Source organism: Salminus brasiliensis, chromosome 8 (genome assembly GCF_030463535.1).
Source record: "Salminus brasiliensis chromosome 8, fSalBra1.hap2, whole genome shotgun sequence".
In the NCBI taxonomy this organism is placed as follows: Eukaryota; Metazoa; Chordata; class Actinopteri; order Characiformes; family Bryconidae; genus Salminus; species Salminus brasiliensis.
In genome coordinates this window covers 11,118,673-11,407,030 of record NC_132885.1, presented here as the reverse complement: position 1 = coordinate 11,407,030, position 288,358 = coordinate 11,118,673, and the positions used below count along the sequence as shown (strand labels likewise).

Genomic DNA, 288,358 nt, shown 5'->3' with positions numbered 1-288,358 from the left:
ATCTTCACATCAAGAAAATGTTCTTCACACCTCTCTGGAACCAAAAAACGTTTCGTCTTGAGTTCTTCAAATTTAAAGACAGTCCTTTTTCATGTAGGGTTTGTTTGTTTCCTAAATCTGTTTTTGACATGCTAGACTTGCCTACACTACACTACACTACACTACACTACACTACACTACACTACACTCTTAAAAATTAAGTTGGTACAAATGATTCTGTCATCTAAGAACCACTTTTGGTTTGATGAAAAACCATTTTTGTAAAAGAGATGAACCTTTAAATTGGTAAAGAACCTTCACCTCAAGTAAAAGGTTCTTCACAACATGGCTCTTTCTGGAACCAAAATCAAGTTCTTGCCACAACACAATTTAAAGGCAGTAATTTTCATTTAGGGTCTGTTTGTTTGTTTGTTTGATTGTTTGTTATTATTTGAATATTCTCATAAATCTATTTTCCAGAATACTGGAAACACAGCTCGCCTTACACTTTTAAAGTAAAGGTGCTACAAAGGGATCTTTGAGCATCACCATGGAAGAACCTCTTTGGTTCCATAAAGAACCATGTTCTCTTTGTAAACTAGATTTGCAGAGTGACGAACCTTTAAATTGATAAAGAACCTTCACATGAAGTAAAAGGTACTTTACACTCAAACATAGTTCTGTTCAAAGTGGTTCTTTTATGGCATTGATCAAAGAACCTTTTGTAGCACCTTCATTTCTACGAGTGTAGTGTCTGTTTTTAATGGAGCAAGCAGAGGGATCTAGAAATTATCGATGAAGGCTTAGAACAAGTTCAATCCGCTCCCTGAAGCCAGATGTGTGTTCAGATGTTGTGCCCTGCTGAATATTCAAATTCCACTGTTGTTTACAGCAGCTGATGTGCCTGCAGAACACAGACAGCATGTCTGGATTTGCCTCTACTCTGCAGATGCGATGACCAACGCAAGATCGGCCACTTTCAAAAAAGGACAAAAAAGGACAGCCTGATCCAATCACATTACTGTCATTTTCCCTTTTTATCCCAGTCTTGCTAGAATTCCAGATACATTTAATGTGTAAGGGACTTTTGTCTGTATACTCAAAGCAGAAATGGTTGTTTGACACGTAACAATAGTGGAACCCTTTCTGTTAATACATAGAGCCGTCTCTTATAAAAGTTCTTTGAAGAATCATCTATAACAGGTGTTCTCTGTACATGAAACCATTAAGAACCATTTCAACCATGCATAGAAAACTTGTGCATTCAGATGGTTCTTTGAGTTGTCATGGCCTTGGGTTTTACTATGGACCTACCCTTGAAGAACCCCATTTTGAGAGTGTACTGATACTAGGTTCTTCAGTTTGAAACCATGGAGAAACCTTTTAAGGAACTTTTATGAAATCTTTTTCAATACTTCTTAAAATACTTTTCTTAAAGATTCCTCAAAGCAGCTTTTCACATTGAAGAACCTCCAAAGAGAGCTTTTAACAGTGTAGCATAAGACCTGTAGAAATATAAACAAACATAAACGACACTGAGTAAAAATATACAGTCATATGCAAAGGTTTGGGCACCCCAGTCCGATTTTCTAAGTAAAAGGAAGTACACACCTTCTGCATATTTTAATACGCAATAACGAAACAAAATTTAACGAAATAAAATAAAAAATCGTAAAATTCAGCAATTCAAAGTCCAATGAACCGACCCTAAAAACTTATATTAAAAATAAAACACCCCAAAAAAAGTAGTTTGGGTGCTACACTGAAAAAAGAGCTTTTTAACAGTTTTAAGCAGTTATTGGTTGCTCTGCAGCCCAACATGTCACCTCCTGAGGCGCAGTGGGAATGCCGTACACCCCGTTTCCCTGAGCCCCTAATTCAAAGCATCTTTCTTTGAGCGAGGCTCTGAAAAGGATGTGGCTAAAACAAATAAAAGAATCATAAAGGGGGGATCAAAGCAGGCTTGCAAATCCATTCCTTCTGGGCAAAGGAGTCTTTCAAATAAAAGAAAAAAAAGAAAAGAAATCCCACATCCCGACTACATATCTCATGGAACGGGTCACTGGCAAACGCGTGCCTGCGTTGGCTTGATGGAACGGACAGCGACAGGTCTGGCCTCCAGCCTCTGCGTCCCAACACCTCCCACCCCCCCCTCCTTCCCTCCCTCCCTTGCACAGAGTGCGTATGAAGCCTTTGTCATAACTCTCTCCCTATTTATCAAGCCTCCAGGGGGGGACGTTTTGTAAATGTACGGGGCTCTCAAAGACAGATGTTGGCATGAACATATGACGATTATAAAGCGCAGGCCACCAGGAAGTCGGTAATGCTCGCAAGGCCCGTGTGCCTGGGCAGGAACATTTGGTTTGCAGGGGCCGAGTTGCAGTTGTGAAGATAGCTCTCATCGCAGCTGCCTTCTTTCCATCTGTCAGAGCGCACAAGGGACTGCCTCAACCTGCTTCATTTAGCCTCACAGCTGAGCAGCCAGCACCCCCCCTTACACACACACACACACACGCATACACGTACACACCCCTCTTACATCCACCCTGCTCAAGGGTGAGGTCTTTCAGTGTCCCTCACGCAAACGTCAGGCAGCAGCAAAAGGCTCTGGGTAAGGCCCGGCCAGAGCGGGCCTTTGCACGTAGTGCATGCTTACAGCATGATTCCTCCCTCCATGCTCGTAATTCGCAAGTGCTGTCGTTTTACACTCAATTTACAATATGTAACGTTCTACGTTTCACAACACATTTTCTTTGAAAAGAAGAAGAGGAATTATTGAGAGCCATAAGGAAGAATCAAACGGGGCCGGCGGGTGAGAGACCGAGCTGTGTTACTTGTTAGATTTATTTCACCAAGGATCAAAGAATTCCTTTTTTTCATACAAGCCACATTATGAGTAATTTTCCGCCAAAAGGAAAAAGAATCTTCAAACCCTTCCTTGGTCAGAAACACATTTGCTTAGTGAGAAATACATACTGCAGACTGAGAGCCCAAGTCTCAGTAGTATTAAAGCTCAACCCGTTGTTTGACTTGGTGTAAGCTTCGTGTCAGAAAAGATTGGCACTTCGGTTTACTTCCCGCGCGGGTACAACCACCCTGAGTTGTCCCGAAGAACAAAGGAGTCACTGTATGACAGTTTCAGCAGACGAGTGAGTCCGAGAAAGCCTTTGTAATCACCACAAAGGACATACCAGTGGGGTAAGTCAATAACTCATCCGGCAAACAAACTCTGATGTCGGTAAATGATCCAAACCGTTTTTTGCGCAAACCCCTTTGGTACGCCTTTGGCTTGTGGTCTGTCTCAGAGCTGAAATGAACAGCGACGCTGTGTGCTGGTCCTCTGACCTGTATCATGACTATAAACAGAAATGAAGTAGGCTTGTGTGTGCAGCTGACAGCTTGAGCACCATCATCTTCTGCTATACAGGCCTCTCCGTGGACTACAGTGTACAGCTTCCCGACAGTGTGGCAGTGACGCTGATATTCTTTGATGGCAGCCTTCAAACGGAACCTGTTTGTGCAGGTCAGACTTGCTCAGAGGTTTAGCGAAGGCTAAAGATGACAGCCTGCCACACTTCATAGCTTCAGCGAATACACATTCCCCCCTCTCCAACATGGCAAAACATAAACTGAAGCATTTCTAGAACAAAATTTTACCGAGATGATGGGAAAGAAGCAGCGTAATCAGTTCCAGAGGGATGAGTGAGTAAAGTGAAAATCTGATCTGCTCAGTCATCAACGGCAGACTGAAGCGTGAACCAGGTCTCCTGTGGAGGGATGGCGTTGCGTAACAGTAATCCGCTGACCCCTGCGGAACTTGCCGTGCAGGATCTCCCTCCACGGCCTTCCAGCCTTGAAAAGGAATAGTTCCCAGCTATTAAAATACCTCCAAAAATATGGGATGCTTATCAAATAATAAGAACCACATTGCCCCATTTCCTAGCCAGCCTGGCAGGGACTTTAGCTGTGGAGATATCTCCACCTTTCAAGTCGCCTTTGAAGTCTGCGACCTTATGCGGGCGTTGCGTGTCTGGGAATGTAGCGCGACTATACGGGCTTGGAGAAGCCACGACTGTTTAAGGGTCAGGGTCTCCGCTGCAGCCGGGCCTGGCTCTTTTCCTTTAGTCACCTCACATGAGGCGCACCAGGCCGCGTGATGATCAGCTGTCGGCGCAGAGAAAAGTGGCAGATAAAGGCCGTCTCCCTGAGGAGGCTCTAAAAGTCCTACAGGCAGTGTCGCAGAGCGTATTTTGGCTTCAGTGATTATTTCTCCTTTCAGAGAATAAGGATGCACAATGAACTTTTTGGAGCACGGGTGAGGCTTGTATAAATGGCATAAAGTATTTTTCCATGGTGGTGTTTTTCCAATGTTAAATGGTCCAGCTAATTTAACTGGAGGCAATCTGCAGCAGTGCTCAGATCTGACCTGTCAGAATCAGTTTCCATCACAGGTAAGTCTATCATTGTTGACAGGCATATTTCCTTGCAGGGCCACTGGGGTTAAGAACTGTAGTTGTCACACTGACCAGTAGGTAAAGCTTTAGAAAGGCAGAGTGCAGCAGGTAGAGGTAGATGCCTTCAGCATCAAGGGTTGAGAGTTTGTATGTGAGTCACACAGGAGTTCTAGCATATTTCCCTGCCCAAATAAAACAAAGTAACACGTTGCATAATTGTCTAAAAACATCTCGTTCCAGATCAAGACGATAAACTTAAAGTCAGTTACTTCAAGCAAAATATCTGTCCCTAAATCACCCTAAATAACCCTTGCAGTGTTTTGTTCCCCGAGCTACAGGAGCGGAATACCTTCATGTGGTAATCAAGGTTGGGTAAACAGTGCCGTGGCATGCAGACCAAGACTGTATGCAAGGATGGCCGTCTGTCTTTGACATTTAAGTCGGACGTTCACAATCACGCGTGCATTCCTCCTGCATGTCTCATATTCCTCGCGTCCAGTCCAAAACGGCTCCCTCATGCAGCTCTTTCAGGAGGAAATTATTTTTCATTGCCCCCGAAAGAGAAGGCCGCTGCCAAGCAGCGCTGATCCACACTCTCTGCTCCTGGGTTGCCAAGTCTTCTCCTACTCCCCTTGGAACGCCACAGCCACTCTCTAGTCCTGCTCTGGCAAAGCGATAGTGTGCTGAGGTTTCGATGAGCTTCAGCAGTGACTGAGTGACCTGCTTGTCCACGTGTGTTCATCACTCTGAGTGTGGTAGGACTATATTCACTATGAAATGTGCTGTCTGTCTTACCAAACCAATATTCACATCCCGTTCCTGTTCGCCTCCTCCATGCCAGAGCTTAACCAAGGTCATGGATTATTTTGCAAAGGCCATGTATTTATTATTTGTTGCTTTTTCATGTGTGCATGTAAGCTGTCACGTCTTATGTAATGCAGTCATAATAATAACTAAGAGCCGCTCCGGCCGCATTCTTTCTTCTTGTGGTCTCTTTTGAAGAGTTTGTTTTCTTTCCACTTTTATGTAGTTGAATTATTATGGACTTCATATAAATGTCGCCATTAAAGTGAATGTTAGGTTACCCACATACATTCCCCTTTGGCCAGTCAAGCACAGGCTCTCATGCAGGCAAATTAACCATCACGCTCTGGTGCCTAGATGCCATGGTTGCTTTGCAGCAAATGAATCAACAGAGGAACAGAAATAGTATTTTATTGCTGTGAATCAGATTTTCGTCATGCACGTCCCACTCACCAAGTCCACCAAGCCCCTTCTTCCTGAAGCCAGTGTTGGATGTTATGTCAGGTCTGTGATGAAGTCTTCCATGGCAGATTGACAAGCAGAGTGACACATATCGGCCTCTGTCCTGTTTTGGGTTGTGGATTGGCAAGAACCTGGTGATACACTACGTATCACGATTCATAGGTTCTGATTCAATTTCCTGTGATATATTTCAATACTGGAAGTTATAATTATTTTTTCATTCTGATTTAAGCAAAACTGTCATAGTTTAACATGTCATATCTTGGTCTTAAGAGGAATTCGTACATAGGTGACTACAGAGGTCATTACAGGATTTGTACAATGTACAAAGTTAGACTGTCACAACCCAGGCCTGCAGAAATCACACAATTTCAACAGAGAATGGAGCAAAGCAACCAGTGTCCTTTTATTACCTGAATCTAAACGTAACCCACTACACCTACAACTAAAGGCTGGCCCTTAACCTAAACCTAACCATAGTAGAATGCAAGAGTTTCCGTCCATTAATCATGTTTTTAGACGATCTATAATGGAGAAAAACAGAATGCAATATGCAGTATTGGACAGGAGCACCTTATGAATAATAAAATATGTGGGAATGTCTTTGTGGAAATCTTGGGGTGCACTTTGGTAGTATATGTATGAATTTTATGAGATCTTGTTAACATAAAACCTGAGTAAAAGACAAGTTTACCTTCTATCCCATCAAAGTGAGATCTGAAGACAGTACAGGGCTGCTATCTAGCACTTGGGGTTTAAACACAACACTAAATGAATCACTGTCTGACACCAATCTTTACATCCAAGCTATTAATTTCAATCAAATGTTTTAGATACTCTATACAGTTCTTGCAAGACATAATATCACAATACTTCAATATATCAATATTATCTTACACTCCTAGTACTACTGATGAGCTGACTGTTTCATTTGATCTCTACCCAATCAGCCAGAGCTTCACATCCAGAGCCAGAGCCTGAGTAGTCCGTCCAGCCTGCGCTGTTTCCATAGGCGTGGAAACAGCAGGCCAGGGAAGAGGCCTTGAAGTGTCTGGTGCTTGTCTGGCTGGCTTCTCTCGCTTGCACCCGGTGTATCGTGAAATATGATGAGTCATTGATCCTATGTTTTTCTCCATGGAAGCACTTTTATCCTGTTTCCTGTTGCTGTGTCTCTCTGATTGGTGTTTATGTTTGGCAATCTGTTTCTCATAACCTTTTGTTTTTATTCTTTTTCTGTTTCCTTTTCAAATTAACTTTCTCGCTGTCTTTTTTTGGGGGGAAATAATTGGGGATTAGGGTCCAAAGCGCTTGGCAACAGTTGAAACGCAATAGGAAGTGTAACACCTTCGGCATAGGCTGTGGAACTCAGCATGAGTCGCTCTGGCAATGTAAAGTTCTGCATCAGTCAAGACCAGATGACGGCTGTTCCTGTGATTTGTTACTGGTGGGCTGCTCGTAGATTGCTGGTTGTTCCCATTCTGAAAGTAACCCATTTAGTGAAGTCTGTATCGCTGTATCATTTTTATCAGTCCCTTGCTCTCTCCATATACTTCTCTTTGATCTCGCACATCTCGACTGCAGTAAGAATATATCTTTACCCACCGCACTATGGCAACTCTCTTTGTAATGCTTAAAGTATGCCTTTTCTTCTCTCTCTCTCTCTCTCTCTCTCTCTCTCTCTCTCTCTCTCCATGGGAAATTAAAGTGATACCGCAATGACTGTGACCTTTCGCCAAGCCTTGAGGGTTTCTGCAATTAGCAATTATGGTCACATGGCTTCTGTGGAGGCCCCCGCTTTGTTCTCATTTACCAGTTAAGGATTTCACATGGGCCTACAATTGCTATGTATTTTTGCGAAATTACTGGCCTCAACTTTGATAACATTTTTGTCTAGGCATTTTAATCTCTGCCTTGGAGATAAATGAGAGTGTCAGGATATTTGCTGAGAGGACTACGTTGCTTTGTTTTATGTGATCTGGGCTCTATTTATGCTGTTAGGGATTTGTAAACAGTATAGAAAAGTCTTCTCTCCGCGGAGGCAGCCGAGCAAACAGCACACTCCGGCACGTGGCCCTTATTGGCCCTTTTCTTTTTTCCTTTCTCCTTCTTCTTTTCTTTTGCTTCAATGCATCTCTGCTTTGCATGCAAATGCCTGCTCTCAGCTTGGGCATTGAGTGGAAAACAGACTGGCACACTCCAGAGGTGGGCTCTCCGGGGACGTCACCCCTCAGCCATGGCACCCCCCCACCCTCACCCACCAAATTGTCCTTTACACGGAAACCATGCAGGCCTTCAAATTGCTTTCAGATGTGATCTTTGGGTTGCAAAAAAAAAAAAAAAAGAAGAAGAAGAAGTAGTGCGGCTTCTTTCTCTCAGAGGTTGAATTAATTTATTGCTGTTTATTAAAATGCTTCAAGAGTCTCTCTGGTTTTAGTTTTAATATATATGCGTGGGTGGCAGTGTCCTCAAAGCTCTTGAGAGGTTTTAAAAGGATGCATCTGTATGGTGTCTAGGGTTTGCACTATCAAAGCCAGGCCTGTTTTTTTTCAATTAAAGATGCCATCTTGTTTGTTTATTTGTTTGTTTGGTTGGTTGTTTGTTTCCAAGAAAGCATCCATTGCTCCTTAATTGCTGGGTAATCTGACAAATTGAGCCTTTATTTAAGACTAAAGCCTTTTAACAATTCCCCAAAAACATTGTACCTTTTTTTTGTCCGGAAACAGCTTTGTCCATGGCTTCATGCAGTACCTACAGTACTCAAGTGTACCGGGGTACATGTGCCAGGATCATTTGATGCCTGGGAGTAGTTGTAAAAGGAGTCGTTACTCTTTGAAGAGTTCTGTACCTTTATTAGTCTTATATGTGCCAACCTTTCCTACATTCTAAAAACGTTGGCAATGTTAGGGGCTCTTTTGAGGAAGTTTAAAGTCTGGGGAGTTTTGAAATGATATTTTTTATATATTTAATATGTGTTTAAACCATGTTACATTGTTATTTATCCTGCATGAAACTGTATACGCCGTAAAGGCTAGAAGTTGAGTCTTCCCCCTAAATGACCTTTTCATGAGAAAGTAAAAGTAAAACTGAATTTAGAGTCCTGTCAAAAGAACTGGGCAAAAGAATCATGTTTCAGGGATCTGGTTCTTTTTCCTCTGCATGTTGTGCAGAGCTGCTTATTCATCCTGAGGCCAGGCTGCTGAGTGACTGTTGATGACCCAGGCTTCGCCACTTCTAAAATTTGGATACCACACCTGACAAAGATGGAGAATAATGGCTGAATTTCCCTGTGTTTCCATTGTTTTTTTTATGCAGGCTCCGTTAGGTCCTGACTCACTGTCGTAGCAGTTGTGGAGGATGACTCAAAGGGCCTTACTCACTCCGAGACCATTCACTAGGGTGAGGCAGATATCATTAAACTGAAATTGCGAAATTGAGCCAGTGTGTCTCTCCTCAAATGATGAACAGCAGTTTAAGAGCTTAGTCATAATATTTATGGCGCGTACAGTGAACAGGTCACTCTTTTTTGAGGACTACATCATGGTTATTTTTGTCAGAGACCCCTTTTTGTGTTTGCCTTCCCTGTTTGATTCATATTTTCATTGTTCTTGGGTTTCATAAGAATTTCCTTACAATTGTTGATTTTAGAACTGTCGATATTTCCTAGCTTGAAAGTGCATAATGGCAAAGGCAGCTGTGTTTGTGTGTGGGACGGACACTTGATGAAGCATGTCGTTGCCTTTGGAGGACAATTGGGTTTCTGTGGATCAAAATAAAAGAAATCATTTGATGTTACAAGGTTCTCGCTGCCAAGCGGTTTAAGAGGTGCAAATCACACCAGGAACACAAAGGAAGTGTCAGTCTTTGGTTGGATTATGCCTCAGCCTCAGTATCTGCAACAACATCCATTGAATGGATTACTAGAATGGTCTTGGTTTGAACTACCTCAGTGAGTAAACATCAGTTCATACCTCCAGGCTGTTGTGTCTCATGCTCTAACCAGAAAGAACCAAAGAATTTCTTTCATGCAGCTTTTCTTCTTCTCTTCCTCTCCTTCTCCGATTTCATGTAAGAAAGCCTGAAGAGGACAAAGCACCAACAAACAACAGTCGTTAACACACGATCTGTATTCTTTAGCTACTGACCCCACAGGCTACAGCCTGAATGCTGGCCGCACCTGTGCAGTGGACATATGCAAGCCATGGTCTTTATCTCATTGAGCGATAAGAGAAGAGGACTCTAATCACCCGCATATGACCTATCAATGGGACCATCCCTATGGAGGATCTCCTCACCCCCTGCAGCCCAGGGTAAAACGGCTCTGTCTCTGGCTCATCTCGCTTTCGCTTTGCACATCCTCAGGAGCCCAAGAGCTTTGACCCCCTGAACCATGAGGCCATTCAGCAGCTTCGTCACAAGCACTGGAGATCTGCAGGAACAATTAACACCCCCTCCTTAGCCTCACCCCAAAGAAAGAGAGAAAGACGGAGAGAAAAGAAAGAGAGGACTGAGACTCAGGAGTCATATGAGTGTATGTCAGCGCTGAAGGCGAGGCGGCGACTCAAACCTTGCAGTCTCTCTTGAGGCGTCCCTGCCCTGCCCCGCTGGAGGACTGTTTGTGCAAGTGGATTTTTTATGCGTGTGATGCTTTTTCCAGACAGGCCGTGCGAGGGAAGGGGCCGGAAAAAGAGGGGAAAGTGTCCCATAGTTTTAATGAGAGGAAGAGTATGTGGTCGAGAGTGTCACGGTTTTCCTCCCAGAGGGGTTCCTGGCGTCCGAGTGCTTGCGTAGATGGCTACAGTAGCAGTAGGACAGACATGGCTGCTCTGTTCACATGTCTTCACCACGTCGTACTTCACCACTCACAGACTGCATAGATCTACCATCCCTCCTTGTCAGAAAGAGCATTCCAGTTGGTTCTTAGACAGTATGAAAATCTTTGAAATACCACATGCCCAAACATTTGTAATCCTCCCTTTTAATTAGTGAATTCAACAACTTTATTGTGCACCCATTGCTGACACAGGCATTCAGTTGTGCACTCACAGCTTGTACACTCCATAGAAGGCCTTGCCAATACAATAGGACCCTCTGGAGCAGCCGCATATGAGCCTAAAGTCACCAGGCCTGATTACAAGCTGAGTGTCAGAGCTTCATCTAAAACTTTTGGGATTAGTTGGAGTGGCGTTTGTGATCCAGAACTAATTACCCAACATCAGTGCCTGACCTCACTAGTGGTCGTCTGACTGAGCGCAGTCAAATCCTCACAGCAATGTACTAACATCTGGTATTAAGCAGGGGCTGTTACTGAAACAAACGAGGGACAAACTCCCTATCAATAGCCTGATTTCAAAGAAACATTGGAGAAGCAGGTGTCTACAACCTATTGCACATTCACTGACGAGCCAGGACATTATGACTACATGCTCCAGTCCTCCAGCTCCAGTCCTCCAGCTACCATCTAAACAGCTCCAAACTACCAAATATGTCCTGTAGAAGAACTATTGCTGATCTGCAACAATGTGTAGGTAGATGGTGCCTATCAAAAGACACTATTTCACCTGGATTGTAACCTTCCCACAATGCATTCAAAATGATGCTCATGTACCCGGCCATCCACATGATGTAAAATTAAAAATGCACCAGGTGATTTTCCTCCAAGAAAGGTGCAAAGAGCTATGCTTGTGTTGATGGTGGACAGGGGTTAGCATGGGCACTCTGATCGGGCTGGTGTTACACAACTTCTACATTCAGCAGCAATCCCAAATCCCATCACTGTCCATAGTCTCTCGAGACCAATGTCAGTGGGTACTCTGCCCTGCTGACCTTTAGCGGTCATCTAATAATAATAATTTGTCCTTTAAAGTCACTTAGGCCTTTACGTCTTAGCATTGCACCCATAACCATGTTGACTATTTACTTATCATCTGATATATTTTTGACCTTTGAATGCACTGTTATGAGATTATTATTCATTAGTGGTCATAATGTTTGGGTCATAAGTTTAACGACCATTCCTTGTTCAGAAGTATACTTTATATTATCATCCACACCCCATTCAATGGCCGCTGCCACACATATTTGTAACCTTATTAAGATGCTGCCAACAGCCACATGCTGACTTGACTTGCAACTTGGTGCATCTCCTTAAGGCCTTCTCATATTAAGCAGGGGGAGCACAGGATGTGGTAGTCTAAGTGGCAATCAGGGAAGGAAGTAGTATCTAATCCTAAGGGGAACAATCAACCAGCATGATCACGTATTACTCAGTACTGTGCAGCTATCTGAACTCATTAGATTGGGGCTGAGATGTAGATACATTATCTGACAAAAAGAAAAGACTATACTGCAGCTTATCTGTCATCAGGTCTATGAGCAATCTCCAAATAACTGAGAACCCACCAAACCAAATACTGCAGACCCTTACAGAGCCAAGCAGTTTAAATTAAGCAAGATAAATTGTATAGGAATGTTATTGGAAGTAAAATGAAGTAACGAACTGTCATACAATATATTTAATAAATATATTAATAAATATAAAATGATAAACTACCTGCAAAAGGCAATTGCATGTTTTATTCACACCACATTTCTTTGATAAAAAGTTATTATTAAGATTATTAAGTCATTATCACAGAATATCAAACAGTGTTTTCCTGAGATTTATTCATTTGAGACCTAATTTTTTATAATCACGAGGACATAATCACTGTCTCCTACATGTGATAATCCAGATCTCTATATAGAGCACTATTATAGGGAAGAGAATTCGACAAGGCAGTGAGAGGCTTTGTACACCTCATGTGAGTGATCTTACTGCTGTGCGACAGCAGAGTGCATCGCATAAACAATCTGAACGTAGATCAGATTGTTGTGCGCAAATATTTAAACCAAACTATGCAATGAATTGTGGGTATTCCATGTCTGCTAGTGTACATCGTTGTTAAACTATGTATTGCAGTGCTTTGTGGGATTGTTACAGTGCACTGAAAATCCTGCACTAGGTTTTTGGATATGGAAAACATAGTGACTAGTTTAGAAAATGGCGAAACCCCAAAGTGGTGCAGTATGTAGTGAACAGGGCACAGTTTCAGACACAGGTTGTAGCTGTGTTCCAAAGCCTGGGCTGCAGCTGAGGTAGGCTGCGTTTCTTGACGACTGTGTCATAGAAGACTGTTCCAAAGTGAAGGACCCTTCGTATGCAGCCCGGATTTGGAGGACACAACTGATGTATCCTTCGTGGCTCTCAGTTACCCACAGTTCTCAGTGCACATGCAACGCGCAAATGGCAGAAAAGGAAGCCTCCACAGCAGAGTTTATTTAAAAATGTAACTTTTCATAATAATAATAATAGTTTAGTTCCATGACGAAACGTAAAAGCACACAAATTTTGCCCTGCTTTCGCAAGAGGCTGGACCTTTCCACAGCCTGCTTAGACAGTTCCATATGCGTGACCAATTGGCTACTAAGGACCTCGGCTGCAGTCTAGGTTTTGGATTCTCAATACAAATTCTCAAGGTCGGACTGGTGAACTTAGCAGTACTGACTCCAGGACGGGACGGGAGGGCGCTGTACGGTAATTTTGCAAGGTCCACAGGAACACAAGTACAGACAAGACCACAGATTAAGAATCTGCCTTGTTTTTATTTTTTGTGTTTCAAGAAGAGTTAATTATTATTTGTTTTTTGAGATTTATGGTTTAAACTATACTGTTTATTTATCATTTACAAGACATAAGCACTGTGTTATCAAGATCTTTAGAGCTTTAGGTACAGGAGAGTATCTGTATAGTAGTTTTTAAGAATCTGTCACTACTATTGTATTTAGTCTGTGATCACATGTATCAGGTAAATATCATGCATCGTGAAAAATGTCTTTAAATATCGTGGTATAGTATTTGTATCATATCGCCCAGCCCTATTGTATCTAATATTCAAGTCAAGTCAGATTTATTTGTATAGCACTTTTTACAACTTTTTACAACTTTTTACAAGCAGCTTTACATAAATAGTGATTAATAAAAGACAGAGACAAAGAAGAAAGAAGAAAATAACGTAAGACATGATGGATCAAAGACCCCCAGTGAGCAAACCAGCGAGCATCACTACATAATAGTACAATATTGGAATTTTGGAAAGTTGTCAGAAGGTAGTCTTATTGCCAAGAGGCAACGTTAAGGTTAATGTTTTTTGAGACAACGTTGTAAAAATGCTGTGTGTTTGTCGGGCACTGCGTGAACATGAGGATGTTCCAACCACGGTTTAACCAGATCTGATCAAATTCTAAGTAATAACCCATTGTCACGAAAAATGAAGTGGATGAAATAGGCGAATCCATGGCCTCTTAAGGATTGTGCCTTAGGGTTGACATTGGCTCGATATCTAGCAGTCCAGCAACTTCTCTTCGCTCTTTTATGAATCAGGATGTTGTGCGTCACTGGATTCCGTGACTTTCTAATAATGAGTGCCTTTGACAAGCTTAGAGATCAATACCACAGAGGAACACTGTGGACAAAGCAAGGATTTCACTCATTAAACCGCTCTTCCAGCTCAAAGCAGCAGGTGTAGGGTAACTGGACTTAATGTGCTTTTAATTCTGTGTTCATTACAATTCCTGTATTCCTCCAGAACAACTCCAAAGACTGCAAAACCAGAGTCTAATTGCCCGCAGATGTGTCCGTGCATTGGCTTCAACACCTCACCCTTCGCACACACAGCTTCGTGTACGGGAGCACGCAGGTGCCAGCCCAAGTCTCCTGCTCCTGAGTTCAAGCTCGGATTTTCATGCAAACCCAAGCTCGTGTCCTCGATTCCAGTCACAAAGGGTCCCTGAGGGTCTCGGAGGCTTCCTGTGAAAGAGTGCACGCTCCTGCGACTGACAGCAGAGCTCCTTACCTCCCGTCAGCTGCACACCAGCGAGCTGAGCGCGCAGCAGAAGGTCCTGACAGGCTTTTCGTGTCTGCCCACTTCAGACACAAGGCGAGAGCCACCTACCCATTCACTCATTCACCAACTGAGGAGAATGCTCCTAATAAACACGTTCAGCATATGCACAGTGTACAATATATACTAAGAAATACTGAGTCAGTGGTCAGTAGCCAGGATTTGCCCCTCGGTCAGTAACGTTATTGATATGTTGGTCAGAAGAACACAGAAGACCACAGGCTTGGTTGCTGATTTCTCTGTGAACTGTATGGACTAGTTCAGCTTCACCAGCAGCTCCCCTGATTTACTTTAATTAGGCACTGATTTGATTAACTAGGTGCTGGATGGGAGCTGAAAATGTTGGGATGGATTTTTAAGATAACACAGTTACACACATCACATTTTTTTAATATAGTATATTTTTATTAGTATTACAGTGTGGGCGTTCAGAGTGTGTTAGTCAGAGTAAGCAAGCGTAGAAAGGCCACAAGTTCATTATATTTTTCTATATCTCTTTCTCATGACCGCAACTTCATTTTCTTGTGGCCTCAAGATAAATTGACAACAGTTTTTCTTAAGATAACATATTTTAGTTTCTTAAGATCAAACCTGAGATAAGTCGTTTAGTCGAGATCTCAGCTTATTTGTTTTCACAAGAAAAGTAGGCTGTGATCACAAGAAAACAACTTTTTATCCTGAGATCACAAAAAGCAGGTGAGTTACTTCATTATATGTAAATGAGGAAACACTTTAAGATCTTTAAGAAGAATTTAAATATTTAAATATGTTCAGGTTGCAATAGTAGAACTACAGCCACCACCACCACCCCTTTTTTGGATTTGCCAATCCTGAAGTTGGAAACAGAATCCGGTAAATGCAGGAATACACTCTTAACAATAAAGGTGCTACAAAAGATTCTTTATATAATCAATAGAGGAACCATGTTTGATTCCATTAGGAAGCGTTTTTGTAAAGCAGCTGTGAGGGTGAAAAACCTTTATATTGTTAAAACCCCAAACGCTGATTTCTCTAGACGATTTAAGATTATTTACACTTATATTTCTATTACAAGAATGAAACTAAATATGGTTCTTCTGTGACATCGCCCAAGTAACCTTTTGTAGCACCCTCATTTTTAAGGAGTGCAGTATACTTATTTTTACAGATTAATCAGGCAGCCTAAATTGTGTAGTTTACTTCTTTTTAGGACACCGGTTCCTGCATGTCTGTCTCATTAAATAGCTTTAAGAATATGGAGCATAAATAAAACCACCACAACCTACAAAACTAATTTATTGATCTTATATACATTGTTCATTTCTGGTCATTTTGACAAATTAGAATTTCTCCTGTATGACCGCCACTTTCTTAAAGTGTCCCCTAGTGTACTATGGCCCATCAGACCTTAGTCCATCTTCCTGCCAGACTCAGCAACCAGGGCAGGTGTAGTTAACTCCTTAAGTCCCTAAACTCTCAAAAGGCAAACCTACTGCTGTTTTGGCCTCTCCAGATAAGCTTCTACCCCACAGGGGTAATTACAACCCCATGGCCATTTAAAGACTTTTTCTTAATAATACAGTTTGGAATAATAATCTCCAGGTTTGTAATCCTATGTATTGATTGTAAATCCTATTACTTTAATTTTATTATTTTATATTATTATAATATTAATGAAAGTGTCTAACTTATCTAAATTAAGATTTCAAATCATTTTGAGCTTTTTAAGGCATTTAAGGGCTGAGATCCTCCACATCCCACTGCCTCGGTTCAGTGTCTGCACTTATTATCAACATTAACAGTCTGGTTTTACCTTAATAAAAGAAAAACTGCTTTATATTTCAGCAGTTGGGCCAAAGCAGACCTTAGCTCTGCTCCTTGCTGGTCAAGTGCTCTTCCCCAATAGCCTTCAGCACAAAGCTCTTCAGATGCGCACAGCAAACAAGGCGTTTCTGTCTGGTAAATATTGTCGCATCCTTTGAGCCGTATGGGAAACAACTTAGGCCAACTTCACAATTGTGCACGTGTTTCCTTTTCTCCGTCTGCGTCTTCAAGGCGGGCTGATTTCTTTTGAGCGCGAGCCTCGCTTTTTAAATGGCAATGAGAGCGCTATTAGGAGGAGGCACGTGTCCTAATGAGCTCTTTTTCAACCTGTTGAATAGACTTGAAGCACCCTGCTGCGAGCCGCGCCGGCCCGGACCTATTTAATCCCCCGTGCCTGGGCTTTAGTGCAAGTGGAGCTTGGCTTAGTGTCAGGAGAGGCGAGAGACAGGACCACATCTCAGAGGCAGTGCTCTATCACCGCGGGGTCTTCTACCATTGGGGCATAGGTTATAGCTCTGAGCCAGTGGTCTACCAAGGGGGCAGATTTCTCAGAAGTAGTGGTGCAACACAAGGACAAACACCCAGGTACGAAGGGGGGTTATTATAGGGGCAAATATCCCAGAAGCAGTGGTCTACCATAGAGGCAAACATCTCAGAGGTATTGGTGCACCAGCGGCAAACACCCAGGTGCCAAGGGTTAGGGTTCTAATTGGGGCATATATCCACGCAGTGGGCTACCATAGGGCAGGTATCTAGGCAAAGGTCTACCTCAGATCCCCAAAAGCACCAAATACATCACCAAGCTTTAACCAGTGGACTGAACTGAAGAATGGAGGAGACCTTCTTTGACTTTGATCAAGATGTCACAGCAGACCTCGCCTTTTGGGGTCAAATGGATCCCAATTTCCAGTTTCAGTCGCAGCTCGATTCCCTCCTGTTTGACTGCCAACTGTCGCCGTGGTCCTCCTCTGGGTGCCAGTCCATGTTCCCAGACTTCACCGACCTGGACTGGCAGTCCCCGCGGCTGGAGGCCGGTGCTGAAGCGGACAGCTCCCCAGGGCACGACCAACACGCGGCCAGCAAACGCGCACAGCGCCGCCTATCGAACCACCTCCACCAGCAGCAGCAGCAGCAACAGCAGCAGCAGCAACAACAGTACCACCACCACCACTACGAGCACGAGCACGAGCACGACCACGAGCACGACCACGAGCAGCAGCAGCCGTACAAGGTGCAGCGGCACGCGGCCAACATCCGCGAGCGGAAACGCATGCTGAGCATCAACTCGGCCTTTGAGCAGTTGCGGTGCCACGTGCCCACGTTCCCGTACGAAAAGCGCCTCTCCAAGATCGACACGTTAAGGCTGGCCATCGCCTACATCGCGCTGCTGAGGGAGATCCTCATGTCCGGCTGCGACCCCAAGTCCTACGTTGACGAATGCATGAAAAACGGCTACAAGAACCAGACCAACGCGATCTGGAACACGAGCGGTGAGTAAGATCGAGGGTTCAGTGGGTTCAGAATTAAGGTGCTTGAAATGGTTCTTTGAGTGCTGCCATAGAAGAACCACATTTAGTTCCCTGAAGAACCATGTCTGTGATAGAGCTGTAGAACATGAGTGTAAGGAACCTCTGAAGAACCAGCACTGGATGTCCAGCACTTCACAATCTCTAACATGGTCTTAATGAAACCAAAAGTGGTTCTTTGCTTAAAGCATCTTTATTTTATAGTGTGTGTGTGTGTGTGTGTGTGTGTGTGTGTGTTGTCTAACAATGGTTAGAGCGCCGGGATATCGATAACAGGGTTGTGGGTTCGATTCCCAGACTCGGCAAGCTGCCACTGTTGGGCCCTTGAGCAAGGCCCTTTACCCTCTCTGCTCCCCGGGTGCTGGAGTTGGCTGCCCACTGCTCTGGGTGTGTGTGTGTACTCACTGCCCCTAGTTCACTAGTGTGTGTGTGTGTGTGTGTTCACTACCACAGATGGGTTAAATGCGGAGGACACATTGTACTGTGACAAATACGTGCACCTTTGATTCTTAACAAAGTAAAACACAGTTCTGATCTGATGAAAAAGTGCAAATCACATGATCAAGAAATAGTGGGAATCATTCCACACATAGCTTCACTTTAGACCAATCAGAATGTTACAGGTATATAGATTTCAAAAATATAATGTATAGTAGACTATATGGAATTCCCTTATATCCAACATATATTTCACCAATATTGAAGTCAATTATTGCTGTCATGCAAACACCTTGTATCTCGAGAATGGTAACTACTGGAGAAGAAAATGATGCACTGTCATGCATCAATAATATGTATCATACATATATGTCTGTGCATATATAATATATTATAGTTACACGTGTACTATATATATATATATTTTTACACACATATATGCCATATATCCAATTCCATATGGAAGTCTGTGGCGTTTTTCCTTATCATACTAAATACACCATCATGGACATGGATGGACTAACACCTACATTGTTGACCACCTGTGTTAGCATTCATGTACGTCTATCTGAACATGAGAAACCCTGCAAGATACAAAATCCATCTACTGAACTGAATAATACTGAAATACAGTCCAGATTGAAGCCCATTGAGTAAAGTGCCAAAAAATACAAATATACAGTTTCCTGGAACTTTCGTTGCCGCCCCCCTTTGGGTCGTAGAGAACACATCTTCCCAACACAGAGGCAAAGGGGTGGGTGCAACTGCAGTAGGAGCACATAGTTCCTACATTAACTGATTTATCACATTTTGATTCTAAGTAAAAGCAACGATACAATAAAATATAAGTACAATGGTGCAATATATAACATTGTCACTGTCCCACAGTTATTTTTTAATAAACCACATTTAGTGAAACACAAATACAGTATATGAGTCAGGCAAAGTTTCTCTACTTCTATGGAGCCGTTAAACAAGTGAATATGCAAATACCCAGAAGCTCATTTGTTTCTAAATAGGGGTTTTATCACTTAAACAGACGTTGTTAAACAGTTCCCTATTTATTTGTGTTTTATTGTTTTATTCCCAGCTGTCCAGCCCCAGTGTTTTGTGCTCAATAGGGGGCTGTGTGTTTTACTTAACCACATTGCAGTGTGCCGTCTCATCAAGAGGAGCTTTTTAATGAAGAAGTGTGCTTCTTTTGTTAGGCCTGGACCTGTGACTTGTTGAATGGTCATTAAAATGTATCTAAACGCTTGTGTTTGTCCTGCTTTTGTCTCCTTCAACTCCAGATCTGACAGCTCGTCTTTCTTGGATAAAGTGGGATTAGCGTGCAGGGTGGACTTAGCTTGGCTCAGAGGAGAGATCCTGTCCCCACCTCAGCAGTGGCTTGGCATCGTGGCAGACTGACATCTGCAGACTTCTCACCATGGAACAGCCCCTCCACTCAGCGCTGGGTGGACTGGATGCTTTTTATATTCTAATGGGATGTGGGTGAGAGAATGAGGCCCTGTGTTTTGCTGCGTTTTAATGGGCAATGAGACCATGTTGAAGCCTCACAGGAGCAAAGACACACCACTTATCTGTGTAGGAGCTGAGAGGAACTGCTGAGGAACTGATTGGGGTGCCTGTTTAAGGGTTTTGTCTGCGTTTCAGTGGGAGTTCAAAAAGCTGTGTCTGCCCACCACATTTCTATTCTAGAGTAGTATTGTTTTACACTAATGATGCCCTGTTCTGTAAATTGGTTGCGGCTTTAACTTAAATATATTTGTGTATTTATTTCTTCTGTTATTTATAATAGGAATAATGTCTTATTTATTATGGATTTCTGTATTTAAACCTGTGACTTTGATCATAAAATCCGACTCAGACCGTAACACCTCTACCACTGTTATTCTTAAAATATATGAACATGTGATGCTGAGCACAGCCTTGGGGATGAATTTATTTCCCGTGTCAGTGGAGCGGATTTCAGATTGATGAAGCATGCATGTTTTTATTATGGCCGTTTCCCTTTATAAATGCAGACCATTTTTAAACACTTTAACAGTGAAAAAAGTTGTTACCATACCATTACATGAAATGTGCTTTTGCTACAGGTGTGTATGTGTGTGTGTGTGTGTTTGCATTGGCCCTGAAAATCAAGTCCACTGGTGACATTGAATTCACAGCTGTCCCATCCCAGCAGTGTGCCCTCTTCTCACAGAGTGCGTTTGTTTAAGCCATTTCCCCTTCGGTAAAGGCCAGCTCAGGGGAGCTGTCAGACTGCATTCACTCCCTAACATGGGGCTGGAGAGGGAGCGAGGAATATGACTTGGCTAACACACACACTGTAGTGGATAGTGTGATGTTTGTCATGATTATGGTGTGAATGTGAGTGCTGTGGAAATGAGTGAAGGTTAGAAAGTCTAGAAAGCACCTGGAGCTGAAATCACGAAAGCGTTCCCAAGAAATAAAAATGACTGCTATAATCTTCAGTATGGTGAACACGTCCGGTACTGTTAAAATATGTGGAGTAAAATACTGTGTTTATTCTTAAAAAGAGAAAACAACCCTCCACTGCTAGGCTGCTATAAATGCCTGAAATATTATTCAGCTTTTCCAACTTAACCAGAGCGTGACATCACTCAAAGGGACAACTTTATTAATTGCTTTACTTTCTGTAGGACTAAGTCCAGGTCATCCATATGACATCATCAGTGTCCTGCTAGTAGACATTTTTTTATAATTAGCAAAACATTTCCATTTAGCTGTATATTATAGTATTGGACATCTATACAATTTTAAGGCTTACAAGTCTTGCCAGTCAGGGTACTCTTTTAGATCCACTAAAACATTCATAAGAAGTTAAACACTATTCTTGGAAAAAGTGTTTAACTTCAAACGCTAAAGACTGTCTTAGTTTACTGAAGTCTCTTAATATCGACGGCTTAATCTCAGTGTGGTCATTTTTGTGATAAAACAGGAAGCAGTGGGAATATATTTTTATCTCTTTACAGCAGTTGTTAAAATGTGTGCTAGACACAGTATTGAGTTCATTGAAGGTCACAGAGGTGTGTGATAGAAGTATATGTATATGTCCAAATGTTTGCGTCCAAGTTGCATCCATGACTGACACAGAATTGCAAATATACCCACCCTGTCTAGTCCCTGTTGAGAAGTATTGCCTACTGGCACCATTGCCTACTGCCACCATGCCTAATGCCTAGAAGGTTATAAAGCCCCTTTTGGAACTGTTTTCTGAAATGATGGTGCCCCATCCATTACCTCTAATGAATCCTTTCAAATCCTCACAGCAATGCTCCTCCAAAATCTAGTAGAAAGCCTTTTACTCCAGACAGTAGAGACGTACCTTGTCAATTCTTACCCAATTGATGTGAGATGTTTGTGGACATTCAGTTTTGGGCAAGCCTGGTCTAACTAAACTAACTAAGCCTGTTCTTAATTAATTAATTTCTGACCAAGTTTTAAGACATCAGTTAATAAGGCAAGCTACCACCAAAGCTGTCTTGTTTATTACATATAACATTATTACACTGTCTTGCATATACATATGCTTTCGAACAGCTGCGGATGCAACATCTCCATCGTGGTTGGTGTGGCGCAACAGATAACACCACTACCTGCCAGTGAGCTACCACACCATGTTGGAGACTGGGGTTCGATTCCCGGTCTGGGTGGCTATCCTGCACTACACCAATAAGAGTCCTTGGGCAAGACTCCTAACACTGCATGGGCCCTCCTCTGTAATATGAGTAACCTTGTAAGTCGCTCTGGATAAGAGCGTCAGCTAAATGCTGTAAATGTCTAAGCAATGCACTCAGAGGAAAGCGTTGGGTACCCAGCTCTGATGCATCAGCTAGAAGATGTCCAGCCAGCCAGTTTTACACTAAAGTAATGTGGGAAGAGAGAGAGCCACCTCCTCACCTGAAGAGAGCAAGGCCAATTGTGCTCTCTTTGGCTCCGGATGCTGATGGCAGGTAGCATGACACAGGATTTGAACCAGCGATTCTCAGGCGGATCAGTTCTGACCCTGAACACAACATAATGATAAAAAAAAAAAAAAAAAAAAAAAAAGATATATATATATATATATATATATATATATATTAGAATTGTTCCTAAGAAAAAAGTAAAAACTAATATAGTTCAGACTTTAGAAAGGTTCCACACCACGCAGAAAAGTTCATTGAACGGTTCCAGGTCATTCTTCTACACCATCACTTCAAGGATGATCACTTCAGCCCTTTTTGGTTCAATTTGTACCATTATTTTTAAGCATGTGTAAGTATGTTTCCTTTCAGTCCTGTCCTGGAAGTGCAGTTTCTCTGCTGGTAATGGCCCTCAGAGGATATAATTAAGCTGGACACATTGAGTGGTGTGGCAAGTTCATTAGCATAGCAGTTAAACTGAAAGCTTACAGCCTGCTGAGACTCAAGCGTCTGGTTCATCTTGAGGTAACAACATTCCTCAGACAGTCCTCTGAGGGGTAGTCCTGTCCAGCCGTGTGCACTTAGGCCTCTTCTAGACTCACCTGCTTGAGTGGATATTGCTCTCCTGACTGCAGACCCTCCTGCTGTTTTACACAGCCTCTGTGTCCGTACACCTCTGTTTCACTTGCGTCCTGCTCCGAATGTAAGATGGATTTTTTGGGGGTTCAGTGCTTCAGACCTAGTCTTTAGAGATTGGTACTGACTTCATTTATACGTTTGGCTGACTCCTTCGTCCAGGGTGATGTGCTTAACAGGACCCCTTACTCCGTCTCCGGGGGCAGTGGCAGGTGTGTGATGGCTCTCTCGGTCCCAGGCCACCATTCAAAATAACACTATCCCTGCTGCGCTATTACAATACCAGAGGCTTCAATTGCACCACTCAGCCAGTGTGCTTCTCCACTTACATGTTGTGTGGCCCAGGAGAAATGTGTGTGTCAGTGCTACACGCTGTCTGGAGTGATTTACACCTCTGGCTTGGTACAGGTGGAGGTTTCTACTCTCTACTCCTCACTGGGAACTCCTTCTGTTGTATGTATTAGGGTGATGATGAAGCTTTAGTTTTCATTTGACTTTTGAATGGATGTGAATAGATCCTGCAACCAGCTGGTTCTATATTAGTATGCATACTCAGAATCATTCCAGCAGATCTAGACTAAATCTAGACAAAAGAAGGTAAACAAAGAGGGATTCACTCAAAAGTGGGTAAGAAGCTTGTACTTTACCATCCACCATCAATACAAATGATATAGGCGGTAGGAAAGAGGGGACACAAATGAATACAAGGTTAGAACGTTCAGGTCCAGTCTGATGTTCTCTTGGTCATTGAGATCCCTCAGTGGTATTACGTGAACTTAAAAGATAGGGCTGAATGAACACCTCAGCTTTTCCTCTAATGTGATACTAGATTGGCAGAAAACAGATAAGAGGTATAAGTCAATGTCAGCAAGCTTGTCAGAGCCAGATGCTCATTATAAGACAGTTAAAAGCAAACCTTTTTTCAGTCAAAGACTCATTATCAATTAAAAAGGTAGCTTTATATTTGCTGAAACTGAGATATTCCACACTGTATAATAATTTTATAAATTGTTTTTTTTAATGGTTTTTAAAAGAATAAACAAACCAAAATAAAAAATAAAAATGTTTGAGCATTTTAGTTCAGGCACAATTTTACTAAATGTTACTTATAAATGTGCGGTGTGTAAAAATAAATATGCTATTACACATTCCAGTGACTGTAGAAAACATGCCACCACAGGTCTAGCTCCTCTGCTGGCAGGTTGCAGTATGTGGTTGCAGTATGTGGTTGAAGTATGATGTGTAGCATCTCCCATCCCATTTGTTTCAATGACTAAACAGCCCATTTTCCATCGCCCATTTTCCTCCTCTAAACTGTCTCTCCATCTCCAGTATCTAATTCCAACAGTTAGTTTTCCCTGTGTTGATATTGGCCCATTTTATATTTCCCCCAAGACATCAGTTTTTAAACCCTTAATCTGCTGTATCGTAAGAAGGCAGGGTTACACTTAGGAATGAAATGATTGACAGCCTTGGCTGGACGAGATCGTCTGCAGCACCAGCACTGCGCCCTTCCTGTTCATTACATGGAATAGCTGGGTTGTAGTGGAACTTGCATGAACTGCACTTTGACTGTTGAAACATTACACTTACCAAACAAACCCAGGGAATCTAGGGGGAAATCTGCTTTGTTGTAGACATCACGCTACTATTTGCAAATCTAACAACATGACAGACAGTTTTGGCTTCATTTCTATAGAATTGAAGGGAATATAACCACTGCTTCCATGTTTTCTACAGTGATTGACCCAGTCAAACAATGTGTTGATTAAATATTTACATAGGAAAGAAAAATCAGCTCTACAAAACAGTCCATTTCTATACTGTAGACTTATTTGTATGTGTTTAGTAGTAAAAATGTAGTAAAGCTGGTTTCAATATGGGATTTTATTGAATTAATAGTGTGTGCATTTATTTATCAGACTTCAATCAAGCTAATGTTACAAGTAGCCCCTCAATTTGCAGTTAACCCTGTTTACAAATGGTATATGCTAGAAACCCCATTTACACCTGGTTACTTCATGAGACTGTCCACACCTGGCATTAACATGCGCCATGTATCCGGATAGTATCTGGATCTACTTTGTCCGGATTCTGTTTACACTTGTCATTAAAATCAGTCCCTAGTGTGATTAGATTAGACCTGGCTTTATTTGCCTGTGTAAAAAAACACACCACATACATACATACATACATACACAAAAACACACACATTTCTATTTGACCATTTTACTTCCTGTAAACAACAATTACTAATCCAAACTGTCCTGCTCCGGGAGAGTGTGAACAGTGTAGTGGGACAGTGGGGGGTCTACAATGGGGTGGAACAATGCATTTACCATTCCTTTTAAGGCATTTAGCAAATGCTCTTCTCCTTGGCTAGTTCGTATAGACTAGGATCGAAAGTTACCTCTAAGCTGAGATAATAGGTGGATCATAATATTCGACATTTAACAATAGATGGTTCTCGCATTCTTGTAACACCTCTATCAGAAAAATGTGACAGACTATTTAAATGTAATCAGCTTATTGACAGCTGATAAAAGTATAAGATCCAAGAGGAACATTCCTTGGAGGTTCTTCAATTTGAAACTGTGGAGGAATCTCTTATGGTGCTTTGAGGAACCTTCAAGAAAAGTGTTTTTAGAAGAAAAAGATCTCAAGGCACCTTAAGAGGTTCCTCCACAGTTTCAAACCCCCAGAACCTCCAAATGTTCCCCAAGGAATGTATACCTTTAACAGTGGTTGGGTATCTGGATTGTATTCTGGTTATATTTTAGACACATGCGTTTATACCTGCTAGTCAAATGTGCCTGCGGGTAGTCAGACTGAAGCCCCATTTCTGCGTGGGGTGGAATATGCAAATTCGCTCGTTGCGCGGCAATTATTACTGATGTTTCGGGTGCACTTGGAGGAGTTCTGATTGTAAAAGAGACGGATGCATTTCCATACATAATGTGTGGCTTAAATGCATATCAGACCACCTCCTGAAGTGGTTTCAGTGATTGGATTTGTGTCTGGTTTGAATGAGTCTTGAGTGCGTTTACACTTGCACTGGCAGAAGTGACCAGGTGTAGACGGGGTGTAATGTTTGCTTGGTATGTAACAGAGATCTGCAGTTTGATTGTAAAAAGGATTGATTATTTTTGTTTAAATACTTGTAAAATATGCAAAAATACTGGCAGTAACAGGGCACAGTATATTAGTACTGTTGTCTCCTTTTAGGGGAACAGGCCGATTTGTCTTTTTTTGTCCGTGTTCACATCTGCAAGGGAAAGTCAGAGGATCATAATACCACTATATCAAAGTACAGGGTTGTTTACACCACTGACAGACTGCTCCCAATCACGCTTCTGACCACTTCCTCTGAAATAATGGTTATTAATTAGAAGTTTCTTCCCACTTTGCTGCAGTAGCAGCCTCTTCTGTTCTAGGAAGGCTTTACACTAGGCGTTGGAACATTTCTGTGAGGAATTGTTTGAATTCAGCCACAAGAACATTAGTGAGGTGAGTTAATGATGTTGGAGAAATTAGTTTCACCACTCCAACTTGTGTCAAATTTATTCAATGGAGCTCCATCACTCCAGGAGACCGCAATCCCACTGCTCTATTGATCCAATGCTGGGGAGCTTTATACCCATCTAACAGACTTTTGGCACCAGGCATGGTGATCTTAGGCTCTTCTTAGGACCTTCGCTGTTCTGCAGTATTATTTTCTATTGGCAGTGCTTTTCTATGGAGATTATGCAAGCAGTGTGTGCATTCCAATGCCTGTGTCAGCAATAGACCCACCTTAAAGTAGCTGAATTCACCAATCAGAAAGGGTGTCTGGAGGCTTTTGTGTATATATAGTGGATTTAATTGAGGGTTTGGTTTCAGTTGGACCGTCTGAGCCTGAGTAATCAGTTCAGTGATGAAAACTACAGCAGAACACACTCTTGATACAGAGACAGATGTGTTTACTGTGTGGTCAGAACCAACACTGATTTTAGACATACTGACATCATGTTCTCTGGAACCGTGGTCCCAGAAATTGGATAAGAGTTAGTCTCTGCTCAGTTTGCCTTCTGCCTCTGCTCACACACTGCTAAAACTAAAGGTGCTACAAAAGGTTCTTTGAGTGATGGTATGTAAGAACCGTCTTTACAAAAGAGATGTGATCTACCTAAGACACCCCCTTCAGCCAAGGACTTCTAAAAGCAGTAATTAGGTGGATCAGGTACAGTGGATTCGGGTTGGATTCATAGTTTTGGGAAGGCTTCTCTCCAGGAGCAGGTTTGGAGATCACTACTTTAAGTAAACAAGATGTACATGAATATGTTTCCCAATGCAAATCCCAAAATATCCCTGTAACCATTTACTCTGACCAGTAATCCAGCTATGTTTATGTCATTCATTATCTGTAGGAGGTTGTTGGTTATAGTAAACTGATGAATAGTAACTGTATGATTGAACTGTATTCACTCTAACTGTGAAATGCCTTATATTTAATATAATAATTTTCCTCATTACTACTCATCCCAACAAGGCCTTGCTATAGATGGGTTTCTGTCCAAAGTCATCACAGAGATGACCCTCAACCACAGTTTGGCCACACTCTCTCTGGGTGGGTAGATGGCGCTCTCTCCCCTCATCACTCCCATTGTGATGCCGGCCAGGACAGGCATCTCTTAACTGATGTATCTGAGCCAGCGAACCCTGCTTTCCTCTGAGGGCGTTGGCTGCCTAGTAAAGCTGCATTGGCGGCAGTTAGAAAATGGCAGTGGCTGACTTCACATGTATTGAAAGAGGCATGTGCTTGTCCTCACCCTCCTGGTGTCGGGGGCATTGCAAGTGATAGGTGTTGAGTTGGTGGGTTAATTGGCACAGTTAAATTAGGGAGAAAAGTGGGATGCGAAAAAAAAAATGTCCCAAGTGTTTTCTTATTTGGGATTTCTTCGGTTTAAGAGGACAGTGGGATACATCATGACAAGAGCAGAGCTGTGAACACTTCTGCACTTTAAAAACATACTTTATCAGCCATTAATATTAAACAAATATGAAATATTAAGTAAGTTAGATACCCTAAAGAAATAGAACGTTTGCAAGCGCTTGCTATTTAAGGCTACCTTTTGAGGGATGAAAGATGCTATAGCAGTTTGCATTGCAAAAGAAAGGGATTACTAGAAAAAGTCCACTAGAAAAAGTAGTGATCAAGCAAATGTTTTACTGGTTTATTCAAACGTCTTCCAACATATTAAACTATTGGTTCTCATTAAATACTATATGCACCATGTGATTGCAAAGTCAGGATTGCAAAGTTTTGTGGCTAAAAACCCTAGGCATAACCCTACCATGTCCCTTTCTTTCCTTTTTGTGCAATGATGTAGAAGAACCACTTTTACTTTCTTATAAAACAGTGTTGGACAAATGGATGGTTCTTTGGAGAACCCTTACACATGCTCTTTAAACCTTAAACAAAACTCACAAAACTCTTTTCAGAACATGGTCCTTTTGTGAACCCAAACAGTTCATCCGTGGCATCATCCAAAGAACACAGAAGTATGTGAATATAGGGTAGTGTTTGTATTTAGCTAAAAGCTGCCATTTTTTAATCCAAACTCAGAACTTGTCTTGTATCTGTCTGTGTTGACAAGTACACCCTTGTTTGTTCTGCTGAAGCTCTTTGTCATGGCCCTTGGATTTTACCTTAGTCTTACACTCCACTGTAAATGTCCTGCTGGTGTTTACACCAATCACGGCTCCATTATTATTTTGAGCTTGGCCAATCAGCAGGGTAAACAGGCCATGTTTGTGCAGGGTCAGACAAGCAGAGCTGGCCACCTGGGCCTTCACAGCCCTGCGATCCTGAAACTAACCTTGGCACCAGGGTCACAAGTGCACCTCTCATTAAACCACGCTGTTTGTTCGGAAAAGCTGTGTGTGAGGAGAGGGAACTGCCGGCACACTTGCTGTGGTAATTAGCTACAGGCACCGGCAGCCAGCTCTTCAAAGGTAGAGATAAATGAAATTTACCATGAACATTTAGGCTGACAATGAATGAGTGATTAATGTAGGTGTAGATTGTCGAACAATAGTCTGTAGAAAACTGAACAAAGTGCAAATTGGGCAAGAGTAAGCAGGCCAACTGCCAGTAACATACCAACCAATGTGTCCGAAAGTACAGACTGTATTATACAACTTAGAACAGACATATGATGTAGTGTATCTTTAAAATAGAATTTATCAAACACTTCTTGCATGTCAGCTAATTCAATTTATAGTAAACAATTACTTTACATGTAGGGTACTGCATGTTATTGCTGTAAGAACAGAACTTTGGATCTCCATGTTTGTCATTTTTCATTTTTTAATATTACTTGAAAACACTGTTCTTCACATTGTATCAAAATTTCATGATGAATCAAAATTACATGAAATTCAATATTTTCCCTTTTTTGATTCTCCTGTAAAGTTGATAATTTGAGCTCTTTCCACAAATGAACTCCAGAAAATGAGATTTTTCTTCTCACTAAAGGAAATAATAATGGTTTATGCAAGGGCGGTGCCTGTGTAGCACATGCAGGAGCCACGGCATGATGCTAAAAGTACACTTCAGAAATAGCATAAGATCTTGGGATGTGCTCCCAATTGCGTACTAATTAGTAATACTAACTACTTTTTGAGTATGTAGAATATAATGTAGATAAAAGTGTCAAAGTTGAGTATACTCAAATATCCACTATGCATACTGAGAAACAGTTGGAACCAATGTGGTTACGATACCAATGTGGACAGTATTATCCCACAATGCAATGCAAAACGGAAAGGGAGGAGCTAGTCATGTCTGCAAAAGTGTTTTTTCAAGAATTGGTGGATAACGATGCAGGTGCAGTTGCAATGTGACATATGCTGGCATAGCAACACTTCCTTTTGGTATGAAACTGGTTGATAAGTTAACACTTTTTGTTATACTAACCTGCCGAACTCTCACGTTTAAGATTAGTGTATAGAATAATCCTCATGGTATTAATAGGTAGTATGCAATTGAGAGACAGCATTGGTTTCATGCCAATCACATAACAAACATCATCAACAGGCCCATTGTGAATTCTCTGGGAAATTACCTACTCTATTCAGACATGGGCTTACCTGGACATTACCCGGAAGTCTGGGTAATGTCAGGAAAAGTTCCGGTGCAGGCATGTCTGAAAGGGGCTTTGAAGCTATGAAGTTTTTTTTTTTTCCGAAAACAATGTATAAACTTTCCTAAATGTCCTAAAAGCCACAGAATTTGTTCTGCTTCTATAGTTATAACTTGGCTGAACATCTAACCATACTCTTATTTAAAATTAAAAATTGGATTATCTTATTAAAAGCCCATGTGACCTAAAGACTGGATGTAATATGAATTAAGTAAACTCTCCTCTCAGCCACATGGTTTTAATCCATTTCAAACATCTCTTTAGATTGGAACTCAGATATGCTCAAGTGAACATATGGACCAAAGAAAAGACATTAAAGGGTTAATAGAGGTCTGCACTGTAGGTGTAGGATAACTTGCAGTGAGAATTGAGTGTCTTTTCTTCGTACAGTAGACCTACAGATGTGGCTAATGTGGTCGACCTGCTGAAAGAGTCCTGATGTGCTGGAAAGTAGGATTTCCTCGAGGAAAACCATGGGAAACAGCCACCAGATCCTGCTGATCTGAAGCTCTTTTAAAAGGAATCCCGCTCACCTTATGTATCTAGGAAATCTGCATTTTGATTAACAGTGGTACAGCAACCTTCTTTCACATGTTTTAGCCATTGTTCTTTTTGCACACTTATTAAAGCAGTGCAGGCTTGGTCTGTCAGAGCCCAATCCACTGTGTGTGATGGAAGCGTTCTGGCCCATTTGCTTCACCTCAGCTGAAATCAAAGCAAGCAGCAGCATTCTGGAGGCCCCTGGCACCCCGGAGAGAGGCCACGAAAAGCCCCCAGATCCTGCCCTGACAGGAGACAGAGCGGGTGAAGTCTGCATCATATTAAACAAACCTAAATGCTTCAAGCTGTTACACACTCCCTAATGAAACATTTATGAAGGGCCCCTAATGCGATTTTAGAAACACCTTGTCATCAGGGTTAAAAAACGAAAATGGAGGCACGTAGATGTATGAATGGTCAATTCCCTCCGAGCATAGCTTAAAAATGGCAAATTTACATGAATAATGTATCTTTAGATTTCATCCAACTGTTTCCAGAATAATACTGGCATCAGAGCATACATGAAGTCCCTGGACAGGTCATATCATAATATGCATACTGTATACATATATACATACTATATATATATATATATATATATATATATATATGTGTGTGTGTGTGTGTGTGTGTGTGTGTGTGTGTGTGTGTCCTCATGTCCTCACTTTTTAAAGTGAACATGTCATCTTTTTTATTATTAATTTTGCATTATTTAAACACTGTAAACGGAAAAAAGTAACACTCTTTATATATGGAAACTAAGCTGCAAAAGTATCTGAATTCATTATTTTTGTGATGTCACAAAAACCACAAAGCTCATATCAGCCTAGACTGTCCCATCTATTTAAACGCAAGAACAAATAAAAAGAGAGTTCTTTTTCTAATGATTTTTACTACATAAAACTACACAAACAAGAGGAAAACTAAAGCACAAATAACAAACAATGGAGCCCTTGCATAGTACCATGCACCCAGATGTTTAGCTTCACAGAAAGGCATTGCCAATAGAATGGGATACACATGAGCCCAATGCCAGAGGGTTAATGCCCCCCAGCACTGGTTTGTGGAGCAGTAGCGCTGCATTCTCCAGAGGGATGCAGCACATTTGAATACATTTGGAATTGGAGTGATGTTTATGATCCAGAACTAATCATTAAACATTAGGCAATAATCATTATCCAACATCAGACCTCACTAGAAGCTGATCATCCAACATCAGAATTCATTAGAAACTGATCCCCCAATGTCAGAACTCCTTACAAACTGATCATCCAACATCAGACCTGACTACAAACCGATCCTTTAATATCAGACCTCACTAGAAAGTGATCCTCCAACATCAGAATTCATTACAAACTGATTTTCCAATATCAGACCTCACTACAAACCGATCCTCCAACATCAGAATTCATTACAAACCGATCCTCCAACATCAGAATTCATTACAAACTGATCCTCCAACATCAGAATTCATTACAAACTGACTTTCCAATATCAGACCTCACTACAAACCGATCCTCCAACATCAGAATTCATTACAAACTGATTTTCCAATATCAGAATTCATTACAAACTGATCCTCCAACATCAGAATTCATTACAAACTGATTCTCCAATATCAGACCTCACTAGAAACTTATCCTCCAACATCAGATCTTAGTAGGAGCTTCTAATCTAACATCAGACCTTAGTAGAAAGTTGATTAGTAGTAGTAGATTCTTTAGATTTTTTTTCAGGTGAATGGTGTAATGTAAAGCAGGATTTCTGAACACCTCATTGAACGTAGTCTGTTAAAACCTACCAAGAGGAAGGAGTGTGTGGTTACATAAGAGCGTTTGATTGCAAGTCAAAAGAAAGCAATTTCCTTAAGTAAAGCTTAGTTATGAGTACCCAAGTGTTACTAACTATCAGGGGACGTAACTTCTAAATGAGTCCTGCCCTTCTCCAAGGTGACAAGACAGAGTCAAGTCAAGTCAAGAGTGCAAATAAAGAGATTATGCATCTAAACAGGGATGTTTGTTGGAACATGTTTGCACTCCTGGTTCACCACAGAGTGTCACATTCACACCACCCCTACAGCCTGTGGAACAGAGCACTTGTTGACACTAAGCTACTTGTTAGAAAGGACAGAGAAGAGCTTCCATTACAGCGGAGAGCAGAGCCGGATATTTGTTCTGGCGTTTTCTGTAGGCATCTTCATGATACTGAAACAGGTGAGTGTCACAGGGCATCCAGTAGCAGCAGCAGCAGCTGCCGTGTTGTTGAAGCTGATGGCACCACTACTAATAGAAGCAGTAGTGATGCCAATGAAAAACAGCTGTGTCTTTTCCCCTGCAGAACATCTTCTGCTCATCTTGGCTTAAAGCACATATTGTATGCACACGCTCGCTGAGGCGCTTGGACATAAGGACGTGCACCTACACAACAAATGGCAGATGTGCAAACGCATACTGTGTGCATCTGACTTTACTTAGGATCCGTTTGCCGAGATCATTTGGCGTGGGCCGTATGATCTTATATGTTGGACCAGGAGGCAACCGATCATGCCATGCAGCTGGACTGTAAAAATCCCACAGATCATAAAGCACATCATACAAATCATCTCCTCCATGATTCTTCATGAGACCTTCATAAGCAGCATCATACCTCAATCTGGTGCTCGCCCCCATCTCTCCAGGTGAAGCTTTAATTTTTCAGGGAAGCACCCATTAAAATCCCGCGAGGTGCCAGAGCCACACAAAGCCAGCCGCAACCCTCAGGCATTTTCACCTCCTTGCTTTCTATTTAGTGCAGCCTAAAAGCAACCACAAGCAAGCGACCCTCTTCCAATGCATATGACAGGCCTCTGCAGAAAGGATTTCAGCTTATTAAAGAGTTCCAGGCCATGTGGAGCTGATTTGGAGGTGTCAGGGAGATATAAACGCGTCATCTTAGCAGAGTGAAATATGGCAATGCACATCTTTGATCTGGTGCGGGTCATCTCCAGAGCCCAGGCGGTACCAGAAGAGCACCTACCAAGGGTCTGTAGGGAAATGTGTATGGTATTATACCTGCCGTCACAAGCTCATGTTCTAAGGAGGCCGTGCTGAGCTGCTACAGCCATATGGAGTCTATCTGAAGCAGCGGGACTGATGGGAGAAAAGAGGCCTCACCTTTGTTCTGAGGATGAGAGACGAGAGGAGATGATGTTTAACTTCGGCTGATATTTGATTCGCTGTGGAAGGGATTTCAAAAGACAGGAGTCGTTAACCAGCATTCTTTCAGAATAGTCAGACATATATTATAGATGGCACTACAGTGCGTTTTAGCGATAACGCCAGAATATATTTTATTTTTATCATCAGTGTATACAGTTAAAACATACCTACTGTGCATTAAAGCAAAGCCACAAATCAAATCCTCTGTTAACAATGGCCAGTGCACAAGCTGACAATGGTGGTACCTCAGCAAGGGCATCTGCTCCCTTCAACGTTTATCCAAATCCTGCAAGAAATATAAAAATATGAATATATGAAGGAATAATTAAATAAATCCAGTATCTATTATGAGAATCTATAACCATGTTAACCATGTTAAAGAGTGCTCAGGGTTCAGAAACGATTCGTCTGTAGTCTATGCATGTTCAGAAGAGTCTACCCACAGTATAACTGCTGCCTAGAATTAATGCATGATGCTGGATGATCTGCTATATAAGGCAGTTGTCATACAGCACAGATGATAATTGACACTGTACACAAATTCACACAAACTTTCCCTTGAGCAAATGCCCTGTTATGCAGGACTACCCACGCTAACCTAATCTGTGGCTGGAAAACCTGTGCGTATCCTGTCCAATATTGACTCCTGAACATCATGAATTTGATATAATAAAGTTGTGAGCTCTTCCAGACCGCAGGCTGTTACTGTGTTACTGAAGGGTAAATTGCCCAAAGTGTTCTGATATAAGAAGGTGACATATAACGTTTTCTTTTCCCTGTTTTTTTAATTATTTAATTTAATCCTGCAGACGATTTATGAGATTTTCCCGTGTTTTTATATTGCATATTATCGCTGTTAAAGCCTCGTATCTCACAAATTTAAACTTTACAGGAGAATAAAAAAAGTAAAAAATAAAATAAAATAAAAAGAGGAAACGTTTTAATTGCTGTTATTATTCTATTTTATTAATATAATTATAAATACGATTTTGAAGCATTTATTTGACTTTTCTTTTACTTTTATTACACCTTTAATTATACAATCGCACGCAATATAAAGATTTTTTTTATTACGTCAGAAAACTGCAGAAATGAATACGATGTTATATATATATATATATTCTCTAGGCCATGGTTAGGCAGATTAGGTAGGATGCGACATCTACATTAATTAACATTACAAAGAAATACATTCATGTCAATGTAAAAATAATGTCATGTATATTTTAGATATCACCAAACCTTGGTTTGAAAAATTATTGCGTATTGTGTAATTATCTGTACGATGCTGATATTGGTCTGCCAACACCAGTTGAACTATATTTAATATAATATAATATAATATGATATAATATAATATAATATGATATGATATGATATTATATTATATGATATAATATAATATAATATAATATAATATAATATAATATAATATAATATGATATAAATATGATATAATATGATATGATATAATATAATATGATATAATATGATATAAATATGATATAATATATAATATGATATAAATATGATATAATATGATATAATATAATATAATATAATATGATATGATATAAATATGATATAATATGATATAATATAATATAATATGATATAATATAATATAATATAATATAATATGATATAAATATGATATAATATGATATAATATAATATAATATGATATAATATAATATAATATGATATGATATGATATGATATTATATTATATGATATAATATAATATAATATAATATGATATAAATATGATATAATATGATATGATATAATATAATATGATATAATATGATATAAATATGATATAATATATAATATGATATAAATATGATATAATATGATATAATATAATATAATATGATATAATATGATATAATATGATATAAATATGATATAATATAATATGATATAATATAATATGATATAATATGATATAATATCTGAGTTGGGGGTGTGATGCTGCAGGACGGTTTTCTGCTCTGTTAAATGTGTTTGGTTTAAAATCTCTTCTTATTTCAGTAAACAGGTTTGACTCTTCCTCTGAGACCCTGAAAGCCTCTGTGTTTCGCGGTTACTTCTGAAGGCCTCAGAAGACTGTGAGATGGTCATGGCTGGGTCTGCTCGCTGTGACTGTTTCAGGGTTGTTCTCCAGTCACATGTGTATTACATATGCATAATTGAGGAAAAACCCAAAGAAGATATGCTTCATAATTTAAAGCCTAACGAAACTGACCGAGCTTCACCCATATGTCAAACATCCAGCAGTCCGCTCTGAGCTCTGGACTCTCTGGACTCCGGGTAAAGAAACCTGACAGGCGGTATTACTGTCTTATTCTCAGAGACAGCGCAGACTCGCCATTCAGATGGCCGTCAGCGGGGAGAGCTTCTGAGGCCTTGCCAAGAAGTTCGCCGCTGCAGGCCCACTCGGACATGTGTTTGGGGTATTGTGAAAGCCTGGACAGTTTTCTGGAAAACAACAGACTGAAGACTTTCATCGTGCTTGAGGAGATGGACCTGCTAAAAGCGCACCTACTGTGAGCCACATCACCAGGCCATGGCGGCTTGTTCTGAACACAGAGACCCTCAGCTGAGAGAAAGGGGGAGTCTGCACGACCCTCTGTTTAAGCGGACACGAAGGATTAACCTTTGCTAGACTGGTCGCTTACTGACACGTAGCCAAAACATCGGGGGAATAGAGCGAGGAAATGCTACTACTATTATTATTATTATTATTATTATTATTATTATTATTATTGCTGTTGGTCATTCTAATAATAATAATAATAATAATAATAAGCAAGAACTGATCCATTCTAAAATATACATTTATTAATCAAGCCGATAATAAATACGACAGTGCAGGTAATATGAAATGATCCAGTGAAGAGCCCCCCTCTTCTACACAGACCAGTTAATAGGAGCCACGTGCGCCGAGCGGGATAGCTATACAGCACATGACGTCATGCGTCCACAGGAGAGCAGTCTGCTGAAGATGAAGTAAAGTAATGTCTCACTGTGTAATTCCCACTGTGTACATCTGTACATCTGCCATGCTGCGTGCAGTCCGGCTTACTGCTGATAATGAGCTCAGAGGACACAGGGAGCAGTGGACAGGGAGTAGTGGACAGGGAGCAGTGGACAGGGAGCAGTGGACAGGGAGCAGTGGAGAGGGAGCAGTGGACAGGGAGCAGTGGACAGGGAGCTGTGGACAGGGAGTAGTGGACAGGGAGCAGTGGACAGGGAGCAGTGGACAGGGAGCAGTGGACAGGGAGTAGTGGACAGGGAGCAGTGGAGAAGGAGTAGTGGACAGGGAGCAGTGGACAGGGAGTAGTGGACAGGGAGCAGTGGACAGGGGGCAGTGGACAGGGAGTAGTGGACAGGGAGTAGTGGACAGGGAGCAGTGGACAGGGAGTAGTGGACAGGGAGCAGTGGACAGGGAGCAGTGGAGAAGGAGTAGTGGACAGGGAGCAGTGGACAGGGAGTAGTGGACAGGGAGCAGTGGACAGGGAGCAGTGGAGAAGGAGTAGTGGACAGGGAGCAGTGGACAGGGAGCAGTGGACAGGGAGCAGTGGAGAAGGAGTAGTGGACAGGGAGCAGTGGACAGGGAGTAGTGGAGAGGGAGCAGTGGAGAGGGAGCAGTGGAGAGGTTTCTGGTAAATCGGTGTGACCTGGTGTCTGAGTCGCTTTCCAGTGTTAGATGAACCATCCTCACAGTATACAGTCACTCACAGCAAGCAAACCGAGTACACATGTACATTAATACACTAATATTAATAATTCCTGCCTGGACTGTTTAATTAGTATTATTATTGAGTATGAGCATTACTGAATATGATTATTAAGTAAATTGTGACTATTTAGCATTTTAACACTTAAAGATAATAATAATAATAATAATAATAATAATAATAATAACAATAATAATAATAATAACAACAATAATAATAATAATAACAATAATAACAATAAAATAAAACGGTGGTGACAATAACTTAATTTATAGTTTAATTATGGCAGGTTGTATAATAAGGTACAATAAAGGCCATTGCATAAATACCATTCTGATGTTATTTGAGATTATTATCAGATATAATTATATATTTTATACAATATATTATTAAGTACAATATTATTCTATCAATATTGTGCTATTTTGCGTTGCAATTTTTATTATTGGTTCTTTTTGTATTATTATTATTATTATTATGATTATTGCTACTACTACTATCAATTATAATAAATAATAAAAATAATATATTTTAAAAACGATATTATTATTATTGCTGCTACTACTACCGATAATAATAAATAATAACAATATATCATAATAACTACATTATTATTATTATTATTATGGTTATTATTATTATTATTATTATGGTTGTTATTATTATTATTATTATTATTGCTACTACTACCAATAATAATAAATAATAACAATATATTATAAAAACTACATTATTATTATTATTATTATGGTTATTATTATTATTATTATTATTATTATTATTATTATTATTATGGTTATTATTATTATTATGGTTATTATTATTATTATTGTTATTATTATTATGGTTATTATTATTATTATTATTATTATTATTATTATGGTTATTATTATTATTATTATTATTATTATTATTATGGTTATTATTATTATTATGGTTATTATTATTATTATTGTTATTATTATTATGGTTATTATTATTATTATTATTATTATTATGGTTATTATTATTATTATTATTATTATTATGGTTATTATTATTATTATAATGGTTATTATTATTATGGTTGTTATTATTATTATTATTATTATGTAGATTGGAATACTCTTCTGTATTAGACTGGTGGGTCTGCGGCTGCTGTGTAACCCAACACTGGTCCCGCCTGTTTATTAACAGCCAATCAGAGTTCTCCTCTGCCTCCCCCTTCAGCTATTTACATCCCACACCGGGACACAGCTTCCCAAAAAAACAGAAACGGAGTCGGGGAAACTTCCTGCGGGACGCAGACTGTGCTACAGAGAGGCTGCAGAGAGTGCGGAGTGGAAGCTACCTGAGTCCGGAGAGGGACATCACACACTCACACACTCACTCACACACACACACACACACACACTCACTCACACACTCACACACACACCGACAGAGCTGCAGCTCCTTCTACTTTCCGCCCTCCTCCATCTCGCCCGGATCTAAGTTTCCAGCCACGGATCCAAAGGTGGAGAGCGCGTTCCCCCTCCCGCCCCTGCACTTTTTCAAGAGAGAGATGGAGGAGAGCTCGAGCTCGCCCGTGTCCCCGGTGGACAGCGTGGTGACCAGCGAGGAGGAGCTGGACAGGCAGCACAAGCGCGTGGGCAGGAAGAGGAGACCCAGCAAGAAGTCGAGCGACGAGGGCAGCCCAGGCTCCGCCAAGCGGGGCAAGAAGGCCAGCCCGACCCGCGCGCACTCCTACGAGGAGCTGCAGAACCAGCGCGTGCTGGCCAACGTGCGCGAGCGCCAGCGGACTCAGTCTCTGAACGAGGCTTTCGCGTCTCTGCGCAAGATCATCCCCACCCTGCCCTCGGACAAGCTCAGCAAGATCCAGACCCTCAAACTCGCCTCGCGCTACATCGACTTCCTCTACCAGGTGCTGCAGAGCGACGAGATGGACAGCAAGATGTCCAGCTGCAGCTACGTGGCGCACGAGAGACTCAGCTACGCCTTCTCCGTGTGGAGGATGGAGGGCGCGTGGTCCATGTCCGCCTCGCACTAGCGAAGAGCTGCTGCTGCTGCTGCTGCAGGGGTGGGTACAGCACACACGGCTGTTGCTGCTGCATGACTGTCTGTCAGTGTGTGTGTGTGTGTGTGTGTGAGGGGGGGGTGGTGTTCGTGCAGCTGGAAGCACGTCAGCTCAATAACAAGCTCAATAATGATAATAATACTAATCATAATAACAATAATATAAATGATAAATATCAAGAAGCTTAATAATCACATATTCATGTAATAATCGTAATAATATCAACAAATAATACATTAATATTATATTAGTATATTAGTAAATAATATATTTATATAGGTTAATATTTGTACAATCATCGATGATAATAATAGCAGTGATTACTAGTTAATAATGGTTATTTTTATTAATATTATTATTAATAATAATAATAATAATTTCTCCAAACATCTAGCAATCTATCTATCTATGTATCGGACTGTCTGTCCGCGTCTCTCTGTTTGTCTAAATAATAGTAATAATAACAAGGTAATAATTACGTATGTAATAATAATAATCCTTATCAGAACCATAACAGTAACATGGCTGTGTTGTATAAAGGCCTGAGACGCAGCCTCCATTTCTGTCTGCAGTTAAATAATATTTATTGCATTAATATTTCCATTATAATGTCTTACTTTCTCGTGGGAACGAAAAACAGAAGGAAAGGTTTGTATCCGAGCTGATCAGCTGAGCTCAGTTTAGAGGAACAGCTCAGTCTGATGGGAAAAGAAACCACAGTCGAGATCTGGTGGGATCTGTGTTCCGTTTCTCAGGCTGTTACAGATGAAGAGTAAAGGATGAGGATCGAGCCCACTCAGAGTCAAAATTAGGGTCCTGCTGAGGGTCTTTCTTTTAGGCTTGGGAGTCCACTGACACGAGTTCTTCTCTAATATATAATATCATATATCGTCTCTGTCGACCAAAAAAAAAACCAAAAAAAAAAACTCGTATCTTCAAAGTGCCAAATTTACAAGAGAAAAAAAAAACGTATTTAATTTCAATGCATGTAAATGTAGGAATATTTTATACCTCTATTGATCTTATTGATTGATCGATTTATCAATAAATTCGGGCACAATGTAAAGAGCAACTTCCAGATATGAATTATGTCAAAAAGGAAAAACGCTCAAATTGAGACACGTTTTTTTTTTTTTTGCGAGACAACAACCACATTTAACACAGTCTATTAATTTATCTTCCAGCATATTCATGCTCAGTGTTTATAGACTACACGCATAGTGCGATTCTGCCCAAATCTAAGTTATTTCGTTTTTTAAACTATTGTGAAAAAGTTTTGGACTGAATCAGAAGGTCGTGTATGAGGTGCAGAGGAGTTGTGTTACTGGGCTTTTCTAAACTCCAGGTCATTATATACGCTTTAATGGATTTCACTGGGCTTTTAGATTCATAGTATGATGAGCGGCTGTCTGAAATTTTACTAAAAGCCATGTCGTGTGATTAGATCTTGGTTTAAGAATTGTGTCTCAGCTGTAAACTGTAGCCTGAACAAAATATAAACATTCAACACAGCAAAGCTACCAGTGATCAATTATTAAAATCTTTTATAAGCAGGAAAAGCTACCGTGGCAGGTGTCCTATTCCCAGGGATTTAAGTTCTAGTTAAGCTTCTGTCATTATAACGTTTTTATTATTTTTTTCATCCACTGCTAGGCAGGCCCAGATCAATCAGTCATTAGTGGTTTCTCAAATGATGTTTATATGTGTATGTTCAAGATAACACAATGAACAAAGCCCTGTCTCCCATCTCTAAGCGTTACTAGAAAATGATCTTCCCTTGGCCGTGTTCCTGATGCTTACCCTGTTTTACCCTGTGTTCTCTAGACTGTTTACTTCCACTAAGTATGAAGACACCAAAGGATTTCTTGAAGAACCTAATAAACCTCAGTGCCGTGGCCAAGACACGTCGTCGTGTGATTCCCAGCAGCGGACGGGAGCACTCGAAGTGCCTTCATAGATCATGAAGAACGACATGAACTAGACAAGAGGAACATTTTATACCCCTTTACCTAAACAAGAGGAACTCATTTCACACCCATAACTAAGAGGAACATTTTATACCCCTTTACCTAAACGAGAAGAACTCACTTAGACAAGAGGAACATTTTATACCCTTACCTGAACGAGAAGAACTCCCAACTCCCAACTCCACCTAGTCCAGAGGATTGTATTTCTTATTTTTACACCTAGACAAAGAAAAGCTCCTCGACCCGTCTCCAGTTTGGACCAACCCCACATTTAACCATTTGCCCAAGTTATTCTTCAGTGTCGTTATGGTGATAGGACAGAAATCTGTTATCTTTAAACCAAAGAAACTATATTTCTCCTTTTATCCTTAAATAGAAGAGTTTATATATAAATATATGGAAATTTGATCAAATAATGTACATAATGCTATATGTGATTATCGTCAGCTTTTAAGGCGACCAATGCATTTTAGAGCAATAGCTACTTTCCTAAAGTAGGCTACGCTGCATGGATTACTGCCTTCGAGTCTGTTTGTTTGTTTGTTTGTTTGTTTATTTGTGTATATGTTTTTTCATTTTTTTAAAAAAAGCAACGACTTCAGATTCCGTCCATTACATTGTGCTTATTTATTAAAACCTATTTTTGGAACAATGACGTCGAACTGTGAGCTATGGTTCCTACGCAGATAGGCTACTAGACCAGACGTTATCCAGCCACAGAAACCAGCCTCATCATTCAAGTCCTCTAGCTTCATTGTATTATGGTCATCCTATAATCTGACCACTAATGAATTCATTGATTTCTTTACAATTCACTTTCAGACACAGTCAGATGGCTATGCCAGTTTATAACCTCTGTAGTGGAAAGCGAGACTCTTCTAAAGAGCTCAGGTTCATTAGCAGGGGAATGAGATGGAATCTGTTGGCCTTCATAAAGACCTGCATGCTTTAAAGCTCTAGAGCTGCAGGGAGACTCTTTAACAAGCGAAGCAGCGAGAATAAGCCCCACCAAGAACAGCTCTGTACCACCCCCACCCCCAGTATTTTTCCCCCTCTCAAATCTAAAGATACATTTGCAAAGCATGAAATTGTTTAGGTGTAATTTTCCTCAGACGCAGCACGATAAAAATCAGCAAGATGTAAAGTTCCTGTTCCAGTCTTTGGCTTTCGCTAATTGTGGATGATGAAAGTCTGCAGTCTTGCCTTCAGCCACGGGGAGAGGACTGGCAAAACGTCCGCGCAGCTCTGCGCGTTCAGGGCTCTCAGGACTGAAGGTCTCAACGCACAGAACTGTGCCATTGATTTAAAGGTCATGTTAAGGAGCTAGACCTGCTGAGGGAGCGTTAAGCCAAGCTGGAGAAACTTCTGATCATCTCCTGAAGCATTTAAATGAGATGGTGGGTGTGGTTGACTTTTAATTTTATTTATTTATTTATTTATTTGGGTCAGGATGTGAGGAGGCTGGTACTTTACTGTGTTGGTGTATTACTCCCCACACCTGCTCAAGTTTCATGGGCTACTTCCCTGAAACAATTTTAGGCCAAATAGGGACACAATGGGTTAAAAACTGGGGAAACATCTATCCAGAAAGTGTGTAAGGTGCACATAAAGACGTGTTAGTCGTGTTGTAGGCGTATGTATGTGTGTGTGGTTGATAATGTCTCATTATCCCAGGCAGGCAGCGATCACAGGCTCGTTTCGCCACACTGCGATCGCCCAGATGTTTCCCGTAAAATCAGACGGAAAAAGCAACAAAATTTTAATTTGCAGTAAAAGGGATAAAGTGAAGGTTTACGCCGTGGGCGCCTTCAACAGGACCTCTCCTACAGGGCTCAAAGCGCATGGTACAGTGGGGGATATTAAAGAGGAGGGGCGCTCTTGATTTTTGAAGGCCCCAAAACTATTACCTAGTTAATTTAGCTCACAGCTTTATTAGCTATAAGTTTTAGAAGAATCATTACAGGCTTAATATTTGTTGAGTACGGACGTTTATCTCCTGAGGAACTTGGTTATGTTATGGTCTTCTCACTCTGCTCTTGACGAGTGAGGCCTAAAACGGCCTCCTAAGCATGGCAAATGTTTAACAAAACAATCACTGTGTCCTGAAGCGCTTTGAACAGGTGAGGAGCATTTCCTCCTGTCACAGTGCTACAAAAGCCAAAAAGCCTTTCGGTCGCAGCCAAGATGTCCCAAGGAATTCGTGCTATGCTCCTCAAAAAATTCAGATAGGATCCAAAAACTGAGCTTAAGTTTCCAAGGAAAAAAAACAAGTTGGCTCAGGATACTGGACATATCTCCAGTCCCCCGATTCAGGATCTCTAATTCTTTGATCCATTACAGAGATGACTCCCTTCGGGGACTGAAAAGGCAGCGCTGTCCACAGGGCTGCTTGACGTGTGCCGTTCTAGGCGGTCTGGAAGTCCTACTGGAAAGTCTCTGAGAATGAGGGATGATGACTGAGTGACGTGGCGAGAGGACACATTTGGCGATAGAGCGTGTTCATGCTGACACATTAGCGTGTATGTAAAGTGAGACTTATGGATTTAACACTGTTGCAAAGGAGCCTTGTGGTTTGGCCTTGATATGCACTCATATGTACTTGTCCAAAAGTTCCAAACACCTGCTAACATCTAACGTTTCTTCAGAAATCAGGGGAATTAACAGGGTGTTTCTCTTCCGTTCGCTGCGGTAACAGCCTCTACTCTTCTGGAAAGGCTTTACATACATTCTTGCTATGAGGATTTGATTCAGCATTCAGCCACGAGAGTATTAGAGAGGTCAAGCTCTCCAATCTTTTCAAAGGTATTTGATTCAGCTCCATCCCTGCAGAGAACACAGTTCCACTTCTCCACAGACCAATTCTGCTTTATACCTCTCTAGCTGGTGTTTGACATTGGGAATTGTGACCTAATGCTCATGTGCTGCTGCTCCAGAGGGTCCAATTCTATTGGCAATACGTTTCTACGAAGATTAAATAAACGACTTGCTCCGTGGGCGAACCTGAAAGTAGCAGAATTTACTAAATTAAAAAGAATTCCTGGATACTTTTGGACATATAGTGCATGTTAAGTGTCTCAGAGCAATTGATTTCAACCAGTATAACATGGCCTCACTCATAACCATAACTGTTAGTATATAAACACTGGAAAAGATCCTAGATCACTTTTTTTTAGTGGGAGGCTTTTTTGTAGTAATGGCAGTTTAACTGTTTCTTGCAAAACCATGCCAGCCATCTGTTTTTCCAGATGCTCTTGAGGTCTACCAGTATGTCTTTTTGGGCGATTACCATTGGGGCTGGCTCTAGAACACCTAGGACAGGGTACATGTATCAGCAAGCAGCTTTATAAGTACTGCACAGCAAAGCTTTCTCTGAGAAAAGACGCATCTCAACAACTGTGAAACATCCACTAGCAGGTAAAAGGCTCACACTGGCCCAATGCAGAGTTAGACTGTTTTGCTGAAACAGTCCAGCTTCAGATACCAGGTGTGCAACCCAGCAGAGCATGCTTACTCTATTTGTAAACAGATCTAAACTTCAGCAGGGGGCTATAATGGAAAATGGAAAATCACCTGCAGGATCTCAATCCTCCAGATCCATGGCAGAGCCAGGAGTAAATAATAAGCCTGTGAGGTGTGTGGTCCGGAGAAAGTCTACGCAGCAAGTAGACCAGAGGTTATACTGTATGTATAAAACCTTCCACATGAAGAGAGCAGATTTCAGATCAGTTCAGCCTTTCACAGGAAACCTTGACCTTACAGGTCTTCTACACCTGGTGGTTCCCACTGGAGAGACCTCTGTAATGCGGTTAATGCATCTCTGCTGTCCAGGCCCGTGTCTTCCAGTAACCTTGAGGGTGCAGCAGACTAACCTGCCAGTGACATCACCCTGTCCGAGGGAGGGCCAAGAAGTTCCTGGTCCGGCCTCAGCTTCTCCCAGCAGAGATTTCCGCCAGCTTTCAAAGGTGGAATCAAACTGGACAAGAAAATGAGTTAAGAACACTAAAGTGGTTGTAAAGGTGGCTGTGAATGCGGCTTGAGGAATGTGTGCACTGGCCAGGCAGGGGAAATTACAACTGCACTGAAGTGGCTTTCCAAGGCTGCAACGTGTTTGCTTTTCGCCGTTTTTTTCATTTTCTCCTCTCTTTCGAATAGTTTTGCAATATCCTTCAGCTACCTCTGTTCTCTTCATTTCAGCCTGTTCCCACCCAAGGCTTAAGGAGCTCCTCAGACGACTGCCCAGAGAGCAGCAAACCTTCAGCAACAGTACGCTCAGCTCAGCAGGGCTCATAAAACACAAGATCAAGTTAGCAAACAGCAGAAATTGCTTATGAACAGTCAGTTTTAGCTCCGTTCTAAACTAAAAGCCTGGTCAAGCTGGTGCATCAGAGATTCCTCACCGAAGACCAGACAGTCTACTTGCAGTGATTTGTAGCAGTTAAATAAAAGTGTTGATCCCTCTGGCACAGAGTGCAGTAACATGATCCACGCGGGCTCCGAGCTCACGCTGTGACACACTCATACACACACACACCACCACCACTTTCCCTTTCATTAGCTCAGGGGTTATGCAGGGTCACCGGGGTCACCGGCTACCAGAGGAGCCGTCTCTTACCCTCACACACACACATGCAAACACAAGCACAGCAAACGCAAATGCTCAGGCCCAATCCACAATTACAGCTCAGTGTTTTGTTCAAGCAAACACCAGGTGATGAAGTTGTTATGGAGGAAACTTCAATCCAGCTGGGAATACGAGGGAAGTCATGGAATTGAAAAGAAGCTTCCATATGTATCAGTTAAAGGCCCTCTGCTGGAAATTTGATGCTGGTAACCAATCAAATATTACAGCAATCAAATCAGAGAGGTATAGAAATAGCTGAATGACTGCATGCCTACTTATTCCAAACAGAAATCCCTGATCCAGTCCATCCAGTCACTCATTTGAAGAGAAATTAAGATGGCAAAACAGAATTCCCTGGCTTTCTGCTAAATTAAGTATTAAATTCCACATAAATCACCATTACTGAAACCCCAGCAGCATTGTTGAAGTGTCTATATAGTATTAATAGCATCTGTTGCCATCAGAAAACCAACATGGGGATTAACTAGTAACCAAGTAAGCAAAGGTAGGGTGCACATGGATGCTGTGTTAGTACAACTGGAATGCTTTATAATGCACAGTAGTATACCTGATAGTGTAAAATATATGGACAAAAGTATTGGGACACTTGCTCATGCTTTGCTTTTATCCACAATCAAGGTTATTTAAAAAAAAAAAAAAAGTTTAACTGAGTAAAAGAGTAACTGAAGTCTCTGTTCCTATCTCCAGGACTATAAAGCATTACTGTGAGGATATGATTGCATTCAGCAACACAAGTGTTAGTGAGGTCAGGATGTTGGACGATCACCACCCACCTCATCCCCAACTCTTCCCAAATATTACATGAAGAATCACAATTCCAGAGAAGAATGAGTATCAGCACCTGTCTGCTGATGTTTGTTTAAAAACAGGTTGATTTTGAATTTCCTGAGTTGCAGAAATGTTGAGTTCCTGCGTTGCTCAATGCTGGGGGTCTTTATAGGTTTGGTGCCAATAGGTTCATGTACATCTGCTCCAGAGAGTCCTATTCTATTCGCAGTACTTCTCTACAAGGACTAGCCAAGCTGTGTTCTGCTTCAGTTAGAAGGGGCGTCTACATACGTATGGACATATAGTGTGTGTTAGCTCTGTAAAAAAAACTGTAAAAGTACAGTCTGCCTTCAGAGATCCACCGCAAAGCAGGGTTTAAGCAAAAATGTCCAGTGTCCAGGGTTGATATGGGACCACGTTATGTGAAGCTGGTTGTCTTAATGCAGTTTCACCAGAATTGTGGTCACACAACCCCTGAAAATAACTGTGCTTGCTCATGCTCATTCAAACTCGACTGTAAACAAAAAGAAGCTGCATTAGTTCAGCTCTGCACTTGGTCGTCGAACAGGACAGCTTCATGCTTTATTAAAGAGATATTTCAATTGAGGTATGTCTGGCTAAGACCCAGCCCCCCAAAAAATCACCCGGAAGCCATTGTACTTTAACTTCTTACACCTTTAAAATACATCACAGGAGGGAAGGGGGGGGGGGGGGGGTCTCTCTAGAGATCGGTGTGGCACCTGTAGACTGAGAGTAGGCATGTTTCCAACAGTAATTTTTTACATGTTGGGCAGGGATTTCCTTTAAAGAAACTGATTGAATTAAGTTAATTAAAAGCTATAATTAAAAGCTTTTAGCTCCTTAGAAACCGTTCTCTCAATAGCATAAACAAATGCTTGTTAACCATTAACGATTTCCACTCATGTCATCAACAATAACGCTGAAAGCTTTCTTGGTTGCAGTTTAGCTGAAGAAATGTCAAAGATTAATCAGACAATAATCTATAAATGCAGTGAAGGATCTCTGTGTGTGTGTGTTTGCTGTTGTGGACGGCGCAGTAGCCCAGAGCAGATTACTGCACAGAGATGCATGTGGTAATGTGTTCCTCATGTGGAGTCTTTAGAATAAAACCAAGTCTCTTTTACAAGGTTAGCCCAGCCTGGGGGGAACTGCGGAGCCAGTGCTGTACATGGAGCTGAAATGAAAATAGCTCTGAGGGGGTTGAGCTTTTCCTCCGTGCCTCCCTCCCTTTTTCATCTTATACAGCAGGAAGGTGGCAGGTCACCTGTATAATGTAGGTTAGCACAACAGGCAGAAATTGATGCAGCTTTAATTTGCGGCTGCTTTCAGAAAGGTGTACGAGCAGTTAATATGAAAAATATGTCTCAGCTCCCCCAAAAGGCCTGCTTGCTTCTGGCGTGGGTGTATGTGTGTGCATGTGTGCTTGTTTTTGTACACTTGTGAGGATAAAAATGTGAGGACTTTAATGTGAAAACAAAGGGAAACAAGAAAACAGGACAGAAGTAAAAGAAAAGTAGGTAATTTAGGTTAAGACTAAGTTTAGGTCTATAAAAGTCTTATTATATGGTTACACCTCAAGTCAATGCAAAGAGATTTAATCCCAGGTCATTTTGGAGCATTTCTATTGATCCATGCATCATGAAATTTGGACACAATCTAAAGAACAACTGCCCAAAAAAGCAAAAAAAGCAAAAATGGACATTCAAGTTTTTTATTTTTTATTTTATGTGTGTGTGGCTCATGTTCTGACTATGCACAAAACCAAGCTTGTGTGTGTGAAAAACAGCCCTTGCGGACTTCTTTTAACATATAAAGTGGTAACAGACAGCAGAAAGCATTGTCAGAAAGCTGATTATTTACCATTTGGCCTCCGCGGAAGCTGACTGGGAACCCTGAATCAGTTTTTTTTTTTTTTTTGAGCTGATGTCATTTCTTCCCACAGCTTGACCTTAAGCTCTGCACCAGATTCCATCAGCAGAGTCTCACCTGAGAGCACGCAGCGATGGGTCAGTGGACAAATATGTTCTGCCCATGCTTCTTCACGCTGGGTGCTGCTCTCCAGACTAAACACACAGCAAGACAAGCAAACGCAAGCCAGCTTTCCAAACACGGCACGTGCAAAGGCCGAGGGCCCACGCTAGGCCGGACGGTCGGCCTACGGGAACAGACACACTGCAGCTCACTGATAAACGACCCAAACAGCTGTCTGGAATATTTGAGGATCAGTCAAACAATAGCAAGAAGGGAATGGCCTGACCACCTTGAGTTTGGGCAAAAATCAGGACATGGTGAAGAGAAAGAACGAAAGCCATGGAGAAAGTGAGAGAGAGAGAAGTGAGAGAGATTTGCTAGAGGCGCGTGCCCTCGCACTGACACATGTCTTGCTTCTTATGTCATATCAAAACAGCGCTGAAAACCTGATCTGTAATTTGGCCCAGAGATGCAGCTGCCCTCATCCACCGCCATTCAGCGCCACAATTAAAAACTAGAGCTGAGCCCTGTACGATGCTTGGAAAGGAGGCCCTTTTCTAATATAGGGGACAGTAATGACAGAGTGAGCGGCCTATGGAAAAGGATGAGCAGAAGAAGCAAAGACGCACAAGAGAGCGAGCGAGAGAGCGAGAAGTGTGACCGCAGACGGGAATGTCATTGTGGTGAAGAAAATAGCTGGGGATTTTTTTTTTTTTTTTTTTTTGCTGTTCTATGCCAAGATCCATTTCTTCAGTTTTATTGTGGGAAGGGATGCTTGATGGAGGCCGTGATCAGGAAAGCACACTGTGTCTTAAATCAAGTGCAGAGCCTGCCCTGAGTTTATCTAACCCTGCGCTACAGGGCAGGGGTTATAGGGTTAGCCAGGCCTGGCCAACAGTCACAAGCACTTTCTGGCAGTTTCACTGGCCCTGGCTCCTGAACGTCCTGAAATGCAGCCACATTCCTGAGATTCATGTCACCTTTGTCCCTCGTGTGAGGTTCGCAGTTGCTGGTTTGACAACCGCTCCAACAGTAAATATTGTCCCTCGCGTCTCTGTTAGCCTTGTTATGCTTCCCTGCGTGCCTGACTCTGTTTGCTTTCTCCATTACAGCACTGAAGCTGCCAGATTTATGAATATTCAAGCGCCGCAGGCTGTGGCGCAGGCCTGTGCTGTTTGCATATTCCCGGCTTTAAAGCTCATGCAGCTACACCAGCGTAAGCCTGGCAAATAAAGCAGAATTACTTGCGCTACCGCTTGTTTATTTGAATACAGCTTAGCGCAGCTCGTCTGCTGTGTTTGTTTGCTGTTCTTTTTTTTTTTTTTATCAGCCCTTGCTCTGACTGGCATCTGTTTATTTGGACAGATATCTGACCCTTATCTCCATTAGAATGGCTGGTAATCCCTGGCGTGACCACAGTGAGGCCTAGTCTGCCCTGTTGCCCTCTACTGTCCAGAGGAGACACTGCAGCCTAACACAGAGCTCAATACTGTCTATACTGAGCTAAATCTTCCTGAAAAACCTCTGTTTGTCACATATTCACTGTTAAAACTCAACTACTCAACATGCATGGTCTTTGTGAGACTTAGACTGGATACATATAAAAATTTAACTGGCCTAAATTTGTAAGTTCAACAAGTCAGGGCTCCAAAACAGCAACTTTGTAGCTTTTCTATTGGTCCATTTATAATTTTGCCATAATGTAGAGGACACTTACATACACGTCTGTATTTACCCTCCCACCATGTGCCTAGTTGCCCACCTATCAGGTACCAGCTGCTAAACATTTTAGTGAGGACCAGACCGATATTAAGTTGGCAATTTTTTTGTAGATCATTGTGGATCTTAACTGAGCTTCACTAAATAGTCAATAATCAGCATCTGCAGAATATTAATTAGACCAAAAATGATGACGACAACATATTCATTGGCTATTCATGAACTTTCTTGAGCTCCCTAGCTCTTGATCCCGGTTAATGAAATGAGAGAAAGAGAGAGCAACTGGCCCTGTCTTTTAGCTGGTCTCTCTGGACAACCCCACTGAGAACCAACACCAATGAAAACAAACCACAAATCCTAAAAAATGCAGATTTGCAAATTGTTGGACAGGCCTTCTCTCTCATTCTCAAGTCCTTCTACACCAGTATGATAAACAAAACACATGGATGAGCTGCAGTTGTATAGCCACTCATTTATTGTTAGTTAATAATAATAATAATAATAATAATAATAATAATAATGACAGTCTATAAAGTCTTCCGTGGAGCAAAAGTGGTGTGTGCACATGTGTGATAAGTGAATAGGATGAGATTACGACAAGTTCTCAATGTCGTATTTAATGGCCAACAGCTGAACTGCTTGCTAACGAGGCTCAGAGGTGTGAGAACAGGAAAAAACACAAAACAACATGTTTTTAGGACTGAGATTGAGGACCATGGAGCATTTTATCTACACATAGAAAAACCCTTTATTTCGTTCCTTTATTTTAGTGACTCCAGGAAAACTGTGGCACAGTCATTTATTAAATGGTGTGTATGATGGTCTTTAACAGGCCAGAATGATTAAAACTGGGGAGGGGAGGGGGGGGGGGGGGTGTCATTGCACTAATTTTGACCACAAGTAGAAAATAATAGCTGAATCTATGAGTGACCACATCCTTCTCTGGAAAACCTGTCCATTAATGTGCTGCTGCATGTAACTACAAGAACTTCAGATCACGCTTTCAGAAAATGCACTGATGAAACTGACGCTTTTCACATTTGGATGTTAAATTTATGGCGCATTCTTGGTCTATGTGATGTGCTTGAGGGACAAGCTAAATGAACACCAACTTCAGCAAAATATAACATGGCCATGCAGATGAAAGAAAAGGCCAAAGGCTGAGAGCTGAAAGAACAATAACTTCCAGAGCAGAACTGACTGATTTAAACTGCGGTTTTCATAAAACGCAAACCAAGGATTTAATCAAGTGAATGCATTTTCATCCGCAGTTAAAAGTTGTAGGGGGCAGAACTTCATTTAAAAGCCATCAGAGATCACAAAATGTTGGCTGGAAAGATGACAAGTCACTTGGTGACCTTCATTGCTGGAACGATTGTTGCTTCTAAAGCAGAAAGCAAAAAAGTCCGCCTGTAGCTCCTCATACTCCATCATTCTACCAGATCTCCATCCAGTGACTGTAGAAACACCTTTCCTACCCTCTACATCTCCAAGTACACTCCTAAAAGTAAAGGTGCTACAAGGGGTTCTTGTATCCTTTCTGTCAAAGAAGGATTATTTTAGGTTCCATGAAGAACCATTTTTGCAAAGAGGTGAGTGGGTGAAGAACCTCGTATGTATGTAAAGATAACCAATCTAAAGCTTCTTCATTTAGACTCATTATTTATGCATTGTATTAGAGTGTATGTGCATGTAAAGGCTTCTTTTCTAGCAATCCTGTGGTTCCGTGAAATAAAAACAAGACATTGTGATTTTCCAAAACAAGATACTTTATAGTTGATGTCAGACAAATGTTAAAGTAAAGGTCCCAAGAAAAGTTCTACTGTAACAATGGAGGAGAAAACAACAAAAAAAACAAACAAAAAGTGATAAAAAATAATAAGCGTTTCTTACGTCTGTAAACCTAGACCTGCTCTCGAGCCACAGTGGTCATAGATATATTACTGGCTGTAAAGGGAAAGACAGGCTGAGGATGATATACCTGTCAAACATCTGGAAAAAGCCCTTTGATGACTCCAGATGCTCATCTCCACTCAACCCAAAAATACATCCAAAGGAAGGAAAAAATATATATAATATATTTATATATATATATATATATATATATATATATATATATCACACAGGCAGTCTAATATGTAGTGTGTAGTTCACCTAAAACAATGTTCTACATAAATACAATAAAATCTGTTGTCTGTATGTCAAGTGCTAGATAGTTTGTTTTTGTTTTGTAAAATATTCAAATGTTTTGAAATCGTTTCGGTTTCTTGTTTCCGCTTCTTCTTTTTGTACAAGTAAAAAGCACATCTGTCGGACACAAGGAGCATCGTTCTTTCCGCGGCTTGCTGACCGCAGAAGAGAAGAGAAAGCGGTCGCCTTCCCGAGCGCTCTCCGATGCTGGAAAAGTCTCGTCCTCCAGTGCTCATCGGTTGTGCAAATATGTTACAAGGACAGACAGGCATGCCGACACACAGAACATGCAGAAAAACGTCAGGGGTGGAGCAAACGGGTACAGAAACTCACCCAGGCCTTCAAATAAACAGCGCTAGGCCTGGGATTAATGGCAAATTAGCAGGAATGACAGATGTTCAAATAAATGGAAAGGAAATGAAAACAAATGGAATGTTTGCTGAATTTTTTTGTTCTTTTCTTTTCTGTTTTTTTTTTTTTTTTTTTTTAAAGAAAGTGATCTGGAAGCTGGGTGGATAAACCAGATAGAGAAGTCCCTTTGAAAGAAAAAAAAAAAGAGAGAGAAACAGGCTGCCATTGTTCAGACTGTTATTGCAAAGTGATCTGTGAGTTCTGGTTGGCAAGTCGGTCACTGCACTGTTACCATTCCTGGCTCCTTCTCCATAACACTGAGGACGTTGTGCAGTGCTGCAGCAACACTTTCAATCAATGAGATCCGTCTGGTCTGACCAAAACATGTACAGTTACTCAGCCAGCTCATATTATTCATGAGAAAAACAAAAAATGTAAGACCCACTATAGGTTTTGGTGGTATATTAGTAGCAGTAATCATATTTCACTTACTACTGAACAGTAAGTGGTACAATTATTATTATATAATAATAATAATAATTTAAAAAAATATCTGCGCAACACCTTTCATACAGACAAATGCAGCTCAAGGTGTTTCAGGATTATTATAAACATGCTACAGGATGATAGAAAATGAGCTTCTTTAATATCAGGTAATCAAGTGCTTGAGGAATGCCAGCTGGTTGTGGTATACACTCTCAGTCTCCAGCAGGTGAGCTTGTAGGGGACAGCGGGGCAGAGCCTAACAATGGGTGAAAAGTATCATTGGTTTTTAAGCAGTTAAACAGCCGCAAAAATTGACAAATATTGGACACTTTTTTTTTTTTTTTTTAAAGATTTCCCCTGAAGACCATGGGGGCACCAGAATACACATGCCTTTTGACTGTAATTGTAATTATTGTTATATATTTTAATATATATTATTTTAAACATCATCTTGGTACCTTTTAAAGCATATAACCAACTCACAGTGAGAGGCAGGCAGGCTAGCTAAAGCACAGTCTCCTTACTGGGGGGTTAGCTTTCAAAGAAAACATTGAGAGAAGCCCAGATACATTCATACAAATACAAAATATCTTGTTTTTGGGGATTTCCTTTTTATATACAGATTAATAATAATACAAAACTATGAATGTCATGTAAATAAAATATTTCACCTTGCCTTCTTTCCTTTGCTCTTTTACTTTGTAGTTAAAAAATAAATCGGCTACCTTCGCCTCTTTTCACTAATTTCACTTTCATTCTGATATTGTTATGTATTTACGTAGGAAAGCTCGTCTGGTTCAAACTGCACTGAATTTTTCAGACTTCTAAGCACCTGTTAGAACCAACCTCTCCATGTGTTAAAGTAAACCCTGCCTATCGGCTCAGTCAGACACTAAAAGGTTAGGTCGTGTCCTGCCGTCCCCTACAGCTCTACAGAGGAGAAAGGAGGCAAACGCCTGTGTTGGCACTAAAGATGAAATCACACAGAAAACCAACACCATTAAAACTTGCCTGCCAGCACAGTCACTAAGCAAGCCTGTAAGCTGTGTTTTCAGTAGGTTTGCCCGTTGATTCGACTGTCGCTCGCTGTATGACCAAGTGCCTGGTGACTGTGTAATTTTAGAACCAGTGTAGTGCTACGGTTTGCGGCTCTAAACCAATGGCAGCCTTGAGGAGAGAACAGAGACTTCAGTAAGCCCTGCGCTAAACACAGCCAGAGCGGATACATGAGCATCACCTTGCACTTCCAAAGTTGTTTTTTTTTTTCTTTTTCTCAAATGTGATTGTAATCTTCTCTAATATATATCTATAGATTTTTTTATCATATATAAATCTACTATGAACAGAACATATAGTAAATACACAATTGTTGGAATCATTATACAAAGTAGAAACATCTCAATTTCACCCTCCCAAGAAAACCACAGAACCCCAGAGTGTGTAAAAGGCTGCTCTCTAAGAGAGGAACTATTGTCTTAAGAACTTTAAGCATGTAAAACAACATTGTCAACTGTACAGAGCGTAACAGGGAAACGGCGAAAAGAAAAAGAAGTATAAAAAGTTCAAGACAAAAAGGAGAAAATGAGGAAAACACAGACAAGAACATAACTGGCAAACAACTCAGAATGGAGTAGTCATGTGAGGCATGGGTATACTAGAAAAGACAGTAAGAACAACTGTGACAGCAACTCATGCCTACCTGCATCCTTAATATGCACTTATGCACTTTTCCCATCTCACTCGTGGTAATATACAAGAAATAACCCAAAGTCTGTGGTCACAACGTCAAAGGTAGTTGCCAAGAGGCTGAACATGAGTTGGGGTATTTATTTTTTTTAAACAAGTAAGACCACCTCGGATCAGTCCACCATTGGCGCGGTTACGCGTTCGATCAGTGTCAAGGCTGTGTCAGATGCCGTCAGCGAGCATGCTTTGTGTATATACAGGCAAATGGGTGATTGAGATGCATACATGTGCTGCTCCAAAACCTACGTGCTTAGCTGGAGAGACTCGTGCAGACTGGTGGAGTGTCAGAGCAGTCTAGAAGGAGGATGGGCGGGGGGTGGTCATTAATGTCTGGGTGTGCAGGCTGGTGGTTCGATTACATCCTGGATCGCACACACACACACATATACATACACACACACACACACACACACACACACACACACACACACACACACACACACACACACACACACAAGCATACAGACACAGTAGCACCTGCTAGTGCTGCCTGTACAGGGGCCCAATGGCAGGAAACGTGAAGTTGAACTCCAGCACTGAATCTCACCTGCTGGCACATTAGAAGGCTCAATGGTATATTCTGAAACTGGTTTCCAGCCCTTGTCCTCATATTTCAAAGATGCTGATAAAAAAAAAAAAAATCCTAGAAGAAGAATATTGTTGGATATTACTGGTGATTAGCTAGCGCCCTTAACTGTGGTTTAATCAGAGAACTATGACATTCATTACTATAAAAGGTCTAACAAATGAGGTGAGAAATACATGAAAAAGATATAAATAGCTCAATCATTCAATGTTTTCTCATAAACCACAGAGTTCTGTTAGAAAAAAAACCTCAGAGCGGTCCTCTCTTATATGCCTGCGGTTAGTGGCACTGAACTACTGGTTAGATGCTCATGCTTTCAGTGTTGGCTTTCGTTGTTTCTTCTTCTACTACTACAGCATTCAAACTGGTCCAAGGGAAAAAGGTGTTGAGTAACAGTGCATGCTAGTTAACAGAGGCGATATCATGGAGATTTTGGTCATAGAGTTTGAACAAGTAGCTACATTGGCCTGCACTTGCTCTCAAAAGCACTGCAGAATTCAACTGAAAACTGCTCCAACAATGTTTGCCTGTGTACAGCTGGCAACTACCTTACGAGTCATTTCAAAGCCAAAGATCCTGAAGTTATAAGTCCAAAGCAAGTATAGAAAAACTGAGAATGGAAAACAAGAATAAGAATGACAATAAAATTGGTGATAATGTGTGTGAGACACACAGAAGTCTGCAGGGCATTCCTGGTAAACATGCAAAGGGCTTTCTGTCCTTCGGGCCTTCAGCCATTCCGCTCCTGGAAAAAAAAGGAGGAGGGGAGGCCGAGGGACCCAATGGCCTTCCCCTTATGTAACTAGTTTAAGGCAATGTTCTTCTCAAATCATCTCCAAATCCACCAGCGCTTTAAAAAAAAAGGCACAATCTCTCGTGTGTGTTAGAGGGCTTTCAGAAGGGCTGCTTCACGAGCCACCTTCAACACTTCCTCTAAAACTCTCTCAATCCCCTCCCTCCCACCCTGGCCATGCTTCGGGCCTCTCCTCTCAACCACCTCGCAAGCACGTAGCAGTAACTTTCCAAAATGTCACAGTTTGGAATGAAACAGCATCAGTCATTTTCCCCTCTGGAGAAAACATGAAACAAATAAACAAACAAACCAACAAAGAGACGAGAAATAAAAGCCGAAAAAAAGGACAGCCATGATGAAGTCCACAGCTGGAACCACGCGGACGTTAGTGGCCATGAAAATAAGTCTTTTTTTTCTTTTTCTTTTTTTGAAAGCACCAGTCTCACATCTACCAATGGAACGTGAGTCCATATCCCGCTCGAAAGCAGGTGTCCGGGAAGGACAGACAGAGAGGAGGCCATTAACGCACCCCATGCCGCACAGAGACGGACTTAAAAGCGGCGGAGGTGTTCCGGACTGGTGCACTCTGAGTGTACTGAAGATGTCTTCGGTCCGTTTCGCTTCCCGTGCTGAAAACACTCTCAGAGCCCCGCAGGTGGAGGCGCAAGGCCGCAGAGCCGGGAGCAGCCAAAAATGAAACGGATGGAGAGGGCAGAGTGAGGTCACACACCAGTGAGAGGCTGTGAGCCAAGGAGGTCACCAAGGTCATCAAGGGACCGCTTCTACAATGGTGGCTCTTCCTCCATCGGCTCCTCCTCAGACCTGCGTGTCACACAGAGACACATGATTTCAACAGCATATAATGTACATGTTTAGGTTAGCTGGTGCTAACTAACAGCTTGGTCCCCAGCACTGGCTGCAGATAGCTGGTCCCTCCCCTGATTTAAAACATGGGTGCCTGTTTCAGGAGGTGATTTAATGTCAGGATTATCATTATAATAATCCTAATGCAAAGTGGGTCTAAATGCTGCATTAATGTCATGATAATAAACCTATAGGGAATCTAATAGATTTCAATTAAATTGATCAATAAATGCAATTGTTCAGTGCAACTAACTGCTTATAACTTTAACAGAGGAATACCGAAAGGACACTCATCTGCCTCTACCGCTTTAATATTTTCTATACAACGATGCCGGAAACCACATGATATGACTGCCTCAGGGAGTGCTTACTTCATGCAACCAAACTGACAAAGCCAGATTATTTGTCTTTACTGACAGTCAAATTACAGCGGCTGTTTTTAACCAAAAAGGGGTGGGGGCATCACACTTTGGTGAAATGCCTGGATGCGTTGCTCTCATAGTTGATATTGTCGGCACTTAAAGGATACTAGACAACTGCATGTTACAGAGAAATTCGAGCACAATTAGTTCTGTTTAACTAAAATTAAAGTAGCCTGGCATAAAGTGACTTTAGACAAATGTCGAGATGTCAAAAAATTATTGTTTTAGTTCTAGACTGTGCCAAATTTGTCATTTGGGCAACTCATCAAACTTCAGAAAAGCTAAATACTTGTATATTATATTTTGCCAAACATCCATCCCATTTCACATGGTATGCCGGAACCCTTCCATGATTCGTAAAGTTCTGCATTTTCTGTGATTGGAGCACAGATACAAATGACTGCATTGTTCATATATTCCTTAAACAGTTTTGAGCAAACACCCATCCTAAACATGAAAATATGTGTAGGCCTCAGTGGAGTAGTCTACTTCAGATAGACAATGTTATCATATTCTATTTTTAAAATCTGAATTATAGCACCTTGGTAGCCTAAATTAATCTACGATCATGTGATTCCACTCGTGACATTTAGTTAACTTTGGAGGGGGCGGACAATCTGGATTTTGGAAAAGCTGGAGGAGCATGTTGCCCTATCCCCACTGGAAACTACGCCTATGCCCCTGTGAATCAACAAACAAACGGGTTTCTGAACCCAGATTAAACAAAAAACCCACCCACATAGACATGCACACCTACACATCAGGAACCTACCTCTTCCCCATGTGCTTGGCAGCTACAGACAAAGAGGCCATGGCGGTCACAGTCTCGGCCTCCTCTGTCTCACACTTCTGAGCTTCAACAAGAGAGTAGCCCAGTGTTGAAGCACTCCGCTGCAGACAGCGCCAGTACTTACCTGCAACACACACAGGTCACACATCAAAGGTCAAGTCTTTTAATAAGAGAAAAAAGTTGAATTGAGCACCAAACAGTAAAAGATAAATTAAAAGAGGAAACCCATAAAAGCACACTCACTATGTGATTCCAGGACCTTTTCTATGGAGCGCACAGCATTAAGATTGGGCCTTTGCTGCAGAACCTCATCAGAAAGTGGCTCCAGCTGTGGGTGAGAGTACAGAAACAGAGTCACATCTCATGCTGCAAAAATGGTCTTTTTGTGACTGGCACGTTCTCAAGGACACAGAGTATTACTCATCAGTCTCACAACCATAAACACTCCTACAGCCTCTACAGTTTTGCTGACATCATTCACATCCTAAAAACATGAATGTCCTAAACATCAATAAACATCAATAATTGCGCAAAAGCAATGAGTCATGTACCATGACCGTTAGATACCAGACAGAAAAACACTCAGATCTTTGGTAGATCTCTGTCGATCTTGCTGCATTTGTACCACGGTATGATTATTTGCAGGCTTAACAACTGGGAAGATTTTGCCGCAGTGTTTTAGCTGGTGTGATTAGTTGGAATACTGTTAGAAGAGAGAGCTGACTACACTTGTGGTTATCTGACCACGTTAGTTGCAGTATTGTGGTCAGCTAAGACAACTGGCGGTATTGGTAATTAGCTTGTAGGGTAAGTTACAGAATTAGTACTAAGCTACCAGGGGAGGCAAGCAGGCACCGTTGCGGTACTTGACGTTAGCTAGCAGGGAAAGACGTAGTAGTAGAGATAAGATAACGGGAACAGATGCAGTATTAGAGGTTAGCTAGCAGGGAAAGTCGTAGTAGTAGAGGTTAGATAACAGGAACAGATGCAGTATTAGAGGTTAGCTAGCAGGGAAAGTCGTAGTAGTAGAGGTTAGATAACGGGAACAGATGCAGTATTAGAGGTTAGCTAGCAGGGAAAGTCGTAGTAGTAGAGGTTAGATAACAGGAACAGATGCAGTATTAGAGGTTAGCTAGCAGGGAAAGTCGTAGAACTAGAGGTTAGATAACAGGAACAGATGCAGTATTAGAGGTTAGGTATCAGGGAACGTTCAGCAATATTTGCTGTAGTTTGAGGTTTATTGCAATACAGGGGGCTGAGAGGGTCACGTTGCAGTTCTGCTGGTTAGCTTGCAGGGAACACTGCAATACTGGTGGTTAGCAGGCAGGGTAAGTTGCGGTACTGCTGGTTAGCTGGCAGGGTTAGTCACAGTATTGGTGTTTATCTGGCACAGATCTTAGCTATGTGGCTGTGAGCACAGCGAGGTGTTTATGTCCTGGTGAGGACTCACAGATGTTCTGAGCGGTTTCACTCGGAGCAAGCCTGGTCCAGCTCTCACACAGCCCATAATGCATTGCTTTGTGCCTTGTCAAACTCCAGGGGCACAAAAGGCCCGAACTCACGACAGCTCAGGGACCAACCGGACCGAAAGGGGCCAACAGGGCCGGAGCCCAGAGCGAACAGCAGGGACGCAATAATGCATTCCTAATGTGGAATGAGTCCATTTCCCTTAGGCTGTGGGCTGCATTGTTTCAACACCACACACAAAAAGTTTTGAGAAAAAAAAAGTTAAACTTTCATGTGAAAACAAGAGAAAGAAGAAAGGCATGCATCTCTTCTCTGCCCTACACAAAACATCTGCACAGAGGCGAAAAGAGTGAGAGAGAGGCGAAGGGGGGGGGGGGGGGGGACGACTCTAGAAGCTTTTCTTTAATTAAAGCAAACAGGAGATGGGGTGGGATGTGGCTGGAACAGAGAGGTGTTCTGGAGAGAGGGATACTTTAATCCTGTAGTGGCACATTTCACATCCCATCAAACCCTTCAGCTCTCCTCACTCACACACACACACACACACACACACTCACGCACGCACGCACACTCAGAAATCCCCATAACTTTTCTCTCCCAAAACCCAGCGAGAAGCCTTCACAGTTATAGATAGATCCATTGCCATAGCAACACAGAACACACTGCCTCCCAACACACACCTACAAGAATAGAGAAGAACTGAAAGGATGAGAGTGGGGATGTGTGCATGTGTGTGTGTGAGTGTGTTTTGCTGGACCTATGGAGCGCTGCCATGCACTTTCAGCACCTTGCGAGTTAGAAGGAGGAAAAGCAGAGTTAAGTGTAAGGTTGAAGTGAAGCCCAAAGGCCGTGGCTGGCAGAGCGAACGCTCCTGTAGGACAATAGAGCTTCTTGTTGAATCACTGGCACTCAAAACACTGGAGTTTCTGCGAGTTCTAATGGATGAACCATTTCCACCGTGGCGGATAACACTCATGCAGTCCCTCCAATCTATTGTCACTGGGATGCTTTGCTGGGATTTGCAAGTCACAGAGTGCACCACATACACTACTGACCTATACATGTTAACAGACAGGGTGGGGTGGTGCGTCTCTCAAACACTGTATACAGGACTGCCAGGAGCTAATCGGAATGGTAATGGTCATTGCTGGAATTCAGACTGAACTTGGGGTTCTTCAGAAATGTGAGCCATCAAAGTTAGCTATCCCCTTAAAAAGTAGGTTCTTCAAGGGTTCCTAAGTATAAGAAATTGTTCTATATAGAAACATGACCACCTAAACGGGTCTTTGTGTGGTTATATGGTTATTGTCTATAATAGAAGACCTCTTGTAGAAGATTTAAAAGGTACAAAGATACAAAAGGTGTACATATTTGTTGCGAGCAAATTCCTCATTGGCGTGAGCAAACTGCTCAATGTGGTGAGATCAGTTGTCAGAGTTTGTGTATAAGAGTTGCAACTAATGATTATTGAACAGTCTGTTATTGAAGCTAGTACCACCTCAAAATCTCATCAATTGCATCTTTTATTTGTTTCCAATATAGAACTTTTTTTTTTTCCACCATAGAACTACCTAACCTTGTTCTTAATCAGTGTTCTGCATGTGCCATATATTTATTACTTGTGCTGTGACTCAGTGTTGATGTGGGTTGCTTAAACTGTTGAAGAATCCTGGGGTATGCAAACCTGATATTTAATTATTATTCAATTGATTATTATATTATTTATATTAATTATCCAAGTCTTGCAATTGTCTCATGTTGTCCTTTTTAAAGCACTGCCAATCATCTACATTTCAACAGATTTCTGCTTTTATTGGTCAATAAAATAAAAGAAATTATACCACATCACAATGTGTAATTACAGAGCAGCTGTACCAGAACCAATGCTCTTTACAGCTAATCAACTCTACTAATAGTTGCTGCTCCTTTGTGTGTGTGTGTGTGTGTGTGTGTGTGTGTGTGTGTGTGTGTGCATGCACGTGTGTATGTTGGTGTGAGACCAGGTGGTCATCCACTCAGTGTCCTGCTGTGAGGCTTCCCTGTGGCTCGCTTCCAGTCTCCAATCAGCCCAGACATCTCCTAAATTTCCGTCTGAAAACCCTCACCCTCCTCACAACTCCTACACCCCTCAACCACTCTGAAACCCGTTACTGCCCCCACCTTCCCCTCTCTTAAACCCTGCTGCGAGTACGACCCTCTCCTGCCCTGGCACCGGCCAAAGGGGGGCTGAACTGTCCGTCAGCTTGACAGACGGGCGTGCCGCGAGCCTATAAACTTTAATGGGTCTTGTCAGCGCTCTGAGCGGCTTGGCAGGTATGAAACACAAGGCGGCTGCCGACGTTCGCTGCGACACAGAGGGTTTATTTGAGTTCCTGCTCCTAGTCAGGGAGAGTGCGAGGAACTCTGAGAGAAAGAGAGAGAGAAAGAAACTAGGGATGAGCAAAGTTATGCGAATATATGGATTAGATGGATGTATTTGGAATTTGGAATAAAAAGTGTTTTTCCGGGTGTGACTGTGTGATACAGTCACATGCTAAGTAAGAAGTTGAAATCGAAGGCATAGGCCAAAATCAGTGTTGCATTGCAAAAACAATGGTGGGTGGATAATGTCGATAGTGCTGCACTGAAACAACAGGATTATTTAATGACAGTATTGTAAAAGCAGAATGATTTTGTGGATACAAAGCACAGAAATTGAGAGTACCTCTAAAATGTTCAGTTTGCCCCTATCCCCCTCGCTCACTGGGCTCAGAACTAAAGCAGCTCTATTGCTTTTGTACTGGGGTTATGTTTTGACTTACAGTCATTTTCCCCAATGGTATGAATACCCCAGTTCTCACAGCACTCCCTACACAAGACATATCTTTGCAGTCCGGAAATTACTAGCACCCCCTACTGGATCTGACAAGGAACAGCTTAATAAACCCCTTCAACTCTGGTTCAGTCTTATCTGTTTATATTTACTGCTACTTATTATAAGGTTCGATCTTGCAAACTGAATGATGATATATTTGGTAGTACTGCTAATCTGTATATTAAACATTCTTTGGGTCTATTTGGATCCATCTACATGAATATTTTCTAGTCATCCAATAGTTTTCAAGGTCCGCTGGTAGTATTCTGAATAATCAGGCACTGACCAAATCTCAACACTGACCATAGAGGAAGAGCCTTAGAGCCTTTCCTGAAAAGGAAGAGCCGACTGAGGATAGCGTGCAAACCAGAGACTCTGAAGGAATGCGCTTCACAGTCTTCTAGAAACTGTAGGACATAAAAGTTTGAGGAAATACAACCCACCCTGTATGCTACACAATACGGACTGTTATTCTTTCAGAGGACGGTGCCAGAGCCGCTCTGCAACAGCTGATTACCCCACGTTATGCTCATTTCACACAGCGCCCTCATATGAAATTATTCCCGACCTTGGGAACGACACGCATATTTCCGCTGACCAGAACGCGGGGGCCGGGCCCAAGGGCCCACAGGTGAAAGCAAGCATGTTTACAGTAACCACTGTGTAAACACGGGGCATAACCTCATCAGTGACTGGTAACAATTAGCCTATTAGGCCATTTATCAAAGAATTACCAACAACCACATTTTGGAGAGCAACATCTGTTTGCGCACATTCGCCAATTAGTCACGGGTTCAGAGTTGACTGACGTCAGAACTAATGCATCATTCAGGAGCGATTTCACCAAAAAAAGGCCTTCGATTAGTCATCGAAAACATGAGAGAAGAAAACGCGGCGGCCCAGTCGATGGCGAGCGTGTTCCTGATCTGAGCGTGCTTTGTGAGGAAACACAATCCTCATTATAGCAGAGTCTCCTCGTCTTTACCTTCCAGTAAAACCGGAGATATTTCTCACTCTGGAGTCGGCAGTAAAACGCTCGATATAATGACCGCAGTCATGCAGGAGGCAGCCGTGCTGGAGACCATCGCTCATCCTTGGCTTTGTAGAACAGCATGAGCTCCAGCCCTGAAGCTTGAGGAGATATTATGGAGTTCTGTAGACTGATTTAATAGAGTGATCAGAATGCGTGGGCTGTGTGGAGCTGTGTGAGCAAAACAAGTCGGTTCTGAGCTCAGGCTAGTTGATGCAGCTGTGCTCCCATGAGAGTATTCAACACACTCTAGCGCGTGTGTATGTACGTACACACACACACACACACACACACACACATACACACACACATACACTCCCTCTCTTGTTCTATCTGCCTCATCACGAACCACAAGCCTGCATTCCAACTCCATTACACTGCAGCTTTCGTAAAGATCGTGATAAAACACTTGCTTCCTGCAATTCTGATTGCAGACCTTACCACCACCCCCCCCTTTACCTTCCATTTGATCCGTTATCAAGTCAGAGCTTTCGGAGGCCTGAGTGACTCTCTGCTCGGGTCATCAAATGAACGCACGGCTGATACGCACTTGCTGCAATGCCGAAAAAGGGCCCCAGCCAGGATTCGCTTGAACTCGTGCCACAAAAAACACCAGCGTTACTTTATCGATGGCGTGTGTCTGAATTTGGCGCTTGATGCGTGTGGTTATTTTGCATGGCGGCGAAACAGTCGGGCCGGGCTAATGAGCCGAGCTCTCCAACTATTTGCGTTTTGGTGCGGAGTGCGTGTGGCTCTGCGTTTCAGGGCACTGCGGTGTTATTTTAGAGTCGGGGGCATCCGAGTGTGCGTGAGAGAGGCACGTTTGATCCCAGGGAGGTTCTGCGGAGAAACCCGACTCCCGCCCTGCTTTATGACAATGGCTTCCTTTCGACTTCAAATGATTCCCAATTTCCTTTGATTACTTCATCTCTCTGTCTCTTGTGTTCTCCCTTACTGACCCCGTCTGCAAGAAGTGTGAGCCTAACAGCTTTCATATGTGCCGCAGGGACACTGGTCTACTGCAGTGCGAGAGAGTGCGCACCCTCCAGCTGAGTAGGTCTCTGCAGGCGTCTGAAACGGATCCACACAGCAGCACCAACGCATTCAGAGGTCAGCGGCTGCTCTCCTCTTTACAAAACACTCTTGATCTCCTTCTCCCTTGTCTCTTCCCTCGACCTCTTCCCCCATCCTCGCTGTGCTATGACAGTTAACTCCTTAAACATCAGCTACCATAGCCATATCTGCAAATGCACGCTGTTCGCCAGCGATAGTCTAATGCCTCAAACAGTGGTCAGTTTCTGACCCGTGAATATACTTGGATGGTGGACCCAATCTCAATCTAGCAATGGACGAACCCACACACATGCAAGCGGTTCTTCTATAACAATGATCTTGTATGGGCTACAGGGTGTACCTGCACATCTATAAAGTGGACTTATAAGGCAGGTGGAACTGGTCAAAAAGAGTGAATGCACACGGTGCAAGTAGGGTAAAATACAGGTATAAAAATGGCGATAAAAATCCCATGTTGGATCATCTGCTGGATGTTGCGATGCCGATATAAGAAGAAATTAATTATGATGATTTAAAGTCTGGGACAGAAGAGGTAACTGGAAATGGCCGAGATGGGCAAAGATGTCATGGCCGAGGATATGACCCCTGAGTCAGGCTCCACGCCTGCCGCAGGTAAACCGATTAAGGTTATTGCATTAAGGCCGGCGGTTTGTGTAGTTCCCCTCTAAAGCAAACGTTGTTCCAGTTCAGAGCTGTTAAGATCTATTTTCCCTGACAGCTTGGAAGCAGCGGCCTTTTTTTTCTCCCCCCTAGCTTCACCAGAGGCACAGGGGCCCCAGGCTGGAGGCCCAACACAGCATGCCCACCCTCCAGTCACCCTGCTGCGCTCGTTCACACAGGGCAGCTCCTTTTACAAGCTCAAGCGGCCAGTCTTATTGTCCTGTTTATTTTTTTTCCCCACCTCAACCAATGGAATGGAGGAACCGGCTCACAATTTTTTTTTTTTTTTTTTTTTTAACGGCTCCAACAGAACCGTATTTACAGCTTTGTCTTGAGAGCCAGGCTTCAACACTAGGAACAAAAGTCGTCCTCTTATTCAACTGGGGAAAGTGTCTGCACAATTCCGCTGCCTTGTCCGGCGCACTCCGGTCCCGGTGGCTGGCTAAGCTGGCCTGTGGGAGCCTGTATAACATGAGTGCGAGTGTCAGAGTTGGGCTGTATCTGTACTGCTCCGCTTTGGGGACAGGATGCTATTAGCCGCGCTTTAAGGCCTCTCAGGGCCACTGTGGATGGCTTCAGCAGGTTTTCTCTTCAGCCAATTAAAGTAAACACCAAGAGGGCGTGTGCCTGCGGGTCACTTCATGTCCCTCTCTAAAAAAATAAAAATAAAAAAAATACACGGTGCCTGCGAATTCACTCCGGCTTAGTGCGCACCTCTGACAAGCACACCATCTGACATAGCGTGAGCGACGATCGCTGTATTTTTAGCCAGCCTGTTAATGATATGCTATGTGAGAGCACTCAGAATTTCTTTCAACAGGAGGGGAAACAACTACAGGCTTTATTGCATGTAAAACTTAGATACGCACAATAAAACCCAAGAATACACTCAGTATTGCAACAGTGCTTTCCTTTCTGACCACAGACCACCGGTCCTGAACAATGATGGCATACAGATCTAAATGCCCAAGGCAGAACTCATCTCCACCACAGCCAAACACATACTTGATGTGAGCCATTAGCTTCGGAGGAAAGAAAGGCCTGCGTTTTTATTGTATGTAATCTGCCGTGTGCCATGAATCACAGAGGATAGTTTGTTCAGTCCTGGCTACGGCAAACACGCTCCCACAATTAACCTCTGATTTTTCAACTTGACGATTGTTATTTCCTCTCTCTCCCCCGCTCTACACTCGGCACAAGCTGCCTCCCACACCCGGCGGCCGAGCAGAGAGAGGAGGGGGAAAAGAGGGGAGGGGATGAAGAATGGAGAGGGGAAAAATGTGATGGAGAGAAAATGAGCCTGAATGGAAAACTGCAACCGGACAGATGAGGGAGAAGAAAGAGAAAGTTGATTGCTCTACCAAAAAAAAAAAAAAAAAAAAAAAGAGACAGGTGACATAATAAAAATGCTTAAAAGAAAATAAAAGAATGTTTGAAAGAATATTTTACTGGAATCATGATTGAGGGGGTGAATTATAGTGAATTATTATAAAATTCCTCCTGTATTAGGACTAGCTGGTTAAAGCAGCACTGTAAGAGAACAGGCATTTTTGCTACTGTCAGGATATATAGAATTCATGTTCTGAGCCAACCCTGGACAAGCTGAGGGAGACAGAGCTGAGACAGTAGAGTCAGATATACCCATGATAATTTATATATATATATTACAGGACTTTAAACAAATAGGACTCTGGTTACACAGTATCTCACAGTTCTTGAGAGTGGTCTTCTGCAGCTACACCAAAGTTACACAGTGCTGAAGCAGCATTCCAGATCTGGAAGGGCAATGACGGAGTTGCTATTTTTACTATTACAGTCAGTGGATGATTCTGAAGTTGTATTTTTTTATTTCTATTTAGATTACACAGGCGAAAGTGGAGTTTGGAGTCTTGTGACTCTTATGTGTGGTGTGACCTGCAGGGTGGTGAAGGCAGTTTACCCACTATAGATTGGATCACCAGGTACATCTGGTACATACCATTATCTTAAAAAACAGACAAGAACAGTAGTGGTAGCAGCAATCTTCAAGCCTTAAATCTGCCCATATGTTGCTTTTATGTATGTGGTTATGCTAATATACATCCACACACATTATATGATGGGTTAAAGGTCCTTGCCAGTCAGAGTAAGCATCCACACTTCTGTAAATCCCTTCCACCCTCTGCCACCGCACGGCTCTGCTTCCCAGACCGTTCTTACCTCGTTTCCTAGCAAAGCAGAAACACATGCTTCAGATGCATCGCAAATGGCAGTGAGGTCGTGACCCCCCTCCAGGGCGAGCACCAGGCGGCCGCCGGCCAGGCCCATCAGCTGCTTGGTCAGGTAGCCAAAACCTGCCCGGGGGAAAGAGAGAGAAAATGTGGGGTGAGGGTTAGAACCGGCCCCCGAAGGCTCCGCCGCCTGGCCCTCGATCAAAGGAACCCAAGCCGGAGCGAAGCAGGGAAAGCGGGAGGAAGGAAAGAAAGAAAGGGTATTACATCATATTTTCTCTTTCGCAAGGAAGGCACCTAGGATTTAGAGGGCCTAAACGCATAATACACGGCAGGTTTAATTTTAATAAATGTGGCTCAGGATTTCGGCTCCAGGCTGCTTTTGATCTTTGTTTGAATGTATGCATCCTGCTATACCCCGTCCAGGCCGGTCTGATGATCTTACTGCTCTGATATATTCCTCTAAAGCTCTCGGGGCCCTTCAGATCCTGCCGAGTGATCAGTCAGGACAGTGCAGCTCAGCACGGCACAGTGCACTCTGACCACTGCACTCGCACTCTGACCAAAGGGTTCACTGACAGAACATAACACTGAACATAAGAGACTGGGTTTATATTTGCGGTCACTGGCTGGATAAAAAACTCCAGATAAGAGTACAGTTAAACGAAGGAGTGTGTTTATATGTTCAACACTGTAAATGTCCAGATAAGCAGAAGGGTGTGTGTGAGTGTGTGTGTTTGTGTGTGAACCGCTCCGCAAAAGTCTAGATAAGAGGGTCCTGTCACAGGCCATTGGACTGCTAGGAGACCGCTCTGTAATGTGTGAAAGTAGACTTTATCAGCAGTAGTGTTGCACCAGCATGTCACACTGAAATTAAATTAGGCTGAATGGTCTCACTGACCGTAAATCAGCCAGAATGGTCTGTGTAATTATGTTTACCTGCACACCAACAGTCCTAAATTACTCTGATTAAAGGCTGTTACACGTCAGAAATGATGCAAAGGAATTGGCCAGCTTCGTTGTCGCCATTCCATTAAAAGAGAAGACAGCGATTGGTTAAGAGAAAGAAAAAAAAATTATAATTATAGACAGTTATACATAAGATCAAATGAATTAACTGACATGACTATGCTATGTGCATAAAAATCAGCAATGTATCGTGTATCTTTAACAGTATGGTTAAATTGTCAGAGTAAGACTGAGGTCTTGGTCGACCTTAGTTTAGCCTGATTAAAGTATGTGCCTCCGACAGACACTGGCTGGACTATTTGAGACCGATTTGGAGATGGACTTACTTGAACACTGATTTTGCAACATTTGTGGCTTTCTGGCAGTAATAAAAAGTGATGACAGCTTTTTGACACAGAAAAAAAAAAACTAATCAAGTTGCTGCTGGGGCCACAGCAGGAGACAGCCCTCATGTTAAACAATTCATCGAAATAAGAGGAATTCAGATTTTGAAAAGCCTGGAAATGAAATGAATGGGAGGAGCATATTGCTTTGTAAATTCAGACTACACTGGACTGCACTATTTAAATGCACTAGTGTTTATACAGCTCATGTAAACACATTGCTTTTAGTCCAGTTTCTCTTAGTATAACATGTCTTAAGTCTGGATATTGTGTGAATGTAAATGTAGTTAATGACATTAACCTGGACAGAGTTGTCTCACTAACCTTAAACCAGCCCTAACGGTCTCACTACCATTAAACTGAACAGACTTACTAATGTTAAAGTGACCCGAATACTAACTAACCAGCCCAAACGGTCTCACTAGCACTAAACCGCCCTGAACGGTCTCACTTGCACTAGGCCAGTCCGAACGGTCTCACTTGCACTAGGCCAGTCCGAACGGTCTCCCTAGCACTAGGCCAGTCCGAACGGTCTCCCTAGCACTAGGCCAGTCTGAACGGTCTCACTAGCACTAAACGCTCACTTGAGCTCAGGCTGGACAGTTTGGCAAACATCTGAAGTCTGAACAAACCCTTCACATGTGCCTGGGCCCCCACACTCCCCTAAACACCACAACAATGTTTCTAATTTACCGTGCATGCATTTAACCGCTTGCATAATGACATACATAAGTACAGTTCTGGTGTTAGATGCAATCTACAAAGGGGCCTTTAAGATACGAGACCGGCCATCTAATAGGGGTAAAAGATACCTTTTGGTCCCTTACAAGTTTTCAAGTCTCTTGAGCTTAGATCAGGAATGAGAGCGGAATGTCTTATGGGAGAAAACACTTGGTCAGAGAGTGAGAGAGTGCCTCTCTGTCTCTCTGTGGGGTTGAGCTGTGCTGAACACCCAGGGGAATAAGGTCTCTTTGTTTTTGTGGCATTGGGACGTTACAAATTCAACCAGAATAACAGCTTTTAGACAGGAAAAATAAACCTTTGCCTTCTGCCGAGCCTAGCAGCAGAGCAGTGTGCGGTGTGATTTTCCTCTTCTCGCTCTGGCCACACAGACAGGCCACAAAAAAAAGTGATACAGAGACACCAGAGAGTGAGAGAGAGAGAGGGAGAAAGAGGGGGAAAAAAGAAAATGAGAAAGAATAAAAAAGGGAATAAAGAAACATGTGAGATTTAACGGAAGAAACAGATAGAAAAATGACGAGGCGAGAAAACCAGAGTGAGTGAATGAGAGAGAAAGAATTTGAGAAAGAACGAGAAAAACACAAAGAGAAAGAAGCGGAGAGACTTCCATGACAGTGACTAATGGCTCGGTCATGTCGTGCTGAAGTCTGGAGTGTAGGAGGGGAGGGAAGGCTGTGTACTGTGGGAAGAGCGTGTCTGAGTGAAGGAAAGAAAACAAAGAAAGAAAAAGATCAGCACTCCTTCAACACTCACACTTGGCCGTGAGTCTGTATCCCCCCAGTGGTGGCGCGTGGCCCTCCACAGCGTCAAAACCCGACGAAACCAGCACCACGTCGGGAGCAAACTCATTAGCAATGGGCATCACCACCGTCCTGCAGAAAAGACAAACACACACACAGTCAATGAACTACTCATTTCACTATACACCATAATACACTCGATTAAGAGATATTGCATGGCATTGTGGGTACTGCAGCGGGAGCATCGCTATGGTAACTGTATTTTTTTCTTTTCTTTCCATCACTGTTTTCTGTTTGCAATGACTCTCACTCTCTATTATTGCACCCTGCATGGCCAGTACTTAGTAACACACCCTTTGGCAGGTATTAACTTTACACACTTTCTATTCCCAGACTTTAGTTCTTGTTTGGGTGATCTTCCGCCATTCTGCACTGCAAAGGCCTTTAAATGCCAGCAGATTCCTAGACAGTCTTGAAGGCACTTCTCCCCAGGCATAGTAAGACCATAGGGGTGAAAAGGCCCCAGTTCACAGTTACACGTGTACAGGTAAGCTTGCACACATCCATGTTCTAATGGAGGAAGAGGAGAAAGGAGAGTAGAGAGGGGGAAAAAAAGCCAGTCCAACCAACATGCCCAGATTGAACGTGTGATTCATAGAAGGACTGTGGGTTTAACGGCCCATTTTGTGGTGAAGCTATGACTCTCAGCCCAAAGCCGCTGCAGCGCACACAGCTCCACAACCTTTCCTGCATGACGTGCAGGACCGACCCAATGACAGTACGGCTGGGGTGGGAGTATGGTGAAAAGCACACTCCCATCTGCCCTCTCTCGCTCCACCAACTCAATAACATGCAATAAAAGAGCCATAGAAGACACACACACACACACACCAAAATAACAATCACACACACCCAGATGGAGGGTCTGATACCATGAAGCTTGGTGAACCTCATCAAGCTGTGTAAGGGTTATCAGAGCACGCATCAGCATGAGATATGCACATCGCTCGGGTGGGAGGACATTATGGCTGAGCTTATGGCTATAAACTTCAACTGGCCGCCTCCACCATCACTGAAGCACACCCAGCTGGGAGGCTATATTAAGCTCCATTAAGAGGCTGCGTTTCACTAGGCGTTGCAGCTGGGGAGGAACTGGATCTGGCCGGGCTTGGTGGGGCTGCTGAGGCTGCAGTTGGAGTTTCTCTCTGAGGATCTGGCTGGAGGACAGCAGCTCCCTGCTGCAGTGTAGGTGTAGGCAGATTATAGGCTGGCTTTGTGTTGCTTGCCTTAAGATGTGGGCAGGTCCTCCACAGCTGAGGGCCGTCCGCAAACACCACAGCTGAGGTCAGGCTGCAAATATCCGTAACGGCGCTCAGCATATTCTTAAAGCATGATGTCTTCTACACCTACAACATCGCCTTGTCCCAATCGTGCTTAATAATGACTTTGGATGCATCGAATCTTGGACTTGTGCCGGCACAGACCTCAAACACGTTTCATAACTGTCAGAGCTGTTTAACCTCTTAAACTGTAAGGGTCTGGATGTGGGGGCTTCTATTCCACACTCTCATAACTTACACATTACTTTCACAGTAGTAACTGAAAGCTGTGTAACAGTAATAAATAATAATACAGTACTGGGCCAATGTCAGGGCACCTAAGCAAGCTGTTTTTAGAATGACATGCAGTGTTTAAAACTCTCCCTTTTTTTCTATTAAATTGTCACCCAATTTAAATCAACCAAAAGCAAGGCCAAGTGAACACTCTCAGGCTCCGGCTGCTGATGGCAGGCAGCATAACCCGGGATTTAAAGAGGCAATCCTGGAGTCACAGTGGCAGTGCTAAAACGGTCACAGCTCGAGTGTGCTTTTTTCAAAATAAAGTGGTCAGAAGCAAGTTAGGTTACACATTTCCCTTTTACAATGCCTACAGCTATCAGATTCACCAGCAGAACACCCTGTTTAACTTAATTAGCTTAAACAGTAAGCGGATGACAATTATAATATGCTGGGCTTCTTTAAGGATTTGTATGAATGTAATTAAAATTTATTCTAATATAATTTGTGTCATAAATCATTTTTCTCCTTAAGAAAATGTTATGCCTGTATTTAGATGATTTGCAGGCAGCACAGGGTTGTATGTTTGGCACCCTGATCAAATCACACGTGTTGCTGAATTTCACATCTTTTACACATACAGCACATATTTCCACACATATCAATATTATTTACTTAATTCAATTCAATAAGATAAAGGAGCAGAGAAGTAAGCCACATCAAATGTATTTCCCATCGTGTCCCAAAATGTCTAAATATGTCTGATGAGCCAATCACATAAGGTGAATAACTGTGTTTGATGCCCAATCATTCGCCAGTACCTCTTCGGTTAATTTGCTCTGGTTCAGTAGCTCAGCTGTTGAAGCAGCCTGGCTGTGGCATTTTGGTATGTTTTGTCTTTCGGGTGTAGCTGTCAGTGCCGCATGTTAGCGGCAGTGGTCAGTGCTACCCGTTCTGTGGCGGCTATGGGGAGCTGTACTTTGCTGACCTCAGGAACATGGCACTCGTGTACTGTGGGTGGGCTGGGGGCCCAGAGCCTGAGACAACAGCAATGGCTCTGGTCAGCCTCATTCTTTCCGTCCTCTCCTCCACCACGCTGCCGCAATTACAGGCCTGCCGGGTGCCTGCATGACCCAATATCACCAGACACCTGCAGTGCTGTACTCAAATTCAGAGCCCTCTTTGGTCAAGGTGGCACTTACTGTACAAGAGAACTGTACATGTGTTGAAATGGAGTACAGAGAGACTCTTACTATTGTGCACTTCTCTGTACATCTTTACTGGAGGGGGAAAACCCCACTTAATTCTCTAACAGCTCTAGTCTGAAATAGCACACACTCACACTGAGTAATGGGGTATTAGATGTGTGGCTCTTCCTGTGCTTGAGCAGTTTTACAAAAAGAGTAGTTAGCTCAGGTAGTTTGTTATTAGCTCAAAAAGTTTGTCCCAAATTACAATATTGCTTCGCTTCTGGTAAAGAAAATGTGGTGTCCTGTCATCTCTAATAGTGACCTCACAACCATGAAATGACACCTATGGAATTATGTAAAGGTGCACATATTTGTCACTGTACTATGTACAGCAAAATGTGTCATCCGCATTTAACCCATCTGTTAACCCATCTGTCACACACACACACACACACACACGTAAACTAGGGGCAGTGAGTACACACACACCCAGAGCGGGGAGCAGAGAAAGTAAAGGGCCTTTGCTCAAGGGCCCAACAGTGGCAGCTTGCCGAGCCCAGGTATCGAACCCACAACCCTGTTATCGATAGCCCGGCGCTCCAACCGCTGAGCCACCACTGCCCCATGTAGTGACTCAACCATGTTATATCAAATCTACTAGCTTGGATTGATGTAGCTGTGCACACTCTTGGCATTCTCCTGAGCAGCCTCATGAGGCCTGAAGATGCACATTCTTTAAAGCACGGCTATGATTTGGCAAGAACCTGGAGATACGATGTGTGTCATGATACAGTTACGATTAAATATACTGTGATATATTGCGGTTTAAACATGATAGTGATTTTTTTTCAAATAAAACTGTAGAAAAACCCCCAAAAACAATCACATCCGTAAAATCAGAGCAATGGAAATGTTAACTTTTGATCCACTCAGAACAGTACAATGCTGCTATATATAGGTTCAAACAACACAAAATGAATAAACAGCTACAGCATAGTTGAAACAATATTGACATACTTCAATATATCAATATTTTCTTACACCCCTAGGTAAACCTATGTTTTCAACTGGTACTGCAGGTAGACATGGGGTGGGAAGCAATACCAGTGGTTTTGTCTCAGCCTGACTGTGCTGAGTGTAGGGGTGTTTAGGGAGTAGCTGTGTTTTCAGACGCTGGGGTCAGAGCGCCAGTCATTTTTGTTGGACGCATCCAAAACAAGCTAAAAATGCTCAATAATATTTTCACAATCAACAGTGACTCTTGTTATTACATGTTGTGGTTAGTCAAAATGTGGCTAAACATAAGAGGGAACAGGACGAAGGAAAGTCCCTCAAACAGCTGCTGAGAAAAAGTGATGACTGGTCTCACTCTGAGTGAGGTTTAAGGTCAGGATTTGTAATAATGAGGAATACTTATTCATTAGCACAGAGAGAAAGGCTGAGTCCTGCTCTCCCTCAGCCAGAGTCAGACTTTCCGCTGCAGGTGACGTCTCGCTCCTGCGGCCTCCCAACCTGCCAGCAACAACGGCGGCCCGACCACAGCAAAGTCTACCCGCGTCTCTCCTGCGTCTGGCCCCGGACACATGAAAGCCCCGGCTCTTTACACGCAGCCCACAGGCACGCCGGCGGCTGCCGCAAACCCGGAGCTGAGAAGCTGAGGACTGGAGCGTGGCAAGAGCGGGATGGGCACTGGGCCAGGGTATCCCCCCTCCACACTAAACCGACCCCCCCACCCCGGTGCCTCACTTTGAAGTACTCAGCGAGACGCGCCAGCGCCATGCGCATGTCAAAGCTGCTCACATCATCACATTCCCCGGTGGGGACCCCCCACTGAACCGCCAAAAATCCAAAACGATCACACTTCTTGATGCTGCATTCAAGTCTACGATACACTGAATTTCTTGAGCCAAAGAGAGTCAGAATGGCCTGCTTATCCCTCTAAAATGAAAGGAGTTGGTTTAGGAAGTTTGGATCCATACATGCAAATCACTACTGTTGTAATTCCTCGCTCAAAAAGCTGTCCAGGATGCAAACGTATGGAATAAGTTGTTCAGTTCAGAGTGGAAACATTAGAGATCTTAGGGAAAAGAGAGAGAGGAGAAAAAAAAAAACAACCCAACAATCCTCAGCTCAAGTCGTCACTCCTTTTGGATGTCTGTATATTTTGGAAAGCTACGCAACAATGCATCTGCTTCCCAACAGCCAAGAAAAGCCCAACAATTCATATCTCCCCCCGCATCGTCTGCCGCCGCCAATAACTCCACAGACTGCAGTAACAACACTCCTTATCATTTTAACATGAATGGGTGGGTTAAACTGCCGTAGCATGAGCCAGCAGTCATTTATAAATGTGTTAAAACGTAACATCTCAAGAATGATTTTCAGAACAGGCTGTTTAGAAAAGGAATGTGGACCACTAGACACATTTGAAAACTTGACAATGTTTACATATTCCATCAAACTCATATTTCCCAAAAGCAAGGAAAACTGTCTTTCCCACAATATGGTTCCTTTAAAGAGTATGAATGAATCACACCACGTCTAGGCTGCCCAAAAGAAAAGAGCTTTGCTAATTAGGTTACGGATGCTGAGATTTACGAGCCATCCAAACCTAACGTCTCCACAGACTGCCGGCTTACGTTTGCTGTTTTACTGCCTCCTGCCTGCTGACGCCTGCTATCATTCCCGATTTCTAAGCGAATCAAACTGAACAGAGAGGGGATGATTCATGGTCTGGACCACACAGTTATGCTATGAATACAAATAAAAGCAGACTGTGACCCTCAGGAGCCTCACGTGTTCCTTACACCTCACAGACTCCAGGCACCAATGTCCTTCTCATAACCCCTTTTCTTCACGCTCATCTCTGCGGGTCCTAACCTGGGCCGAGGCCTGTGTGATCTTTTCCATGGAAGCGGAGAAACAGGCTAGGTTAGACAGCTAGCCAGGGCATTGGTGAAGAAAGAGGGGGCGGGAGACCTCGAATTCCCAACATACAGCATAAAAATGCATACCCAGGCACATGAGCTGGTATCTGTGTGAACCTCCACCTGGCTTTTCTTCTAAGCTCAAAAACTGAAGAGCAGGCTCATAAAAGAGAAAGCATGCCTCGTAAAGCCAAAGAGAGCAGCCCTTAATAATCACCCAGACCCCCTCATCAGCCAGGAACACAATCCTCCGTCCTGCCCACCGCACAGTCAGAGATCTGAAGGGGATGGGAGCAAAGGTTTCACACCAGAAACCACAGATTTGAAGCTGCTGGTTTACATCTATGTAAATCCATGGAACAGCTCCAGTGAAATTAGGCAAAAGTACCTAAATTGACCTTTTTCTTTTGGCTACACTCTTCAATAATTCTTTAGTAAACAGAACCATGTGGGTGCCTAAATAATCATTTGCTAGGTTAAAAAAAAAGGTTCTGTGCAGCACCAACATACTAAAAAAATATATATTTTTTGCTTAGAATGTAATGCACCCCATGAATGAATGCTCCCGATAGCCAAATTTTGTTAAGTAAAGTATAACCCAAGGGGGAAAGGCTGGAAACCCTCTCAGCTCTTTATCCAACTTGATTCTGAGTCAGAATTAATGATAACTGTCAGAATCCCACTGTGTGTTTAGTGGTTATTGCAGGCCAGTACCCCTACAGGACTGCTGAAAGTACACACTGTGCTTCTCTCTGAGGTTTAACCAGTGCCAGAGGAACACACAGCAACTCTGTATGGGCTTTCGTCTCTTACCCAAGAGCTTCTTAGAAAACCATGAGACACCCCAACAGGCCCAACCTCAGGGATGATCCTACCCCTCCTCCCAGTAAAACAGTCACCCTTCTCAGAAAACCATGAGAAATCTTCCCTATAGCCCTTTCTCCCCTACTGGGGCAACATCGCTTCCTCCTATTGGAGGTAAAACAGCACCCACCCCTCAATTCTGTTTCTTAAAAAATGCTCAGTAAACCATGAATCACCCAGTTCGGTCAAAACCACTATGGTTCCTGACTTGTTTTGCTCCAAGTACTTAGTCTAGAATTACCTCAAACGAGTCAATTCTCCAGACGTGTTTTAGGCATTTGCAGGGAATGTTCATTTGGCGACTCACCATCAACTAAATGGATGAATACAGAGCATAGAAATCAAAGAAGCAAACCAAAAAGAAAGAAGCTCTTCCCCACTCATGCACCAACGCTTCACTAGCATGGAACACCGAGCCAAATACACCTATAAAGCTATAAATCATAGACACCTCCCACAAATTCACCTAGGATCCCAAAAGTGTCCCATCATAGGGATAAAACAGTCATCACTTTCCTCTCTTTCATGGGCGGTGGCAGGGCAATCGGGACCAAGTCAGAGGAAGGGCGTGGAGCTGGAACACGGCTTGGCAGCAGCCACTTGTTGGAAGACAACAGATGGAATTTTATCAAGAGGACACAGTGATGCTACACCAGACAGAGGCCAGGCCTACTTGTGGACATAACTGGAATCACTTTGGAATCAGGCCCACCTGTGACTGATCCAACACTCCAGTAAAGTTTCCCTTTCAGGCCAAAAAAGAAAAAAAAAAAAAAAACACAGTATTTTTCCTTAAATGGCACTGACAAGAGGTACAAATCTCGACCCAAAAAACCTGGGCTTTAAATCCTTCCCTAATGATCATCAGCAAAGATCCTGTTGAGGAAAATGTCGGCCGTGCCGAAGAAGACACCAGACACCGTCACAGGAGACAGTTGCCCAGGATTTAAGACCGGTAATTAGCAAAAGCCTGTACAGATTCCCCTGAACCGGACTGAGACAAATTGCGGAGGCTGCAAGTAGGACAGGGGACCACAAGCTGTCCAAAAAGTGATCCATCCCTGCAATTCCACCTAATTCCCAAGAAGAGGCATGCCAACAGTGGTTTGGGGTAACAACAGGCCTCACTTGTAAAAGCAACGGGACCCACGAAGGGTTAATACTATCCAGGGCTATCTGTCAGGCTCAAAGGCTTTTCCAATCTCTCCCCCTGTTCAAAAAAAAAAAAAAAAAAAAAAGTCAAGAAAGAACGAAAAGGAAAAGAAGGGGGGAAAAACACTTCAAAGCCTTGTCATCTGGCATTGCGGAGAGCTGGTTTGAATTAACTTCAATTCTCCTCTCTGTTTCCAAGTTCATGGCGAGAATGCTCGGGCTTCTGGTTTTCATTAGAGCCAATTTTCTTATCTTTTTTCTCCCTCTTTCTTCATCTCAGGCTTGATCCCCTGCAAATGCAACGTGGCACTGGCTGTAGCTGAATAAGAAGGTGCTGCCCGCGAGGCACGCATTGTCTCGCATGGCCCCCAAAACATAGTGAAGAGGAAAATGAGAAAAGAAAGGGGGAAAAAAGGGGAGAAGGTTTTTGTTTACACCAGAGGAGCTTTCTATTTATCTGATCTTCTCCTCTGTTTGGTTGACTACAGATTGTCTCCATTCAGACTCATCATTACCATCATTACATCACTGCTGCATTATTTAGCATGCAGAGAGATAGCTCAAAGAGAGAGAGAGAGAGAGAGAGAGAGAGAGAGAGAGAGAAAGAGAGCTAGGTGATGGAAAGAGAGGGGAAAGGAAGGAGTGTGCGAGAGAGTGGGAACAGACAGACAGACAAAGGAGAGATATATGAACTGTTGTGCTCTCCCTCCCCAGTCTCTGGGGAAAGATAAATCAAGGTTGTGAGAATGGTGCGGTGCTGTGCGATTGATCAGAGGAGCCAGGCCGGGGTGGAGTTGAGGGGGTGGGTGATGGGTGGGGGTTGGGGAGGTGGCGGCTAACTAAATAAGTTGGAGAGTTTTTTGGAGGGCGTTCCCTCATTGAGTTGGAAACGAAAGTTACCAAAGCAGGGATTCAATGAATCAGCTAATTGCCAAGCCTTTTGTGTGTGGAATCAGGTGTGTTAGTGAAAGTAGAGCACCGGTGGTGTTACTCCAGTGTATTCTGGACAGTGAGGGGGAGAGAGAGAGAGAAAGAGAGGGGAAGAGAGAGAACAGGGATTTGTGCTGCTTGAACTCCACCTTCTGAAACTTATTCTAGGTTCAAATTGGATTACACTAATGGCTCATATCACATTGCTGTTGCAGACTGGAGCAAAGTGCTACTCTTTAGTGGTTTGGGACACTCTGACTAACGATTGCAATATGGCAGAAATTTCTGCTGGCCCCACTGATGTGTCGAGAGAGGATGAACCTATCAGCTGTGCTTCCTAATGCAAAATTTACAACACCTATTTTGTCATATTCAGTCTTCTTCTCATAGGGAAGAGAAGGGAAAAGGAGGACGGATAGGATAAAATAAGGACAAAAGGGAAAAGTAGAAAAGATGAGAAGAGTACAGAAAATGAGGATGAGAGGAGAGGAGAAGATGATGACAGAAGAGAAAATAAGGACAGAATAGAAGGTGATAGAAGATGGGAAGAGAAGAGAAGAGGAGAATATGGGGACAAAAAAGAAGATGAGGACAAGATGGGGGCAAAACAGAAGAGCAGAGATGGGGACAGAACGGAAGAGCAGAGATGAGGGCAGAACGGAAGAGCAGAGATGAGGACAGATGAGTAGAGATGAGGACATAAAGGAGCAGAGATGAGGACAGAACAGAAGAGTAGAGTAGAGATGAGGACAAATAAGTAGAGATGAGTACAGAACAGAAGTGTGAAGTAGAGATGAGGACAGATGAGTAGAGATGAGTACAGAACAGAAGAGTAGAGATGAGGATAGAACAGAAGAGTAGAGATGAGGATAGAACAGAAGAGTAGTGTAGAGATGAGGACAGAAGAGTAGAGTAGAGATGAGGACAGAAGAGTAGAGTAGAGATGAGGACAGAAGAGTAGAGATGAGGACAGAAGAGAAGATAATCCAAAAAGTAAAGGACAGAGGAGAGGAGGTCTGGTGTACAGCTACAGTGTACAGTGATCAGTATGAATGGGTTGGTTGTATGGGGCTCTGTGCCAGGGCTCAGTGTGCTGGGCTGGCAGGACGGAGTGTGAGTGAGTCATCTAGCAGCTCAATGAACTGAGTTTGCGAGTGTGAGAGAGCAGAGTCACCATACACTGCTGCGTGACACACTGGGGCTTCTCTGACTAACCCTGATTCACCCTCCAACACTTCAATCAGTAACACTCAGAATCCCTCGTATTACACACAGAACATGGTCAGCTGCCCAGGTAAACATCTTAGGGTAGATATCTGAATATAACCCTTCTGCTGTTAACCTTAGTGCTTTAGTGGAACGAGTCCTAAGCCCAACATTCTTCACAACAGGTAACATGCTCTACCTGGTCCTCGCTGGCAAGGCTTTTTTTTATCTTGAGCTGATATACGTGGGTTTACAGGTCATTTACACCATGTCTCTATTATTGTATTATTGGCTATAACCAAAAGCTCTTATAGGCAATTTTGTTCACTTGGCAGCCATCTTTGCAATGCTGCCAGGCAGTCATTTCAAGTCATACAAGACCAGGCTTCCATCTCTATGAATGGGAAGAAACCAAAACACTTGAGACTGAAGGTCAGATTACATGTCAGACAAAATCTCACAAAAATAAAAATAAAAGTTCGTAACATTTGGCTCAAAAAGGCACAAAAATGAGATTTTTTGGCTCTTTCTGGCTACTGCACTTGTACCGATATCCACATCAAAGTGAGGGCTTCCACTGCTCCCGGCACAACCAGAAAGCCAACTGGCTCTTTTTGTTAAAGGGAGGGACTTTATCCGTAAACAGAGGCCATGATGAGTGTTTCAAGCACTGGCTGGTCTTCTCATTTGTAACATCTCTGGTATGACAAACATAACTAATGTTAGCATTACAGTCTATGGGTTAAGGCTTTTGAATAACTTGAATAACATGGCAACTGGTTAGCTGGTTAGGTTAGGAAAACATGAAAAACTTAAACCTGTTCTGGAGTATATCTGAAATGACTTTTTCCCCCAAATACAAGATGTAACCATTTTTACTCCTCAGATGGGACATACCGTTGTAGTCTAGGTTTGGTTCTGTTTGATCTGCATATATATATATATATATATATATATATATATATATATATATATATATATATATATAGATAGATAGATAGATATAGATAGATAGATATAGATAGATAGATAGATAGTCGTGCTAACACAACTGAGGAATGCCCAGAACGATGGACAGCCTGTTCTGTAATAATTATAAGGTGATTCCATAGTATCCAAGAAAGCTCCACAACATTAATTGGGAATAAAATAAGACATTTAGAATGTTATATGAAAAGCGAACTGATCAAATCTCAAATCTCTATATACTACCACTGTCGCAAAAATCTTGTCTCTCCAAAACAGCCACTTTACAACAACCTAATTTTCAATGGATGTCGATATAAAAAGTCATTGAATTTTTGGAGCATCTCTATTGGTCCATTCATCATAACATTCTGACACAATGTCAAGAACAAATGTCAGATTTAAAAAGTAAAAAAAGAATTCTGAGTGACATTCGCGATATACAAAGCACACTGACCCCTGTGCCTGTGTTTACTTGTGGACCACTTCTGGCAAAGGCAACAGGATGGTCTGGGGTCAGTGGGTGATTCAGGCCTGAAGCAGCTGGCATCACTTAGGCCCTGCGTGCGGAGCTTGTGCTGGACCGGGCCTGAGCTGTTTATCGGCGACGTGGGGAGATTTACCGCGCCAGACAGACAGGAAGATGGGCTGATTGGGGCATGAACAGGGAGGAGTGGAGGGAGGTGAAGAAAGGGATGAGCACGGATCATCTGGGTTTATCACAGACTTGCCGTGGGCCGTTTATCATCCGTCTACCTGCGGGATCAGGCAGAACACGTTGGGCGCGGATTCCCCTCTTCAAAGCGGCCGGCCAGGCGCGTCTCGAAAGGGTCGTGCGGCTGCGCCCACTCATGGGATGAGGGGGGGTGAGGGTTATTAATAGGCCCAGACACCAGAGCTAATGGGGCTCAGCCCCGTTGGCATGTCCTCAAAGACTACCATCAGCCTCTGCACCCAGATAAAAGATACTGGGCCAACAGATGAGCAGTGCTTAAACAAATTGTTACAAGACACTGTTTTGGAACCTTTCTTCCCCCGCTTACTTCTTCTAGATGCTTTAAATCCCTGTGAAAATCAAGAGTGCAGAAGCTTTTCTTGCCATATTCTTCTCGGCTGTCAGGCTGGAGTTAGAGCAGCCATTATAGGACGTGTAGATCTTTAAATTTGTGCACAGTAGCACAACACCTCTTCCACTTTGTCTTCTTTAAAATTCAGATTTACGACGTGCTGTTGGCTACCTGGAGGCTTTAACAGGCTTACCAAGAACGCTACCACCGATATTCACTGGGTGTTAGAGCAACAGACAGCTCCGGCGGAGGGGGTAGCCGGGGGGGTGGTAGAGGCTACATATATATATATACACACACACACACACACACACACACACATATATATATATATATATATATATATATATATATATATATATATATATATATATACACACACACACACACACACACACACATACATACATTAAATAAATAAAATATTAAACATATTTATTTACTAAAGGAACTTATATTAGTTAATATTATATTAACTTAATATTAGCATGAAAATAATAATAGTAATAATAATAATAGGCTGCCAAAACAGCTCATTTCTGTTGGTTATTACTTGTCTGAATATCGTAGTACCGATGTACACTGTAGCACTGTTCCAGTGTCGAGGATACCTATGCTATGCTTATAAAAGTGTAACAAATTTATAATGATAACAAACATGATTCCCACCCACAGAGAAGGTCCCCCTGCAAAGGTATATAATGCACCATGAGAGGCTCACAACAGGCAGTGGCAGGACGGAGCTCAGAGTGAAGAAAATAAAAAACACATCACACACAGTCAGCTACAAGCCTCAGAGAGACATGTCTGTTACCTGAAGGCTGCCAGATACTCTGCATCACCCATGGGAGGTTCCAGGCCGCCGGTGAAGGCCATGTTCACGTTGAATCCAAGGCCAGGTCCCGAGCCCACCTGGCATAGAGGAACACGTACACAGGCAGATTGAGAAAGTTTCATAGCTGTAGTTTTATGCATGTTGAGAGGTTGTCTGTAGTTGTTATCAAGCTTTAGCATGGTCAACAACAGCAATCTGAGACTAATCTCTTTAAAGTAAAGGTGGCTGAACATTATGGGACTAATTTAACCAGGCTGGTTAAAAAAGCCAAAACATGTAGTCTGGGTTAAAGCAATGGTACCTCTGAAGTCTTTCTTGTGGAGTCTGCATGCATTTCTGCAGAAAGCTCAATTAAAGGCATGGTTCCTGGAACGGTCTATGCAATTTTCCAGTTAAACCAGTTGTATTCCATCAGCCAAGATATGTTTGGTGTCCAATTCTGGCTTCTTTAGGTCAGCCAGGCTAATGCTGCAAGCCAACACTAGAAGTCAATAGTCACCCAAATAGTTTCTGTAAATACATACCCTTACACATCTCTTAACTCGCTCAAACCACATCCAGGTCTTTATTAACGTCACACTCCCTGCTGTGGTTTAGGGTGCGGTATGACTGTAAACTCTCAAAAATAATTAAAATAAATAATAATTATAATGAAACTTCAAAGAACAGCTGAACACTAGGGACATACAGCATCGACAACATACTGAATTCTGGACCACCTTCGTATGTTGGTTCTATTTATAAAGAAAAACTGAATTTTTAAAACTGAAGATATAAGATTATGAACAAAAAAGCCAAAATTGTAAACACAATCTACTAAAATGCCTGTCCTCAGCTCAAAGTCAATCGTACTGTGCCCTAAATCACAGCAACAATGTGATCTTGATGAAGACCTGGACGCAGTTTGAGGAGATTTAGCAAAACGTGAAAAACATTTGGGTAACTACTGACTTCTACTGTTAGTAATGCTGACACTGTAACTTCAGTGCTAAACTAAAGAAGGAAAATTTGGACACCAAACTTGTCCTGGCTGACTGACTACATCTGGACAAATGGAAAACTGTCATTACATTTTTCAGCAAATCATTTCACCATTCCCCTCAAGCTTGGTGCCATTACATTAATAGCTACAGGAACCACAGCATGGCACCAATAGGGATTTTAACCCACTATATGTAAGCCTACAAATTCACAGTCACAAGAAGTTTTATAGGCCCTAAAATACAGCCATGTGGGACTCCACAATATATGCTAAATCAAGAGGTCCATAAGGGTTAACCCAGCAGTGATTCTTCTTCTCAGAAGAAAATATCGGATTTAAGCTCCTCAAGGATCACAGTTAAACTACAGATTCTTCTACATCATGTTTCATATTCATACCAGCCTGATGTTCAGTGATAATTTGGGAGATTAGTAGACTATCAGTGCAAGAAAAAGAATGGTCTACACCTAAGAGTTTTGTTGATACTGTGTGTGTTTGCATATGTGTGTGTGTGTGTACAGATGTTCAAAGTGTGAATAGGACTTAAGTGGAGGAAAACTGAAACCGGCTGCAGTTTTACACCCCCCCAACTCTCTATGTGCAAGACACGATGACTCTGCGTCTCGGCAGTGCTTGTGGCTTCTGACCTCATCAGGAGCTCCGCTGCCAGGGAAGAAGTTCCCGTCGTCATAGCGATGCAGAGAAAGGTATAAGACATTGGGGTCACTGTAGAAAGCCTGTTGGGTCCCGTTGCCATGGTGAACATCCTAGAGGAGAGCAGTGGTTTCAGCAGTTAGAATTTACCAGCAGTAATCCAGCTGTCTGACCATCACCATAAGTGCAAATGGACGCATGCGGTCTTAGTCGGCTCACAGTCGGTTTACTGATGAGAAGACGAGTGCCCTGAACACTGCGTGGAGGGCAGGTGACTCATAGCACTAGAACTAAACAGAGCTTTGTATTCCTTTGGAAGACAATGTCAAACTCAGATGTTAAGATGAAAAACACATTTTCACACTGCTGCATATTTGCACCTAAATTAAAATGTGTAAAGATTCTATTCTGAGCTGGCTGTAACGCAAGAACGGGGTTTAATAGCTCTTCTGTCTCATCCCGTCTCTTTTGATGTGAGGCCCTGTGTGTCGCAGCCTGTGCTCCTTCTGAAGCGCTGTGTGACAGACAGGAGGAAATTAAGGGCATTTCAAAGGCATCCTGAGGCCCTAATGATCCCAGTAGAGTCTCGCCATCACGCCAGCAGGCTTCCTGCGCGCCAGAGCCCGTTTCATGCCACCAAAGGCCAGGCTGGAGAGGGACACGCACTGACCTACATACTGCAGCCTTCGGCTTCCTGTCACTGTCTATATGGACAGCTCTTCTAAAGCGAGACTGTTCCAGATTCTTTACGGTTTTTCGATTCAGGCCGTGGTCTTAGGTCTTAAAAATCTACTTTTAGCTAAAGCAATCCTAATAGTTAAAGTAAATTAGATATTCATTCAAGATATTTGTCCCTTGATAGAGCATTTAAAAAAATAAAATAAATAAATAAAATAAATAAAAAAAAAACACTTACACAACCTAACTAGACCCACTACAAACTACAACTTCTCCACCCTGGGACGAGTCCAGCTACTGCACTGTGTTTAGCCAATTATGCAAAAGGAATGACAAAGTTATATTTATTGCTTGAGCAGAAAGGTAGCCAGCTTGCTAGTGAGAAGGATTTTATATATATATATATATATATATAAGCATTAAAATAATAAGCCCATCATTTATAATCACTATCCTCAACAGAACACAATCAGAAAATCCCAATGCACAGTTATTCTGTCTTTGCAAAGTTTCAGTTTCTCAGACCTTGATTAGCAAATCAAGCTTGAGGCATGTCGCCAACAGTAACGTGAAACTGTAAAATTTCCAAGCTTGATGAACTCGCTGACTCTTGAATTCAATTAAATATTTATTTCTTTAGGGCTTTTCTTAATTAATGTTGTCACAAAGCAGCTTTACAGAGGTCTGGGTCCGAGCCTCTTTCAAGCAAGTCCGGCCAAGTCAAGTGGCATAGAAAAAGTTCCTCAGATCGAGAGGAAGAAACCTTGAGGGAAACCAAAACGCATCTTGTCGACACTGGATAGCCCATCAAATAACAGAACAGGAATAAAAATGGACAAAAAAAACAACAGTGAATCAAGAGCTATATATATTATAAATATATACATATGCGATACGCACAGCTATATGCAAACCTTGTGCTAAGCAACTGTTTAAAGATCTGAAAATTTAAGTGATGCTCATAACGCAGGTGAATGCTTTAAGAGGAGTTCCCACTAGTGCAGAAAGTTAATAAGCTACAGCAGTTCAGGGGAAATGTGGAGGTCAAGATGGGATCTGAAAAAACTAAGATAACTATCAGAGAGGACTGTTTCTATGCTGGCAAAAAAGGCAAATCGAAACCCTCATAACTGCAAAAAATATACATGACGGTATTGCACGGATGAGGGGAGGATGGATTCCTCAAAACACCAGCAATATATGTATTATAACACATTGGATTGTTTATAACCCCAATAAATTGACCATTACAGTCACTCTACTCCTCATTTTTCATTACAGTTGGTACAGTTCATGAAGACTGAAGGCAATCCTCTGCTTATTGCATCTGACTATATGACCACACCTTTACCAGAGCACTTACCCAGTCGACTATCAAGATCTTGCTGACGTTCAGTCTCTGCTGAAGAAGCTTGGCTGCAATGGCCACAGAGTTGAAATAGCAGAATCCCCTGTTATTTCAGAGCAAAAAAAAAAAAGAGGCCAGAACAGAAGAAGAGTGAGTGAGTGAGCGATGAAAGAGAGAGCATGTCAGCTGGTGTGCCATGTAGTGTGGCGTGTATGGTGGTGTGTTAAATGGACCCCCTGGTCTAGTGGATTCTACCATTTCACTAATGACACCATTCACCCACAGAGCTCTGGCTTCACTTCAGAGTGAGAGAGTGGAGCTTTGGCCTGAGCCCCAGCCCTTCCCAATAAGAGACGGCGAAATACACACACACTGCCTCAGCTGGGCCTGGCTCTCACTCACCGCAGCATCGCAACAGCCATCTTATTTAACCTTTTTCCACAGCATCTGTGGAACAATAACTCCATTTAACCTTTCTGTAATGAGGCCAGTTCGGTGGGAAGGAGTTTCTATAGGAGAGGGGGAAGCAGTAATACGGATCACTTACTCTGCAGGTATTCAAAGCTCAAATCTTAGGAACACACACTATGGCTCTCAGTCAGATCGCTTTTCAATCGAGCCAAAATGTGATTCTTTAATCTGTTATACCACAAGATTAATTACTGAGTACGTACATGGAAAACAGTACAAACGTGCTGAGTTGTTATTCTGGTATAGCGAGTGAGGAACGAAAGGCTGGACCCACAGACAGAATAAATAAAGCATATAAGACATATAAAGGCATACATAAATGAAGCTTGGCAATAACTATTTATTTATTGCTGTTTGCTTTACTATATAAAGGACATTATATCCCTAAAACAAAAGGAATCAATGAAAGTCATACTAACATTTATTTTTAATCTTTTCTAATGTTATATAGTGTTTCACAGGCAACGAATACTGTCGAGGCAAATAGTTTCAAACATTTTGCGGTTGCCTTGCACAGTAAAAAGCGCTCTTATTGGAAATTAAGTGTATATTTGTGCAGATAAACAGTCATATTAGAATAAATACGAATAATATTCATACAATAAGTCTTTATTTTAAGTGTTTTATTTTATTTATTTAGCAAACCATTTCAAACCACTCCTTAATTAAACCTACCAGACTTGGCTAATCAGTCCTGCATTGTCACTGGCATTGTGGAAGCATTGTGATGGGTGGAAGAATTGCAGAGAAATCAGGAACCAAGCCCTTGCGTTTCTAACTAGCTCAACACTTACTTTTCAATGAAGAATAAAAAAATTAATGCTTGTTTTTTTGTGTGTAATATTTTCTTGCAAACAAGCATGGCACGCTAATCTCCCATATAAATGGTTTCTATATCTAATTTTTCTTAGTTTATATGCAATAACTACAACCTCTATGTAACAAAGGAAAGAGAGAAAGCTAGTAAGCTACCTAGAACACTAGTATCCACAACAAACAGGGGCTTTAAGCCTGGCTGGGAGGCTTCACCCTATAGCTGTATGATATAGTTTATGGCATTAATGTGGAGAAACCAAACGGAGGGACTCACATTGGGGTGCTCTCCTCAGCATGGTGTCCTGGAGGCCGTACCACAGCAAAGCCGTTCTGTAACCACACACCAACACACAGCTGCTTTAGCTAAAGCTATAGCACCACACACTCTATAGAAACCAGCTTACACACATTAGAATTAGAAACACATTTTACAGACACTGCACTGCAGTACAACGGACTTAACCTATCCGTGGTAGTGAACACACACATTTGTGATTTGGGGCAGTGAGAACACGCATCCAGAGCGGTGGGCTGCTACAATGTCATCATCACAAGAAACATTGTACCTACATTTTTTGCTGTTTTTCAATTTTCTATAGAATTTGCATCCATCAGTCGTTCTTTATATGGAGTGAAAATATTATGATGAATAGTCAGACAGAAATGCTTCAGAATTAACTGGAATAAACTGGAATAAAATAAAAAATTGCCATTTTAAAAAATACGAGACTTTTTGGGCGACACATGTTATTCAATATCAGTGCATACTGTCCTGAAACTCAAACAGATATAGAACATTCTCAATATGCTATGCCTGACATCTGTAAAACACACATACACACACACACTTCTAGGGTCGCTCACCCCAGTCAGACCCCTCTGACTGTAAAAGCTGCATGCACAGCTTTGAGTTAATCGTTTTTCCATTTAAGGTCAGCAGACTGTCGTATTGCGGACGCCTCTGCGACATATGCGGCGGTCTCCGAGGACCACTGCAAGTGCTGAGGCCTCCAAGTCACTGTGCTCAGATCGGTCCTCTTAGGAATATTGGAAAATGCTGAAGAGTGTGAGCCACTGCTAAATGTCCTGACCCCAGGCCTTACACTCTCCACCGACTCCCTAAGCCTAATGATGTTGAAGCAGCTGCACTGCGCTGTTTTCCTACCTCACTCCAGAGGATATATCACTTTAGTCAGAGACACAGAGGGAGGAAAAGGGAGAGGGAGAGTGATCAAGACTTGAAGAGAGGGAGAAAGATAAAGAGATGGAGTGGGAGCGGGGTTTAGACTGCACTTTATGGTTGTTCTTGGTAGTGTTTTTAGAGCAGCGGGCTGGGCTGCAGGGCTGTGGCTAAGACATGCTGCTGAGAAGGTCTATTTTAGACTGTGATGACTGGCAGGAAGGACAGATGTTGTGCTGAGTAAGTGCGTGTGTTGAGACTCATACGCTCCCTCCAGGGTTGGTTACACTCAGGAGTGTTTGGGTTTGATTGAGATCATGTTGCTGCCAGGTCATTTCCTTTGGAGTTGAGAGGATGCCCTGGGAACGGTGGAGTCACATGATCTCTCCCACATGCTCAGATAAGGATATGGACACATACTTTTTATCTAAAATGAGAGCGAACACTAACTCTGCATTAGGTACTGACAGATGTACTTAAAGAAACTGGGCCCTGGGGTTCTGAAGTGGCACAGCTTTCTGAGAAAAACTGAGCGCAAGTGTGTGTGTGAGAGGGGCAGAAGGTGTATTATGTTGAAAGAGCATTATGAATATCTGTCTCTTGGAACATAACTGTAACCTAGACATTGTATAGCAATCCTTGCAATGAAATGGACATTTAAAACCAGCTTAATGACTGGGTGAGGCTCTGGGGACGGTAATGCTCTGGGGACGGTAATGCTCTGGAGTGGATGATGCTGTGGTGCTTGGGGCTCAAACAATGCTTGGAAGCTAAGAAACACTTGGGGGGGGGGGGGGCTTGAGTAACACTAGAGAGCTGAGTACCGCTCAGTGACAAGGTGGCTCTGGGGTAAGCGATGCTATGGAGTTAAGTAAGGGGTTCTTGGGTGAGGCTGCTCTGAGGTGCCGCTTCTAGGATGTGTTTATTCACAGCCTGACGCAGGGCAGCGTATTATTAGAGGTGAGGACGGCCTTTCTTACCTTTAGCTCTCCAGATGCCACCTTGAATACCAGTTCTACCACAGAGCCAACAGCCAGGCGGGCCGCACTGGACGAGTGGACCTCATTCCAGATAGTGTCGCTGTCCACCTGTCCAAACACAAACACAGACACACAGGTAAATACGTACAAATCAGTGTTTCGATAAAAGTAAAGTGAGAGGTTTCTTCAGTTAATGGATATCGAGGTGAAGCTAATCAGGTTTTTCAATGTGTGACCGGTCTTTCTGAAGATAGGACGGAAAGAAAAAAAAGAAAAGAAAAAAAAAGCTGCTGATGCCCAGGCTTTTGTAACATTCAGTAAATAGTCTGTGCCATTAGTGCCATTCGCTGAATGGTGAGTGTACTACAGAACAGAAAGGAGAGGTGTTATATTTGCTTGGGCTAATGCCATAGTAAACAGTACTGACTACGGTATTCACACAGAAGCAGGAAGGTCGTCCTCACACACTAGAGTCTGTAAACGTTTAGAAAATAAGGCTTCAAGACCACCATGGTGAATGGTTGAAAGCTGCCATGTCCTCTTCATTTAATCAGAGTACTGAAACTTGTTTACCTTACCACAGTCAATTCCCACCATCGCGATAGGTTAGGGCAGTAGCCTATTGCTCAAGCACAGCTCAGTAAAGAGAACCCTGCAATCCATTTAATAATCTTACATTTTAAAATATAGGGAATGAAACAGGGAGGCAGGTCATAGAGTAAGGAGACTTTTCAGGCCCATGTAGCTACACAAATGGGGCAAATTTGACTCTAGAATCACTTGATTCAATAATGATTCTTTAGCAAAAGCTTCACTGATCATGAAACAGCAGGTTTGACCAAGACTCAGCATGATTCAGCTAGGAATACACTGAACACCCAAACAGCACTTATTATGGATGAGATCATACTTATCATTCAAATCATTCCAAAACAGACACAGCTGAATCACTGCTTTCAGATCAACAACATGATTCATTGATTTGTGTATTTGAACACCCCCAACACACACATACACACACACCGTAGTATTAAGTGTTATCTCACATGGAGCAGAGTCTGTGCTGTGTCTTGAGTCACAGCAAAGCACAGGAGAACATGGGGGCATTTATTCAGTGACATGAAGGATAAACAGGATGAAAAGGGTTAAGCCTGGCCAGAGGAGGGAGTGTGTGCGAGTGTGTGATATTCAAGAGTGGACACAGACAGAGAACATTCATTCATCAGTCACTCCTCATTATTCCAGTGCACGCCTGCCCTATACACTGCAATTACTCTGCCCTGGCCCATGAACTCTCTCTCTCTATCACACACACACACTCAGTCAGTCAGTCACACACACATGTACACGAAAGAAAAACCCCAGGCTGTAGTTCACGTGTGCAGTTCAACAGGTGCTCGAGCACAAGGCAAGATTACAGTCCACTACCATCAACAACAATGAACTTCCCAGTGACATCAGCATGCCTTACTGAGCTTAAAGGAACACTCCAGAGGTTTTCCAGTCTCCACCCAGAGCATCTGTAGCACATGGCTGATTACCACAGACAATCATTTTGATGCCCATTTGAGTCCCTGTTCAATGGAAAAGCATCCAAATCCTGCTGACTTATTTAACATATACACCAAACTGACAAAAGTATTTGGACACATCTTAATCGGAAGTTTCTTTTAGTCGCTTTGTCACAGATGTGTAAGATCAAGCACCTTGCCATACAGTCTGCCTTTACTCTCATTAGGGGAGAAATAAGGGGTGGTTCTAAAGAGCTCACTGAATTCCAGTGTGGTTCTGCCACACAGGAGCCACCACTATTTGGACAAAGTGTACTTCAGGTTGAAAAAGACTGGAGTATCCATTCAACACTTTCCAATGAACCACTTCATTAGAATAAACCCATTTCAGTATTGACAGTACAGTACTGCTTGCTTTAGCAGTGTAGAGTACTTCAATATCATGTGCAGGTCAGGGTGGCTAATATCTCTCTGCCTGGCCATGAGCACTACAGAGTTCTGCGAGGTAAATCCTGGGGCTCCCTCTCTGCATACATATTCTACAGCAATTTATGAATTTAGCCTTCAATGGCATGAGCGCTCAAGGGCAGTGTTTAAAAAAACAGAAAAAGAAAAAGAAAGAAAGAAATAATGAAAAAAGGACCCTTTTCAAGCTGGGCCAAGAATGACTCTGTCACGAATTAGGAGTCTGTGGTGCATTTACAGCTTAAAAAAATAAAGAGCAGAGACAGAGAGCAAGGTTGCAGGACAGAAAGAGAATGAAAGAGTGAGTGGAGGAACACGGTCCATCAGAAGTTCAGTGACATCTTAACTTCAAGTTCAAAGTTTGTCACATACACAGTTATACACAGTGCAACTAGCAGTGCAATGCTTTGATATCTGTCCACTCAAATAATAAAAAAAAAGAGAATAAAATATAAGATACAAATGCATAAAATAAAATACAGCTGCCAAATAAAATAACCTAAATTAGGTCAAAAAATTATAATATTAATGTTGAGTCTTAATGAAATTAAATAAAATATAGATACTAATACTTTGGGTACATTTAGCTTCAATACAAGTTCTAACCGAGTGTGTGTGAGTGAGAGAGGGAATGAGTAAGTGCTAAAGTGTAAGAGCACGAGAATGAAAAATAACAAGCAAGAGTGAGAGAGTGAGAGACTGAAAAAGACCAAGCAAGAGTGAGAAAGAACAAGAGTGTGAGTGACAGCGAGAGAATGAAAAGGACCAAGAGTGAGAGAGAAGGTGAGAGCAAGAGACTGAGAAAAAACAAGAGTGAGAGAGTCCGGGAGAGAATGAGAAAGAACAAGAGTGAGAGAGTCCAAGAGAGAATGAGAAAGAACAAGAGTGAGAGAGTCCAGGAGAGACTGAGAAAGAACAAGAGTGAGAGAGTCCAAGAGAGACTGAGAAAGAACAAGAGTGAGAGAGTCCAAGAGAGACTGAGAAAGAACAAGAGTGAGAGAGTCCAGGAGAGACTGAGAAAGAACAAGAGTGAGAGAGTCCAGGAGAGACTGAGAAAGAACAAGAGTGAGAGAGTCCAAGAGAGACTGAGAAAGAACAAGAGTGAGAGAGTCCAGGAGAGACTGAGAAAGAACAAGAGTGAGAGAGTCCAAGAGAGACTGAGAAAGAACAAGAGTGAGAGAGTCCAGGAGAGACTGAGAAAGAACAAGAGTGAGAGAGTCCAAGAGAGACTGAGAAAGAACAAGAGTGAGAGAGTCCAGGAGAGACTGAGAAAGAACAAGAGTGAGAGAGTCCAGGAGAGACTGAGAAAGAACAAGAGTGAGAGAGTCCAGGAGAGACTGAGAAAGAACAAGAGTGAGAGAGTCCAAGAGAGACTGAGAAAGAACAAGAGTGAGAGAGTCCAGGAGAGAATGAGAAAGAACAAGAGTGAGAGAGTCCAAGAGAGACTGAGAAAGAACAAGAGTGAGAGAGTCCAGGAGAGAATGAGAAAGAACAAGAGTGAGAGAGAACTACAGAATGAGAAAAAAACAAGAGGGCAAAAGTGAGTACAAGAGAGCGCGAGAGAGTCAGATAGAAAACGAGAGAGTGAGAACAGGAGAGAGAATCAATGAGTGCGAGAGAACAACACAGCAAGAGTGTGAGAGTGAGTTAGTGAGTGAGAGAGAGGAAGAGTGAGTGCAAAAGAGAGAGAAAGTGGGTAAGTGAGAGTGTGCGAGAGACTAGCTGATCAGACAGAGTTGAGAGAAGGCCAGGAGGTTATGTATTGTATGTGTGTGTGTGAGGAAACACAGGCAATAAAGAGTGTGTGATGTGTGTGAGGGAGAAACGGGGGCTGTTAATGGACAGAGATGGAGGGGGGGTGGTGAGTGCAGAGCGTGTTGGAATGAAGAAAGGCAGTCTCTCCTGACTCTGACAGGCTAATTTTGGGAGCGGAGGCTCGCTGTGGAGACGCAGGAAGACAACAATTTTGTTTCATTTCCATAAAAGAGTCCAGAAACCTTCTGTTTCTCACCAAGCAGCACCGGGCCCGCCGCAGCAGCCCGCCAGACCCGCCTGCCATTCATCAACCCGCAAACAACAGCGCTGACGGGGTTAACCTGCACCCCATAGTCCATATCTCTCTCTTTCTCTCTCTCTCTCACACACACACACACACACTGAATTCAACACTACCATTTCACATTCACAGAACTGTAATATATATATATATATATATATATATATATATATATATATATATACACACACACATACATACACATGTACATACACACACACATACACGTTATATACTACCACTGCAGCGCAAAACCTTATATTTCCATATTTGCCATTTTTCACTTTTTGATTGTTTCATGATGAATAGAACAATAGAAATGCTCCAAAAAGACTTGGAATAAAAAGGTTTTTCCTTCTTCTGTAAAGTTGCTGTTTCAGAGGTAGAAGGTATTTGTGTAGCAGTGATGTATACACTGATCAACACATCCACTACCAGGCCAGAACTATAGACACAAGTAAACCTGGCAATAATTAGCACAGCATGAGACCACTGCCAGGACAGGTCCTGCATTCCTGGCTGGGTAATTATTTATTATTTTACATAATTTAAATACATCAGCTGCCCTTAATACTGTCCCAACATGTAATGATGAACAGTGGGGAGGGGGTAGTAGTTCTAGATCAACTTACATGTAAAGAATGCTAGTTTTTCATCCTGCAGAGTGGTTCCACTAGTGTCACGAGTTACGAGGCTAATGTTCACTACCGAGACAAAACTACTGGGTCTTCCCAAATCAAGGGTATTTAAAAAAAAAAAATAAATAAATAAATAAAAAGAGCTTTTGCTGCTTTTGTTGGAGTCACTGTCTCTACTTTCAAGGAAGAAGGCTTTCTACTAGATCTTTGTAGCATTGCTGTAAGGATTTGATTGCATTCTGTGACAAAAGTTGGTGAGGTCATCCCCAACTCCCCACCTCATCCCAGAAGTATTGGATGGAGCACCATCCATCACTCCAGAGGACACAGTTCCACTGCTCAATGTCAGGGAGGTTTATATTAGCCCACACCTGTCGTTAGACATGGTGCCAATAGCTTCATGTTTATCTGCCAGTTCTGTTCATTTAGCAATACTTCTGTACAGGGACTAGACAAGCTGATTGCTTTTAATTAGAAGGGGTGTCCACAAACAATTGGACATGTATTTCAAAATACAAAGATTACACCCACACACCTCCAAAACTGTTCTCAAACACACACACACGCGCGCATACACACTACCACCCCCATATTCACTGCACACAGCTTGTTTATAGAAAACATCTGGACACAATTACCCGCTCGGCGGAAAGCACAGCAACAGTTTTTGTTGCCGCTGGAGTTTTGGGGGTGGGGGGGCTCACGGGAGAACAAACAGCGGCATTATTTACACACCATAGAGAGAGAGAGAGAGAGAGAGAGAGAAAAGAGAGGAACACTTACCCCAATACCCCCACAGGGCAACCTCACGAACATGGGTGTCACAGAACCTGAAGACGAGGGGGGGGGAGAGAGAGAGAGAGAGAGAGAGAGAGAGAGAGAGACAGAGAGAGGGAGGAAGAGAGAGAGAGAGAGAGAGAGAGAGAGAGAGAGAGAGAGAGAGAGAGAGAGAGAGAGAGAGAGAGGGAGAAACAGAGATTGTGAAGTGTGAATAAAGAGAAAGAGCAAAGAAAGGGAGATGGAGGGAGAAAGAAAGAGAAAGGTAGGGATAAATATAGGGAGAGAAAGAGAGGGAAGGAGGGAGGAAGGTAGAGAGAGGAAGAGATAAAAGGAGGGTGGGAGAGAAAAAGAGGGATAAAGAGAAAAGAGAGAAAGACAGGGGAGGGGGATGGAGAGGAACGGTGTTGGCAGATTATTATCATCGTCATCATCATCATCATCTATAGCTACACAGGTACAGGTATTTGTGAACCAGCATCACCACCACTGTCACTGTCTCCCAGTCACTAATGCTCAGTGTAAAGTCCAGTGCATACCTACTGTCCCATCGTCGAGTCTCTCTCTCTCTCTAAGCTGCTCTGTCCAGCTGTATAAAGCCTCTGGCTCACTCCAGAGTGCTGTATTCAGCAACCCTTAGTGTGCATGTGTGTGTGTGTGTGTATGTGTGTGCCTGTATGTGGGTGCCTGCATGTGTGTGGGTCAACTACAGTACAGGGCCTGCTGTTAAACCATGCGTGGGGTGTGTTTAATCGCTGAATGAAAGCACAATGTTGAAACGCTGTTTAATCTCTGAATGAAAGCACGGCAGGCTGAAGTCATGGAAAACTGGTGGTGGTGGTGGTGGTGGTGGCCTTGACAGACAGCTCAGGGGCAGATTCAAATCATGACCACTGCTGAAAAAAGGTGGGAAAGGAGAGGTGGGGGGTGGAGGCTTTGGGAAGGAACTGGCCTATTCACTGTGAGTTGAAAGCAGGGTAAATATAGTGGAGACACACTAGCATGATTAGCAGAGAGGAGGGGGGGGGGGGGGGGGCAAAACAACACTTTACTGTAAGGTTGGTAAGGATGAGTTCAGAAGCTTTTCATGACAACGGACACCACCATTAATAAAGGACTTATTCCCACCCATTAGGCGGTACCACCTGTGTGCTGGAATAGGTCCCCCTTGTGATCTAAGCATTGGGGGCAGTTTGGACCATTCTGACCTCTGAAGACAATCCGTGCTATCTGGCACCAAGACGGTAGCAACAGATACTAATGAGCCTTGGGTGCCTGTGACCCTGTCTTGGCTTAGCAGTTGTTGTGGAGCACGTTTGGCAGGTACTGGCTTACTGGACACCAAGATGCTCTAGCCATCACAATTTGACTCTAGTCAGAGTGGCTCAGATTCTTATGCTTTTACTTTCTTTCCTGTTTTTAACACCTTCATCACCTTCAAGAATGGACTGTTCACTCCCTGCCTAATATATCCTCCCCTTGACAGATACCACTGAATATCAGGATGATCAATGCTTTTTTTTCTCTTCACCAGTCAGTGGTACTAATGTTAAGGCAGTTGATGTATATTGTTGCATATCATTGCGGTCCTGGAAAAATCTTGTATCTCCATTTTTGCATTCTGATACAGTGTGAATCAGACAGCTGTTATTTAAATTGTGTCAAAGTGTCATGATGAATGGACCAATAGAAATGCTCAAAGTTATTTTTTTCTTCTCCTGTAAAGTTACAATTCGGGAGATACCAGGTTTTTGCATGACAGTAACAATCTACAAAAAGTATGTTTGGCTAGCATCCAATATGTAGTTAATCTAGTCAGTCTCTCATCACAGTAAATCTGTATAAATCCATTCTGTCCTTCTAAGCAAAATGTCACTTTACTAAGACATATCAAATACTCATTTTTCTAATATATTAAAAACACTCACGATTAAACGTGTTCAAAGAAAGTTTCTGTAGTGCCTAAAACATGTGCACAGATCTGCAGGTCTAAACACATTGTGTATGTGCCTCACTTACTGTCTAGTTTCTGTCTCAGTGGGTTGGTTCCATAGAGCATTACATGAGCTTCAGAGTGGACTGTCTGCAGTTCTTCCAGTGTGGCTTTCCTGCCCCGGATACACTGTTCACACACAGACACAGACAGACAGACACAGACAGAAAAAAGAAATTGGTGAGGCGATGGATGGTCCATCATGTAAATTAAAGCAAAAGTTCAAAAGGTTAAATTTCAAAGACTCAAAAATTCAAAACTTCACAGTCACAGTATATGTCCAAATGTTTGTGGACACCACTTCTAATGGATCCATTCAGCAACTTTATGTTGCTGACTCAGCTATGCAAATGCACACACACAGCTTGTCTAGTCGCTGTAGAGAAGTACTGATAATAGCATAGGACCCCCTGGAGCAGATAAATACGAACCTATTAGCACCATGCCTAATGTCAGGCATTGGCTAGAGGGGTATAAAGCCCCCCCAGCACTGAGCTGTGGAGTAGTGGAAGAACTGTGTTCCCTGGAATGATGGATGATGCGTCATTCAACACTCTTGGGATGAGTTGTGACTGGTGATCATCAAACATTCTGATCTCTACTAATGCACTTGTTGTTGAATGCAATCAAATCTTCACAACAATGCACCAAAGCTTAGTGGAAAGCCTTCCCTGGACAGTAGAGACACTTACTCCTACAAAAGCAGGACAAATTCTTTTTTTTAATATGCTTTGGTTTAGGAAAAAAACTGAATAAGCAGGTGTATCAATACTTTTGTCCATTTAGTGTACATTAGCCTTGTAGCTACAATGATCCTCTAAAAGAAGCAAACTCCAAACACTGAGCCTGTCCTGAGTGATCCTCTGAATCTAAAATAAGGGGAAGGTTTTATAAATGCGAGGGCTGCAGTAGGTGTTAGCACTGGGCATGGAGTTTTAGCATTTGTAGGATTACTAGCCTCCCGAGTCTGCTTTAGCTCCACAACAAAGCTCCAGAGCTGGAAAGCTGCTGTAGCTCTGCAATAACCTGAGCTTTCTCAGCTTTAACAGCAATGGGCCACCATGGCAACCAGCCAGGCCACAGGGGTCCGCTGAGGAGAGGGAGAGAGTCGCTCACCTGTGTGTGTGTGTGTGTGGAAGTTATGGTGACACCTGCAGCAGGGGAGAGTGTATTAGCTCTCAGGTTTAACAGCAGGGGCAGTTAAAAGGGGCCCTCAGGGGCCCCGGCTGAGCCTGGCGGCAGCATGAAACAGCTCTACTCTCTTTAAGGGCCCCCCTGCTGTAGATTAGGGGGTATTAGAGTCATGACTGCCTTTAATTGAGGCCCAATTCTGTGTTCCCATCGCGCAGAACAATAAACAATCTCACAGAAGAGCTAACTACTCCCACTTCCCATACCATGCAGAGAGAGAGAGAGAGAGGGGGGGGTGGCGGAGAGAGAGACTCAGCTCAGACCTCAGACACTCGCCGTTGTTGCTGGGCTTGTTTACTTGTTTGTTTGAAGGAAAACAGAGACGGCAGCTACGCGACTGGCCCTAAAAGCTCTGACGCAATGGAGCAGGAGCGAGCTGAGGTAGGAGAGATTAGATCCAGCGAAGGCCATTAGACAGCAGTCCAGACTTAGTCACAATGATCTGCATGATGCCACAGCAGAAGAATGACCCACTGCAGGTGTCCAGGCTGATAACGTACCAACTCTGAGAGGTATCGCGCAAGTATTTCCACAATTAGCCAGATAACATTTAGAAACTACAGATTAGGGCGGTGTGTTGGCACGAACCTGAAATCTTGAGCATCCTGCTCAAACAAACACTGCCATCCTTTACTCTATGAATCCAAACCAGTTCCATCTCCTTCCTCTATCCTGAGTTAACCACTGTCCAACTGCCTGGCCTGACACTGATGGAAGACGGACATCGGAGGCTCCTTATTATTTCTCACCTGCCCCAGACCAGTTGACTACCCTCCATTCCCTGCATCTGCTACACTCCACACCTTCAAACTGTATTTGGATATTTACTTTTATATTTAAGGCATTTAGCAGACACTCTTATCCAGAGCGACTTACAAAAGTGCTTTGCTATTTACCCAAGAAAAACCTCAGCTAGTTTGAATAGACAAAAAATGTAAAGATACATCCAAGTTTAGACATTAATAAACACAAGTCAATATGGAGACTATAGTACTCTACTATTCACCCAAGCACTCTTGGAAGAGGTGGGTCTTGAGTCTGCGTTTGAAGACAGTGAGCGACTCTGCCGTTCGGACACCCAGCGGAGGTTCGTTCCACCACTTTGGTGCCAGGACAGAAAAAAGCCTGGATGCTTGTATTCCGTGGATTTTAAGGGATGGTGGGTCAAGCCGAGCCGTACTTGAAGCTCGAAGGTCAAGTACGGAGGGGCTGGTCCATTCTTGGCTTTGTAGGCCAGCGTCAAGGTTTTGAATCAGCTACAGGAAGTGAAGAGAGAACGCAGCAGAGGAGTCACATGGTTGAATTTGGAAACGTTGAAGACGACCCGTGCCACTGCATTCTGGATAAGCTGCATATATGATGGTACTGATTCTGCGTTACTATTACTACTGCTAAGCATATCTATGATTGTATCAGTACTTCTCTGTGTGCATAATGACAGCCTTAAGTGGTGTTAAAGTGACTTTACACCAAAGGCATAACCAGCCAGTTCTGAGACAGCTGCTGAACTGCCAGTAGTACAGTGTATCAGTCCAGTCAGTCTCATCACACCTTTACTTCCCACAAACACACTGTGCACACTGTTATTTACTTACTTACTGGAACTGTGACCAACAGCTCAGTCACACTGCACCCACCAAAGACATCTCCCCACCCACAGACATTGAATAAGATGGGAATTCAAGTGTAGTGTATGTGAATAGTAATGTAAACATCTGTATATTTGATGGTTTATATACTAGACCTGTGCATTTTAAACAGTTCAATACTGTGTGCATGGTGTAAGTTGATGCGTATACATTCTGGATTTCTTATTTTGTATATATTTGTGTACCTACTTTTTCACTCATCTTTACATCGGTGTTAATGTGATGTGAAAATAATCCTGATTTGATACTTTTAATATCATGCTGTGTGTGGCTAATGCACTCATACTGTGTGTGTGGCTAATGTTATGTGAATCCTGTGGTATTTCAGACGGATTAGCACGGCCCTGGTTTAAGCTCAAAAAGAAACATCTCCGGCTCTTCATGGAGTCTGACTTGTGGCTTTTTAACTACTCTGAGAAAAAGGGAGGGGCGCTAAACTCGCACATCTCTCTTAATCTAATGAGATTAAACAGGCAACCCAGTCAGTCTCACTGTCCATCTGTCTCTCTCGGCAATTCACTAAACACATTCCATCACCTCTTGGCTGTGCTCTTCATGTGCAGTGGTTTATGGAGAGCGTTTAATAAGAGCACATGCAGCTTTATGGATGGCTTGACAGTGCCCTCTACAGACGAGAAACACTGCAGCCATCAGGAGTTTGTGGAGTTGTTATTGGCCACCATTGGGTCAGGTTATTTTGTAAATGATAACGATCTGTAAACAGTGAGACTTGATCTACTTTATCTTTATTTGTGAACTGTTTCAGGTTTGGTACCTCACACTTGCCGCGCAGTCCGGTCTCCTGCAGCCTGGACCAGATGCTCTGGATGCGGCCTGCATGCTCCGGGTGGGTGTTGGTGTTACCACACATACACTGGTGCTTCTGCATTAGAGTGTCATACACCAGCCCTGTGAACACGAACACAGACACGCAAATCATCACTACAGTCAGTGATCAGTCAATGTCCTGAACGTATTAGCCATCCGTCAATGATGCATTCAGGGAGAGGGTACAGTGTTCATCCCCTTTAATCTGCCCCAGAGTAGCTGATGCTTGTCACGTCCACTGCGGCCATGGTAAAACAGATTAGAATTGATTCTCAATTCAGGGCTTTATTTTGATTAAACACTAATTATTTCCAGTGAATATTGCCATTCATATCTTTAAATCAACAGAACATATGCATGGTAATATTCTCAGAGTGGTCCGCAGGAATCCTCCCAACAGTCTAGAATTTTGCACCACCTCACCATGTGTTGTGAGTTGGGCTGGAGTACAAATCTGGACTGTCTGTGGGGCCCTGAAGTGGAGTTTAAGAAATAACTATTTTACACTGTCAAAAAAACAAAAACAAAAAACAAACAAACAAAAATAATTAATTACTAATAATTAATCATTTTACAATTACTTTATTTTTCAATAACTTTTAATTTAAGAAAATAGAAAGAAACCATATTCCATGAAATTCTGAAGAATTTCTATTGACCTATTTACTAAAATATTATATATTATATTCAGTTTAAAAATCTGAAAAATGGATTAAAAACTGGAAAAATACATGTTTTTGGACAAAAATATTTCCATTTAAACCTTTTCTTGAACAGAAAGTAGCCTGTTACACAAAAAAAATCTATCAAGTATTATTAATAAAGAAGACGACGACTAATAAAGGACAAAAATACTGGCCTCTGTGTTAAAGAGCTAAGACTCCTTCACACTCATCCATTAAAGCGTTTTTTTGTTGCTGTTTTTTTGGTGATGCTTTTTCTTATCTCTCTTTCTCTCTCTCTCTCTCTCTCACACACAGACATGAGAAACGCTCTCTGGAGCCTCTTCTGTTTGCTAAGAGGGCAAGACGAAAGTGTGCTGAGCAGAAAAGCAGTCGAGGACGGACCACTGTTTGAGAATAGTTTGGAATATTAGAGAGAAATGCAAGGCCATGATGAGAGGCCAAAATGCTGTTTTATTGTAGATGCACACAGAAATCTGAGATGTGTAGAGAAGTAATATGAAAGCACAGAAATAAAGCAACCACAAGTAAAGGAGCTCTGCTCAAACAGCTATCTACATATATACACACTTGAACAGAGCAGGTTTGTATTACACCCACACAAGAACACCCTGCAATCTGGTTCTGTTGTTTAGTAACACAGGCTTTCAACCACCACCACAAAGTTGGCACCCACCACTAAGTGTAGGTTAAGCGCTGAGGGCAGCTCAATCCTTTAATACTGAGCATCTGCTATTGCCAGATCTGATCAGATATTTATATTTATAGCGATACTAGAGGCACACAGCAGACACTACTAGAGCATTAAAGTTATTGAAAATATATCAAATTTAGGGAAGATACGTCTGCCTGTGAATGCTGTTCAAATATGAGAACAGTTTACACTAATTACTGTGGTTTACATTATTATTATTATTATTATTATTATTAGAGGAAGTGGTATTGATATAATATTGATATACTGTGAGAGACATTTGAGCTCCTGTCAAATTTGAGAAACAGCATTCAAAGTAAATGGAATAAATTTAAAAGAAAAAAATAATAAAAGTAAATGGGGTAGTTTAACTGACCAGTGGTGAAGCGTGGTTTGGTTGGTGGCTCCTGCACCACGATAGGGAACGTAGCTGAGGCTGGGGACGACTGTGCTCTGGACAGCGGGCGGTGTCCGGGGAACGTAACGGACAGGCCAGCGGCCTCCATCGATGCCTGATAGTTCCTCAGCTGATGGATCCTCTGCTGCTCTAACAGGAGAGCCTGCTGCTCAGCCGAAAACACACAGGGCAACATTTTCACTTGAGGTATCTGATAAGAAACTGGGACACCAGGAAGAAGCACAGGTCTTAAATAAAACCCTGCTGTAACAAAAGCAGCCAGAAGATGGCGATCTTTACACATGCTTAAAAAAAAAAGAAGGAAAAAAAAAACAACATCCCACAACTTCACACAATCAGAGATTTGGTTAAAACGCGAGGTTAAAAGTAAAATACAGTACATGGACAAAAGTTTTTGGACACTTGATCATTTATTTGTCTTTTTCCTGAAATCAATGGTATTACCAAAAAAGAGCTTATCCTGCTTCTGTTGGAGTACCTGTCTCGACTGTCCAGGGAAGGCTTTCTAATAGATTCTGAACCACTGCTGTGAAGATTTGATTGCATTCAGTGACAAGGGCATTAATGAGTTCAGGGTGTTGGATGATCATCACCCCACCTCATCCCCAACTCACTAACATCCCAAAAGTACTGGATGGAACTTAGCATTAAGATGGCCTTAGTCTTAGGCGGCATGGTGCCAATAAGTTCATGTTTATCTATTATTAGTCCTATTCTATTGGCAGTACTTCTCTAAAGACACTAGACAAGCTGTGTGTGTGTGTGCGTGCATTTGCACATCTGTATCAGCAATGGGTGCAACTTAGAAGGAATGTCCACAAACATTTGGACATTTAGTGTGTGCTTCCACTAAGACCTTTTTCTCTGTTCGTAGCCAAACATGCTTTTCAGTTATGCACTTCAGCTGCATGAGTGAACGAGGGACAGACGACTTCAAAGACCTCTTTCACCTCTGGATATAAGGTGTTAAAAGTGTGGGAATGTTTATCTGGAGAAAGATTTTTCTTTGACTCTTTCATATTTTAGAATAATAAAGCGAAAATATGAAATGACCACAATTAAAAATGCTGACCGTCAGGCAAAAGGGGCTATTTAGACAATCACATCATAATTCTAAGTAATAATTAGGATCATGCTGTGCCTGCACACATTTTAAGAATTTCTTAATAACAGGGAATAAACTCAGGTCTTCTTTATTTATTAATATTTTAATAACTCACAACCATTAAATTCAGTCATATCTGTGTTACAAGTCAATGTTAAGCAATATCAAATAAAGGCCTTCAAATCCAAATGAAAACATGCATTCAGATGTGTCCAACCTTCAGACAGCGTGCAGGAAATAGAGAGAGGCTTCTTATTCAGTTTTTATCTTAAAGCAACATTATGTAAACATTTTACCTCAAAATTCAACATGATGTTGATGTGACTTTAGTGGAGTCGCACGAGATCCCAAGTCATATTGTGTGTAAAATCCTGTAATATTACTCTACCCTGTCAGCGCATACTCTTCTCCCTCAGGACCTGTTCACACGTGGCACACTCGTTTGGGCAGGGTTTCATAACAGGGAATAAACTTGTGATTCGTTCATTTCTAAACAAATTCATACGTCCATTAAATCCACTCAAATCTGAGTTCAAAATAAATTTCAAGCACAAGTTTTAGCTCCAAATGATGAATTTCTTCAGATGTGTCCAAACTTTTGACTGGTACTCCACTCTACACCTCCTCCACCACCTTCTGCTGCTCCCTCCATCCTGCTCACCCACAGACAACGCTGCTGCCCTCACTCGAGTGGGGGTGTAGAGAGACATGACACTATATGTGTGTGTGTGTGTGTGTGTGTGTGTGTGTGTGTGTGTGTGTTCAGGCCTGACTGTGTGGGTGTCTGCATGTCTCTGAAGCACAAGCCAAAAAGCATCCTTTACAGCGCAGTCCACATGCAAATTCAATAAAAAGCGAGCGAAGATGAGCTTTAAACACCACGGGCTTAATGTTTCACTGTGGGTGAATGTATTTGCCAGATAAGCAAGCAAGTGTTAACTCTCTCTCACTCACTCTCGCTCTCTCACCTGTCTGAAGAGCAGCTCTTGCTCGGCCTGTCTCTCTCTCTGCTGTAGCTCCTCCTCCAATTCGTCAGGCGGCTCCTGTTTGATGGTGACCCCTCTGGGAAGGCCCTCTGCTGAGTCGTTCAGGGCCTGGTGCTCTCTAAGCTCCTCTTCCGTCTCCTCGGGGTGACTCTCGTGCTGCCGGCCCGGTTCGCTGGGCTTAGCCATCATCTATCAGATAGAGAGTGTGTGAGAGAGAGAGAGAGAGAGAGAGAGAGAGAGAGAGAGGGGCTGCTTATTCAGTTTTTAATCCTAAAGCAACATTAGGATAGGCAATTCCCCCTTTAACATTCAACATGATGTTGATGCTACACCGACTGTAACAGAGAGAATGGCATCTCTCTCATTGCCCCTCTGGACTGGAAGGCTGCTAAGGCTTCAATTTTATTTATTAAATGTTAAACACTTATTAGGAAGTTCAACGATATAACATTGTCGTTGCTATGCTGGCATATAAAGCATCGTGCACTTGCTATCCGCTAATGAGCTAACCTGGAGCAAGCAGCAGATAATTGGGATCCAAATAAAATAATAAAGCGATAAAAAAACAACAACCACTAGATAAAAACATACTGTGAGTGGGGGCACAACTCGCTGGCTAATCGAAGGGGGTTCAGCTCGACTGGATAACAAGCTAGCTACATCATCCAGCTACATCATCTGGCTAACGAGTAGCATGCTAGCTACAACGGCTAGCTAACTTATTGAGGTCTGTAAGATGACGTCAGAGGGGATACGATGTGTCCAGGGGGGACAGGATCTGTCAGGTCAGATGTAAAGGGGGCCTCACTTGCACTTGTCAACACATGCAGGTGTACAGCTGTCCATGAGGGGGTGCTCAAAGCGCAGTTTGTGTTTACTAATGAATTCCACTCTCCAGCTGTAGAGGAAGCCCAGGAGCAATGCTATAGACTCTAGCATAATGCTGCATTTAGGCACGTTATTCAATTTCAAGGAATTCTTCTGAAACTATCAATCTATGGATGTTATGACGTTATGAGAATGAGGAATGGTTCATGTATCCACATATACAAAGCTTGGGGTTTTAAGATAGTGTGCATAGACACGCTTTTTTAACATACCAATCCTGCCTGCCTGTGAAAATTTCACTGCTAGATTTTAGGGAGCAAGCACTGTAGAAAGCAGTATGCATACGTATATAAAGGCTGAATCAATATACCAGCTTGCTGATTGGATAATACTGACAACCTGAGACTTTTGTGGCACTACTGAGAATATGCTAATGATAAGGTGATGAGGCTAATGTGACAGGGCAACCCCTTAGACACCTGTGCCACTGGGGAACCCAATAAGCATGATAAACACAGGTCCAGGCAGTGGATTACATGCTGATAACCTGCATAAACAAAGAGGAAACATCTGAGCTAAGACTCAAACCAACACTGATTACTGACAAACGTTAAGTACGTCAGAGCTTTTACTGTGTCAACGTATTAGCAGCAGTGATACAGTGAGCTGAGGAGGCAGGAGGCCCTGAGAGCTGACCGCTCCCTCACTGAGCCTGGCCAGGATCTTTTACTGAAGAGCCAGAAGATGAAACTCTGCATAGAGAGAGAGCGAACCATGAGAAACAGTGTTGGGCTCACAGACCAGCAACACGATCTCTCAATAAAACACACACACAGAGGGAAAAACAAGCTGAAGCAACAGACCTATCAGGGCGAAAGGGACAGAAGAACAGAAGATAGGAGAGGAGGAATGGAGGGACGAGATCAGAAAAAGACAAACGAGAAGCAGAGAAAAAAAGAGTGGAGAAGATTGTGCTGTTCTTCACGTTCACCTTCCACTCCGTCTGCTTTCTTAAGCAGCTGTGTCCTGCCCTGTCGCCACAGTAATATCAAGCACACACACACACACACACACACACACACACACACACACACACACACACAGAGTCCTAGCCAAAGCTGGCAACAACTCGGCCCCCTGGCTCAGAGCCAAGGGAACATCATTGACGTCAGAGCGCTCGGCAATTGCCTCATCCCCGTCCTCTGTTTTCCAAACAAGCTTTGCTATTTTCATTTTTCTCCCCCCCTTCTCCCTCGCTCACTCACTCGCTCTCTCTTTCTCCCTCTCCTCACTCGCTCGCTTAAAGTGGAAATTCACCACGGCCGAACAGCTGCACAGCCTTTCAACTGATCTTCATATAAAGTGAAGGAAAACAGAAACGCACCAAGCGGCCAGATTAAAGGAGAGGGTGTCGGAGGCGAGATGCAGGAGGGGAGGAAATGAGTAAGAAAGTATTTACAGTGAGTCAGTTCTCTATAAAGCTCTAATATTAAAAGACACAGCCCTGCCAAGAGTACGACACAAACAGTCTACACAAGAGCAACAAGTGGAGCATGTGGAGACACTCGCCTAAACAATTTCTGTTCCTGCTCGTATCTGTTCGGCTGCTAAAAACCCTGAGCTGCAGTTTCTATCTCTGTACGTAAACAGTGGAAATACCAGGGAGGCATTACATTCCTCCAACATCTGCAGAGGGAGCAAACAGGCCCACTTCCAGGAAGAACGATGTTTAGTACAGGGGCCTCCCCACTCCCTCCTCCTAGATCATCCTGCTGCTTCTAAAAGAACACTAATCTATAGTTCCCTTCCCTTTCTCCTGTTGCTCCTGTTTGTCTTGGAGTGGGTAAAAAATCTGCAGAGGCCTATATTACCAGCAATCATGAAGGGGGGGGGCTGAGAGAGAGAGAGAGAGAGAGAGAGACAGACAGAAAAGGATGGAGGAAAGAGAGAGAGCAAGGAAGAAGGAGAGAGGCGAGAGAGTGCATGAGGAGAGGGAGAGTGAAAGAGAGAGGGAGGGAGAGAGAAAGAGAGAGGGAGGGAGCGAGTGAGAGAGAGAGAGTAAAAGAAAAGGGATAAGGGCGGAGAGGCAGGGATGGAGAGAAAGTGAGGGAGGGGAGGGAGGGAGCAAGGTAGAGAGAACAGGGAGGGAAGGATCAAAAAGGAGGGATGAGAGGGGAGAGAGAGAAAAGGGAGAAAAGGAATGAGAGGAGTAAGTGTTGGGAGGGAGAGGGAGAGAGAGAGAGAGAGAGAGAGAGAGAGAGAGAGAAAGAGAGAGGGAGAGAGTGTGAAGAAAAGAAAAAGTGGAAAGTGGGGAACTAGGGAGAGAGAGAGAGAGAGAGAGAGAGAGAGAGAGAGAGAGAGAGAGAGAGAGGGGGGGGTGGAGAAAGGTAGAGAGAGAGTGTGAAAGGGAGGGAGGGGTGGTGTTATTACAGGAGAGTTATTACAGGAGTAAGTCCCTACGCCCACGCTCATCTCATGACACTGCATCCTCAAAAGCGCAGAGCATGGACACACACACACACACACACACACACACACATACAGCAGAGCTTCCGCTTTGACCATATAGGGGGTGCGCATCCTACTGGTTACCATGGTGACAGAGGGAACTTAAAGGGATACAGCACACAGAGGCAGTGGCAGTGAACGAGGGGAGAAGGATGGTGGATGGAGTGTGGATGGAGGGTGTGTTGGCTACCTTGCTCATATGAAGTTGTTGCTGCTGGAACTGCTGTTTGTGCTTCTCCAGGAACTGCTGGTGCTGCTGCTGGACCACGAGCTGCTGCAGAGCCTGGGCGTTCTGGGGCAGCGGCGCTGACTGTGTCCGGCCCAGCGGCCGGTGCTGACGCAGTTTATGGATGGAAGGGGACTGCAGGGGCAGAGTACCCAGGCCTAGAGCGCACACACATGAGGGACCAGGGGTAAATCAAACAGATACTAGACTCATCATTAACACCTCTACAAGCATTCACATCACAAACTTTCAAATAAAAATAAAACTGGATGAAGCACAGGCAAAATTCGAGCCTATAGACGCCGGCGGCTGCTTCTACTGTTTTATGGCGTTTACTTATTAGCTACATTAGCTTCATAGCTCTGCAGCAAGAAAACTTAAAGACGCAAACCGAAGCCATAAACAATCAACTTCACTGATCAATAATACAATGGATGATCAACTACAATGTGAATTTCTGTCATTTCTGGATGAGGTTTTAGAAGGTTGAGAGAAGTGTAGATTGTGTTTAATGGTCTTGTAGCTTTAGCTCTAAACTAAAGAAGAGTCGTGTAGAAAAAGCATTGCCTGTTTCCACTACATTTATAGTAAGTGCAGCATTTCTTGTTCAAACGTTTCCAGACAAACCTAATTAGAAAACTTTCTGCTGTAAGGTGCACTCACTGCCGACACATAGGGTCTGAACTGTGCACGTACAGCTTGTACAACCTCCGAAGTATTGGCAATAGAACAGGATGTTCATCAGGTCAATATGGCCAATGCTAAGCATCAGATAGAGTGAGTTTCCTGTGCTTACTGAAGTGGCAGAGCTCCGTTCAGAGTGGATATGGTCATCCAGAATGGCTCCTGTATCTGAACTCACTAATGCTCTTGTGGCTGAAAGCAAGCAATCCTGATTGCAATGTTCTGATATCTAGAGTAAAGCCTTCCCAGAAGAATAAAGACCATCACTGGAGCAAATGGGCACCAACACCGTATTAATATGCTTGATTTTGGAAGCAACACTAAATACGGTAAGGTAGGCGCCTATAAGCGTTTGGTAGGATGCAGTGTGTACTGCCCATTCACTGATGAACAAGGTCAGAACCCACTGTCTAATACTGCTCTGAAATGGCAATTACTAGAACGAGTGCACTCTCTCTTGACCCTTCTTAAGTGTCATTGTAACAGTGCCCCTCTGTGGTGGAGCCCCATCAACTCTGCTCTTGCTCGCTTTCTCCATTTGTCCGATGTACTTCCTGTGCACTGATTTCAACGATCTCTCGAACAGATGAGAGAGAAGAGAAGAGGTTCTGCCCCTCGCTGAGGCAGGCATGATACAGCAACGCGTCAGTCAGAGTGGACAGCAAATTACGCCAGGGAAACACCCACTCCTCTCTTCCTGCTCGCGAGAAGTATTGACCCTGCTTACTGCTGTCAGCCCAGGCCCAGTGGGAGGCTAATTAACACGGTCTATGAGTAATTTCATTAAAACCAAGCTTCTTTACAGCCAATTTGAGTCTAACTTAGAGCTTAACATTCAACAAACAGTAGCCTGTAGAGTGAAAGTGTGCTCCCTGCTATGAGCGCATGGCCCTTTCTAAAGCATTCAACCTTGCTTTCATTGTTCAGACGAATCCTCAACTCTGTTTATCTTGCAAATGAACCTGAAACATGTAAAGTGGTAGTTTGGTGTAATGGAAGGTTTAAACCCACCAGATAGCCCTGTGCACACTGTGCTGGTGTTAAAACAAATGTACCGAGTCAAGATCTGTTTGAGGTTTAACACTGTATGACACTCCGCTGAAAAAAAAAGTGAACAAACTATGGAAGACGAGGTGCTAGACTAACGTTGCTAATTAATACTTGGACGGTCACTGACTTCATATCCACAAAAATCGAATGAAAAGCTACGTAAATAAGAAAAAATAGGGAAATAAACGTTAAAAAGAAAGCAAGTAAGAGCGAGAAGTATGGGGTTATATGTAAACATTAACATGAGGCTAAAATTGCAATAGTTTTTATTATTTATTTTTCCTTTTTTTGGCTGTTTATTTTAAACAGCCAGTCATACAGAGACTCCTAAACGTCCCCAATCCCCAGTTCCTATCCCATGGCACTCCAAAACATGATGATAATGAAAAAATAAACTTCTCTGCAAAGTTTTATGTATTTAATATTTTTCTAGACTAATGTAAATCATTTATTTTAAACCACAATCAATTGTCAAAATAAATGATGATCTAGGGTGTGTTTTAAGTGGGATGAAATGTGTTTTGGGCGTGTTTATATAGAGAATTATGGAGATTGGTGACCGTCTAAGTCAATCCTAAACTAACTAAAGCAGCAAAAAAAGATACAAACTTCAGAAGTGTCTTGTCTGATCTACTCGGGGAAGGAAGTGATAAAACATGCTAATTTGCTCTTGTGGAGACCCACATGGTTCCACTGTAGGACCTATGAAAGTTCTGTATAAGTTCTGTCTGATAGTGCTGTAGTTATGAGAGTGAAGAACTGAAGTGTGGGCTTACATACAGGCTCTAAGGGGTTAAGGGACTCATGTTTTGGAGGAGAGGACTGTAAATGAATACAGATAAAGCAACAAACTACGAACAAACACGTCCCATTTTACAGCCCTAGTGAAAAATAAAACCCCTGTCTGGTCTGTAAAATTTTAAATTCCTCATGTGAAGACTCTCTTTAATGAAGACCCCAATAGTGATTTCCGTACTCAAATACTGGCACCTTGGGCAGTTAACAGCGCACTCAAGTACCCACACACATCCCTACCATCGTCATTCATTTTTCAACCAGTGAACCGAACCTCTCCTCATATCACTCAGCCTCCTCTTATTAATCTCTGATACAGTGAGATCCGCACCTGACACCAGAGGGTTCTGGGAGGCCGACTGCTCCAGCAGGGCCATGTGCTGCAGCAGGGGGTTGTGGGCGGAGCCTCCATCCCGCTCTAGAGCAGAGGCGGCCAGGTACGTAGGCAGATGGGCTCCGGCGATGAAGGGAGTGGTTATGGGTAATCCCGACTGCAGGTTCGCCATTGCCAGACGTTCACCTTCCTGCTGACCAGACGCCACCTGCTCGAAGGCAAGGAGAGCAAAGGGGGAATGAAAAAGAGAGAGAGGAAAAAGTGCATGAGACGAAAGGAGCAGATAGCAGAGAAGGAGAGCGGAGGGAGGCCAATGACCATGAGAGAGGCGGCATTGAGAGAGAGAGAGAGAGAGAGAGAGAGAGAAGGGGTGAAAAGGGGGATGGCGTGGGGGTGAAAATAGAAGAAAAATCAATGAAGGGCATGAAAAAAGGAGAACATAAAGGGTAACAGAAGGTGAGAAAGAGAGAATGTGCCTCTTTAAATCAATACGAGCATTAGGTCTTTATTTTGGGGGGCTGCTGCTTGCGTCAGAGAGCAGTGGACACTCATTGTCTCTCAATAGGCCCTTTCTGAAATGGCAGTGGGGCTGAAAAGCCACATATGGCACACTGACGGTCCAGACAGCAGCCCCTCTGTGTGGACCCTTCAGCTCTATGGCCATGTGTACGCAAACAGACCCCCCTAGTGACAGCGGAGAAAGGAAAAAGAGCGAGTGAGTAGGGTTGGGGGTGGGGGTGATGGGGAGAGAGAAAGAGAAAGAGAGGGATGCACTCACGCTCGAGGAGCCAGTAGCTGGCAGACCCAGGGTGATGTTGGGGAGGGAGGGTGATGTGTATAGAGACAACTGGCTTACGGGACCCTCCCTGCCAGCTAGCCGATGTGCCAGGGATGGCTGGGAACACACACACACACGCAAAGACACACACATACAAATAAAACCCCCTGATCAAAAGTAAGAGCTCTGTCTGATGACGATGCAGAAGCCTGCAGGCTGCGGTCTACTTTGCGCTGCTGTGTAAAGAGCAGAAGACACACTCTTAAGCAGCCTGGACCCACAGCACTGCCCAGCGCAGTCGGCATCAACCCCCTCATTACAGCGAGCAGCGTACAACTAAGCCTGCTATTCCCTCAAACTACAGCCCATTATAACAATAACACATCATCGTTACTGTACTAATCATTTGGTACATAAATATGTAGTGGGAGAGAATTTTCTTTATGGTTTTATTGTTATTTCAAGTGTAACCAAATATTAATACAATTTATTTAATGTTTACTTCATGTAAAAACTAAATTAAGACTTTAATAATAATAATTAATAATTGAAGTCACAATAATTAATACTTATAAGCTGTGTAATATGTAAAACAATAGGTTAGTTTGTTTGTCTATCATTAGCTAATGATTAACTGGGGTCGTTAATTTCGTATCGCTTGAGATTGTTCTGTTAAATAATGATTTATTATCATGAGAAATTAGTAAAAAAAAGTAATGCTTAATAGTTTTAATTAGTGTCAATTAATAATTGGTTGAGGTATTACATAATGTCAGAATCTTTGTGAAAACTGCACAAGTAGGTTTTATGATCGGTCTGTGAATAAGATCCAATTATTCTAGACTTGTTATTGTGCAGAATTACTAAGAGTCAGCAGTCAGAATAAGGCTGTTTAGACCTGAGACTGGAGTGTGTGAGTGTGAGCAGTACCTCCACCGGGCTGTTGGAGATTGAGCCAGCGATGCCGTTCTCATTAGTGATGTTGTTGGAGCTGTTGTTGGGTGAGCTCGGACCTGACCCAGGAGCACTGTTACAGGCCGATTCTTTAAAAATACAAATAAAATAAATAAATAAATAACATACGTACACAAGAGCTCATAAATACTGGGATCACTTATCAAATGAAATCAATGCTTTCAATAAAATAAAGAAATAAAGAAAACCAAACTAAGAAGCATTTCCACAAAGATAACCAGAGTTAACAGAGTTACAGGTGTTTTATAAGACCTTTATATGAGTAGTCATGGAATAATTTTTAAATCCTCACTGTAGAAGTTATTACTGCACATAAAACTAAACAAAATACTAATAGGGCAGGTGATTCTTTTACCCCAGCAGTATATAATGAACCATACCCAGTGGGCCGCACTGGCGCACACTCACCTGCCATGTCCAGTGAGCGTTTCTTAGCTGTGGTGATGGGGCCGTCCCTCCTCCGCAGTAGTGGGCTACTCCGCCGCTCCGTCACCTTCTGCTTCAGTCTGGAGCGCAGTTTCAGATTTGGCTCAGACGCTGTGGGGAAACCACACAAACACACACTGGTCATGATCACATTTGCACACTGCATGCTCATATTCACACAACTGTCTTTCTAAACACCACGTTTTTAATATATGTAATAGATGCTGCATCACCAGTCCAGAGAACTCAATGCTGGGGGGGGGGGCTTTATATCCCTCCAGCCCACGCTTGGCATTAGGCATAGTGCCAATTGGTTCATGTTGATCTGCTACAGAAAATCCTATTCTATTGGCAGTACTTCTCTAAAGGGAAGTATTTGTGCTTTGTGTGTACATTAGAACGTCTGTGTCAGCAATGGGTGCAACTTAAAGCATGCATTCACTAGAAAGGGTGTCCACAAACATTTGGACAATGTTTAGCTTCTGTTAAAAAGTGGATGAAACGTCTTTTTACCACAGAATGAGTGTGGCAAACAGTTGCAGAGCTTCACGAGCACACACTTCTCCCAAAGAGAGACCAATGAGGAAGATTCGTGGAGGAAAAAGTAACAGAGCTAAACTAAAGGTTTCTGATATTTTGACAATCAAAGGCTGCTCAGGTTGTGAGAGCTACACAACAGTATCTGAACGAGGCACAATCTCAGATGCGGTCAACAAAGCAAATTACCATACGCGTACATATTCCACAAACACGGCTCTGTACAAGCTGACGAGAGATGACAGACGCCGCGGTCGGATCAGGTCGTCCAACTGAGCGCCCTCTGTCTGACCCACGGTTTCACAGGGCCACAAAGGCCAATTTAAAATGTTGCACAACTGGTCAATTTAACAGCAAAGGCCGATGACCCGCTCACCTCGGCCAGTTATTCACAACTCATTTTACACTGTATAGAAAAGACGCTCGGGATTCACTCATTAGGAAGTTTTTACAAAGGTTCAAACAAGCACTTGAACTCCTGCCAGCTTGGCACCATCCCCCGACCCATAGTTCAAGTCCATCTAACAGCACAGTCTGGAAACAACAACACAGCCGTGGGTGTGAAAGCTCTTATTAAGCAGTATTCTTCTCATCTTTAGTGTACAAACAGTACAGTCGCCGTAATTCAGGGTGTGCTCTGGACCGTGCTTCCCGAGGTCGCCGCAGAGGCAGCCCGAACTCCTGCCCTGTAATTGAAAAGTCTCCAAAGGTCAACGTGAGGATCAAGCCTGTGAAGCCCAAATCCTGGCACTAAGTATTTTTCTCACCCAAAAAACACTGAGCGTTTTCTCGGAGGCGCTACGGCCGCCTGATCTCACCCTCTCTCTCTCTTTTTCCCCCTTTACCTCAATTAGTGGACAGTTCTCTAATGACCGTTTGACCCTTGATTAGCAAACGACCACTGAAAGTGCATGCTAAGTTCATTAGCAGCGTGCTAAGCCTTTAGGGATTTGGGCAACGTAGAGTGCGGTCAGTAGTCATTTGGAGCATGACCACCAAGCGCCCTCTTCCCCTCGGTCACACCCATTAAGAAACATTACTTTAGCCCATAGATAAAGCCGTCGTAATGCACTTATTGACACCCATCTAAAACGTAAAGGTTCCATAACTTAAAGCACTTTTCTAAGAGCACTCCGTATTCAAAAGCCAGGGCTTGTGGTTGTGCTTAGTGAGCTAGGTAAGTATAAGGGTGGCACTTCTTGTAAAAGGCAGGACCATTCCCAGACATCTTTGTTAAAGAATGTTCTACATCCTGCCATTAAGCCCATACATTAGTCAAGGATGAGGAACACAGCTGCCAAGGACTTAAGCTTTGCCCTTTTTTCTGCTTTTATAAATGCTTAAATGCTTCGTGCTTCTGTTAAGTCAACAGTCATTACAGCATTACATTTCTCACCAGGGCTAAACGTGGAATCACGTTCATGTGAAACGTACAATTTACAAATCAGACATAAAGTAAGCATTAGATGAGTACTGCTGTATGTGCATTGCTACATGGAACTATTGGGGAGTGGTGGTCTCTGAAAGTTGCTGTTTCATGGATGTAAGGAACGGTTCCTCAGAAGAACTAGTTATTAATTTTTCAAGAGAGCAAAACAGATCCACAAGCATTAAAAGCAGCACATACAAATGACCCCTAAAAAAATACCTCGCCACCCCATTATTATTATTATTATTATACATTATGTTAAGGAGCAAAAAAAATGCTCCTGAAAAAATCTCCATGTAGATTTCTGCATAAACACTGAAATCAGATCTCCTGAAAAGAATGGCAGCTGTAATAGAGGTAAATGTGGACTCACTAAACACTCAAACATCTAATATTACAGGAGCCCCAGTAATTCATTTTTCAGCATCGGAACAGACAAAAAGCAGGGGACTGATAGCCTGTGTGTATTCTTATTTTCTTTTCCCCTGATGTTGAAAAATGAATAACTAGGGTGGTAACCAATGTGGTGCAACATGGTGTTGAGTCTGGCAATAACAGCGATATTGAGAGCTTGACTATGCCAGAGCCACTCGTGGCCAGGAGTCAGACAGAGCAGAATTGGACCCTCTAAAAGCAATCTAATGATACTGAAGTTCTATATAGATACACCTAAAAATAAAGGCGCTACAAATGGTTTCGTTGAGTAATACAGAACAGAGGTCTTCAAATCTGGACCCTGCATCCAGTTTCTAGTTCACATCCTTGGTAGATGTTACACTTTACAAGCCAAATCAATGACATAAACTGCCCCCTAAACTAGACAACAAGAATTAAAAAAGCCAGGACTGGAAACTGGATTCAAGGTCTGGATTTAAAGTTGGGCCAAAGAAGAACCACTTCTGGTTTCCTACAGAACCATGACTGTACAAGAGAGCTCAAAGAAACTTTACTTGATACAAATGTTCTTCCCACCTCTTCGGGGAACCAAAAGTGGTTCTTCTAGGTCATTGGTTATCTCGAAGAGGAGGTTGACAAGCGCCCAGGCTTTTTTCTGTCCTGGCACCGAAGTGGTGGAACGAACTTCCCCTGGGTGTCCGAACGGCAGAGTCACTCACTGTCTTCAAATGCAGACTGAAGACCCATCTTCTCTGAGAGCACTTGGGTGAATAGTAGAGTACTATGGTCTCCTTATTTGACTTGACTTGTGTTTAGTAGTGTCTAAATTTAGAGGTATTTTTATTTTTTTAGTCTATTAAAACTAGCTGAGGTTTTTCTTGGGTAAATAGCAAAGTGCTTAGTAAGAGTAAGTCGCTCTGGATAAGAGCATCTGCTAAATGCCCTAAATGTAAATGAGGTGGGAGGTACATTGGATTTTACTACAGTAATTCTAACTTGAATAAGAATCTAAACCACCATCTGTCAGTGGTTACTACATAAAAGTGTGTGTCCTGCAGCCAAACAGCTAATCAGACGAACCCTAAAGAGCTCAAAGGCTCAATAAACCTGGGAAACACAAAACTGGATAATATCTACATGACCCAAATCTGACCTGAGGAGGGCAATGATCAACATGGTGTGCTAAAATACACTTTATGGACAAAAGTATTGGGACACATAAAGAAGCTTTTATGACATCTAATGCTAAATCCATAAGCGTTGGTCCCCCTTTGCAGCTCAAACAGCAGGTTTGGAGCTCTGCAGTTATTGAGTCTGCAGAGCGTCTGAGACTTTTCAGCACTATGCACTCGGTGACCCCACTCTGTAACTTTACGTGGTCCGACACTTCATGGCTGAGTTGTTGTGGTTCCTAAATTCGTCCACTTTTCAATAATAGCACTCACAGTTGATCATGGAGTATCTAGGAAGAAAGAAATTTCACCAACTGACTCATTGTAACGGTGGCTCCTATTACAGCACCACACTGGAATTCAGTGAGCTCTTTAAAACCACCCATCTTTCACTAATGTCCAGAAAGGCAGACTGCATGGCTAGAGGCTTAAGTTTATACACCTGTGGCAATGGGTCTGAACGAAACACCTGAAATCAATAATTACGAGGTCTGTCCATTTTTTTTTTTTTTTTGTCCATTTACTGTAAATAATAAGTAGATAGTTAACTTGAAAAAAAGGTGTGGGAACGCTAACAGGCCTCTTTACTGAATGATATTAAACGTAACTGAGTGGGTTAGCCCGCAGGCTTGGACGGCAGCCAGCAGGGGGGCACTGGCATTCCTAATAGGAATGGATGAGGAGAGCAGTGGGGCCAGGGACGCACGTGAAAAGTGTCGAGGTGGCAGAAACCAGCCTTCGAGAGACTCTGCGGAAGAGCCGGACCCAAGGGTCATTCGGGGACATGCTGACTTTGAAGTGTGTTTTTACATGACCACTCACACATCCAGTGCAGTGGTGTGTGACATCTGCTGATGCCAGATTTTTACACAAACACACTGCGGCTAGGTGTCGGGCCACAGTGAACAGAGACTAGCTTCTGCTCTTCACTTTTCACTCTGTAGCTAGAAGTTCGGAACCTAGAATTTATTAAAGTTGACTATCGGTCAAATTTGACTGACCTTTGAGCAATTCCAGTACGGTTTTAGGGTTATTTACTGCACAACGGTGAGGCTCTGAATGGTCCAGCAGGCTAAAGCTCTGCCACTATGATTCAACGATCGCTGGTTTGAATCCTGGGTTATGCTTCCTGCCATCAGCAGCCAGAGTCAGAGAGAGCACAATTGGATTTGCTCTCTCAGAGGTGGGTTGATGACACTTCCTCTCCAAATCATTCTTAGTGTGATGTTGGTCAGGGCAAGCATCTGTTAGCTGCTGCATCGGAGCTGGGGAGTCGTGCTTCCTACAAGTTTGAAAAGAGGCAGTGGCTGGCTTCACATCAGCCTCCCACTGTTGGGTTCATTGCGAGTGAATGGGGAAGTTCACATGAACAGGGGCTTGGGTACTTGGCCTTCCAAAAAGATAAAAGTACAGTTTCCTACATCATCAAAAAAAAACTTGAGGAAATCTGGGGAGGTCTGGTACAGGAAAAGGTCTGATAGACTCAAATTCACAACAGCAACAGTCCGTGTGAAAGGCTGTGCTGTAATGTGTTGTCATGTGAGCCGCCGATCATCGGACAAAGTCTCCGTTTCAACTGTAAAGAGAAGACCTGCAGCTGCAGGACTGACAGGTGGAGTAGCAGGAAGAAAGTCTTTGCAGACTTGCCTGGCCTGTATAACACTGCCAGAGGACTACTGACAAAATTTAAGGATGTCCAAAAACTTGAATATACACTTCAGTCAAACCACTGCACAAAAAAGGGCTTAGGGATACTGAGGTAGTGAGCATATTGCAGTCATGCAGTCAACAGCAGTAATAATAAAGGATTTACAGCTATCTTCTCACCTCCTATTGCCACTCTACACAAGAAGTGCGTTTCTACACGGATTAGCCTTTAACGTCTCCTCATTACAAACAAAGTAACATGGCACACAGGAATAAATCTCCTATCCAACAACCACACACCATCTGGGCTTTCGGGTGTCTTGCTTCTCGTCATTATTGAGCATATGGAATGTGCGAGTGCACAAGAGAGAACGCAAGATTAAACGCAGTGTTGAATTTTCAACCTCCTGCTCATTCTGACCTCCCACAGCCACAAGCATAGAAACAGCAGCGCTGGGCCCAGCATGGACCCCTGTTACTGCTCTGATTGGAATGCATAAAACGGACTATTAGCAAAGACTGAAGAGGTCCTGCTCACATCAAAAATAGTCATCTGTGTGCACCCTGGGCAGAACTGGATTGTGAGAAGGCAAGTAGGAAAAGAAAAAGGCTAAGAGAACAGCTGTATTAGCCATGCTGGTGCCCTTCTCATTATGAGAGGCAGAATAAAGTCTCGAGTGTGTGCTGCTGAAATGAGCTGGAGCAGCTGAGTGCAGGGCTCACTGGGTGGATGCTCTTGAGAGTGGCATAAAGCAAGAACATTAGGAACCCAACTGTTGATCTGTGCTCTGCGTCCGGCCACAGATGCCAAAAGCAAACTGGCATTAAAATGGTGCACATTACTTGTCATTTCGGAAGCCGGTCCAGTTTAAGCTCATCAGGATTCAAAGAAGGATGGAAGGAATGAAAACAGGGTGTTTGTGGTTGAACTTATTGAATATAATAATAATAATAATAATAAAGCATATGTGAAATGTCCCTTTTCATTTAGTTTCCAGCTCATGACTATTTTCAATACAGTTTAATCTGCTGATTATTCAGATTTTTTTTTTTGACAATGAAAATAGTAAGAAAATGGTGGAAATCTTCTGCATTTCGAATTCATAATCATAATACCCTAATCCTGTATACCGCGGCAACCCTACAGTTCTCCTTGTGTGGCTGGTAAACATAAATTTATCCTAAACACCACACACAAACAAAGGGTTACTGTGTTCTGACTGTATTTTAAGGATGCGTTTTATGTTGTGGGAAGCAACAAATCTGGTGAACGTTGTTGTGTCCGCATTAGAAAGCTCTGAAACTGCGGTGACCACCTACAGACTGCAATTTCAAAAGAGTTACAAGGCAAAAACCATGTGCTCAGTCATCTTATTTATCTCTCCTTCAGTGTTGTGATGAAAATGTACTTAATTCACACGGTTTTGTTGGATCTGAAATAAAATCACTGTGGAAAATTCATGAGTTCAACAAAACAATCACTGTCAATGTACTTAATGCGTTCAGGCACTAAATGTAAACGTGACCGGCTTACTTACAATTATACTTCAAGCAAGGACAAACATAAAAAGACTATGTGCATTTTCTATGTGCAGCAAATGACTGTCTATGGCAGATAGACAGGTGGCCACTGGCCAAACATTATTCGTATGCGTCTATTTAATTATTTATCCCTCCCCCCCGTTGTTTTTTTTTTTTTTTTTTTTGTAAACTTAATTCTGATGCACAGATTATAAGTGTTCCAAGTTTTGAAAGCAATTATTTTATCATTATAATGATAAATTAAGTCACAGTATGCTTTTTTTTGGGAAACACTTTGTGGATAATTAGTCCTGTATAATTGAACCTGGTGCAGCTAGTGTGTTATCGAAAAACTCGCATAAAAACATCACTACTGAAGTACTGCATACTGTGAAATGCGTCATGAAAAAGTCAAGCAACAATATATTTTGCTATGTGACCCACCCCTCTAAATACACCTACATTACCAAAAAAAAAAAAACTCATGTTTTTGAAATGTGGTCGTTTTTGCACTGTGCGACAGTCTTTTAGCGTTCTCAGATGGTGTCATTGGTTAATTGGAAAGACTTCAGATCCCCGGAGAGGAAAAATCTTTCATACAGACGAATGATAACTTTGTTCACCATGTGAAGTGGGGTGTATAGAGAAGAACGATACCCCAGTCCAGGGAACCTGCTTTGCGCTTTTCTATTACATCAGGCATTTGTATACGAGTAGAAAAGGAGGCTTAGTGTGCATCTGGCCCTGACACTACTGTGGGGAGCCATCGACGGAAGAGAGGAGAAGCAGATGAGAAGAGACAGCAGAAGGGAGGAAAGCCATCCCCCCTGCACTATAAAGCTTGATGAGTGCTGAGTAGAAAGCCCTGGAAGGGAGTTTAAGTGCCATCAAGGACGTGCAGTGACTGCACCGACCGCGGCAAGCCACCAGCCGAGCGCAGCGGAACGAGCGGGAAACGAGACACAAGTCATCTGCCGAGAAGCATTTAATAAGCGCTTTAGCGCTGTTAGAGAGGGTTCACATCAGGTGAATGAGCTCCGATAGCTGCTCACAGTCTAATAAAAGAGCGCCGGCGGCACAGGGGTGGGAGAAGAGTACACAATGTACCACGCAGGAAACGACTACTGTCCTCAGCAGCGCTGCAGGCATCCGAGCAGTCGGCTTTCAACAGGTCAGGTTGAGTCACCCTGGATTGAAGTGTCTGTTTAATGATTCTATTAAAATAAGGAATGGCCGATATGGCAAATCTCTCAATTTCCACCAGACACAACGAGCCTCAGGATCAAAGGTGGTGATTTCAATACGTTTGGAAAAGTCAAATGACCAGGCTTTTAATAAAACAATGATCACTTCTAGAGGGTGAGATTTTAGGCTTATTTTCTAATCAGCAGGCACTGAAAAGGTTCTGTAGGAAAACTTTCATTCATCTGAGCCCAACAAATCTACACAGTATATAATTGCAGGTCTGTATGACCACTGTAAGTACTGTTAACCTACAATATATCATAATAATCGGACCGAAATGTATGAGCACCATTATTTGTGTTCTACAGTACAGTGAACAGGCATGTAAGCCAAGCACATGGTGTAAATATGATTCATTTACCATTAGTATTTCAACACAATTGAAGGCACGCATTACAGCATATACTTTTGCCATGTCAAAAAACGTGTTGCATCAAGACACATTTCAAAGTGAATTAGTCATTTTGTGTATGGTATAACTGTAATTAGGACACACTGTATTTCTGAAGTTTGAACCGTTGGAAGAAAATTTACACATTTTGTTTCTTAAAACCAAAATAGTACATTAAAGATGGCCCCGGGTGGTCCAACAAACAAACAAACAAACAAAAAAGACTAAGATTCATGTTAAATTCTTCCAACACTATTCCAAATGTCTATTTATTTTATTGTTTTGAATTTGAGCTTCTGCATTTTTTGTAATCTCATTTATGAACTCCCACATTGTTTTGAACTGAATTAGTCATTTTGGAGTGGCCCGTTTACAAAACATATGGAATACAAAATTAGGAAAAAATTAGAAAAAAACATTTTAAAAAATTATTCTAAATTCGTAATTTATTCATTAGGGTTTTTTTGGTATTTGCGATATTTTTTGCCCAATTAGATTTTTTATAATCTTATATAATATAATTTGAAAGCACCGATTACACACTGCCACATTTTTTTAATCTGAATTAGCCCTTTTGTGTATTGTTACTGTTTCACCTTTAATCAGCATACTTTTTATGAGGTTTGAATGGCTGAAAATAATAATAATTATAATAATAAAAAGGCCTCAAGTAGTGGTACACTGTATCCAGTAGTATCCAAGAGACAGCCATAGCCAACCCAGTTGTTTTCCCTAGAATTTGTGATATTTCTTCTTCTATATCGTTTTCCTGGGGTTTGAATTGTTGAAAGTGGCCCAGTTGCAAAAATAGTACCTAGGAGGGCAGCAGTGGCCTAAAGGTTAGAGAAGGTTCAGACCCATGAACTGCATGAAACTGAGGTGGGGAGAGTACTTGGAAACAGCACTTGAGCCTTTAGCAAAGCTACCTAAGGTGGCCCACCGCTCCCAGTATGTGCTCACTGCCACGTACCTCAAATGGTAAGTGACGAAACAATTTCCATTCTGTTCCCTCATTTCCTCCAAACTGGGTCTTTAATATGTGACACACATCAGACTCAAGCAGCTGGAAACAGATGGAATAAAGTGAGGAAAACTTTAACATCAGTTAAATAAATGACCTGCCTGTCAGAATAGCAAGAGAACATGAAGCTTTTCTCCTCCACCACTGACGGAGAAGCAGCGTGTGGTGCGAACTCAACAGGCTCATCTCCCACTGAGCTGTGTATTCTCCCAGGCTCCTCCTGGAAAGCCGTGCTGCTGCTTCTGCTTGAACTACAGCGAGAATCAGAGAGCATTCGGGCCCCAACTGCAGCCTCCAGGCTTCGGAGGCTAAGTGCTTTAAAGCCTCAGCCTGATTTCTTCCAGATTTCTGCAGCCGTTGTTTCCTGACTGTCTTACTTCCAAGTGAATATTACCTTGACAACATGAATGGGAATGTTAGCCAAGTATAAGAGTGCTCATTACAACAAGGAGGTGTCTCAAAAGCAGGGTAAATGAGGCAGGCTGCTGGAGTTAGCGGTGAGGAATGATAATGTGTTCCTACTGTGTGAGGAACAAAAGATACACACCTCTGGAGCTCATCTCCGGTTAATTCTCAGATGTAACTACACACATTTCACATCCAACTTTTGCCAAATGAGCAAAGTTAGATGGACATAAATATTTGGACAGAGAACCTGCAGTTAAATGTAAGTGAAGTAGCTTGTTGGACTTGCTCCCATGAGCCATGGTATGAGTTTGTTCAAATCCATTAGCAGCACACTTGCTTAAGCTAAATGAAGTACTGATTAGTTTATCGGGAACTGGACTGCGTATATATATATAGTTTTATGGGACTTTTTTTTGACAGCAAACCCTTGGAGAGAACTGCTCATATGCTGGTAAGACAAGCAAGGCAAAACCTTCATATAACTGCCCCGAACCTGCATTACAGTTTAGCTGGGTCAAGAGGGTGGTGCACTGTTCCACTATGTAGCATTGCTTTCATTTAATCTTCATGTCATAAGAAAAAAGCCTTATCTGCAACCTTTTAAAAAAAAACCTCATCATTTGAAGTATGCTATAGACGAGAAGCCAGACTGGACTGATTTTGGAAAAAAAGTCAAAACTGAGTCACAATCAGCAAAAGTACAAAAGAGCACCATGTCAACTGTGCAACACTGGAGGGGGGATCTGTCATTCTTATGGGTTGTGCTGCTGCCAGTAGCATTAGTATAGAGAAGAGTGGATTCCACAAAAGACCATCAATTCTTGGATGCAAACAACAATCATCCGTTTAAAAATGGAAGCTAAAAGAGGACGACTGCTACAGCAGGATAATGATCCTGCTCAACAGATATCTCACAACCACCGTAGAGCATCTGGAGAGACCAACTGAAGCTGTAGGGGATGCTGCTCACGGCCCCCTGATCTAAACATCACAGAATATTGGGGGTACAGATCTTATACAAGCTGCCAATGGGCCTCATGAATCTCTCAGAACTAAAGGTCTAGAGTTCTGAGAGACCTTCAGCAGGTTTGTAAGATGTGATTTCTGCCAAGGATTTTTAATTTATATATTTGTTTATATAAATATTCAAGAAAGAAGATTAAGAAATAAAAAAATGAATATGACCAGTGACGTCAGGCTTTTGAACAGTTATGTACTCACAGACAACATTCTCTTTTTTATTCCAGATCTCTCAGCTTTCTGTGAGAGAAGGAGGAACAAAACTCCTCCTTTTTTAAAGCAGCTCAAGGCAGCAGAAGGGTCCGACCGATGGAAATACCAAACGGGTGACCTTCGTGTCAACTGACACATAGAAGCACTGTTCTCCAGTCCTGATTCACAGCATCCTACATAGAACTGCACTCTCTCTCTCTCTCACACACACACACACACACATACACACACGAATGACAAAAGAGCACTCCAGCTGCTCAGTTCCATCCGTAATCTCCACTCATGCGTCATTAGTGGAGAGACAGAGTCACGACAAAAAGCCAAATCACGACTCGGAACAGAGGAGAACACAGATTCTGTGTGTTATCCCCAACATCAGTGATGTGAAACAGCTAAGCTTTCACCCTCCTACACCATCAGCCGTCACTCTCTGCAGACTGATGGGAGTGAGACTGAGGGCTCTGAGCTGAAGGGGCTGGAGAATTACATACATTTTTTTATCAATTAATCTAGGGACTCATTTTGATTAGTCAAGTGATTACACTTTGGGACTTTTAATGATGGCTAGAAGAAAATTGCACCGTCATTGGAGTCCACCTGTGGTAAATTCAGCTTACTGGTCACGATTTGGAAAGAAACCTGTCTATATAAGGTCCCTCAGCAGGTAATGTATATATGAGCAAAAACCAAGCCATGAGGAGGAGAGAAATGCCTGCAGAGCTCCGAGACAGGATTACATGGAGGCACAGGTCTGGCTACAAATGCTGCGCTGAAAGTTTCCAAAAGCACAGTGGCCTCCACTCTAATTCTTAAATGAAAGAGGTTTGGAACAACCGGGACGCCCCACCAAACTAAATAATCAGGGAAGAAGAGTATTGGAAAGAGAGGTGACCAAAACCCCAACGCTCACTCTGCCTGAGCTCCAAAGATCCTGCGTGCAGATGGGAGAAACTTGCAGGTCAACCGTCCAATCTGAGTGACCAAACAGAAACCTCTTCACAATAAAGCCCCTAAAAGACTCTCAGACTCTGGGGAAAAAATATTCTCTGGTCTGATGAAATCAAAATGAGCCGTTTGGCCTCAGTTCTAAGAGTCATGTCTGGAGGAAAGCGTCTGAAAACTTGTGTCAACAAAAAAAGTTTTTTTCTTTTCAATAAATATGCCAAAAAAAATCTAAAATTAATTTTTTATTGTCATTATTTTTATTCTCAGTAACTGTCTACTGCCAAAGAGTCAAAGATTTGTAAACTATATTACATTGCTGTGTGGATCTGATTGCATTCAGGGACAAGATCACCACCCACTTCATCTCAACTCCCCAAGTCATCCCCAAAAGTATGGAGGGAGGATGAAGCACCATCAGCTCACCACAGCTCAAAGCTGGGGGCTTTATACCCCTCGTGCCCACGCCTGGCATTAGGCATGGTGCCCATAGGTTCATGTTTACATGCTCTAGAGAGTCCTATTCTACTGGCAATTCTACTTCTCTACAGGGACTAAACAAGCTGTGTGTGTCAGCAATAGGTGCCACTCAAAGTAGCAGTGTGCACCCATTAGAAGGGCTGTCCACAAACATTTGGACATGTAGTGTATATGCAGCAAAGAGGAGTGAATGAGCAGTGGAAGAATTTAAAACGAAAAGATGACAACTAATCACTGTCAAATCACAGACAGCATCAGTTTATCCAGTAATCAGCACAGCCCTAGAGTGCTTCTGCTTTCAAGCAAACACCACAGCAGCTTCCTTCTATGAGCAATGCCCTCGACAACTAATCGGCTGTGTGGACTAATGGTTGCAGCTGTAAGCAGTGGAATCTCCTCCGCAGGGCCGCCCTCCTCTCCTCGTTCCCAGCGGAGGAATGCGCCTGGGCAGCCAGAGCAAACTGAGGTTTATCTACATTGGGAGCCCTGGAATCAACACCCAGACGAGTCTGGCCACAAAGTGAAGAATTGCCACCGTCCAGAAGGAACACTTAACTGAGGTTTCTATTCCCCCACCTAAAAAAACAGGCTTTCTGAATGTTGTAGGCCTCAATGTGTGCTTCTCCTTAAAACTCATTAGGAATTTGGTTGAACGTAACTACGGCTGCATTAATTGGCCATAAACCCTGAAATGAATATGACCTATAGCTTTCTGGACACACTAAATAAATGATCTGCCATATTCCACAGCTACTCTGTTAGCCAACAACAGACATAAAAGATCGTTAGGCAGTAGGTTTATTATAATGGAATATTCCATTAGGTTTTCAGGCCAATTTGTAGTTTAGGTACCACCGAATGCCAAAAGGACTTTAAAATCAACGGGCAGGAAATAAGAGCACAGTTAGTAGTTCCCCTCAATGTGCTGCTCTAGGCTGAACTTCTAGTCTATGGGAGCTACATACACCCACTCTCTCTTCATCTCAGCGACAGGCATATTGTAGCTGTAATGTAACCCCCCCTCCCCTCCCCTCCCACCCCTGCTGTAATTGCTGCGGTGTCTCAGGGGGCTTGCAGTGTGTAGCCCAGGGCAGGCTGCACTGCAGTAGCCTGACAGATCCCTTTCCTGTGTGATTAATGAGAGCAGTGGGCTAATCTCAGGCAGCCTAAGGTGAGTGTGCACAGGAAAGGTCCTTAAGTGTGGTCCTGCAGCTTTAGGCACACAGGCCCAGCTCAGCCTGCACTCTACTAGGGCATGATGCAGATATCCTGGCCATCGCGCTTCCTAAAGCACCACAGCTGGGACGGGGTGTAATGCAGCCTGTCCTAACCGCTCCCTCTTCTATAGCGTGTCAGTGCTAGTGATGGAAATCTTGCACTGCAAATGCCAGAAGGTAAAATCACTGCATTTCGATCAGAGATTACAGATAAGCAAAGGTTTTGTATCTTGAATGACGTGATCCAGTAAAATGACCAAGGATACATATGATCTGTATTTAGGGGCGGAGTTTAGTGGGAGGCTATTTAGCGAGAGGTGCACGATGACTGGTTCGCTTTCATTTAAAAAGTGTATCACATTCTTAAAAAGTGAAACTGATCCAGTTTTACTGCCTACCCCTACTCCAAAAGGCCAAGTTATTTGTTTATCAGGCCAGGTTCTTATTTATTTATGGGATAAATGGGGTCTTTTGGTAGAATAGACAAAATCTTTAGTCAAGGACAGCCTTCGTTTTTTTCTTTTTTACCACAACCAACTTTTTAAAAGAATTTCAAGAGGAGAGATGAGGTCAAAGCCATCACCATCATACAAGCCTTCCATTGCATGCCAAGACTTAACAATGCGGTGAGGAGCAAGCCGACTCCATCAGTCAATCACCGAACACAAAGCCTGGGAAGGGCAGCGCCGCTGGCAGCCTCTCAGAACCGCTCCAGTGAGCATCAGTTAAAGTCCACACTTGTCTATTTTCTTTCGTTCTTTCTTTTTGCCAGCAAAATTTGGTGCTTTCATTTTCCCCATCTGTACATGCATTCCTCCCAGCACGCAGACTGTAAGTTATGTGCTGAGCGGGGATGTGAATCCGGTTCATTCGGGCTGCCCGCTGAGATGAGTGCGAGAGAAACTTCAGGTGAATAAAGACACATCTCTCCATTTTACCACCTCTCCTTCTCTCTGCTCTTTCTGGTCTGGCAGAAGGAGATAGTGAGTAAAGTGCTCCTTGCGGACGCATGATTGGAGGCTTAACAAAGACGTGAGCGAGAGAAAGAAAGATGGAGCATGAGAGAGAGCATGAGCGAGAGCGAGATTCCTTCAGCACATTCCTTTGATGCCCCTGGGCTCACTGTTGGCCGCTTTCCTTCCTAATCCAAACTCACAGGGCCTGCCGATGGGCCTTTCATCTGCTGAAAAGGGCCGCTCAGCCTTCTGGGAGGGAAGCCGCCCCATTCGCTGTAGCGAAGTCATCTGCTAGCAGACGGCTAGGATAAAGACAAATGGCCAATTGAAATCTGTAGACTCGCAAACTCTTGGACTTGATGCGTGCGTTACAGAGAAGATCCACAGAGTGCTCTTGGGATGCAGACCTCAGTCGCCGTCGTTTGTGGAATAACCTTAAAGTCATACTAATATAGGTGTGATAAACAAAACGGATGCAGCTCAACAGATAGGTAGACAGACAGACAGGGTCTCCCAGTGCAAGAAATGCATGATTTACGTGCAATGAGAGGGGACGTCCCATTTTAAAAGGGGGAATTCCATCAGTTTTAACAGCTTACAGAGTAAATCAGCTGGTCTACTGTCCTCTCAGCACGTTTTAAACATGCAGGTTACAGGGCGGATAACGAGTGTTTGAAGTCTGCAGGGTTTAATGCCTCTAAAGATAACATCACAGACATTTTCATGGACTTGTCACAGGTATGCTGCCCAGTGCCTGAGACACTCAGGATTAAAGCAGCATTATGTGGAAATTGGTATTTTTGCTCCTGGGCTCCCCCTACAGGTGGGGAAAGTAATTCACTTTTACTCCACTGTACTACTTCACTGTCCCACTCCGTACACAGTTTTTTGGCAAGCTCCACCAAAGCTACACAGCGCAGTAGCAGCATTCTGGCCTGGACAGGCAACAACAGAGATGTCATTCTCCCTATTACAAGTTAGTGCACCATCAAAATGATTTTAAGGCTGCTACTTTAAGGAGAAATGTCTATATAACGTAGCTTCAAGAGGAAAGTTTTAATGGCTATTTATGGCTGTGAGGTATGTATAGACTGGTGGAAGGCCAAACAGTCGACAAAGTGATTATACTATTTTACCATCATACATATCATCATTATATGTATAAATCAAAGACATCGGCAGGTTCAGTGGTTGATTTGAATATGAAATAAAAGGCTATAGTTGTGTTGTAACCATTCCAACTTCCAGTTCCTGTCACCACCACTGAGAAGAAAACTGAAAGTGGGTAAGCTTCTTTCAACTGCACCATTTCACATCAACCCAACTGAATGATTGTTTCATTCATCTCATTGAATGAATAATACAAACACTCATATGGGGAATATGTCAGAATTCCCCTTCACTAGTGTGAACTTTCCTCCAACTAGTGCTTTTTATATGCAGTCATCTGCAGCCTTGCAGTTGACACCTGATGCTACTGAGCACTTTGGTGAAGTTTACAGTCTGCGAGAGCTGGAGTGAGTCTGGAATCTGGAGATCTCGATCCAGAAACAAAAGCTCTCCACTACTCTCCCTTAGCCAGTGTTTCCACTGGCTGGCTCCAGCGCCTGACCACAAGTCTCCTCACACCAGCTCCGCTCCATTACTGCAGTTTGTTTGGCTTTGCACTTGCATGCAGACTGAAAGACACACACTATGCATTCTCTGAAGAACGGACAGTCCTTTTCATCAGAAACAGGAGAAGGAGGAGACGTGCTGCTAACTGTGTGCCAGAGATGGTGGCTTGGTTTTTGCCTGACTGCACGCGAATGAACCCTCTGTGACGGAATGCCTAGTGTGCAGCGACACACTACGTACTAGAAGGGAAGCCTATCTGCGGTGAGGATCAGTATGCAGGGGGCGAGACACAGATCGAGTCTTTTAAACGGCTGCTCTTAATGAGGCTGAACCAGGAAGCGGCTAGAGAGATAACTCTGCTGCAGCTGCGTCAGAGGAAGCCGTGTTATCTGACGGGCAGAGGAGGCATGTTACCTGTCTTGCGGAGCGGGAAGTCGTCTTTAGAGTCGTAGAGGCCCAGCACTGGATGGTTGTAAGTGGAGATCCCTGTTTGAGGTGGAGAACTCTGGTCCAGGGAGCTGTGCTGTGTTTTCCTGTACACAAGAAAAAATAAATAAGTAAATAAACAAACACTGATATTCATACAGAGGGTCTCAACAGTGGCAGGAGAAGCTGGAAAACACCCGCTGAATCGGATGTAAAGCCCACTACAGTACATAGTACAAGTACCCCCCCAAATCAGTAGTTCCTCACTGACCTGAGCAATGCAAACAAAAATAAGCAAGCCCATTTTCAAACCTGTGTACCCCTTACAACCAAACAACTGCACCTTTAAGACTGCTGTATGCGATTTACACTATGGACAAAAGTAATGGGACACCTGCATACCTGTTTGTTCTGAAATCAAAGGCATTAAAGAGAGAGTTTAACCTGCTTCTGTTGGAGTAACTGTCTCTCCTGTGCAGGGAAGAAAGCTTTCTACTAGTTTTGGGGCACTGCTCTAAGGAACTGATTGCATTCAGTTAGTCAGGACAGGATGTTGGATGATCACCACCTCAACTCTTCCCAGAAATACTGGATGGAGCACAGTCATTCCACAGAGCACAGTTCCACTGCTGCACAGCTCAAAGCTGGCAGGCTTTACACCCCTCTTGTCCATGCCTGGCACTATGCATGGTGCCAATAGGTTCATATTCATCTACTCCAGTGTGTCCTGGTCTATTGGCAATACGGTCTGTTGGTCTGTTTGACTAATTGACTGATGTTTAGCTCAAAGTAACATAAGCTCAACGTCACCTCAATCAAACATAACGATGTGTTTATTGACAAAACAGGCACATTTTGCTGCTTAATCCCCATTTATGGATTGCACTGAGTGCATGATTGGAAACTTAAGAAGTGAAGCCACGTAATATTATATTTTTTCATGTAAAAACAAGGAAGTGTGTTTTTTTATGCGATGGGCTCTTTAAATAGACAGATCAAGAAGTCGAACTAAAATCAATTTTCATGGGTTAAAGCTATTTATTTATACAGCAAGTATCTTAATGGCCATAACAGCTACACACAGTTACTGGCGTCTTTATGCCCCACTGTTTTTCACACAGGCCAAAATTGCCTAGAGTAGAACGACAACAAGGAGCCCAGGGTGTTGCAGCCCTTTCTTTACCAACACAAACAGAAAACACACTCTCACTCTTTCTCTCTCTCCCCCTCTCTCTCTCTCACACACACACACACTCCAAACACAGCTGATCAGGAACAACAGAATAAGGCCATGTCCTGCCAACAGCCATTTGAACAGAAATGCACTTTCTCTCTTTATTATATGAACACCACTTTCTTCAAAAAGAAAAAAAATAAAATAAAACTCTTCGCTGGAACAGGGTGCCTTGCATCTATGCAATATCAGGGCGCTTAGCACCCACCCAAATCAACCTGCTCACTTCGCCTGGTTTTACCGTCGTCTGAAACACGCTGCTCGTTCCGTAGTGAGAGGGATGCGTTTGTGGAGCCTGCTGCAATTAGCTGAAACGACTCCCGCACTTCAACCAAGCGAGAATAAATGTTTTGATTAATAAAACATATTGCCTTCGCTGCCATTTCCCTTTGTTCACCTGTCACTGTTGATCTTTCTGCAGAGGCGAAACAGCAAATAATGTTTTATTGATCGACTTCTATTCCTGAAGAACTCCAAAAGCTGGGCCTTCAGAGTGAATCTGAAAACAAAGGACGTGTGAAACGGCGCTACTGCCTGCATGCAAGGCGACTCCGTCTCGGTCCCACATCACAGAGGGTTTGATGTTGTTAGTCAACACTGTTTCAAGTTTCAGCACACAGTCCATACGGCCCTATTTCGACACGGTCATGCAAAAAACACGTATCTCAGTTATTCGGCGGAAGCTTGGAGGAGCCAGCTGTGGTTGTTTGAGCATCTGATGAGAATGCTCCCTAGTCACCTCCTAAGGGGGGTATATACCAGGCACACCAACTGAGAGAAGACCCTGAGGAACATTCAGGACCTGCTGGAAGGGTTTGCATCTCCTGGCTGGAATGGGAGAGCTTGGGGATCCCTGGAGGAATCCAGGAGGAGCTGGTGGAAATTGCTGGGGACAGGGATGCGCTTGCCTGATTACAACCAGGACGGTGAACTGGACTAAGTGGATAAGATGATAAAGATATAGATGAAGGTGCTGTATTTTGAAAAATACGAGACTTTACTGCTCTGATTAGAAGAAGAAAAGATTTTCTTATAGTCTTAACCAGTGTTTTGAAAACTTTCCCTGTATTTTTTCCCCCATAAAGCATCTTGGAACGTTTGAAAGGCTATGTATCGGTCATAATTTTTTTACTTAAAAAAACAAATACTCTATTAATTGTTTAGGGCTCTGCTTCTGATCCAGTATGGGTCTTTACAGTCCAGCAGGTTTACAGAAACTTTACAGTGGACAGCCCCCTCTTTTCCCTCTCCCTTTCTTACCCACACTCCGAGAGAGTTTATCTTGCTTCTCCCAGACGAGTCCATGAAAAGGAACGGCAGAGCGTTGAGGGCGGAGAGAGAGAGAGAAAAAAAAAGAAGAGCCCCAAAGTGCTAAAATTCAGCCTGTACACTTGAAAGCACAATCCCCCATTATCAGAGCCTCCCAGCTAAGAGGGGTTCGTCTGTGTGCACATCCACAGTTTCTTTAGAACCCGCTGCTGTGTCTGTTATCTTTCACACAGGGAAACTTTTGCTCCTCAAAACCCCTTCAAATATCTCAACAACCCAGAGGTGGCAGACAACCCCCTTTTCTCCCAGTCTGTCTGCCTGTGTCTGTCTGTCTCGGTGCGTACTGAAAAAAAAAAAAGTTTCAAAAAAAAAGGAGGGGAAAAAAACAACATGCCAGTCAAGAGAGTAATGAGGAACTTTCTGGGCCAGATTCCTGAAAAGAGCTGTGGCTGCTGTCGGGCTGCATGGCTGTCGCTCACCTTGCAACTGACAACACTCGTGCTTTGAAGTGAGGCGCTTGTGTGACAGGAGGATCTTTGATATTCCAGCTTCTCCTGAAGAAGAGGCCTTTTGATGTTGTGTAAGGTGACTGTGGTGTGGTGTTCTTTTCGGCACAGCGTTACTCACCCGTACCAGTAGCGCGGGTCACTGGGCATGCAGTGGTTGAGGCTCCTCTGGGCCAGAGCTTTCTTCTTATTCAGCACAAACTCCTGCAGCCGCATCTTCACCTCTGTGCTGGCCACCGCACCTGTCAATCACACAGCGGGACTCAGTCACTAACCGCACTCTCCAGTGCTGCTTATCGTGTGCCTACAGGAAGCTCCAATCCTTAAGCCTATTTCACACCAGACACAGTAAACGCACCCCTCTACAAGTATACGCCGCTTTGCTAGTCAATGAAGCCTTTCACTCTGGCGCCGCACACTTTGAGGCTAGTTTTGATGCGTAATATGCGCTCCATTTTAGTTGTTTTTATGTAGAAACCATACAAAATATATTATTTGCAAGCTTATACATGCAGTATTCTTACCAAATGTAGTAATCTAGACCAATTATGCCTCAAAAATATGGAGGAGAAGGTAAGTTTAATGCTTATTTAAAAAGATAGGCTTAATTTTGGCTATTTATTTAAGAGATATGGAGACAAAAAAAGAAAATTACCTTGTATATTTATAATTGAAAATTAGGCTTAATGCAGTCCAAGTTCAGGGCTGATCTAGGCATATTTTAATGGATCTGGTATAAGCTATTTTAATAATAATCCAGTTCCAATTCTTTGTTTTAACCATGGTGTTCAGAGCTCCTTCTGGTGTCCTCAAGGTGCCATTAATGGACATTACTGCCCAGCATTCAGAACCCAGCTCATTAGCCAATCAGAAGGGGCAGCCAGAGTTATTTAAATGCAGTGATTGAAGCATTTGGATTTTTTTTTTAAAATACAAACAAGTTTTTAATGAAACATTTGGAAGATCCTGTGTTATACAGTGTCAGAAACCAAATAATCAAAAAATATTTCAGATTAGCCCTTCGAGCTTCAAGTATGACTCTGCTTGACCCGCCATCCCTCAAAATCCACAGAAGACGAGCGTCCAGGCTTTTTTCTGTCCTGGCACCAAAGTGGTGGAACGAACCTCCACTGGGTGCCTGAACAGCAGAGTCACTCGCTGTCTTCAAATGCAGACTGAAGACCCACCTGTTCCGAGAATACTTGGGTGAATAGCAGAGAGGTTACCTTACTGACTTGTGCTTAGTAGAGTCTAAACTTAGAGGCATCTTAGAATTATTAGTCTATTTAAACTAGCTGAGGTTTTTCTTGGGTAAATAGCAAAGCACTTTTGTAAGTCGCTCTGGATAAGAGCGTCTGCTAAATGCCTTAAATGTAATGTAAAATGTAATTACTTTGCCAAATCAATGAGGTTTAGGGTAAACTATCATACTTTAAGCACACAATAGCAATGATGCAAAATGCTGATTTTAAGCTTCAGGAATGTAAAATCTATTTTATTTTCCATTCATTTCCCCATTTTCCTTTTCTTTTTTCACACAAGGACAGAAAATGTTTTTCACACTTATTCCAAAGGCAGTAGACACACCTTTATACTCCTGGGTTGCATAAAAACCTCCACTGCAGGTCTCACTGATTGTAAAAAGGACACAATATAACACACACACTCACACACAGTGTATGTGATAAATGTGTTCAGCCTTTTTTCTCTCTAAAAGAGAGTGAATTCTCAGAACGACACCAGACTCTGATGCTTAAACACAGCCGTGGAGTTTTCCCCTTTTTAACAGAGGAACTTCTGACGCTGTGTTTTCTCACAGCTCTTTCTTCAATTGCCACCTTTCCCATCGTCTGTAAACAAGCCCCTAGGGGCCTCTGCCAGCTTTCACACACTCACTCACTCTCTCTCACACACACAAAGACATACGCACACAAACTTCCGCCGCCAGGCAACACACACTCCCAGAAGGCAACAGGTGACCAGTGTCAGCGTCTCAGGTGGCGGGTACGAAAGGGGCTGTCAGCAGCAACATGAGAGAATGAAGAAGCAGTAGCTTCTAATCTCAGAGGAGGCTGCAGGCGGTGTTCCCTCAGTGCAGCTTCCACACAGAGACTCTCAGAAACACAGCAGGAACGAGTCTGACTGATACCAAGTTCTGTCCAATACCAATATTAACATTATTAATAAAGTAAAAATATAACTTCTCTCAATTTACTCTCCAATTTAGCCATCAGATTCCCACCCAACCAATTCAACCACTGCTTAGGATTCCCCCAAATACATGGGGCCCAAAATGCACCTTTCCAAGCTTCCACAACATAAAACAAACAAGTCGCATAGGATTCATTTTGAGTTAACATGAAAAAAATAATAATTAAATAATTAAATAAATGCACAATGCTGAAATATTAAAAAAGGGATGCTAAAATAGACCATCACACTGGTCTTCATATTTAAAAAAATCCTTATCAATAATAACTTCATTATCAGTAAGCGTCGATACATCTGTGAAACCACAAATTTGGAAGATTTTATCAGGTAATCAGTACAAGCCTGGTCCCAGCTAATACCGCTCAGGTCAGCAGCTGGTCAGTCAAGAGTTTCTGATTCAGCTCCGGGTTATTTCTGTGTTTTTGCCTCAGGCTTCTTCCACTGGCAATGAAGTGAAGCACCTATCTCTAGCACGTCTGCAGAATATCGACACAAATAAGCTTCATGTGCACAAAAATCAACCATTCAATCAGATTAAAAGCGGACGTGGACTGATGTGGAGCTGATGTGGAGCTGATGTGGCGCTGATGTGGAGCTGATGCAGACATGAACTGCTTATGTTCAGACGTGGTTCTTATAGGTCCTACAGAGAGTCATTATTTCTGTATCTCGATTAATAAAAAGAGAACAGACTGATCTGAACTGCAGTGAATGCTTTTTTGCTCATGGTGCCACAAAGAATACAAAGATTTAGTGGAATTCAGAGCAGTAGACGGAGATTGACCGTGACCTACTCTGTGAAGACACGGTCACTATTAATACAGAATTATGAGAAACTATTTTAATAATAAAAGTGAACATTATTTCTGAGCAATGCTCTAAAACCAGTGCATCTGCACTTTCGCTGAGCGATGCAGTAGAAGAACCATTTTTCATTCCATAAAGAAGCATTACTGTAAAAGAGCTCTGGATATCAAAAAGCATCTTTAAACAGACATCTGAAAACCTCTGAGGGGTCCTTTACAAATACACAAAAATACAAGTATTGGGACACCTGCTTAGTCATAGTTTTTTCCCCAAAATCAAAAAAAAAGAGAGAGAGAGAGTTTATCCTGCTTTTGTTGGAGTAACTGTCTATAGTCCAGGGAAGGATTTCTAATAGATTCCAGAGCATTGCTGTAAAAATTTGATTGCATTCAGTGACAAGAGCGTTAGTGAGGTCAGGATTCCTGATGACCACCACCCCACCTCATCCCCAACACCCCAAATCATCCCAAAAGTTCTGTAAGGAGCCCCATCCATCATTCCAGAGGACCTAGTTCCACTGCTCCACAGCTCAATGATAGGGGGCTATTTACCCCTCTAACCCATGCCTGGGCATTAGGCCAATAATATAAGTCATTTTTACTTTACCTGTTTGTTTGTGTCAAACAAACACAATTGTGAAATCACTGACAATTTCAGTCAGTTTCCTAAAGTTGAATTTATAATACTCATTTATGACTCTCTCACTCTGCACAGCAGATAAAAGATTCTGCACAAGGGGGCGCTATAAATGCTCAAACCGCTGTGATGCAGTGAAGGAGGGAAAAAAAGGACATGAACCCACACTACCAGAAGATGAACCAGTGTTTTCTTCATCATGGAAACCAATTGGCCACGTTTGTGTGTGTGTGTGTGTGTGTGTGTGTGTGTGTGTGTGTGTGTGTGTGTGTATACACAAAGTTATGCATGCATGTGTGTGTATACTCACTCTCCTGGCCACGCTCCTTGTTCTTGAGCTGATGAAGCTTCTGCTCACGCTGCTGTTTCTCCAGCTCCTGCTCGCGCCGGTGCCGCTCCAACTTCCTCTGGTGCTCCAAAAGCTCCTGCTGATGCTTCAGAGCCAGCAGCTCCTGCTGATGCTGGGAGAGTGATAGAGAAACATTTAACCGCCTGCAACATGAATACGCAGCACATTTTATTTGTGCATGAATGAGCAACAGTGCAATTAAGCTATCAAGACTCAAGTATTAGAGGTATGTGGTGATAAATCTGTGTTATTGAGCACAAATAAAAATACAAATAAAAAAGGAAGCACGTGTAAGAAGCATAAGGGTGTGTAGCAGCAGTGCCATAAAAGTGACTATGCTTTCTCCAGTTCTCCAGTGAGACGGAGCGGTGAAGTGGCATTGCCTTTTACAGGCAGCGCCGGACTCTCTGCTGGCCGCCCTTCACATACATTTGGCCATTCTGCTCCGTTAGCACTATAAATAGCTGAAGAGGTGAGCTGAAGGAGAGTGTGTGGATGAGCAGTCTTGTGGCTGCTGACAGATGCTCCGCAAAGTTCTACATGTCCTCCCACGGGCAAACACACCACTGTGTGTACACAGTACGACACGCAGCTGCCTAGAGAAAACATACAGACTGGTGAAACCTGCGAAATACTGCCACAACGCATCTTATTCACTCCAGCACTGCTGGAGTCTTTCAGCCTTTCCTCCCTCTATTGCTCTGTAGATGCAGATCCAATAGGCAGTCTTTGAGTCAGGGTCGTGTGACCACTGTAGCTTAAAGCTTTAGAGCTGCTCTTGCAATAATTCAATAGCAACATGAGCAACATTGCTGACACCAGTGTTCGGCGGCACAGACACAGCTGATAGAAAGGGATGCTCTGAAGCGCTCACAGCACTCCATAACATCAGTACCTGACCTCAGTAATGCTCTCCTGGATGTTTAGGTTAGTAGTCAATTACTAAAATGTGTAACTGTTGCAACACTCGATTGATATCCACACAAAATAAAAGCATCATACAGAGCTATTCATCTTCTGCGCTTGTTTCCTCATCATAATCAGCAGCAGGATTAAACAACAGGGTGTCACTCCATGCTGTAAAGTGTCTGCACACAGACACCACTGCGCAAGAATACCAACGCAATACTCCTGGAACAGAATGGTCAAAAACCCCTGGAAAAACATGGACCGAGCTGGATCATCACTGCACCCTGACAGACCACTGTAATACCAATGGACTACCATTAAACCAAATGGAACAGCACAGACAGCAGTGGAAAACCACTGCATCCTGACACACCAGCTGGAACACAACTGCATATTGACAGACCACTGGAACATCGCTGCATACTAAACAAGCTTAATGCTGAAACATCACTAAAACACCTCTGGAACACCACTGCACCCTGGAACACTCCTGGAACACTCCTGGAACACTCCTGGAACACTCCTGGAACACTCCTGGAACACTCCTGGAACACTCCTGGAACACTCCTGGAACACTGCTGCACCCTAACAAACCACCGCACCCTGACAAACCACCACAGCAACACCCATGCACCCTGATGCACCACAGGAAAGCCACAGACACCTATGTACTACAATACCAGAACCCTGACGCACCCATACACACTCCTAAAACACCTGTGAAACACCAGTGAGATACCACTGATGGCACTGGAACACCACTGCACCCTGACACACCATGGAAACACAGCTGGAATATTGCTGACACACTCCAAAGACACTGCTGCACCCTGACAAACCACCGCACTACCACAGCAACACCCATGCACCCTGATGCACCACAAGAACACCACAGACACACCTCAGGAACGCCACTGACCCTTTACTGCACCCTCACACAGTACTGGAACCCTAATGCACCCCGACACACTCTAAAGCACACTAAACCACCAGTGGAACACCAATGGAATATCACAGACACTGGAACATCTCTGCACCCTGACGGACCAGTGGATCACCACTGACACTTTACTGCACCCTCATACAGCCCTGGAACCCCAATGCACCCTGACACACTCCTAAAGCACCAGTGGATCACCAACGGAATACCACGGACACCACTGGAACACCACTGCACCCCGACACTACTGGAACACCACCGACACGCCACTGGAACATCCCTGCACCCTTGAACACTCCTGAAGCACCACCGACAATCCTCAAATAATAGTAGCACACCCCTGGACATCCACTGAAATCCCAACACACTGCTCAAACTATGGGGACTATGGAGATGTGTTTTTAATGTACACAGCCTTTACACTGTATATTTATTGCACAAAAATGTATCTATACCATTAACTAATATATGCAACATTCAGTGGCATGCTGCTCCCATCAGCACCACTGTAAACAACTCAGACTTGAAAAGTTTCCCTACGACTGTTTAGATCTCCATAATTGAATTCTGCAGTGGAATTCCCCCCAGACCTGAAGATCATCTGTGATCTGTTTGGATCTGATACACAATCTTTGATACTGAAGCTCCTCTCCACCAGAGCTCATCACTACGGCGTCACCACAGAAGGAGCAGGCACTGCATCAATCAACGCCATCCTTCCATCCCGCTCAGACGCTGCCTACAGCCTTCCCAGAGTTATTTATAGCCCAGCCGACATTGCTCTTCTATTGGTCAGAAAGCTCGCTGTGGCAACGCAGCAAAGCCAGCGGTGTGTCTCTGCCTCACTGCTCCAGAGTGTTTCCCAAGGACAGGGTTCCCATAGCGATGGAGCCTTTCCCCTCGCCTGACCGCAGTGTATTCCTCTACACACGTCCTCCTCAACCCACAGAACACTGACAGTCAGCTCAACACATTCCACACACACACACACACACACACACACACACACACACACACACACACACACCTCTTTCCACTGCATACTAGAGTTTTGCTGAGCACATTCCACTCTGCAATCAAGGGCTTTATGCTGAGGCCTCAGACAGGACACCACTGACAGCAGCACGGATTCAGGAAACCACAGCCAGCCGTGCGCACACACACATACACACTATCTGTGGCCATGCACAAAGCCTTAATACACACACAGTACACTGGCTGTAGTGCGACACCAATCCCAAATATTTTAAAAGACAGCTGAAGCTGGAGCTCATCAGATAAGATATTTGTCTGGGGTCTGAAGTTCGCTTCTGTAGTTTTGCACTGGAGCACTTTGTAGTTCTCTACAAAGTATACTTTATTTTTGTATACTTTATTAGCCTCCTGTCCGCCTGTTCTTGAGTGGTCAGGACTCCACAGGACCACCACAGAGCAGGTAGCATTTGGGTGGTGGGTCATTCTCAGCACTGCAGTGACACTGACTGACATGGAGGTGGGGTGTTTGTCTGTGTGTTGCTCTGGTACGAGTGGATCAGACACAGCAGTGCTGCTAGAGTTTCCTACCCAGTTGGTCTATCTTGAAGATTAAAGTAAAGTCAGAGACCCGCCCACTGCAGGTAAGGCGAGGCAGGTTGGGAGCAGACGAGAATCGTCAGGGTCTCACCTTCACATGCTCCTGCAGCTGGGCCTCATGCTGGCGTGAGAGCTGCTCGTGCTGTCTCTGGAACTCAGCGATGAGCAGCTGCCGCTGGATCTGCTGCTTCTGCTTGAGGGCCAGAAGCTCCTGTTGCAGCTGCTGCTCACGCGGAACTGCTTCCACTGACGCCAGCGACAAGTGCTGCTGCTGGTCCACGCGCAGATCCATCGGGATGGCAGCCGGGGGCACAGGAATGGGCAGAGCTGCACTCACATCAACTGCAGAAAAGCAGAGAAAGAAAGAGAGGGATTAAAAACAGTATAAATAATAATAAATAAGCAGCATTATTTGAATAATTTCCATGATAAACATTATTATAAGACAAAAAAATAGAAGGTTTCTAATCATCACATAAGAAAAAGATACACATGTTCTAATGATGAAATCAAAGAAAAGTAGTGGTGTAAAGAGCATCCTTCAAAATAAAGTTGTGAAGGTAGAAATACAAGAGCATTATTAAGGCTGAGAAAACATAAATGGCATCCTAAAATGTCGAAAGGAATCTGATTAGCATTTAGAAGTCTCAGTCTTCACTAACGAGCTGCTCGTTTAAGCCTACATCTTCTGTCAATTAAAAAAGGAATCCTCCGTGAAATACAGTAAACTACCTGTAAAGACTTTGTTTTAATAAATGAGCACATACTTATTAGTTAATTCCAGCACAAAAAGCCTGATCTGCTTCATTCTGAAAAAATAATGCCACTCATAATTACACTATATGTAATATATGTGTCCAAATGTTTATGGACACTCCTTCTAATGAATGCATATAGCGACTTTTCAGCTACAAGCATTGTTGACGCAAACACAGCTTGTCCAGCCCTGTAGAGAAGTACCGCCCATAAAACAAGAGAGCAGATAAACATGAACCTACTGGCATCATGCCCAAAGGGCAGGCGTGGAGTATAGGGGTGTAAGGCTTTACACAGCATTGAGCTGTGGGGCAGTGGTGGAACTGTGTTCTCTGGAATGATGGTTGGTGCTCCATACGATACTTTTGGGATGAGTTGGGGAGTTGGGGATGAGGTTGGGTGGGATGGTAATCATCATCCAACATCCTGACCTCACTACCGCTCACAGCAAAGCTCTAAAATCTAGTAGAAATCCTTTCCTAGGGACAGTTACTTTAACAAAAGCAGGACAAAAGCTTTTTTAGTATCCCTGATTTCAAAAGACATAATGAAGGAGGTGTCCCAATACTTTTGTCCCTTTAGTGTATTTGTGACCTTTTTTTAGTCATGTCATATTGACTACTACTAGTCTACTTTACTTTACAGTTCTAACGGGATTATTATAACTGACTGTCTAATACTGAGGCAACTTCAGCATCTAATGAACTGCAGAGAAAAGACGTCTGGAGTCAAGCACTACATCTGCGCCTCCCTCAAGACGTCACATCACAGACACAGCCGCAGGCTCCAGGACACCCTTCTGACTCCACACTGACCAAGGGTCTGGGTCACATGTTTTTTTTTCATAGAACAGTGGAGAAACCCCGCCCCCTCCTTTCATCCCATACTCAAGACTTAATAAAATCATATCCGTGACGCAAAAAAAACGGCCCCACAAAGCCGGCATTGAGTCACGGGGCCTGGAAGAGACCTCTCAGCGGCAAACTCGCCCACACTCAGCTGGACAGGAAGCTGTCCACTGCGAACAACTTCCTTCAGTGTAACTCTGAACAAGTAAGCAGCGATAAGGGCATTATTTGTTTGCGCCTTCAGAGAGACAAGACCGCCAAACGCTTGCTTTCAGCTCGCGTACCAAACAATGCCCAGCCACCAAACCAACACAAACAACTATTAGCGCTAATTAACATGCCAGTTAACGCCACACGGCACAGAACCTCTAATTAAACAGCTTTGCCGAACATTGGAATAGTCTCTTTTCCTAACAAGTGTAATATGATGATAGAAGAAACACCAGCAAATTTATTATTCATCCGCCAAAAACACTGCTGAAGAAAAATCCAGCTCAAGACTGGCTTTCGCTGGTAGTTTCAGGTGGTCTCAGCTGGTCTTAGCTGGACGTGGATGATCAAAGCTGGCCATCTTGGGGGTAATGAACTAAAATACTTACCTAATGCTGGTAAGTAAGCTGGTTAAGCAGTTTAGATACTGACCGGCATAGCTTACGTTTTTTATTTGAGCTAGATGGACTAGCTGGTTTAACAGCTTGTGACCAGCTTGACCCAGCTGGTCGTCAAGCTGGCCATTCTAGCTGACTAGTTTGGTGAAGCTGGTCATGCCAGTGTACCAGTGTGGTTATGCTCATCATGCTGGTTGACCAGCATGGTCATGCTGGTAGACCAGTAAGATCATGCTGGTCAACCAGCACGGTCATGATGGTCATGGCAGTCAATAAGCTTGGTCATAGTTCAATGAAACCAAATGAAAACATGCCCTTAGTGGTCAAGCTGCTGTTCTGTCTTTTCAGGAGAGGAGCAATGCCCTACGAAGGACCACTACCTACAAAGTAAAACTGGGACTTGAATGAATAAGCGCAGATATTTCAGAACATCGGTCCAGCGTCATCTAAACACACGGCTCTTCTAGAATTCAGCAAAGATGACCATTATGAATCGATGTGAATATTTATTTTTAATTTGAATCAGTTACATGCACCCAGCGGCAGCTCAGGCAGAGCACATCCCACAGTCAGATTCAGCAGAGCTGCGTTTGTTTATTAGATTGCGTGTAATTATTAGATCAGGGGCGAGGGGGAATTAGAAACATTAGAGCTCAGAGTTTCTTACATGGAGCAGAGGGCCATCACGCTCTCTGTGTGCACTGAGGACAAATGTGCTGTATACTGCACAAGCAGGAGGCTAGTGACTTCATGAAGTCACCAAGTGAACAGTAAGCACTATGGGTGCACCATGTTCATATAGGGGTGAACCAACAGGACCGAGATCATCCGGAAAGACTTTTGGGTGGATATCAAGCTGATGTTTGATAATGTGTTTGACATCAGTGCTTAGGTGATAATGAATGCCTGCTAAAGGTGCAGTGAACGGTTTATTTCTTGGTTCTATAAAGAACCATGTTGGTATAAGAGATTTAAGGTTTTTTAAGGTTTAAAAAAATGTCACCTAATGCAATTTTTATTCCCCAATTACAAATATGGTTCAGTATGGAAACAAAAGGGGTTCTTCTATGGCACTGCTCCACGTAGTACCTTTATTTTTATATGAGGGTAAGCCTTAAAAACAGCTTTTTATAAATGCATGTGTACCTGCATCTGCATAATACTGATAGTCAGGTGTCTGTATCTGTTAGCGAAACACAAAGTGGGCAAAAATGGACCAGATTTCAGTCAAAACAAGTATATTTAGCATTTTTAGACTTTTTAGATGATAGCATTGGTGTTACGAGGGCTCACACACAAGCAACGTTCAGCAAAAGAGGATTTGCTGACATGGACAGCATTGGCAGGTATTTGTAAACCCTGCAAAACTGCAGCTTATGCACAGGCAACACACACACACACACCACAAGAGTGAACACAGATAAAGATTGATTCAGTATTGCGGTGCATGTAGCAGCACCCATCACACTGTGTACTTTGGGACCAGAGATTCATCACATTTAAGGCACTGTGGGTGAAGCTGCAGGTTTCTCTCCACAGATAAAGCCAGCAGCTAACTGAACGCTGCACAGGCTTGCACTAAAGCACACGCTCATTTACTGATACACACACGGCTCAAATCACAGCCCAGAACATTCTGTCATGTGTTCAGACTTCAAAGAACAGATCAGATATGTGGAAAGAATCAGATTTGACTGCCTGTCTCATAGTGGAGCCGCAGGGGTGTGGATGCCAGATTTGCATCACTCAGATATTCTGTTTACAAAAGAGGACTAAAACTAAAGACTCATTAGGAATGGATCAATTAAAAAAAGCAGTCAAATGCTGGGCTGTCATAAGAACTGCGGTACGATTTCAGCTTTGACAGCATGAGGAAATGTCAAAGGATCTTTACCAGAGGTGGGAAGTAAAGTGTAAGAGCTTTGTTACTGTGCTAAAAAATAAATAAATGTAAATGGTTTCGGTAGCTGTACTTTATTTACTGTGTGTACTGATTTATAGTACTTATGTACTTGGTACGTTCCAAATAAAAAAAGTCTGAGAGATAGAAACAGGCTACCAGTGGTCAGGACATCAGAGCCGAGTGCCTACATCAGGACATCAGACCACTACCTGCCAGTGAGCTACCACACCATGTGGGAGACCAGGGTTCAATTCCTGGTCTGGGTGACTGTGCTGCGCTTAACCAATAAGAGTCCTTGGGCAAGACTCCTAACACTACGCTGGCCCACCTCTGTAATACGAGTAACCTTGTAAGTCCCTCTGGATAAGAGCATCAGCTAAATGACTTAAATGTAAATGCTATAAATGAACAAAAAAATAAAAAATATAGTATATATTTGGTTACAGAATAATATCAATTTTTTATAAATGTATATATATATATATTTTTTTAACAACACAGCTGATAGTGTATTTGTGTGACAGCTGATACTGTTCTAACAGTAACTTAATTGCAAAGAAATCCATGTAAATAAAGACTTTTAGAAACATTTAGAATCACATTTACTTACACTTCAACAACAGAACGCATACCTCAATTACCAGAGTATTTATGCTTTTACTTAAAGCAACACTACGGGAAACTGGCATCTCTTGCTCCTGGACTACAGCCTACAGCCAAGAAGCGTAATTCATGTTTTTCTGTGGATGAGCTAAGACATACAGACCAGTGAGAGAAGCATGTGGACTGAGGCGGTAGAGTATTATTACAAACATGACTCATGATCTTCTCCAAAGTCACATAGCCTACTGCAGTTAGCAGCAAGCCAAGCTCTGTAGCAAGGACAGCGACACTATTCTCCCCATTACAGTCAGCAAAAAGAATAAACACTCCAGCAGAAAACCTTAAAAGCCAACCTTCCAGGCTGTTTACTGTCTAACCACATAACTCCTTGTCTTAGTCCAAACAGTGGCCAGAAACAGCTGGACTCTGCAGCAGATTCTAAAGAGAACATTCCTCCACAGGAACAGAATATAGCAATTCTTGTAATACTTGCATTGATAAATCTACATCCCAGCTGTGCAACAGTGAGCTGTGATGTAGCGACCTTGCTAATCCCTTTCAATTCCGCTAATGACTGCGGTGAAGGGAAGAGGGGGTGGAGGGCGGGACTAACTGTTTCAAAGATCAGAAGCTAAAAATAACTTGAACCAGTAAACCATGCTGTTCATAAGAACTGAGTGCAAATGGCATCAGTCCGCGGTTTTCTTTCCCCCCGAGGCCTCATTGGATCCATATCAGACTGCTCATCGATACCACAGTTAGCTGATATATGAGATGCACACTGGACAGCCACACAACAGGGTCACCAGTGGACACATAATACTGTCTTCTATCAAAGAACTTTTTTTATTTTATTTATTTATTTATTTTTAACTGCTTGCGTGTGGTCAATAATGATAAACTGATGGCAGTTATTTATTATAGCAATAGTTGATAAGACATCTATTAGCTGTCACTTCATAATGAGCTGATAATGAACTGATGAGATATTTAGAATGAATCATTAAAATATTAGCATTGGTATATAAAACACATGCGTTACTAATCGGCCATGTTTTTGTTTTACAAAGGGCTTTAATTAGCAAAATTATTTAATTAGCTGTAATATTGTTTAGCCCTACAGTCTACAGTGATATAAGAGTTTCCTGTTCAGCCCTGTCCTTTTCCCCCTTTGTTATTAGTGTTACCTGTGTTTAGTCTGTTTCCACTCCTTTTCAAGTGTTTCTAGTCGTGTTCGGTAGCCCTCATTTCAGTTTATCTCCGTTCAGCTTTTATCATTGGTTTTACCATGTTTGCTTTGAATTTGAAAAAGGTTTTAAAAATAATTAGTAATTAGTTTGTTATTCAAATTGAATTATTTTAAATTGAATCATTTTGCCTTCACATTATTCCTACAGGTCTAAGGTTATTACTATTATTTTGGGGGGAATTTCACATTACACATTATCAGCTGAGATTAAATAAATCATTGAAATGCCTTTAGTTAATACTCAGTGTTTTTACTCATACTGAAAAACATCTGAATGAACGATTTCATCATTAATCATAATAGATTCTACAGTAACAGCACGAATGCTGCTTTTTAAATGACTGCTGATACATGAATTGATAAAAGCTTTCCATTTCTGATGAGTTCCAGGCAAGCGGAGGTATGCAGGAGCAGCTAACATGTGTGAAATAATACTGCACCAAAAAAGAAAAGTTGAATAAAATTATGAATTTTAATCAAATTGTTCTGAAGTTCAGCTTTTTGTACCACTTCAACCATGGAATGTAAATGAGAGAGGTGAGAGATGATGCATATATTATTGGTATCACCCAAGCAGTTGGTTTTGGATAGCAGGCCTTTATGCCATCATCTTATTTATGTATTTATTTTTCTACTAAACAGTTACTGCTTGAATTAGTACTTTGTCCTAAAACAAAAATTCTGACCTAAACAGAGGTGGTTTTTGTTTGTTTGGTTGGTTTTTTTTTAGCAAAGCTCTTGACACATATCGTACCACAATGTTACATGCCATATCGCCCACCCTTAGCGAGGGTCATGTGGTTTACGGGCACTCTGCTCTCAGAGTCTTGGGAACGCTTGGGTACACATTTCCCTGGGCATGCCACACTTTTCTCCAAACTCCTAAATAACCCTGCTGCTCACTGTACCCTTCACAACTGTTAAATAAAGACTCAGCACTGGCCAAGAACTCCCTGATGAGGTCATGATGACCTCAGAAGGGTTGCCGTGGAGCAGCGGTGTGTGTAAACAGCTGGGTGGCCACTGGCATGGCACGCCGTAACTACTGCAGGAGCGCTCACACACACACACACACACACACACACACACACACACACACACACACACACACACACACACACACACACACACACACACACACACACACACACACACAAACAGCAGCCCTGCCATGCACAGCCGGGATGCCTGCCTGCTTACGTCAACCAAGAAACGCTGCTCAAAAGCAGACTTTTAGCCCCGGCTGTACCAGGCCAGCAAGAGCATGCGAACATTTAAGTTCTTCCATGAAGCTTTAGCCAGACTCTGCTTCAGCAGCCAGACGCCTATGCACACCATATTTAAACAGGAAGAAGAGACACCGAAAATCAGGCGTGTGTGTGTGAGAACAGATGTGTTAGACCAGGGGTCACAAAAACACTATAATTTACCTACATAGTCTTACATAGACCTGTGTCTATCCGTGCATCCGCGCTGTCACTGCATGGTTCTGCAATAGCTTTGTCCCACAAGCAGTCAGACTTTTACACAAGAGACCAAACTAAACCCCCACCACCACCACCACGACCCACAGCATTTTAACCTGTCTACATTCCACACTTTACTACCTCAGTGCTGTGTTTCATGTTTGCTGTATACAGTCACAGCAAGTTACATTTCTAAGCACCTTCTATGCACCTTATCATCAATACCTACCCGTTAAATATCAATGCACCTTACACTCATTACCTCTACTCAGAATTGAGTCATATTTATTGCACCGTCTTGCACGTTGCACTTTCTGCAGTCTGTCCTGTACTGTATTGTTTTTTTGTTCTCGTTTTGTTCCATGTGGCACCCTTGTTCTGGAAAATACGTCATTTCATTTCACTGTGTTCTCGCTCGTACAGAGCTGAAATGACAATAAAAGCCACTTGACTTGACTTACAGTAGTACGGCTTTTAGGGCCTTCCTTGTTTATCAGTGTAGCAGCTTCTAAATTGCAAAAGTGTCTTAGTGGCATCTCCTTAATCTCAGCCCTTAAACCCCAGTTAAATCATATTCCTCTCACGACGCTGTTGTCTCACGTTACCTGTATGATGTGCCTTTTTTATGAACGCTTTAGGGTGGTAGGTCTATTGTGGGCAATCTCCAAGATTAGGTCTCCAGACCTGGAGCGCTCCAAGACTGGGTGAATATCCAGGACTAGATCTCAAATCCAATCATAGAGATCTCCAGGGTTGGCGATCCAGTCCTAGAGATCTACCACAATATTCATCCCATCTAGGACCGCTCCAGGACTGGAGACCTAATCTTGGAGACCGCCCATAACACTTCTCTAATCTAGGAGATCTTTAGGGTGTAATATCCCCAAGACTAGATCTCCGATCTTGGAGAACTACCCCCTCCCCCCTTTTTTTTTTTTTGCTGATTTCCTGGTCTTACACAGGGGTACTCGATATCACATAGCAGCAGAACACAGACTGAATAGCAGGCCACTACTACTGATGCAATGTGATGAGCTACGACACAAATGCTTTGTATGCAGGTCACATGGTCGTTCCATCATTTGCAAAGTTGAGCCACACTTGCTGGCAGTTACTGTAGGCCACATGCAAGCAACTGGAGAAAAGTGTTCTGTAGGAGCATGTGCAACGGTTACTGGTTACTGGATAAATGCATACTGAAGAAAAGTGTGCTTTGCTTATAAGACAAACAAGTCCCACTTACATAACAGCAATCAATGCTCACCTACATTCTTCCTGAACTTTCAACAGTAGCGTGCGCACACACACACACACACACACACACACACACAATCATATTCAATAAAATAATGGGACTATAAAAACCCCTGCAGTTTCTGAAGTGAAGGACAATGATTCAGTTAGGGAAGAGCACACTGCAAAAAATGAAAGTACTGCTGGTTGTAAGTTGAAAGCTGTGGTCTCTGCCATGAAACACAGCCTACAGGAAACATCGGACCGGGTCAGAGACATCGGACAAGAAGCCACTAGCAGTGGAAAAGCAAGCAGGTGGAGCTAATGAAGGACTCGAGCAGGGCCTCATTTCCTAGCAGTCCAGGTCGATTGTCAGAAAATCTTAATCATATATTATGGCACAAACAAACAATATTGCACCATAGAAAGAGCGAATTGGCACCATCCTCTACACATCGGCATACAATAAACGCATCAATCAATACTTACAGTTCTTTCTGAGCTTTAAATAGTAATCAGTAAACATACCGGGGCGACAGCAGTAAAGAAAAAATACTGCAGAAGTTCCTGAAGTGAAAAGCTGAGTGCTGGTTAAAAGCCCCTCAATCTCCCTCTTTGATCGCTCACCTGGCTGCATGAAGGCTTCTTATGGTCATCCAAATGCATTCCATTATTTCAAGAGGAGTCAAGTCCAGCGATCAATGGGTGCCAGGATAACTCTGGGGGTTTGGAATGAATACACAATTACAGCCACTCTTCCCAGGCAGCAGGATCTGCGAGGCCACTCTAATCTCCGCCTAAACAGCTCTGCATTCCTGCTGCATCAGTGATCTACACGTGCATGTTGTGGTCAAGGGCCTGGCAGACAAGCCGGATTGTCAAGGGCTGCAGGATACATTGTTTGATAAACATTATTGTGGCATTAGCTTCGGTTAGGTTGATCTTGCGGAAGACTGCGATGGCTTTTACTGCATGCATGTTCAACACAGGAGCTGATGAGGAACAGAGGATTCATGCAAGCCAACAAAAGCCCCTTATATTGGGTCAAAACAATGCTGGTCAATCTTTAACCGGCATCGGCACAAAGTTCCGGAGGCGGGGGGGCAGGGGCGGCAGTGGGCTTAAGGTTAGAGAACCGGCCCTGGGAATGAAAGGCCGTGATTTGATGATCTGAACCGACAGGACGTTACAGACGTGCCCCTGAGCAAGGCCCCTATCCCCAAAACTGCTCCCTGGCACCACTGCCAGGGCATGTGTGCTCACTGTTTCCTAGTGTGTTAACTGCACAGATGGGTTAAACACAAAAGACACAGCACAAATGGTGACTAGCTGGTGGTCTTTCCTCGTTTGCAATTTCACATTTGGTCCGTCACGACTGCTGGACTAGAGAAATAAACAAAAATGAGGAAGACTGGAATTTACCTTCTAATCGAATCACAGAAAATTAGACAATATTAGATAATAATGAAGATTATGCATATGATCAATATACACTTCTATTTCAGGTCTGTCTTACAGTAGTAACTGTTTATAAAAGGTCTGTCCTAAGGCCTTGTTTATCAGTGTGTTGAGACCTGAACTCTGAAACAAACTCTACAGAGCTTTGGTAGCATCTCCATCCTCTTAACCCTTAAACCCCTGTTAATGACTTACCTTTTCGTCTCATTCTGCTATTGCTTAGCCAGATCATATCACTGCTGTGTCCTTCCCCAGATTTAATGTCACATTTTTCTCCATCCTCCCAAATGTGCTCCATTTTCCTTCTGTTGCTTTCTCTTAATAGCCTGGATTTAGTGCATTAAATGTACATTGTACAACTGAGTCGGGAAGCAACCTTGAGCTTGGAAAAAAAAGGCACTGCCTTCAATAGTAATTCTAGAACGGATTGTGCCATTATTAGTTATTATTAATATGGTCATTATTACTATTACAATTTATTTACAACTATTTATCTAAACAATAAGAGGCTTTTTGCCAAAAGAAGAGGCTTATTTTGGCTTCCATTAAAACAGATGCAGCTTGGTTCCAGGTTTCTCCTGGACGCCCCCCAGACAGGGTAAGGACTTGTTGGACTTGGTATCCGTTAAGCTGGTGATGGAATCATTAAGCACTAATTTATCAAACCAGGTGTTGGACGATTACTATGGATAATACTACACTCCCATGAGGAGAGCTTTATAGATATTTTAATTAGGGATGCACCGATCCGATATGAGGATTGAGTATCGGTCCTAATATCAACAAAATTAGCTGGATCGGGTAATGGATAACTAGGCCAATCTATGGAACCGACCCTTTTACTTTAATTTGTTGCTGTGAGAATGCACTAAATGTGCAAATAAATAAATGACAAATGGCAATTTATTACATTTATATCTGTGTTAATTTGTCATATAAAGTAATGTTTAAGTCAATCCTGATGTCTTAAGTCTCTCCCACATGGTGAGATATACGATTTATTAATTCAGCAATTGTATCAGACTGGTATCAGGTATCGACCGATATGTAAAGTTTACGTATCAGTATCGGAACTAAAAAAGCCAAATCGGTGCATCCCTCATTTTAAATGTACCGAGTGATGTAAAACCACTACTTTTTGTATGACTGGTGTTTGTATTTATTCTAATATGTGTTTTACTAAGCAAACTAACACTTACTGTCCAGATAAGCAGCTTTAAAAATTATTTTCAATTAGAACAAACTAAACTTGAATCCGTAATTAGAATTAAACCAAATTCTATTCAATTTGATTCTAATTACTGAGTAACTGCTAGATTACTCCAGACTATATAAAAACAGGCCTAGAGCTGTGCCTCACTATCTTTAAATCTATGCTCACACCTTCAACCGCAATCATAATTGCCCTTAAACTGCATCACACTTTCATTCACAGCTAGCTGAACCACTGGAACACCCATTAAACCAATCAAAACACTGAGACAGATAGACAGAGAAATAGAGAGAAAGAGAGATAGTGCGCGAGAGAGAGAGCGAGAGAAGAAGCCTGTCTCACACACACAAACCCGCACGTACAGTGGCCTATATTCAGATTTCTGTGGGCCAAACAAAAGCTCACAAAAGCTCAAAAGAGATAATTAAGCATGGCATGTTTACAGTAAACAAACGCTAATGTAAAGCCAACCCCACAAACACTGCCATCAGGCAATTACCCACTCTAATGGGCAGATACGAGAAGAGCGTTACGTAAAGGAAGGTCAGCGCAGCCAACAAGTGTGACCGAGAACAGAGTGGACGGAGAAACACACCACTGGTTTCCTGTATCACTCTCTCAGGTCACTGAGACTTAGGCCAGCAGCACAGCGTTTGAGCTGTAAAGGGCTGAACGGTCCTGGCAGTAAACACACACTCCACTAGACCTCATCTTGACCAAATGCACCTTTTGAAAGATGAATGACCACTACAGTAATGTAGGCATCAAGAGGCTTCGGACAGACAGATGTAAATATCTGCGACTGGAGGGTTGTATGTATTAGTGACTACCAATCAGCACAGAGCACGAGCAGATCAATTACATGAAGTTTGGTTTGTTTTCATAGTGCCCTAATGTGTCCAAAACCACACTGACCAGTCCAGTCTACCTTAATGAAGACATGGATGCAGTTTGAGGGGGTTAAGAGAGGTTCGTGAGCAGGTATTTACAGAAAAGATCTGGGTGGCTATCGACTTCTAGTGGTTTTTAGCCACATTTTATCTCATAGCTCCAGTTTAAAACGGAAGAAGCAAAATCTGGACACTGATGATGTTTTGGCTGATGAGGCTAAAGAAGGGTTAAGCATCAAATTGTGTACATTTGATTAATTTCACCAAACTTTTAATTCAATTTAACAATTACAAATAAACAATATACAAATCTGCATTAAGCAAAAGTAAAACAGATCAGTAAGAGAAATTAGAATATGAATTATTATAGTATCGCAAAATGGCAACAAAGGACTGAATGGAAAAATGTCATTGATTTTCTTGAGCAACTGAGGTCAATTGAGTAGTTGCGGCAGCCCAAATCAAAAACAAGTAAATCAAATTAGACCGTCTGTGCAGATGTAGGTCAGCAGACTGTAGATGATGCTTTGGAGGGAGTCTAGACTGCACTCTCCAGGTCCTCCAGGGCTTATACAGGCATCTTACACTTAGCACCCTTATATTCCCCACCTGTTCACAAAAACACTGGGAACTGAGCACCATCTTATTTGTAATACTTTGGAAAAGAGTGCACTCCAGCACAAAAGTACATTTACAAATTACAGGGCAATAAATAACCTACTAACTAAATAAATAAATAACTAAATAACCAAATAAATAAATTATAAATAATAATAAATAAAAATAAAAATAAGGCAACAAAAAGCCATATCTAAAATAAATCTAAATATATATCAAATAAAATATAATAAACCTAAAATACAGGAGAAGGGACAAAACATTTCTGAGCATTTCTATTGGCCCATTCATCATGAAATTTTGACCCTATGAAAAGCCCACATTAACTACATTATGCAAAAAAAATGAGATGCAAGGTTTTTGCGTGACATTCCATAGATCTGCACTCCAGACCCATGAACTGATACTGTTAAAACTATATCAGGGTATTACATGGTTCAGATCTTCTGCTGATATTGAATTGCACACAGAGATGGTACTTATCGATCGGCTTTGACCACTATGAGGTGGTTGTAGTGTATGAGCCACGCTGACTGGAGGAGCTATTTATAGCGCAGGTTTCCTGGGCCGCAGAGCAGTGCAGAGCAGAGCAGAGCAGCTCAGCGGTGGATCCTGTATCACTGCAGCCCAGAGCAAGAGCTCGGATTAGCTCACTATAGCTTTATGACACTGATATTACAGAGAGCCAGAGGCCAGGTGAGGCCAGAGCCTGAGAGCTAACCTGTGAAAAGGCCTGTGACTGGCCTGAGATGAAGGAATAGTGCAGGATGATGTACTGTCAGTATCAGTATGCTGCTATTTTGTGGCGTTTCACTGTTATTATTATTTTCTGAGTCACTGTGGCTGAGCCATATTAGGGCCCATATTAAGGAAATCTGGAAAATGAAGGAAATTTTCCTGTGTAAGACTACTGCTTTTATTACTATTGATGTGCGGTGCAGCCATCTTGGATTTTGAACTCTGGGTTGGTGAGGCTCTTCCGACTTTCCCAGTAGGAAAACCGACTTGCTTTAAAGCCCCCCAAAAAATAAACTCATTTACATACGACTTACAGCCTATTCAGCATACAGCAGTGTAGCCCAATCCATTCATGCTAAAAAAAAACGTCCAAGGAAGGTTCCAGCACAAAATGCTTTCTGAACAAGGCCCGAAACAAGACCCTGAGCCAATCAGAGCAGAGATCATTTACATAGACCAGTATAGATTACATACACACACCTCAGATGATCAAATAACTGGACTGTTTTTACTTGTAATTTCTCGTTTTTGAGGCTATTTTAGTTTGTTACAGGGACAACCAATCCGCTTCAATCTCCACAGAGAGCAGCCAATGAGGTCTCATTACAATTATATTTGATTGCATTTATAAGATCCTTCTCTCTCTCTCTCTCTCTCTCTCTCTCTCACACACACACACAAATCAATGCATACAGACAAAACCCAATTTACATCCCCTACTAACCACAGCTCTGTGAAGCTTCCCACACTACACATCACCCAGTCATCAACATACCGAAAACTATAGCCGTCACACACAGACACGGAAAAGTCCTGCCCCCTCCCTCCCAAATTCAGTTGAGTGTGTGTGTGTGTGTGTGTGTGCGTGTGTGTCACTGGAGCACTGGAGGAGAGAGCAGATGGTACAGATGAATACTTCACTCATTAGAAATGATGGGAACTTAATATTTTCCATAGCAGGAAGGAGAGAGAGAGAGAGCTTGTGCATGTTTGTGTGTGTGTGTTTGTGTGTGTGTGTGTGAGGGAGAGTAAAAGCAGGCTGAGGATTGGTTTTCGGTGGGTGCCGGCCAATGGCCATACCTGCTGCTGCTGCTGGACCAGGCTGAGGAACAGGCTGAGGAGAGACTGAACAATGTGCAATGAGATGTGAGTGGCAGTGAGGTACAACACTGCAGGTTCTTGGACTAAGTGTGAGTGTGAGTGTGAGTGTGAGTGTGTGTGTGTGTGTGTGTGTGTGTGTGTGAAGGCTAAGCCCATTCTTTTCTTTCAGGACCCCTAACATGTATTTTATTTCTTAAAGGAATAAAACCAGTATGAGAACGTGTTGCTTTCAGTAACTGGTTCGACCCCCTCTGATTGAACTGCAATGACATTTCTAATATCTTGTGATCAACCCTGCATAACAGGTTGGAGGAATTTTGGCCCACTGCTGCTTCAAATCAGTGATGTTAGTGATGTTGGTTCCTTGCATGAACTGCTCGTTTTAATATGACTTTGTTTTGTTCTTTCTAAAATGTCAAATATCTTCTGCCTCAACCATTTTCTGGTGCAATTCAGAATTCACTAGTCCACCAACCATCGTTCTGGGCCAAGGTAGCAAAGAAATCCCAAAGCACGATGCTGCCACCCTTATGCTTAACAGTTCTTCTGAGGTTCTTATGTTGCAATGCAGTGTTTAGTTTAGTCAACCAAACATTATGATTTTCATTTAAAACTAAAAGTTTTATTATTTTGGATACATCCGTCATCCAATGAGCTTCATCCTCGTGTTTTTCAGCAAACTTCACACATGTAATGGTGAGCAATGGCTTCTTCTTTGCTGTCCTCTCATTAACACCTTATCTACCCAGTGTTTGCCTGATTGTCGACTCCTGAACATTGACATTACTCAATGCCCGTCGAGGCCTGTAGGTCCTTATGCGTCAACCTGCAGATCTAAGTGACTTCCCTTAATAATATCCACCATGCTCTTGAAGTGATATGTGCTGGATGACCACTCCTCGGCAGAGTAGATGACTTTCCTCCATTTGTACACCATCTGAAATGATTCTGTAACCTTTTCCAGTCTGTGGAGCATCAATAGCTCCTTTTCTGGGGTTCTCAGGAATCTCCTTTGATCAAGGAATGGCATACCTCCAAAAGTGTGTGCGCTGAAGACCAGACTTTGAAAGTGAAGACCCAAGTTTATGTTCTTAAAACATGGGAAGTCCTGCTAAACACACCTGATGTCATGTTTTGATTACTGGTTCACATACTTCTTCTGCCAAAAGTATTTCATGTTCAATAAATAACAGTAAGACTAGAATTAGGGTTTGCGTCATCTAGTTGCTGGTTTAAGGACTTGATGGACTTTAAGGAAGATGATCTTAGGATCATTTAAGGGCCATAGAAAAGGGTCCACAAACTTTAGGCACTATATTTCCACCCATTTTACACAGTCCTATCTAAGGGGGCTAAAGGCAGTTTAACAGCAAGGCTGGCTGATTCCCATTGAACCCTCAGACAAGACAAGGCTGCAAACATTATCAGCTGGTCCATCAACAAACGCCAGAACAGCTGCAGCGTATAGAGCTCACTGAACAAACACAAAAATACAGGAAGCCATTATCACATATGGACAAACTCCAAGGCTGCTCATCATCTCCAGAAAGTCCTGCCGCTGTACTAACACTGCCTGGAAACTGATAGCACTGTCTCTCCATCAGGCTCCGCAGCTAATCATCAGAAAAGCTGTCTCTCTTATTACACTTCACTCTTCCTGTACTGATGTTCTCCTTTCATTTCTCCTCTGCCTCAACACTTTCCCAACACTTTCCCAACACTTTCCCAACACTTTCCCAACACTAACAGCAACAAAACCTCGCATTCAAATCTGTACTTCACTGGAGAAGCAAAGCATCTTCTCAAGGGTCAGTGGAAGACAATGTAAGAGGATCTTTTGATCCATTCATAATGACATTTTCACACAATAAAAAAGCTGAACAGTTTCAAAGCTGAACAATTCCAGTTCATTTACAAAGTCATGGTGGATGCAACTAGCCTACCATCCTCATTCAACACACACAGTCACCGCCCCTCAAAAACCCCATGTCTCCAGAACAACAACTTCACAAGAAGAGGAAAAAAAAAAAAGACTTTAAATGGAAGTCGATGCAAAAAGATGTGAATCCAAATCATGTTGGAGCAACAACCAGATTCACATTATTTTATAAATGGAGATACAAGGTTTTTGTATGACAACGATGAGCTCAGAGAGGAGCTGAAGACCAAGCAGTGCTCTGGATCACTGTATATTGATATGCAATAGTTGTTCATTATGCCAGAGTTGATTTGTCTTTTGATGTTAAGAAACATGAAAATCTGAATCTCTGTACACAACAGAGCTGAGCAAAAGGGTAAAATGATTATATCACCATATTAAAAAAATACTTTCACGATACTCAATATTTATCATGACTCGTGTAAATCACAGACTAAATACATTAGTAGCGACAGACTCTTATAAACTACTGTTCAGATTCTCTCCTGTACTGAATACAGTGATGTCTATTCAACATCTGCTGCTCCTTCATCTAATTAAACAAAAGTTTATTATTATTACTACAAAAGTGTTCTTCAAGCTCTGACGATATCCTCGATATGTTTAGAAAAGCACAATGTGCATCACAATAACAAAAGATATCACAATACGATAAAAATATCATCATATTGCCCCCAGCTCTATTACAAAAACATCACAGGCACCAAATTTGGAGTAAAAGAAAAGTTGACTTTTCAGGCAATAAGACCGGTGGGATCTGAAGCCAGGGTACAATACTGCTGTCTAGCACAACAGTAAACAAACCCCTGTCTGCCACCAATGATCAGACTACTATGTTTGAGAATCGATACAGTAATATTGCGATACCTCGATATACTGATATTTTCACACACCCCTAATAAGAGTGAGTTCAATCAGCTCAATGATCTGATTAACGGGAAACTTTCACACCTATACCGTCCCAACCCTGGATGAACCGTGATCAAGCAGCTCATCTCGACTTCTCCACACTATGCAGCACACTGCCCACCAGCTTCTCTCTCGCTCACTTCATCTCTCTCTTTCTCTCTCTCTCACATACACACACACACACACACACACACAATACAATAAGAGTGATAAAGCACATAAAGCAGCTCTCATCACCGTCACCCGCAGTGTATTTACAGCCTGTTCAAGGATGCAGCATGTGCGCACACACACTCACACCAGTTAGCATACATCAGCAAAATTCAATAAAGGCAGTATCTACACACTCTGTCCACCCACTCACTCATCCACACACACACACACACACACACACACACACACACACACACACACACACACACACAGAGCACAGTACTTACAACGCAGAGCTCTTACCCATCAGATCTTCGTTCCAGAGCGAGGAAGCAGACGTTCGAGAACAAGCACAACAGTGTATCACTCCCAGGACACACACACACACACACCCTCACGCGAGCACACACACACCCACACCCAAGCAGTTGTCAGTAACCAAAACACAGGCAAGTCTCCCTCTCGCTCCTCTCCTCGGTCTCTCTCAATGACTGCGCTCCGCTCTGCCTCAGGCTGTCTCTCTAGCTACCTCCATCCCCTCCCCTTTCTCTCTCTCTCGCTCTCTTACTCGCTCGCTCTCCGCTGGTGACATCAGAGAGCCGTCGCAGGCATGCCGAGTGTTTATGCGCACCGCTGCTCCGTTTCCTGGAACACACGCCAGATTCACAGAAGGTCCAGCCATCTCTCTCTCCCTCCCTCATTATCACTACACTCTAACGGCCGTGTACACACACACACACACACACACACACACACACACACACACACACACACACACACACACACACACACACACACACACACACACACACACACACACACACACACAAACTGCTACGGGGGCTTTTGAGCTGCACTCAAAATAGAAAGCGATTTTCGAAAGATTTAAAAGATTACCAAGCCAGTGAAGCAACAAGACTCCTGCAATTAAACGGCCTCGTTCTTTGCCTTCTTTCACACACATCGCTTTTACACACCTCCCTCCAACAGCCCCCCAGCACTCACAACTCAACAACTTATCTCTGCACTCATTAAAGCTCGGGCTTTTCAGTTAGAGCTTACTGGCACCACTTCCTTCAACGGAATCGGCGCTCTCAGGTAGTTTAACACCCACTGCACAAAATGAAACCAAAAACAGGCAACACTCAGCTGCTCTTTTTTTTTCGCTTTCATGTGCACACCCTGTAACTTCAGACTAATAACATCCGCTGCTTGTTATTATTATTATTTCATTAAGAACTAGTCATAAATGGAGAGCAGGAAGCGCAAAAGAACATACCTGGTCGTGCTCTATTTGGGTTTAATGTACAGTTAAATGAATAAATAAAGAAATGCATAAATATCAGTTGCATATTCCCATGGTCACGCTGCTACACACCTCCCCTCGTCACTTTACGGACAATTCTCGTCAATATTTTCTGCTGATGTTGCTCAGTCTGCCGCTTTACACTGTAACTAGAGCTGTGTATTGGCAAGAGCCTGCCAATATGATGCACATCACAATCCAGGGGTTACAATTCAATATACTGCGATATACTGAAACACAGTAAGCAAGGCGATATTGTAATTTTTTTGTATTAGTAATAAAAAAAATAAATAAAAAACACACACCATCATATATGCATGAAAATCTGAGTACAAAAACACACTTGTCATGCACACTATTCATTCAAATCAATGCTGTGTTTTTGAGAATTGAGACAGTACGGCAAAGCATATCATGATACTTCGATGATTCGTGAAATTGACATTTTCTTACAGTGATTCTGGTCACAGTACATTTCTGTCCACTTCATATATAGTTATTGTGTATATTCAGAGCTGTCCTGATGTAGAGTAATTACCCGCGCCTCACCACAAACACTTCAATGCTGGAATATCCTGACCTGCTGTGCAAAGAAACCTTGACCTGACTTGGGATGACCCTCTCCCTCCCCCCACCACTCCACTCGGTTAGTGCTCTCCTCCAAGCGTGTTCAGCCGTCCAATGACGTTGCATTATCGGCTGTGTGAAAACAAGCGATTGAATGGCTTCACGTGATGTGGAGAAAGTATGTGCCAGCCTTTACCCTCCAAGCACTGGTGGTAGTGTTTGACAGAGTGCTGGGCGATATGGTAAAAATCCTGTATCACGATATTTAAAGACATTTTCACGATACACACCTTTATCAGGATACATGTGATCACAGACTAAACAAATTAAGTAGCAAGGGATTCTTAAGAAATACTATTTTCCCGTGCTAAATACAATATTATGATATTATTCAGAATCTGCTGCACTTCATCTAATTACACCTTCAGTCTAATTACACTGTCGGTAAGGAAACTTGCAGCTAATCAGTGTTCTTTAAGCATATCCACCATATACGATAACACAAAATATCACAATACAATTAAATATCGTCATATTGCCCAGCTCTAGTTTGACGGGAGAGTCTTGGTGGGCAGGTGGGATTTGGGAATGACTGAATTGGTGAGAAAATCCAGGTTAAAAAAGTTGCAAAGCCGCATCAATAAATCAGCTTTCTCTTTCGCTTGTATGCAGCAAAACCTGCCTAACTGCGGCCAATCAAGCACACTGCATTGTTGCAGTCATGCAAAAACTTTGTATCTCCAAAAATTTAAGGTTTACAGGAGGAGGAAAAAAAAAATCTTCTAAACTTTCAATGGAAGTCAATGTAAAAATATTATTTTTTGGAGCATTTCTATTGGCCATTTCAGGATGAAATTTTAAGACGATGCAAAGAACACCTGTCAGATTTACATTATGTCAAAAGGTGAAAACCAGCAATACAAGGTTTTTGTGCAACAGCAGGAATACACACAGATCAGCCATAACATTAAAACCACCTGCCTAATATCTTCACTGTGCCTCCAAAACAGCGGACACGCTAGTGCATGGACTTCTGGTAGGAGGCTCTTTTCTAGTTGCCCAGGGTTTCACCCTGATTAAAGTGACTCAAAAGGGCTTGTCTATTTTTCCTGCTTCCAACACATTTCAACTTCAAGAACTGACTGTTCACTCACTGTCTAATGTGCATCACTTACGCCTTGACAAGTGCCATTGTAACCAGACAATATTCACTTCACTGGTCAGGTGATTGGTTTTAATGTTATGGCTGATGGGAAGCATTAAATAAAATACAATAACTACAGACAGTTATTCAATTCATTCATCGCGGCTTGAAAAACAGACATTGGGCGTATAGTAAAGTTACGACAGACATGAGATGCACTCAGAAAAGCTCTCTTTAGAAAGAACATCAAGAAAAAGAACATCCTCAGAGAACTGGTCAAATTACGAGCTGCATAATTCCAAGAAACAGGTAACGTCTCTCACAACAGGCTCCCGATGTAAGTTTAAAAAGCTGCAATATGAGCTTTCTCACGAGCACTCCCATCCCCACATACACACTCATGCACACATGCAGGCGGACACACTGCTGCGTCCGCTCTGAATGATAAATAGGACAATAATGAGGGTACATGCTTCATAAGTATTTTCAGTCCTGGCCCACCTCATTCAGCAGCTAATAAATCTGGACGATTTTAAACGTCCTTCTTCGGAAAGAAAAACAGTGATTAAAACTGTTCCTTTGAACAATGAGCATGAAACGAGTCGGGTTTGGAGGGACGTTTTAACAGAATCAGAAATGAGATGATTAGGCCTGAGATGGATGAAGCCATCAGGGGCCATCGAGAACGAGAGAACGACTACTTTCTGAATCTCTGAAGGCCTTCTATACATCATATGAGGAACACGGCTGCGGTCGTAACTACAGCTCATAGCTCCAAAGGCTCACATCCACATCTACAAAAGAGAAGAGCTAAACATTCAGAACTTAAAGCAGCATTATGCGAGCTACTGGGCTCCCCCTACAGTTGGGGAGTGTAATTTACTTTTACTAAACAGCTGTAAAAAAAATAAATAAATAAAATAATTAAAAAGAATAAATCTTGGACTCAATGTGCATGTACACGTGCAGTTGTTGACACACTGAGATCTGACCGGCATCTGAAATCAAAGGAGCATGTGGACTGAGGATCTTACAGGATCTCCTGCGGCTCCACCACCGATTCTGCTCCGGCCCTGAGTCGCTATTCTCTGAAATATAATTCAGTGAACCATTAAAGCAATTTTGATTAAGTTATTTATTGGTTTAGCTGCTACATAATGATGCTTTAAATGGATATAAATTATTATTATTATTTTATTTGGACATTTTATTTTTTATTGGTCAATTTGTGATGCAAACCGGATGTTGTCAAATTAATTGAAAAACTTTTTTGATCTGACCGAAACAATAACTACCTATATTTAATTAGACTTTTATAAGATGTTTAATTTTTAATATATTAATAATCCTAAACCCAAGCCCAAATCCTACAACCAAAAAGAAACTTTTTTGGCAATTTCATGACAAATCTATTAAAAGCACATTTCATTTTGTCCTTTTCCAGACCATAGTGCTGGGCCTGTACACATCTTTATTAGAACTAAATAAATACATATTAAACAAACAAACAAACAAATAAATAAATAAAGGCTACGGAAGGTTCTTTGAGTGATGCCACAGAACCACCACTATTACGACTATTTTGTGAATGTAAAGCTTTGTTTTACCCTACAGTCCCTACACACTTAACATACATACACACTATATGTCCAAATGTTTGTGAACACAGTTTCTAATAAATGCATTCAGCTACTTTAAGTCGCATCCATTACTGACACAGATGTGCAAATCCACACACACACACACAGCTTGTCTAATCCCTTTAGAGAAGTTCTGCCAATAGCATAGACTCTCCGGAGCAATCAAACATGACCCTGCTGTCATCCTGCCTCCTAATGCCACGTGTGGGCTAGAGGGGTATAAAGCCCCCCAGCATTGAGCCGTGGAGCTGTGCTTTTGGAATGATGGTTGGTGCTCCATCCAGTACTTTTGGGATGAGGTGGGGTGGTAATCATCCAATATCCTGACCTCACTAGTGCTGTTGTCGCTGAATGCAGTGAGATCCTCAAAGCAGTGCTCCAGAATCTAGCAGAAAGCCTTCCCTGGACAGTAGAGACAGGCACCAGAGCAACAAGTGACCATTTCCTTTGACCAGCAATTTTCTTTCATGAGGTGATGCGCAGGTGTGATGGTGACCAGCAAAAAAAACAAAGTGAGATATGTGGCCACACTTTCAACACCGCACCTCAGAAGGTAAAGAGGAGAAGGCTGCCCCAGTAGGTAAACATCTCACTACTCTCTCTGGATGCACGGGGATGGACGTGGAGCTGCAGGGCTAAAAGAGAGGAAAAGGGAGAGAGAAGGAGGTAGAGGGACACGGAGCTATGGCCAGCACTTAACCAAGCGGCCGATCAATGGCACATTTACTCCAGCACAATGTTAATCAATAGCCAGCGTGTTTGGCTACGAGCGAGCAGGGAGAGAGCAATACTGCGCTGAAATAAATATCCCACAGATCACTTTCACACAGACGCCCAGCAAACAATAACACAAAGTCAACACCCAAACGCAGCACCAAACCCTGCTCTCCACAGCAAAGGACACATGCCACACACTGACCCTGACACTGTGTAACAGCAGGGCTTAAGCAGAAAGGGAAGGCATTTAAAGGGGTCCAAGGTTTGCTTCTTTAGGTTAGCACCAGAAGGCTAACAGGAGCTAAGAAGTTATTAATGTTTATACCACATGGCAAACCATATGCCTCAAGGCTGAATTACAGTTATGCGTCTGAGAGTCTGAAGGCCTTAGACCAAAAACCTTTTTCCATCAATCAGCAACAATGAGCTTCTCTAAGCAGCGCCTAGCACTCCAAACATTAATAACGACATCGCTTTGTCGCGGTGCTGGTCGTCACTGGCGTCTGATGGCTGGTGCGCTGGAGCCGGATATGCGGCACGTTGGTTAATCCACCCTCACTGGTAACGGGTGCATAGCGTGCAATGTGTTTGTGGGGGTGAAAGATTATGTAAGGGTTGGGTAAAGGGAAGTCCAAACTGGGGAGAAAATGGGATATGAATTATAAAAAATAAAAAAAATAGTAATATATATATATATATATATATATAAAAGAAGAAATAATCAGGTCATGCTGCCTTTTTCATCAGCAACTGGAGCCAGAGAGAGTGCAATTGGCCTTGCTCTCTCCGGGTGGGTCCTTCCAGTTTGATGCTGGCTGGCAGAGGCGTCTGCTAGCCGATGCATCAGAGTGCATTGGTTGCCTGGTGGCGTTCGAAAGAGGCGGTGGCTGGTTGTGCATGTATTGGAGGAGGCATTTGTTATTTGGGTAAAAACTAATAAATAAAAAAAATGTGGGAAAAAAATGTAATTAAATTTAAGTTAAATTTAGGTTTCAAGATGAGTCAGAACCCAAGCTAAACATCATGCCCCCCACCCTCCCCCCGTCCCGTCTGAATCGAGGCAAAAGATTTAATTAATCTTAATTTGAGGTCATATCGTCCATCACTACTACACACTTCTATTGTCTACATTTTACTTTTTGGGCTGGAGAGTTCCTTTCATCTGCGTCCTCCAAATCACCAATGTCTAAACCACTGGTGTCCGAACCACTAATGCCGCTTACCAAGTGCTCAGGGCAGCTTCAGCTCGCTGAATAAAACATCAGACAGATGGACATTTTACATTCCGTCTGCACTGGAGTGAACTGATCTCTATTACGAGTCCTGGCCAGACACCCTGCTGCCACCTGAGAGTTTAACACAAACAAAAAAAAGCCCTTATCTACTTCTGACGTCATACACATACACACACACACACACACACACTCACACATACACCGATCACACTGATAACATTCAGAGGTGTGCACACACCCAGGAATCATACCCACTACAGACATACACACAGAGTACATACACACAGTACATGCACAGCCTTAATTGTCAGGCCCCAAAAGAAACCTGCTGGAAAGAAAAGGCACCAGCAGCACCACCAGCAGCACCACCAGCAGCACCACCAGCAGCACCAGCAGCAGCACCAGCAGCAGCACCAGCAGCAGCACCAGCAGCAGCAGCAGAGAGCTGAAGAGAGCTGAAGAGAGCTGAAGAGAGCTGAAGAGAGCTGAAGTAAATATGTACATAAATAAACCAGCATCTGTGGTGGAAACCAGCGGTGTGTTTTATTCCACCGTCGCTGAGCCAAACACAGAGCACATGTAAATTAAGTGCTGTGCACGGAATTCCCGTTCCATGAAACTCCCGTTCAGTGACAGCTCGGAAAGCTCCGTGGATCCTCGCTCCTATTCCTGCAGAGTTATTTTTAGCACAAACACACCGGGAACAATCAGACGTACTTGTACAAACAGAATCTATGCAAAGCTATGCAAGTTCCAGCAGGAAAGGAACCTCCCAGCAGTGTCGTGCAGTGTGTGTATGCTGCGTGTGTGTATGCTGCGTGTGTGTATGCTGCGTGTGTGTATGCTGCGTGTGTAGGCTTGAGGCCTGGCTAAAGAAAACACTGGAGCTGTGCTCAAAGCAACAGGTCAGCCAAACGTCTCATTTGTACAACGTTCCTCTCACCACAAAGTAGCCTCAGAGCCTAGACACATTTAGTGCCAGAGGAAGGCTTCTTTAGTTTCGCACTGGAGCAACAGGGCTAAAGTCACCAACAAGCAATGGAAGCACACAGTTAGCACACAATTAACGCTGTGCTAACTGCAGAGCTGAATCACAGGCTGCTTGTGTGGTTTCTGACACTGTAAAATGCACCCATCAGCCAGAACATTAGTACCACCTGCCTAATATTGTGCTGCCATAACAGAACCCGACCATTCAAGGCACGGCCTCCACAAGACCTCTGGAGGCCTCCTGCAGTATCTGGCCCCAAGACATTAGCAGCAAGTCCTGTTAGTTGTGAGCTGGGGCCTCCATGGATCGCATAGATGAGCCTCAGGTGCTTGGACCACTTTTGGTAGGTACTGACCACTGCACACCAGAAACAATTAATAAATAGCAATGCCTGCCTGATGTTTTGGAGAAGCTCTGACCCAAGCTCTGACCCACTGCTTTTAATACCTTCAAGAACTGACTGTTCACTTGCTGCCTAATATATCCACCCCGTAACAGATACCGCTGTAGACGAAGATGATCAACGCTTTCACTTCACCTGTAAACTAAACAAAATCTATACAAACTAGGGATCAGTATCTACAGGTAATTCAGCATCAGAGTGTTTCTTAGATTTGAACTTCTATTTGGGGAAACGTTTGCTGAACACCAGAACTGAATGCAGGGACTGCTGTGCAGAAACGTCTTAATTTGATTGACTTTTACCACATTTGTATCTGCATTTCTCTTAATTACCAACATTTCAACAGCAGGTGCTTAATCTGCATTGGCCAATTTCACTCTAAACAAGCAACAGGCAACCGGCCAATTCATTATTTTGGTTTGGGCAGATCTGTGTTGCAATTGCATCCTACTTTCAATGTAGCTCAAGCTCATGTTATTTAAAGCAAATGATTTGTTGAATTGAAAAAGTCACTTTAGCACATTTACAAAATGTGTACATCACATCAATTAAAATAAACAACAACCACTGTTTACAATTAGCCCAAAAAAAAACAAACATACAAAAAATGATCATCAGCCAATTTAGGATCAGCCATGAACAAAAACTAATAAATAAATAATAACTGGACGACATAGTGCCAAATTACTATTCCTATTGTGTATCAGCATCAGTACTGAACAACAGCACCAGTCTGAAATTCCTTTCCAAGCCCATACGCTCCAACAGAAATGTTCCATCAACACTACACTGACAAAAGTATTGGGACATCTGCTCATTCATTGCTCAATACTTGCTTTTGTTAAAGTAACTGTCTCTACTTGTCCAAGGCAAGATTTCCACTAGATTCTAAAGCATTGCTGTGACGATTAGTCAGTAGCGTTAGTGAGGTCAGGATGTTGGATGATCACTCCCCACCTCATTCCTAACTCCCCAACTCATCCCAGAGGTATTGGATGAAGCACTTTCCATCATTCTAGAGAATACAGTTCCACTGCTCCACAGCTCCTCTAGCCCACACCTGGAATTAGGGTCATGTTTATTTGCTCCTATCTGATTCTATTGGCAGCATTTCTCTATAGGGTCTGGACAAGCTGTATGTGTGTGTGTGTGTGTGTGTGTGTGTGTGTGTGTGTGTGTACACGTTTGCACATCAGTGTCAGCAAAGGGGTGTCCACAAATATTTGGACATATAGTGTAAGTATACATTAAGGGGTTAATTGATCATCACTATATTGAAATTTATTTTGGAGCCCTTTCTTAAAAGCTTCTTTCACCACCCCTGGTCAGTACAGTCCCACCTGCGGGAATCAAACGTTCAGCGTCCCACTATCAGTTCTGAACGTGGCGCAATGTTCACCTTTATATCTGTATCTACTCATTTCTCTTCCCACAGCGTACAGCAACAGCCCAACACACACGCTTAACACCATGCCACCTGCACTCTGCGTTCACTGATATAACTGTAAGCGGCTGTCCCGCACGTTTACACCCTCTGTTTGAGGAAGCTTGCTGAAATCACTCCTACGACGTCTCGTTACTGACCAAAAGAGCAGCTCCTTGTAATTTTAGCACATTATCCAGTACAACACTTCTGCAATAAACTCCAGAATACAGATCCTGATTTATGACATTGTAAATAAACACGCCTGCGCCCATGAGGCTGAAGTAGGCCTTGCTGCTTCCCAGCTTCTATCTGGCACTTTCTGTTCCACTTTAAAAATAGTGCAGACGTTGCTCAATAAAAAAAAGAAAAAAAAAGAGAAGAATTCATGATCTGATCTTGCCTGCAGGTATAGCCTCTTCATTTCCCACACCGTTCGGCAGATGACGCAGAGCTGATGATGAGTATCTGCCTTTTTCTAGAACTGCAGGTGTGCATGCACTACAAGAGCTCACTTAAAGATCATCAGGGTCATCTACAAGAGGTTCCCTGTTGAACCAGGCAAAGAACCATTTATGCATTCAAATGCTTTCATTTTTTTGAGTTGTCGTGGTTCTAAAGCACTGAAGAACCCTCAGCAAGCCTATTTTTCAAGGATGCATTAAATCAAAAAACAACAGTGCACAGTATTTACAGGACAGGGCCTCAGATTCCCCACAAGGCCAAGTCTTAGCACAACTTCTAGCAGTACTGCTTTGGGCTTAGAGAGGGTCCTGTGTCTTCATCATTCTCTCTCCAGCCCTCTCTCTCCATCACTGCCTCTCCCTGCTCAGTAAATAATGCAGCACTGCTGTAATGATAAAGTCTGAATGTACAAATCCACAGCCAACCAGACAGATGAGAGGAATAAATAAATAACAACCGCCCTGCTGTAAACAAGAGGCAGCATGAAGAGAGAGAGAGAGAGCGTGCGCGAGAGCGAGAGCGAGAGAGAGCGCAAGCGAGCGAGCTACATTCTCTGTACTATAAGTTTTTCCCCCCTCTCCTTTCCCTCAGGACACAGAGGCCGAACTCAAATATGTGAAATACTGTATCACTCATTATTGATTCATGTTCTTGATTGATGCAGCCTGTCTCTCAGCCTTTATGTACTGGAAGGCGCTGGGAGCTGAGAGTTTCACACAGTTATAGAGGAGTTTCCCTGTAGTAAAGTGAAGGCCGTAGAGCGGCGCACAGGCAGCGAGCCACGCTGCTGCGTGATTAATATCGCAACAGTAATAATATATCCCGAGCCTCAAACGCCAGCAGTAATGAGCTGGTTGTGGCCATTTGCCTTTACCCAATGAGTGAGCCACAATGAGACTCGGGTGACTGGTGAATATATGAGTGCAGAATGATGTTAGCATTAGGTTTGTGTCGTGGGCGAGATCATGGCCGGACCGGTACTAAGCCCAATCTCACTTCTATATCCTCATTTCACTTCCAAAGGACCCTCAGGCAGTTTTTGCATACACTGCAGCACTAATAACTAATAGTTAAAGCCAGTGTTAGCCTGAATTATACCCAGCTAGGGAAAGCCTGCACTATGCTGAACAGTTAGCCTGGGTAAATAGCCAGAGTTAGACCTGTTAGCCAGAGCTGGGTTAGTCTGTATGAGCTGGAGTCATTACCATGCTTAGCTTTTCCGCTAAGCTAAATTGGCTATCCTGCTAAAAATATACAGCTCTAACATTAGCACTACCTGCCCAATACTGAGTAGATCCCCTTGTGCTGCCACAGCAGATCTGACCATTTAAGCAATGGACTCCACAAGACCTCTGAGGGCCTCCTGTGGTGTCTGGCATCAAGATGTTCACAGCAGATCCTTTAAGTCCTGTAAGTTGTGAGGTGGGACCTCCATGGATTGCAGCAATGGGCCCGAGGTGCCCATGATCCCAGTCGCAGATTTATCTATGGTAAACTATATTTACCAAGTAGGAGCACTCTGTAGTTCCATCCTGTTCGTCAATGGTCAAGATGAGCACTGATGAAGGGCTAGAGGGTGACCAACACAAGCTATGCAGCAACAGATGAGAAGAGAAATCTAATAGAGAGTGGACAGTGAGTGGAGACCGTGTTTAAAAACTCCAGCAGCACTGCTGTGTCTGATCCACTCTGATCCACAGTGCAACACACACCAACACCCCACCACCATGTCAGTCAGTGTCCCTGCAGTGCTGAGAATGACCCACCTCCCAAAACAGACCTGCTCTGTGGTGGTCAGTCCTGTGGAGTCCTGAACATTGAAGAAAAGGGTGAAAAGAGGCTAACAGAGTCTGCGGAGAAACAGATGGATACAGTCTGTACTTATAGAACTACGACATGCTCCTATCTGTTCAGTGGAGCTGATCAAATGGACAATGAGTGTACGTAAATGTTATGGTTGATCAGTGTATTGAAACTAGATCAAATCATCACACACCTGCCTTAAACTGCATGGAGCTGCTCAGCAAACCCAAACGGACCTGATTATGTGGCGCTGAAGGACAAAAGTACAGCACATGAAACCAGCAGCAACAGCAGTGTCTGATTAACTGGTATTGTACAGCTCCAGTCATTTGAAAGACTGTGGTCTCGAACTGAACGTATGGAGCGAGTAAGGGAGCAGCAGGATGAATCATCAGCTGATTAAGCGCGAGTCCAGAGCTGCTCAGAACCTAACTGAGGGTCTTGGGCCGACTCCAGCCTGCACGCTCCCTCAAGAGCTGTAATTATCACATTTGTGGAAAAAACAAAGTTGGGAGCAGTGTTTCCTCTGCTCATTTAACAGGCATGTCTGCTAAATGCATATCCCAAAAGCAGAGCTGTCTCCTTCTCAATCACGGTCACTGTAAGACTCCAGCAGCAGAACAGACACACAAACGCATCCCAAAAGGCTTCCAAACCAAGCAACTCCTCACCTGATTAGCTAGCATTTTGTTTGTGCTCAAGTAATCTTACCATGATACGGTACAGTATTGTACACTTTTCCAACCCAAATTAGTTTAAGAGTGGTGGAAGGAGAAGCTACAGTAAACATGTGTTCAACAACGACTCCTTTAGTGCTAAGAGGATAAGCATGCATGTAAGCATCTGGGACAAACTGGCTTTTGTCCATTAGCCCAGTGGTCCAGCCCATTGGAGTGCACAGATCGCTAGTCTAGGCACTTGCCTCACTGACCACTCCCTCAGACCACCCTAGCCATGTGGCTTCAGTGGCTTTGTTCAGAGGGGGAAGAACTGCTCATCACAAAGCTCTCTAAACCACAATGAGAGCCCTGCTGCTGGCCAGTAAGTCTGGCCTACCAGCTTCTACTCAACACACAAGCACACTCACACACGGAGATCTGTCCCTATAGAAGACATCAATAATGCATATGGTAAAGTACATCAGAGGTTGTTGAATAGCTTTTAAGTTTTAAAGACAGCCAAAATAAGCCTTTCACATTAGGAGGCAGAAATGACAGTGATGGAAAGAGAGAAAGGGCGAGTGAGCGGGAGCGCGAGAGAAAGATGGAGAATGAGATATAGAGAGAGATAGAGCAACAGATAGATAGATAGATAGAGAGCGAGATAGAGAGCAAGAGAGAGAGCGAGAGAGAGAGCGAGAGAGAGAGCGAGAGAGATAGATAGATAGATAGATAGATAGAGAGAGAGAGAGATTGAGAGAGAGAGAGATTGAGAGAGAGAGAAATGGAGATAGATAGAGCTAGAGAGATATAGACAGAAATATATGAGAGAGATATAGATAGAGCGAGAGAGATAGATAGACAGACAGAGAGAGAGAGATGAAGATAGAGCGAGAGAGACAGAAACACACACACAGTATATATGAGAGAGAGAGAGCGAGAGAGATGGAGAGCTAGAGATTATGCTACTATGAGTGTGTTATGTATTATTGCATTATTATATAAATTATTGTATTATTATATAAAATGAGGACAGGAGCTCATTACAGTATTTCATACATTTTTTTCAATGTTATTTTTCAAGGACTATTCAGTACTGGATTTTAAGCATGTTTACTTTCCAGGTTTTCCAGGACCCGGACGAACCCTGGAGCCATCTCTTTCATCTATTCATAAAGCGGCCCAATCAAACATCAGCACTTTACGTTCCAAGAAACGCAACCTTAGGAGGCACACCAAATGAAATTAGCAGACCGGGACCCCAAATTCGACTCCACTCTCGCTCCAGACAGTGTCGGGAAGATAAAAGGGGTCGTGACCTTTTCCCTCCCACCCTCCTCCGTAAGCTGAACACACGGGACCACTCCCATTCAAAATTCAGAAAGCCATAAAAAGGGTGCCGTTTGCCCGTGGAGAGAGGGAGCGGATCCTGCTGGCTGCCGAGACAGCTGAAGTAGGTTAAAGCATTGCCCACCCTGCCGGAAGACAAAAACATGACCGAATCTCAGTGTCTGTCAGCTGAACGAATTTTAACCGCTTGAGAAACGCCATGAAGGAAACCAGACATGAGGCCTGTGCTCGGCCACATGGTCTACATGTGTGCCCGTGCACTGATAGCCCTGCTAACATACGGGGGGGCAGAGCAGATGTATCGCTACACTGTTTTCTGTCCATGTTCCAGCCATCTCCCAGTTTCCCAGAGTCTTTTAAGAGCTACTGCCTGCTTCTGATAGCCTACACGAACGTGTGGGAGAGCGGTCAGATCACAGCGGGCTCAGAGTCAGCCCAAGTCACAGCTACTCTGTTATCAGGACATTCACAGTGTGGAGAGACAGTGGAATAGATTAGACGCATGTTGTATCCACAGCTAGCTTCTTCGGTTTTGCACTACAGCTCGAGGCCACTGTAGCCAACAAGCAACGAACGGCCATGTTCAACAGTTAGCGTCCCGTTTAACTAGATGCCAAAAGTCCCACCAGTGTAACGGTAATGGGTGGAGCATAAGCTTCCACGCAACTTATTCATATACCCTGTATCTCCATACTGGCCTCAGAATTCCAGTCCTAAGAAGGCTCTATACATCCCAAAAGCATGCCCCAAAACTAAAATTAGCAACTGTTGAGCATGCTGGGCAGTCTGTGGGTGTGGCACTGTACCACAGCACTGAGACTGCATGGTTCCTATTGATCCATCAGGCTGAAGGCTGATGCCATTCAGCTCCCAGTGCCATTACAGCACATGGGCCTGTCTTCAGTGATTAGACTCAATCACATAATAAAATACATTTGGAGTGCATTATGCTGCACTGGCCTGAGCTTTTACAGCCTGAGACACAGCCAAGCATCTGACTGGCAATGGTGCTCATAAGCTGTCCTATAAAATGACCAGTTAGGCAATCAACTGTTCAATCAATCAGTCAGTCAAAAGGCGAAATCGGCCCTGCAGCCCCCCGTAGCACCATGTTACAACCCACCGCTCATCAAGATCAACCGACATACACACAAATCTCCACCATATGATGCTTGTAAACAGATTAGTGCTCACGCATCTCTGCACCTACCTCACAGATGCCAAAAAGGGGCTAAGCATGAGCTGGAGGTACTTTCTTCATTGAAAGTGAGAGAGAACTCTAGTGACTCCAGTAACAATTTGAAGGGTCCTTTTCTATAAAGATCCAAGAGGGTTTTCTTGTATCTGAAGAACCATTCTACCAGCCATCTGTTCATACCAGGTATTAAAATGTATTTGAGTGGTCAGGATTCTATGTAGAACTACTGCCTTTATTTAAGAACCCTCAAAGAACCTCTTGATGACTGGTTTCCACATCAGACAAGTTTGCAGAAGCATATTCTCTACTAGTATTCGCTACTAGTGGCATGCTTCTCAGGGCAAGTGGCAAAACAAATACAGTTGAAGCGGCCGACGTGGAGAACCTGCACTGAGAACTGCACACTGGAGTTTCACAAGTATTATGAAAATCATTGGCTGCATTATAGGGAAACACTGTATTTTGGGAGCAATCCCATTACGCCAGGTTCTAAGGCTGGGCGATATGGTAAAAATACATCATATTAAAAGACATTTTCACGATACACAATATTCATCATGATACATGTGATCACAGACTAAATACATCAGTGGTGATTTTTTCCAACATCTGCTGCTCTTTATCTAATAAAACCAGTCTAATTACACGGTTTGTAATGAAACCTGCAGTTTATCAAGTTTATCAGTGTTTATTGACCACTAACTGTATCCTCGATATGCCTAGAAAAGCATATAATCATCATCACAATAACAAAATTTAGCAGGATTTGATAAAATATGGTCATATTGCCCGGCTCTACCATGTTCACACTACCCGATTTTACCCCGATTTTGGAGTTGACTTAGAAACTGAGCGAACCACTACCTTAGAGCTGCTCTACAGGTGAGGGTTTAAGCCTCTCTCATTCCAGCCAACATTAGAACTCCGGTCCTTCTTCACCCATAACCTCATCCATGGAGCACGGTGAGGGAAAATAAGAGCTAATCATGATCTCAGCCGGACTGAGCAATCGATTCAGCACGCTAAGAGCCATAAAAGAAAGTCATGAATTGCAAAAGATGAGATCATCTAAGGGTTCTGAAGTTATGGCCTTGTGCATGGTGTGCATGTATGCGTAAGACAGGCAGACAGACAGACAGACAGACAGAGTGAGAGAGAGAGATATCAGAGGAAGAGAGAGACAGAGACATAGTGACACGTCTTGCTAACTGCCCCCCAACACACCCGCAGTGGTCTGACAGAAGCAAGGCAGCTGTCTCACGGCTCCTGCCCGCGCCGCTTGGCAGCGCCCGGCCCGGATCGGGTGCCAAGGCGGGGGACAGGGCGCCACTCTCAGTGGCCCATACAGGATGCTCGGGGGCCATCTGTGAGGGCTGGCAATGGAGGCGGCCAGCAGCCCTCTTCCAAAAACACATGTACAGTATGCGGGTGACTTCTCATTAGGAAAATACACGGCCATTCACTTCTCACAGATCAGGGGAAGAGCAATCTGCTCTTATCAGCACTGACCTTCAGAACCTATTTAAAATCCTCCTGATATTAATTAAAATATTACAATTTCCAAAGCGTATACTTGCGCGAATCAAAGAGACCCCTGCCGTTTTACCAAAGCAACAGACTGCGATGAGATCCCGATTATACGACAAGTAATAAAAGCTGTGTTTATTTTAAATGTAGAAGTGCACTTTTTCAGTGCCGCGGGACCGCAGGCGGAGCGGCGGGAGTACAGCTGAACTGCAGTGCTTTAGCCATGAGGAACAGCCTGCAGCCCTATACGCTGGCCCCTGTCCAGCTCTACAGTCCAGCCAGCCAGCCAAATGGAGACAGAGCAACAGAGAAAGAGAAAGCGGTGGAGGGCGGGGGGTGGGGGTGGGCAACTGTAAGCCAAAGGTGCAGTGTCGGCATAGTGACTGAGTGTTAGATACCCCCCTCCCACTTCCATCCCCTATTGAGCTGGGAAGGTGACCCTTGACAACTCTCTCTCGCTGCCTCTCAGGAAAGCAGAGAACAGCATCCAACTCCAACACTAAATACGAAGCACTGCCCAGAAACACGGCCTAGAGGCACTTCCACACTGATGCATCGCAGGGGCCGATGGATATGAAAACTATGAGTAACCGATACCGTTTTCAAGGATGTCAAATTCTGACATATGAAAATTATCCGATTTTCCGAATCCGATTTTCAAAACCAAGTAAAAAAAAAAAAAAGACTCAACTGACATTTCTATGAGGGCATCCTTAATGGTAGGGAAGTGGGCTTGGGACTGAAAGTTCACTGGTTCAGTCCCCTGGACCAGCAGTTGTGAAGGTACAGTCTTTCACGTCCCTCAACATTCTAACCCCCCAACTGATGCCTGGGCACCGAGGTGTTTGCCCATTGCTTCGTGTTTTCTCGCTGCCCCCTTAATTTGTGTGAGGGCATGTTTTCACCATGGGTGTGTGTCTCTCCCTTTCATAAAACAGCTGAAACTCTCTTCCTCTTTCTTCAGAAATTCCCTTCTAAATGAATAAAGTTGGCATACAAGATACATCAGTATTACACACGTGGACAAAATTGTTGGTACCCCTCGGTTAATGAAAGAAAAACCCACAATGGTCACAGAAATAACGTGACTCTGACAAAAGTAATAAATAGAAATTCTATGAAAATGAACAAATGAAAATCCAACGATTTTGAACCATGCTTCAACAGAATTATTTAATAAAATAAACTCATGAAACAGAAAAAGGCCTGGACAGAAATGATGGTACCCTTAACTACATATTTTGCTGCACAACCTTTTGAGGCAATCACTGCAATCAAACAATTCCTGTACCTGTCAATGAGACTTGCACCTCTCAGCGGGTATTTTGGCCCACTCCTCTCCAGTTGTCTCAGATTTGAAGGGTGCCTTGTCCAGACGGCATGTTTCAGCTCCTTCCAAAGATGCTCAATAGGATTAAGGTCAGGGCTCATAGATGGCCACTTCAGAATAGTCCAATGTTTTCCTCTTAGCCATTCTTGGGTGTTTTTAGCTGTGTGTTTTGGGTCATTGTCCTGTTGCAAGACCCATGACCTGTGACTGAGACCAAGCTTTCTGACACTGGGCAGCACATTTCTCTCTAGAATCCCTTGATAGTCTTGAGATTTCATTGTACCCTGCACAGGGATTAGATTTGGATTTAACCAATGTTTTTTATGCACTTACAAAACACATAAAAGGCAAATGTTTAGGTGGCCTATGTTGGTCTAACTTCTATTTAAAAGGGGTTCTTAATGGGTTCTTAATAAAGGATAATGGGTAGCTTGGATTGGGGAAAAACCTTTGTGGACGGTTCTGTATAGCATTGCTATGACATCCCCATTTCTCTAGAATTCTCATCATGGTGCATCCCTATAACAAAGCTTATACATTATCTAAAGTAATGTAAATATTGCAGTGCTGGGAGGGTAGATGTCCTCAGAATTGACCAGTTAACCAGTTCTCACATTACCGTCATCCTATGGTTGTTATTTTTAGATGTAGAAAAAAAAAAGAAAAGTCCAGTTTACCCTGTGCTGCTATAAAATAACTAAGCTGTTAATCATCTGTGCATTACAGTCAGGTTCTGCCAGTGCCGATGAAGACAGCAATACTAGCTGATTTCATCACCTGACTGATGTGTCTGTTGGGCCTTACGCTGCAAATAAGAGGATGAAAAGTACATTATAGGAGAAAAACAAGACTTCTGATGCCAAACCTCCCATTTAACTGAAAGTCCTCCAATCCAATAAATCCAGGCAAAAGTGAGCACAAGACCAAAACCCATGATTTGACTTGTTGAGGAAAAGCTTATTTCATATTGACTCCACATGGCAGGAATCGTTAATCAAGTCCCTGCCTGAACAATCCGAGCACTGTGCTCCCTGGTTCCCGGATATGGATCAACTAAAAGTTCTTTCCTGTAGAGCAGAGGTTACTGCTCGACTCTGACATCACGGTGCTGTAAGGAGAGTTTATTCCCCTAAGAGACCCATGATTTGTGGGTCAGGACCTTTACTAATTTTACAAGGATAACCACATACGCAAAGACCACGGGTGTGCGTGTGCGCGTGTGGAAAGTGAGAGCTAAAGTAGTTTCTGCGCTTGTCAATATTCCGGTGTTTCCAGAGGGAGCTCTCATTGCTGCTCCTGAATCGATGGCCATGTCTTTATGACCATTACCCAGGCCTTCTCTCATTCACTGCATATTTTACTGATGGCTACCAGCATGAAAACTTTTTTTTACGGAGATGGTGTGGTGTTTGCTTCCAGAATTGGCTGGTATTTCATACTGAATCCATCATTTCCTCCACCAGTGAAACGTTCCTTGTGCCACTGGCTGCAACACACCCAAAGCATGTATGGGGAGGCAGAGCATTTATATAGCTTTGACATTTATTATGTGGCCTCTCCCCATTTCTCAGCATTACAAAATTGTACATGACAAAAATATATATAATTAATTATCCCAGCAAATTATCCCAGTCATTTAAGTTTAATGATCAGTATTGTGTGTATAGATATTAGTATGTGTATAAAAGTATACATACATTTTAGATTTTTTTTTTTTGTAAAAAAAATATATATTAGTTGTTTTTATTTTGTAATTGTTACTTTTATTGCACTGTAATTTAATCATTGTTATTTTTGTAATGTTTTGGCAATATTGTTGTCATAACGGTCAAAAATGTCATCTTTGAATCTTGAGTGAGAGAAAGAGAGAGAGAGAGAGAGAGAGAGAGAGAGAGAGAGAGAGAGAGAGAGAGAGCAAGAAAGCGAGCTGCAGGATCCAGTACAGTAAAGCTGAGGCTGAGTACAGTATAGTTGGGGATGCTGCAGGCGGTGACCATGGAAATAAATATTAATAAGCCACTACAGTACATTTACTACAGAGTGGAAAAAAGCTTATGCACAATATGTAGTAAAATATACCGTTCATGATGCAATAATAATAGTAAATTCACCCAAACCTGCACTCAGCATGTCACAAAGCATATGGGCTCATTATTGGTATTAGCCAATCTCTGAACTTCTGTATGGTTCTGTGCAGTTTAGCACACGGAAACTGTAATCAGGCTGGGACTTCAAGTCTCCAACTGTTAAAATTCAAATGCAGACTGGGATGCAGACACCCCCTCCATAAACATCACCTCAGACTGATAGGCAGGAGCGTACAGGGAAAGGCTACAGCATGGGTAAGGGCGTGGGTAGGAACCCAGACTGCACTCAAAGAGAACCTTCCTGAGAAGCATGCATAAAAGATGAGTGGCGTGTCTATGCATGCCCGATGAAGGAGGACTGGCACGGGGACTGCTAGGGCAGAGAAGTCGTCTGGTGTTCAGAAATACACTTGATCAAGATTTTATGAACACCAAAGTGAACCCAACGTCAGGCATAACATTTTAAAGTGCTCTATTTCGAAGCTCTGCCAGTCCATTGTCCTCAACTCAACAGATTTCACCCTCCCTGAGACACCCTGACCCTGTCCTTCATCAGGGTTCATCATGTATAATTCAGTGCTCTAAATAAAGAGACTTGTGTGTCTATGATAAACAAAAGGTTTCTTTAAGTTTACCGTAATGGAAGCTGAAGTCTGAGGATACACATTTTTTTATTTCTTCTAATTTTTGAAAGATTCTTGCCTCCTATCCACACAACCAGGGTGAAGATTTCCAAGAACTCAGGGTAACACTTTACTTGGACGGCCTATTGTAGATGCCTCGCAGGCACTCCCTCGACATTTAACTAACATTCAACTTTTAAATGCAAGTTGAATGTAAAAGATTTAAGGTTAAGGTTGGGGTTCTTTGTAGGGTTTCATTTAATAGGGAGTCATTAAATGTTAGCTGAATGTCAGGTGAGCGTCTGTAATGGATAATCAGTGAAGTGATCCCAAAAATCTTTGCGCTGTATTTAGGTCTGTTTTGGCCGTTGTGCTGCTTTTTGAAAAATCTGACGATCAATTTGGCAAGGTGTTGCCACCTCCTGATGGGCTGGCATGCTCATGGGAGCATATTAGAGCTGTGTGCATAGAAACAGTTTTAGAAACACTGCTGGAGTTCAGAGATATTCAAAAAATGTGTGGACAGGGCCCTAAAATGTCAGACCTCACAATGACTGAAAATAAATATGATACATTAGAAATCAATCTGATGCATCATGGACTTAATTTCATAATAACTTCCTTCAATTTGATTATTTTGATATGTCAAATATACTGAATACATCGATGAGACAGTATACGGCTGGACTGCAAGTTATAATACATAAGCTTTTTTTTTTCTTTTTCTAAATACACTTTACAAGAGGTTCACCGATATGGGAATTGTGACCCAACATCTGTCACGCACTTATCTGCTGACAGGGATACTAAAACACCAAAAAACAAAACTACCTGTAAAATTAAAATCACCTTGGGAACATCCTGCTCTTCCAGACTTCAATAAGTAAATAATCACAATTATCTGATTACCCGATACCAATATAACATCAATATAACTCTGATATCTCATTGTGCATCCCTGCATTCTGTTCTTACTTTTCAAATATACTAAGAATTTTACTTCATACAATCTATTCCAACACACCTTCAGACTAACACAACACAACTCATCAGCATTTTAACATACCACACACACACACACACACACACACACACACACACACACAAAAACCACATACAAAAACATTAACTGAAGGCCAAGCCCCTTTAAAGTGGAGCGATGGTGTGCCTGTGTGTATTCGTGCGTAGGCACGGACACATTTTTGGAGAGCCGTGTTCTGGCAGACACTAAAGGAGAGGCAGTGTTAGAGTGAGATGTATCTGGTATATTGCACCCACCCACATACACACCCTTGTGTAAGCGTGCCACTCTCCGCAGTGCTGGCAGTTTGAATGGGGCGCAGGCTGCGGTGCTTCTGAATGAATGGAGCCAGGCTCGCACACTCAGCCTAGTTAATATGCAGGCAAATCTGTCTTTATCAACTTCAGCAGCGTGCTCTGGTCATCAGGGGCGTCAGAACCTCCTCTTCAAACAGCAAACACTCAACACTTCTCTCTCTCTCTCTTTCACTCACACACACACACACACACACACACACACACACACACAGACCTATCTCTTTTGCCGTCGCGAACGATCTGCCATCACAAGCAATTGTGCTTGGCAATAAAGAGTGCATCTGGGAACAGGTGCAAATGCATTTCCATGTTTATCCGGAGTGGGCCGGGTTTCTAGCGGCTTGGTGTGGGTGTTTAACAAGCAGTCAAAAGCTCATCTCCATATTCACTTCATTTTCATTTCCCACTCGTTGCAGGAAACAAACACACAGCACTGACGACGGTAAACCAAACCTGACGCGCTCGCGCGGCTCTCGGGAAGTGCAGGCAGCCAATCAGAGCAAAGGTGGAAGCCTTACATCAGTCATCGGCGGTCAGTCAGGCAGTGCTTATGCAAATGAGCTGAGTGGTAAATGCAAACACTAGTGACCTCAGCCCATCAGCTGGGCCGCAAAGCAGAGGAATTAGGTCACAATATTCAAAATTGCTCAGTGATGTCATTCTCAAAATACCAATCAAAATATTAGTATTAAAATATTAGTCATATGCCGGTGTATTGCATTGCAGAGATGACTACAGCACTCAGTAGTCATACTTGAAATACCTTTAAAATACCTAAACTCTCAAACTAGAGACATATTGTTCATAACGTCAATTCAATGAAACTGTAATAAACACCAATCAGCCATAACATTAGCACCACCTGCTTAATACAGAGTATGTCCTCCCTTGTGCCGCCACAACAGATCTGACCATTAGAGGCAAGGACTCCACAAAAACCTCTGAGGGCGCCCTGTGGTATCTGACACCAAGACGTCAGCAACAGATCCTTTAAATCCTGCAAGTTGTGAGGTGGAGCCTCCATGTCTTAGGTGCCCATGACCCTGTCTACGGTTCACAGGTGGTTCCTCTCTTAAACCACTGCATTCCAGGAACACCCCACAACACCGGTGTGCTGTTTCTGAGATGATCTGAACCTGTTTAAAAAGTCTTCATCAACACAGTTTAACAAGTGTGTTCATGTAGGCAGGCAGTTTGCACAATGCTAACTGGTATATATGAGCACCCACTGCTTGTTAGCTACATTAGTCTCCAGCACCAACTAGAGCAGCAAACATTTGGCGCCAAAGAAAACGAATCTTTTACAGATTTTATTTTTTTTTAATAAAAAGGTTCTGATTCAGGTTTTTTTTTCTGCTTCCTATGAGTCCGCCTGAGCTTGTACCAAATATAACCCTTTAAAACTTAAACTTAACCCAACCCCAAACATAGCACAACTCAACTTAAACTCAGCCTCAACCCAACACCGACTTCTTAATCCCAGCCTGAACGCAAAAATCACTCAATCCCAGCCTAAACCCAAGCCAATCTAAGCCCAATTCAGGCCAAACCCAGTCAGAATCCAATTGCACTCAAACTCAGCCTAAACCAGCTTAAACTCAACCCAGCAGAACCCCAGCCTAAACCCAACCCAGCAGAAACCCAGCCTAAACTCAACCCAGCAGAAACCCCAGCCTAAACCCAACCCAGAAGAAACCCCAGCCTAAACCCAATCGAGCAGAAACCCCAGCCTAAACACAATCCAGCAAGAAACCCAGCCTAAACACAATCCAGCAGAAACCCAGCCTAAACTAAACCCAGCAGAAACCCAGCCCAGCAGATATCCAGCCTAAACTCAATCCAGCAGAAACCCCAGCCTAAACCCAACCCAATCTAAGCCCATGTCAAGGTAAAAGGCAGCCAGAACCCAATTCTCTTTTATAGAGCCTTTTCTTTTCAATCATTTCACTCATTATGACCTACACGTTTCCAATTTTTATATAAAAATAGGTGATTTAGCCCCCCCCCCTTTAATTCACTTACAGGCCAGTTACTTCGTCTCATCTTTATCAGAAATCCCACCTGTTAAAGTGTCTCTGTTGTTTAGGGAGCTGGGTTTGTTTTGGTAACAGTACAGTGTCTCACCCTATTCAGCATTATGCCCCGTGATCCTGTGAATATTTAATGTCACACCCACACAATAAGAGAATAAAATGGCTCACACCCATCCTTTAGCTCGCTGTGTACACTTGTGACGTGCATTGTGCGAGTTAGCCTGGTAATAGATCTACATATGAGTGTTTACATGATTTACTGAGTTATGGAAAAGATAATTATGCACGCAAACACACACACACACACAAATGTCATACATAAGAGCTATACACCCTAACACAAATACACTGCAAGCTTGCACTCGTTCACACAACAAAACAGAGAGCACAAACCCGCGGCCTGCATGAATAAGACATAAGGCAGGCCAAGTATAGACCAGTGACATCAGTTCTCAGCATGCACTGGACCTATGGTGATGACTGAGAGGGATCGAGAGAGATTCTGCAGTCAGTCACACATTTTCGACTGACCACCCACAGTACATCATCATTGCGTAAGCCACTTCTTACCAGTTTCCTCAACACACAGGCACACACCCCCACACCTTAGAGTCATATACATCTCCAGTGTGTGTCTGGCACTATTTTCTGGCCTTATTAAGACGAGTGTCATGTGTGTCACACGCAGAACATAAGAGATAAATCATGGAATAAAAGTCTTCAGTTTACTCCTAATGAGAGCTAGGAGACAGAGGCAGAACAGTGGAGAAAGTCAGACAGGCAGACAAAACGAGGAAAAAAAATGGAGGAAGAGGTAGAGAGGCTGTGCTTAGTGGGCGTGCCTCCAGAGAAGGAGACCACATTGCCAAAAACAGGCATCAGCACCATCTGCTTCCTATGTATGAGTCCTATGAGTCCGTCTGAGCCTGTACCAAATCTAAGCCCTGTCTGAACCCATTTCAGCTTAAACCAAGCTTAAACCAAACACCGCTCAAACCCAGCTTGGACCCAAAACAGCATAAACCCACACAACCCAATCTAAGCTCAATACAGGCCAAATCCAGCCAGAACCCAGTTCCACTCAAACACAGTCTAAACCCAAGTCCTTTCAAACCCAGCCGAAACCAAATACACCCCAATCTAAGTTCAATTCAGGCCAAAAGCAGCAGGAATCCGATTTCACTCAAATATAGTATACACAAAAGTCCTCTCAGGCCAAGCCTAAACCCAATACAACCCAAAGCCAGCCAGAACCCAATTCCACTCAAACCCAGCCGAAACCAAACACAAATCAATCTAAGTCCAATTCAGGCCAAAGGCAGAAGGATTCCAATTTCACTCATTTAGGTATAAACCAAAGTCATCTTAGACCCAGCCTAAACCCAATACAACCCAATGGCAGCCAGAACCCACTTCCACTCAAACACAGTCTAAACCCAAGTCCTCTCAAACCTAGCCGAAACCAAACACAGCAGAAACCCAGCCGAAACCAAACAACCCGAGTCCAATTCAGGCCAAAGGCAGCAGGAGTCCAATTTCACTCAAATATAATATAAACCAAAGTCATCTCAGACCGAGCCTAAACCCAATACAACCCAAAGCCAGCCAGAACTCAATTCCACTCAAACACAGTCTAAACCCAAGTCGCCCCAGCTAAAACCTAATGCAGCCAAAACTCAAACCACAAAGTCTAAACCACTCTAAATCAGTTTAATAAATAAATAAATAAAAACCTTAGCCCAAAGCCAGCCTAAACCCAGCAACAAAAAAAGCCTAAAGTTCTTCCAAATTGAGCCTCTAAACCCAGTCTAAACCCAATTCAGCTCATATCTAGTCCAGGCCCACCTCACTCCAGCTACGGCCTAATAAGAGTAAGAAATACAACCACAACTCCCTGCAGTTATTCAGATCTCTCTCATTACCAACAGATTACAGGTCCCGTAAACATCATCAATCAACACAACCTGATCTTCAGTAAATGTACAAGTGAGCACCACACACACACACACACACACACACACAAACACACACAAACACACACACACACACACAAACACACACACACACACACACACACACACACCCCGACATGAAGAATCCACCAAGAGGCATGCGTTACATAACAGCTGTCAGGGGCAGCTTTCTAACAGAGGCTTACGGTCTGGGTTATCAGCACTGTACCACTTAAATGGACGGAATCCAACATTATTCGATTATTAGAACATAAGCACACACTCCAGTCCTCACACCACAGGCTGCCAGTGTAGTACTCCGCTCACGCGTGCTTATATACTCTCCTGAACCTGGACAGAGGGAAACCACAAAATTAAGAGAAATCAAAAGGTAAACACTGTCTGTGGCCGAGCACTGCTGCCATTAGTACTGAAGCAGACAGACCTACAGAAACACACAGAAACAGCTACTCTGCCTTCTCACAGCTTCCAGCTGACAAGAACATACTATAATTACGCTTCAGGCCAGAGAAGTACAGAGTGTTTCTCTTTTTTCTGCTGAGTTTAACAGTTCTACTGCCTCCTCATTACATGCACATACGGCTCTAGTGTGCTAACAATAATGAAAGTGTGGAGAGGGCTTCAATCGACAACGGTCAAATCAGGCATGAATTTTTCATATTTTCATATTCTCTCCAAACAGCTCGACAAAGTCTGTAATCAGTTTAGCCTCCCAACATGACTGCAGATCAAAATGCGGACCCCAACAAAGCTCCATGCCAACCCGACTGCGGACCCCAACAAAGCTCCGCCCCAACCAGACAGCGGACCCCAACAAAGCTCCGTCCCAACCCGACTGCGGACCCCAACAAAGCTCCGCCCCAACCAGACAGCGGACCCCAACAAAGGTCCGTCCCAACCCGACTGCGGACCCCAACAAAGCTCCGTCCCAACCCGACTGCAGACCCCAACAAAGCTCCGTCCCAACCCGACTGCGGACCCCAACCCGACTGCAGACCCCAACAACGCTCCGCCCCAACCCGACAGCGGATCCCAACAACGCTCCACCCCATCCTGACTGCGGATCCCAACAAAGCTCCGCCCAAATCCGACTGCGGACCCCAACAAAGCTCCGCCCCAATCCGACTGCGGACCCCAACAAAGCTCCGCCCCAACCCGACTGCGGATCCCAACAACACTCCGCCCCAACCCGACCGCTCCGCCCCAACCTGACAGCGGACCCCAATAAAGCTTTGCTCCAATCTGACTGCAGACCCCAACAAAGCTCTGCCCCAACCTGACTGCGGACCCCAACAAAGCTCTGCCCCAACCTGACTGCGGACCCCAACAAAGCTCCACCCCAACCCGACAGCGGATCCCAACAACGCTCCGCCCCAACCCGACAGCGGATCCCAACAAAGCTCCGCCCCAACCCGACAGCGGATCCCAACAAAGCTCCGCCCAAATCCGACTGCGGATCCCAACAAAGCTCCGCCCAAATCCGACTGCGGATCCCAACAAAGCTCCGCCCAAATCCGACTGCGGACCCCAACAAAGCTCCGCCCAAATCCGACTGCGGATCCCAACAACGCTCCGCCCCAACCCGACAGCGGATCCCAACAACGCTCCGCCCCAACCCGACTGCGGATCCCAACAAAGCTCCGCCCAAATCCGACTGCGGATCCCAACAAAGCTCCGCCCAAATCCGACTGCGGACCCCAACAAAGCTCCGCCCAAATCCGACTGCGGATCCCAACAACGCTCCGCCCCAACCCGACAGCGGATCCCAACAACGCTCCGCCCCAACCCGACAGCGGATCCCAACAACGCTCCGCCCCAACCCGACAGCGGATCCCAACAACGCTCCGCCCCAACCCGACTGCGGATCCCAGCAACACTCCGCCCCAACCCGACCGCTCCGCCCCAACCTGACAGCGGACCCCAATAAAGCTTTGCTCCAATCTGACTGCGGACCCCAACAAAGCTCTGCCCCAACCTGACTGCGGACCCCAACAAAGCTCTGCACCAATCTAACTGCGGACCCTAACAAAGCTCTGCACCAACCTGACTGCGGACCCCAACAAAGCTCTGCCCCAACCTGACTGCGGACCCCAACAAAGCTCTGCACCAATCTAACTGCGGACCCCAACAAAGCTCTGCACCAATCTAACTACGGACCCCAACAAAGCTCTGCACCAATCTAACTACGGACCCCAACAAAGCTCTGCACCAATCTAACTGCGGACCCCAACAAAGCTCTGCACCAATCTAACTGCGGACCCCAACAAAGCTCTGCATCCCACGAGTAGGGATGTAAAATAACAAACTAAGAGAAATGAAAGCAGGGTAAATCCTGAAACCTGAACGGTTAATTTGAGCTCAACCACAGACCAACAAATGGTGTTCTGTCTCCACGTGGGTACGAGCAGTTGAATAATAGGCAGTTAATGACGCAGCACCGTGTCTAGTGCCTCACTGATCTTGGACGGACACACTGGTCTGAGGTGAGCCCACAGGGATGCTACACATCGACTGACGGGCGCACATACACAGACACGCAGAGAACAAATAGTCCTACCAGAGGGAATGTGGTTGAGTCCAGATGGCTTCAGAAGCTCCAGTGGCTGCTCTTTGCTTGGAAGGCCATCTGTGGAAAGAGAGAGAGAAGACTGGCATTCAGAAACAGTCGGTCGGACAGAGCGCAGAGGAGCGAGAGACATCCGAGAGGACAGAGATCAGCACTGGGGAAGGACTTCGCCCTACTTCGAGACGTGCGCTGCACTCTTCAGACTACCTCGCATACTCTTAAAAAGCCAGGGAGAGGCAGAGACAGTACGGGACTTAAGTAAAAACAGAATTTCCAGCAGCCAACAGTCAGACTTCAAGACGATAGGCGTGCTTAGACCATACTTGTGCTTCACATTACCCCTAGGAACAGAAGCGAAGTTTCTTAAACACTACACTGAGACTCTGAGCCTGATGTTAATATAACACAGAGAGAGAGAGAGAGAGAGAGAGAGAGAGAGAATGAAAATAGGACAGGTAGAAAGGTAGAGGAGTCTAAAATTCCCTGGTCTCTAGTCATCAGCTATTCCAAGCACAAGCGCAGTCACTAAAGGAGACGGCTGTGAGGCAGGCGGTGACGGAGCTGACTCACAAACACACGACGGTTAGCTCACATCAGCAATGCAGTCAGATCTGCTCTGAGGGGGAGGACAGACCGTCCAGAGAGACCTTCACAATCCATTCAGAACTAAAGCTACTACCTACTATTAATACTGTATATCACTACCACATTCCTGAGGCTGGTTTTGGAGATGCTCAATTAGACAACACTGTGGACATCAGTGATTCTACACTAAGCATCTTTTACTTTCGCCATCAAGCAGAACTACACAATATCTGGTTATATTATATATATATATATATATATATATATATATATATATATATATATATATATATATATATATATATATATATATATATATATAAAATGTGCAATGACTAGTAAAAACCTTTGCTGTTTGATGCAGAATGAAAATTCACACTATTCTCATTTCCTGTGAAGTATCTACCAGAGGCACATTATACCTGCCCATGATCTTTGATTTTACTCCATTCCACAAGGGAATTATTCATACTGTGACATGTTGGATCATTAAGTTCTGATGAAATCTGGTGAAAATCCCAGTGTAATATCATAACATGTACAGCCCTGCAAAAAATTAAGAAACCACCCTCCATGATCTGGTTTTACTATTTAAAGGCAATATGTTTAGGGAAATTAACATCTGCATTGTGTTTCATTAAGCATGGACACATTATGTAGGGGAAGCAAGCGTTTCCCCTAAATAATAAAAATAAAATACATAAATTAAAAAATTAAAATATTTCTGTTTAGAAATGACAACTGCTCAAAATAATTATAATGTAAAGAAGTTATTATTCAGATTTAAACAACACTGTACTAATATTTGAACTTTGAGAGCATTCAGAAATCACTATAGTGAAATAACCTTGACTGCCAATCACAGCTCTCCTGTCTTGGCAGGCTCTCCACTAGTCTTTCACTTTGCTGTTGGGACTTTATGCCATTCATAGTCTGCAAATTCAGGTAACTCAGCTTTGTTTGATGAAATGCCTGGAATAAAATGCCTGTCGTACACGTAGAGATGCAAATTTAAGAAAAAAGATTAGTCCTTTATTTTTTTCCAGAGCTGTGTATGTTGCATACAAAAATACTGTATACTGCAATGTCAGTTTTTAGATCTTTTTTTGGCAGCTGAAGTCTTGAAGTGACTCCTCCGCTCATGAGTATGCTAACGTTTTTAAGTGTTTCTCAATTGCAAAATGCCAACCTCCAGCAGTAAAGAAACAAAAAGTATTCAGACAGTGTAGTGGAGAATACAACCACTCCGCAAGTAGATAACCAGGGTTCAATTCAGGCAGGAATTATCCTGCTGTTCGCAAGATTTCTAATGGTGTGTCACTCTGGATAGGAATGGATGCAAAATATGTGGATGTTGGTGCTTCATCCAATACTTTAGTAATGAGTTGAGAAGTTGGGGATGAAGTGGGGTGGTGGTCATCCCACATTCTGACCTCACTAACGCTCTTGTCGCTGAATGCAACCAAATTCTCACAACAGTGCTTCTTCAAAATCTAGTAGAAAGATTTCCCTGGACAGTAGAGACAGATTTAATTAAAGAGACAGATTGATTTAAAAAGAAACAACGAACAAGCAGTTGTCCCAATACTTTTGTCCACATAGCGCCGAACCACTGCCTTATTTTTTAAGAGCTCTTTTGAGTTCCTCCCTTCTTCACCACTCTGTCTCTCTCCCTCGGTCTCGTCTCTCCCTGCATCTGTTACAGCATCGCACCCAAATAAACCCGATCCGTCTTGCTCCCACTTCCCGAATCCCGAGCGTCTCACCATGAAAGGCAATTTCTGCAGGGGGAATCTGTGATGAGGCCTTGACAGCTGGAGTGTTATGAATGGTTCTGGTGCATGAAAAGAAGCCGGCGAGCGTTTTTACACCCAGAGTGGGACAGAGTGCGTCAACCCAGCCACCTGCCCTGCCAGCGAAAACAAAACGTCCTCCATCTATTAACTCTCCGGCCAGCCTGCTCTGCTCTGAGGAGGCTCAAAGCCTTCACGCCCTCTCCTGCTCCCCAACCGAGAGCTCGTCCTCTGCGTGTTATTCTGGATTTGGCACACAAGCAGGGTTCGGCAGCTCAGAGGACAGACTTGTGCAGGAAAGAGACAGCAGCATCAAACCAGCATTATTTATTTAGTGAGAAAGAATAAAAAAAAAGTTGGACAAAAAGAGTGAGGGGAGGACAGAGTGCTAAACTTAGAACCGCAAGTACACAAACACACACACCCCACCTCCAACTAGCGCATGCTCACACAGGTATTTTGTAGGAGCGTAATTTGAGTATACGCAAACAGGTCTAGTTCTTTTCTTTCTTTGGTTTTTAAGGGTGCTTTTAACACACAGTCACTGTCACAAAGCAGCTTAACACAGATCCGGGTCCAAGCCCAACCAATGGCAACAGTGGCAAGGGCAAATTCCCTCAGAGCAAGAAGAGGAGACCTTGAGAGGAACCAATACTTAAATGGGGAAGCCATTCCCCTCTGGGAATGCAAAAGCATGAAATGATAATATGTTATAAGTACACACACACACACACACACACACACACAAAGCTAATAGAATAAAATAAGACTCTAAAATAAACAAACATTAACCTATTGGCACCAAGCTGCCTAATGCCAGGTGTGGGCTATAGGACCCCAGGGGTATAAAGCATGCCCCAGCATTGAGCCGTGGAGCAGTGGAGCAACTGTGTTATCTGGAATGATGGTTGGTGGGAGTTATGGATGAGGTGGGATGGGGATCATCCAACATCCTGACCTCACTAACGCTCTTGTTGCTGAATGCAATCAAATCCCTATAGCAACGCTCCAACCAAGACTCAAAACAGGAAACCCAACCTCAACAGGTCTACACATGACAAACAAAAAGAGCAAGAGCATGAATAACATGTATTCACACATATAGGAGCAGGTGTCCCAATACTTTTGTCCATATACTGTAATTGGTAATCTAGGCTATGGCATACCTGCTGCTTAAATAAGAGGGAAACTATACTCGGCCAGTTACGCTACACACACTTCCGGGATCCCAGGTGTCCAGGAAGGCTAATGACTGCCGACTCAGAGCGGGCATCTCTAGCGATCAGTGGACAGAGCACACCTGAACAAAACAGAGGAGGCCAGGTGTAGTGACGGATACTGACCCAGCTGCCGGTCTGTGGCTGTGGATGCAGGATGTGTATGGAGTGTCAGTGATGACAGGTCTGTAGCAGGCTGTTGCAATCAGCACCCGCACTCCATGTGCAGCGGCCACACGTGACTGCCAGAGCAGCCACTGTTGTTTTTCTGTTTCTGCCTCGCCGCTATTTCCAGCCAGACAGACTGAGGGCATGATTAATACATGACGAAACGCAAGAGGAATGAAAGATTCAACAGAGAGCAACCCCCCCACACACCCTTCATCCCCACCCAAACTGGAGTGGCGGTTAAAGAAGGATGCTTCCACTTCACAGACGGCCCTAGTTTCTGTCTCAGAGAGGGAGGAATAAAGAGAAGGGTGAATAAGAGAGAAGGCCGCAGAGAGGGAGAGGGAGAACTGGAGCTGTTTGGGTTTTTTTAGTGGATGGATGCTCATCTCACTCTCTGATCTATTTTGGGAAGTCTCCTCAGACCAGGCACTCATGCCAGCCTGCACCATAACGACAATTTAATTAGTCAGACGAGTGCACACTGCTAAAACTACCTGCAACAAAGCAGCACTCAACCGGAAGCATTACATCACTGTGCACCACACAAACACACCCTCGACCAAGACGTTCTGGTTCATAGGAGTTGAAGGAGTTAAGGGGTTTCTGCAAGAATTCTATTTCTGAGAGTATCTAATGGCAGAGGTATCAATGATAACCTACACAGATTAACTCAACCCATTAAAGTAAACCCAGGCATACTGCAGGCTTACCTACAGGCTTTTTTTCAGTGGGACAGGATCAGCTCTACGTGGGGAGGTGGAGTACTGAAATTTTACTACAGGACATCTCTTAAACGTAAGACCGATTTGTACGGGATATGACCGAAATGGGATTGGCTATGATTTACGCATTGCCGTCACCACCAAAAAAACATAACCAAGCTCATAACCCACTTATTGTAATATTGGAGTTTTAGTTTGAAAGGATACACGTTCCTAACACATCTGTAGGCTATAGGCTGTGCTACACAGAAGAGACGGGTCTCTGAGGAGTCTCTGGCTCATCTTGTGGATTTGAACGCTGTACACAAACAATGCGGCAGACTTGAAGGCCTCTGGTATCTGTGCCATGCATGACGAAACTAAAGGCCTCCTCGAGTGTGTCCTTTTTAAGGTTATTTTTAGGGCTTGATTTACAGAAGGTAAAATGTGCTGCAATCTAAACTGATGCAGGTCACAGACTGGCATGGTGCATTTGGACAGGACTAATATCACTAAGAAACTAGTGATTAGTGAAACAATAATAATTACATCACTCCATCAGAATTAGCAGACCCTGGGCAATTATTCATTCATATAATTTCCCAATTCGCCAAATATGTGGCAGCAGATACTCGCAAGCAGCTTTAGGTAACGTTCACATCACCAGCTCCACTTCTGTCAGCCAAGAACAGAAAGCTGAGGCTGCAGTAGGCGCAGGCTCACCAAAACTGGATGTCAGGAAGCAAAGCCAAAATAAATAAATAAATTCTCTCAGACTGGTTATTTGTACATGATCATAAGCTCAGTGTTCTTCCAAGGCCCTTCCATGTCAATCATGCGGACCAATAACTCAAAGGAATGTTCCGACATCGGAAAATCTGTACCGAATTCCCACATTGGTACATTATGTACCATTACTAACCAAACCGTGAGTTGAATGTTCTACAGTGCCCTCTGGTGGAGTATATATATAAATAAATACACACACACACACACACACACACACACACACACACACATATATATATATATATATATATATAGAGCTTACAATCACCTCAGGAACACATTGATGGTAATTCAGCACCACAGACCTGGTGAGAAACGGGGCAGGGACAACCTCAAAAGTCCAATGTCCTCCACCAAAGCGAAGGAGCAGAGCATCACTCCAAATCTCAGACACACTAACTATGCCCCAACCTGTCAGTCCTTCTGTCCCTACCCATAAACTACACTGGACCAGATGCCCTTTCCCAAACACTTGATAAAACGCCATTTTGTCTGATCTGCTTAGTCCAAGGATGGCCACTGACACTGATGGTGCTTTAAAAACAGATCACAATGTTTAAATATCAGATGATCAGAGATTACATTAGGCCATGATCTGATGTGTTCCTTCACATGTACCCATGCTGCTGCGATGAGCGCTCAAGGATTCAAGATCTTACACGACTCGTTTTCCATTCAGTACTGAAAGTGAAGCGTGGGGCAGTGCGGCCCAGAGCACAGATACAGAAACGCTGAACAAAGCAGGCATGTTCAAAAGATCATTTAAAATGTAATGAACAGATCACGGGACAGAGCAGTGTGTGTATGTGTGTAGTATTGAGATGTGAGCCGGGCAGACGGGCAGGCAGTGGCAGATGGCAGAAAGATGACACCAGAGCCTGATGGGCTGGATGAGGAGAAGTCCGTCTGTCTGTGTGGCATTAGACCCAGGGTTGCAAACACACACAAACAAATTCACATATGAACACATTCGCACAAAAATCACAAACATGCAGCATATAGACGGGTACGTCCAGAGGGGAGTAGCTGATCAGCAACTCAATCTGACACAAAATTCACTAAGTGATAAATCGGATTGGGTATTGGTTTGAGGTGTCAGGTTCGGGGATACATTAATGTGATCAGTAGTGGTGCACAATTGGAATCTTTGAAAATCGGACTTGGACAAGTTTAGCTTCTAACGTAGCTCATCTCAACTGATCTTAAGGAATTTTAGCAGGTGTATAATGTGAGCTACATATAAGAGTTTTTTTATATTAGGAATTATATCAAAGGCCCCCCCTTTTTAATTCCATAAAAAAACATGCCTTTAAAAAGACATGTAATGAGAATGTAAAGGGAAGGTTCTTTAGACCTTCTAGACTTGTAGACCTTATCGTTAGACAGTAACTCATCAGTTGGTCCTCCAAGTCGACATGTTGAACACTGTAAAAATGGTAAGATCTGAAGGATCTGAGGAACCTCTACAAGAGCCAGATTTTGGCATATGGACATATGTCTGTGGCAGGACATCCCCAAAACAGCAAGATTTGTGTGTACTCCTGGTTCTCCTGGTTAGCTGTGGTGGGTATCTACCAACAGCAGTCCAAAGAGGGACTAATCAAAAACTAGTCACAGGGTGATCATCGCCCAAGGCTCATCTATGTGCAAGAGCACAGAAAAGTGGCCTCAGAAAAGTGGCTATAGGAGGAATACCTCAAAACACAGCCCAGCACCCCCTGTTGAGCAGCAGCGGACCAGTCAAAGTGCTCATTCTAACACCTGTCCACCATCAAAACTGTTAGTAACAGGTCTTTCTGAGCCAGCAGTTTTGGTGGCACCCAGATGACCATCAGCATATAAGGCATGTGGTTCTTCAAAGCCTACCGGGGTGACCTGTTAGCCTGATGATCTACATAATTTTCACCCCTGCGCTGTGGTTTCATGTCATTTCTACGCTGCATTTATAAATTTTCCGCTTTAAATGCAGCTTAGAACATTAGAGAGGCTTTCAGAAGACGTTTCAGCCTCATGACTCACACTAGAAAGATGCTAGGGCTCATAAAAACATGTTTATATGGCATATTCTGAGTGAAAATGTATGTTCCCCTGAATGTTTTGTATGAAGTGCTTCACATCAGTGTGCTCATTTAACCTGTTAAATAAAAGGACAAAAAAGGATACTGATGTTATTAGTAGTCTTTTTTTGCGAGTCACCAAAAAAAGAAAAGAAAAAAAAAGAAAAAAACCTAGTTCAACTGGTTCAGCCTAAAACAAAATATATAATGAGTCAAAAATCTAATATTTACAGACTACAGTCTGTACAGACAGTCTTACAGACTACAGTCTGTAAATATTAGAGATTAATGCTGAATATCGGTCAATTGGTCAATTGGGATCCTCTGCTTTTGCTCTGTTCTGTAGCTCTTTTGAGGAACAGTGAAAAATAACACAGTCCATAACCTAATACTACCTGCAGTGTATTACATTCTGTAAAAATGACCATGTAAGACTGTATGAAGATCAAGACCGACCAATACATACACTCTTAAGAAGTGGTGTTCTCCTGGTTAGCTGTGGTGGGTATCTACCAACAGCGGTCCAAAGAGGGATTAATCAAAAACTAGTCACAGGGTGATCATCGCCCAAGGCGCATTGATGTGTGAGAGCACAGAAAAGTGGCTATAGGAGGAATACCTCACAACACACAGTCCAGCAACCCAGTCAAAGTGCTCATTCTAATGCCTGTCCACCATCAAAAGTGTTAGTAATAGGTCTTACTGAGCCAGCAGTTTTGAAGGCACCCAGATGACCATCAGCATATAAGGCATGTGGTTCTTCAAAGCCTACCGGGGTGACCTGTTAAAAATGACCATGTAAGAAGATCACTGACCAATACATACACTCTTAAGAAATGCCACAGAACCACAGAGATGTTCAAGTATGAGGATCTTTACTATCCTTAAATGGATTTTTCACACTCGCACATCTCTGGTTGGTTCTTCTACGGTTCTTCACCCAAAGAATCATTAGAAAAGCGTACAGCATTTCACATAACCAACACCGTCAACTAATCACCAGTTTGGTGGACCAATTTCTGCAGCCCTGTATAAAAGATTTACGCTGCATCTACTGGACGATCTGCCAAAGGCCACAGTCTTACTGTGATAAACTAGACTTCTCCGACTCAGGGGGGGAAAACACAAAGGACGGCCGCAGATGCTATTTCTGTGAAAGGCTTGGAGGCATTTCAGAATGAGAAAATCAAATGAGCAGGACTCAGGGCTACTGGGGCCCTGTTCTTCTGTTCACCCCCGAAGCTAATCTCTCATTCCTCAAGCTGACCGGAGAAGCCTGGCCGGAGGAGAAGCAGCAAACATGAAGAGAAATGCAAGTTTAGTTTATTCACGACAAACTAGAACCTTCAGCGAAATGCCACACTGCCCTTCAGCCACCTTTCACCATGCCCACGCAGTCCGCCTCCATACACAAACACATACACACACAGCGCAGAAAACGGGCACGCTTCTCTGCTTATAGTGTAGTGGTAAAAATAGCCTCTTAGCTTCAGGACGCGACCCAGTGAACCATAGCAAAGCTCATCAAACATGTTTACAGTGCTCTGCAGGCTTTGAAGACAGAGGCCTTATCAGCTGCCAGAACCCCCCCCCCCCCCTCTATCTTTAGACTCGAGAAAGATAACACACTCTCCCACCCCATCCTGCGCCATCTCTGTCCATTCCAGACGGCCTCCTGGAAAACACTGGGATTATAAATCACAACTAAGGATTATTTCATTAGACAAATACTCTATAAAGAAATCACCTGAGATGTAAACTAGTGATTTCCCCTTTAATTCTGAAACACAGGCGTGAAACTGAAGCTTTGCGGAGGATTTGGGGTGCACATGGACATTCGAAATCATGAGAGCATGTGTTTATATACTTAGCTATTGCAATTAAGCAGCGTCGCTGTCGTGCCGGTAACTTGTTTTTACATGAAGTTCTAAACTAATGATGGAGTCAATGTAAAAAGTCTGAATTCCACTCCATTTTGGAGCATTTCTATTGGTCCATACGTCATATACTTTAGACAGATTTAAAAAAAAAAACAGCACTCAAGTACTTTTATTACGCATCACTCAAAGCGAGGAATCTGGCACGACTTAAATCACCATTATGAGGCATTTTTACCTTAAAATAGCAGCTTCAGAATGACGTTGCCGCTCACTCGCCTGTAGCAGGGAGAACACCGCCTCCATCAGCCCTACTCCGGGCTCGTTCGGCACGCTGCTAACTGCACTATGCAAGTTTGGTGAACCGGACAGGACAAACTCTCCCACATGTTGAAATGCACACACAGAGCTTTGTCTAGTCCTTCTAGTGAAGTACTGCCAACAGAATAGGAATCTGGAGCAGCGATTGTCCTTTTACCTAATGTCAGGCAAGGGCTAGAGGGGTATAAAGACCCCCAGTATTGACATTTACATTTATGGTATTTAGCTGACGCTCTTATCCAGAGCGATTTACAAGGTTACTCGTCTTACAGAGGTGGGCCAATGTAGTGTTAGGTGTCTTGCCCAAGGACTCTTATTGGTAGTGTAGCACAGATGATGTGGCGGCAGCTCAGCAGGATGTGGCAGCTCAGTGGCAGGTAGTGGTGTTATCCATTGTGCCACACCAACCACTGAGCTGTGGAACTGTGTTCTTTGGAATGATGGTGCTCAATCCAGGGTATGAGGTGAGGTAGTGATCATCTTATGTCCTGACCGAACACAAAATGAATGAGCAGGTATGTCCCAATACTTTTGTCCAAGAAAGTCTGTGGAAACATGCACTGTAACTGCCCTTGTTTCTTCATACTAATATCCACTATTTTCCTATGAGGATTTGTTAAGGGGTAGCTAACTCCCTCGGTGGTCATCATGACTCAAAGTTGCATCTGTGCAAGACTAGACTGTGGCACAACAAAACAGAAGCAATCCCACCCAGCCACTGCTTCCGCCATTGCAATATTGAGTACTTTTCCCTTGAAAGCGGCTGAACATGAAGTCATCAACAATGGGAATCTGGATTTACCTTTTGTCCATGACTGATGTGACTTAAGATGCTGACTAATACTTGCAGCCCTAATCAGAGCAGAGCTTACGGCCACACCCCACAGTCTCTACTGGCTACGACCCTGAGAAAGGAGAAACCGGCTATGCCAAAAACAGACAAGCCGGCAGCTTCTATCCCCCACACACAGACACGGGCTAATTACGTCTCCTCATCTACAATCATCTCTGCTCAGCCTGTAACTAATAAATACTGAGCAGTGCACGCCGCTGACATGCAGCGGTGAAGCCTGAGGGTCGGGCACACTTGGGAGGGCCCACAGCGACAGGGACCCAGACAGGGCGAATAAAAGGTCCAGCTCCAGGGAGAAGGGGGCTAAGACAGCGTGCTAAATATAGAGTGTGCTGGCTGCTGATGACAGGTCTGTGTGAGGTCACCTTGCCTTCCACTCACTGGGAGGCTGCAGGGAGACGAGTAGAGCAGCCAGAAGAGCAGGGCGGGAAAGAGGGAGTGAGAAAATAAAACCGAGAGAGAGAGAGACTGAAAAAGCAGGCCCATCAACTCCCTGCATTAACAGCCTTTGTACAAGCTAATCACGCTAAGCTCCCATCTTTCATCCACTAGACAAACACGTACAAACATGTGGCTCATCCATTTACATTCATTATAGCGAGCTCTTCATACACTGCATGTAACGATCCCCTGTCCATTCGAGTAATGTTCTTTAGAGGTAGATGATCTGTTATTAGAAATGAAAGAGCATTACTGAAAACAGTGATGGATGCAGAGCACTACAATAACCAGAACACATTGCCATTGAGGTCCACTGACTGCTTGGCTGCCTGCTTCTGCCAGGGCTTGAGTGCCAAATGCCCAGTGCCAGGAGGTGCTGAGGATTTGGCAGAAAGTAGGGCAGCAAGATGGAAGTAGTATGTCGGAGACAGAGGGTGGGGGTAAGCAAGGTCTAGTCACCTGCCTGAAGCCACTGTGCCTGGTGCTACCACAGTCCACTCACAGTCAGTCCTGGCTCTACTGCCTCTACACACACACACACACACACACACACACACACACACACACACACACACACACACACACACACACACACACACACCTCATGCCTCTGCTCAGGATTCAGGTTTCCACCTGTGACGGCCATAACCAGAGAGCAAAGCAAAGACCGTTCCCAACGAGACAACAGCCATCTCTGCTTTTCTATTATTTCCAGAAGACTCAATGTACATATATAAATGCATGTATGGACCACAGAATATCTACGCTGTAACCGGGGTCGAGATGTGTCAAGATCTACAGCTTTTCAACTAAATTCAGTAAAAGCCAGATATGAGGTGAGAGGGAGGGCTTCCCTTTGGCAAGTCATGCTTTTCCCGTCTGCAAATCTAGAGGGCAACCGTGGCCACTCATGGCCTTTCATCACTTCTTCATTGCTGCTAAGGACCTTTCAACAGGCCACCACTTCAACAAGCTGTCCACGTTCCTCACATGTTTACAGGCTACTTAGCAGCCACTGCACAGATCCCACAGTGAGTAGAGAAGCACTAGCGAAGCGCTAGCAGAACTATGCTCTGGTTGTAGCCCTCTCTTACCGTTTTCCAATGATGGCTCTGCTGTTCAGGCTAACCCTAACGGACGTTCCTGTGTGCACTCCTTTTTGATCCTCTGGAAAATGCAAAATCAGCTCTTTTCGTGGTGATCTTACACAGAATCAGTTTTAGACATGAGCATCTTGTTGATGGACAACTGGTACAGCTTCAGGACCATCTAGTCTATCTGCACTAGCCCTGCAGGGCCACCAGACAAACGCTGACCATTTTGTACTGAAGTCTGGATCTCCTTGGGCACATGGCAGAAAATAACCAATCACTGAAGCTGGGTTCACATGAAACCAAGGAGGAGGTGGGGGTCTGGGGGGCTTGAAGTGGGTTAAAGGCTCTCAAGAGCACCACAGAGGAGCCGGCAAGCACACCGAATGACTTAATGTGTCATCAGAGGCGGAGGGCCTTCTGCTCTGCCTGCAGTAGATGTCTCGCTTACTCAAGTATCTGTCAGCAACCGAAGGGCCATTGGAGCATGTCAGCACATGCATCTTCAGAGCAAGAGGTCCCACTCTAGCCTCCCCCATACTCCCATAGGCCTCGAGTCGGTGAAGAACCCACAGCAAGCTGGGCAAGGGAGGGGTCACAACACAGAGTGATTGATATAACAAGAGTGAGAAAGAGAGACGGGACGGAGCAGAAGAGCGAAAGAGTAGGAGGGGGGTAGGGTGGAGTGCATGTGGAAGGATATGTTAATAGGGATCTCGAATGGCAGCCATTAGCAGCACAGTGGAAAGCATTAACAGCATCCACTTTTCTTTCACTGATGAGAAACGATTGCTCCTGAAATCATGCACTTTTCGTTGCGCAACAACTGAGAGAGACTGGGAGCCAAGCCATGATAAGGGCCCATCTCCACTTGGCATGGCTCTAGTCATTATCCCCCCAGCACGGTGTACGGCGGTTGATCTCTCCATCACTCCCTCTTCTGAGAAGAGCGGCGCACTTAACTGGAGCTACTGTGAAAAACAGTGCCACGTTTGGAGAACTGAGGAGTTCAACAGCCTTGAAACATGTTGATTTTCAAACGAGTTCTTCCGTGCCTGCAGGGGGCGATGAGAATCAGTAGGGGAGCACATCCCTCCCCTAATAAGAACGTGCTAACAGAATGATCTAGTCTAGTAAGGGCTGTTAATCATCAATGTGCACAGACTAGTGTGAAGACTGCAGTCGTCTTCTCATTTAGCCATGCCATTCTAAAGGCCTCGGCGGCAGGGGCAGGGGCAGGGGCAGGGACAGGGGAAGCCAGGCACAGCTGGAGAAGCCCAGGGTTAAATACCTTGCTAAAGGGCACAGGAGAGGCTGCCTCGATAAGCGTCCTGAGGCATCTCAGACAGTATCCCTGATGCCTCTGAAGTCCCGGGTGTGAAGGCACTGGGTCAATGGGGAACAGAGGCAAGTTGTCAAACAGGCCTGCCCTATGGGCAGCACGGCTGAACCGTCTTCCTCCACTAGGGAACCGGGCACGTGTCTCCTAACGTAAATGGTACAAGGTGACGGCACTCCTCAGCACAGCAGCACACTGCACTCACAGCAAAGGGGAGGTTACCAGTAGAAAATGAACCTTGGGCAGCTTTTAAGAAAAGCTATCCTAATCCCAACACCAGGAAACGCAGCTTAGAATTAGGAGCAAAAGATGTGCTAATCTTCCATGGTTTCCTGGTTTCTGGAGTTATCCAAATCCCCAATTCACAAACCCCACAAGCCCACTGCTCTTTGAGAAGAACCCATGCTCTAGATCAATGGTCCCTGCACATTTTAGCAGATCTGCACTTAGCTGATATGCTGGATTAGCAGAAACACCACAATATGGTGAGCAGGAATACTCCAACAGCAAGACTGAGAACTACTGCTGTAGAGTGGCAGATACCGACAAACACACCTGTATGCACATGATTCAGCTGTGAGAAATGCCTGCTCAAAGCTGGGTCCTGCTTCACTGTTTTTGCAGCGCAGCAGGCTCTCCCCTAGCGACAGCATGTAATGAGGCCATGTCCTGTTTATCATCGCCGGCTCATGAAGACGTAAACACTGCGTCAATACCTCCAAAACCACGACCGGTGCTGCTGACTGGATACCACCCTCATCAGTCTGCACCAAGAGGCGGGGCTGCGGCCGAAAGTCCAGCGGGACTGCTTGTTTTTGCTTGAGACACCCCAGAAGGGAAAGTGATGACACAGCCTCCCCGCATTACACCAGCACAAACAGAACCTCAGCATGCCTACGCCATGCCGCTGCCTCTTTCCACTGCAGACGTGCTTAGTCACCTCCAGAGGACCTCGAAGCAGAAAGCATGCAAGCATTATGTCATTGGTGGATGTGGAGGGAGGAGGGGGGTTGGGGGGGGGGGGGGGGTCGCCTAAATTAAAATCAGTTACAGCCACCCTAAGCCAGCTGAGGGAACCGGATCAAACCAACAAAGAGGCCCTTTGTCCGGATAAGTCGGCACTAATCACGACGGCTCACCATCAGTGACCGCTTACAGTCAGTCAGTCATATAACTGCAAAGCTGAGCCATTACTGTGGGCAGCAACGGCTTCATGTGTGGCCAACCACTTCAAGCCATGAGAAGTTCGACAGATATGTGCCTTAAATAGCTCGAGCCTTGAATTTTAGGAGAGGTCTGAGTGGAGATGGGGTTGGATGGGGTTTTATATGCTGGTTCTGGACCAAGACTAAAATGACTGGGCTTTTTTATGATGACTTTAGCTCAGTCATTCAGGATTGGAGGAGGAGATCTTGTTAGCGCATTCACTCATTCATTCAATAACAGCATCTCGTAGCATTGAGGAACACAGAGGAACATAGAGGAACATAGAGGAACATGCCCTGTGAAAGGCCAGACCAGTGAAAGGTCAGCTTCCCTTTATGTAGAGGAAAAGGTTGAAATTGAGTGTACAGCAGGGACAAGAATAGTGCAAAACGAGCTGGAGAAAAGAAGGAAGAATGAGACATGTGGGCTACAAAGCGAAAGGCTTCCTCTATACGCACTGGCAGCGGGGATTGTGTGTGTGTGTGAGAGAGTGTGTCAAGGGAGTACAGAATGGCACTATGCTGCCTGCAGGCTCTGCTCCCCTGACTGCAGAACCTGTGATCAAAAATGTCAAAGCTAGCGAGCCTCACTCGCTCCCCGGCAGTCTGTCTCTTCTTTCTCTCTAACAGGAAGCTAGGGGGCTGTCTCTGAGGTTTCTCAGAATCAGTAAATATGCATACAGATAAAGGAACAGTAGCAGCATGCAAATAACACCACCTGGACTCGCGTAGCAACAAATCGCATCAAAACAAAAGTTCTTTAACAACCGTCAGGATCTAACGTCCACACAAAAACACACCAAAGAAAAAGTAAACAGTGCTGTATCAAGCGGACGATGGATTAACAACAATGCTTTTCAACATCCAGATGGAGCCGCCCCACGGCGCGGTATCTAGAGAAGGCCAATTGTCCTTCAGGCCTCACGCTCAAATAGCAGGGCTACACATTCAGCGTATTACACAGTGCACACAGTGCCCTATACATCTACACAACCTTACAAAGTAATCGGCAGATGCTTTCAACGGCCTTCAGCTAAATAAAAATGTAAACGATGTGAAACACCAGGGTCCAATTCCTCAGTCCAGGCAAGCGCACCATGCTATACCAATAGGAGTCCTTTGGCAAGTCTCCTAGAACACTACATTCATCCACTAGTGTAACATGACTGAAAAGCTTGCAATGAATAAGTGTGTCAGCCAAATGCAAGTGCGCATATTCCTGCAAACTACTTGATTCAATAAAGTATCCATGATACAATTCCTTTAATATGTTGATGGCTGATTTCAGTTCATTTGCACCATCACCGTCATTCATTGTTGCTGCCTATTGGTTCTGCTGCCTTTTGTTCTGCCACTATGGCCTGGGGGTCACAAGTTTGAATCGCATGCCATGCTGATTTGCCATCAGCGTCTGGATTCAGCGAGGGCACAATGCCCGTGCTCTCTCACCGGGTGAGTAGGTGGTGCTCTCTCTCCCCTCGTCACTTTTAAGCGATGTTGGTTGGCTGGTGTGGTGGAGCTGACGACCCAATGCTTTCCTCAGAGCATGTTGGCTGTCTAAAAAGAGGCAGTGGCTGGCTTTGCATGCGTGGGAGGAGACATGCGTTAAGCCTTTACCCTCATACTGTCAGAAGCATCAGTAGTGCTAGGGGGAGCTACGGATAGGTGGGTTATTGACAGTAGCAGAAAATTAAGTCTCAGAAGCTTTAGTCCTTACTCATATTCTACAGCACTGTAATATTAGAACAGGCCTTGCTCAGGCACAGAGTTTCAGAATCCGATGTAGTTACACAAAGATGTCGACAAAATACAACAGCACAGATGCAGCCTCTCAATCTGCATCATCTGTTCCTGTTTCACACCAGCATCTAGCACCATCACCCTGGACCAGCGGAGCTTATTTGCTCTGCTGATTCCCAGGGGGTGGGAGGAGGTGTGTATGTGTGTGCGCGAGTGTGTATGTATGAGTATGTGTGAGAGCGGGTGCTTGTGTAGTGTCGTGATTTCAGTGGGCAGGTATTATGATTGAGATGTGTGTGAATTTGTGTTAATGCACGCGTGAGCGTGAGAAAGAGAGGGTGAGGAACGTCATGATTTCAGTGGGCAGGTACATGTGTGTGAGTGTGTGTGAGAGAGACAAACAGGATGGATGAGTCAGAAGGTTTGAACACTCACTTGCACCCTCACTTCCTCTCACTCACACACACACATCTCTCCCAGCTCTCAGAAAAACAGCCGTCACCTGTGAAGCCCTAGTATTGAGCGAGCATGCGCACACACACACTGAGCCTGTGGTGCGCATGCCTGGCACCACAGGCTCTGATTCATGATGGCTTCATTGAGAAGATTTGTGAATGAACAGACAGCTGTTTACTGAGTAGCTTTTCAGTCCAGAACATTGAGGGAGCCAAGGCTTTAGTCATAGCCACATCAAACTTTCACAGAAAAGCAACGAGAAGCCACAGAAAGGTATACGGTTTACTGCTCATTAGCCTTTGATGGAAGCTGAAGCTTTCTTCTGCAAGAGTCACACTTGTACGTCTCAGCCATATGGACAGGAAGCCCTCCTAGAACATTCAGCAGGCTAGAATAAGAGGAGAGACTCATTCCCTCACCAGAAAATTGATAGATGGCCATGTATGCCACATATACCCTGAGAAAAGTGGCCATATATTTAACCATATATTCACACACAGAACTGTACCAAGGTTTAAATAATTTAGCTCAGCAATAAGAGTTAAATAATAAAGGTTATTACAGGACACCCCCCCCCCCAGTCCAGTGTGTTCAATACCATGACCAGCTCACCTGATTTACCATCATTAAGCACTGATTTACCAAACCAGGCTTTGGATGGTCACTATAAATAATACTAGACTCCATGAGGAGACCTGGAGATGCTTTAATGAACACAGTGATGGAAAATCATGCCTTTTTTCTAGAAATGTTATTAGTATTTATTCTAATATCAGTGTTAAGGGAATAAACACTTACCGTCCAAAGGAGATTTTTCTATTGTCATTTTCACAGGTGTTAAACTTTTAAACAGTACTGTGTGCCCTGTATAAATACCTGTATACAGTTATTAGATTTTGGACATGCATGCATATTATATGAATCATACATGAGTGAGGTTATTTGATATGCAAGAAAAACTCAAAACAATCTCCAAGACTGCAACTTTACAGGAGACAAAGAAAACTTTCTTAACTTTTAATGGAAGTCAATGTGAAAGGTTTTATTCCAAGTAATTATGGATCATTTCTATTGGTCCATTAATCACAATTTTAATACAACATAAACGTCTGACAAAAAGGCACATTTGGACAATTTGGAGGAGCTATATGTTTCTACTTTGTAGGTGAACACATGCTGATGTGTAGAAAATTATAAAGTAAATTATAGTACATACATATATAGTGTGTATATATACACACATTAAAAATATTGTTAAATATGTGAGATATGTATGTATAAATGTATATTTTGATGGGCAGCTGAAATATAAGTCCCATCTTTGAAAATTCCCAAATTCAAATAGTTTGTCATGTCAATTTTTCACACAAGAAAACTGCTTGTCAGATATAAGAGAATAATATATATTCTAACAAACACTTTATGGACAAAAGTATTGGGACACCTGCTCATTCATTGCTTCTTCCAGAAATCAAATGTGTTTAAAATAAATAAATAAATAAAGTAAATCCTGCTTTTGTTGGAGTAACTCTCTACTGTCCCAGCAAAGCTTTCTGCTACATTTTGGAGCATTGCAGTGAGGATTTGTTTGCATTTGATTGGCATTATTGGCCTCTAGCCCACGTCTGGCATTTTCCATGCTACCAATTGGTTCATGTTTATCTGCTCCAGAGAGTCCAATTTTATTGCCAATACACTTCCAATACCACAGATGGAATTTGGCCTCCACTTTTAACCCATCTGTGCCGTGAACACAGACATACACAAACACACACAGTGACCGTGAGCACACTGTGCCGAAACAGTTAAGCAGCCATCGCTTATCGTGGTGCATGGGGAGCGGAGATGGTTAAGGGCTTATGGGTTAAAGGTATAGAACATCCACAACACTGTCGTCAACAGCTGAGCCGCCACCAATATCCAACGTAAAGTAGCTGAATGGATTCATTAGAAGGGGTGTCCAAACATTTGGGCATATAGTGTATTTACACAGCACATCTATGTCAAATCTATATATTGGTACATATCAGATTTCTGTAAGGGTCTCCATTTATGTGCACTGGCTGAGTGCCTGTAGCTAACGGCAGTGGTGTCTTCCCTTTGCTGCTAAGCCAAGTTTGCCCTTGACTGGTTGAGCAGACCTTCTAATCTGAAAGCTCTCAAAGAACTCAATCTGCCATCTGGTCCCTAATCAAAATACTGATTAGAAGACATGTAGTGCTTACCCTGTGTCATCCAGACAATTAACGCCACCATGCTTTTCATAGCTCTCTCTCTCTCATCCCCTCTCCATTATGCCTTTCAGCTGAGAGGCAAACTTAGGAACAACATTCTGCGACTCAGCAACAGATAACACTCCCAGAATGAACAGACCCTGTTGCTTTGGATGAGGACTATGGAAAGTTTGGGCAAATAACGTGCACTCTGTTCATGTTAAATGTCCTTAGAGGTTCGACATGCTGCTTTTAATTATCCACCAGGAGGACCAGAAGCATCCAAATCTAGATGCATGAAGTCATAGTAAATCAATTATTCATTCATAAATAAAAACATTTAATTATAATGTCAGATTATTTACAACAGTCACATTCTGGCAGACCAGTCAATCATAACCAGTGAAAAAGAGGGAAGGAAAAAAAACATAAAACGAGCTTGTCTAATTTTGACCCCTTAAAAAAAAAAGGGGGGGGGGGGGGTAACTGCAGTCAATAGAGTCAACTGATGAATACAACGGACCTGCCATGCTCCTTATTTAATAATAAAAAATAAAAAAAAACATGCAATTTTGCTTCTCCATTATTCACAAGAGATTTTGTAAAAACACTGAACAGTATTTCACAGAGCTGTGGTTGCCAAGCCTGGTCCCGGAGCACCTCAGTCATGCATAGTTGGTGGTTTCCATGCTCTAACACACCTAATCTAACTAATCATCTTATTAACAAGCCTTTTCCAGAGCAGGGAAAACAACAAAAAGCCACTCCAAGAACACAGTTGGGAACCACTAATCAGTGTAGAAGAAGGGGTCAAACGGGTCACGATCGTATTCACCAGAAGCTACAGAAAGTATCTGGTATGTATTTTAGGGATGTAACAAAACTGCCTATTGTACAAGACACTGGCAACACCACAGTAATTGTTTGGCCCCAGTCTAGCCACACAGACCACTCCTCTGAGGACTTCAACAAGCCCCAGGTGCTCTGGCAAATTCACAGCCCAAAGCCTCTAAGAATAGCTCATGTGCCCAGTCAAGCGGCAGCACACAAACAAGGCCCGGGCACATCAGGCCGACCAGGCAAGGGCAAGGCAAGCAAAGAAAAAAAAAGAAGCCCTGAGCTTGTACACTCAATAAGAGGAGGAAGGGACATGGCCAGTGGCCTCAATAGGCAATAACGGACAAGACAGTCACAGTAAACAACTACAAACAGTTCAGCGGTGGAGGCAACGCCTGTGTATTTACTCTATGAGGACAGAAAGGGGGGGGAGAGATGGGCCATGATAGTATCGGATGCTTTTTGTGTATAGCAGTGTGTCCCTGTAATATCTGTAATATGATAAACCAGAAGGGGACAATGCATCACCATCATAATTATCATCATCATCATCATTAAACAACTAACCAATGGAGAACCCATGGTCCTTGTGCCCGGGCTGTGCTTCACTTACGAGGCCTACAAAGTCACACATCTTGGTCTCGATTGGTCTTTGGAGATGCTGGAGATGCACCAGTAGAATCCTGCTGTACAAAAACACATCCCATTAAAATCATCAGCTGTAGATACTGGTTGAAACAGTTCTTTGGGTGGCACTAAAGGGAAGGTTGAGGCCCCTCCAGGCTTACTATTATACACAGAGTTAGGAGACCCACCTCTCAGTTAAGTCCTTCCAGGCATCTACTTATACTCTTACAGAAGGGTTCTTCAAGGGTTCTTTAGAAGAACCATCTGGATAATTGGAAGGAAAAACCAATATGATCTCAATGCCTTCTTTGTTGAAGACGGAGCACGTCAGTCCATATCCAATTCTCGTGCGGAGCGGCACTATAGGAAAATGAAGGGTATAATCGGCCTCATCATCTTTCCACTGAGTAGCTGTGAAGGTTGACTGACTAGCCTTCAGCTTTTCCTGCTCTTCATCTGATCAGACCATGCTTTTCCACACTGTAACGTTTGAGGGAGCAAAAGTGTTCTTCCCAAACTCTCAAATTGCAGATTGATAGTTGTCCTATTCACAGGCCTTCATGTAAGCACACGGACCCATGTGGGTCAGGCAGAGGAAAGCTCTATGCCTGCTCTTCATTGAGAACCCACCAGTGTCCTGCTAATGAAACGCATTCAGGAGAACTTCAACAGATCTTCATGTCCACTCACACTGAAACCACCCCAAATCCCATCACACCTGTAAGCAAGCCCTTTGTCCCTCCAGGGAACAGCACAGCTCCTACACATACCTCAGTAGACAAGCCATGCTCCTGTTTTAGCCTCAGCTCACGGGCCCTTCCTCACTGCTGCTGATCGGCTGCTGAGGGATCCTGAGGGATTGTGCAGGTTTCCTCAAATCTCACAGTGGCATATATTCATACTAGCACTCCGCACACTATTCGATATGCCTTCCATTAACTCCCACTAGCAGAGAGCTTCAAACAGCCACAGGATGGTGTTGAAAGTCAAAAGGTTTTGGCTTGCATTGGACTTGCATTCCCGTACATCCAGTGGTTCAGAGCTAATAAAATTAATGCTGTGTGCCATTAGTCTGTCTGCCATCATTGAATAGGAAGGCCATGATTATTATTGAATGAGGAGCATATGAACGGTTGGACAGAAAGCGCATATATTATTTATGCCTCGAGTCTGACGCTTCATAAGATGACTACCTGGAAATGTCCTGACAAAGGCTTTAATGGACTCTGAAAGAGTGCAGCAGGGTGGGGAGGAGGAGGGGTGCCTTGTGCCGTGTTTATCGAAGTGCTGCTTTTAAAGCTATATTGAACTGCCAGCAAAAATGAATAGTTCTTTAAATACTGCTGTGGAGGGAAGCTCTACTGCTATTAATGGTGCAGCAAAAACAAGAGGATAACAAAAGGCTCCATAGGCTTTCCTTTAACTCTTCCCTAAAAGCACAACAGTAACTCACCTTTCCTAACAGAGAGCAGACTTCCCAATAACACGTGTTCGGAAAGGCCTGGAATCAGTCCGGAATTTTATTTATTTATTTATTTATTTATTTATCTTTTTAAAATCATAGGCCAACCCCATTTTCCTCAGTTACCCAGGAATCTCTTACATGTAGATCTTTCGGATGTTAATACTGTACCTTCCCAGAATCTCTTCCTCTAGGTCTTTTTCATAACCCTGGTTTCTGGCAACTTCTCAACAGGTCGTGGGATTACACGGAGGGTGGAACCTCCCTTCACACGCACTAGCTCTTTCCTCATTCCCTCCCCCTCTCTTTTGGCTGCAGACAGTTTGGAGCAGTTTCTGAGGGAAAGAATGGCCTCAATCTGAAGAGGACCTAAAGAATGTGCTCCAGTCAGCTGACGAAGACTTAGAATCCAGGCACGTGCTGCACAACAGAACCAGAACCGAAGCAACCATTTCATACGCAGGACTGTAAAAGCACCCAGTTTCTCAATGGCACGTTCATACTCGCTCTGAGAGTTTAATTATATCATACCAGTAGTCAGCCTAGTCTCACTAGTTATTAAGGCTCATGGACAATTTGCAATAAAACCTGTCCAGGAAGAAAAACAATTAGTTTTCTGTGAATGCAAAAGCCCTTCTTTTCCACTGGCTATAAAACCGCAGTAAATTAATTAATTGAATGGATAATATCATACTCTGACGTTTACTGCGCCATGAATCCGGTCTGAAATACCCATTTTATTTCTTCTCGGTTGTACAGGCATTAGCAAAGAGTGATTTCCTGCCTTTTGTTGACAAAGAAACAGACCAAGAGGGATTTCTCCACGAATCCTAGCTTTAAGGAGTTTATTTTGCATTTCCATATTCATACAGAATGAGGATCTTAAGGGTTTTTAGCTGAGCTCATTATGAGTTTGAGAATCTTAGTTCCCCATCTGATGTCAACAGCCCTTCCAGTACCAGCTAATCCACACACTAGCTGGATTTAATCATTCACGGCTACTGCTCTCCATAAAGACAGTCCTCGAGTACCGAGATGAAGCCGTATGAAGCTGGAGCTCATTTAATAATAATAATAATAAATAAAAACCTGCCAAATCATTATAACTAATTCAAACTACAAGCCAGCTACTAACAGGTAACTTCCACTGAGCCTGTGAACTTCTCAGCGATCTGATCAGAAACATGGCTGTAGTACGTCCAGCAGGAGACAAGTTTACCCAGGCTATCTGCTCCACCAGCAGCAGGAAGGATGACCCTGACTCAACACCAACATGTTTGGCTTGTTTAACAGCCCGGTCTTTTCCTTTCCCAGCTCCACGAGCCAGCATTAATGAATATTACCCGTAAAACAACAGAAGCAATTCAGGACAGAGGGCGTAATGTCCAGCCTTTTTTCTTTCCTGAGGCACTTCCTGAGGGCTACACTCAGCCCCATGGCACCCTGCAGTAAGAGGACCACTCTTCCACACAGCGCAGGGGCTCTTGCTTCCTGTCATAAAAGGCTCAGCGTTCTTTTTTTGGTGCTCTTTCTCTAAAACAATAACAAGCCTGTTCCCGCTGTTTCCACTTTTCACACCAGCTTGCAGCTCCGTCTCATCCAAAGCAGCTATAGTGCTGACAGACAGACAGGAAAGTGGAAAGACGGCAACCTTTAGCAGAGTAGTAGAGTGAAGACATCAAGCCCTCCCATGCACTGCGCATACCAGCCCGGAGTCTCTAAGGCTTGCTTCTTCGTTTTCACCGCTTAGAACCCCATCTGCTCGGCAGGGTGTGCTCTTCAGCAAGCTGCAGCTCTACACGAAGTCCCCTGCCCTGCTCAGGCCTGGGGTTCCTGCACTCGCTGGCCCTCACCGCTGAAGCCAAACCCTTCCTTCGTTACCAACTCAGTCGTGTTCAACGGTTCTGAGAAGATTTGGATGTCCCGAGGTCTACCAAGTTATGAGAAGGATGTTTATCTCCAGACTAACCAGACGTACCTCGTTCTCACTAACATGCAAGCTCAACATAACACAACGCACAACAGCGAGCTGATCCAGTGAGATTTAATAGGGGTAAAAAGTTCACTAAAGTAGGAGTTCATCAGCAGTCGGAGTCAGAGAGAGCGCAACTGTCTGTGCCAATTGGGGGAGTTATGATCGGGTGGGTTAATTGGCAGTATCAAATTGGGAGAAAAATATTAAAAATACTACAGGTTAATCAATAGTAAAATTCTGAATGTGGTCAATGAACATCTTTAGTATTTCCACACCTTGCTAGATCATAATTATCCTCACCTAGAGCTAAATCATCAAGGAGGACTGAAAATGTGAGGTAAAGTTCCTCTGAATTTGTGTGTACTATGTGGTAGTGGGATGAAAATGGATTTGAGGGAAGGTCAGTATTGTATCAGAAATCCCTGACTGTATGTCTGATTATGTAAAGCATAAAGATACATAAAGATTATGTAAAGTTCAAGTAAAGCATATTTATTTTCCCACCCCTCGCCAAACTCAACAGGGCACAAATATTCCAGCAAGGCCTTTGGTAAAAGACGACGGTGTGAAAATAACTAATAAAATCTACAACTCAACACAATAAAGTGACCAATCCACTCTTTCCAAGCACATTTGTTTCTAAATGAAAGTGGGGAAATGTAGTAATAATAATAATACAGTCACGGTGGACTATATGACAAGTGGGGATACCCATTAATTTCACTGGAGTTTTAATTATCAGTGAAGTTTTTGAAATGGAGTCTCTCCATGCTGGTAGAGAACTCAAACCAGTAATTAGGAAGCCAATGGCTGACAGGTACTGGTGTTCTGGATCCAGGGTGTTAACTAGTATGAAATGCCTCACACATGTAATTACAGGATCACAGCTTCTATTTTAAGCCATGCCTGAATCAAAGCACTGAAACTAAACTTTAGCCCTCCTTGTGCTTTTTCCCCCCATTCACCTCCAAGAAAAGCCATTTGATAACCACCGAAATAAACTGTCAAATAAAGCTGTACGTAAACATCCCTGTAAATTCAATTAGCTTAAAACAAACTTTTAGATACATTTATCTACCCTTTTCCTTCCACTTTGGTTCTTTTGGTACGTAACAAAGTTGGTATTTCCAATGAACCCTCCCCGCTGGTAGCTCTCCCTAGCACCAGCATCTTCTCTGATACAAGCAAAGCCAGCCAGCCAAGCACAAGTGCCATCTACCTACCTACCTCACTGTGGACTCCGGCCACTGATGGCAGAGCGGCCGAGGATTCGAACTCGCAACCAGACCACTTAGCCACTCGTAGCCCATGAAGACACTGACAAACTCTTAAATTGGCAATGGTTCTGCACATTTAGGGTCTCATTTAGAGATCTCCTCCAGAATCGTCTTCCATTTGTTCTTGAGAAAAGTCCTAACAAAAAGCCTACATTAGATTCATGGTGGGTTTATTTATTTATTTATTTATTTATTTTATTTTTTTTAAACCAATGGATTCACAGCTCTACTCTTACAATGATGTGTCTCACTGCCCTTGTGAATTAAACACATCCCAAATTCGAAAACACTGGTACTTAAGAACAGTTAAATAAGGCCAATAGTTCTTTATGGAGCCAACAGTAGTTCGTCTGAGGTATCACTCAAAGAACCCTCTGTAGCACCTCTGTAGCGCAAATTGGACACGTAGGTCACTGTTGTCAGCCAGTGGAGGACTGGTTCCCATCCAGAACCTTGGTTTCCTCTCGAACTGAGGGAGTTTTTCCTTGCTCAAAAGAGGCTCGGACCCCGATCTCTGTAAAGCTGCTGCTGTGAAACGTGCTCTGAACTGAACTCCTCTTCATCGCTGCTTCCTAACGGAGGATCTAATGAGTAGAGGAGGCAGCTTTGCGCTCCAATAACAATAAAACCTGATGTCTTTCAAGACACACAAAAAGCAGGAGATTGTGACATGTGTAAGCCTTTTGAGCTGTCAAAGTTGCTGCCCTGGCAGCACAGACTTTGGCCTCGGGAACAAAAGATTTCGCTGAACTTTAACTCCGGTTCATTGCCCTGGCACAGTTCCTGCACCAGGGTCCTCACACTAATTAATATCAGCACGCTTCCTTGCGTGCTGATGCACCCGAAATCTGTGCTTGCTGAAGACAAAGCCTTGTGAAAGCAGCAGAATCAGCAGTGGCCTGCTACCGTGCAGGGCGGAAAGAAGGCCAAGAGTGTAGCATCGGTAAAGTACAGGTATAGAGGACAGAGGGCTTCAGCAGATAACTTTGAAAGCACTCTAAAGAGACAAAGGTGAGAGGGAAAGGGGAAGGTTAATGTCCTAGTGGCCTTGGGAATGACAGAAACTGAACATATCAAAGACTGTGATGGATATATAACGTGCTAAGTGACCCCAAGCACAATCGAAAGAATCCCTTTAGTGCATTTAGAATTCAGAACAGCAAAGCTAGTCTAATTAAGGTGTCAGTACTTGAAGTGAAAGCTCTCTGAACAGAGCAAAATAGGTATGGGTTTGAATGGAGAGGTCAATGTAGGCACCTCAGCTTACAGGGAACAGAGAGAACACGGGGGGGTGTTTGGGGGGGGGGGCCCATCATCATTTTACGTGTGGAATGACAGACCACCACACCAGTGTTTCGGCTCAGAGTTAAAAACTTGTTCTTTCTTCTTGTACTTTGGACCACAACTTTTCTCAGCAGAGGCTTGGACCAGGTTCAAGAACAAACACTGGCTCTTCAGGTGTAATCTGTGGAGCTCAACAGAGAGAATGCACAATTAAACCGGTCAGGATTAGAGGCTTTCTGATCCTCGGTCTTCTCATTGTTAGTAGTCATGTGTCCTTTGAACGGAACACAAAAGTTTTGGTTCCCTTAAAAGCAGCGGAAACTTTTAGCTCATCAGCTCACTGTTTAGGTTGTTATGAGGAGCGCAAGTCAAAGACCACTTTCCACACTACGTACAGACCCACTGTAAGGTCTAGGAATCTCAACATCAGCAAGAGCAAAAGAGTTGTCATGTCTTCCCGAGACAGGCAGAAATTAAACCACCACCCCCCCCCAACCTCTTCGCTGTCCTCGATCCTCCTGCCAGGCCTGGCTTTCTGCTGACCGCTCTAGAGACTGACGTCAGAAAGGATGAGTGGACAGGGCGATTACGCCGCAACCAACATAATCTGGGATGATGCCGTACAATGGTCCCACTGTCATCATTTTTGTCACTATGACATTATTTCATTAGAGTAATGTAACTCTCTGCAAATCCTCTGAGAACATAATACTGTGCATTGCTGACGACAAGTGGGAAAAGTGGGACACCCCCCCCCTCACAATTCCAACCCAGTAATTTTACATCATAGGGGATAAATATGGGACAGTCAGGAAAACTGGCACAATGCACAGACTCAGAGACCCAGCTAGTCCTACACTCTTAGAGTTACAAAGTGTGTGAACAATGCCAAAGAAGAACCATTACTGGTTCCATAAAGAAATGTGTGAAGAACCTGTTAAAGGTTTAAAGCAGTGGGTGTAAAGATAACTTTATCAATTCAACAGTTCTTCAAACTCCCATCTCTATCAAAAACCGGTTCCTCTACAGCATCGTTTTGTCATAGTGTAGCAAATTATGCACAACAGGACATCAATTATTGGCCTTCTCATTGCGTTTCAGACCAGTCTGACCAGTACAGATTTTTTGACCTGACTCAGATCGCTATCTAGCAGTGCATACTGGTCAGCCACTCAATCTGAACAAGTCCCTTCAATGACCAATGAAAACTAAGCATTGAGAACCGCTTTTTTTTTTAGGTAGTTTCTTATTTCAATTCTACATTCTACCTTAAACGATGCAGCAGCTACATTCTGGGGCTAGCACATCCTCGTTAGTATAGTGGACAGCATCTCACGCGAAAGACCGGGGGTCGATTGTCTATGGTGGGGCAGTGGTGGCTCAGTGGTTAGAGCTCCAGGCTACTGATGACAAGGTTGTAGGTTCGATACCCGGGCTCAGCTTTGAGCTCAGGCTTTGAGCAAGGCCCCTCACCCTCTCTGGGCGTTGGAGATGGCGTTGGAGATGGCGAGATGGCATTGGAGATTTTCTGCAGCACCATTTAAGGTAAAGCGGAAAGACAAAACCCAACTCGTACATAGGGTAGCCTCCAACATAGGAAATTGTACAGACCTAACATTCCAGAGTGAATCTGCGTGTCCCAGGTAACATTACGCACGCAAAGAATCTGGTGCAAAAGGGAACTCGGCGGGTCTTCTTAACAGCAAAGCACTTTGTAATCAGTCAATGGGACAAGAAGCTGGAAATGCAGTCTCACGCAGGACCTGTAAAATCCCTGGCTGTTGAGTCACCACTTGTAGCAGTTAGCACTCGCGACCCTCAGGAAGTCCAGCCATCAGCAGCTTTAATGAGACCTGTTGGGCCGAAACGCGACAGTAAAGCGTGCTCACTAACTGCGCTGGCAGGGAACTTCACTAATGTAGTCACGTCTGAGCGTGCGCGGCAGCGTGGGTAAGGTTTTGGATATGACGGACACTAATTAAAGCAGCTCTGAGAACCACTGGTGCCCTGAGATCACAGCCGCTGTGGCCTGCTCAGACTTACTCTCACTCTTCACGGAGCCCAACAAGAACGCTAAGTGCTTTCCACAAGCTTTCAGCATCCGAAACCAGTCGGGTTTGAGAAAGGCTAATGGTAGAGGGTTATTGCTATGGGACAGTCTGATATAGGTGCCCACAAGCGAATAATGCAGAACAAATCAATGATGCATGTCTACAAACTCCAAATGGACAGAGTTTGGACTTAAAGCAAGACTTTAAAGCAAGACATTACAGGTAAAAAGGGTAAGAACTGCAACTAACTGAAACTCTGAGTGATTACTTACATAAACAACAGTCTGACAGTCATAAATAGTTCTGACCATTAAAGACTTTTTTTTTTTTTTTGGTTCTAAAACCAAAAGTTTGAGAGTTTAAGCAGCTTGTTTAAAAGGCCACACATTGAAGTTTAGTATGATTTTACATAGAGACGTGTACTTGTCATGAAATGTGAATTTTAAACACTGAATAAAAAGCGGTTTGGTCGAGCTTAGCAAGGCGATTTTTATTGTTTCACAGCTCTGAAACTTTCCAAATGTGCAGTTCCTCAACCAGTACATGCTGTTCTTTATAAGGATTATCAGGATTTATAGCAATCTATCGAGTATTTAAGTCAGAATTGGTTTCGGTACTCTGTGTCTGCAGACACTAGAAAATCTAGTATCAGTACCAGAAAGGAAAAAGTGGTATCGGTGCATCCCTAATTACAAGTATTCTAAAATGTTAGGTTTGAATATGTAAAAGAGGCATTATCTAATTGAATGTGCTTATTTGCATATATTTCCAGAACAGAAATTCAAAGTCTAGACTTTTACAGAGGGAAATTTGGATCATTTTATAAATCAGTAAATACCGTCGTCATCCACCATTATTTGACCAATAATAAAAGCAATGAATAAATCTTCATTACTGTTTTTGGCACAAAATGTTTTTAGACCTGAATTTTGGCCTCCTGTCCACACTAAAAATGCTTTCATGTTTTCAGCTTATTTTTTGAAAGAAATGTTTAAAATGTAGGAAGAGAAATCTCAATGTATAAAATATCCGGACACGCGTGAATGAGGCCTCCAGCTATGAATGCTATTTAAACAATAATAAATAATAATAAAATTCTAATTAATAATAAATACTAAAAAAAGAACAATTTAGAGTATGTAATTGCAACTAAAATTGCAAAAATATCAACACCAGCCAATGAGATTACAAGCTTACATAAACCCACGTTTTTTTTTTTTGCTTTCACCATTGGTTTATGATCCAAAGGAAATCCTGCAGAAGTGGACGACTTCTCCAATCGAATGCAGTCTTGCCCAGTTAACTCCTTGACTGCCTGTCTTAGGCTGCTGAACAGATCCAAGCCAAAGCATGAATGCAAATATTTTCCCAGCTGTAAGAGCCATTTCCTATTGCAGTGAGGTGTCCTGTACTAGCAGCCTGCATTGGTGTCAGTGGGGAAAAATGGGTGTGGGAGGATGACAAAAATCACTCTGCAGATGGTCATTCATTCCACCAAAAAAAAAAAAAAAAAAAAAAAAAAAAACATTCAGCTCTCATTCTACCTCTCATTCTCCCTCGGCCTCAGCTCTCATTCTCTCTCGGTCGATCAACTGTTATCAGCAATGCCAAAACGAAAGCAGCCTTCAACTGATCAACATGTGCATGTTCTCCATGTGCAACATGGCCTAGCAGAACATTTACATTTACGGCATTTAGCAGACGCTCTTATCCAGAGCGACTTACAAAGTGCTTTGCTATTTACCCAAGAAGAGCCTTAGCTAGTTAGAATAGACTAATAATTCAAAAGAAACCTCTAAGCTTTAGACATTGCTAAACACAATACAATAAGGCGACCATAGAACTATTCGTCCAAGTACTCTCTGAAGAGGTGGGTCTTCAGTCTGCGTTTGAAGACAGTGAGCGACTCGGCCGTTCAGACACCCAGGGGAAGCTCGTTCCACCACTTTGGTGCCAGGACAGAAAAAAGCCTGGCCTGGATTTTGAGGGATGGTGGGTCAAGCCGAGCCGTACTTGAAGCTCGAAGGGCTCTTGGTGCAGACCGGCTTTTGACCATTGCCATCAGATACGGAGGGGCTGGTCCGTTCTTGGCTTTGTAGGCCAGCGTCAGGGTTTTGAATCTGATGCAGGCAGCAGCTACAGGAAGCCAGTGGAGAGAACACAGCAGTGGAGTGACATGGCTAAATTTTGGGACATTGAAGACGACCCGTGCCGCTGCATTCTGGATGAGTTGCAGGGGCCTGATGGTGCGCAGAGGGAGACCAGCCAGAAGAGAGTTGCAGTAGTCAAGTCTGGAAGTGATGAGAGACTGAACGAGCACCTGGGCGGCCTCTCTAGAGAGGAAGGGTCGAATTCTCCGGATGTTGTACAGAAGAAATCTGCAGGACCGAGTTACGTTTGCAACATGACTTGAGAACGATAACTGATCATCCATGACTACACCAAGGCTTCGAGCTTCTGTAGAAGGAGTGACCAGTGAGTTCTCAAAGGTGATGGCAAGATCGTTTTTTGGTCCAGCAGTTCCCGGGATGTACAGCAGCTCCGTCTTGCTGGGGTTGAGTTTGAGGTGGTGAGCCGCCATCCAAGAAGAGACGTCGGCGAGGCATGCTGAGATGCGGGCAGAAACCTGTGTGTCAGAACAACAGGGTCTGTGCAGTCAGCAGACCGAACACTCAAGCTCGAGTCAGATCCTTCCTCACGGAGGAGAAAAAGACTTCTATACAAGGACATCAGACTTGTTGCTTAAAAAGGTGGTCAACCACAAGCTCTTTTACAGGACTTGCACATTCTACTTTGAGGTCACTGTGCCACCATCGTTGCTCTCGGCGGTGTCCGCATCGCAGCTGCAGCAGGCAAGGACCATGGTAGAGGTTTGGCTGGCTGGGTCTGTGCAGGCCACATGCCCCGGTGCATGACCAGGGTGCTTCCTCTTTGTGGTGTCAAAAGGTTCAAGCCTTTGCTTGGAAAGCAATAGACCCTGAAACACAATAAGCTTGTGGCCCGTGACACTGCAGTACAGCCAAGGTAAATAATGTGTAAAAAATGTCCACACGCTTTACTGACCAGCCTCCAAAATCCAGATGTTTTTCTTGCTCGGGATACAGTTTCAGTCAGAAACTTGCACTGCTAGGTGCATCAGCAAGCAGCTGTTCGCTTAAGAAAATCTGGCTGTGGTGTTTTGAGTAGCTGGAGTCAGATGGAGCACAATCGGCCATGCTTTTTCTGGTTGGGGGGGTAGATGGCGCTTGGTGGTGGAGCTGCCACATCATGGTAGTTCTCAAAGAGGCGGTAGATGACTTTGCATGCATCAGACGAGATCTGTTAAGTCCTTCAACCCTTAACCTGTTTTGAATAGTAAAGAATCATCAACATCATCATAATCATCATCAGACGACATCATGAGGATGGTTGGTGACCGCTTCGTGCTTCATTTTGACCAGACCACTGATGATATCCCACCTAAAACTAAGGTACCCTACGTTCAAACAACAGAAAAGTCCAGGCTCCTGAGGGATCTCACAGCAGTCAAGTGGTCCCCGTGTTTTCAAAGACTGACCACTTAAATCCTCAGTAAGGACACACCGATTCGGCTTTTTCAATTCCGATACGATACATAAACGTTGCATATTGGTCGATACCCGATACCGATACCATTGAGAGAGATTTAAGTCATCAGGATTGACTTTACATTACTTTACTAACTTTGTAAAACAAAATATGACAAATGAACACAGATATAAATGTACTAAATTGCTATTTATTTGTCACTAAAATAAACAATGCTGCAGGACCTTGACACAACATTCAAATAAAAAATAAATAAATAAATAAATAAATGAAAAAAACAAGTCACACTTTTTAAAATATATTAAAATATATTAAATGTATCAGCCAAAATAAGTATAAAATAAGTTATAATAAGTAATAAAATAAGTAGCTTCATTTTGTCACACACAAACAGTGATCAATCTTATTTTAACATTTTTAAATAAAATCTAGCAGCTAAACCTGAGACTAAATAAGTAACTTGGTCAAACATACAAACATCAATCAAAAATTGCAAACATGTAAACATTTAGTGCAGTCTCACACCAACCAATTAAAGCGAAAGGATCGGTTCCATGGATCTGCCTAATTATCCAATACCTGATCCAGCTAATTTTGTTAATATCTGGGCCGATATCCGATCCTAATATCGGATCGGTGCATCTCTAATCCTCAGGCATGGACGGGGTCAAGATTAAGTGGGCAGGCTTCAACAGCAGCCCTGCATAGGTGGGTCTGGATGGCTGTGCATGCCAATCTTGTACCTTCACTGATTGCCCATTTTTAAGGTACCCCTACCACCCACATCGGTAGGCAAGTGACTGCACAGTTTGTAGGTCGCCCCCCACCTCGCCCACCATAGAACAGTTTTCAACACAGTGGTGACGCCTACAAGACAGCAGCATCTCAAGTGTGTGTGCGCAGCACTGGGGTGAGCAAATGCCTCAACGTCACGGCTGGTTTGAAAATAGTCCGCCGGTCAAAAATACCCAGTCAACAGTTAGCCTGTGGTCAGAAACTGTCTACTGATGAAAGGCTAGAAGATGATCGACAGAAATTGTGCGTCCAAAAAGATAAGCTACGGTCTCCAACCGTACACTTACGGGGTGTAGTGAAAGGGTGGCTGTGTCTAATAGAGTGGGCACACGCCATTCCAAGACACCCAGGGTAGTATTTTACTAAACCTAAGGGCATGCGGTGTCATGCTTGCTGGTGTCATGCACCTCTCCAGGAGGATGAAGGGCTTAGCAGCTTTAGTCTTGTTAACAGCGTCGCACTCAGACATATGGCACTGCCAGACATGGCTCATCGCACTAATGGTGGAGGGGACCTTTTTAACTCCAATGCTGCTTAATCCAAGCGGATAAGGGACACTGCATGGATCCTGCACCTCGACCGACATCACCTACACAAGCTTCATTATCTTCTGAAGAAGGGACTAATTCCTTAAACGGCAAGGTCTTTTCAGTTGCTCCAAGCGCTTGTCAGGAAATGTGAAGACAGCCCTTCTGAGTTTACTAGCAGAGGGCATTGTCTGTTTAATTGGACATGACTGTCAAATACTGCCGTACTGTACACAAATTATACATAGCACAGATGCCATCATTACCGCGGTTAGCTCATAGCACGCATAGTCTCGCTGGGCCCCAATGAGCATTGAAAAAGAGAAAGCCTCTATTGTTGCAGTGGCAAAGGAGCAAGGGCCAGAGTACCGCCTTTGCCCTCATCTCGGCCTGTCCGTCAGAGAGCTTTTAAACCGCCAAAACTGCAGAAAGCCATTAACCTCAGGCTGCAACCCCGCGCAGCCTAGTGGCTCCAGCTTGCAGTTTTGATCTGGTCGTGAGAGGCTCATTCTCCAGGGCGGCTGCTCCAGCGCTGTTGTAAGACGATACCTTTACCCCGCTCTACCTACCTTCCTACCTTTAAAGGGACTCTGGCGGGTCAAAATGCATTTTCCTGCAACTGGATGTTCTGTGAACCTCAAACACAGCTGTGCTCTCCTTTAAAAAGATGCATAACCCAAATGGAGCTGGAAAAAGGACAATTCCAAAACCCCAAAACTGTAAAGTAAAACGCAACTATGACTTCTAAAGAACATGGTGCTGTAATACTGCAGAGCTTCAAGTACGGCTCGGCTCGACCCGCCATCCCTTAAAATCCGCGGAAGACAAGCGTCCAGGCTTTTTTCTGTCCTGGCACCGAAGTGGTGGAACAAACTTTCCCTGGGTGTCCGAACGCTCTCTTCAAACGCAGACTGAAGACCCTCCTCTTCCGAGAATACTTGGGCGAATAGTAGAGTACTATGGTCCTCTTACTGACCTGTGTTTAGTAATGTCTAAGCTTAGAGGTATCTTTGAACTATTAGTCTATTCTAACCAGCTGAGGTTTTTCTTGGGTAAATAGCAAAGCACTTTTGTAACTTACTCTGGATGAGAGTGTCTGCTAAATGCCGTAAATGTAAATGTAATACTGCAGAGCAGCTCATCACCTCCAGACTCTGCTACTTACGAGAATCCAGGCTGCTTCCAGAACCAGGACTTGTGAACGCTGTGGCAGTGTCGCAGAAGGAGAGCTTCAACTCAGTATGTGACAAAGCAAAAGCCAATATGCTAAAAGCTAATGCTAGCCTTTTACCATCTCCTCTCTCAATTTCAACTGAACCAAACTGGAGCTAAATTTGAACCGAATTGAATCCAGCCAACGTTAGACACATAAGACCGTATGCATGCCATGATTGTATCCCAAACAAGTACGACATCTTTGAAAGCAAACGAGTCTCTTTATAAACCGACCCAATACATCTACATTTACAGCATTTACCTGACGCTCTTTTTCAGAGCAACTTTCAAGGTTACTCATATTACAGTGGTGGGCCAATGTAGTGTTCGAGTCTTGCTCAAGGACTCTTATTGGGGTAGCGCAGCATAGTCACCCAGACCGGCAATCAAACCCCAGTCTCCCACATGGTGTGGTAGCTCAATGGCAGGTACTGGTGTTATACTGGTGTGTTCGTTGCGCCACATTAACCATCTAATAGTCATAATCACGGTCTCATAGGACAAAAAGTCTCATTTATTTAATGTTGATTGTTTTAAATGTCTCACAAAAAGGTTTTCATGGGCTTGCTCCCCCTCCGCAGGGTCAATTCAGCCCACAGAAGGATAGTAGTAGTAGTAGCAGCAGTGTTACAGCAACAAGAACAACTACCAGAGGGGAGAGTGTTGTACAACACAGACATAGTAAGTTGGGGTAAAGAGTCTTCTCAGATAGAGACACGAATTACTGGAACCGTTTACCACTTGAACCAAGTGAAAGCACCAATTACCAAACTTTGAAATCTAAATATTTTAAATGCATATAATATGTAGCTTAAAACCAAATTTGCAATCATGCATAATCATACTATTTTTCTGCTGCACTGTTTTTATAGGTGTGATTTGTATTTTTTTTTTGTTGTTGTAGTGCTGACTGAGCTGATTACACTAGGCCTTTAGTCTGTAATAACCTGCCCAGGAACTACAGAGAAAAAAACAGCTTATGAATGAAATGTTGATTAATGTGAATTGTTCCTGGTAAACAAACAAACAAACAAACAAACAAACCCATCAAAAGTTTAAGCACAATCTCTTCTGCTTAACAGCACTTTGCCCTGAGAGGACAATGAGAGGACAGCAGCGCAATCTGGTAAGACTCTAAGGAATAAGTACAGTGTTTATTACGGTGTTAAAACTATTACCCCTCCATAAATACAGCACGTTTCATTCTAAGACTATATAACAGGGTTGTAAATTGGAGCGTCTGAGCACTTTTCGCCCAAACCAAAGTCACACTCTTACTATTCATTAGGGATGCACCGATCCAGCTTTTTCAGTTCAGATAGCAATACGATACATAAACTTTGCATGTCAATCGATACCCGATACCAGTCTGTTACCATTGCTGAATTAAAAACCGTATATCTCACCATGTGGGAGAGACTTAAGGCATCAGAACTGACTTAAACATTACTTTATATAATATAACACAGATATAAATGTAATAAATTGCCATTTGTCAATTATTTATTCGCACACTTAGTGTAGTCTCACAGATCGGCCTAATTATTCGATACCCGACCCAGCTAATTTGGTTAATATCGGGACCGATACTCGGTCCTAATATCAGATCGGTGCATCCCTACTATTTAAGCTTCTAGCTGCTAAAGAATGCATTTATTGAGCTCTTCTGCACATAAAGCACAACAAGTAAGACAGCACTCCAAGATTTACCAGTGCGTTTGATGGAAAGTGAAAGTGTTCATGTTGCTGAGGTGTGAGTCAGTGTGAAGAATTAGAAGAGTAAGAAGGAAGGTTACAGCACCCACAGTGTCCTGAAACACAGTGCGGGTCACGTTGCCAGACAGGCCAGAGCTCAGCCCCCTTCAGTCGACAGGCTCGTGAACATGGGGTGGCTTCGGAGCAGCAAGAGGCAGGAATTTTGCGGAAAGGCCAGTGCTGCCACGGAGACAGAGCGCTCCCTGGGTAAAGACAACAGCGGCTCTCCACCCAGGGGCCTCCCGGGGACAAAGCAGGCCAATGAAGCTGTCAGAGCAGAATGAAAACACGCTTAGAGGGGGAGGAACGCAGGGGTGTCGCGCTGCCATACGGCCCACAGCTGTTCTCTAAAACACAGGGAGGGTGAGATAGAGGGGGGAGAGAGAGAGAGAGAGAGAGAGAGAGAGAGAGAGAGAATGAATGCCTCAGGGCTTATGAAGCACGGAGGAGGATAAGATCCAGTCATGATACGCAGTCATTTGAGTGCACACACACACACACATACACATACACATACACACACACACACACACACACACACACACACACACACACACACACACGAAAGGCCAAGCTGTATTCCACCACCCACACATTCTCAGACTTAGCTACACCATTACACACTTTACACACTGACACCTCATGAACTCTAATATTTAACCAGGCTGGATATTTTGAGCTACTACTCCAGTCGCACCGACTTCCAGAATGCAGATGCAAAGCACTGAGCAGAGCACGTTCTCAACCCGTCTCCTGCAGTCTAATCACACACTTCCTCGTATGGCTCAATCACTGATACATGGTTAACTTTATCATGGCTGTCCCACTCCAGCACCCCTCAAAACAACACTGTGCAGCAATGTGTTCTCGCAAAACGCTCCATGTAAACACACGTCCTCAGACAAGACAAACTGAACCAGAGGCCAGAAGATACCAGAAGATACGAGACAAAACATTTATACTCACGACCTGACATCAGCGAATCCGGGCCGCCCAGGTTACACTGTACGACACGGAAACCTCCACTACGCCTGATAGCATTGTCTAGACATGTTGCACCACTGAGCTGGAACCAGCCCTCCCTTTACTGAAGAAAGGAGGGATCTTGCGAACACGAGTGGCTCGTTTTTTTCGTGGCAAGGAGCGCAGATCCACTGCGAGGTCGGAATTTTACTGCCATCGGGGCCAACCTATTTCCAGCACTCCCACTGAACACCCCCGCCCCAGTCAACTCAACTCCGTCCCGCTGTGGAATTCAGCACATCTGGAAGTGAGACATGTAACCAAACACACAGCTTACCTGGAAATGAATAGAATGGGCTGAAGAGCTGAAAAATAATACAGAAGAGGTGGAGAGAGAGAGAGAGAGGTGGAGAATGAGCACGGACTTGCAGCAGTAATGAACTCTGCACTGTGCCAGCTGCGCTGTCATCCATGCAGCAGCAGGAAACGGCTCTATCTCAGCAGGACAATGGCAAAGCCCTCTCACCATTCCACCACTTCCTTTCCCTTTAGCCCTTTAGCTTTTTCCCCATCCCAACACTTTCCTCCCAAACGGTTAGAGAGCAGAAAGGAGAGAGAGAGAGAGAGAGAGAGAGAGAGAGAGAGAGAGAGAGAGGGAGAGAGGGAGAGAGGGAGAGAGGGAGAGAGAGAGAGAGAGAGAGAGAGAGAGAGAGAGAGGGAGAGAGGAGTAAGGGTGAGTTATTTAGAGTCTCAGAGCAAGCAAGAGAGAACTAAGGGAGGAAGAGTAAGAGCCAGTGTGAGAAAGATTAAGACAGAAAGAGAAAAAGAAAAGAGAGAGCAAGAGAGAGCGAGAGAGAGCGAGAGAGATCAAGAAACATGGAGGGGGAATAAAAAGTGTGAAGAAAGAAAAAGTGAGAGCGAGAGAGAGGGATACAGAGAGCAAGTGAGAGAGAGGGAGTATGAGTTAATCAAAGGGAGAGAAAGAGAGAAGAGCGCAAGTGAAAGCGCGAGAGTGAGAAAATCAGAAGAGAGCAATAAAGAAAGAGATTCAGAGAAATCAAGACAGAGCGAGAGAAAACTGCTGAGAATTAGAGAGCGTGCGAGAGAAAGAGCGAATCAAAGAGAAAGAGGAGAGTGAAAGAAAGCGTAAAAGAGAGAGAGAGAGAGAGAGAGAAAGAAAGAAAGAGAGAGAAAGAGAGAGATAGAGAAAGAGAGAGAGAGAAAGATAGATAGAGAGAGAGAGAGATAGAGAGAAAGAGAAGGTGAGATAGAGAAAGAAAGAAAGAAAGAAAGAGAGAGATAAAGATAGATAAAGCGAGAGAAAGAAAGAGGCGAGAGAGAGAGAGAGAGAGCGAGAGAGAGAGAGAAAGAGCGAGAAAGAGAGAGAGAGAGAGAGAGAGAGAGAAAGAAAGAAGCCCTTTAGCTTTTTCCCCATCCCAACACTTTCCTCCCAAACGGTTAGAGAGCAGAAAGGAGAAGGAGAGAGAGAGAGAGAGAGAGAGAGAGAATGTGAAGACTATGAAGTTGAGTGGTATCCAGTGTGTTATCTAGTTAACGCAGTGGACGCTGGGCTGCTACCCGTCAGAACTGATTCTTAAATCACTGTTCTTGTAATAACAAACAATAGCCAGAGAAAGTGTGTGTTATTAGTGTGTCAGGCAGATGAATGGACCTTGAGAAATCAGCACAGTTCCTGTACATGGAGCTATTTTAGTCCTGCGCCGTCAGGTTGATTGATGTCAGACTGCAGGGGAGACCCAGACCTCTCGTCCACCACCACACAGCTCTGAACAGATAAGAGTGAGATTGCGTGAGCCTCTGCTCTTATCTGGAGCTAGGAGATGAACACCGAGGAGCCCTGGTGCTCTATTAGGTCGCAGATAAGCACCCTCAGCCTCCCCAACTAAAGCAAAAGCCCACAGACGTCCCCCTGAAGACGGGGGGCTTACTCGAGACCCAAACAACACAGACAGGTGATGGGTGAGATCTTTGACGAAGGGCATTTCGGATGCGTCATCACAGGGTATGCTTCTCTTGGCTCTTTTTAAACATCTGTACACGTAACCAGCTCCCTGGTGAGCCATCTGCCTCCAAACAGAAACACAGCAGCCCCCCTTTAACGCTGTCTTTTTGATGTTCAAAAGCAGCCAGAGGCTAATTTATGAAATTAAAGAGATCTCATAGGAGCTTTCCATTTGCATGGCACAGCGAAGGTCAAGAGCACTTTCATCTGGCTGATTTGAGGCTGGGCTGATTATTTGGAAAGGTCAGGGGCGTCACAACTCGATGGCCCGCTCGAAGCGCACCTGGGATGAGGGAAGACCTCATGTTCTCCAGACAGCAACAACAAAAAAGAGGGGTCTTCTGCAGATCTAGAAATGTCATCTAGTGTTGGCACACTCAGAATTCTTGTTACGATAACGGCAATGCAGCTGTGAGCAGGTTCAGTCCTGCAGCCTGGGCTTGTATCTCCAGGTCCATCACATGACTCTACCGATGAGATTGACCTCTGCTGACCTGCTGAAGTTTAATATGGTATAATTAGGGATTTCAAAATGCTTCACTGTTTAACTGCTCAAAATAGTTCACGGATTGGCACTATGGTTCAGTGCCAGTACCTGATTAAAATCATTCAAATATGTACTTTACTGTGGTCTTATCAGAATAGAAATCAATAGAGTTAGACTAGTTTAGCTAATGCTGGCACCTGTTAACTCACCTCAACACATTATTTATTCAAATTATTTTTTTGCCCATTTCGTCCCAAATTGGTTCTGCCAATTAACCCACCTGTTCCTAACGCCCCCTAGAACTAGCAATGCTCCATTTACCCCCTAGGAGGCTAAGGACCTAACCCATGACTTCTCCAATACATGCAAAGCCACCCACCGCCTATTTTTGCTCAGTGGACAGCGCTGTATCATCAGCTCCACTGCACTAGCCAACAGTGACACCACCCCATCTCCAGCGTTTAACCATGCGGTCGCCAGGGACAGTGGCATAAGAAGCTTGAACATCGAGCAATGTGAACTGTCCGGCACTACGGAGCATGCGCCGTGTAGCCTCCACGCTAGGTATGCCAATGAATGCACTACAACTTAAAATTTTACCACAACATGTCTTTTACCATAATTTAACCATCATGGGCAACAGAACAGCCACTACTGCAAACAGTGCAGCAATACGGACATTATTATTTATCCCTATTAGAAAAAAAAAAGGCCAACCTGTAAATCATACCCACAGAAAAACTGACAGACCAAGTGAGCATGAAGAGGGACCTCAAAGAGAGAACAGGATTCTTCATCTCTCTCTAATCAGTTACCTGGATATTGCACATTACTTGTGGTATCAGGGAGCCGCTACGAATACGCAGGAGTCCCAGAATGTCCGGAGAGGTGGAATGTCTGTGGTAATGTTTAACTATGGTTTAAAGCTGGAAACAAAATGTAAACATACTAATAATAATGTCATGTGGACAGAATTTGGCCTAGGCCTGGATGATATTTACACATGATTAGTGTATTATTTTATTGCCCAAAAATATAATAATAATTAAAACTGAATGAGAAAGAAAGGGAACACTGATAAAGTACCACCCAAAAAATAAATAAATAAATAAAAATAAGTATGGCAATACACATCCGGCCCGGATAGCTCAGTCGGAAGAGCACCAGACGTTTAATCTGAGGGTCCAGGGTTCAAGTTCCTGTTTGGGGACACACCCATTTCTTTAGAGAAGTGGTGGCTCAGCTCAGTTAGAGCTCTGGGCTATTGATGACAGGGTTGTGGGTTTGATACCCGGGCTTGGCAAGGCCCTTTAGCCTCTCTGCTCCCCGGGCCCTGGGGGTGTGTGTGTGTGCGGACTGCCCCTAGTTCACTGTTGAGTGTGTGTGTGTTCACTACCACAAATGGGTAAAATGCGGAGGACACATTTTGCTGTATGTAGTACAGTGACAAAACACATGCACCTTTACCTTTACCTTACATCATAGCCAGATATGCGCAGACCCCTGCTAATGCATCTACTACAGCCAAGGATACAAAATAAACAGTGAAGCTTTGTGCAATTTATGTCCATTTGTTCATTAAAATGTAAAAGTATAATAAAGCAGCTGAGTAACACAATAAAATAAAAGCTCCCATTTGAGCTACAAGCTAAATATGCTGCATATTCAGGGAAAGCCTCATACTGAACCATGGAGCTTGACCAGTAATTGACCATCATGTTTATCTCAACCAAATTTTCATACTCACTAGAGAACTCCAATAAACCACCTGCTGCTGGTAATGGGCATGGCGCACCCACCATGAGGGATCGAGCATGCCTGAGAGGTTGTTGTGAGATGTAGCACAATGTTGTAAGCCAGTGTGCTGCTCACCAGAAAGCACTGCACATTGTCACGAGCCAGCTGTTCACATGGATGTGCAGCACTGGCAACAAGTCATGCTCTCTTCTGCTCTCCAGGTAAGCTTCTTCTTAGATTGGTCATAAATTTTCAATAACTCTGAAGACAAATATTCATATATCAGTATTAATTACACGCTGCTGCATGTTAAAGTTAACACTACATACAAATTAGGGCCTGACCAATATTAGTTGACCATGACCGGGTATTTTATCACCAATACTGAGAGAAAAATGCTAATAATTATCAAATTGTTTTTGGGGACGCTACAGCCAAAGCCGCGAGGGCGTGGTAATTCGGGAACCTTATTAAATTAAAGTGGGAAATATGATGATATTTCTGATGTTATTGTGAATGCTGACTTTCCTGAGTGTGGATACTGTGGATATCGAAACACTTGCAAGCTGCATGTTTCATTTACATTTACATTTAAGGCATTTAGCAGACGCTCTCATCCAGAGCGACTTACAAAGGTGCTTTGCTATTTACCAAAGAAAAACCTCAGCTAGTTTAAATAGGCTAAAAATTCAAAGATACTCTAAGTTTAGACACTACTACACACCATAGTACTCTACTATTCACCCAAGTATTCTCAGAAGAGGAGGGGTCAGTCTGGGTTTGAAGACAGCGATCAACTCTGCTGTTCTGAAACCCAGGGAAAGTTCATTCCACCACTTTGGTGCCAGGACAGAAAAAAGCCTGGACACTTGTCTTCCGCTGATTTTGAGGGATGGCAGGTCGAGCTGAGCCGAAGCTCGAAGAGCTCTAAGCGCGGATCGTCTTTTGACCATTGCCATCAAGTACGGAGGGGCTGGTCCATTCTGAGCTTTGTAGGCCAGCGTCGAGGTTTTGAATTGGATGCGGGCAGCAGCTACGGGAAGCCAGTGAAGAGAGAACACAGCAGTGGAGTGACATGGTTTCAGTAAAAGAGGAGCATAATTAGTCCCATGTAATTGGAGTTAGTGCAGCCTATTCTGAACAGAAACCACCGCACTGAGGGTACCGAGTGTTTTGACAGGCGGGTTTTAAAAAGTGGCACTACTGGTGGAGTGTCAAAACATTATGATCGTGTTTGTGAAAGCGTCTAAGCGTTGTAACATTATTTTTATACCCAAATCACTGCACCCCTAAAAACACGGTTATGGCTAAAGTTACAAAAATATGTAAATCATATCCATAAATAGAAAATATCCAGAAATAAAAAATATAAAAAAAGAAAAAAGTTCTTTCAAAGTCTTCCAAGAGTAACCCACCCCTTCCAATAACTCCACCCATAGGAGGGACACTTTGGACCACATGGGAGAAAAAGGGGTGGGGGTACTGCACAAAACCATCAATCAATCAATCAATAAATAAATAAATGTGCATGTCTGTCACCTTAACACAGCCTAATAACACAGTTACGGTAATGCTGATGGGACTCATGCATGACTCTACAAAATGCCTTCTTTCTTATAGTCTCTGCACATGAACACATACACTTACACATAAGCAAAGACAAGGATCCAAGCATATATGCACGTCATCTTGCATCCAAGCAGAGTGATATTAAAAACCAGGTCTACAACCTGATCATCAGAGAACACCTAAAACCCACAGATCAGCCAGCAGACATGAGCATCACTGCAGTGAAGAATTATTGAATTACAATTATTGAATTGCCTGCTGATTGAGTTCAAATGCAGCGCCGGAGAGAACCGATCTCCAGTCACATCGGTCAACGAATGACTGTTTTACCAAAAACGTATAAAATAATAAACCAATCACTAATATCCGCTAATATCAGACGATATAATTAGATATACTTCTTTGTCTGCTAAAATCCGTACCAGCCACAAACTGTTCATGGCGGTCAGGCCCTAATATCGGAGATAGATGATATGGGGAGAAGAACAAGAATATCACTCTGGCTGCCTTCGAAAGGTTTCTGCACTGTGGTTAATCGGTGGATTAGTGCCTGGAAAAGTCCATTCCAGCCCAAATGCCATGAGTGCCTTCAGCTCTTTGTTTGGTTATATAAGCACAAATGTTTTACCCCAGAAGTGGGGGATTATGTTCATGGACCCACCCCTCACAAACACGGCGCCTTCTCCCCACTCAGCCCTGGACTTTTGGGTTATTCCTTTATTTGGCTCTATTCAAATAATCTCTCCAGACATCAAAGCGGGTTCTGAAACATGACAAAGCAGAGTGTTTGTGTAGGTAGAATTCCAGGCACAATCCAACCGGAACAAAGCAAACCACAAGAGAGATACTGGGTTGCCTTCGTTTGTGCAAGAGTGGAGAATGGCACAGTCAGCACTGGCACCTCTGCCAGCATTTTTATTCATGCCAATCACAGAGCACACACACACACAGGGTGGGAAACTGAACAGATTATTTGATACATCACAATTCTTTCTTGAAAAATCATCAATGCTCAAAATATCATAACGAAAACACTACAATACCATATATTTATGTATTAAACCCAATTTCCACCCCAAATTTCAGTCATTTCTAATTCCAGCCCAGTATCTAGGACTTTACCTTTGCCACCAGCGCTGGTACAGTGATAGCTAGCATGTGCCTGAGTAATTGGACAGTTGAACACGCTTGGAGGAGAGCACTAGGTCTCTTATGTCAGCCAACAAGACATCTGCAATAAAAAGCATCACACTGAGTGATGGAGGAAGAGGCAGGGCCAGCTGTGCTCTCTGGGACTCCCAGCCACGGATGGCTTTGAAATCCCTGGGGATCAAACTGGAAATCCTGCAATGACGGGGTCAGCATTTAGACTGCTACACCACTCAGGACTCAGTGCTGCCATGCGAAAGGTTTCTTACGGAAAAGTAAGATCTGCAGAGGATACCGTTCAAAATGTACATGTACTTTGTCTCATAGTGCACATATTGATCTTAATCTTCACAAATTTGGAAAACAACAGATGCTTTGGAATAGTCTCTCAGCCATTCGCTTAGTTTTGGTGCTTGAACTTAAACACTCTGTCTTCTATACACTAGAACAGCATCAGCAGGAGAGACGTCCTACAGGCCTCCTAAAACTCCAGCTATATTACAGTCCATAGCTCATCATTCCACAACTGCAGCTACTACCATTCAAACTAGCTGACTTATTCTTAAGGTATAGAAATAGACACAATATTTGGCCCCACCAGCGGCTCCTGGGATTGTCAATGTGTTTAAGGGCTGATTATAATAGCAGTCAGAGAGACAGACCTACAGAAATGCCAAAACGTGTCCTTTCTGGAAACAAACCACATTAACAACATTAGCAACAGTTCAGCAAGTCAGAGGAAATGGAAACAAACGCTGGTGGTCTGTGTAGTAACTTTAGTCTCTAATAAAAAAAAATAAAAAAAAAAAAGAGAGAGAGGTGTCAAGGGTTATTAAAAAGCACCATGTTGCATCTGGTTGTGGGGCTTTGAAGCCTGTGCTTTTTTCCTGCGTGCTGGTTAAGCGTGCGGCCCCTCTGGAGGCTGCCTGGCTCGGCCTGCCGTCTGTTCCTATAATGCAGCAGCAGGCCTCATCAGCACCAGCCGTAATGCTCTGCTTCAGCTCCGCTGAGAGTCTCTGCCCCTCTCTCTCTCTCTCTCACTCACACACACACTCAGGTCCCTTGATGTGTGCTAGCCGCAGCTATAAAACACACTCTTTACAGCTGCGTGCTCACAGGAGTGCGAGACAAAGTCAAAATGTTGTTAACTTTGTAATTAGCTGCTTTTTCCGCCGTGCTGGTACATGTGGCCCTGACTGTGGGCTTCAGCATCTCTCTCTGAAGACTGCGCGGCCTGCCATCTTCCTAAGCCAAGCTGGAAGGCTTATCTGTCTACATACAGCACTGTGGGGTGACAAAGTCAGAAAATGGCAGTCATTTCATTTACTTTAAGTCATTAAAGTGTATTTCAGTCATCAAGTTCATTCTTTTTCAGGAGAGGATCCAGGATTCAGGAGGTGAGAGAGCAAAACTGCTCCACTCAAGCTTCAGATCAGAGAAACTAAAGACCACACTGTGGCTCAGCAGCCCAATGTGCTACCACAACACAGCCTGATGCCATGCCCCTTTGCCATCAGCCGGCCAGAGAGTCCGAGTGAGCACAACTGACCGTGCTCCCTCTCCCCTCCTCACTCTTAAGTGACATTGGCTGGTGCACTGGAGCTGGGAACCCAGTGCTCTCCTCTGAGCACATTAGCTGTCTGGCCAGGTTTGAACAGAGGTGGTGGCTGGCTTCGTGTGCATCACAGCAGTCATGTGGTCAGACCTTTGGTAGTGCTAGGGGGAGTTACGGATGGGTGGTATAACTGGCAGCACCACTGTGGGTCTGAAAGGATGCGGATATCAAGAACATCAGGATGATCAAACTGCTGAAGCTCTTGCTGTTCTCAGAACAACGGACTGAGGCGCCCAGAGCCCAGACCTCAGCATCATGAAGTGCTTGCGGTGACTTAAATGTTAAGCAGAAGAAAATACTCCAACTTCTAAAACTTTGCTCTGGACGGGTGGAAAATCTGAAACAGCTGATATTACATGTAGTGCTCGAGGCTTCGGTGCAATCTGTGAAATCTACAGCACACTTTCATGTTTTGTTTTGTTGTCTGATGCTGAAATATGAATAACTTGCACTTAATGGTGAGAAGAAAACAGCCCCAATCTGTACGAATCTGTAAATGGGAAGATTAGCTTTTAAACGTTCATTCATAATAACGCCACGCTGAACTGTGAACTTCTATTTGGCAAAGGGAGCCAGAAGCACTCTGTAAACCCATCACAAAGACAACACGCACAAGCCCATTTCATCCTCTGACAAGATTAGTCAAATTAGACATTATGGAAACTGCAAGAATGAGGCAACGACGGCACACAAATCTCATTACCCTCGTCGGAATTTCCATTGTGCTCTGGAGGCTTTGTTTAGGCTATCCCCCCTCACATTCTGCCTACAGATCTGGGTTTCCATTGAGAAGAATTTTCCAGAGCGGCCGACCAATAACAACAGTGACATTTTTCGCGACCTAACAGAACTCATAATTCTGAACATCACAGAGTACAGACTCCGAAAAAACATAATAACTGACGTTTCCCCTGAGGCAGTTTGGCTCTGAAGGATTGTTATCATAGCAGCTAGAAGGAGAAGCAGATCACGTCTAAGTCTTTGCTGTCTCCCTGCAGCCTGGGTGCAAACAAGAAAGTCCAGCATCCCTCCAATCGAAGCAGCTGGATGTGTCAAAAATAAAAAAAGATTAAATAAAATAATAAAGTGTTTGATCAAAACTCAAGCATGTTAATTAACCTCGCTTAACCTTCCTCCACCCAGAATCAAGAGTACCGGAAAAAGAGACTAGCGGAGGTTAAGCTCGTCTTCTGAAGATTACGGTTCGCTTTACCATCTCCAGTGGCAGAGACTAGTCGGCCTGTATAATCCCCTGCTGCCAGCTTTTGATAACTGCCAGAGCACGTCATTACACAGCTGGTCATTACAGTTAGAGAGACGGGGGCTGCTGATATGGGAGGGACTGCTCTTCATCCATTTCTATCAGCCCAGGTCTGATACTAGAGACGGCACGATAGCACTTTTCCGATACTGAGTATCGGCTGATGCCAAGTCTGATCGAATATTTTTAAAGGCCCTTTTCTATCATTTTAAACACATTATATCTTCATCCCTCAGATCAACTCATCAAAACTAGCTCTTAATCTCCTACAATTAAACATTGTTTTGGTACAATGTTTTCAGAATGATATAGGGTCTTAAGCAACACATGGTCAGCAACCTGGTCTAATTCCATGTGCTTCATTTCCTAAATAAAAACAAGCTGAAATTCTCTACAGAGACACACTTATCCACACATCCGAAAGTAGAATTACTGCTTATTTGCCTGATTAAACATCTTGCGACAAATACATGTGAAATATGTACATTTTTTCCAATCTGCTAAATAAAAAAAAGGAGAAATGTGCTCCAAAATGTGCCGAAAAACATTTACAGCATTTACAGCATTTACAACATTTACAAATCAAAAATGCAATGTGATGTGTGCAAAAGTAATAGCATACTACACATAATTCTTTAGTTTTTTTCTAATGTTAAACCTATAAACTAAATAGAAACTGTGCTCTAAAATATGAGAAAAATGAAATTAAAAAAACAAAAATTGAATGTGATTTGTGCAAAAGTTTGAGTTTAGTCCTAATCTGAGACTAAACTTACAAAATAAAAAAATTGTGCTTTAAAATGGCATTAAAACAAAAAAGTAAACAAACAAAGTGATGTGTGGAAATGTAACAACATTAAATATATATTAAGTTATTTTTTCCTAATATGTTTAAACAAACTATAAAAATAAATGAAGTGTGCAAAAAACTTTAAAAACAAATAAACACATTAATTGATTAAATGTGATCTGTGCAAAACAATTTTGCATATATATATATATATATATATATATATATATATATATATATATATATATATATATATATATATATATATATAAATATATATATATGCCAAATTGTATATATACACTAATGGCGTGAAATCATGTTTAGAAACTTTACTGTTCACATACCACAAACTACCGTACTGTTGCACTGATACCACCACCCATACCAGCCCTTAGACAGTCTCAGCACAAACATTAGAGGACCCCGAGAGACACGAACAGGATGCCATCCATATTTGAGCCGAGCAAAAGCAAAAACACCTACTGCAAAATCTGCAACACCAGCATTTCAGGCCTGACTGACCTGGAAATGCCTCTTAAATGACCGCAAGAGTGTCAGTTTGGGTCAGAAAGACCTGGGCGCCAAGCAAGAGCCGAGAAGAAAGAAGCTGGCTGTGATGCATTAGCTTCAGACACTCGCTCACTAATGCCATCTGTAATGATTGTGGGGAATGAAAACCTTCCTCCAGCACCAGACACATGAAAAGTAGCTCATGCACGGCATAAAGGGCTATGAGTTCGTACAGCAGCGCTACTATTACTCAACGTCAGGAGAGAGTTTAATGATCTGTAATGATAGAACACGGTGTGGCAGCAATAAAACGAAGTCACATATCAGTGTCAGATTGAACTGGTGCGTAGCATTAGCACGACGGTAACGGCAAACACGCATTCCCGAAAAAAACGCAGCTTTTGCGTCATTTGCTTCAGATAAACAGGCGCACCTTAGCGCACTTACATGTGCACGTCTTTCTCCCTGTTTTAGCAGCCAGCCTTATTACCCCCGATTAAATGTAATTAGAATAACAAATAGGCATATCAATGAACTAAACTGCTTAATCAATGCATGAAATCTGATTTCTCGCTGCTGCTGCTGCTGCGCAATTACGTGCGGCACTTAAAAAAAAAATGAAAAAAAAAAAATCAAATCAAATCGGAGGAAAGTCTTCAGAGGATGAGTCCTCGCTGAACATTTCGGATCAGTTTCTCGCTCTGAAATCTAATAGTCTCCAGGATAAATGTGACGCCGAACACTACCCACAAACTTGTCATGAATTATTCAAAACCATCTGCTACCGAACGGGAGCTGAAAAAAGGATTTAGGGATATTTCGAGTCTTTGTGCTCTCATTCATCCAGTGGGCTCAATTCCCTCTGGCCCTGGCTCTCTCTTTCACTCTGAATGTATTATAGAGCACAACACCCCTCCAGCACACACACTGCTGCCTCTCGAATGGAGAGTGCAGGTAGGACTGAGTCAAGAAGCGCTCCAATCCACCAAAGAGCTACTCGGAAAGCGCTGCGTGCATGCTGCGTACAGCCAGGATTCACTGGGGCCGCCCTGCAAACGCTGGATGGTTAATAAAATTAAGTGTGTACATATTATAGTCAAGCCCAAAGGAAAAGTCTGCACAAAGCAGTGGTTTGATGTGGGCTGCATTTAGCCTACACACAATCCTATTTACCTCAGCTGGGTTTTTTTTTTTTGTCCTGACGAATGAGGTCACTAACAACGCAGAACACGCTAAAAAAGGGCCAATTTCCCCTCGAAACCTTTTTATGTATTCAGAGCGAGGTGAATTTACGAGCACCCGTTTTTCCACACTTACTGCATTGGCAAGTGTTTCCATGAAGAGCGAAGCTAAATGAAGGCAGGGCTTAGGTAACTGCCCACTGTGTGCATAGAAAGTGCACATCATAGCCTGGTGTAGAAGACAAATGCTTATATAAACAATGCACTAACTATGAATCGTAGAATAACAACAGTGAGAGATCTAACCAATCAGGAAACTCTCTGCATGATTGGTGAGTGTACCGTCTTGCACTGCAGATGGCGTGTGGGAGCTAGTGTCTGAAATGAGCTCTGGTGCTTCATTTTCCATACATTCCCCCGCTACTTCTTGCTTTCTTCGTTGTTGGGATTTCCCCCTCTGTCTTTGACTTTAAAACCAAACTATTTTTTAACGTGAGGGAATTTCATCCGAGCTGACTGGGAGAAACCTCGCACAGCCATACGATTCTGAAAACTAGTGTTGCACCGATACAGATACTTACATACAGTATCGGTTTTGGCAATAGAGAGTACAAACACCATGACGCTTACTGATGCCCTACTTTTTTATTATTATTACATAGAGCATTTTTGTTTGCATACTTTTATGAAGCCAAATGTTTTAACAACCAGTAATAATAAGCCAGTCATACACAGTTCTTACCATTAAACAGCTGCTTGTTTAAATGAAGTTTAATATATATATATATATTTATTATTTTTTTTTTTTTACATAGAGACGAGTACCTGAATATGAAATTGCGGCAGAAGCAATTTTTGTTTTTAAACTTAAAAAAAAAAAAAAATCCTCTGCTCTAAAACATGAATTTTACCACCAGTTAAATTGTAACACCAGTTAAAAGCTGTTTGGTCGAGCTTAGTAAGATTATGCTTTCCTACTTGCACGCGTTTCTGCATTGTGGCAATTTATTAATTTTTTCACTCAAACTTTTCTAATGTGCAGCTATTCAACTAGTAAATGCAAAAAAAGAAGGGGAACACTATAAATATCAGGATTTACAGCCAACTATGCAGCATTTAAGTCCGAGTTGGTATCTGTATCCTGTATCGGCAGATATCTGAAAATCTGGTATCGGTATCAGAAAAGAAAAAGTGGTATCGGTGCAGCCCTACATAAAACTTCCAAATTCATTACAGTAGAGTGGGGTTTTCATTTTATACAGTAAAAACAGTGTTTGAAAACATAATGTGTGTTATGTTAATACCCCTAAAAGTATACATTTTAAGAGAGAGACCATTAATCACAAGCTGGCAATTCATCACAATTAATAACAGGCTAGCCACATATTTCAGTGCTAACTGACGGGGAAAAAATAGCTGGGAGCCAATAATGACTCAACACACCAACAGCATGCTAACATGCTAAATGGAGCTAGCGCATCCATCACAAAGCTAACATACTAACCACTGCCAGTTGACCTGCTACCTGCGAGCATGTCAGCACACTAACAGCAGGCTAGCATGCTATTTGAGGAAATTAGCTAAGCAGTGATGAAAACAGCTATGCAGCGCTGCTGACCACAAGTAAACATGCTAACAGCAAGGGTCTGCTGGATGCAGGATGTTCAGGATGTTTCCCATTTAAATCACAGCTAAATAACAGATCAGCCTCCATGCTGGCTCATTGAGCTTATTCACACAGGCAGCTAGTCCGGGTGTGGCAGCTGGTCCGGGTGTGGCAGCTAGTCGGGCGCCGGGCAGCTAGTCCGGGTGTGGCAGCTAGTCGGGCGCCGGGCAGCTAGTCCGGGTGTGGCAGCTAGTCGGGCGCCGGGCAGCTAGTCGGGCGCCGGGCAGCTAGTCGGACGCCGGGCAGCTAGTCCGGGTGTGGCAGCTAGTCCGGGTGTGGCAGCTAGTCGGGCGCCGGGCCTTCAAATCGTGTCCGTTTAGAAAAAGTAGAGGTATCTAGTCAAAGAGGCCATGCAAAAGCCCTTTGAGCTTCAAGTATGATTGGGCTTAACCCTCCATCAGTCAAGATACACGCAAGACATTCAGGCTTTTTTCTGTCCTGGTGGTGGGACAAACTTCCCCTGGGTGTCTAAACGGCAGAGTCGCTCGCTGTCTTCAAGACCCATCTCTTCAGAGAGTACTTGGTGAAGTGCAGTGTCGGGTATTGTAATCTCTAAGCTCAGAGGTATCTTTTGGATCCTAGTCTATATAAACTAGCTAAGCGTATTTTCTGAGTAAACAGTGAAGTCTGGAGAAGAGCATCTGCTAAATGCCTTAAACGTAAATGTAAAGGAAACATGGCATCACCCAACTCTGCTCCAACAAGAGCTCCAAACCTGAACGAACACCATGAAATCTAAATGCACGTCTGTCCTAGAAAATCAGGAAAATGTCTTTAGTCAGAACACTGGAGGTCCCCCCCAGCAGCACCACCACGTACAGAACGCAACTTTCAGCCCTGAAAATACGTCAGCATGATCACATTCCCGTCAGAACCCTCTACATCCACCCAAAAAAAACAAACAAACAAACACAATGAAATGAAACAGTGAAGCTGGACTGAATCAGTCGGCCTTCATTTGCGTCTGATGCAAGGACAAATAAGAGCCCAGGCCGGGCAGATCCAGGCTTTGGCTCGCAGCAGATTAAACAGGCCAGCGAGAGAACTGTGGCCAGAACTCCTCTAATAAAATTTGGGTGTTAAATAAACGGCGCTGTGGATCTCGGAGGGCCTGTGGAGCTCTAACTAGTTCTGGCCTGGCTTCAGTCGCAGCACAGCCTGTCTCTGTGTTTATGTTCGAAGCAGGGGAGTTGCCTTCATGACGATTTATTGACGCAAGATCCCCTCAGCTCGGCCTGCCAGCAATTAATCACGGCGGGAGAGGGGCTTGTTCAGGCACAGGACTGGGAGAGAGAGCGAGAGAGCGAGAGAGCAAGCGAGAGCAGAGAGGGAGACAGACAGACAGAGAAAGAGAAACAGACAGACAGACAGAGAGAGAGAGACACAGAGAAAGAGGGCACACAGAGAGAGAGAGAGAGAGAGAGACATACAGAGAGAGAGAGAGAGAGAGAGAGAGAGAGAGAGAGAGACTAAGCTAGGCGAGTAACCTACTTGTGGAGTCAGTGCAACATATGGTCCCTTGAGCAGGGATCACCACCCAAGTACCAGACCAACAAACAGCCTCTTACTACCCCCCCCCCCCCAAACCACCCCCCAACCCCATTTTTCTCCAGTGCTCTACTTCATCTACGTCTCCTCAGAGGAAGAGACACTCTTCAAACACAGCAGAGTATTTCCTGAAACTGCACCGTCCACACCCATTTTAACGGCTCCTTAACGGTGCGCTCAAACACAGCTCTATCGTACACATCCATACTGTACAGCCAACTACCACGGACAACAGCTCAGCACGCTTAGACACGTCCATCAGCTCAGGAACGGAAAAGAAAACCGAGAAGGCAGTGGGCAGGTGCTTTTCTTCAGAAATGTCAAAGTACAATCACACTGCCTGTGCCAATCGCCTGTATGCTACATATGTCGGGAGATTCGGATCAGGCTGAAAACATGCCGGTATTTCTTGAGAAAGACGCATGCTTTTGAAAGCAAGGCCTGAAGAAATAAGCGGGACAGTGTGGGGGCAAGTGGGACACAGAGAGCAGGGTGGGAACGTGCAGATCACATGCACAGCAGCGTAGGGGATGGACGAGGGGTCACGTGGGCCAAGGTGTTTGGGAGAAGGGGTTACCTGGACTGAGGTGAGATGACAAGCAGGTCAGGTGGACTGCAGCGTGAGGACGGTGGGTCACGTGGATCACAGCATAGGAACAAGCGGGGCGCGTGGACTGCGTTAATTCATTAGGTCTGGTTAATTTTGGCATGTGACTGCTTTGACTTATCAGGAGCATATCTAAAAACCTTCTCCTATGAGAACGGCTCTTTGTTTGCCGGTGTTGCGCGCATGGCGAAACGCCAGGACTCCAAAAAGCGCAAAATAAGGAAAGCAGAACATAAGAAAAAGCCAAAAAGTGGATGAACCGGGGGTGAACCACTTTGCAAAAATGCGCACAGAAAAGTGACATCTGAAATTGAGCAATCGAGCCACGGTTTGAATGGCATTCCTCTGTGTGAAGAGAGACCAGCACTAATGCGCCCCTCCTCAAAACAAGGGCGGAATCGGTCCTGAGTATTCAGGACAAGCATGGAAACACCCTGAGTGAGTAAATATAGGATAACACACAGTTCCTACTGAGAATTGTCTTAAACAGTAAGACTGAGGAAAAAGAGCTAGGGCTAAACGCTTTAGGATTTTTAAGTCTCAAAAATGAAGCCCTGCTCAATCCAAAAGAATCCAATCCAAAGAATTTATTGGACACTCGCTGACTCTGCCAACATCCATACAAATCTGGCTCTGAGGAAACCGTCATCATATCCAAACTGACGCACAAGCTCTTGGCTCTAATCTCCTGACCTCTCACAAACCCTCCCAAATCAATCAGAAAGCGCAGGGCCGAATCAGCGTATTGGCACCTCTGCTGGGTCATGTAATGGATAGACGACGGAACGGGTGGAAGACTTCCCCTGCGGCTGTGACTTGAAGGCCTTGAAGATGTTGACAGTTACGGTTCTCCTTTATTGTAATTTGCTTTCTGTGGTGGCAGGGATCTGACGCAGCATGTAACGAAAATAATGACTGAAAATGAAACTGGTTTGAAAAACGGTTCTGGTACAAAGCGGCCTTGCTGGCTCAGAGCATGGCAAACTGCCCTATATCCTTTACGGCATAATTATGTAAGTGGAGCCACCCAAAAGTTTATTTCAGGTCTAAACAACTGCAAGCAAAACGTATACCATGGAAACCAAAGCACACACCTCTCTCAAGCCAAGGCCGCATGATTCAAATTCCCCGGGACATACAGGGCACCCATCCAACCAACACAACAGACCTCAGAACATCCAAGACATTAGATAACGTATTACTAATGCCTTTCTAAGGTTGAGAAGAAACATTCATGGGCTAGATTAAAGCATTATGTAATGTCAGTTTGGGACAGTGAATATGATCCATGTCTCAGCTAGTCCAACCTGTCCACCCTATAAACACACCTCTCCCTCTCTTTCTTTCTTTTTGTTTCCCACAGAGTTCTACAATCATCTATTTTACAGGTTTCCATGTTTTACAGCTCCAAACTAAACATTTCTGGCATGGAAATGTCACTAATTAGTTCGTTTATCCATTAGGGGGAACAGCTTGATTTTTAACCAAAAATCTTCCACCCAAAAACCAAAGAAGAGGAAAGGAAACGTTTAGACTGAGGCCTAGAAGCCTGCATGATTCTGGCATTCATAGTGAATGAGAGAAAATGTGACCGTCCTAAAGTCTAAGAAGGCCAATTTAAAAAAATATATATATACAGTCATGCCCGAAAGTATTCATACCCCTGGCAAAGTTTGACTTAAATTTACTTTTATTTAACCAGAAATTATATTTTTGCCTTGAAACGACACAGGCATCTCCCAGGAGATAACACGATGATGTACAAGAGGCATCATTGTGGAAAAAAGTATTTCTCAGCTTTTATACACATTTGAACAAAAAGTGGCATGTCCAAAATTATTCATACCCTTTGAAAACTGTCACAGTATATGGGAAAATCCAAAGTTCTATACCATTCCAAATAGTCCAAGCTGTTTTAAAGCATCCTAATTACCCTGATTCATTGGGAACAGCTGTTTTAATCAACTCAACAGGAGAAAAACAGCAGCTCTCTGCAGTTGGTTTGTGGACAGTCATGGCTAAGACAAAGGAGCTCACTAAGGACCTGCGGCTGTGCATTGTGGCCGCTCACAAGTCAGGAAAGGGCTATAAAGCCATATCAAAATGTTTTCAAGTTCCAGTGGCTACAGTGCAAAGTATTATAAAAAAATACAAGAAGTTCCGCACTGTGGAAAATCTCAGAAGATGTGGTCGGAAGCCAAAAGTAACACCTGTGCTGGCCAGGAGAATAGTGAGAGAGGTGAAGAAAAATCCAAGGATCACCACCAAGGCCATCCTGGTGAATCTGGACTCTGCTGGTGGCAACATCTCAAGGCAGACTGCTGGGTTCCACGGACGCAGGCCAAGGAGGACACCACTTCTCCAGAAAAGGCACACAAAAGCCCGCTTGACCTTTGCAAATGCTCATCTGGACAAAGAAGAAGACTTCTGGTGTTCTGTTTTATGGTCAGATGAAACAAAAATTGAATTGTTTGGCCACAATGATGTGTGCACCATTTGGCGTAAAAAAGGAGAAGCCTTCAACCCTAAGAACACCATCCCCACTGTCAAACATGGTGGTGGGAACCTAATGTTTTGGGGGTGTTTTTCAGCCAATGGACCAGGGAACTTGATCGCAGTAAATGGCACCATGAAAAAAGAGCAATACATCAAGATTCTCAACAACAACATCAGGCAGTCTGCAGAGAAACTTGGCCTTGGGAACCGGTGGACATTTCAGCACGACAACGACCCAAAACACACAGCCAAAGTGGTGAAGAAATGGTTAGCAGACAAAAACATTAATGTTTTGCAGTGGCCCAGCCGAGTCCTGACTTGAATCCAATTGAGAATCTGTGGAGGGAGCTAAAGATCAGGGTGATGGCAAGGAGACCCTCGAACCTCAAAGAGTTGGAGCTCATCACTAAAGATGAATGGGCAAAAATACCAGTGGAGACATGCAAAAAGCTGGTCAGCGATTACAGGAAGCGTTTGATTGCTGTAATAGCCAATAAAGGCTTTTCTATTAATTATTGAGAAGGGTATGAATAATTTTGGACATGCCACTTTTTGTTCAAATGTGTATAAAAGCTGAGAAATATTTTTTCCCACAATGATGCCTCTTGTACATCATCGTGTTATCTCCTGGGAGATGCCTGTGTCATTTCCAGGCAAAAATATAATTTCTGGTTAAATAAAAGTAAATTTAAGTCAGACTTTGACAGGGGTATGAATACTTTCGGGCATGACTGTATATATAAACAAATAAACAAACAAACAAACACACATAGCACAACACTATGTAGATTATCGCTGCTATGCAAAATTGTCCAAAATGGCAACTTCCTTATCACATATTCCTTATTTTCTATTCCTAATGAGTACTGCTGTACATACCTGGTAGATCTGCCATTAGTTGCTGTGTACTGGTATTAAAAGTATTAATTTATGTATCACATATTTTCCCATTAAATAAGAGGTACTCAGCATAGAGTAAAATAAAGTGCTGCCAAAATATCAGCATTTTAATTCATTTTACTGCATTTATTTCCTCTATACTAGTAAATTGTGTATCTCCAAAATAAACAAGATGGAAAAGGAGAAGGTAAAAATAATAAATAAAATAATAAATAAATAAATAATTAAAAAAAGACATTTTGGAGCATTTCTATTGGTCCATTCATCATGAAGTTGTCAAACAACGTAAATAACTGCCAGATTCACATTATGTCCAAAAGTGAAAAAACCTGGTGCCTTATTCACTGTATAGTGCACTACTGTAGGGTTCCTCCATTTGGTAGTGGTGTCCGAAAACGTAGTGCCGAATTTTCAGTGCGCTAGAACAACCACAAAACGCACCACAACAAGCAGTTTACAAATGATGCACACTAGTGGACTAATAGACATTAAAATACCCATAATTAATTGTGTTTAGTTTGAAGATACACACACAGCTTCTCTGAGGAAGACCTGAGGTCACATGCACTACGAGGTGTCCGAAACTGCTCTGTATGGTCCTCCAGTTTTTCACATGTAGGGGGGGGATAGTGAACACATCTAAGACTCGTGTGTGACAGTGGCGATCTATAACATCAGCTACATCTCCAGGTCAAAGTTCTGAGCTAAAGGATCCAACACCATCCTACTTTTCCTCCCCTGTATACATCAGCACCTCCACTCAATTTAGCAAGAGGTCATTCAACTAGTTTCACAGGCTGCCCCTACGGTCATCCAAACTTTACAGACCCATTGCAGTCGCCTGCAGAGAGGATCTAAGGAAACGACCCCAGCGGCTGCTCTCTGAGAAGTGGTGGAAAGGCTGTGATTACGTGCCTGTTGCAGAGTAGCTGGGCCAGTGGCTCCGTCCTGCTTCCAGAACGCTGGCGTCCGCAGCTGGATTGAATTGCGTCCTCCACCCGCGTGCCCCGGGGCCAAGACATCATTAGTGCCAGCCGTTTGGGGCAGTAAAGCCTGCAGATTAGCGGCCCTGACGTCAGCCGAGCTGCCCAGACCGGGCAGCCCCCGCAGACGGGGATGCAAAAAAGACAGCTAGACAATGGCCTGCGTCACCCGGCAGAGCATTCTCTGGAGGCCAGGGAACAGGGCCGGACTGGGCAGAGGGGGGGCACAGTAGCAACAGGGATTTAGCAGAGAGAATGAGTTTTTAGGTAAAACTGAAAAACTGAGCAAAATAAAAAATGAGGGTCAGCACTTATAAAAATGGACAGTAAAGTGTCCAGCGAGAGATCATTACAGCAGCCTGAAGGTTGAACAAAACACAGAAGCAAGAAGAACACTTGGCCAGACTCCAGATCTTGAGTAGGTCAACGAGCAAGAACAAATTATTTATGGATAAACGATGTGTATTAGTGTTCGATTTATTATCTGCAGATGAATGGAAAAATATCACCATCATCATCATCATCGTCACGTCTAAAACTGGAATAACAGCCAACAGTACAATGTTTTATATATTATTTTTGGACAAGACTTTCAGTGTTAAATTCACTTTCTTCTAAACTTTCTTATAAATAATGTTCAAAAAATAAGGTTTAACTAAAAAGGGGTTTCCACTGAACAATCTTTACATTACAGGTTTGCAATATGTCAATATTTGATCAATATTCGAAAAATTGGTAGTGATGCATAATCTGCAATAATAACTGTAGGTTTTACTGTAGGTCATGTTTAATTAAAGACATTATATATATATATATATATATATATATATATATATATATATATATATATATATATATATATATATATACATACATACACACACACTCACACATTTTGTTAACCATCCAGCTATATGCACATCTTCAATCAGCCTGGTCAAACGTGTCTCATCCAAGCCCAGCTGGATTACTCTACAAATACACAGCAGTAGTTCAGTAGTTTGCCACAGTCTTCTTAGCTTTGAATATCTCTAATTATCTCACAGCAGTCACTGTTATGGTTATCTGTAGTTATCGATATGACCAATATGGGGTGGGTGAGTAGCCACTTACTGCAGTCTATATAGGAGCTTGCTTATTGGTTATTGCATCAATGAGAATCTGTATCCAATCCAGTGGCCAATATTAGTCAGGGTTGGAGAAACGCATAGCACACACTGTGTGATCAGATGTTCCCTGTGTGTTTCTACCTGTGGGGTGCTAGTGCTGGAGTAGTACGAGCATGACCATTTTATGCCCATCTTAAATGAAGGGCTTGGTAATATGATTTTGAATATGGTTTATAGAGAGCGACTCACAGAGGTGTTCCAGCATTACAATTAAAAACTAAATAAATGAATGAAAGCTGTTTCATTTTGAACGTTTGCAGATTGGGTGATGAGACGCCGTAGCACCGCCTTACAGAGATTACACTGTTGAATGTGTGATGAAATACCATGCTGGGCTGTTCCCTTCAAGCAGGCACTAAACCTGGAAGACATGCAGGTACGTGGGAATCTCCAAGCAGCCAGCAGCCCTCAGGGGCTGTCATGATGGCGGTGTTTGATGAACATCAGTCTGATTACAGTGTAATGTCCAGAGAGTTGCAGAGTCAGGAGGATAGAAGTGAAATTAAAAACCTTGAAAAGATCATCATTCACTCCTGAGCAAACGCTTTTATTGTGTTATAAAACTCAACACAGTCATAATGGGGGCCATCAAACACTGCGGCTATAAAAGACTGATAATATTCCTTTTTCTTGGAAAACCACGAGCTTTAAGCAGAGGCGTGATGTCTGATGTTGAACTTGAACGCTGCTGCTTTCCAAAAATGACAAACCAAAAAGTAAGTAAATAAATAAATGAACAAACAAACATTAAAAGGTAGGTATCTGTGTCTGCTCGCTGAGATAAAGCACTTGCCCACGCTGTTTCTTCTTTCAAAAGAAGTTAAAGCGGTTCCCTTTCAGCTTACTTCACTGCCTTCCCGCGTTTCCAACGAAAGTGTGTTTCAAAGAACGGCTTCAGTCAACCATGAAGTAACAGCAAACACAGCGAAAGCCATCAGCAGCGTAGTATCACTCACAAGAGCATAACCAAAGCCTTTAAGAGGGGCCGACGTAGGGGAGTTTTCAGCCTTTCACATTCCAATGAATACAGAATAATGATCACATCAATGATCTCACTTCATTCTAATAGAGCTGGTTTACAGGACGCCGCTGTTGTTGTGGTTTTCTGCCCTGTTTACTTTTTCAGGAGGGGAGGGGGGAGACACATGGGCTGTAAGTACTTCCCCAGAGTTACGGAGCCACCCAGTGTTCTGAGGCAGCTCACAGAATACAGTCGGGGCAGGAGAGCAACAACCAAAGCTCAGGACACCAAAACAGGGACTGTTGGCTAGTGCTGATATCCAATAATGTCCCTACATATAGTACATATCAACTGGATGTAATAAATGCATTAACTGTTCAAACAGACTAAACCCATGCGGATGTGCTTTAAAGAGATTTCTTTGCAGTCATGCGAACACTTTCTATTTATGTAGTTATTTACTTTTGATCATAATTTGAATCTGGCAGTCTTTTCACTGGGTTAAAATGTCACGATGATTGGACCAAAGGAAGTGCTCAGTCCAAAATCCAAAAGGATTTTTCCTTCTTCCCTTTATTCCTGTTTCTACTTTGGAGATAAAAAATGCATGTGACAGAAAATTTATTTTTAAAAAGGAAAAAAAAATTCAGTAAAATTAATTAAAATACTGATATTGCGCCTCTTATTTAACAGGAAAATATGCAGTAATTACAAGTAATTCTCTAATGCATACTTTTTCAGTACATAACTAATGTCAAATCTACCAGGTATTTATAGCAGTACTTAGGAAAATACCTAGGAAATACCAGTCCTGGTTCAGTATTTAACAGCAAGAAACGGTATAATAGTATAAAGCCCAACCAAAACCACTGCAGTAAATACATGTAACACCAGATAAAAATGCCGATAAAAGAGCCGATAAGTGCAGGCAATGTGAGTACTAAATGTAGGATCCCTAAACTACACAGAGTACTCAGTAAGTACCAATAAGGGAATGGACTAAATATTATCGGATACATGTACTGGTACGTTTTCTGTGATCTCGTGGCAACAGGAGTGTAAAATAGTGTATTATTGGTAGCTTTCCACAGATACCAGTGGTTGTGGTTAGTGTGGCGCAACGGATAGCACCACTACCTGCAAGTAAGCTACCACATCATGTGGGAGACTGGGGTTCGATTTCTGGTCTGGGTGACTGTGCTACACCAATAAGAGTCCTTGGGCAAGACTCCTAACACTACATTGGCCCACCTCTGTAACACGAGTAACCTTGGAAGTCACTCTGGAGAAGAGCACAGTATCACAGTATCAGTATCGCCAATAGAAAGAACTGATACCATGAAGCTGACTGATGCTTCATTTTTTATTTATTTATTTACTTACTTACATACATTACACATAATGTGTTTGTTTTTTCCACTGCTCTGAAATATGAATGTTAAAAACACCAGTTAAAAGCCGTTTGGTCGAGCTTAGCAAGATTATGCTTCTTTAACGCACGCATTTCTGCATTGTGACCATGTGTATTTTTAATAGCTCTGAAGCTTTCCAAATGTGCAGCTCAACCAGTAAATGCTGTTCTTTCAAACTTATTAGATCTTATTTGGGAGAAAATCTAAAAATCCAAACCTATAAAAAAGTGAAACTCTATAAATATCAGAATTTCTAGCCATCTACTGAATATTCAAGTCAGAGTTGGTATTGGCATCGGAAAGGAGAAAGTGGTATTGGTGCATCCCTAATTATTGAACATGGCACTTACACAGCAACTACCTACCGTCTCTTCATCATCCTATGCAGAACATACCCCTACACACACATATGCTGACTTACCAGGTATCTACTAGTATTTTCTAAGCAATATGATGGAATCTGAAGTATAAAATAAAGAGCACTTTAATACATAGTAATTCATCAGTAAACATCAGCTCGCTAACCTTACACACAACTTCATCAAATTCAAAGAGTAATAATAATAGTAATAATAGTAATAATAATAATAATAATAATAATAATAAATCTCCTCTGCTGCTTCAGTTAAGAGAATAGTCTCTGCACTTCTGACAGACTGAGGACCTATTTCACTAAAGAAATAATTCATAGGAAATATTTCCAGCATTTCTTACTGCTCAAGAGCTCCTTTTCTTAAAACGATGAAAGGACACACCAGTGCCCACAACCATGAACCACATCCATCTCATTAGAAGACTTCCTCCTTTACTCGACTATATAATACAGAGCTAAAACAGATCTCAGCCCAGTACCTTTTACTCCATGAACTTCAGCAGCATACTAACCACCACTACATGGTGCAGAAGGCACCAGCACACCGACGTGGCCTGTGTGAGAAACAACTGGAGCTCTCCAGAACATTCCATGAGACTCTGGAGCCCAACAGGACATGGGGGCAAAGACTCAGACGGTCCATCTGCCAGACTCAAGCCTGGCCATCTGAAAAAAATAAACCAACTTGCTGTTTATAAACACACAATGGATGGCACGTCAGAGCAGAAACCACTCCGCAGGCGAAGCCCCCTTGCAGTGAGCAAACACGGACACGACAGAAGGAAAGCAGGGTTTATTTGAATTCCATGGCAGACATTTTCCACTTGCTTTTATCTTGTCCAGGGACAAGGGTCCTCGTCCGTACAGCCCCTTCATCACAAGACACACACAGACAGACAAAGCCAGGGGCAAAGAGGGCTGCTGGAGATCAGAGGGGTTGAACTATAACTTCAGCAGTGATAAACATGGCTGAGCAATTCAGTATACTGATATGCTGGAAAGGGAAGATACAAGTGATCAAGGGAAGAACTTTTAAATAATGGGCAGGTCTTCAGGACAGAGATCAGGCCTAGCCCTAAACTACAGCATTCTGAGAGGACATTTTTCACTGAAAGAAGAATATAGAGCTATTTTCCACCAAGCCCAGGACATTGGCCCTATGTGAAGCTTCTCAAAACCTTCAAAAGGCTCTTCACACTGTTTTTGTCTCTGGCTCCAGCAAACGAGGCCAACACACTAACTTCCCTACATCTGGTTTAAAAAAAAAAAAAAAAAAAGCAAAAACAAACCATTAAATACACTACATGTCCAAATATTTATGGACAACCCTTCCAATAAACGCATTTAGCTACTTTACGCTGCACTTCTCGCTGACACAAATGTGCAAATGCACACAAACACACACACACTGCTTGTCTAGCCCCCACAAAGAAGTACTGCCAATAGAATAGGAGTCTCTAGAAGAGGTTTACATGAACCTATTGGCACCATGCCTCATGCCAGGCATTGATTAGAGATGCAGAAAGCCCCCCCAGCATTGAGCTGGGGAGCAGTGGAGGAACTGTGTTCTCTGGAATGATGGATGGTGCTCCATCCAATACGTTTGGGATGAGGTAGGGAGTTGGGGATAAGGTGAGGTGGTGATCATCACCAACATTCTGACCTCACCAACGCTCTTGTCGCCAAATGCAGTTTAATCCTTACAGCAATGTGAGGCTGATCCATAACCTAGCAGAAAGCCTTCCGTGGACAGTAGAAACGGTTACTCCAACAAAAGCAGGATGAACTCTTTTTTTAATGCAGAGATATAAGAGATATGAATAAAGTAATTAATGAGAAAATACCAGGTGCATTTCAGTACTTGTGAAAATGTGAGATTTAAGACTTCCGGCTCTCTCTCTTGTTCTAGATGGCTCTCTCCACCCCACACCATGTTGGTGTGATGCTGAGAATTGTGTCATGCGTCCTCAACCTCCTGTGTCGGGAGCAATATATGTGATACGGGGAGAGGAAATTTGGTATTTAGATTTTAAATAAATAAATAAATGATAAGCACTGATACAGATTGATTTGTTAGATTGACTACTCCTCCCAACCTATCTGATCAGTTACTAAGAGGCCCATGTTGTCTTGGTCGTAGCTGCTCTTTCAGATGCCTCCTTAAGCAGCTTAGTGGCCAGTGAGTGTCTGTGGTGATATCATGCACAGGTTTCAAACCAGCTCACAGAGAGAAAACCCATTATATCATTAGATCAACCCTGGATTAGCAGGACTGGTCACAAAGGCCTGGCCGACTCAGAGAAGGGTAGGAAATGATCTGCTAATGAGCTTCGCGTCTCTCGTCTGGCCTCTGGACTGAGTAAGCACACGGCCCGGCAGAAGCCTTAATGAACGCTGAGTTGTTTTCATCCAAGAGTTTTCAATAAGATGAAGTTTTCCAGCTTAAATTTAGCCAGTGGGAATATTGAAATGCTTAAATCAGTGTCCAGGAAGCCAACGGTTCAGAAGCCTGCGTTTTCTACAAGTAAATGAAGGATGAAGGTCCTGAGACGATTGTGGCTGGTTAGAGCTATAAATCAACCGTGCTTAGAAGATACAGTGAAGCACTTCAGAAGGAAGGAAAACCCCAAACCATTGTGTTTACAACAGCTTTAAGCATGAAATGGAGAAGATATTTGAGGCAGCGCTCCTTTATCTGTTCTCATTGTCCACATTCCAACATGCTCCCACTACTGCTGCTGGTGAACGTCCCTTATTTCTGATCATCCAAGTGGAAGCAAGCATCTTGATGCAGTGGCTCTGAAGGTAACGAGGAAAACAAACGTCAAAGACAATATCCTCCTCTCAGCGGTGGCAATGGAACAGCGGGGCTCCTGGAGACGACCCAGGCAGTTTCAGGACAGACTAAACCTTCAGCATTTACCGTAAAGGCTGACAAAACAGTGGAGCTGAGCTCAGGGGAGGCTGTAAAGCAGCCCTGACAGACAGAACGGGTAGAAGACCTGCATATAGCTCAGCGTGGCAGAGGCATGACTCAATCCATCAAGGCCCTGGAGAAATAGCCACAGGCAACAAAACCAGCGTAGCCTTAACAATGTCCACACAGCAGGTAGTGAGAACAAAATTGGGGGGGTCTACAGCGGTCTACAATTCAACAAGTAGAAAAAGGAAGGGGGTATTTTATATAATATGTATCTTTAGAAAAAGAGAGAAGACAAGTGAGAAAAATGTGACATTGCTAACAACCACCTCCGAAAATAGCCCCTCACTTCCTCAAAACGACAGTTGGCTAAGGCAACCCTGGCAGTGCTGCAGGGACAGGCCAGGGACAGATATTTGAGTGAAAATCAAAAAGGTTTTCTGGCATCCCCAAGACTTTCTCTCTCAGTCCTTGAGGCCCATCACGTGCCATTCCTGTAGCCGAAGAAGGCCAGCCTGCTCTGCCAAGAGAAACTGGTTTGTAGTGACAGAATCCTGGATCACACAAGTTTTATTTATGGACTGCCATAATTGAAACCGGAGCCCGTCTCCTGCTTTGAGAGCGTTAGCCTCAATTTTCAGGGGATTGTTTTATCGCCATCTAACTAATCAGCTCCTCTGAAACACACATCTCTCACATCCCTCATCTGATGACTAGTGAATCCTGTAACGGCACAAAGCGTGACCTAAAACTGCTGTATGGAAACTGGATGGAACTGCTGCTGCTGCTGCTGCTGCTGCTGCTGCTATTCACACATTTTCTTTCACAGTGAGTTTCATGATACTTGGACATTTCAACAGGTGGCACGGATTTCATGTTGTCCTCCCATGTTATGTGTATATTCTTTTGAGGTTCCATAAGCTAGAACAGAAAATGCTCAGAAAGGCCACTTATGGATGCTATTGTTTAATTGTTTTTTCCATGTTTGACAATCTGTAGAGCACCACACCCAACTTAATTGGGCCAATTATCTTCTTTTTGACTCCTAGGTTTATGTGGCATCTCTTAGGCAATAGAGCAAATCTGCCAAAGCATGTTGGAAAGAGCTGTGGAAATTTTAGGGCTGCACGATACTGGAGAAAACATTGGACATTGGAGTGTATTGTTGTCCTGCAATATATATATATTGCGATATTTAAAAATACAGTCAATGATCCAACACATCATCATAATTATGATAATCACCCATAATTGGAGTAAAATAAACGCCATCATGTGGATATGTAGATATGTCAATGAGAAGAAGAATAATTTTTGCAGCTAAAAATTTGCTGCTTGGCGGGTTAAACTGAATTTGCCTTACATGACATTATGCCTTAAACATCCTGCGATGCGACTGTTGCATAAGCACACATTGGTTAGGGCAATGCTGAAACAGTATATTGTGCAGCCCTACTGTGCATAACTACGATATGCTCAGAAAAGCTAATAGTAGTCTCATAGACAGTAGAACTTCCAATAGAAAGTACAGGGAGCATCTGATGATTATACTATACACCACGATGACTATAAGCATTCTCCCTGCCAGTCTTTTATACTGCTGTGTGCAGTCTATCAGACCGATGGGGTACAAACCTTTCGAGCAGTTGTGTACTGTACATGGTGCTTGTTTGTGACGTTTACAGCACCCAGTCTTTATAATGTCAGTAGTTTTCTTGGATGTATTTAATAGCTAATACAGCTGTAATTCATAAAGGTCTGAATCTGATCCAATGGCATCTCAATTTGATGACAAATTAATGTAGGGAACATTTTCGAGCAAATTCTATCTTTACTAATGTGTTAATGGTTCTACTTTCAGGGTATTAAAGCAATTAATATCATATCTACAATATCTAAAACAACAAGAGCTGTGTCCCATTTTAGCACCACAGCCATAATAGGACACCTGGCAACATCCTGCTCATCACAATACAATGCAACAAGCTGAAAAAACTGGATACGGTGATGCACTGTATTTATTTTGCTACAATCCAATATGCTGCAATACCAATTCAGTCCTTTCCTGGCAAAGTAGGCGGTGCCAATTTATCATGGTGCCAATATATCAGTGTCGCTGTCCAACCGTAAGTCAAAACAAACCTAAAATATCCAACCCACACTTCCCTACAAAGCAATCGCTGCAGACGTGATGGCGGTGGAGACCTGTCCGTGAATGCAGTACGCCGATGGTAGCAGGAAGCTCTGCTCTTACCTGGGTGACTGTGGGAACTCATTTCTGCTGTTCTCTCGCTCAGGCCACTCTGTGAGAAAAGGGGAAAGATAGAGGAGGGGTTCCTGGGGGGAGGTGTGTTAGGGTGTGTCCAGGCAGACGAGGGTGTGGAGAGAACCTCACTCCTCCCTGGATGAGGAGAACACCATCCACTGGTCGCTGATTCCACTGGACAAGTGAGGGAAAGGGGTGGAGAGGCCGAACTCTCAGGCGTTCATAGCGCCCCCCTGTGGTCGAGGGCTAATCCAGTCTCGCTGGTGGGTCTGGTTCTCTCTTCACTCGCTGGGAAACTGGAACACACAAGATGCACAGAAACACAGAGCGCAGTCAGTAACAGAGACGTCAATCAACAGCTTTTGTTTTCTTCCTTTTACTGTCAATCCTACATATTGAACACGCTGTCGTAACTCCTCACCACAAACACCCACACACAGCTGATGTTACTTTATCAGCGAGTGCGTTGGTTAATCTGTGAGCAAAGCTACACGTACACTTCAACTTGACTCGGATTTTGATCTCGGTTAAAGGATTAACCAAAAGATAATCCTTCGTTTCTTTACGCTTTTAAAGTTAACATGTTACAAACGATTCTTTGAGTGAAACCACAGAAGAACCGGGTCCATTGTTCCATACAGAAAATTACTGAAGAACCTTTTACAGGTCTAAAGAATCTTCACATTATGTAAAGGCTGTTTACACATTTACAGGTTCTTCACATTCATACATCCCTCATTACAAACATGGTTCTTTTTGGAACCAGAAGTGGTTCTTCTGCAGCATCACACACAGACCATATGAAGCAGCTTCATTTTGAACTTAAGAAATTGCTGTTGAGACGAAAAGTTCAAGACATCCGCCATCAAAAAAGACATTTGGTCCTCACAAAGGGCTGAAAACAAACAACGATACACAGTAAAATCACTCAATGTGCAGAGTGGGGCTGTGGCTGATCCAGGCACATTAAGCCAGATCCAGTGCCGGTCCAGAATGGCAAAATTAACGAACATGATTTACAGCCTGGAGCAGTGGGAAGCTTTCTTAAAGGACAGAACTCCTTTATTGCCTGCAGTGTGGAAGCGATTTGTAGCAGAACATGAACACTTGATGTAATATTTGTGGTTCTAGACGTCTGACAGCATCTGAGTCACTTTTCCTTCAGACATTTCTGTTGTTTCAGTCCACGCTGCCAAAACCCTGTGCGGAAACACACTCGTGTTAAATCAGCACCGCTGAATTATGAAAGCTATTATTGTCACGTTCAGGTTTACAAACCGGAATAGTGAGTGGCTTTCTTCGTCCACCAACCAAGAGGAGTAGGCTAATGCACTCACATTATATACAACCTAATCCTAGCATATAGTACAGCAGCAGTAGTAAGAAAGCTAAAGGAGTCGCGTCCAAAGCGATGGAGGTTTTCGGTTGCGTCTCCACTTTGAGCTCCACAGTGCAGTTCTGCACGGAAGTTCACAGGCAGTGGATTCCACAGTGTTTTAAATGTGGCTGATTAGAAGTAGAAGCCCTACAGGATAATGCATTGCAGAGTTTGCTTGGAAAGATTAACGTAGCATCCAGCACCGCCCTCGATCGGTACCAGCGCTGAAAGACGATCGGCACTGGACCTAAAAACACTGAACGGTCCGAGTATTACAGAAACTATTTACTGAGTATTAACCAACAGCACATTTTCCCTACATCTATGTGGTTCTATATTAATATTTTTAGAAACAAAGACCAGGCAGTGGTGGCTCAGCGGTTAGAGCGCCGGGCTATCGATAACAGGGTTGTGGGTTCGATTCCCGTGTGTGTGTGTGTGTTCACTACCACAGATGGGTTAAATGCGGAGGATACATTTCACTGTACAGTGACAAATACATGCACCTTTACCTTGTTCAATCGCAATCAGCCGATGCTCAGAATTAACCTTTTCGCAAGTGTCTGCAACGATCAGCACGAGCAGAGTGAGGTGGAATGAAAAAAAAATCCAGAAAAAACTGCTGATTAACTTCAGCCTCTGTTTGTGCTCCAGTGTTCGTTTACAGGGTCACACAGTAAATCACCATGCCCTGAACGCTCCGATAGCGGAAACGTTCACCTGAGGTTGTGTGACTGGGTGGTTAAATTACCAGAAGCACGGCCGGCAAGTAGAACATTTCCATGCTGTTTTAGGGAATAATGAGGAAAAGGCATCACAGAGGTGTGTTTTGAGCGTGCTTCCTTAATACACACACTGCTTCGATGAGCAGGACAGCAGGATGCAGCCTGAACGATCGACAAACCACAGTCAATTTACACAGATTACAGGTGTCCCAGTGTTTTGGCAGTGGTTTTGGGACATGCTGTGGGTTGGGGGAAGCAGACAGATTAGATGAGCTAGTTGGCTTAAACCTGATTCTGAGATGAGCATTTCAATCCCAAAGATGGGACCATACTGACCTGGGACCAGCCATGGCAAATTTTGCTGGTGGGACCCTGCTTACAAAAGGGTACTGTGATTGGATGGATGGGGGGAAAAAAAAAAATTGTTAAACAAGGTAGTTTTACCCTTACTGTCTACATTGTATAATGGTCTCTCTCTCTCTCTCTCTCTCTCTCTCTCTCTCTCTCTCTCTCTCTCTCTCTCTCTCTCTCTCTCTCTCTCTCTCTCTCTGACATAGCGTGACATTTTTAGCAGAATATGATAAAGTAGAAACCGGCCTCCCTCAGAAATCTGACACTGTTGACTATTGCCCCATCCCACACTGCCATCCTCACTCCGACAGGACAAGCCAAACCCACACTACAACTACAGCTCAACGACAGACACATGTCAAACACATGACCCCTCTGCATGCGTGCATTGTCCAAGCATGCATTCTGCTCCAGTATACCAAGCACAATGGAGCCTGTTTGACAGCATTACGACCATCTCTTACCCAGAGCAGCACACAGCAGCCACGCGGGGCTTAGCCGCGTTGCGTAACTCTAAATATCTGCTGCTAGGGAAGAGGGAGGGGGCTGCTGTGAGGCAGCGCTTACAGGGATATTCCCCCCATGCTTAAAAGCTCAGCTTTACTTCTGATAAAGCGACGGACAAGGGGAGTGCCTCTAACAACAGGCTGGAGCGAGTGAATGAAAGCTGGTGCAGCAACACAAGGCCAAGCAGTCAGCTAGCTCTTTAGGCCTTGGTGGAGGAGGAGAGAGTAAAGAGCGCTGCACAACCAAATTACACGGCAACCACATGAGTGTGTGTCTAAGCAACAAGCATTGCAGGTAAGGAGAACGATGTAGCCGCAGCAGTACGTCGGCGGTTGTTACAGTTCTGAGAGACGATGAGACCTTATCTTCGATTTGATCATCTCCTCAATCAGTGCCTGAGCCAGGGTAAATCAGTGCTCAAATAATAAGACCAGCATCAGGCGATCGGTTTATAAAGGCTTTAAGACGTGACCAAAATACTTTACATGAGCGGTTATAACGGATATACAATTTGCATGATGTACAATTTTACCCCCCCTCCTTTTCAAAGTCATCTTTCTTTCCATTTTTGCTGTATTGAAAGTAGTTTCACCATTGTTTTTTATTTATTTATTTAATTTTAGGAAATCACAATATGCTACAGTATACTACAGTCGTAACCAGGTATCGCCAGGTTCTTGCTACAACTGGGTGATATGGTAAAAAGACTATCATGAAATGTAAATATGTAAATTTATCACAAAACATGTAATCACAGACTAAATACTACTACTATTCAAGGGGGCCCCGGGTTGTCCAGCAGACCAAGGCGCTGTCACTATGATCAGAGGATTGCTGGTTCGAATCCCGGTCATGCTGCTAGCCATCGGCAGCTGAGGCCCAGAGAGAGCACAGTCGACCTTGCTCTCTCCAGTTGCTCTCCCCCCACATCGCTTTGATACGGCGGTGGCAGTCACTGGCATCTGCAGGCTGGTGCATGGGAACCGGGTATGCAGCACTTCCCTCTAGGCGCATTGGTTGTCCGGCGATGTTGCATCGGCGGCAGTTCGAAAAAATGAGCAGCTTGACTGTGTACGCACTTGGGGGGGGGGATGGGGGTTGTTAAGTGGCATTACGTACTGGTTGGGTAATTAGCAGTACAAAACAGAAATTGAGTGAAAATTAGATCGATCAATAAATAAATAAATAAATAAATAAGTAAATAAATAAATTAATAATTCTACTATTCAGATCCTCTCCCATACTGACTACAGGGATTTCTATTGCTCTGCTGCACTTGATCTAATTAAATCTAAAGTCAAACGCCACTGTTCGCAATGAAACCTTGCAGCTGATCATTGTTTATTAAGCACTAACAGGATCCTCCATATGCCAAGAAAAGTACAGAGCATCTCGATAACAACATTTATCACAATACGATAAAATATCGCCATATCGCCCAGCCCTAGTTCCTGCCAATACACAGCCCTACTACTCCGACGTTACTGTGCGTTATTAAATCACATCAGCGCTTTTGTGAATCGTTACACTCCTCTGAAAAGTGGTGGCGAAGTTCTGAGCGTCTTTTTGAAGAAGTGAGCATGTTTTCCTTTGTCTTTCTCCTGATGGGACAGCAGCGACCACACCATTGGTGGTTTGTTGTCCTGATGGCAAGTGCGAATGCTGCGGGGGTAAGCTGACTCCAGCACATCTAATCCACGCCACCTGGCCCCAGCAGAGAGCCAGACGCACTCCGAGACGGAGCTGGAAACGGAGCCGCCTCGTAAAGGCTGTTCGCTCGCTCCGCAGTCTGCCAGAGACGCGGCTCTCCAAACCCACCGGCTTAGTCCTGCATTACTGCTGCCTCCTCTCTCACTCTCTCTCTCTCTCTCTCTCTCTCTCTCTCAGCCTGGTGATGTAACTCGCTCTCCCTCGCACTTTAGAACACTCCTCAGCACCTTTGGTGTTGATTAGTCTCGCATGAACTTTTCTCTCCAGCTCACTCGCTCACTCACTTTGCCTCTGAAGTTGCCCCGAAATGTCTGAAGTGAATTAGCGCTTTTATTTTTACATTCAGCAGCAAAAGACTTCCATTGCTTCCTCAGCGCGACAGATACAAGCATCTCACACACATACACACACACACACATTCCCTGTCCTTGTGTGTGTGTGGCTGTTGATCTGTGTGTGTTCCATGTTGATGGGTTGATGCAGAGGAAGAGGAGGAGGGATGTTTTCTTTCATTAGAGTGGATGATTGCTTCCTCTCAGCAAACACACAGATGCATATATAGAGAAGCTTCAGTGTCGAATGAGTCTTTAATAAGTGCTTGTTGAAGTAAGGCAGCTATACGGCAAGGCTGGGCGATGGAGCTGGAGCGTATCGTTCTTACAGGCTGAAATCCATACTTTGAAAGATCCTGGGGAACATTTAAAGCTCAAAGTTTTAAAAGAGTGTGATGTACGAATGAGCAGTGAAAAACCTGCATGAAATTAGAAGAATTACAGAAATGTAATTTCACCTCCTGGCAGGTATAAATGATATCCGTAGTTGAATGATCCACAGATTATTTGAACAAGTAATTGAGTATTAAAAACCTTAAAAATAATAATAATAATTCATTACACAATAAGAAACTAGGCATTACAGTATTGCTGTACGTGACAGATGAATCTTGGTCCTGTTGTAGTCAGACCTTCTAGGCTTTGAAGGAAAGGAGCACTCTGACATTTTCTCCAGACCAGACAAGTACGAGGCTTTTCTTCTCTTTTGTGGAGCACATTTTAAACATTTTAAAAGTGCAGTGCTCTCCTGTACTGGCTTTTAATTTCTGCCCCCCTTGCTTCTCGAAGCTTGTAGAAAATAAGCTCCTGCAATATTTCACTGAAGATCTCCTGATTTAAAAAAATGAAGCAGAATCCCTCTGCTTTACTGCCACGCTGTGTGTGGTTTATCCTAGGGATGAGCACTGTGATGTTTATCATTATGACATTACTATGTGTGTTTACTATGTTAGTATATGGCCACAACTATCACTACCCCTAGAACATTGAGCAGCTGTCTTAAAAAAATATAAATTGACAGCAGACAAACAAATGGCATCATGAGTGTGATGGTTAAAACCTAAGCACAGAAAGGCAGTACAGCACACTACAAAAGTACAGCGGACTACAACTGGGAGAAAGTGTGTGTATGTGGCTCGCGAGAAAGAGAGACGTGAACTCAAGGTGAAGTAAACGTGTGCTAGCGTGATCATGAATAAAATTCAATCTAATTGGCCGAAGAGAGAAGTAGTAGTCCCTGCTCTCCTCGGTCAGTATCCAACCAATCAACATGTTTTGACTGTACACAGCCCAACATTAAGATTACATTAGGACAATTGTGGGGCTGAAATACATTTTTATAATAATAATAATAATAAAAATACAATAGTAACTTAAAAAAAGCCAGGTAAAGGCCGCAACTCTGAACAGAACCAGGACAACTCAAATAACTGTCTGAATGTCTGAACAGTTGATCATGTTGCCTTTTGATTCCTCAAGTATATGGAAAAAACAGTCTATCAATCTTCAGAGAACATCATCATAAAGGGGTCAATATAGAACAAACATATCCCACTATTGTTATGAGTTAAAGACCTCTTTGCAGCACTATATAGAACCCTTTTTTTACATAGGAGTGCAAGATAGACTAATGAGCTCATTAATGTATTATTGTCATATATATTATTAATGTCATATTGCCCACCTCCAACAATACCCTATTTCAACCTTATTTCTGAAATACAACATTTCTCTGAAAACAGTTTGAGATCCCTGGTTAAGCCTTCATATTTGGATGTTTTAATATGACACACTGTCATCCAAGGCTGAACAATATGACAATTGATATCGTATTGGGATATATTCTGTCATTGTGATACACAGTATGCTTTTCTGAGCATATCGAGGATATTGGTAGTGCTTTAAGAGCACTGACCAGCTGCACGTTTCATAGTAATTAGTCCGGTTTAACTGGATGAAGTGCAGCAGATTTTGAACAGAAATCCTTGTACTTAGTATGGGACAGTATTTAAACAGTAGTTTTTAAGAATCTGTCGCTACTGAAGCATTCTGTATTACGTGTATCGTGATAAATATCATGTATTGTGAAAAAGTCTTTAAATATCATGATAATATTGTTAACCTTATCGTCCACACCTACGGTCAGCCATACAAATCAATACAAAAGAAGCAGAAATTATTTAAAATACTTTGTTTGTCTCACAGCAGCAGAAACCACAGAAAAAAAAACAACAGCATTTCAGGCCAGGACATTTACCCAGTGCTAATTGGTTAGGTATTAACTTTCCTTACATGTGAGCCATCACAGCTTCACAGACACAGTACAAGCCTCATGAAAAAAATCAACACTGAACATCTAGGCTGTTTGGCTACTGGGCAACCTGAAAATTGAGAGACCAAGCCCTGCTTTTACAGGTGATCTCATTACTACGGCCTTCACAATATAAAAAAAGAAGGATGTCAGAGCACTACCAATTTTATTTCTTCTGTATTTAAGGTCCACAAATGTATAACCAGCCACTGCCATCTAATACCTGGCACCTGGGGACAGAGGACAGACCTGTCATCTTCCAAACCTTAATAAACATTATTGATTTCTTTATTTATAAGGCTGTTCATCCTCAGCACCTCCTGTGCTTAATGGAGAGTGATGGAAAGTGTCTTTCACATCTAAAGTGTTTTCCTCAGGTTGGTGGGCTGGTTAAGCAAGCCTCTCTCTCACACACACCGAGCTCATTGCTCACGCTGTGTGAGGGAGAACAGCCACAGCACAAACCTGACCCGAACACACCTCCTCACATCACGCTCAAAAGCATCAAGCTGGAAGCCTGAGGGAGCACAGGTCCATTTAGGAGTCGCTCCCCCACCAGGTCCTGTTATTCCAGAATTCATCCAGAACCGGTTTACACTGAGGGGAAGCAGGGATTTAGATGGGACATGAGTATGAGTCTCTCAGAACACACAGACAAATATGTTTAGAGCTAAATAGTGTCAGATTTGTGGAGAAAATAAATAAATAAATAAATAAATAAATAATAAAAATAAATGAATAAATTAATTAATAAATAAAAGTTATGTTTAACGAGTTACGACTTTCATTCAATAATCAGTTTATTGTACATCATGAAATACATTTGTAACAAACCTTATTAGATTAATACGATAATTAAGCAATAAATTATCTACATACACAAACTGGACCCTCACTCACTACAATATACAACTATATTACAATTATATTCTCACTCCATTTAAATAAATTTTAGAAAAACAGCAATAAAAATATTACTACTACTAATAATAATAATAATAATAATAACACTAATAATAATGAAAATTCTCTGTACCTATGTTATACCAGGTAAATCATTTCCATAGTAAAATTAGCAGATAAGTGCATACAAAAAAAAAAAAAAAATATCAGCAATGGCTCACAATTCCCATTTTGACCCACTCCTGATTTTCACAATACATGACATAACTGTTATATGATACTACCATTTTTATTTGAACACTGAAACTGTGTGTAAGTCGGTAGCAGTGGGCAACATAATATTTTATCATATTGTGATAAACTGTTATCGTGATGCACAATATCAAGGATATCATCAGTGCTTAAAGGAAATCATCACGTTACACTCAAAACACACCCATGATTAAGTAAGAGTTTTTGAGACGCTCAAGGTCTACCTTTCCCGTCGTTACAATAGCAATAACGCACCAATAAATCAATAAATCAAGCTGCTGGTGGATGGCTCGTCAAAAGATCGCCAACATGGGGCCCATAGTCCTGTTTTAGACTAAGGTGAGACTCCAGACGTTTACTGGATTAAACGCAGAACTGTACTAAACTGTTCCTCAGCGTTGTTTAAGAGCGCTGACAACAGCCACAGTGTACTCAGACAAGCATGTCGTGATCTTCCTCTCCCACTCCTACACCTCAGAGGACCCATCAGGGTTAGGCAAGGTGCTGCATGATGCAGTGCTGATGGAGTGCAGAGCTGACAGCAGAGGAACAAAGGCTGTACACTTTGAAGGGGCTTGCATGTGAAAATGCTCCTGTACGTGCAGCTCCGACACGCACTGTTCTGGCTTCAAAATTCCAGCTATTCCAGCCACGCTGCTCTGCCCCGTCATTCCTCCCTTTCAAGTGTCAAACACAGAGGACAGAGGCTGGCTTTACACAAATACATGCAACTGCAGACCCACAATGAACTTGGACTAATTTGACTTCATTTCTATTTGTAGTAGCTGCGGAAAAACACTGAATCTTCCACAGCCGGAAAAGTAGTCTGGAAGTGTTCATTTGGCAAGTAGACAAAGGAACACCAATGAAACTGCGAGCGCAAGCACGACTGTGAGTGCTAAATAACAATTAACGGCACCACCTACTGAACCAAACCTCAAAATCTAATTCTCATTACACACTCGCTGTCTCTCTCCGCAAATTGACTATAAATAATTCAATCCGAGGCAGTAAACACTGAAACGCACGGTGAGGAATAGCTGGTAAAAAGCACAATAGGAGGGAAAACCAGAAGGAAAAAAATCTGTGCCCAAAAAAAAAAAAAAGGCAGGGGGGGGCACACAACGTCAAGATTGTGAAGCTACAAGACAGAAATCCCTGAAAGTCGGTCAAGCGTCCACTGGCGTCGAGTGATCGCATTTGGGGGGGTGGGTCGTACCGAGACCTGAGGGAAAGGGGAGGGGAGACACTGTCCCCAAACACTCCCACCTCAGTCTATCGCAGCCTGCCTGAGCGCAGACAGCAAGCCTGTCTGGCCTGATCGTGGCTGTGGGGCACATTTGCGATCGCCTCGCTGGCCACAGGAGGACAGGCTCAGTCGAGCAGAGCAGCTCCTTGCAGCAGGAATGCGGCATCCAGTATGACGGGGCAGGACATGTTGATCCGACAAGCGCGGCACAAGACGGCCTTTTTTCATCGCTATTGCAATACTGGCTTTCGCAATACTGAGATCACACAAGTAAAATGAGCCAGTTGGCCAATCGCTATGCTTTTCACAGCTCCAGATGTGAGGTCCTGTAGGTGCTTTTTATGAATCGAGGTATTAGTGTCCTTCATCAAAAGTGCATGATTAAGGGTACATATAGCATAGAGCGGGTGTCCCTGGTTTTATTTTAGATTTCAGTCACATAATTTATAATTCTCACATAATTTCATAAGAATATCACCTGAATAGCCTCTTCGTAACAGCTATGTAATGTAGGCTATTATTGGTCATTTAGAAATAACCAATGGAAATGTAAACATAGCTTTAACTTAAACATTAGGGTTGGAGGACATTGCCAAAAAAAAGTAAATAAATAAATAAAAAATGTAAATAAATGTCTTTATTATTAATTAATGAATTAGTTAATTAATTACATTATAGCATTTTAATGCATATTTGTAATATTTACATTGCTGCTTATACAAAATCAAAATTGTACCTACCCAATATCATATAAGGATTTATTTTACGCACCATTAATAATCTTGACATGGTGAGTCACTGATATTTGGAAGAATCTAGTGAAAATGATTATTTATATATATTTATTATATATTTATAGATATTTTTCCATCATAATATATATTGCTGAACACCAAAATATCACAATGTCAGATTTGTTTTCATATCGTACAGCCCTATTCTATATCATGACACTTGCAAAGACTTCCATGATGCATCTTACAATATTTAATTTGTCTGTGGTTTAATAAGCTATAGTGGCTTCCTTTCACAAACACTATGTAAAAAATATATTTTAAATTATGCTATCCTTTCAGTGCATTTGTACCAACCTCCACAATAAGCTTAGAAAAGCATCTTACCCCACAGCATGAAGTGACTGTACAATATGGGTCAGCAATAAGATAATACTGTATCATTATCATAATGTAATTTATTACAATAATGATAAAATATCATCCTATTGCTCATCCATACTGTACCGTCACCTCATGTATGGATTACAGAGTGGACAAGTTCTAAAATACAGTATTATTTCTTTTAAAAGTTGTAATGAAAAACTGAAATATCACCTATTGAGATCAGCATCGTATGATATCAGAGCTGATAGATAGATAGATAGATAGAGAGATAGATAGAGAGACAGATAGATAGATAGAGAGATAGATAGAGAGACAGATAGATAGATAGAGAGATAGATAGAGAGACAGATAGATAGATAGAGATAGATAGATAGATAGAGAAAGATAGATAGATAGAGATAGATAGATAGATAGAGATAGATAGATAGATAGAGATAGAGAAAGATAGATAGATAGAGATAGATAGATAGATAGATAGATAGATAGAGATAGATAGAAATAGAGAAAGATAGAGATAGATAGAGATAGAGAAAGATAGATAGATAGATAGAGATAGAGAAAGATAGATAGATAGAGATAGAGAAAGATAGATAGATAGAGATAGAGAAAGATAGATAGAGATAGAGAAAGATAGATAGATAGATAGATAGAGATAGATAGATAGATAGATAGATAGATAGAGATAGATAGATAGATAGATAGAGATAGATATACATATATACATATATACATGTATAATATACATAATATAACCCAATTATATAATAAGAAGTACTAGAAAAAGTGATTGCTGTGCAGTAATTACATTAATATAATGTAATATACAGAATGAATTATGTGTAATGTAACAGTGCAGTAACTACATTAATCTAACGTAGTGATGTAAGGCATCCTGGGGTATCAGTACAGTATAATCTGATCATATGAGCTCAGACTGTTGCATTGGTGGTAACACGCTGTGTTACTGTCTCACGAATGCAGTGCCAATGCGTCCAACACCAGTAACAAAGAGGCTCGCCATCGCAACACGCAGCATTGTACCTTCACTACTAGGCCTAGTGTTTTGTCCACACTGTGCTGCCCTAGAACCAACACTCACGCTGTCCGCACCACTTCACTGGAGGAGGAGGGAGAGCGGGCCAAACTCAACATCTGTGATAAGATCTAAAGATAGAGGAACAACTTCTCACAAAGCTTTCAGACGAGAGAGGTTATCAGGGTATTTATCACTTTTAACAACATCTGCTCTCGGGCACTTAGCAGATAAACGGCACTCTTCATTTTAAATCTGCCCAAATCTACTGAAATGATTTCTCTTTAATGAGGCAGCAGGCTAATGAGGGTTGCCATTACACTGCTCTGATAGGGGCCGACGCTTGCTTGCTTGCTCGCTTGCTCGCCTGCTTGCGTGCGACTCCTCAGAACGAAGAGAAATGACTGCATGAACTCGAATCATCCTCTGACCTTTCAGACCGTTCCTTCACCCCGAGCTGGAGGCTGGCTAAAGCTCCTTGTGTCGCATTCCATCAAAAAAGTGTGTGTGTGTGTGTGTTGGGGTGGGGGGGGGTGGAAGGAAAGTTACACAACGCTTGTGAGGACTTTGCTGAACTGGAATGCAAGCTTCCAGCTTCCAGGCAGCGAATTCAAACACTGGCTATGTCCAGAACGGACGTGGACGCTGCCGCTGCCGTACTCGCCGGCTTCAGAAATGTTTCCACTTGCACACTGGATTCCATCTCCACCGCAGCCAAGGCTTTAATCATGGAATGTCAATGCGCTGGTAGGCCGACACTTAAGATACCAATTTGTGGTTTCTGTTAATTTCACCAAGCACAGACATTCATCTTCTCACTGTAGGAGGGGGCATTTTCCAGCACAATTAAAGAACCTGCAGCTTCTACTGCTGAGCTGACAGAGAAGGATGACGGGCCCGGAAACTTTTCCGTGAGCGGTAAACAGCACACGCTACGTGTACGCACGAGTGCCGCGACTTGCCCGCGGCGGAGTGGAGCTCCATTAAGGCCCTGCTGGGCACCTCACCGCAGATAGGGCCCACGGGGCAGCGTCTCCACAAAAGCAGGGCTATTTTCAGACAGACAGACACAGAGCAGGAAATGAGGTAGGTGACCGCCATCCACTGTGTGCCTGGCTGACAGATATGCACAGCACAATCATCACTGTCTCCGCGCGCGAGTGTGTGTGTGTGTCTTTTTCACTCTCAAACACACAAATGGTCTTTCACGCTCTTACTTCAAGCACATGATAGAAAAGCGGGTTTGGGTAATTTCATTTTTTCATATTAAAACGGCAACTTTGCAGCGTATTAATAATAGAAAGCTTTCTAAACCTTTGCCATTTCACAAAATAACATTTGTTCAGCAGCTCTGCTTTATTATTTGCTTTCTTTTCCCCACAGCGATCGGCTCCACTTAATCTACGCCGGGCCTGAAAAACATCCAACTTTGCAATCGTTTTCAGGGATATGTAGGTGGATTGGCAGCACAGTTCTTGAGTGTAGAAAAGCACTCTTTAGTAATAATGAGGATGAACGAAGGAATACACAGACAGATTTGCTATTTTTGTAGAACTAAAGGTTAGCCTAAGCCAACAGGACTGTGTTCATAAACAGTGTTGTACATCATCTCTGAACAGGAGTTAGAGCATTCTCTAAGAACTTGGTCATGTCAGCAACCACAGCAGGTGATGTGACCTTCTGACGGGACAGACAATTATCACAGCAATACCTGGAATGAGACTTATACTGAGAAGGCTGGGTAATTTATACTCATTTATACTTTAAATATTATCAGCAGGAATTTCTGAGGACCAACGGTAAGGATGTGCAAAGGAGGGAGTAGTCAGTTAACCATTTGAGGTGGGTGATATTCCATCATATCGTGATAAATGTGGTTATCGTGGTACACACTAGGCTTTAATGAGTGTATCGTAGATATCGTCAGTGCTTAAAGAGCACTGATGAACTGCACGTTTCATTCCAGAGAGTGAACTCCGTCTTATTTAACATATTTAAGTAAAAACCACAGTATGAGATTTCAGATAGCTTTCAAGCGTACATAACAAAATATTGTGAAATGTACCACATATCATAAAACAAAAATCTTTAAATATCATAATCAAATCTTTCCATACCGCTCAGCTACTGAAACGACTACTTGGATATTCATTCATGAGAAGACTGAGAAAATGTGCCGCTGTCCAATAAAAAAAAACATGTATCTCCAAAACAGAGAGAAGATAAACATATTCTTAACTTTGAATGGAAGTCAATGTAAAACAAGTGTAATTTAGAGCATTTCTGCTGGTCTATTCATCCAGAATTATTCACACAGCATGCAGAGCAGCTACAGGCTTCAAACCATGGAGAAAACAAAAATCGGAGATACATGAAAACAAAAATGGAGGTACATGTTTTTCATTGGCCAGCAGCAATATGCAGGCTGATAAACGAGAGAAACGCCAATGTGTTTTTAACAGCCTGAAACAGAAACGAGCAATATGACGCTACTCATCATTCCTGGTTGTCACAGTACACTTTTCTGAGCCTACTGTCAGGACTTCAGAAGAACTGTACGTCTCCATACAATGGAAGCATAACTAGGCGTGGTTAACTGGGCTTGGTGCAGCGCAGTGTTGAATTCTGTATTTTATTCAATGATGGTGTTTTTGTTGATGTGTCATCACCAGCTCAGTTTGTCCATTTCAACATATGAGATGATTTCAGTCACCACAGACTACACCACAGCTTGTGAACTTCATTTTTGCCACATCTCCCACCGCTGCTGTAAAAGAGCTCTCACATTTTACAGCAGTTCTGTAGCAAACGTCAGGTTTGTGTACATTATACTTTGCTACTATTAAACACAAGTGGCGTAACGAGAGAGCGTTGCGAAGGAGGCGCTGTAAAAGACGCAGCTTTATCGCTACATATGCCAACAACTCAGCGAAAAGATCCCTCTTCTTGTAGAAGACAAGGAGTTCCTTGTGAGCGTCAATTCGTCACAATATGCTTTCTTGAGTGTACCGTGGAAGCAGTTTTAGCATTAGCTCAGTAGCTCATCCGGAGATAACGCATTCGTTACTTATCCAATCCAAACATCAATCAAAGGGCAAAACGTATGTTTTAAGCCCGTTCATCAACACTTACCCATAGATCTTACATCCACAGCGTGTCAACATGCCCATCTTTTTTACAGTGGGCAACTGAAGTAAACCTTTAACATTAGGGGTTAGCATGAAAGGTTAAAATGTTATATTCTCATTTCTTCTTATTTCTCATTTTCTCGGTTATGGTGGTTGGTGTGGCACAACAGATAAAACCACTAGCAGCCAGTGAGCTATTACACCATGTGGGAGACCAGGGTTCGATTCCCAGTCTGGGTGACCGTATGCTGAGCTACACCAATAAGAGTCCCTGGGCAAGACTCCTAACACTACATTGGCCCACCTCTGTAATACGATTTACCTTGTAAGTCGCTCTGGATAAGAGCGTCAGCTAAATGCCGTAAATGTAAATATTAAAAAGCAGGAATCATTAAGAGACATCACCAGCGATATTCTCAAGCACCTCCTAAGTATAAAAATCGACTGCAACATGCTGAAAAAATCTAAACGTAATGAAATATAAATTAAACACTGTAGTGCTGCAGGTGCAGCCTAACTGTTCTCAGAGGTGTGTAGAGTAGCCTAAACTAATCTTTCTCAATATATGTATAGTATTTCTCTTTATTTTGATCATTAAAGCAGCATTATGCATTGGTATTTCTTGCTTCTGGGCTGCCTCTTTGAGCCCACTCAAGGAGGACACACTTACGTGCATTTCTGGACAAGCTGCGAGATCCAGAACAGTCACTGACAGTGAAAGAAACATGTGGACTGAGGCAGCTGAGTAATATTACAGGATTATACCACCCAGAAAACACTGAGCAAAATGCCAGTGAATCACAAGCTTTGCTGTCGCAGTGGTCCGCTATCCTCCTGCAATCAGGGTAGCCCGGTGCAGCGTGTAAAACAGAAATCGTAGTGTTTGACAGCATTTTTAAAAGGGTGCTGCGAGTGTCATGGACGTAGATACATCCCGACAAAACTACTACTTAAGAGCTGAGGAACTGAGAAAAGACCTGAAGTGTGTTAGACTGGACTTCCAGTTCAAAACAGGACTTCCGAACACATTCTCCAGACACCCCAAGCTGTCGTTGATGCCATTTTCTCTGGATCTTTGCTTTCCTGCAACATGGCTCCCCCACCCCGAGTGATCGAGGGCTTAATTAACTGCAAATGGAGCAACTGGGCTGCATTCGGTAACAAACCTCACAGCGGACATGGCCCAGTGGCAGCCTCTGGCTGTTCTGGTTAGAGAGCGTGCAGAGTCGCGTCACCTAAATGGCAGGCAAAATGATGGTCACAGTACATTAGCCGCTGACAGTTAGCTTTCATTAGACAAACAATCTAAACAAACAAGCGCTTCATAATTGCAGTCTTGGGGAAGTTTTTGGCTGCCGCGGGTTGCCAAATGAACGTGAGCGCGGCCAAGTTCCGAGAGCACAATGGAAGAAGAGCAAACGCACGCCTTCCAACAGGCGCACAGCGCGGCTGGTACTGCTCAAGTCCAAACGTCTAAAGGGACTGTATGTGGCCTAGCAGGTTCACTCGCTGAATCTGCCCGATTTCACACTTCGCATTGGAACGCATTACCTCCTCCGACCACGACATAGCCAAGCCGCAGTGCCGGCTCTGCGAAAGCCTGCGAGGTTATTAATAATTATTTCCTATCCCACACTGCCAAAATGCAAGCGTTACACACGGGCCACTGTCCCTGATCCAGTCACCTGCACCACTTCAAGCACGCCACCACGCGTGTCTTCATCAGGGCTACTCCCACCACACAGCATAAACGAGCGCCTGGAGTCCAGCTATCTCTCTCCCTCGACCACAGATACGACACAGAGCGCAATCTGGCAACGTCCATGAATCAGCCAGCACTGTTAATTATGCGCCCTGAGGAGTAGAATTGATTAGCAAGGCCCTCAAACTGATGTAAATTGTTATTCAGGCCTATAAAAAGCGTGGGCCTACACTGCACCGCGTAGTCACATTCACAAAGCAGGGTCGTTTTTCAGGACCCGTGCTCCCGTGCCAAGTTCTTGGAAGGCTGCTTTGACCTTCTTCCTGTGAGGCCTGGAATTTACAAGGACTGAGCGCCGGACCTTGGGAAGTGGAATGTGAACGGACGCGCTTCTGACAGGCTCTGATTACAGGGTGGGTTTATACGGCTGCACATGAAGCTGCGCGTTGAAACTGCCCCTCGTCCCTCGTACCTGTTTTTATAAAGAATCCTTACACCAGGAGCGCCGGCCTGGGATCAGATTTCATCTCCGCTTACACAAAAACACCTCGGGCCAGCTGAGTGTATACAAATCTGCACTGAAGTGCTCGATTACACCAGAGTGCCTTTGTAATGCTCTATAACAACCAGCGGCTTTTATTAACAGCGCTATGGCCCAGTGAAAAGCAATACTGCCGTCCCAAACCCCTTTCAAATTTAACAAACAATCAGCATACCTCAGCACAAACGCCTTCATAAAAAAAATAATAAAAGTTACATACAATGCACCCCCCCCAACTCTTCTAAACTGAATGTCCCAGAACATAATAGCACCTGTACACAAGCTAAAAACTACTTCTTACTTCTGTATGTGTGTGTGTGTGTGTGTGTGTGTGTGCACTATTAGCAGTGCAGAGAAACAGCTATAACCCAGTCATGGCCCTGGAGTACCTAACAAAGTAATAAAACCGGAACAGAAAGTTCCTTCCAAGTATTAGCTTAAATATTACTTTCTATCCCCTCACATTTCTGCTGGCTGGTATATCAGGCCTGCAGGTATACCAGGATACTGGAACACCAGGCCACTGCTTCTCAGATTGAGGGATATTTCACAGATACAGATCACCAGATAATGCCCATGAAACAGCTATGTTCTGCTGCCAGGTGGTTTGTTCTTACTCCTTTAAAAGTCCGCCTTGAGCACTTTATTAATAGTATCCAGGACCAGACTGTTAACTCAAGGGCTGGATTCATCATCTGCTGGATGTTTGTCAGCTTTAAAAGCCCCATTAAGTGCACAAACAGGATCTAATAAGTTATTTTCTGGAAGTGTGGTTGGTGGTGACATTTACAATACCGTGTGAGGTTCCATATGGTGTAAAAGAAGAAGAATATGAGAAGAGAAGTGAGAAAACATCAAAAATGGACAATAACATCACAATAATATTGGTACAGCCTGATCATTTTCAATATTAAAAAAATAAGAAAGCTGATTACACCTCGCCCCAACACCAAATCAAAGCAAGCACCAAGAACAAAAACAAAAAAAGCACCAACCTAGCCTATCAGATGACATATCTGACATATCATGCCACATCTTTTTGTTGTTAACAGACTTAACAGACACTGTAAATCCAGACAATTTTACTACAACTAGTCAAACAGGCTGAGGAGTCCATGAAGTGGAGGTAAGAGAGCTGTGACCCTTCCTCCAATTTTGAATACTGTTATTGACTAGAAACTAGGGAAATCAATAAAGTGCCATTTCTAGAAGTAATACCAACGTTTATGGTTTGTAGAAATCTGTAGAGGTTAGCACATGGACTCAACATTTCCAGTGTGGAACTTTTTAAGGCTTTGCGACATTATGCAGTACTAGATTTGAGCCTGTTTGCTGCTGGGACACGGTGTTCGACTTGACTGACGTACTAAAGTGATATTCTACAGTTTATTAACTGTAATCTGGAAGACGGCAGAGTGTTCAGGTTCCACTGGGATATTGAAAAAAGTATCTGAATTGCATTCATTTTACTGCATTTGTAGAAGTTAATGTTACTGTGAATGTCTACATTATACAAATGTTCATTAATCAGCACTGACAGATATGTAAAAACATACTGGCACCTGCTTTTCTCATATGGGTGCATCTCAAAAACAAACAAACAATCAAAACAAGCTATACAGGGGTTTGTAAGACGTTATCAGCACATTCACTAGGGTCATTAACTTCACTGAGGCAAACTTCAATAGCACCTGATATCATAATAGTGTAAACTGTTGACCAAATATAGAGCTTCTCTTTTCTGACAGACATATCGAAATCAGGAGTATTGGCCTGGAACTGATCCGATATGTTTGGCTTAAACACTTCTTAGCTGGAAAAATGAGCTGTTGTAGAAGAAGGTAGGCCAGCACATCCAAATTAGGGACACATAATTTGACCCACTTATCTAACCCAAACTAGCGCAACAGATAACACCATCACCTGCCACTGAGCTACCACACCTAGTGGGAGACTGGGATTCGATTCCCGGTCAGGGTAACTATGCCGTGCTTGGGCCAGACTCCTAACACTACATTGGCCCAATTCTGTAATACAAGTAACCTTGCAAGTCACTCTGGATAAGAGTCTCAGCTAAATGCTGTCAGCTAAATGTAAATTTGACGTCTTTATAGAACTCCAGAAGAGCTGACCATTACTGGACGTTGAACTACTGCACTAAAATGCCTGTATTTCGCCCATCGCACACTGCATTACTTGCCCTACACCAATTACTCTGCAAGACCAAGTTTAGTCCTAAAGTCCACATTTGACACTTTATGTCTTTATCCATCAACGTCAGCAGCTACACTCTTCAGCTTTGTGGTGTGAGGAACCTTTAAACTCGTACATCAAGGTTCTTTAGATTTAAAGGTTCTTCAATTCGCACATCTTTATAAACATGATCAAACATGACTCCTCATGGAACCACAAATGGTTCTTCTATGGCACTGCTTCAACAACCATTAGTCTAAGAACCCCCTCAACGCATCCCAAAAGTATTGGATGGTGCACCAACCATCATTCCAGAGAACACTGCTCCACAGCTCAATGCTGGGGGGCCTTCTCTCCCTCCAGCCCACGCCTGGCATTAGGAGCCATGGGTATAACTGCTTCAGAAAGAGGACAGGGACTAGATCAGCTGTGTGGGTGCATTGGTGGCTCAGCGGTAAGAGCGCCGGGATATCGATAACAGGGTTGTGGGTTCGATTCCCGGGCTTGGCAAGCTGCCCGGGCGCTGGAGTTGGCTGCCCACCGCTCTGGGTGTGTGTGTGTACTCACTGCCCCTTACACGTGTGTGTGTGTGAGTGTGTGTTCACTACCAGATGGGTTAAATGCGGAGGACACATTTCGCTGTACAGTGACAAATACGTGCACCTTTACCTTTACCTTTTGCACATCCGCCCAATGCATTCATTAGAAGCTGTGTCCACAAACATATGGACACATGGTGCATACTGAACATCTGCACGATGTAAAGCATGCTCTCGGCCCATTCACAGAAAGCAGTGGAGTAACTTCTCTATACCTACTCCCTGTGAGCGGAGTGTGTGAGGGCCAGGAGAAGAGCTAGCAGAGCTGATCTCTGAGAGCTGCTGAAGCTGTGGAGGCCAGATGGGCGTCCTCGGATCTGGAGCTGAATGACAATAACGCGGTCTCTCTATCGCAGCGTTGGGACGTACAGGAGATAAAGGAGCCTCATGTGACCCAGGTTCCTCTCTGGTCTGGTCTGGTCTGGTCGGTAAGCAGAACAGCAGGCTCTCATAAAGCGCTGGATGAAGAGCCAAAGGAACAGTCGACTGTTCCTTCAAGTTTGGTGGAGAAGAGCGAGAAGCGAAACGAGAGCCAAGTTTACCGCTGGAGAAGCCAAGCGCGCGCGCGCGCACACACACACACACACACACACACACACACACACACACACCATACAAGCTCGCTCGCTTGCACGCGCGCGCGCGCTTGCGTACACACTCTCATACACACACACACACACACACACACACACACACACACACACACACACACACACACACACACATTGTTGTGATTGTTTCCTCTCCCACTGGCCCTTCATTAAGTTTTCTCTCCCTCGCGAGCGCTCAGTATTCCTGTACAAGTCCTCCGCAGTGTGTGTGTGTGTGTGTGTGTGTGTGTGTGTGTGTGTGCTCACCTCCGTGCAGGGCAGGGCAGGACCGGGCAGGGCAGGACAGGATAGGGCAGGGCGGACGCTCCACTCTCTCTCGCCGCGGTGTGCTTAATCCCGCTCGGAGAGCGCCAGCGAGAAGCGCCGCTCACACACACACTCCGCCATACTGGATTCAGGCGGACCGATCACGTGTCCGTCTCCACATTTCCTAAAGGGGCGGGGTTACGAGGGTTATGACACGCCCCCGATCTCACGCTGCGCTTTAAAGGTGCAGCCTGTGCTTTTCAGCATGAACCCTGTCACACACACACACACACACACACACACACACATAGAGTAAAAAACACAGAAAAACAAAGAATAGCCCCTCACTGTTCTCATATGGGTGCATCTCAACTAAAAAACTGTCCAATCAGCACACACTATACTGGGTTTGTAAGACATAATCAGCACATTCATGGTCATGTGTTTGTCACTGCACAGCCAAATGTGTCCTCTGCATTTAACCCATCTGTGGTAGTGAACACACACACACACACCCCCCCCAGAGTGGTGGGCAGCCAACTCCAGCACCCAGGGAGCAGAGAAGGTATAGGACCTTGCTCAAGGTCCCAACAGTGGCAGCTTGCTGAGCCCAGGCATCGAACCCACAACATTGTTATCGATAGCCTGGCTCTCTAACCGCTGAGCCACCACTGCCCCCATTAACTAATGTCACTGAGGCTAACTTTAATAGCACCTCATATCATAATAGTGTAAACTGTTGACCAAATATAGAGAGACATATCGAAATCAGGAGTATTGGCCCGGAACTGATCCGATATGTTTGGCTCAAAAACTTCTGAGCTGTTGATTGAAGAAGCATCTGAAGGTGTGCCAGCATGTCCAAATTAGGGACACACTATTTTTGACCCACTGAACTGCAGAAGAGGGAAAAAAAACATCTTAACTTTCTGTCTTAATAGACGTCAATGTAAGTCATTTTAGAGCATTTCTATTGGTCTATTCTCCATGAGCTTTTGATACAGTGTACAGGACAACTGGCTTAATGTGAAACACGTAAGTGAACAATGGAGACACAAGGTTTTGGTGGAACTGTGCAGAGCTTTCAGGCTCCTAAGCACATTATTTAAAATTTATCTCAGCAATTAAAGTGGTTGTGCATGTGGAAACCCCAGATCACATTTAACAGATGCTGTTAAACATACGTACAGTAAAGAAAAAAGTTTTTTTGGACATATCGTGTCACATATTTCTGACGTCCCCCTTTTAACAGACAGTGTAAATCCAGGAAATCTCATAAAACTAGCCAAACAGGCTGAGCAGTCCATCCTTGTGAGCTGGTCTGAAGAACAAAGCTCGGTTCCTGGTTTTGTCTGGACGCCCCACTACCTGATTTACCATCATTAAGCACTAATTTACCAAACTAGGTGTTGGATGATGACCATAAATAATTCTAGACTCCACGAGGAGAGGTTTGGAGATGTTTTAATGACCACAGTGATGGAAAATCATGACTCTCTGTATGAATGATATTTGTATATATATTATAATAATATATAGTGAGATCGAAACCCACAGTGATATAGTGATATAGTGACATAGTGAGTTCGAAACTGTTGTTCCCACTTCCTCTGTCTCTATTTTTTCAGGGACAGTGGTGGCTCAGCAGTTAGAGCAGCAGGCTAGCGATAACCGGGTTGTGGGTTCGATACCCAGGCTTGGCAAGCTGCCACTGTTGGGCCCTTGGGCAAGGCCCTTTACCCTCTCTGCCCCCTGGGTGCTGGAGTTGGCTGCCCACCGCTCTGTGTGTGTACTCACTGCCCCTAGTTCACGTGTGTGTGTGTTTGCTTGGGTCAATTGCGGAGGACACATTTTGCTGTACAGTGACCAATACGTTTACCTATAATATCAGTGTTTTACTGAGCAAATGACAATTTACAGTTGCCTAAATTTTCACATGGTGCTGTATATTCACAGATATATAGGAATATACAGACTCATCCTCTCATGCTTCCACAGCCCCCCTTTTAAATGTGTGAATTAAAAGCATTCTGGGTTAAATGAATCTCAAGCAATAATATAAGCTGTGATATCTTCTAAAGAGGGTGCTGAAAAGTACTGCCTTAGTAGGGTGTCCAAACTTTTGCCCATGCCACAATGACGTTAATCAAATGATCATCGAATATAACTATGCACTGACATTTGCAGAAAAATGTCCGTTTTTTAAAAACAGTGTGCTGCAGTGGGGCTGACTGTGCTGAAAGACTCCGGGAAGTTCATAAAGTACTCATGTGACTGATTTATTGGCCTATGGCTTCACATTGAGGTTAGGGACATGGTGGAGCCCGAGCAGGCCTGTTTCCATCACAGTGAAGGCACCAGGGCTGTTGATCTTGTGCTGGAGGGCTGCGAGTTCAAGTGTCTACATTCGCTGAGGCTTTGAACAAGGCTCTTAATCGTAACCTGCCCCCCGGGGAGCAGCAACATCTCTCTGAAGAAGAGCAGGACCCGGACATAAATAAAGGGTTTATATAAAAACCTGTTTCTCAGGTTCCCTAGCTTAATAGTCCAAGAATTACAGGGTTACAGTCTGTGATTTATGCTGTGTATTTGTGCTGTGGGAGCACAAACAGTTGGGTCCATAAGTATTTGGACGGTACCACAACATGTCATTTTGTCATTTTGACTCTGAGCATGACCTCAATGGATCTGAAACAAATCAATAAAGCTGGGACTGAATTCTTCACAGGTTTAAAAGTAACTGGACAATTAACTGATAAATAGTTTCATGGTCAGGTGGAGCCTGTTTTCTCATTATTTCATAAACAGTTAAGATCTGCTCAAGATCTGGGTTTGATTGCTGTTTATGGGAACTCTCAATATGTGGTCCAAAGAGATGACAATGAAAAGTAAAGGAGGACATCAAAACAAGCCTATCAGAGAGACAGCAGACAGCAATGTCCTACATTCTGAAGGAAACAGATTCTGTAGACAACCAAGATTAAATTGGGTACAGTGAAATAAAGACAGGGTTTGTTACCCAAAGCAATGCCACATCATCTGTCAAACATGGTGGCGGCACTGTTTGAGCATGGGCATGTACGACTGCCAACAGACCTGAGTCACTGGTGTTTATTAGTGATGTGAATGATGAAAGAAGTAGCAGGATGATTCTGAAGTGAATAAACAGTAAAGGCCTGGCAAAGCAAACCTGGTAAACTCAGCATTTGATGATAACCCTGGGTTCAAGACTTCAAGTAGTAAACATTGAAATTATGTTAGTTGGTCTAATTACTTTTGAGCCAATGAAAATGGAAGGGTTGTGTAAAAAATGGCTACGATGATTGATGCAACATTTTTGTTAAACCTCCTGAATTAAAGCTGGAAGTCTGCACTATGATTACATCTTGATTAATTTCTATGTTATCTGTGGTGGTGTATAGAGGCAGAATTACTGTCTCAATGCTTATAGACCTGGCTGTATATGTGTAGAATATGTGTTGTATGATATTTCCCAGTCAGATACCTAAGGCAGAATACTGAGTCTGGATTTTATTAGACAAACAATATCATATTACAATACAATACAATATTTACTTATCAATAATCCAGACATTTGACTTTTCAATGCTGTACCACAACGCTTGCATTCAAATGTCTAGGAATCAGATGTTCCACTGTTGAAAGTGACAGGATTTGTGATTGATATTTGGCCTTGTGACGTCTTCCACTGTCTTCTGAAAGTGTTAATTTTAGCATGAACTGGTCAGTCATCTGACTCTTTATGGGAAGCGGATGACCTGGTTTTGAACATCACAAAGACAAAAGAGCTGATCCTGCAGAGGAAAGGCCTTCACCTCACTCCCCCACTCCAGCCCATTTACGACAAGGGTATGGAAGTGGAGCATGTCCTACATGGGTCTACACCTTTCATGCTTTCTGAAGTTCTGTCTGAAGTGGTAGCAGTACTGTCTTGCTGTCCTCCTTTAAAAAGAGATGAAGGCATGAAGAACCCACCTCTGAAAAAGTTCTGCAGTGGTCTGTTTGAGAGATATAACAGTGTGGTTCGGAATTGCCGGCCAGAAGTAAAGAGAAGTCTTCTAATAAATCAGATACACAGCAAAGAGAAAACACTACGTCCTAATTCATCTCCTCTAACCTCAGATCCACCCTCCCACTCTAACCCAACAAAGTCGCTAACCTCCCACTGCTGCTGCAATGGGGCATGCACCGTCATCATAGACCCTCACCACCTTGAATGGCATCTGTTCACCTGGAGGAACAGCAGTACAGTCTCAGTCATTACAAACCCAAAAGCATCACTTACACAGAGGCCACTTCACCAAACAGACTCTCCCTACTGCAGTAAGACTGGTGGCACAAGCAGAACACACTGGCAGGAATACTGTAACCGGATATACCTTAACCCCCCCCTGCACATTCACCCTCCATTCCCTCGCCTCATGACCCCTAGTTTTTCAATATTTAAAAATAATTAAATAAATAAATAAAAAATAACAAATACATAATAAAAATTATGTACCTGTACATCATTACAAACACTGTCCGAGAGTCCAAAAAAAGAATTACATATACATCGCCACTGTCCCACAAAAACCTCATATCTCCAAAACAGCAACTTTACAGGAGAAGGAAAAAAAACCTTCTCAACTTTCAATGGAAGTCAATGAGGAAATATTTTTCCTTGGTCATTTTGAAACATTTCTATTGGTCCATTCATCGTGGCATTTTGATACAATGTAAAGAACTACTGCCAGAATCAAATTTAGTCAAAAGTATTTTATTGCAGGACAGCAATGATATGCTTGTGCAAGTGGGAAATAAAGCATCTCATTGTGGTTTGCAAATTGAGTTTTGCTCTGTTCCTCTAGCATCAGTTTGTGGCAACAGATTGGAAATCTTCCAAGATCAGGAATCCACTTGTGCATGATGATATTTTCACAGTGTTGGGGCTAAATTTTCTCCACGGGTGTAAAAATGTCAAATGAATCGCAAATGCCAGGCAAATGCATAAATTTAATGCTTCTTAAAAGAGAGGACAAGCAGGGCACGCTAGTTCATTTGTTCCTTTGTTCATTAAATAATACACTCCTTCATCCAGGTATTTGTTTATTTACTATTATAAGTAAGAAAACACACATGCATCAATCAGCCATAACATTAAAACCACTGCCATGAGAAGTAAATGACATTATTTATCCATTAAGAAGTGGAATATACCACACTGTGATGGCGACTGGGTCAGAGCATCTCCAAAACATCAGGCAGGTCTTATATATTTTTTTGTTTTGTTTTGGGTATGCAGTGGTCAGTACCTACCAACAGTGGTTCGAGGAAGATTATCCACTGACCTGGTGACAAGGTAATATGCGACCAAGTCTCACTGATGAGATCCATGGAGGCTCCACCTCACACAAAACATGACGAATCTGCTACTAACATCTGGTGACACCTTCAGAGGTCTTGTGGAGTCCATATGGGCCTGGACGGAGCGACAAGATATTAGGCAGTTGGTTTTAATGCTATGGCTGATTGATGATTGATGTAATAATAAAAAATAATAATTGCAATAATAATAATACAGCTTTTGTTCGAGCTGCTGTGTGGGCATTCCAGAATTTTCCATTAAGCAGCCATTCCACTGGCTGAGTGATAATAATGACTATCTTGCTGCCAATTTAATTACCTTAATTATTCTCTGAGAAGCTCCAGCAAATCATAAATGGACCCACTCAAGTTAATAGTGCCAAATTCCAAAACAAAACAAACAACCAAAAAACAGCACATTATTCCTGAAAACAAAAGCCACAAGCACTGCAAAGTACGCTCAATTAAAAGGAGAGAGAACAGGAGGACGTGTTGTTTTTTTGGGATACTTTTTCTAATGAGTTGTTTTTTTAGGTGCATTCCAATCACGGTTAGCCTCACAGAGACAACACTCTGCAGCGAGCTGATAAAAGGAGCGAACTCTCCTTCTGATAAAGCCCAACTCTTTGGTGGTGAAAGCCGGCCTGCACCGGCCTGACAGACACGACTGATGCTGGATGAGTCACACAAACACGAGCTGACAGAGACAGCTGACGCTTCACTTTCTTATATTCATACAGTACAGACACTACACTCCTAAAAATAAAGGTGCTCGGGAAGAGCCATTTATAAGACGTGGACATAAGGTTCTTTGCTAATTTAAAGGTTCTTCACATTCACATCTCATTTCAACACATGGCTCTTTACGGAACCATAAATGGTTCCTCGATGGCGATACAGTAGTTTGGTATACAATCAAATTCCTACAATTTTCCTTTTACTACTTATTGTTATTGATCAGACATGTTTACAGTTCTACAGTTCTAAAGATCAACTGTAAAATGTATGACTGATTTTCATGGGATAAGAAATCCCTGCATAAATGCCTGAGATGGGAGTGGCTACTCGATTTACGCACTGCCATCAGTGACCCTTAAAATCTTAACCCACTGAAAATAATACTGACATTTAAGTTTTAGTAAAAAATGAGCAGCTACATTTTCATAACACAAATGTAGACTATATGTTACACTACACAATGACTCAACTAAAGCTGCTAGAAGTGGCAAGCCTCTGAGGAGTCCTTTAGCTCGTCTTCTGGATTAGAGGTTGGAGGAGGTTTACCACAGACCTGAACATCCTGAGTTAACTGTGCCATGCCCAACACCACTAAATGCCTCCTCATGCACCTCCATACTTGGAAAAACACCCACAAAAAATGTATTTCCGCAGGATATAATGGAAAATTTTTCAACATGCTGATTGTCACAGGATTTCTAAAACCTAAGCTTATTTTTATGGCTCGTTTTACAGAAGTTGAAAGGCTCCATGTGGTGCATTCGGACAGGAACTAAAATCACTGAGAAACTCTGGTAATAATGATTACATTACCTACATTACCTCCACATGTAAAACTGATCTCATCTGAATAGGGCTTTAGGTTCGTTCCTTTAGCCACAAGGCTAATGTAGATAACAAATACAGAAAACTCACCATTTAATGCTTTGTACTTTGTACTTAAGTTCATTTTTATAGATAATAGTGTGTCATACAGTGTCAAAAGCCACATAAGCAAAACTGTATGAGATCATTGAAAAAGGGCCCTGGAATGGAAAACTGCCTTTTCCTTGGCATAGTTGAATAATGAGAGTTTGGTATATGGATGTGACAAACGGTCAACCTCAAACACTGTTGTATCCTCTTACATACCCAGCCCACTAGCGAAAGCATTTCAAGGCTAAAGGCAACAGATACTATGGGATAATATGGAAACAAAGCTGACAAGGCTAAAAGCTAACAATAGGCCAATGTGAGAAGTTGGCATGCAATGTATAGATGCCTCTGGAGCATCTAGAGAGCCTAAAAGCCAACCCAGCTGACTGACCACTGACCATCTACTAGCCAGCTAGCTAACTGCACACAATGCCAACTGGACCCTAAAAGGACAGCAACACTATCCAAAATGGCTCTGGAATCATTTCTATATAGTTTTCACTCAAGAACTCTGGAGAATCAGATTACGGACATTATCCAGAGTTGCTCTTTCACACATGTAGAGTATGACCAGAGGGTTTCCGTGCCATGTGAGTTCTCACTATAGGAAATGTTCCGCGTGGTTTAGGCAGGGGGTGGCGTCTGTGTAGCGTGTGCAGGAGGTCCGGCATGACCCACCGTGAATTCTCATGAAAATGACCCGCTGTATTCACACGTGGGTTCACTCGGACATTACCCAGACTTTGTGCTAGGGGGCCGGCAGGATAAAGTCTGGGTATAACTGATTTGGAAACTGATTTCATTCACACTTACAGCTCCTCTGGGCAATGTCCCGAAAAGGTCTGGGTTACTGTGCATGTGTGAATGGGGCTTATGATTGCTAGGCTAGGCTAAACTGGGCTATGTGGCCGTGGTCCGACATAAGCCTCATAGCTGATGTAAACCAGGTAATATCCCGAAAGGTTCTGGGTTACTGTGCATGTGTGAAAGGGGCTTATGTTTGTTAGGCTAGGCTTGGCTAACAAACATAGGCCCCTAACCTCGTTGGCCCAAAACTGACTAGGTTTTGCCATAAAAAAAGAAACGTGCTGTCTTGTGTTTACGGAGGACTCATGGAAAACCTGCTCTGCTTTTATTGGCTGATTTGCATCAGCTGCATAGCTAATGTAAACCAGGTATTGAGGTATTGGGTATACAGGTATTGAGCCAATGCATGTGTGAAAGGGGCTTAAGGTTGTTAGGCCAGGCTAAGCTAAACTAGGCTGTGTGTCTTTGGGCCGACTAGGTTAGGGGCTTAAGTTTATTACCCCACAAGCACATAGCCTAGCCTAGCCTAGCCTAAAAACATAAACCCCTTTTACACATGCACAGTAACCCAGAATTTCTCGGGACAAACCAGTCAATAATAGCAGAGACAGCAAGAGGGCTGTCAATAGACTTGCATTTTATTATTTATACATAAAACAACAACTAAACAAAACTGAATTCATGCCCTCTCTGATAGGTTTAAGAATCTCATTTGGGGCAAGTGTGCATGGATTTAGGCATCCAGTTTTAACAAAGCGAATTAGAAGTATTTAAACATTAGCTTAGCTACATTAGCTTGGTGGCTCCAGTACAAAAATACAATTGCAAATTCAAGCATGACTCGACTGATCAACTACATCGAGGCTAAGAGGAAAGGTGTGTCAACTGTATTTCCCAACACACTATTCCTTTAATCCTAGTCTAATCCCCCCCCCACCCCCACCCCCCACCCCACCCCACATCACTCCTTCAGGTTTCCTTCCATCTGTCTGGATCCTGTTTTAGCTCAGTGTTTATCTGTTTAAACAGTGATAAACACAGAGTGTGTGATGAGGGAATAGGAGTAAACGTGTCACAGTGCGAGGGCAGGGTGCTGCCTCCACACTCTGCTCCAGGTGCTAATTAGATTACAGTAAATGTAGGATTTGTTTACATTCCAAAAATGAGCCTGTCACTTTTCCGACTGCACCGAGGGCTTTGAGGACCCGGCTGGCATTTGTCACTGTAATTAAGCTGAGCGCTCTCTCCTCTCTCAGCTCCAGCGAGAACACACACACACATACACACTTGCAGCTCCCCCACAACCCAGACGCCCTGTGCCTAATGATGGCCGGATGCGGGCAGCCCAGACGGATGAATCTCTGATCCAGTAAATGTCACTACACACACACACACACACACACACACACACTCACATCAGATTGCAAAATGACTTTCAACAGCCGAGCATGTACAGGTCAAAAGGGACGGTAGTGAGGAAAGGAAGAAAAAAAAAAAAAAAACACAACACATGCACATTGTGGAATGACCAGATAAGCGGATAAAGGACTGTCTCTGCTTCTGCACTTATCTCTGTCCAACAGGGGCCTTACAGATACTGTCCTGAGGTTCTGAGGGAAAGGTTAGTGTTTGATAATTGATGCTGAGCCAGGTCCACAGATTCAAACGCTTGTCATTTCCCTGTAAAAGTAATACATTTCTCTTTATGGCAAGTCTGAACAGTGCAGCTATTGTCTTTTCTGTGTTTCTGTGACTCTGCTGAAGTCTCTGCTGAAGACTGTTGTTTTCACTCTCCCTCTTTTCTTTGGATACATTGTTCATGTGCCGTTGTGCTACTGTTTATACAATGCTATCTCACATATTGTCTCCACTGTTGCTGAATATTGTTGCTTTCCAAACAAATCCATGCATCCATCCAAAATGGTAACTTCACAGGAGAATACATTAGAAAAACAGGGATGTACCGTTTGGATAAACAGTGCTGATATGCAGTTGCTGGGGTTTATCGAGTCTTGTTTGTTCTATAGTGTGTGTGCTGATCACCATCTTAAAAAAACATTTGATCCAAATGTTAGGGTGACTATATGTATCTATATATCTATATCTATATATCTATATCTATCTATATATCAATACACACACACATTTTGAAGAGGATACTGGGGACACACAGGCTAGGATGTCATGGCTGGAGGGTTTCATGTATGCCCAAGTTGGAAGGCCGTGGCAGTGTGTATGTGCGATGGTGGAAATACCTCTCAAACCCTGCAGCTACAGTGTGTTAATGAACACTAATACATACTCGTTCACTCATTTAGCAAAACCAATAAATAGCTCTAATAGTCTGCATGACTGATTTCAGTCCACTGTATAACTTCAGCCTGCTTGAACCCCTCCCCCAGCCACGACATCCTAACTAGGGTGGACACCCGTGTGTCCCCCTAGTATCCTCTGTTTGACAGGTATTGCCTGTTGTAGAGCAGGGTTAGAGACAGTGTCTAGCAACGTTTTTTTGCCCTACAAGTGGAGAAAAGAATGGATTCCACAAAATACCAGTAAATTCTGGATGCAAAGGTCAAACCATCTGTGAAATGTTTGTAGCTGAGAAGATGATGGCTTCTACAACAAGATAATGATCTCAATGATCGCAAAATGTATCTCAAACCTACCATGGACTACTGAAAGAGACATAAACCAAAGCCTTTAGAATGGCCCTCAAAGTCTCTTGACCTATAATAGACAAATTGGGACTAGACCTTAAACAAGCTGTGCAGCAAGACGACCCAATGTCTATCCAAATTGAGGCCTTCATCACGAGTGGGAAAAAAAAGACTGATATCTGCCACAAGAGGTGTTACTAAGTACCAACTGACAACGTTGCATTTTTACAATGATAAATTGATCTCAATGATCAATCCCCAGTCTGAGAAGCTAATCTTAACCATTCGTGACTTTTTAGCAATTTTGATTCTCATGAGGTCATAGTGGTGTGAAATGTGGTGCATGGTTTTGTAAAACAAAGACTGATTACAGATCAGATGCTGCATGAATGGAGGACATGTCTTTCTTCCCTATCGTCCAAACAGGAAGGAACTTGCATGGTGGTGGATGAGTCAAGCATGTTGGCTTTTTCCTGTTCTGAGGTCATGATGCTCACATGACTTTCTGGGAGCCAGTAATATGCAACTGGGCAGTGAAATATGCAAATAGCTGCATTGTCAAGGAATCTTGCATCCCCCCCTCTACCTCCTGCTGCTTTGACTGGCACCATGTGTGCCAGACGCAGAAATGGCCAAGCTAGCTATCTCAGGGAAACTAATCTGGTGTGAAATCCAAGTCTCGCTCAGCCGCCCGCTAGACATGATGTAGCTTGAGCGGTCACAGAAGTCTCGCATATGATGAGCCACAAACAATAGAGACACGTTAGAGCAGTTTCGAAGTTGGTGTCTACTTTATTTGCCTTTTTTATGTAATTCGCTAGCGCCAGCTGCTCTTTACTTTGTGTAAACATTTCATGAGCAGTTGATAAATAGCAATGGAACGGGGATTACCAGTAAGATTATAATTTTTGCTGACAGAAAGATTATGTTTCAGAGCCTCGCTGTCATGGAAAAACTTCATATTTCCAAAATAGCAACTTTACAGCAGAAAGAAAACCCTTAAATGTCAGTGGATGCCAAAGTAAAACAATGGTCAGATTCACATGATGTCAAAAAGGGAAAAAACAGCAAGAATGGAGATTAGAAGAGGGTTTTTCCACAGTGACTGTGTAAAAGTCATTGCTATTAAAAGCAAAGTTGTGTTTAATAGTTAGAAACTAAGTTTAGAAAACATACAAGTGAACCTACATCCATTTTGTTGACACGTTTATTTATTAATTTCTTATTAAATTAAATATGTGAACAAAACTTCTACTGGAAACAAAAAAAACATAACATTTCAGAGCCCAAGTCCTGTTTGTTTACTGAATTTATATAAAACATACTGAACAATCATAAAACATAGCATTTAATGTGCTACTAGTTTTGCATACAGCCCATTTATTATTTTATTAATTGCAGGGTGCTTAGCAAATAAACAGCAGAGGGTGTGAACTGCTGGTTTTCCCATCTGAGCATTTTTGTTCTACAAATATATGAATACAAGTGTTTACACACACACACACACACACATACACACACACACACACACACACACACACACACACAGAATCCCTCTCCCCTGGGCAGATTCAGTCAATCAATGCTTTTTGTAATTCAGTGTTTTCTGTTTGATGGAGATCTCTGGTCTTTCATCTGGTCTCTGCTGTCCCTCCAGTGTTGCACAGCTGATGGCTCCTCCGGGAGCGTCCTACACCAGCTATTTCTGTGCATCGCCCATGGCCAGCTCCTCTGTTTGCGTTTGCTCCACACGTCTGACAACATCAGTCCCGTCTCCCACAGGTTTCTCTTATGTAAGGGAGCCAATTAGCGGAGACACTCCTAACAGGATACAAACAAGCCAGCCCCTGCATCGGGCCACAGGGCACAGGAGCCAGCATGGCCTGACAGTGGAAAGAAACAACTCATGGAAGAAACAGTCGTAAAAAACATCATTGTTTTTAATGGTTTTAAGGCTGTTCATTAGGTATGATGATCTGCACTAATGTGGTGACACACAGTTACATTATTTATAAACACAATTAGATCCATATTAGGATTAAAGAGAATAGCAGATTAGATAGCATTTGTTGACATTAGGGCTCCTGAGTGACACAGATATCTAAGCAGTGGTGCTATCATTGGTAGATTGGTGGTTTGATGCCATCCGTACCTGGGAGAGGCAGAGAGCTTACATGGCCACTGGCAATAGATCGTCTATTAGGAGGAATCCCAACAGTGGGTAGAAACTTCAAATGACGAAATTGGGGATTTGCTTCTCTGGGAAATTTGAAAAAAACAGTACACATTTAAAGTAAAAATGATGTAGCAATTCTACCTTAAAATGACTTAAAATCATGGTACACTGACTGTAATAGGGAGAATGGCATCTCTCTGACTATCCGATGTCGACCAGAAGAACTACATCTGAGGGAGGAGTTTTTCCTTGCCACTGTCACCATTGAATTGAATTGAACTGAGTGCTGTACCCTTCAATAGAGGATACATGAAACCTC

The 288,358-nt window shown here is 43.2% G+C and overlaps 3 protein-coding genes across 5 annotated transcripts; 2 read left to right on the top strand and 1 right to left on the bottom strand.

Annotated features, from left to right (window-relative positions):
* Nucleotides 1–17,270: 17,270 nt before the first annotated feature.
* Nucleotides 17,271–19,758, top strand: LOC140561238 (uncharacterized). Its single transcript, XM_072686315.1, has 3 exons — nucleotides 17,271–17,516; nucleotides 17,619–17,931; nucleotides 19,698–19,758. The coding sequence occupies exons 1-3, from the start codon at nucleotides 17,271–17,273 to the stop codon at nucleotides 19,733–19,735; spliced, it is 597 nt and encodes a 198-aa protein (XP_072542416.1). The 3' UTR covers nucleotides 19,736–19,758.
* Nucleotides 19,759–39,177: 19,419 nt separating this feature from the next.
* twist2 lies at nucleotides 39,178–39,669 on the top strand. The gene has a single exon (XM_072685041.1). It carries the CDS (start codon nucleotides 39,184–39,186, stop codon nucleotides 39,667–39,669), a length of 486 nt encoding a protein of 161 aa, XP_072541142.1. The 5' UTR covers nucleotides 39,178–39,183.
* A 17,446-nt stretch (nucleotides 39,670–57,115) lies between these two features.
* On the bottom strand, nucleotides 57,116–275,508 carry hdac4 (histone deacetylase 4). Of its 3 annotated transcripts, XM_072685601.1 has the most exons (27): nucleotides 275,377–275,508; nucleotides 254,473–254,780; nucleotides 187,666–187,734; nucleotides 141,703–141,953; nucleotides 138,152–138,302; nucleotides 134,309–134,429; nucleotides 131,167–131,285; nucleotides 114,523–114,651; nucleotides 114,070–114,182; nucleotides 113,140–113,256; nucleotides 112,359–112,569; nucleotides 109,463–109,656; nucleotides 105,919–106,125; nucleotides 103,804–103,990; nucleotides 101,998–102,131; nucleotides 98,409–98,511; nucleotides 96,396–96,442; nucleotides 90,943–91,050; nucleotides 89,057–89,112; nucleotides 87,511–87,598; nucleotides 85,463–85,582; nucleotides 83,813–83,910; nucleotides 71,154–71,272; nucleotides 68,297–68,430; nucleotides 59,256–59,340; nucleotides 58,995–59,136; nucleotides 57,116–57,758 (listed from the first exon to the last, which is right to left on the bottom strand). In XM_072685601.1, the coding sequence occupies exons 2-27, from the start codon at nucleotides 254,492–254,494 to the stop codon at nucleotides 57,719–57,721; spliced, it is 3,165 nt and encodes a 1,054-aa protein (XP_072541702.1). In that variant the 5' UTR covers nucleotides 254,495–254,780; nucleotides 275,377–275,508; the 3' UTR covers nucleotides 57,116–57,718. The 3 variants fall into 3 exon arrangements, with proteins under 3 accessions (XP_072541702.1, XP_072541705.1, XP_072541703.1); XM_072685604.1 differs by lacking the exons at nucleotides 187,666–187,734; nucleotides 254,473–254,780; nucleotides 275,377–275,508 and adding an exon at nucleotides 159,584–159,826; XM_072685602.1 differs by lacking the exons at nucleotides 187,666–187,734; nucleotides 254,473–254,780; nucleotides 275,377–275,508 and adding an exon at nucleotides 159,600–159,826.
* Nucleotides 275,509–288,358: the final 12,850 nt, after the last annotated feature.

Coding starts and splice junctions, on each gene's coding strand:
- LOC140561238 (XM_072686315.1), top strand. CDS start 17,271: ATGGAGGAGACCTTCTTTGACTTTGATCAAGATGTCACAGCAGACCTC. Junction 17,517..17,618: donor CAGGGCACGACCAACACGCG/GCCAGCAAACGC, acceptor CACCACTACGAG/CACGAGCACGAGCACGACCA. Junction 17,932..19,697: donor CGCGATCTGGAACACGAGCG/GTGAGTAAGATC, acceptor CTTCAACTCCAG/ATCTGACAGCTCGTCTTTCT.
- twist2 (XM_072685041.1), top strand. CDS start 39,184: ATGGAGGAGAGCTCGAGCTCGCCCGTGTCCCCGGTGGACAGCGTGGTG.
- hdac4 (XM_072685601.1), bottom strand. CDS start 254,494: ATGAGTTCCCACAGTCACCCAG. Junction 187,735..254,472: donor GAGTTCCCACAGTCACCCAG/GTAAGAGCAGAG, acceptor CTCTTTCCACAG/ATGGCCTTCCAAGCAAAGAG. Junction 114,183..114,522: donor ACGCTCACTGGACATGGCAG/GTGAGTGTGCGC, acceptor GTATTTTTAAAG/AATCGGCCTGTAACAGTGCT.